This window comes from Diabrotica virgifera, chromosome 5 (assembly GCF_917563875.1).
Source record: "Diabrotica virgifera virgifera chromosome 5, PGI_DIABVI_V3a".
In the NCBI taxonomy this organism is placed as follows: Eukaryota; Metazoa; Arthropoda; class Insecta; order Coleoptera; family Chrysomelidae; genus Diabrotica; species Diabrotica virgifera.
The window spans coordinates 8,082,101-8,367,105 of record NC_065447.1 but is presented as its reverse complement, the minus strand read 5'-3'; the positions used below and the strand labels follow the sequence as shown (position 1 = coordinate 8,367,105).

Sequence of the window (285,005 nt, the reverse complement as noted above, 5' to 3'; positions counted from 1 at the left end):
AGTTTGGGTTGTAATACTAACCAAAATTGTCCAAATACAGTTTAGATATAAAAATTTATAACTAAGGATAAAATCCATTTTGTAAGGTATCTAAATAGTAAAAATTAAACTAGGAACTAACTTGAAACATTTAAGATAAATAATTCATGACGAGTAATTATTACTCTACCAATCTATACAGGATGATTGATTAGTAGGGTAAAGCTCAATAGCTCCGCTATAGTAATAGATAGCAATAAAAGTTAATAACAAAAATTTTAGCCACCTTTGAGCTTCATATTACAAAATTAATTAGAATGTTACAGGGTGTTCGATAACACAGTGGCAGACCTAACTTATGTTTTTTTAAATGGAACACCCTATATTTTATTTTATATTCGAAATCCTGTTAACTTCTCCATCACAAAAATATAAAGGTTTGTAATGTTATACAGGGTATTTACAAAGTTATAACCAATTTTGTATGAAAATCGTAACAAGTTCAACTCCCTGTATAAATAAAAATAAGCACAACAGCATTGGTTTATTAATGCCATATTTTTTTATTTATTGTCAAAATTTTTAAGAATTATTGATATTGCTAATTTTCTTTATATCAGATACAGGGTGAGTCAAAACGCAAGTACATTATTTTCTCAGTAATGTTAAATGGAACACCCTGTATTTTATATCATTATTGAAAAGTAAAATTAACGTACTTTAATTTTTATATAACATTCCCTATGCCCAAATTTATTAGTTTTCGAGATATTTTCATTTTTCAGAGCAAATTATTTTATCTTGTGTTTTTTTTATTAATAGGTATTTTTTTTTCTTTTTGTGAAGTATGTATTTAGAGCTGTCTTTTTGTCATGTCATTTTTTGCCAGCAAAAAAATTAATAACTAACATGATCAGTTTTAAATGAATTTCTCTACTGAAGAGAGTGTATTTAGAGTTACATAACTTTATAAAATAGCAGTATGACGTCACATTCGTTGTCTGTCATTCGAGAACATCATGCTAACTCACAAGACTTGTAGAATATTGGAATAAATAAGTTGTGGCATAAAAGGAGGTAAAACTAGTAGAAGTAGGAAATTTAGCGATAGAAATCTATAAATTTACATTACATCCATAGTTTCCCACCTTTAGATGTATCGGAGGAGTTTGACAACTCCACTGTAACAGTTTGACTCCGATAAGTCTAAAGGTGGGGAACTATCAGCATAATGTAAATTATCTATGTTTCTATTGATAATTTCTCACCTCTACTAGTTTCATCTCTTTCTATATCACAACATATTATATTTTCCATCTTTTCCAATATTTTACTGGTTATTCGCTGACTCATCATTGTATATTGTCCTAAAATAATATTTTCTTGGATCAGTTCAATTTCAAACGCATTTTAACAACATTAAGTGTCAGTGTTTATGTCTAAAAGGAAATCTATTGTATAAATGTGCCTGTTCTGAATCATCCATATTTATGAATTTTTTTTTGTTAAATTTATAATTATATTTATAACTCGACCTGTTCATAGAAAATAAAAAAATATTAAAAAATGTTTTGTAACTTTATTTCTTAGTTGTCACAGTACCGAATTCTGGGCTCCTATCAACTATCTTCCCTTTACTATCCTTTCTTTAACATTTTCTTCGTTTGATCCTGTACTCCTTAGTTTTATTCCCGGATATATGTATTCATTGCAGCTTGCAATTATTGTCTCCTGTTCCAGGTTAAGGTTCTCTGTTTCTTCCCTTCCTACGCATAGATATTGTTTTTCTTGATATTCACCTTCAGACCCCATTTTCTACAATCCTCTTATTAGTTTACTTGCCATATACTTAAGATCTTTGTATCTCCTATTGGTAGTTGCATTCTATTACACTTCTTCTTCCACTGTTTCAGGGCTTCGTCAATGTATGTATTGAACAATACTGGCGATACACAGCATCGTTGCCTTCATCCTTTAGTGACCAGGAAACCTTTTGATAATCTATTTCCAATATAAAAAACAAAATTATATAATAATTAACTCATATCTTTTATTTTGGGCCACAACAATAAATAATTAAAAAAAGTACAAAATCTTTGCTAAAACAAAAATTAAATTACAAAAAAAATTGATCTCTAAATTCAATCAATCAGTAAATTAGATATGATGAGCAAGCCACTTTTTCAATCCATCAATATCAACAGTGCCGTTTTTGTGATATGCATAACTTTCAGCAATGTCAACTTTCAATGGCAAGGCCGCAAAATCAAAGTCTTCTTCAGGATCTCCTAGTAAGGCTGTCTTTTTCATCTTAGGATCCACTGATTCAAGTTGATTGGATTTTGTAATACGAAGGGTATTTCTACAAAAAAAAAAAAGAGTATAAACGGTGACCACAATACAATATACACACATGAAAAGCTTAGGAACAGGGTTCGAAGGTGGGATCGGGGATGTATATCTACAATTTGACGCTGAGACTCCAAAGTTGATGCCAATATAGTTAACCGAACAACGAATAAATAATGATCCCATGTAGAACCCATGAAACACTTTTTCTCACGAACTGTAACTCACAGAGAAATTCTGAACACATCAGAAAACCGAGCTGCAAATTTTATGTAAGAAAAGTGCTATACTTTGTAGCTGGGACTTCAAAGTTGATGCCAATATAATTATCTGATCAATGAATATGTATGAGTGAGTACCGCCTAGTGTTAGGACAGGAGTAGGAGAGACTGAAAAATTTCATGTGAAAATAGGATTGCACCAAGGCTCAGTGCTTAGTCCGTATTTATTCTCATTAGTTTTGGAGCAGATAACAGCAAAACTACAGGGTAACATTCCATGGTGTTTAATGTATGCTGATGATGTTAGTAGGAAATAGTGAAAGAGACTTGGAATGGAGTTACTACAAATAAAATGATATCTTTGGATGCTGAAATGATTGTGAAAAGCAATAGTTTTAAGTACCTAGGATCGGTATTATAGAGTAATGGAGAAATAGATGGAGATGCATGTAGGAGAATTGGGGAAAAATTCTGTAAAACAGTCATAAGACTGGCTATGATGTACGGAACTGAATGTTGCGCAGTGAAAAAGAAAAAAGAACAACTAATGCATGTGGTAGAAATGAGAATACTTAGATGGATGATGGAGTAACAAAAAAGGATAAAATTAAAAATGAGTATATTAGGGGAAGTCTAGGTGTGGTACCAATTGATGCTAAAATGAGAGAGCACAGAAGATGGTTTGACCATGTTCAATGTTTATTTATTTATCTATTGGCGGGATACCACCCAATTAAATATATATACATAAAATATTACAATAATTATTATCTAGTGATACATTAAACATAAATATAGAGAATATGACAAAAATTGGCGATGCAGCCATATAGAAAAAACAAATATTAAAATAAGATAAAGCACATAACAATTCACCTAAATTACAAACATTTTTTTACACATTGTCTACAATTGTGTTCGGAAGCGCACAGCAACAAATCAAAGTCTATTCTATTTCCATTCAGAATGATTCTACTCAGTGGAGAATGCCTACCATAGTTGCAGCGATGAAATTTAATTGCAAAATGTTCAGAAGATGCTTAGGCAGGACATGTTGCTAAAGGGGATTAATATTGATATGACCCAAGATAGGGATAAGGCAAAGAGAATGATGAATATAAATATCATGAAATTTTCGAACCCTACTTAAACACAACTAATATACTGACCTACTAAGCCAAAAGTGGGTATCTGTAATTTATATTGTTTCAGATTTTTTTTAATGAGATACCAATGGGTTGAAAGATTCTTTATATTTTTTCTATTACTGTATGGTCTAATTTATTATGAAGTACAGTTTCTATGTGGCTTTGGAGCATCTATGAAGGTGTATTTAATGAAAAGACATTCATATCACATTTTTCAAAAAAAAGTATAGTTACCCTCTTTTAGTAAGGCAGTATAGTAATTACAGTAAATATAGTAATTAGTATAATTTTCTAAATACTTACAATTCTTTTTCAAAAATAGCCTTCACCGCAGATCCTCCCTTAGCAAAAGTGTAGTCTTGTTTATTGCATAAAATCAACAATTTGGGTTTATTTTTAATAACAACAGGATCGACTAGCATATTGTACAAAAATTCTGCAGCATCCCTTATATCTTGGGTAATGGTATTAGAGTCCACTACATACACAATACCTTTAGTGATTTCTTTGTATTGTTCAAAAAATTTGTCTCTTAAACGTTCATGCCCAGGGATATCGATGATCCTCAGAACTTCCTGAAATATTATATTAGTATTTATATTGCTTAAAAATAAAATGACAAAATTATATGTATATATAAGGCTTATGTATAAGCTTTTACATATTGGAAAGAAAAGTGAGAATTTGGAGAAATTTTACTGCAAGCAGAAATTTTAACTTCCCACTACATGTGTTAGATCACTCGAAACAACACAAAAGCTTATGATACAGAAGAGAAACGTTTTCTACGAAATTTCTAATGCTACAGTAGACTCCCTCTATAACGAGAACTGAAATGGCAGACTAATTACCTCGTTATAAGCCGATTTCGTTATATCAGACAACAATAATATTGTGCATACATAATATGAATATGTAGTTTTCTAAAACATTAACTTCCTCTAGTGAAACCATTACGAGCAATAAAAGATGCTAAACATTGTTTGAATGGCTCTTTTGAAAAACAGTTGGTGGATAAAAAGGAAGAATTTGACAGGTGGTGGAGTTTATTATATCACTGGCCTCGATAAGCACACAGATTTTAGGCATATCTGTATACAGGCAGCTGGGGTATTTATTTATAGCCATCACAGCGCCAAAAAGAGGTAAAGAAACATGTTTTTCAATCTCATTTCCCTCATTATAACCAAATATGCCTCGTTAGATGTGTTATAGTTTAAGATGAATTTCATGGGACACCTAATTGTAACACCTCGTTATAAGCGAAATCTCGCAATGCCCCTCACACCTGTTCGTTATAGAAAGAGTATACCTACTGTATTAATATTTTGTAAATATGTTTACTTACATTGTTACTTATATAGTTTGCAACATTTTCTTTAATTGACGTGTGCGTTTGAATATGCTTATTGTGAATTAGTTGGGAAAATATTAAAGTTTTTCCACTGTCACAGATACCAGTTAAAAGTATTCCCTGGCGAGAACTCTTCCTTCTTTTGTAAAGAGCAATTAGAACTAAAAGAAAATTTAGTAAAGAGAAGGTTACATTATGTATATTTATTCAACAGTAACCATACAATATCTTAGTGGCTACCTTTGTCATAAATTTTAATAAAACATATCCATATGTTGGTACATACCCAAAGTTATAACTATGACAAAAACTGCAATGAACACTTGGGTGTAATCTGTTCCCCCTAATTTTATTGGAACTTTATCTGCCATATTTTTCGTTTATTTCAATAATTCATTCCATAAATACAGACCGAGAAAAGAAAATTACTTTTCAGTCGAAAATCACATAACCCTAAAAATTAAGATACCTGTCATTGCATTGTTGGCTGAATAGCCTATCCTTTCCCAACACGTCAACGCTAAAGAATGCAACTTATGCAACACAAATTACAGCTATCTGTTTTGAAATGTATGCTAAATCAACACTCGAGATTTTGTTACCTGGCGCATCCGGCAATTAAAAAAAAAATTTAGTTGGTGCCTTCACCAAATTTTAAACAACATTTTACACAACGTAAAACTTTTGTCAAACTCTTCGTACACGTACACTTATAATGAAGTAAACCTAAACAGAAAAGTATTATAATAAATCTAAAATTTAAAAGTTAATTAAATCAATACTAAATTTTGACCATAATATTAAATGTGTGTAGCTTGTTTTGAAATACATTTTGTAATTTCATTTAAATACCTTTGTGATGGAAAATAAAAATTACAGTTTTCGCATTTAATTGATATATTATGATTATACAATAAATATAAACAATAAAAACAAAGAAAACATTACTTACATACACTTCTATGACACAAACTTCCTTCATTCCTGTTTGTTCTTTCCAATTTCCTACATTGAGATACCTCAGGCCATCATTAACTTCAGGCCTCCATCTGGTCCTAGGCATTTAACTTGGGTCATTCTTTGGACATGTCCTAACCATCTTTGTGCTCTTTTTACCACACCAATTATATTATGCTCTTTATATAATTCTTCTAACTCTGTGTTTGTTCTTCGTGTCCACTGATTATTTATCATTTTTCCGTCAAATAACCTTCGACGTAGTTTTGCTTTCCTATATTTGTAACATTAATAGCTCAGTTTTTATCATAGTCCACCTTTCTGATGTCTTATTAGTTTTATAAGTCCTTGATTCAGCTGCTTTCGATTTATTTTTGCTTCTGAGTATTCTATTGAATGCATGCATGCAATAATTTCCTTACTTTAGTATTTTTTACCATTATGGATAGGTACTTGGTTTACTCGAAAATTTAGTCCCCAAATATTTAAATCTCTCTACCTATTCAAATTTATACAGTGTTTTCCTTCTTCCGTTGTTATCATTAAAAAATATTGCCCCTGTTCAAATTCCTTGTCGGTCCATTCCATGTAGGGCCGGTTGTTCGAACGCTAATCAACAATGATCATTATCAAATAATTAATTACTGTCAATGTCAATTGTTAAAACATAATTAATTACAATTCTGAGACTATAATCAATTAATATAACAATAATTATTAACATAATTAATAATAAATCTCATAATTGTAATTAATTATGTTTTCAGCAACCCAAACAAAGTTGACATTGACAGTTTTGGTGACAGTAATTAAATATTTAATAATGATCATTGTTGATTAGCGTTCGAACAACCGGCCCGTAGGTATTTAATTTGTTTCGTTTATACAGGGTGTTTCATTAATAATTGGCCATATAGTAACTGGAGAAACCTTAGCACAAATACGAAGATTTAACCTAAAACATTTAAATAAAATATGGTTCCTTACTGAGTTACAGGGTGTTTTATCTAAAAATTTAAAAACTATTTTTGCTCAGCATTTTAAAACTATTTGACGTATCATTTTCATACTTGGCAGGAAGTATATGTAGTGTACAAACTACTAAATTATGTTAAACAAACGTTTCTGGGTATTACCAGAGGCGTACGACGGGGGAAAGTGAATGGTTGACCCTTTCCAAATTCTACGTCACTGGCGGAATTGCTATTTTAGTTCAAATTTTGGATTCTCTTTTATGAAAATAATATACTTTTCATTCGTAACGATAAAGTCATTAGTTTTCGAGATCTTTGAAGTTAAAAATGAAAACGACACGGATATTTTGATTAATGTATTGTGTCGCTTCATTTTTAATTTAAAATATCTCGAAAACTAATCATTTTATCGTTACGAATGAGAGTACATTATTGACATAAAAAGTATTGGAAAATCAAAAAATTACACTAAAATAGCAATTTCGTCAGTGGCGTAGAATTTGGGAAGGGTCAATCAGATACTATCCCCTGTCGTACGCCTCTGGCAGTAGCTAGAAACGTTTATTTATCTTAATTTAGTAGGGTGTACAGTACCTACACTTTCTGCCAAGTATGATAAGGATACGCCAAATAGTTTTAAAGTACCGGATCCAAATAATTTTTAAATTTTAATCATATGAATCATATAAATGATTCAAAATAACCGTGCCGTTTCATATTTAACTTCAAATATCTCGAAAACTAATGATTTTATCGTTACCAATGATGAGTATATTATTTACGTAGAAAGTATTGGAGATCTAAAAATGGCACTAAAATAGTAATTCTTCCAGTAGCGTAGAATTTGAGAAGGGTCAACCATTCACTATCCCCTGTCGTACGCTTCTGGTAGTAGCTAGAAACGTTTGTTTATCATAATTTAGTAGGGTGTATAGTAGTCGCACTTTCTGCCAAGTATAAAAAGGATACGTCGAATAGTTTTAAAATGCTGAGCAAAAATAGTTTTTAAATTTTTAGATAAAACACCCTGTAACTCAGTAAGGAACCACATTTTATTTAAGTGTTTTAGGTTAAATCTTCGTATTTTGTGCTAAGGTTTCTCCAGTTACTATATGGACAATTATTAATGAAACACCCTGTATACAATCCTTTTTCTGTTAGTTTATTGACCTTCATTTATTTTCTGTTTTCATGAGTGTTAACTTTATTTTTCTGAAGCTATTTCTTTGTAACATTATGTATTTTACTATTCTAATTAGGAAATAAGCCACAATTTAACTTGAACAACGATTTTATTGATGTTTCGACTTCCACTGGATTTAGATAGCGACGTCCGAAGTGGAAGAGGCCTTTTTTGTTTTTTAGATTCTTTAATATTAATAATAATTACTAATTAATTAACCATTAGTTTCAATATCATTTTGGAATGGCGCTTGATCTTCTGTACAATAATGTTGCATATTCATTGTTAAGTCTGTGTATTCTTAATTATTGTGATCTATATAGTTCGTCCGCTATAACTTTCCCCATGCGTCACGATTCATTTTCAAACAAATTAAGTCAAAATATAAAGTGAAATGTACGCCGATGTGTGTAGTATATAGTATACAAATTGTATATAATGTTACAGTTCAAGTTGATTATCCAGTTGGAGTTGACTTTTCCTAGTTCGAGTCGACTCAAACGGCTGGTTTTAGTAAAAGTTGATTAAAATATAAAATGAAGATTTTTATTCAACATTTACTAGTAAAAGTAGACTCCAACTAGTTAAAGTATACTCTTCCCAATGCCATTTAGTAAAAGTTGATTCACACAAACAACCGATTCTGGATATTAAATGTTACTGTATATTATGTTCAAATCGTGATATTTATAGTCCAAGCTGTATCGTCGCCCCCGTTAGGTAAATTATTCCAGTTCGATTCTTTTGCACAAACTTATTCAAAAAGAGGTCCTTATAACGAATCCACAGGGTGTCGGGTGGTACCGTAATCGAAAAATTGTTTAAACAATTTTTTTTAAACAAATTCACAAAAAAAATTCACTTCGGACATTTTTTTACATCATTTGGGTCATTCGGAGCAAAAGAGGTCTTTTGTGATTTTTCTGTAAAATTTATTGTTCTTGAGTTATACGCGATTTAAAATTTGAAAAATGCGAAAATGACCATTTTCAAGGCTTAATAACTCAGTTAAAAAATTATTATTATGAAAGTCAGAAAGTCACCAAATCAAATTTTAACGACCCCCCTACAAGGACTGAAGAAATATTTGTCATTATTGTATTACTAAGCTGTTATTTTTAATTATTAACAATGAGCGCTAGGAGCGTATTGAGGTGGCTGTCAATGTGAGTGCGACTGAGATGCACCATTGGACGGTCGGAATGGAGGATCTTACTCGCACTCACATTGACGGCCGACTCGATACGCTTTTAGCGCTCATTGTTGATAATTAAAAATAACAGCTTAGTAATAAAATAATGACAAAAATTTCTTCAAGATATTGTAGCTTTAAACTTTGATTAGGTGACTTTCATAATAATAGTTTTTAATCGAGTTATTAAGCCTTAAAAATGGTCATTTCGCATTTTTCAAATTTTAAATCGCGTATAACTCGAAAACTATCAATTTTAGAGAAAAATCACAAGAGATCTTTTTTGCTCCGAATGACCAAAATAACCTAAAAAAATTTGTCCGGAGTGGAATACTTAGTTATTTATAAAACAGTGCGTGAAGTATGCTTTTTGCGCACGCACGCGATGTTTAGAGCAGGAGCGGGCCGAGTGCTATACATCGCCTAAGTGCGCAAAAAGTACTTCACGCACAGTTTACTATAATATTTTATCTACCAAAAAACAAATAAAACAACTGCAACTCTTCGTCACTGGAATACATTCCTATTTTACAATTTTTTATAACTTTGACATTTAAAAATTCAAACTTCTGTCAAACCACAAAACTGTCAAACTTTTTTTGTAATTTATTGCTCACATGTCATCACCATGACAAGGCGAAAGTTAAGGATATTTGATTATATGAAAGTGTGCTAAAAAACAGTGCGAAAAAGTAAATCCCATTTAAAATACATTATTACTTCAGGCACACTTTAAACCCTTCATGTACTGCTATCTATATTTACAATTTTGACACAATAAAAATATGAGGTAGAGTAGATAAGAATTATTTTTGTGAATTTGGTTAACAAAAGTTGGTTAAACAATTTTTTGACCGCGGTACCGCCTGACACTGTGTATTTGTTATAAGGATGTATTTGTTTGAGTAAGTTTGTGCAAAAAAATCGAATCAGAATAATTTAACTAACGGGGGCGACGTTACCTCTGGACTAATAAGTAGTTGAAACGGTCAAAACAAAGAGACGCACACTCATCAAAAATGCACGTGAGATTATACTCATATAAATTGTATAATCTACTTTTACTAAAAAGAGTTAGGAAGAGTCAACTTCAACTAGTAAAAGTTGATTTAAATTTTTCAAATCAACTTTTACTGCTCGTTTCTGTTGGAGTTGACTCGAACTAGGAAAAGTCAACTCTAACTGAGAATCAACTTGAACTGTAACATATACACATCGATGTTCGTTTCACTCTATATTTTAACTTAATTTGTTTAAAAATGAATCGTGACGCATGGGAAAAGTTATAGCGGATTAACAATACCTTCTTCATTTCCATTATCTGTGTTTTCTTCATGTCATTATTTGTATATGCGAGGAATTAAACAATAGCTTTATTAAACGCTTTATTAAAACAAATAAAATCACAGTCGCTTTTATATAGAGTATAAAATTTACGACATAAAGAACCATATTATTAAATAAAAAATTAAATCAAGACAAAAGAAAAGTTTAAAGAGTCGAAAACTTAACACAACTGCAACTGAACATGTTTAATTTATATATTTTCAAACGGAATATACAGGGTGTGCCCGAAAATAGTGCGTTCCTTAAAGGTATAGGTAGAAGGCACAATGTAGAGCAAAAAAGTCTTATAACATTTTTTTCTAAATTGATCCGTTTGACCAAAAAAACGAAAATACGTTTTGATATGCGAATTGAAGTCTGGTAACAACGCGCAACTCAAAAATCTAAAGATTAAAAAAGTAGGTTTGTAGGTCAGTTGCATCTGGTAGGTAAAATAATGTAAATATCAACCAAACCCATATCCATTATTTTGCAGGTAGGTACCTACGATGTCAACAACCCCAAAACTCACACCTCAAAGTAAATAAACAAGGGGTTATTAGGTTAAATTTCCACAGTCACAGCAAGTTCTTCTAGGCTACGTTGCCATGCCATTCAAATTTATGAAAATAAAAATTCACTTATATGGAGAACAATGTAATTTTTTCTTAGAAACAGTTAACTTTAGAAAAAAATGTTATAGGACTTTTTTGTTCTAAATTGTGTATTATATCCATACCTTAAAGGAACGCACTATTTTCGGGGACACCCTGTATACAATCAAAAAATTAATAATAAAATAAATAAACATTTTGTAGTATTCTAGATCTTGACAACTTCTACTCCACTTTTTATACGCCACACTATGGTTCCAAATGCCGAAAAAGTGGTCATGAACCTTTAAAAGCGCACCTATATTGTTCATAAACTTCGGAACTACTTTCGTACACTTGAGTCCACAATTCTTTACCCGTGCGTCATTAATACCTGGCGAGATAAAACACATACTTTTTATCTAGCATCATTCTCTTCCACGTATGAAACTAATGACAAACCAGCTACCGCCTATTATTAAGTAAAAACACATGTTATTTTTATGAACGCTCTAGACTCAGTCAATAATGGAAAGAGATAGGTACAAAAAAAGACGTTTGGGGATGTTTTCATATTTTGAGTACAATTTGTGACGGTTCTGGTTTGTTTACTTTTGTGGCCGTCAGTCTGTTGAATTTTGTCGAATTTTTGCATTTTGAAGTTTTTTATAGGTTTGTTCCAACTCGATACAAAACCGTTCTTGAATCGTTACGCGCATGCGCAATAACGAATAGTTATGCGCAGTAACACATTTTCCGTTACTGCGCATACTCGTAACCGTTCAAGCACGGTTTTGTATCGAGTTGGAACAAACCTTATAGTACACAAACAGTTTTTTTCACAACTAATTTTATATTGGAGTTTGAAATTTTATGGTACTTAAGTATATTTACATTTGTTACATTTATTTTACAACATACAAAGCTAACCTCATTCACACAGTTAAGGAAGTGTTTAAGTTTCCGCCAAAGTGGATAAAATGACAAAATATGTTATTGAATTTTTTTATAAATTGTTTATTTATTTATTAATCAATGATATTAAAAGAATTTATTAAGCTAATTCAAATGTAGCTGTAATTATGCACCAAAATTTTAAAGCAAAACCTACATTTGACATTCTATTTATTTGATAAAATCAAATTTTATACTATAACCCGTGATCAGAGCAGTAGTCACTTTCTGCCCAAAACCCCCCTGGTTACGCCTATGCTGTTACTTGCTGTTGCGCTTAGTAAATTTCCGACTTATTTCGTATGCTTTAAATGGTCACGCACTGGTAAAGAACCTTGAACTCAACTGTACTTGAGGGTTTTTTGCATTGCTGATTATGAATCTGACATAATTTTTTTTTGAAAAAGGAATTGAAAATATCAATCAGAACGCAAAATTATTTGTCAAATTTGGTAGTTTAAGGTCGGTGATTACAAATCTAACATTTATTTTTTGAAAAATAACATGGCGAATCCAATATAGCCGAAAGAAATTCGAAAATTTTATTTTCGAAAATTTATATTATAAGATAAGGGACTTTTGAAATTGCTGATTACAATTACATTTTCTTTTTGAAGTACAATATTCAGAACCTATTGTTTATGTACACTGACCGACATAAAAACGGCCACCCCACAAAATGGGTCATTTATGATGTCTCGAATTTCCTAAACCTCTTGTCCGTTTTAAGTGATTTTTTAAATATTTTACAGCCTTATTTTTTAGCAATATCGCTGTAATAATATTGTTGCTAGGCAGGTAAATTATCATTGTGTACCGGGTGTACCAATCAAACTGTGTTTTTTCTCAAAGTTCACTACACCCTGTGGAATAATCTAACATTTATAAAATATTGAAATTAAAACCCAACTATAGCCTCAGATTTTCTTAACATTCTGTTTTTTAATTTATTCGTTTACGTTGGATAATAAAGAAGTTAGGTACTTTAATAACTAGCCATGTTCTTCATCAATACAGGGTGTTTCTAAATAAGTGCGACAATCTTTAAGGAATAATTCTGCATGAAAAAATAATGACCGTTTGCTTTATAAACATATGTCCGCAAATGCTGCGTTTCCGAGATACAGGATGTTGATTTGTTTTTTACAAACTGACGATTCATTGTTGTATTTGACTATCGATCTATTGATCTAAAACCGGTTGAGATATGCAAATTAAATTTAGTAGATTTTAAGAGACAGTTATTGCACATTTTTTGACATGCAATTAAGAATTTTATATTCCCCATTGGCGCGCATACGGGTAATATGACGGATAATATTACCCGCATGCACGCCAATGGTAAATATAAAATTCTTAATTGTATGTCAAAAAATGCGCAATAACAACCTCTTAAAGCCTACCAAATTTCATTTGTATATCTCAACCGGTTTTTAGAGCAATAAATAAATCGTCAGTTTGTAAGAAAAAATCCAACATCCCGTATCTCGGAAACAAAGCATTTGCGGACATATGTTTATAAAGCAAACGGTCATTATTTTTTATGCAGAATTACCCCTTAAAGTTTGTCGCACTTATTTAAAAACAACCTGTATTGATGAAGAACATGGCTAGTTGTTAAAATACCTAACTTTTTTATTATCCAACATAAGCGAATGAATAAAAAAACAGAATGTTAAGAAAACCTGAGGCTATAGTTGGGTTTTAATTTCAGTATTTTATAAATGCTAGAATATTCCACAAGGTTATGCGAACTTTGAGAAAAAAACACAGTTTGATTGGTACACCTGGTATACAATGATAATTTACCTGTTTGGCAAGAATATTATTACAGCGATATTGCTAAAGAATAAGGCTATAACATATTAAAAAAAATCACTTAGATCGGACAACAGGTTCAGGAAATTCGAGACATCAAAAATGAATTATTTTGTGGGGTGGCCGTTTTTTGTGCCGGTCAGTGTACAACTGCCCATACATACGCAACAATCGCCAGAATTATATAATATGCGTCATTTCGCACTTTGGTATTAAAAAAACTGCCAGCAATGCAAAGGCAGTTAAACCAATGTGATTCTGTATCTTCTGACTGTACTTTTTGAGGTTAATAAACATTAATCGCAGAATTATGTACTTGTTAAGTGTATTTTTACGAAATTTTGAATAGGTATTTCAAGTATATTTTTACTGTTTATTCGTTAACAAATTTTGTGTATTTATTCTTATCAAATCTTTAGTCAACTTTTATCTTACATTAATACATATTTTGAAAAGAAGAATCTGCTTTACAGCAATAAAATTGATAAATTACAAAACGTTTTAAAGCATTTTTAATATACGCATTATTTTTGACTTTCACTGTCAGTCAAAATAAGGTCGTACATGGCTCAATTGCCCTGGAGTTATGAATAAGAATATATCCGGTCTGATCTTTATACATGCGCATTACGACTCTAAGATAGTATGAGAAAACAACTGTAAACATGAAAATCCCTAAATAGGGACTTTTATTTTACCTCATGACCACGTTTTCAGCATTTGGAACCACTGTGCGCCATAGAGAATACCACAGTCAGGAAACCTTACAGATAAAACTTCTGTAACAGATTCTAATCATGATCTTTATTCGAAAGAGCAAGAACTTTTCTATTTAAATTTAAAACCGGGCGAGCTCCCATACGAAAACTGATGTGACTTGTTTTTTCCTGATCCCCCACTTTCATTGAATAAAAAATCATCGGCTTCAGTCTCTTTCATATCGATTTCTTCTATTTCTTCACTAGTTTCTTCATACTCTTTATATATTGACCTAATTTTTTCGCCAGATCTACAAATACGACATAATATTAAATCCATAAATAATAAAAAAAATTATGTGCTATGATTGAATCAGGTTGATTCAGTATCAACATCTTTGGATATTGAAATAAAAGAGAGGCATTTGAAAGTTATTGGAGCCAGTTATAATATAAAAAAGAGTGAGAGAGAAGAAAGAAAAGAGTAAAAAAATTAAAGACAGGTGAGAGAGGACTGAAAAGAAAGATTGAATGAAGTAAAACAAGTCGAGATGGAAAGAAGAAAAAGGAAAGATAATGGGAAGATAGTAATAAGAAAGAAAAGTAGAAATGGATTTGAGAGGTCTAGCAAAAGCCACTTAGGAAGGGGAGAGATTGGGAAGATGTTAAGAAGATAGAAAAGGAGGAATGAGGCTGGGATTTGGGGAATACTAAAATGGAAGGTGGAGAGGGAAAATAGTGAAAGGATAGAAAGAAAATGACAACTAAATAATAAAAAAAAAAAAACAAGAGAAGACTGAGCGGAGATAGGAATTGGAGTGAGAAGAAATAAAAGAAAGGGAAAATGAAGAAAGGATTTGGGAGAAGAAAAAAACGTAACTATGTAACAAGAAAAAAAAAGAAAGAAGAGTAGACTGCATAGAGACATGAAGTGAGGTGAGGAGTGAGACAGAAGGAGGAATAACAACAGGAAATTGGGAAGATAGTAAGAAGGAAGAAAGGGAAGGATTTGGGAAGAATAGTAAAGGGCTAGTTAGGAGATAGATAACAGTTAATAAAAAGAAAGAAAACGGTAACTATAAAGCGCAAAAAAAAGGAAGTAGGGTTGACTGTGGAGAGAGATTTACTCAGACAGAGAGGAAAGGATTAGTAAGCAATATCAAAGAGCTACTTAAGAAAGAGAAGAAAAAGGGATAAAAGAAAGAAAAATGTAAGTTTAAAGAGCAGAAAAAAAAACGAAAGAAGACTAGACTGATCGGAAAGGACATGCAAAAACAGAGAGGAATGAGGGAGGGATTTAGGAGAAATAAAAAAAAACAGTAGCTGTAAGGGGCAAAAAAGAACAGTAGTGTGGGATGTGCAGAGATGGATAGTGTGAGGACATGAAAAAACAGAGAGGAATGATGGAGGGATTTAGGAGAAACGAAGAGTGAATTGGAGAGGGATAGTAAAGCGCTAGATAGGAGAAATAAATGAAACAAAATGTAGCTGTAAGAGGCAAAAAAGAACAGTAGAGTGGACGGTGCAGAGATGGATGGGAGAATAATAAAAGATACTGTGAAGGGAGTAAGAAGATAGGAATGTGGGAAGAATGGTAAAGGACAATATATAATGGAGAGAGAGAAAAGCATAAGAGAGAACGAAAAAAGTAAGAAAAGAGAGAGTAAAATCGTCAGAATAAAAGAAAATTATATAAATTAACTTTTTTCTTACCTTACAAGTAAATATGGATCAAAAGGATAATAAGCATCTAGTACATTATTTGAAACAACAATGGTTCCCTTTTCATCCTGATATATTGTCGGTAGGACGTTTCTGGAATTGTGTTCCATTACAGTGTAACAATAGGCTATTTGATATTTTCTAGTGACTGCTGCAAAATTTTGCACTACCGCTGGTTGACATACCCTCAATGGATTTAAGCGGGACGTTACCATTTTTGACATGTTTAGGCTTTCCAAAAAGGTTATATCTAGAGAAATAAGATAATAATGTATCAAAAATAATAAAAAAATGTTCAGAAGATTTGTCTGGGTATAATTTTGTAAATTCGTCTTTTTTTCACTAGTTTGACATAGGCCTGTAGATAAAAACAAAAGACAACAACATAGCATATTCAATATTCTGACCTTCGTACTGGTACAGTTTGTCAAATGTCTTCTGGTACTTCAACTTGTCAAATTTAACTTTCACCAAGTAAACATGGTGTACATACAGTAAGCGCCAACCTACTAGACACATAGGAACATTGAGCTATTACAGTCCTGGACCCTTCACTTGTTGCAATGTTTATTTTTATATCTAGTGACGTTTAGAACGTCAGAAAATGTATACAAACTGAACATTACCATAGAAAGTTGACAAATAATAGATCAGCTGTATTAAATACAGCTGATCTACTTTTGACGTTTATACACTGGGGTGCAAAATTAACCGGACACCTTAAAATGGGTCTTTTTTGATGTCTCGAATTTCTTGAACCTGTTGTCCGATTTAAGTGATTTTTTTAATATATTATAACTTTATTCTTTCACAATATCGCTGTAAGAATATTGTTGCTAAACAGTTAAATTTTCATTGTATGCCGGGTGTACCAATCAAACTGTGTTTTTTTCTCAAAGTTCGCATCACCCTGTGGTATATTCTAGCATTTGTAAAAGACTGAAATTAAAATCCAACTATAGCCTCATGTTTTCTCAACATTTTGTTTTTTGATCAATTCGCTTACATTAGACCAGTGATTCCCAACCGGGGGGCGAACGCCCCCCGGTGGGCGATTTAAGATTTTCGGGGGGGCGACAGAGCGAAGGGGGCGATATGGGGGGCGATAGAGAAAAGGGGGCGTTTAGAATCCGGGAAACGAGAAATGGGTAGTTGAGAAAAAAAAAAGACTTCCGATCGGATATCCATAGGATAATAAAAAGTGAATATGTATACCCGTGCAGGTAATATGGTAATAATAACACAAGCATCTCGTCTAGTAAAAGAGGGCTATGAATCATGACACAATTTAATTCGATCGGTATAGTCGCCTCGCAAATGGACTAGAAAATTTAAACCGATTATAACAAAATTCAGTTTGGCGACATTGTGTAAATACCAAGTCTTCTCAGATATCGAACAGAACCATAATTGAATCCAGACAAATTAAAATATATATTTGCCAAAAAACTGAGATGTTTTAACCAAATAATGTTTCAAATGGTAGGGGAGCCCAAGCGGGGATTTTTGCAGTTACTCGAGCGCGTTAGAAAATCACAGGGGGGAAAACCCTGTACCCTGTAAATGTACCTCTACCATAAATATATTGGCTCTTCATACAGGGGAGTTCCTTCAGGAAAAAGGTTCGAAAAAGGTCCGGGTCGAAGGGTCTAAAAAAAATCTATCCTTAGAAAAACTCTTCAGATTAAGATAAGGTAAGTTAAGTACTTGCAAAACAGTGTATATTTCAAAAATCTAACGATTTGAGCGGGGTGTAACGAAATGGGCGAGTCACAAAGTTTCACAAAGAAAAAGCGAATATTTCGCGAAATGAACGTCAGATCGGAAAACTAAAAAATACGTGTTCAATATTTTTCAATAATCTATCCAATCATACCAAACACGAACCCCGCAATATTTCGCGAAATGAACATCAGATCGAAAAGCTGAAAAATGCAGGTATTCAATATTTTTGAAAAATCTATCGAATGACCCCCTACTACTAAAATTTGATATGAAAAATAATGTTTAATTTGATTCGCTAATTAATTTGCTTTTTGTCCTTAAAAGTAGAAAAAACGTTCAATTTCTCTTATGTAATAGTTATAGTGTAATTATTTTAACTGTACTATGCGAATAATTAAATGAAATGAACCTGCAACTACAAGGGAAGAACATAAATATGGCCAAAGCGAAGGGAGTAGTCGGAGTGCTCAGTGACAAACTATCTATTTGTGAACAAAATGTGCAGAGAAGAGATCTGACCAAATTACCCAACAAGAAATCCTCTTGTGGTTGTGGTGATTCTGAGGATCTTCAAACATATTGCCTCCACCTTCAAATATTGAAAGAAATCTGCAGCCCCGATTCCAAGATCTGACTAGTCTGAAAGTGCCAACTAGGTTTATCAATCCTTTTAGCGTGGAAGTTTCAACGGCATGTCCTTATCTTCAAGAAAGCTTGATTGATTTGAAACATGATGTTGAAATTGAAAGTCTGTTTCAGGAGTGTGGCTATGAAAGATTTTGACCGCAGATAAAAGAAGTGTATCCAATCTTGTGGAATGCAGTCAAATTACGATTATCAGCATTCCCCACAATATATCTAGTGGAGAAAGGTTTTCGTTCTGTATGCATATTGAAAAACAATACATAATTTAAAGAGGGGATTTGAGGTTGCTATTAACCAGCATTAAGCCAGACATAAAGAAATTATGTGAGAGACACCAGGCCCAAGGAAGCCATTACATATAATCATTTATCATTTTACGAAATGTAGAAATAAATAAATACGGATACGTACCTTTTTAGACAAGGCGAAAACGGCGGGTTCGGTGGAAAAAATATTTCCATGAGATTTTTTTCCATAATCACATTCGTGAGACATCCCAGAATAAGGTTCAAGAAGTCGCCCACGTGAAAAGTGGTCCAAATTTTTTTTAACAATTTTTTTTAATTAAATTGTAAAAATCAATATTTTTTTTAGCTTTTTTGGACTATTCTGGACAAAAAAGTTTTCTTATAATTTTTCTCTAAAGTTGATTGTTTTCGAGTTATAAGCAATTTAAAATTGAAAAAAACGAAAATGGCGATTTTTAAGGCTTAACAACTAGGTTAAAAGTTATTATTCTGAAAGTCAAAAAGTGACTAAATCAAAGTTTAAAGCCCTCCCTACAGGATCCTGAAGAAATTTGTGTCATTATTTTATTACTTATCTGTTATTTTTAAATAATAATAATGAGCGCCATGCACGTGTTAGGCGGCCGTCAATGCTGAGTGCGAGAGAGATGCCATTCCGGCAGTCCAATTGTGCATCTTACTCGCACTCACATTTACAGCCGCGTCAATACGATCTAACCGCTCATTGTTATTAATTAAAAATAACAGCTTAGTAATAAATTAATGACACAGATTTCTTCAGGATCATGTAGTGGGGGATTTAAACTTTGTTTTAGTCACTTTCTGACTTTCATAATAATAATTTTTAACCGAGTTATTAGGAAAATGGCAATTTTCGCGTTTTTCAAATTTTAAATTGCTTATAACTCGAAAAAGATCACCTTTAAAGAAAAATTATAAGAGCCCTTTTTTATATAGAATGGTCCAAAAAACCTAAAAAAATGTCCGGGCCAAAAATATTGATTTTTGCAAGTTGATTAAAAAAAATTGTTAAAAAAAAAATTGGACCACTTTTCACGTGGGCGACTTCTTGAACCTTATTCTGGGGTGTCTCACGAATATGATTATGGAAAAAAATCTCATGGGAATATTTTTCCCAACGAACCCGCCGTTTTCGCCCTGTCTATTTGTACTGATTAATTATTTGTTTCTTTTTAATTTGAGAGGGGGGGGAGGCGATTGTAGTATTTATAACTGACGAAACATGTCTAAGGGGGCGATCATCGGAAAAAGGTTGGGAACCACTGCATTAGACCATAAAAAAGTTAGGTACTTTAACAACTAGCCATGTTTTTCATCAATACAAGGTGTTTCTAAATAAGTGCGACAAACTTTAAGGGGTAATTCTGCATTAAAAAAATAATGACAGTTTGCTTTATAAACGGTATGTCCGCAAATCTTTCGTTTCTGAGATAGGGGGTGTTGAAATTTTTCTTACAAACTGAAGATTTATTTATTGCTTTAAAACGGGTTGAGATATGCAAATAAAATTTGGTAGGTTTTAAGACGTAGTTATTGTACATTTTTTGACATACAAGTAAGAAATTAATATTAACCATTGGCGCCCACGGGTAATATGAGCCGTCATATTACCCGTATGCGCGCCAATGGTGAATATTAAATTCCTGCTTGTATGTCAAAAAATGTACAATAAAAAAATCTTAAAACCCACAAAATTTCATTTGCATATCTCAACCAGTTTTAAAGCAATAAATAAATCTTCAGCTTGTAAGAGAAATCTCAACACCCTCTATCTCAGAAACGAAGCATTTGCGGACATAGGTTTATAAAGCAAACTGTCATTATTTTTTTCATGTAGAATTAGTTTGCCATACTTATTGAAAAACACCTTGTACTGATGAAAAACATGGCTAATTATTAAAGTACCTAACTTTTTTACGGCCCAACACAAGCGAATAAATAAAAAAATAGAATGTTGAGAAAACACTAGGCTATAGTTGGGTTTTAATTTGAGTATTTTATAAATGCTAGAATATTCCACAGGGTGATGCGAAGTTTGAGAAAAAACACAGTTTCATTGGTACACCCGGTATACAATGAAAATTTACCTGTTTAGCATTAACATTATTACAGCGATATTGTTAAAGAATAAGGCTATAACATAATCAAAAATCACTTAAAATCGGACAACGGGTTTAGAAAATTCGAAACATAAAAAATTACTGATTTTTAAGGTGTCCGGTTAATTTTGCATCCCGGTGTAGTTGTCATTTTGTTAAAATTGTAAAAGTTTTAAAGTATTGTAATATTCTTGGTGTTTGAATAAAGTTATTTTAAAGCAAAGTAATAATACTATTAATTAATGTATTTGTTGTATGGAAAAACAATTATTTTGAATAGTTTCTTGACAGTAACATGACAGAGATAAAAGTCACATTTGAGAATGGACTGGATTAGCCCATAATGCACCTACCCATGTGTCTAGTACGGTGGCTCTTACTGTATACAGTCAATGTAGAAATAATCGAAGATGGAGCAGGTCAGAGCTCCAAATGCTATTTCCTCTTTCTTCTGAACAGACAAAATCTTAAATTTGTTCCTACATTTAATTACTTTAATTTAACCATTAACCATAACAAATATGCATACTTACTTTTCTTACTATGTACAAGATCTTTGTATCTAAAGGCCACGATGTAAAAGAGTGCTTGACAGACACTGTAAAATACTGAATGAACCCTAAGATCTGAATTGACATATTCCAATCCGTCTTGTGCTGATATATAACTGTGAATCCATTCTGCTAATTGCTGCATAGTTCCTTTTATCATTCTAAAATGAAAATAACATGTAACTGTGAGTATAATTTCAGTTATGATCATAATAATTGGTTAAAATTAATAATAGATCTTCAGGGTTTAATGCTTTCTACTGAAAAAAGAAAGTGAAACATGGGAAAGTGGTACATGGCTAAAAATATATTGCATTGTAACCAATAACTTCAAAAAACTTACACAAAACAAAATACAAATAGGTCAAACACTAACCCGAAAATGGAATAGATATACACATATTACACATGATATATAATAATTATGGTAGAACAGCACCATAGCAGAGGAAAGAAGAAACTGGGAATAATATTAAGAGCACACAGTAGCGATCAACAGGTAGCAACAAACGTGGTCCAAGATTGCGAAACTTCTGCGAACTTTCAAAAGTGAGGCAACAGTGCGTCGGTAATTCGACACTGACAGTAACGTTTATACTAGTATCGTTCGCGGTAACGATTCCGTACTTGTCCAGGACAACTTCGCATGCGCACTTTAAAAATCGCATGCGCACTTTAAAAAAGAGAACGCTCTTTTTTAAAGTGCGCATGCGAAGTTGTCCTGGGACAAGTACGGAATCGTTACCGCGAACGATACTACTATCAAAAACAATAATTTTTATACACATAGGCGCGAAATGTTGCCAGGTCAGTGACGTTCGATTTCTTGTTATAAAAAAATCGATTTTTAGTAGTTCTAATGTGACACAAAATCTAGGCACGGGATAAAAAAGTTTATTTGAAGAAAGTGTATTTTTTTGTCTTTCTTAATGGCGGTACAGGCTCCTTTTCTCAATATTTTATTTAGTTATAGAGTAATTTCCACATACTAACACATTTCTGAAATTGGGCTCTGTACCGCCATTCTTTATTATATTACGAATATGTGAACGCGTTTGTTGCTACCTGTTGATCGCTACTGTTTGCTCTTAACAGAAGAATTACACACAATTAATTAAATTTTAATCCACATCCTCAAGAATAATAAACACACAATCACAATCGGAAGAGAGAATTCATATATTACAAATTTATGCACCAGCGGGATGAACAGAGGAAGAAAAAGTCATGGAATAAAAGATATACTTACGATAATGGAACAAAACTTCCTCTTGCTATCAAACTAGCAATATAATTAACTGCGGCTTGCCTCAAAATTGGAGCAACGTTTGGATTGCATACTTTCTTCCACAAATAATTCAAAAACCCTTCAGCTATTGTCGTTTTGAAACTGCTCATCAAAAACATCACAAACTGTACATGATGAAGGCCGTAAGTCTTCAAAATGACTTCATCAAAAATGGGCAAGATGTCCAAATATAACTTTTTCGTTTTCTCCCAATTTAAGCCTTCCGAGTTGTGGCATTCCGTTACTATGTAATGAAATATTTTATCTAAACATACATCTAGAGTGTGTCCTAATGCACTTCTATCGACTTTTGTGAAGCCTGTGGTTGTTGTTCTAATAGACTTGGAATCGTCGTCCATGGAAAATATGTCTTCATCTTGTTCAGAATTCAGATATTTTTCAATTTCTTCTTTTGGTGCATTTACATCCATTATGACCAATCTAAAATATTTTCATAATAAGTTATTGAGCATTATTGAGAAATCATTTGATTATATCAGATTTGAGACACTTTTCCCTATTAGAAATACTTGTATATTACAAATATTTTGCTTGTTAAATATTGAATACAATATTGAATATTAACAAGCAAAATATTGAATACAATATTCTGCTTGTTAATTACATTATTTTTAAAATTAACTTTGTACTGACAATATTGCCTAATCTAACTAAGCACAGTCAAGTAAAATTAAATGATACTTACTTTGAAAAGATAAGCCTTAGTATTTCAGGCCTTAGTGTTGGTTGATATTCTAGTATCCACAATAAATTATGAATATACAATTCTTGTGTATGTGTAGGTCTATTATAATATGGGAATTGATTACATATAGAGATATAAAATAATTCTTTACACCTGAAAAAAAAACATAAAAATATAAAAATATAAAGAACAAATTGCTGTGATGTTTGTAAAACAGAAAAAGTAAGAATATTTTGTACTTTGCACTAGTAAATATACATTTTCCTAAACAAATTGCACAAAAACTACATTAGACCCCTTTGTCAGGGGAGAAAGGCTAGCACATATAGACAACACAATGGCAATGGTGCTGATAAATAGAAAGGGGGCTGAGTGGGGCGGACAGCATGGAGAAATATTCACTCATCACAAGTACATTTTGTTTAACGTTAAAGGAAATGTAACAAAATCAAGAGAGATATAATCAAGAGAGGCTGGTCGAAATATTCTGACGAGAGAAGACTCATAGAGGAAATTCAAGGAATGGAGGGCCACACCCATAATTTCAAAGAGGGATACAAGATGCACGATGTGGCAGAAAGGTGCAGTCCACAGGGTAGAAGAGCAAACAGTCATCTCTATTGGTGCAGGGAGGGGATCGAAGAAAGAAGAGTCTACATTGGCTGAGAACAAAAGTTAGAAGAAACAGAGGAAGGTACCTAGTGATAGAAGAGAAGGTAGAAATATTAAAAGCCATGAAGAAAGAGCTGGTGCGAGAAGTAAATGGCGAAAAAAGGAGATGTTTAAAGAACTGAGTGAAAAAATCTTAAAAATGATATTGGAAGACATCTATTGAATAGTTGTCAGGAATCGTTAGGGACAGGAGGCTTCTTTAAGATCAAGGAGAGCCAGAGGAAGGACCAGCAAAAGCTCTTTTGGCTCAAAACAAATAATGCAACTAATGACACATGGAGCAAAGAAACACATTTTTAAAAATCTAACACAATTACTTTTTTAGTGTATAGCATTTTGTAGTGGTATGCTACAGAGTCAAATAGTGTGTGTTGTGTGTATGTGTGTGTGATGTGTAATTTGTGGTGCATATTTAGTATACTTTTTTATCATTTAGACAAAAAGTTAATAAAACAAAGATGAAACTTACATTGGAACTATAGCTAATAATACATTAAATAGAGTGTGTAGATTCATATATTTTCCACAGTCTTCTGCTGTAGGTATTCCATCAGGCCAATCAGGATCCGTGGGACCTAAAACAATTTCAAATTACTAAAATGTATTCACTACCTATTTAATTGGAAATGTACTATAATGGGAAACCAAATCTTTCAATTTGGCTTAAAATAATTTATTTGAACAACTTCACTAGTAAAAAAAATATGAAAAACCATGGAGTGCTACCATTTAAAGGGGTGAATTATTGTCCTTGTGCACTAGAGTGCACAGGGTGAAGTTATGCACTTTTCGTACATATAAATTTATAGAAAACTTGTTCCAAATTAAATTTTATATATGTTGTTTTATATACAGAGCACGGAAACATTAAGAAATAGTAAAACATAATGGGCCCCTCTTCATAATTGGCGATTAACACATTCCGTGCGGATGGCATACAAGTGGGCCACATGATGCCTTCACCAATGTGCAGATGGCACGCATGTATGCCATTGATTATACACATTTTTAATATGTGTTTTTTTTGTCCATTCAGAGTATAAGTCTTAGGATCAGATATTCTCATGCAATGTGTCACGCAAAGATAATTAATGAGAGGGTATACTCTGCTATAATAGTCCATCATTGTCTATGATCCCCTACATTGTCAGTACTTCAGTGACACGTCAAAGGGATTCTGTAGTTCTACATAATATCATTATGGATGATTGTATGGATGCTCGCACTATGATTGTGCAGATCATAGAACATCACACAATCAGGCATCATCTCTGATAATGAAGAGCCAGCATAATATTTCTACCTTTATTAGACTACCTACTATACTAAGCTATTGTTTGTTTTTTAACCAAGAGGAGTGACTCATATTTACCACGCCGTAATGCTTGTTTCTAATTGGTCCAATCACAGGTAAGTTATTAAATTTTGACACTAATGACATTTATGAAATTTTGGCACTTCTGTCATTTTATAGGTTAATTAAGTATATCAGCGATTTTTTGTGTTTTCTGCATTATTCCTTTAATTTTTAGATTTTTAGTCTACTTTTATATAAAAACAGTTGTTTTTAGAACTCTTTAGCGATGTGTTAGTATAATATAATATGTATAGATTATCATCGAAAGGTGATTTATTTATTTATTTATACTGCACATTTACAGCAATGATGCCAATTACAAATGCACAGTTGGTCAATACAAAGACATAAGAACATACAATAATTTATACAATACAATAAAATAAAGACACTTTAAAACAATAAATAAGTGTATCCCAGTTTATGTAGTACAGTCAAACCTCCATTAACCAAAATAATTGGGGGGTAGGTCTTTTCGGATAATAAGAATTTCAGTTAAAAATAACATTGTTTTTTGTATTCTTCTTTTATTAACTTACATAGTATTGGAGAGATATAGCTGCAAAACATTGTTGTTAAAGGAACACACAAAAGAAAATAGAAGATTAAAAAAAAACTTTAAACATATTCATTTTCCTTAATTTTATTGTTTTTTAAATTTATTTTTTATTCACGAAATTATTGAAACTGTCAGCCATTTCGATTAAACGATGTTTCGGTTAAGAAGGATTCGGTTAACGGAGGTTTTACTGTACTCTTTTTCATATTATATAGGTCAAGGTCTTCACTCACGATAAAATCGTTCATTGCCATTAAGCAGTTTGCCATGGGGGAGTTTGCATATTCTGGAGTTATTTTAAATAAGGTGTGTCTACATCTAAGTCTTTGGTCTGGTAAGTACATTAAAATTTATAAATGAAAGAATGGTAGGAGAATCTATGATTTGATAAACTATATTAAATATGAAAATGATTTGGGCATTTCTACGTCTCTCGCTCAACAACACAGTGTCAAAAAGTATTCTCTGCAAGTTATAGGAAATCTTAAAAGGATAAATCCCAAATTTCCTCAGATACAAAGACCTTAAAAACTTCTTCTGAATCCTCTCTATCATATCACCATGTGATATGGTGGAGGGACTCCATATGGTACAACAATATTCGAGTTTTGTCCTCATAGTTCGAGTTTGAGTTGTCATATGCATTAAAAAGCTTAATTGTAGTGTCACAATAAAATTCTTTACTGGATCTTAGAATAAAGCCTAACTGTCTATAACAATCATTAGTTAGTTTGAGAATGTGCTCTAGATCCCTGATTTTTGTTAACCTTTCAAGTTTTACTTCGTTAATAAAATAATCTGTTCTTATGATTTCTCGCTTTCTAGAAAAAGTCAATAATTTACATTTTGATTCATTTAAGTTCAAATCATTATTTTTACAGAATGTGGATATACCTTGAATATATTCTTGTAAATTAATACAGTCATGTTTGTTTTTTATTGTAAGAAATAATTTTAAATCGTCTGCACAAATAGAAGAAACTTGGCAAATTTTATAAAATCGGTGATGTCATTTGGACGGCGTTATGCATAACTCGACCAAGCGCCATTTCTTTAATATCGAGATAACAGCGGATTCTGGTGACACATAGCTAAAACTATCTTGGAAAAAATCCCTGTTAATGTCACGTTAACGGTTACTAAGAAAAACAAAATTAAACCAAGCGACGTTAATCCACTTTCCATTAAGCGACCATTAAGCAACCAAGAAACGAAAAACTTTGAAGCCATTTATCTCAAAACTATGTGTTGGCGCTTGGTCGAGTTATGCATAACGCCATCCATTTATGAACATAACAAAAAGTAAAGGCCCAAGGATGGAACCTTGCGGTACACCTGACCCGGTTATAAAACTGTCTGAGTAGCAGTTCCCAAATTTGACTACATTAGTACGGTTGGTAAGGTAAGATTCAAAAAATTTTATAAGTTTGTCAGAAAGTGCATATGACCTCAGTTTTTTTAATAGTACTGAATGATTTACGCTATCAAAGGGTTTTGCTAAATCAGTAAAGATAACATCAACTTGAGAATTATTTATGGATGAAGCAATATAGTGACTGAAAATGCACAGGTTTGTTTGAGTTGATTTTTTGTTTATGAAACCAAGTTGTTCTTCCATTAAAGTTTTTGAAACATGAGTATACAGTCTATTGTACATAATTTTTTCCAAGATTTTTGACAGAGAAGGCAATACTGTTATAGGACGATGGATTTGATATTAAACTCGTATTTCCAGATTTGTGGATAGGAGTTATTCTACCTGCCTTAAGCACATCCGGAAACATGCTTGTCTCTAAACATTTATTAAATATCATTTGTAGGGGATGTAACAGGACTTCTGAATATGCCTTAAACAGGTAAGAAGGAATCCCATCCACACCATAACTGCACTACTTTTTAAAGACTTAGGGCCGGTATTTCAATAGCTACTTAAGCTTTTGCTTAGCTAAGCCTGTGTCAAAAGTTAAGGAGAAGCTTAAGCCGGGTGCCGTATTTCCATCATTTCCATAACTAAACTGATGCTCAACTGTAAAATTAATTGGTTTGGTACCTCTGAATACGTCAAAATGCCAGAACTAACTGTTCTGAGGTGAAAACCACTACTGTTGACGTTTAATTTTATATTGTCATCTGTATCAATGTCAATTACTTCACTTAATTTTGTGTACATGGTACATGTGTTGTTAGTTTTTTGTCTATATTTTCTCTGGTTATATTTTTATTGTTATTTTGCATAAGCAATAGATCCGTCTTTGTAATTTTGTTTATTGCATATATTCCTTAAAATGTCAAATTCGAATGTAAGTTTATTTTTGTAAAATAAATATACCTACCAAGCATTGTAGAAATAAATAATTAATAAATATACCTACCAAGCATTGTAGAAATAAATAATTTTCATGTGCCTACACCTTCCAAAAGTAGTAAGAATTTTAATACCTAATCGTTATTACGTAATAATAAATTAATAGATTAATAGATTATTATTTAATAATCTAATAATAACGTTATTACATTACTCAAAAGTTGGTTTTCAAAATAACTTTCTAATTAATAATCTATAGAAATAACCTCAAAAAAACAGAAAACAAATTTTAAGCAAAGGCTTAAACCAACTCCCGCGTGAGCTTAAAATTATTTGGTTTAAGCCTAGGCTTAAGCCTCAAATTGAAGTGGAAATACAGGCATCTAAGCTTAAGCAAAGGCTTAAAGTAAGCTTTGGCTTAAGTGAGGTTGGAAATACCAGCCCTTAATTGCAATATTGACTTCTTCCAGAGTTACACAATCAATACATAATTGTTCAAGTCCATATTCCTTGTAGGAGTCTGTTATTATTGGATTAGTGTTATGATCAACGAAAAAAGAAGATGAGTTTTTTGACTTTTCTAGTAACTTTCTTGGGTGTGAATCTGTCTTTTTAGTTTACTCCTCTTGGTTAAAAAATCAACTATAATAATTTTGGTTTTTCTATGAATAATAATTATTGACTAAAAAATTAGACAATTTGAAATAAAATCTAAATTATTCTGATAGATTTTTATTTACATTAAACTTTGTCAAATGTATTCAAAACATTGTGCAATATCAAAAAATGAAAGCCAATTTTTAAATCAACATTGTGCAACTTTTTTAGATTGCACAATATTGTTTTGGGATTTAGATTGTTTTTTGATTATTAATTTTGGGTTTATTAAATTAATTTCACATTATCAAATTCAACAAATAAGTGAAAGTTATATACTAAGAATAATAATTTAGAAACTTACTTGGTAAAAACAATCTAACCAACTTATCTATAACCATCTTACAGTGATAGTTATGAGCAGCCAGTAGATCCACTATGAAAGACCTATATTCTGACACCACATTCTCATTTTTGTCAATCCATTCTACGGAAACTAGAGCTTCCACGAATAATCTTAGATTTTGATTTAGAAGGGTTATACATTCTGTAGCTTCTTTCAACAGAGCCGATATATCATCGTTGGTTAATGTAGCATCTCTGATCATTATAATCAGCTGTTCATACTCCCTGGAAGACCCTTTTGAAGAGAATTCTTCAAGAATAGATCTTACCTTTGATGAGTGAGGTAAGACAAAATGGACCTTAGAGGGAGTGTTTTGTAGTGCACTGATACGGCTTCTCATGGTTGTAGGCCTTTTCAATATCGAGGAAGGTGTGCATGACTTGCTAGAGCTGTGACGACTACTTTTTACAGACATCTTGACGATATGGTTGATTTTACCAGGATAAGAAAGATTGAACACGATTTGCACAAAAATCCGAGCTTTCAAAATGAGTGGAGCACCAACTTTATATGTTTAACTTAGCACCTGGAAAATTCTTTAATACAATTTATTATAATACACTTTTTCACACGTGCTTATAAACTAGTTAACACTTGTAAAGTAAAACGTCAAAATCAGTCAAAAGAAAAGCAAAGTGAAAAGTGAAGTTTCTCGTCCCGCTCTTTGTCTGACATCATGTCAACATCTTCATAAGGCAGTTTTTCGTAGTATCTGTAACACTATTTTACGTGTCTTTTCTTAAAATATATAATAGAAAAGAGAAATTGACAACTTAACAAATGTTAAATATAGATTTTAACAATCATGATAGATAAATTTATCAGTACATGTCAAAATATTTTACAAATCAAACAATAAAATATTCTCTCTCTATGTGACATCATAAAAATGGCTATGACAGATGATAAGTGTCAAATGGTGTCAACTCCATAGACTTATATATTATCATAGACAGAGTGTCATTCAGAGCGAAGTGACGACACCATCTTTTTTATTTGGATTAGTGCTGTTTCACTCTTACGCATAGTAAAGCTGCGACAGTTGTCCTCCCCTTCCGTACCTATGCTCACACTTAATGTCATCTTAGTTTCTCGATACAATGTGGTAGAAAGAGATAGCGCAAACCAGTCCATGAGATCAGGGGCCTGATTCTAAATCAAATTTCGACCAAAAACAAGTCGCTTTCAATATGGCGACTGTCGAAATTATTTGACACGGAGATGAATGAATGGCCAAAAGCGAGGTTAGGTTTAGTTTAGATGTGTTTTGTTTATTTCTTGCAAGGAAAACTAAATCAAAAGGTATTATAATATAGCTGGGTTTAATTGAAATTTGCTTGTTTTGAGGAATTAGATAGAATAGTATTAAATTAGAAATATAATAATTGAGAATGTCCACAACATGAATCATCAACTCAATGAAAGATGTGAGGTAATAATCTGGGAAAATTAGTAAAAAACAAGGAAAATTAATTACCAGCTATTTTATTGCTGGACATGCTGAAATCAAATCTTAAGATTTCCTATATTAGTAATATAGCTGTGCAAAGTCCACAGAAAGTGTGCTATTTTGTTTATAAACAAATTAGCGCTCCGAAATCTTTTTTTTTTATTATTGCTCTATAACTCCGAAAATTTTAACTTTAAACCAAAACACTCACATAAAAATTGACAGTAATTTAATTCTGCACATTGATAATTTATTCCAATTTCCTTCGACGGAAATTTTCTTCGGAAAATTCGGGTTTTCCAAACAAAATCTTTAATTTTCAACTAAAATTTGAGGGAAGTAATTATTTATCAATAATTAAATAATTTGGTGACAGTGACATAAATCTTTTTTGTTATGAGTGTCTTGAAGATATGAAAATTTGTATGTACAAAGAAGACCGGAATTAAAAGGTATCTAATGGTTCAAAGATTAAAATCCTGTTGTTTATAACTCTGTCGCAAATGCCGGTCAAATTTGACCGGTTATACCTGGAATCACTCCTCGCAATTCAATTTGTTTTTCTTCGAAAAGGACACAGAAGCCGTGTTCTTTTGAACAGCGTTAACTTAATTTAATTTAATCTAATATTTTCTGAGGGGTTCTATTTGTTTATAAGCCAAAAAATTGTTTCTTTATAACATTCCTGAGACCGCTCAAATGGTCCAATTTCAATCCTGTAAGGTACGTTGAATAGGTATAGTGCTTTTTTATATGAAAATCATAGTTATTCTGGTGTATCATAATCTTTCTGGTTATTATTTCGACCGAAATTTTTTAATTAACATTTTAATTATTGCTAAACTATTGGTTAGATTGTCGCCGGTCTCCTGATATACAGAGAGGGGCTAAATTATGGAATAAATTCATTTTCTCTAAAATGGACGATTTTAGAGAAAAATCCCGAAACAGGTCGATTTTTATTTTTAAATTAAATTTCTTGGCATATATTTCAAACTAGTGACGTCATCCATCCGAGCGTGATGACGTAATTATTTTTTTAAATAGGAATATGGGTTCGTGTTGTAGCTCATTTACAAAGGCGTTCAATTCTCTATTCAGTATTATAAACATTAATATCAATATTTATACAGGGAGGCCAAAAAAAATTTTGAATTAAATTAATTGACGCAAGAAGAAGAATGCATGTAATTTATTTAACTCAAAATACATTCTATTGCTGTCAGAAAATAGAAAAAAATGTTTATTTTGCAAATAAACATTGCTTTTAGCTTAAATTAAAAGTTCAAACTGCCAATAGGTAGGAGGGAGGCTGTTTGTGATTTAATTTAATCGAAAAGAAATGTTTATTTGTGAAATAAACCTTTTTTTCTATTTTCTGACAGCAGTACAATGTATTTTGAGTTAAATAAATTACATACATTCTTCTTTTTGCGCCAATTAATTTAATTCAAAATTTTTTTTTGGCAACCCTGTATAAATACCTAATGATATTAATGTTTATATTACTGAATAGAGAATTAAACGCCCTTTCAAATGACCTACCACACGACCCCTATTCCCATTAACAAAATTATCGATTACGTCATCACGCTCAGATGGATGACGTCACTAGTATGAAATATATGCCAAAAAATTGTAATTTAAAAATAAAAATCGACCTCTTTCGGGATTTTGCTCCAAAATCGTCCGTTTTAAAGAAATGAATTTATTCCATAATTTAGCCCCTCTGTATAATCTACTATAATAAATCTTTCATGTCTTCAATTATTTAATTATTGATAAATAATTAGGTACTTCCCTAAAATTTTAATTGAAAATGGCAGATTTTTTGGGAAAACTCGGATTTTCTGAGTAAAATTTTTGTTGAAGGAAATCGGAAAAAAAATAATTTTGTGCAGAACTAAATTACGGTGAATTTTTATTTGAGTGTTTTTGGCTCAAAGGAAAAATTATAGGAGTTACAGACCACTAATTGAAAAAAAAAAGAAGATTTAGGAGTGCTAATTTGTTTATAAATAAAATAACACACTTTCTGCGGACTTGTCATACCCCATATTACTAATATATGCAATCTTAAGATTCGATTTTAGCAATAAAATAGCTGATAAATAATTTTTCCCAAAAATGGTATTATTTCGATAATTTTCCCAGACTATCAACAAAATCCAAGAAACCGAAGCGCCAACCCAAATTCTGAGCAGTCTCAACATGATAAGGTTAATATCCCCACCCCCAGTTGCTGTCATGGCGGTGTCGAAATGAAATTGCGACTGTCGAAATGAATTAGAATCAGGCCCCTTGTCGTCAGGGCCCTGATTCTAAATCAAATTTCGACACTAAACAAGTCGCTTTCAATATGGCGATGGCGACTGTCGAAATTATTTGACACGGAGATGAATGAATGGCCAAAAGCGAGGTTAGGTTTAGTTTAGATGTGTTTTGTTTATTTCTTGCAAGGAAAACTAAATCAAAAGGTATTATAATATAGCTGGGTTTAATTGAAATTTGCTTGTTTTGAGGAATTAGATAGAATAGTATTAAATTAGAAATATAATAATTGAGAATGTCCACAACATGAATCATCAACTCAATGAAAGATGTGAGGTAATAATCTGGGAAAATTAGTAAAAAACAAGGAAAATTAATTACCAGCTATTTTATTGCTGGACATGCTGAAATAAAATCTTCAAGATTTCCTATATTAGTAATATAGCTGTGCAAAGTCCACAGAAACTGTGCTATTTTGTTTATAAACAAATTAGCGCTCCGAAATCTTTTTTTTTATTATTGCTCTAAAACTCCGAAAATTTTAACTTTAAACCAAAACACTCACATAAAAATTGACAGTAATTTAATTCTGCACATTAATAATTTATTCCAATTTCCTTCGACGGAAATTTTCTTCGGAAAATTCGGGTTTTCCAAACAAAATCTTTAATTTTCAACTAAAATTTGAGGGAAGTAATTATTTATCAATAATTAAATAATTTGGTGACAGTGACATAAATCTTTTTTGTTATGAGTGTCTTGAAGATATGAAAATTTGTATGTACAAAGAAGACCGGAATTAAAAGGTATCTAATGGTTCAAAGATTAAAATCCTGTTGTTTATAACTCTGTCGCAAATGCCGGTCAAATTTGACCGGTTATACCTGGAATCACTCCTCGCAATTCAATTTGTTTTTCTTCGAAAAGGACACAGAAGCCGTGCTCTTTTCAACAGCGTTAACTTAATTTAATTTAATCTAATATTTTCTGAGGGGTTCTATTTGTTTATAAGCCAAAAAATTGTTTCTTTATAACATTCCCGAGACCGCTCAAATGGTCCAATTTCAATCCTGTAAGGTACGTTGAATAGGTATAGTGCTTTTTTATATGAAAATCATAGTTATTCTGGTGTATCATAATCTTTCTGGTTATTATTTCGACCGAAATTTTTTAATTAACATTTTAATTATTGCTAAACTATTGGTTAGATTGTCGCCGGTCTCCTGATATACAGAGAGGGGCTAAATTATGGAATAAATTCATTTTCTCTAAAATGGACGATTTTAGAGAAAAATCCCGAAACAGGTCGATTTTTATTTTTAAATTAAATTTCTTGGCATATATTTCAAACTAGTGACGTCATCCATCCGAGCGTGATGACGTAATTATTTTTTTAAATAGGAATATGGGTTCGTGTTGTAGCTCATTTACAAAGGCGTTCAATTCTCTATTCAGTATTATAAACATAAGTTTCATTATTTATACAGGGAGGCCAAGAAAAATTTTGAATTAAATTAATTGACGCAAGAAGAAGAATGCATGTAATTTATTTAACTCAAAATACATTGTATTGCTGTCAGAAAACAGAAAAAAATGTTTATTTTGCAAATAAACATTGCTTTTAGCTTAAATTAAAAGTTCAAACTGCCAATAGGTAGGAGGGAGTCTGTTTGTGATTTAATTTAAGCGAAAAGAAATGTTTATTTGTGAAATAAACCTTTTTTTCTATTTTCTGACAGCAGTACAATGTATTTTGAGTTAAATAAATTACATACATTCTTCTTTTTGCGCCAATTAATTTAATTCAAAATTTTTTTTTGGCAACCATGTATAAATACCTAATGATATTAATGTTTATATTACTGAATAGAGAATTAAACGCCCTTTCAAATGACCTACCACACGACCCCTATTCCCATTAACAAAATTATCGATTACGTCATCACGCTCAGATGGATGACGTCACTAGTATGAAATATATGCCAAAAAATTGTAATTTAAAAATAAAAATCGACCTCTTTCGGGATTTTGCTCCAAAATCGTCCGTTTTAAAGAAATGAATTTATTCCATAATTTAGCCCCTCTGTATAATCTACTATAATAAATCTTTCATGTCTTCAATTATTTAATTATTGATAAATAATTAGGTACTTCCCTAAAATTTTAATTGAAAATGGCAGATTTTTTGGGAAAACTCGGATTTTCTGAGTAAAATTTTTGTTGAAGGAAATCGGAAAAAAAATAACTTTGTGCAGAACTAAATTACGGTGAATTTTTATTTGAGTGTTTTTGGCTCAAAGGAAAAAATATAGGAGTTACAGACCACTAATTGAAAAAAAAAAGAAGATTTAGGAGTGCTAATTTGTTTATAAATAAAATAACACACTTTCTGCGGACTTGTCATACCCCATATTACTAATATATGCAATCTTAAGATTCGATTTTAGCAATAAAATAGCTGGTAAATAATTTTTCCCAAAAATGGTATTTTTTCGATAATTTTCCCAGACTATCAACAAAATCCAAGAAACCGAAGCGCCAACCCAAATTCTGAGCAGTCTCAACATAATAAGGTTAATATCCCCAAGAATCGCGCGGTGTCGAAATGAAATTGCGACTGTCGAAATGAATTAGAATCAGGCCCCAGGAAGCGCAGAGGGTAGGCTCACTCTATGTTAATATATAGCTCTATGGTCAACTCAAGGTCAAGAAAGAGATAAATGAGGTGACGTTCGACGTTGACAGGTTAAAAAATTTCTAGGTGTTTCTGAAAGTTAAATTAAAAAATAATAATAATTTAAAAGTCTAAATTAAAATTATTTAAATAACCGTGTAAAATGTCTCATCAAACAGGGATTCGAGGTATAATAAATTTATATTCCTTTCTGTTATGTTTAATTACATTTTTTTATAAATAAATGTCAGTAGTGATTCATACAGTATTAATTTTTATAATAAACTTTTTAACATACATCTACACATGATAAATGATTGCTATTTATTATATTTGTTTGTGAATGTTTGGCATATATGTACTACGGAGTTTGTTAAGTAACAGTCATGTTAATTGTATTTCTTTTTATTTTTAGCTAATGATGAATTAAAAAAATTCTTTGCCAAGTGCAAGGAAGGTATGGTCAGATTGGTAAAAGTATCTATTAAGGATGGTGAGTTCTTTAAGTTTAAATAACTGTGATATTTAATAGTGAATTATCAAAAATTATAAATTATTTTTCATTTGATCTTATATTTCACATAAAAATAAAGGTCTCACAACTCTGCAACAAATTCTTTCATGTACATTCTACATTCTTAAATATGGGTCTTACATGAAGTATGGATAAACAGAATTTTATACTTCTATACTGGCTATAATAAATAAATAATAATTGCCTCCCTTTTATACGGCTGATGCGGCTTTGTGATTATGGCAGGGTAGTCTGCTATCTCTAGGGCCTACGGTATACAAGGAAGGTAACAGAGCCAGTGCTACATTTCAACCACTTATTATTCATCATCATCATAAGTCGCTCGACAATCCGTTGTGTAATTTGGCCTGCTTGCAAAGAAGTCACCACACCTGTCGATTCCTGGCAACTTCCTTCCATCTTCTGACCCTTTAGGTCTTCTTCCACATCATCCACTTATTATTATCCCTGGTTTTACCCAAGGTAGTCATTTTATTCAGGCTGAGTCGACCTAGGGTCTGTAGATATTTTTAAAAATGCGTAGATGTTCTCACTAGCGCTGGTATTCAATCCCAGGCCTTCTGTGTGGAAGTTAAGATATCCTACTGCCTGAGCTATCCAGCTGTATTTTATATAAATATGTTATCTCGCTAATTTGTAGCCCATTGTCAGCTACTTTGTTTATAAAATATTATTGTAATGCTGAAAGATGTTTTTTTAATAATAATTTGTTTGATATTTTAGAGCAATTAGTTCTAGATGCAAGCAGTAGTGTTAAGCATAATTGGGAAAAAGACTTTGATACTAACATACAACCATTATTAGAAGAAAATCAACCTTGTTACATCATATATAGGTAAGTAGTTAATTAGATAATCGTTTCAGTTGTTTATGATGAATATCTATATCACCTATTTAAACTCTAGTTTTGTAGCAGAAATACATTTATTCATGTCATAGAATCAAGTCTATATTTATATGATATGGATTTTACCCAATTGTAGGTTAGATACTAAAGATTCCTTAGGGCATGAATGGCTATTGATCAGTTGGTCACCAGATACAGCACCAGTAAGGCAGAAAATGCTGTATGCCTCAACAAAAGCCACACTCAAACAGGAGTTTGGGACTGCACAGATAAAAGAGGAAATACATGGAACCGTCAGTGTAAGAGTTTTTTATTAGATGCTAAATATTTTCCTACACCAGTTGTCATTTTTTTATTTTCATTGTTACTCTTAATTTAAACGTAATAAACTCAATATGGGAATATATGATTCTCTAACACTTGTTACGATGCCCTTCATTATTAATACGAATGAATTTGAATGGTCATCAAACTAGTTATTTATTTTTGTTGGCAATACTCCATCAAACAACTTTATATATGATCATAGAAGCATTAAAAGTAATCTGAAGCTAACAGCAGCGATCCTGAAGGTCATTTAGAAGCAAAATAGAACAATGAGAGTCTAAATGCATCTATTAGAAATATATTAATTACTTTCTATACCCAAGTAATGGGGAAATATCTTGAAACACATAGTAAATCATGTTTAAACTAGCCAAGACAGCAGTAGGTCTAGTTTAAAGGAGATCAATCATATAAGGAACTAATAAATGTCTTGATAATGATTGTTGAGCAAGAAATTGAGTTTAGGTGCCTTTTTAAACTTGTAATTTTACTATTTTCTGATTGATTCATTCACATAGTAATCACTGGGTTTCATATATTAATAAATTTATCTTCCTACAGAGTGACATCACCCTGAATGGATACATAAGGCACAAAAAATCTGTTGCTGCCCCTGCACCTTTATCAATGAGGGAAGAAGAATTGCAGGAACTTAGAAAAACTGAAGTGCACACTGAGATTAATATTGCTACAAAGCAACAGACTGCTGGGGGTGTAGCTTTTCCAATAACTGAGACTGCAAAACAAGCTCTGATTGATATGGCTAGTGGATCGTATGATTACTTGCAATTTAGAATAGGTAAGGATGTAAACTATGCTCCTTCTTAGAGGCATCTTTCAGTGCGTCACAGTTTTTCGATTTCTTTCTAACACATTTAGTTGGAAGTGACAGAAAAAAAGGTACGTCCGTGATTAGTCATTTATTTAAGTTGTTATGTATTATTTATACGACTGTAATCTGTACAATTTATGAGACTATACAAATCAAACAACTTTCCTTTTTATAAATGAAATAAACACAATTGATTTGTTTTTATACCAAATTACGATTATGATTCTGACAACTGTCAGATTTAACTAAAATGTCATGCTATGATTCTCCACATTCTTAAAATCATATATTACATCAGTAATGACACAGTGAAAGACTGAGAAGAACTTTAAATTATAGTTGTTTAGATATGTAATAGGTAAATAATGAGTAAATACCTAAATCTTTTTTTCCGATTATAGCGCCATCTATCAATAACTGGAATAAATATTATAAATGTGTATGTATCACGGACCTACCTTTTTTTCTGTCACTTGTGACGCACTGAAAGATGCCTCTGAGGAGTATATAACGAATTTCTAATGTTACAGTCTCTGATTGTTGTTTTTTACTTCATTACGCAGTTATATTCTTTAATGCTACCTGGTACAGTTATAATACCCTTTTTGCTCACAGCACTGCCTCAGATTGTTGATTCCTCGATCAATATGAAAATTCATGTTTTTGTTATTTTTATGTTATACTTTGTTTTATTTTCAGATATTGAAGAAGAAATTATTCATCTAGTGTCTGCCGAAAATATATCATTAGCGAAATTACCTTCCAAAGTTCCAAAAGACAGTGGACGGTATCATTTATATAAATTTAAACATACACATGAAGGAGACTACACAGAAAGTATGGGTAAGAACCATTTTGTAATTCTATTAACTATATAAATAACAAATATACAGGGTGTCCAGAAACTCTACCGACAGACGAAGACAGGAGATTCCTCAGATAATTTTCAGACAATTTAACCAAATTCACCTAGTCCGAAAATGCTTCCTAAGGGAGCTAGAGCTCTTTGAAGATTGCATCTTGTAACTAGTTTTTCTTAAATATCTCCAGAACGGTTCTAGTTAGAAAAACGAAAATTGGTACACATATTTATCTTCCAGAGATAAATCGATTCCATTCATTGTACATTTCTAGTACCAGTCATAGGCCTCCGTCCTGGGTGGGGCAACAGTTATTTGATCGAATAACTTTTTTGTCTTTAACTTTTAAGCATTTTTGATACTGGATTATTAAATTGTGAGGTATTTTAATACTAAAAGGTACTCTTGCTTTAAGTCGGTAGAATACACCGTTTTCTAGAACAATTGATTTGAAAAATTTTCGTTTCCTTAACTTGAAAAAAAATTCAAAAAAATTTTCAAAAAAAAACGGTTTGTTTTACCAATTTAAAGAAGGAGTAACTTTTAGTACTAGAATACCTCTTAATTTAATAATCTAGTGTCAAAAATTCTTAAAAATTAAAGACAAAAAAGCTATGCAAAATAACCGTTGACCTGCCCAAAACTGACACATATGACCAGTCTAGAAATTTGCAATTAATGAAATCGATTCATCTCTGAAATATAAATAAACGTACCAGTTTTCGTTTTTCTAAGTAGTTTTTTTTAAATTTTTTTTTTGATATTCAAAAAACGAAAAATTTTCAAATCGATTTGTCTAGAAAACGGTGTATCCTATCGACTTAAAAGAAGAGTACCTTGTAGTACTATAATACCTTACATTTTAATAATCCAGACTCAAAAATGATTAAAAACTAAAAACAAAAAAGTTATGCGATAATATAACTATTGCCCTACCCAAAATGGACGCCTATGGCCGGTACTAGAAATTTGCAATCGACGGAATCGATTAACCTCTGGAAGATAAATATGTGTACCAATTTTCGTTTTTCCAAATAAAAGCGTTCTGGAGATATTTAGGAAAAACTAATTACCAGGCGCCATCTTCAAATAGCTCTAGCTCCTTTAGCATTTTCGGACTAGATTAATTTGGTTAAATTATCTGAGGAATCTCTTGTCTTCGTTTGTCGGTAGTGTTTCTGGACTTCCTGTATATCTAAGACTCACATTTTACTCCTTATCATAATTAGATAGGTAGATCTGGTAATTTAATTACATTTTTGTATGCTTTCATCATCATCATCATTCAGACTTCTGCATTCAAAGTTAGACATAGGCCACCTTAATTTCTTCCAGTTCTGTCAGTCTTGGGCTTCACGCAACCAACCAGCTACTCTTTTTACGTCATCTTTTCAACCTCTAGGTGGTCTATCTCTACTTCTTCTGTCTGCTCGTGGTCTCCACACTGTAATTATTTGGGTTCACCTGTCGTCCATCATTCTGGCTACATGGCCCGCCCAATTCCACTTCAGCCATGCTACTCGCTCTACGACATCTGTGACGCCTGTCCTTCTGATTTCCTCGTTTCTAACCCTATCTCTGGTTTCTAACCCTTGACGATAGTGTTCCGGCGTCATAAGTCATGATTGAAAGCAAACATTGGTCGAACATCTTCTTTTCCAGATAATTTGGCATGTTGCTCTTGAAGATGTCTGATAGAGCTCCATATGCAGCCCATGCTAAGGTGATTCGTCTTTGCAGTTCAGCAGTTTGATTGTCCATGGCAATTTGGATTTCATGCCCTAAATATTTATATTTATGAACCAATGCAAAAAAAAATGAGTGAGTTACAAGATGAAGTTAACAGTCTTAAAAGGGAACTGCAGGAACTCAAATCTTCTCCAGTATCATCGAACATCGAGTTGATTTTAAGTGAAGCCCATGAACGCTCTATTAGGGCAAACAACCTTATGGTATATGATGTTCCCGAGTCTTCTGCTATTGATTTTCAGGATAAGATTAGACATGATACTCAGATTGTGCATCAGATTTTTGAGAAAGTAGGGCATCAAACCAAGGTACCAGATATTGTTAAGGTACTCAGAGTAGGTCAGAAAGGAAGAAACAACAAACCTAGACCAATCAAGATAATTTGCAATAATTCTGAAACTGTCAAGCACATTTTTCGTTCCAAAAGACGTCTAGAATCATTTAAAATATCATATGACTCAACAAAGCTACAACAAAATGCTTTTAAGTCAGCTAAGGAGGAATTGCAACGCAGAATACGCAATGGTGAACCTGATCTTCAGATTAAATATATAAACGGGATACCAAAGGTTATAGCTAAAAGAATTAATCATAGAAATCAGGAAAACTAATCAATACCCCATTGATAGCTTACTACCAAAATGTGGGAGGACTTCGTACTAAGTTAGATGCTCTAAAAATGGCTGTGAATAGTTCCTCCTATGATATTTTAGTATTAGTTGAGAGCAACCTGTGCTGTGACTATTTGGATAGTGAATTGGAATGTCAAAATTACAATATATACCGTAATGATAGATCAAGTTTAACTAGTCAAAAATCACGAGGTGGTGGCATTCTTGTTTATGTACGTAAAACTATATCTTCTACTAGAATCAATAGAACAGGTAACTGTGGAGCAATTATTTATTTCTTGTAATTTTAAAAGTATAAAATTCATAATTGGAGGTCAGTATATTCCACCTAAGATGCCTGAAATATATTACAATAAACATTGTGAAGCAGTTGAAAATATTTTGCAAAGGTTTCCATTGAATAAAATATATTTATTTGGTGACTATAACTTACCAGATGCTAGGTGGTTTAATGACGATTATGGAGTTCGAGTTGAGTGTCCTGGTACATCGAATGCAGTAGGACTTGCTCAACAATTTGGTTTTTTGCAACTGTATCAATTAAATGAAATACCCAATAGTAGGAATATATATTTGGATCTGTTGTTTACAAATGACAAAAATGTACAACTTAGTAAATCTAAGGATTTTATTTTTGCTGATAGTTTGCACCATTTTAGTTACGAATGTACTTTAAACCTATTTTCTAACAATCAAGACTCTAGTACCTTATATCTACATGATTTTTACTATGATTTTAAGAATGCAAACTATTTTGGTCTTAATAATTTTTTAGCAAGTGTACGGTGGGAACAATGTTTCTCAAATAATATTAATGATTCAGTTAACAATTTTTATGAAATCTTGGCTATGGGAATTGCTCTTTTTGTACCTTTGAAAAAATATATATCTAGCAGTTTTCCTAAATGGTTTTCACCAGAATTGCGATACATAACATCTCAAAAGAGAAAAATGCATAAAACTTACAGTAAATCACAATTACATTCAGATTACCTAAGATTTTGTCAACTACGTACAGAATGCAAACGAGTCAGAGAAGTATGTTGGTCTCAGTATATATCTCATGTAAATAATGAGTTCAAAACTAATCCTAGGTACTTTTGGAAGTATGTGCGCGACCTAAAGTCTAATCACTCACTACCTCACTCAATGCAGTATAATGAAGAGTTGGCAGAAAATGGCCAAGACATTGTGAACCTTTTTAAGGAATACTTTCAGACAGTCTACACTCCTGGAGACCAAAATAGTTCTGTGGATAGTTTAGTTTTACCTGTAAATTGTTCACAAAATATCGACTTTGCAGACATTTCTATACAAGAAATTTATAATCAAATTTTGCGTTTACCTAGTAAAACCACATTAGGTCCTGATGGAATACCCAATATTCTACTTAAAAGGTGTATCTGTACTCTTACAAAACCATTGCATGTTTTATATAATTTGTCCCTAACAACATCTGTTTTTCCTGATTACTGGAAAAATAGTTATATTATGCCTATTTACAAGAACGGAGATAAAAGCAATGTTAAGAACTATAGAAGTGTTTGCATACAGTCATCTATTCCCAAACTTTTTGACAGCTTGGTTTGTGGTCAGTTAAGTTGGTTATGTCGAAATTTAATAAATAAGAATCAGCATGGGTTTTTTTCAGGTCGATCTACTATTACCAATTTAGTTTTATATCAGAATAGATTAATAAATGCTATGTAAGACTTTAAACAAATTGATACAGTGTATACAGACTTTTCTAAAGCTTTTGATCGAGTTGACCATAGCATTTTCCTTAAGAGGCTCATCGATATTGGTTTTGGCATAACCACAGTCACCTGGGTCAAGAGTTTTCTGTCTGGCCACCAGCAGAAGGTTAAGGTTGGATCCTTTCTGTCAAACTCTATTGCAGTTACATCGGGCGTTCCTCAGGGTGGGCACTGCTCACCGATTTTCTTTGATCTGTTTGTGAATTCTATTTTCGACTGCTTTGAAAACAGTGATGCTTTAGCTTTTGCTGACGATTTTAAAATATCAAAGATAATTTCTAGTCCTTTAGACCAACACCTTCTGCAGGAAGACCTGCATAGATTGACACATTGGTGTACAGTAAACAAACTCAACCTAAATGTCTCAAAATGCTGTTACATTAGTTTTTTCAAAGGTAATAGGAAGATCAATACTTCATATAAAATAAATAATGAAGATCTGAAATATGTTTCAAAAGTTAAAGATTTAGGAGTGATTTTTGACGAGAGTTTGAGTTTTGTTGAACACATTAATTACATAACAGTTCAGTCTTCAAAAATGTTAGGATTTATTTTGAGACACTGTAGTAATTTTTCAGTTGACACTGTAAGAGGAGTTTATTGTTCTTTGGTGCGATCTAAACTTGAATATGGCTCTATAGTATGGTCTCCATACCATGCAGTTCATAATATGACTGAAAAAATTCAACACAAATTTTTGAGGTTCTGTGCATTTAAATTAGGTCAAACTATTGTAGATCACGATTATACATTAATAGAAAACAGTTTAAAACTTAATGCACTGGAAAATAGACGTAATCAAGTAGGATTAGTATTTTTGTATAATTTAATAAATGGAAATTTAGATTGCTGTGATCTATTACAGTGTATTAATGTTGATATACAAACTAGAAATCGAAGAGGTGATTTTATAACATTTTATATTCCTTTCCATCGCACAAGTTATGGCCAAAATTCACCTATAGATCGTTACTGTAAACTTATAAATGACAAACACATTGAAATTTTTGATATATCTCTGAATATGTTTAAAAATAATTTAAATAGAGTATTTATTTAATTTTTTTGTTAGTTCTAAGGTTACAAGTACCTACCTATTCTTATTCTAATATTTGTTATCTAATTATAATTATTAAATGTTAATCTAATTATAATGTTAAAGTATTATTAGTACATATTTAGCTCGTAAACTTATTATTGTTAATTGTATAACTTTTAATGGGGTAATCCCGTCAATAAATAAAAATAAAAATAAAAATGCTATTTCGTTGCAGTCAACTTTTAGATTTTCACTTGGTACCAGGTTCGTCATGTATTGTCTTTCCATAATTTATGTTCAAACATACTTTCTTACAGGCGGCATCTAACTCAGTAAACATAGTTTTAATATATTTTTTGTCTGTCATAAGAACTATGTTGTCTGCGAATCGTAGGGTGGAGAAATTTTTGCTGTAGACGTTATTTCCTTTGACATCTCCAAGTTTTTGCGAGCATGTTCCATTATTTGTAGGCTATATACAAGTAAAACAAAAAATTGGTTGTGGAAAACTCTTATTAATATTAATTTTTGTTTTCAGTTTTTATTTACTCAATGCCAGGATATAATTGCCCTATTAAGGAAAGGATGTTGTATTCCAGTTGTAAAAACCCACTAACAGATACCATATCAAATCTAGGAATTGAAATTGCCAAAAAGGTTTGTATTTACAGTAAAAGTAGTAGTTAAACAGGGTGTCCCGGAAACATTGGTAATAAATTATACCACAGATTCTGGGGTCAAAAAAGAATGTGTGTGTACTTTGTACGCACGTAAGAAGTTATACTTCTATTATATGATTTAAACGAAATTAATATACTTTTTATTTATATTTTATTTAAATATTAAACTAATTTATACTTACTATTTCTCAAACATTTTTATTAAAACAGTGCCAAAAATTAAAATAATAAAAGAATAAAATACACACAAACACATTAAAAATGCCACGAATGATTTCTGAACATTAATTGTCGGAAAAATTTTTAACTAAATACATATTTTCTGAAAATAAAATTATATAATAAATATACTTACTATCATAAAACGTATAAAAAAAATAAAAAAATAAAAGTTTTTATTGGGATTCGAACCAGCTATCAGCGCGGTTGGTATATTGGGGTTCATTCGCCTTAAACGCTTCGCCACGGAGGCAATGTGTCATTATGTGCGAAGATCGACTAACTAAACGGATTAAGCTTTTGACATTTTTGAATTAAATTAAATTATTTTGATTTTGAATTGAAATGATTTAGAATTGAAAAAATACAACAAAACATAGAGTAAGAAAACAATATATTAGGTGAACATTGATAGAAATTTTGATGGTAATCAAATTATGTAAATAAAAGTATTACATACTATGTATTTTGGTAGGTTCAAATAGGTAGGTACCTATGATACATTTACAATTACTACGTACCTGTTGCTTTTAACCCTTAACTACCCGCGCATCAAGTTATAACATAACTACACGCGTGGCGTACTTTGTACGCCACAAGAAAATACACTTAAAAACAGCGGATTTGTTTAATTTTTTTTGAAAAAATACACTTAGTTGTTTGTTATAAACCTTATTCGGCATCAGTGAATACTTAAGAGTTCCTTTTCAGTAAGCCAATTGGGATTTATAACTGGAATCATGGAATAACTGGATTCCATGATAAATAAAATTACTAATAAAAAATTTTTTTAAATGTGATTTTTTACAGGAGAAAAAGTATTGTTTACAAAGAAAAATATATTTTTTGCCATAATGACTAAAAAACAATTAAAATATGTACTTATATTACGACTTATAGTAATATAATCCTGGGGTATATTGTCCACCACCGGAAACAACAAATAATAAAATGTAAATTACGATCTTTCCAGAACGCCGATTATAACGAAACTAAAACCAAATTGGATATTCCAGTGATAGGTTAGAATGTTAGAAAAATAAGCAAGGTCAAAAATTAAATTTTTAAATATATTTCCAGTAGAATTCTTATATCTGGCGTACACAGTACGCCAGCGCGTGTAGTTAAAGGTTAAAAACTATTTAAATGTCACTACAATTATAAACTTTTTTGTTTCTGTCCTCACAACAATAAAACTAATATATTATACATTTGTTTACCTTCATATTGAACAATTATTTATTATTGACAGATCATTTCAACACCCAATCAGAGCCCGTATAACGACTAATACCATACTGTAGGTGTGCGCATGCGCGCAGATCAATATAAATTCACCCTCAATCTCAATCGCGTCTAAAGAAGTATCAGTTGATTGAACCTCACTTACCTACATATATACAATCCTGCTCACAAAAAAAGTTACAGCCCTTTGAAGTTACAAAATGAAAATCGATTTTTTTTCATATATCGAATTATTGAAAATGGACATGTGGTATTCTTATGGCAGCAACATCTTAAAAAAAAATTAAAATGAAATTTGTGCACCCCATAAAAATTTTATGGGGGTTTTGTTCCCTTAAACCCCCCCCCCCCCAAACTTTTGTGTATGTTCCAATTAAATTATTATTGTGGCACCATTAGTTAAACATAATGTTTTTAAAACTTTTTTGACTCTTAGTACTTTTTCGATAAGCCAGTGTTTATCGAAATATTTTGAATATTTTTCGAATCCACCACATATTTGTATATGGTTAAGTACGATTATAGACACCTCTTGATAATCTGAAAATGTATTTATAATTTACACTTTTAGGTGTATTTTGAAAAAGAAGCCACATCTCGATAAAAGGTGACTTATCAAAAAAAAAGACTAAGAGGCAAAAACAATTTAAAAACACTGTGTTTAACTAATGGTACCACAATAATAGTTTAATTGGAACATACACATACATTTGGGGGATTTAAAGGAACAAAACCCCCATAAAATTTGTATGTAAATATATTAAAAAAGAAAAAATCGGCTTATCGAAAAAAACTGGCTTATCGAAAATATGCTAAGAGGCAAAAAGTTTTAAAAACGGTGTGTTTAACTAATGGTACCACAATAATGAATTAATTGAAACGTACACAAAAGTTTGGGGGGGGGGGTTTAAAGGAACAAAACCCCCATAAAATTTTTATGGGCTGAACAAATTTCACTATAATTTTGTTTTAAGATGTTTCTTTCATAAGAATGATACATGTCCATTTTCAATAAAACATCTCTAATAGTTTTCGATATATTGAAAAAAATCGATTTTTATTTTGTAACTTCAAAGGGCTGTAACTTTTTTTATGATCACATTTGTACTAAGGTAAGTTAGGTTCAATCGAACGATTTTTGACCCCAGAATGTGTGGTATAATTTATGACCAATCTTTTCGGGACACCCTGTATAACTGTTTGTAGGTCGTAAGTTAATTTATATCACTTATTATTTACAAAGAAATTGTCGTGTTTTTATCATTAAAAAATGACTAGACAACACGCCACCATCAGTTCTTTATTTAAATTAGTGTTCAATATATTTTTATATTTATGTATTTTATCTTGTAAATGCATCTGACAACGCTGTAATGGCAACACCGCCAGAAGACCAGACCCTAAAGTCGCTCTCAGTCGAATAACAACGATACAAGAGCATCATTGTAGTGAATCAAATAAAGTGATTTTTCATTTCTATCGAGTCCATTTCTTCTCAGACAATAATCTGAAACAAGATTTCATACCAGCAACAACATACAAAATTTTATACAATTAGAAAGTAATGTTTTAAAATGTGTTAAATTAAACAGTAATAATTTCATATGTTTAGGTGGAAATAGATTCTGGGGATGAACTCACCGAAAAATTCTTGTACGACGAACTCCATCCAACAAACAGCCTACACAGACCTCAGTTCGCTAGGCCGAAAGGACCTCCAAACCGCGGCCCAAAGCGCATGACCAGGAACAACAACGAATGATATGAATGAGCGCCCCATTTTAAGTGTTTATTTTACGTTTTGTTCCTTTACAAGTCACGCCGCGTCAAATTTTTGCTCAATGATTTATCAGGCAAGAGAATTAATAAAAAGGCTGTTTTCTATGATTTTTTGATAGCGTTTGAGAGTAAGTTACTGCATTTTATTATATAATTTATTGAAAGTGAATATAAAATTAGTTATCATGGAATTTTTAGACTCTATTTAAATAATATGTAAATCAATTTATTTCTCATTGATTGATAACACAGAAAATTGTAGTTTTATATCAAAGGGCCTAGCCGGGTAAGATGATGAAAAATGCCCCCAACTTGATTCGAATTCTATATAAGTCACCATTTAGCACATATGTATAGAGAAACTCACTTTCTGAAATTTTTAGCCCCCTAGGTGGTCACGTGACCCACCTAGAGCCTAATTCGGCTGTTTATGTCTTTATTTTTTATCTCAGCCGCATCGAGAGCTAGCGAAAAACTTTAATAAAAAAGTTGTAGGTTTCAAAAAGTTCTGTCAGAAGTTTTTTTTAATTTTTGGAGGGAAATTTAAATTTTAGGACTTTAAAATTTTAAATGAATATAAAAAAATAACTAAGACATTCGTTCTCACAAAAAAAATTTATAACGTGTATTTTTGCATAATGTATCATCCTGAATTTTTTCAGGTTTTTAAAATTGATGAAATGTACTTTTAAAAATGAAAAACCACATGTTTTCGCTTTTAATACAATTTTAACTACAGGGTGTTTAAAAAAAGGTAATACCATCACTAGGATAGGTAAAAAACTGAAAAACAATTGGGTTTTGCTTAATAAAATTTTTTTGAAATGCCATCGATTTTCAATAGACAGGGCGTTGAAGAAAACAAAATTTTACACATTTTTTACGATTTTGCCGAAACTACTGGCAACATTGTAATAAAATTTGACAGGTTTTAAGAGGTAGTTATTGTGCATTTTTTGACATACAATTAAGAATTTTATATTCATCATTGGCGCGCATACGGGTAATGGTCTACACTTTTTAAAGAAAAAAAGGGAGTACGCCACTGGCATATTTCAAATTAACAATCATTTTTGAATTCTTTGTTCCATTTGTGACAAAGAAATCTATCTTACCTTTTTTTCATACGACGCGCCGTTTTCATGCAAAAAATAAAATATTTTAATACTTTAATACTGTTTTAATACAAAGTATTGAAATTAAGTTTTTATATGTATGTAGGTACGAGTTACAAGTATAATGTAGGTAGATATGTATAGAAACAACATAGTAGTTCGAATACTTTGTAAGGGTTAAGATGTTTTATTTCTTGCATAAAAATGGCGCGTTGTATGAAAAAATGGAAATATATATTTTTGTCACAAATGGAACGAGGAATTAAAAAATGATTGTTAATTTGAAATATGTCAGTGGCCTACTATCTTTTTTTTTTCTTTAAAAAGCTAAGACCATTACCCGTATGCGCGCCAATGATGAATATAAAATTCTTAATTGTATGTCAAAAAATTCACAAGAACTATCTCTTAAAATCTGCCAAATTTTATTGCAATGTTGCCAGTAGTTTCGGCAAAATCGTTAAAAATGTGTAAAATTTTGTTTTCTTCAACGCCCTGTATCTTGATAAAGGATGGCATTACAAAAAATTTTTATTAAACAAACAACATTTTTTTCAATTTTTTTTTTCCTATCCTAGTGACTGTGTTACCTTTTTTTAAACACCATGTATAAAATTGTATCAAAAAGCGAAAAAAAAACAAAAAAATGGGGTTTTTTATTTTTAAAAGTACGTTTCACCAATTTTAAAAATCTGAAAAAATTCAGGGTGAAACTTTATGCAAAAATACACGTTATAAATTTTTTTCGTGAAAACGAAGGTCTTAGTTATTTTTTTATACTCATTTAAAATTTTAAGAACGTCCTAAAATTTAAATTTTCCGCCAAAAATTAAGAAAAAAATTTTTTCGGACAGAACTTTTTGAAACTTACAACTTTTTTATTTAAAGTTTTTCGCTAGTTCTCGATGCAGCTGAGATAAAAAATAAAACCATAAAAAGCCTAATTAGGCCCTAGGTGGGTCACGTGACCACCTAGGGGCTAAAAATTTCAGAGTTTCAGTGAGTTTCAGAGTTTCAGGGCAAAGTGAGTTTCTCTATATGTGCTAAACGGTGACCTTTATGGAATTCGAATCAAGTTGGGGGCATTTTTCATCATCTTACCCGGCTAGGCCCTTTCTTAGTCTCGTTTAAAATTCTTGTAAATTTGAGGGTAGTTTAATATTAAATTAGACTATGTTTTATTTATTTTTCAATATAGCCTCATTTTTCGTTCCATACACTCGATGACATGCTTTTTTAATTTACTTATCCCTTTTCAAATACTAGGTTTTGCTTGAGGTCCCCAAAATTTTGTGAAATTTCGGTTATGATGTCATCATTAGCCTCAAAACTGGTTCTTCGGGAAAACCACTGATCAAGAAAACTACTTTTTCTTGAGACTTTGTTTTACTTTGTTCTTCTTTTCGGGCGTGTGTAAACCTGGTCTACATCTATTTTTTGTACCATGCTCTTTTATATAATGTTACACAATCTAGATATATACGGAGAATGAAATACAGAGTTGATTTCATGATATCAGGCTTCACACAACGTCAAAAAACCACACACCATGGCAGTGGCAGTTTCTCCATAAGTGCACATGTGCACGTGAACCCCCAAAATTATTTTCACACAAACATTCATATTTGTAAAATTTATCATTCCATAAATAACATTTTAATCTAACTATACAGTAATAATTGAAATTCGAAATAACAGATCTAAGGAGTTTTTAATTATTTTTATTCTATTTCAAAGGAGAAACTTCACGGATGCGAGGCCTTAGACAGAACCCCTCATTCACCGCTCTTACGGTGGTTCATATCCCAATGACTTTTCATAAGGCAAAATACAAGTCACCACCCGCCCCGCTACCCGCTATAGCCCACAAGTTTAGATGGCCACAAGAGCACAAGTTGGATGTGATCTTATGGTGTGCACGGCACACGTACCTTTAAATTTTGCTTTCGTGAAGTTCGAATTTCGGAACAATATTAAGAATAGAAGGAGTTGTGGATGTAAATGTTAGCGTGGAATATTTAAAATCAATTAAATTTTCTTCATTATATTTAGAAGAAAAATTAAAAATGCCGGAACCAAATTTGTTAATTAAAAATGTACCAAAGTGCAAAGGTCGGGATTAGAAATGATTATTTAAAATGGAGATTTGTGTAAAAACTTACAAATTGTGTAGGTGTGAAGCACATATTTGGAGAAGAGGAAGCATAATGAATAAAATAGAAGATACGATTTTAACTATCCGGCGCAGTCCACTTAACAAAATTTTTGATTAAAAATAATTTACAAGATGATTTTTCTGAAATAATTTGAATTTTTCAATTACTTGTTACGATGCCAGTAACAACTGCAGAAACAGAACGATTTCTCTCTGCATTGAAACGTATCAAAACTTTCCTTAGAATAGCTATGGGCCAGGATCGATTAACTGCACTTGCAATGTTTTCAATTAAAAAAAAATGATTCAAGAAATTCCAAATTTTACTGAATTTGGTTGTGAATAATTTATCTAAAAAAAGGCGACTGACTTTCGTTTCAAAACTTGCTTGTAACATTTAAACACTAAATTATAATTTTAATTCAATAAAATACATTAATTTATTGTAATTTTTAATAAGGTCCTTTGATTTTTACAATTTGACGACACTCAAAAAATTTTACCTACGGAAACAGGGTCTCTTTATATCTTAATATTATCTGTGTGCACCCCCATATTTTACACCAGGCGCCGCCACTGCACCATGGACATAAGGCGAAAAAGGCTTTTACCAATATATACCCTCTAATCCATTAAGAAAATTTAATCAAGAAAAAAAGCTAAAACTTATTCTTTGCGTTGATGAATTTAGATAAATTTTCTTGTTATGACTTTTTTGGTGTTATTAATCAATAGAATACACTCACACTGACTGATTTTAATTAATTTTAATGTTGCCAATACTTTTATTATATTACACAAAAATAAAGTATGTATACCAAAAACATTTCTTACTCAATATATGGCCAAAAAATGGAATCAATATTCTTGGTTTGGGGAATAATAGATGGCTGTATGATTTAGCTCTTAATTGTTCGTTGTTAAAACGCCAATGGGGATGTTAAATAAGCCAAGTGACTACAGCATAGCCAGGGACGAACACTTTTAGGCCTGGATCCCGCGTACCAAAAAAAAAGAATGGGTGTGTACTTTGTACGCACGTAAGAAGTTATACTTCTATTATATTATTATTAACGAAATTAATATACTTTAAACAGTTTATTTATATTTTATTTAAATACTAAACTAATTTTAATACTTACTACTTTTCAAAATTTTCTATTAAAACAGTACCAAAAATTAAAAAAATAAAAGAATAAAACACACACAAACACATCGAAAAATGTCACAAATGATTTCTGAACAATAATTGTCGGAAAATTTTTTAACTAAATACGTATTTTCTGAAAAAAAAAATTATATAATAAATATAGTTACAATCATAACATGTATAAAAAAAATTAAAGTTTCTATTGGAGTTCGAACCCGCTTATGTTCGCGCAGTTAGTATTGAAATTCATTCATTTTACACTTCTACCCACGGACACACATGCATCATGTGGGAAGGTCGACCAACTAAACGGTTTAAACTTTTGACAGTTGTGAATTTAACCAAATTATTTTGATTTTTGTAGAATTGACATATGTATTAAAATACGACAAAACAAAGAGTAAGAAAACAATATATTAGGTGAATATTGATAGAAATTTTGATGGTAGATAATCAAATTATGTAAATCAAAGCATTACATACTATTTTGGTAGGTTCATTTTAAATTTTCCAAATAGCCTATGTAATTTTTTATTAGGATACTGAAATATTTACAATTATTACGTACCTGTCGCTTTTAAAAACTATTTAAAAATTCACTTCAATTATAAACTTGTTTTTTTCTCTGCCATCACAACAATAAAAACTAATAAACGCAACTTTTGTTTATCCATAATCTCCAATTATTTACAGATTATGAACAATTATTGACAGATGATTTTAACACCCAATCAGATCCCGTATAACGTTTGAGCGACTAAAACCATACTGTCGGTGTGCGCATGCGCCCGGCAAAATAAAAATTCACCCTCGTGCCTAAACAAGTATAACTTCAAAAAGTTGATTAATAGCAAGCTGAAAATTTGTTAATACCTTAAAGGTGTCTAGTCGGACAAACTTTGATGTACAGGAACACTGGAACAGGGGAAGTTTTAATTGTGGAACAGTTTAAAAATTTGGAACGTCAGATTACGAAATCGCTCGAGATGTATTTTGTCGAACAGAACTTTCAATTGATTTGCTACCGTTTCATTAAACTCTCAATATTTATAATTGCTGTCATTTGACATGTTCTTCGTGTTGGACTCATTAAAAGCCCAATTGGTGATAAACACCAGTCTGACTTTTGCATAAGAGATTAATGAAATGGTAACAAATCAATTGGAAGTTCTGTCCGACAAAATACATAGAATGTTTTCGTAGTCTGACGTTCCAAATTTTAACCTGTTCCACAATTAAAACTTTCCCTGTTCCAGTGTTCCCATACATCAAAGTTTGTCCGACTAGACACCGTTAAGCTATTAACAAATTTTCAGCTTGCTATTAATCAACTTTTTTTGGTACGCGGGATCCAGGCCTAGGAAAAAAACATCAATATTGGTAAATGATTTTATAATGTTGTGTTAATATTTTGCAGGTTAGAGTGAAAAGTTATTAAAATCAGACCTCCAGATGATATTTACATCACAAACGTACAAAATGTATATGATGATGAAGTACTGATTGTTTCAATTTTTTGGTCGATATTTGTCGTTGATATACAATTGTTTACATACACAAATTGTAAAAGAGCGTTATTATATTTAAATTTGCTTTTTAATGATTTTCTTCAAAATTATTAAACAACTTGTATATATGCCAGATTTATTTAATATATGACAGTATTTTAGTTGCTAGAAATTATTTTACTTATCCTGTGTGTCAAACATGTCTCTAGTCATGGCATTGTCAAAAACATTTGCAAGTGTTAAAAGGAGCTATATAATTAGGCTCCAAAATATAATACGCCGGTTTTTTTATTGTTTATTGATCTAACGCAAACAATATACAGTTCTGCTGCCATCTAGTAGAAAACTCTGAAAGCTTTTGAGCTAACGAGGACAAAATGAAAAGTTTGGCTTCAACATTTTGTTATTGGCTCAAAAATGTATTATCACAAGTGAATATATTGTTAACCTGGTTAGCTATTGTTCGTTAATTGTTACATGTTTAGATTGGGTAATAATGTTTAACTATTTATAATCTTTTTTGACAAAACATGTTAGAAGACTATGTTTACTGAAAATATTTAATGCTTTATTTAAATTATTGGTTATATTTTTATATGGTGCTAGATGAGAAATAAAAAAGCTTTTATATATGCCTTGTTTTTATTTAAATACCCAGTTATATAAATTATTCTAACAGAAGTATACAGGAGAGTAATGATGCATCCAGAAACAAGACCTGAAACAGCCAAAATACAAAGAAAACTGTAAAAATGAGAATAGTAGGAATTTCATTGAGACATTGAAAGAGGAGTGAAGATATCAGAAGAAAATAATGATAAAACTTATCTTACATACCACATGTCAACAAAAAAGGCAACCAAAAATTGAAAATGGCATAAGTCCTGAACTTATGCCCATTTCTGATAAAATTGTAGTTAATGGATTTTTGTCCTTCTCGAACTTAATAAATTTTATCTTACTATAAAGAGTTAGCTAGTAACTTAGCACACAGTATAAATTCAAAGGCACTACAGATTTTGCAGGTCAAAACATGAAGAATAAATACAGTAAATAAATAAAAAAATACTAATAATTATAAATAATTTTATTTACTCGTATCTGTCTCTTTTGTCTTATTACTCGTATCTGTCTCTTTTGTCTTATTTTCTACTACATTTAACATATTTATATGTTTTCCCTGTTCTCCTACTTCATCATCATGTAATTTTATGACAGCAAAATCTTCCTTGTCCATATATTCTCTAACACCTTTATTCCAATAATCTACTCTGGTTTGTTTCCAATTTTTTTGCCAATATCTTGCCTCCTCCATTGAGATTCCTGCCAGTTTTAGAATACCACAAGTTACTCCACCACAAACTGTGCCTAATACACCACCTAGAAGCAAAAATAAACATGATTATTACTCACAAATTAATATCGCAAAAAAAGATACAGGATCCTTTGTAAAAGGTATATATAAAAGACCCCAATAAGGGTTACATCACAAAACAAAACGTTTTCGGATTAACAGGTAATCCATCATCAGTGTTAAGCCAATAGCATGCATGCGTGAGCCACCAAAAAGTTATGGGTAAAAACCCTTTAAAAAGTTAAAGTTGCAAGATCTTAAATGATACTACATATTATTATTAAAATAGATGGATGTTGCAAATATTCCTGGAAATATTGAATATCCTCACATATTGAAAATTGAGTGTCAACTGACACTCCAGGGTAATATCCAGGAATATTTGCAACTTTTAAAGGGTTTTTACCCATAACTTTTTGGTGGCTCACGCATGCATGCTATTGGCTTAACACTGATGATGGATTACCTATTAATCCGAAAACGTTTTGTTTTGTGATGTAGCCCTTATTGGGGTCTTTTAAATATACCTTTTTCAAAGGATCCTGTATTTTTGTGATTTATGGTATACAGCCAGCTACAGGAATTTTATTTTCCTCGTGGATTTTTATCTCAAAAAAAGATGAAAAAACTATATTAGTAATTAATTGAAAAGGTTAAACAATTTATAGATTACAAATTTTAACTTCAAAAACGGTGTTTCCTTCAAAGAAAGAACATTCTTTTTAAATCATTGTCAAAAAGGGCAGCTAGCCTCCACTACTAGCTTAAATTTGGTTCTAGAAGACATGAGAAAGAAAAATAAATAAAAAGAATTTAAATTTATATGTGTAGCTCATAAAAAAATTAGATAAAGAAGCAAGAAAAGTTGGAATTAAATACAAATAGAGAAAAAATACTATACATGAAGAGCACAATTTAAAAATAGAAAAAGCTGCTGTACTTAGTAGTGCCAAATACGAGCAAATGTAGAATAAAAGAAATAATTTAAAGGGAAAAACATACACTTAAATGAAATAGGAAACTACACAAAGCCAAACAGCACACAAAAATCAAAATATAATATGACTGTAATTAGATATCTCGGACATGTTGTGATAGAGGATAAATATGTGTTGCTACAAATTATAATGGAGGGAAAAATATAGGGAAATCGAAGTATTGGAAGAAGATGCATCTCCTGGCTCAACAATCTGAGAAAGTGGTATAATTGCAGTTCCATCGATTTGTTCAGAGCTGCAATCTCAAAAATGAAAATAGCTGTGATTATTAACCTCCTTAGAGGAAACTGTACCTAAAGAAGAAGTAATCAAATCAATGATCACTATGGATATTAAATAGCTACAGTCCCTGGCCATATTATTAGACCCACTATAAGATTTTATATAAAAAATTAATTATGAGGTGATACTAAAGAGGTTTTTTGTATGTACCAGACACAATGTATATCTATTATTTTGTTGTCCATTTAATTGTCTAGTTTTTATCACAAACTAATCATCATTATTAATTAACAAATGTGTATTTATTGACTCTTGAAGAAAACAAAAATAACGACAATTAAATGTTAAATATTTTGTTGAGCCACCTTTAGCCACTATTAGAGCTGTAATTATGCGCGGCATACTATCACTGCAAACCTGTACTATTACGATACCTGTAGAATTAAAGCTCTAATAGTGGCTAAAGGCGGTCAACAAAATAACATTTAATTGTTGGTATTTTTGTTTTCCTTCAAGAGTCAATCAATACATATTTTTTTCAATAATAATGTTGTTTTATTTGTGATAAAATATAGACAATTAAATGGACAACCAAACAACATACATTGTGTCTGGTACATACAAAAAACCTACGTAGTATCGCCTCATAATTAACATTTTTTATAAAATCTTATAGTGCGTCTAATAATTTGGCCAGGGACTGTATTATGAAATTTAACAATAGGAACAAAAATGAGTTGTTTAGTTCTTCTTTCAAGCCGAACTGCGAACCACAACGAAGCAAAAAATGGAAGAGAATGTGGGCACATCTTCTTTCAGTACCATATCTGATGATCACACATTGGAAATCATATTGGCAATAATAACTTAGTCTAGAGCTGCTTGAAACAATCAGATGTCTATTAATAGCACTGTAGGAGATTTCAGAGCCAGGATGATCTTTCTTAACCTGGGCCACTTCTTCTGGCAATATTGCCCTGTATTATGAGGTTTAGTAGGTTTTATACTGTAGATCAGTGGTGGGCAAACTTTTTTAATGGGGGTGGGGTGGGGGACAAAGTTCAAGAAATTCTATGGGAAGGCCAGAATTATAGAAGAAATGCCTTTTGGTGTTAAAGCTATATGTATACTATCCAAGTCAATGGACCCTCGGCGGGCTGGATTAAATACTTTTCTGGGCCGGAGTTGCCTGCGGGCCATACTTTGCCCATCACTGCTGTAGACACTGAATAAAATTGAATGTAAAACTGTAGGCGCCTGTACCTGCCAATTAAAGGCATGGTAAAATGAATAGTTTTGACACTAAAAACAAGTGAAAAGCTTATTAGAAATAAACAAATAGACAGAAGTAGAAGACCTTGAAATGGGTAACTAATTAATGCAGCAAATATTTCACAGGGCACTATAATGAACTACAAAAAACCCCCTTTAAGAAGGTAATTCATTTTATCCTCACATTAATCCACTCATAACTTTCCAAAACTAATACCTACAAGAAATAATTTTTTAGATGATTTTAAAAACATTACCTAGTGCTCCTCCTACAATCCATCCTCTGGGACCCATGTTAAACTTATATAAGGCCCCTGTCGTTGTACCAGCGATTGTATATTCCGAAATTCCATAGCTGCCTTTATACACTTGAATCATCGTTGAAATTGCCCTTTAAAACAAATCTAAAGAATATTTGATCATTTTATTCAGGATATTTTGAACTTACACAAAACTAGTGGTGAATAAAGTCAACCTCCATCCCCACTTGAAGGCCCCCTTTCCAAAACTTATAGTAACAGCATCTTGCAATTTTCTCTACAAAACAATAAGCTATTATGATGAAATATTTATGTAAATATTTGAGGCACATACTTTTGCATCAAGATGATTTTTGAAGCTAGTTGCCTCATTACTTCTCATAAACTCCATATAAGCATGCCTACTATTGATCACACCTCCGTATATTGCTCCTATAAATATACTCAAGGCACCAACATGCAGTATTGACTGTGCTTCATTTGTAACATTACCAAATTCACTAAAATAAATCAAACATATTATTCTTTTTGAGTTTCAACATAATTTATCTCATTTAAGTAGTCTAGAAATTACTTAACACATTCAAGGACACACTGTCATTGTATACACGTATTCTTATGGAGTAAATGACTTCATATGCAGTCATGACCTTAATGTGTTAAGGTAACACATATTGATGTAAGCATGGAATTTAATTTAAGTAAGTACGTTTTTGTGTAACACTGGAATAAACCAGTCTAACAGCAACCAATTGGCTTATTGCTTATTACATATTGTATATAATGTACAACGTAATGTTCAACCTGATCATGGATGAAATAATAAAAAAAGAATACCAAATGGGAGAAAAACAACTTAAAATAATCTGCTATGCAAACGACGCAATACTAATCTCTCAAAGTGAAGATGATTTACAACATATGCTGCACCAATTTAATATAACTGCTAGAAAATTTAACATGTTAATTTCCCCAAAAAAGACTAAACGCATGGTTTTTTTTTTGAAAAATGGCTTTGGCAGAGCCAATTAGCCAGACTTGTTTCTGATTGATTGCAGATTCATAGTCATAAATTTCTTATAGCATAAGTACATTCTACAATTTTATTTTTATAGATACATTGGTACATTGTGCAGCTTTTTTTATTTTGTGTTTATTTTAATATTATTTTTTTTTTATTTTTTCAAACCACATTAACAAATTATGCCTATTTATTACATATTACGTTTACAACTTGTATTTACATAATTTAACATGTTTATAAATGAGATGAAGAATTTCCATATCATTTGTAAATATTAAAGTATTTAGGTTTATTGGGAAAAAACATTTTAAATCTTTTAATTCCTTATAAAGGTCGTTTATGTTATTTATGTTTAAATGACATTCTAATATGACATGTGTTAGATCTCCGATTTTGCCACAAGTACAATTGGGGGTATCTGCCAAGCCGATTCTATGCATGTAAGATGGCGTAAGAGCATGATTGGCTCTCAACCGATTAATGGTATTTATGAAATGTCTGTTATATTCTGTGTAAAACCATCTTTTTGAGAATATCCTAGGGTTACAATGAGCAAAATTTGAGCCAGTATTACATTCTCTGTAATGCAATTGCCAATTATTTTTAAGTTTTTGTCTGCTAAAAGTATCAATATCTGAAGCTGGAATTAAATTTTTGTTTATTTTTTCTCCGATCACATAAGCTGATTTAGCAAAATTGTCAACTATTTCATTGCCTTTTATTCCCGAATGACCCTTAATCTAAGCAATTGTTACATTTACTCCTAATTGTATAATTTCAAACAGAGTTTTAAGAATATTCAATTCAATGTGGTTTATGTGTTTGACTGTTTGAATATTACTCAATCTGTCCACCACGCTTTTACTGTCAGTAAATATAACATAATTGCTAGTTGGATTCAGTAGTACATACTGAACAGCAAACATTACTGCTATCATTTCTGCTGTGTATATTGAGCATTCAATAGGTAGGCTATATTGATGATGGTAATTTTTATTTTCGTGGAATACTGCACAGCCCGTTCCATTTGCGTCTTTTGACCCATCGGTAAATATGTACCTACTGAAAATTTAACCATTTTTCTCTAATAAGTATATCAAACATATTTGGCGGTAAATGTGAGTTTAAATAACATGTTTTAACCTTGTTAGAAAATAATGTTTTTGTCATTGCACTGTAGTAAACATGGTTTAACATTTTAAACGCATGGTTATAACAGCAAATCTAATAAGGTGTACATTAGAGCTATAGGGTCAGATAATAGAACAAGTCATGGATTTTAAATATCTAGGCATTACTCTATCTAGCTATAGAAAGCTAGAAACATAAGTGGAAGATCAAGTGAATAAAGCAAACAGAGCCACAGGTTGGCTGAATGAAACAATATGGGTAATCGTCTTGTTGGTAAATAAAGTCTGATTCATTCTCTTTTCAAAGAATTGCTATTATATCCTGACTATGGTATATCAGGTAAGTACTGATTCGACAATGAATAGACTTTTTGGACATGTTGTACAGACGTACATTGAATATATAAATATTTTGAATGAAAAGTTTTAATAAAAAACTTCAAGGTAGTTTTAGTAAGTACTTACTCTACTTCAAACATTTTTTTTAGTCTATCCCATCCTGTTTCTTCAGAATTACTGCTTATCTCAGTTTTATCCAAGTTTTGTTCTGTCTTCGTTAGGTTCTGTACTTTATCTGCATCAAATAATCCAGTAAGTGGAAGAAAGCAATATAATTTTCCACTTTTGCGTAAAAACATTTTTAAATTATTAAATTCTATAAAATTTTCTATTTCATAATTTTGAGGTTATGGTGTAATTTGACGTCTGTTATATAACCTTCAAATTGTAGTTAGCGTAGTTAGCCACTTAGACAAGGAAAAAAGAGTGTTAGCCAACCATAATGTCAAAAACATAACAAAAAGATGACAAAAAGTGGCTGTAGTGTCAATTAAATGACGTCATTTTAAAACTTTCAGTTGTCAATTAGCAACCAATCAATAGGTTATGTTTTTGTAATTGTTTATATTTACATTTTTACAATTCAAAATGTGAATAACATTTTCAACAAAAGAAAATATGAGACTGTATACTATATTGCAACTTGGGATACTACTCTCAATAGCTCTAGTTATTTTTTACTTGTATAGTATAAGACTAATTAACACTACAGACATATTAGAGGAAGCAGAATTTGAAGAAGTGGTAGAGGATAATGAAGTTACCACTGAAAGAATATATTTTAAAAAGTAATACAGCGTATAGGAATAGTTTCTTTATTCAATAATTAATAATGTTTGTATTTTTAGATCAGATATTGTTGTGGCAGTTGTGGCCTGTGGAGATAGGCTATTTGAAACACTAAATATGCTAAAATCTGCTCTTATGTTCAGCAAGGAGAAGCTTAATTTTATTATAGTGTCCGAAGAGAGGCTAATTGATAGTTTTAATGAAAAAGTAAGTCATTAAAACATGTTTTAATTCTTCTTCTTCTGCTTCTTAAGGTTTCATCTTCTATTGAAAGTTGGATATCAACATGGTAATTCTTATTTTACATACAGCAGCTCTAAATAGTTGGTTAGAGCTCAGACTAAACCATTCCCTTAGATTTTGTAATCGGGCGGTTCGTCTTCTTTCTACATCTCATTTACCTTTTATTTTGCCCTCTTTTATCAAACACAGCAGACTATAATGAGGATGCCTTACTATATGACCGAAATATTCAAGCTTCGACCTCTTAATTGTCTGTATAATTTCTTTCCTCTTATTAACCTGATCAAGGACTTCAATATTGGTAATTTTGTCCACCCATGATATTTGTAGTATTCTTTCATAACACCAATGCTGAAAAGCTTCCAATTTCTTAATCTTTAATTTCTTCAATGTCCAGGTCTCAGATCCATAGAGCAAAGTAGCAGCTTAACAACTTTATCCTTAGATCTATTCTTGGGTCTTTACTACATAATAGATGTTTTATTTTCACAAATTTTGCCCTTGCTATTTCTATAGTGCTTTTCTATCTGGATATTATTCTGGAGTGTCTCATTGTCTTTTGGATTTTTTGTAGTGACCATGACTTTGCTTTCTTTAAGTTCAAGGTAATACCATAATATGTGGTACACTTTTCGTTCAGTCGTTCCAGTAGATTTGTCAGACTTTGTAGAGTTGAAGTAAATATGACAGTGTCATCGGCATATCTTATATTATTAGGGATTTCACTATTTATGACCATCATATCCTTACACTCTCTTAAAGCTTCTTGGAAGTTGGCTTCGCTAGAAATAATAAACAGCAGGGGTGACAATATACAGCCCTGTGTTACACCCTGAAGAATTTGTATTTCTTCTGACATTTGATCAATTCTTATTTTGTTCATTTACTAATACTCCTTATTGATTTTTAGTTAGGAGAATGGAAAGCTTTCATGAATAATGGATTTACTTTTAAAGTTTTGCCATTGACGTTTCCATCAGATAATCCCTTGGAATGGAAGAAGCTTTTTAAGCCATGTGCAGCACAGAGATTATTCTTGCCAGTAAGTAATGAAAATTCAGGTGGCGCTGACTATGGTTCAACGATTTTATTTTTTAGAATCTCCTAGAAAATGTAGATTCTATTTTATATATGGATACAGATACATTATTTTTGACACCCGTAGAAACCGTTTGGGAGCATTTTAATAGGTTTAACTCTAGTCAAATGGCTGCGTTAGCTCCAGAACATGAAGATCCAAACGTAGGGTGGTATAATAGATTTGCCAAACATCCATACTATGGAAAATTAGGTTTGTTTCAAGTAGAGATGATTCTTTAATAGCTTATATTTAGTAAAGTGTCTACTTGTGTCTATCTAGATCACAATATTTTGTTTCCATGAGTTGATAATATTTATGTACTTAATTTGACGTTCCTTGTTTCCTATTACATTTCAGTTATCTTTCATTTATTTTATTGTTATTTCCATTGTTTGTTCTGATCTTTTTCTTAAATTAGGTAAGACACGCTAGCTCTAGTACTTGGTTGTAAGACCTTTGGACCATGTGGCTTCAACGAATGCCAATAGTTTTCTTATTGGTAGTTTTAGGATCTCATCTTGTTCAAACCTCAGTTAACCAGTGAATTTTTGCCTCACGTCACTTACCACATTGCAATGACATAGGATGTGTATAGCAGTCTCTTCTTCTATTTCATACTTTCTGCACCATAATTCATTCACCTTACCTAGTTTGTATAGGTGGTTTCTTAAACGGCAATGTCCAATCACCATTTCAGTGACCATTTTGATCTCATAAATTTTTTGTAGCATCTTTAGTGGTGCCACAGGAAGGTTCTGGGCCTACAAAGGTTTCTCTTGATCCTTATTTTGAAAAACAGACATGCTTATTCATTCCCATGCACCCCTTTATGACCCAGCACTCTTTATTATCTTTTGCCAGGTTGTTGAGGAAATATTTTTTTTATTTAAATATATTTGGTTATGAGATTTTGTAATTTACATTTTTCTCAATATTTTGATGTTTCAGGGGTAAATTCAGGTGTTATGTTGATGAATTTAACCAGAATGAGAGCCTTCCAATGGAAAGAGTATGTGGTTCCTATTTACAAAAAATACAAACTTAAGATAACTTGGGGTGACCAAGATATCATCAATATAATCTTTCATTATCATCCTGGTAAGTATAAATATTATCTGAGGTAACATGTTTTTAATTTTCTTGTGCTTTATTAGTCTTCTTCTTCTTCTTCCTTCTTGTATGTAGGCTTTAAAGCCTGTTTCTTCTTCAATATTATCCTCCTAAATTGTTTAGGTTATCGCACCACCTTTTTCTTGGTCTGCCAATACTTCTTCGTCCATTTGGTGACTTATCTCGTGCTATTCGTACTATCCTATCCTCTGCCATTCTACTAATGTGTTCGTTCCACTCCTGTTTCCGTTTTGTCACCCATCCATTTATGTCTTCTATATTGCATGATCTTCTTATGTTTTCGCTCCTCTCCCTATCCAACAGACTTTTCCCTGATATTCGTCGGAGTATTTTCATCTCTGTTGTTTCTAGTAGTCGTCTCGTTTTAGATGTGTCAGGCCTTGTCTCCGCCGTGTATGTTAATATAGGTCTAATTGCTGCTTTATAGATTCTTGCTTTTGTGTCTTGTCTTAAGTGTTTGTTCTTCCAGATTGTGTCATTAAGAGATCCCGCCGCTTTACTTGCTTTATTAGTGATATAAAATATTATCCATTCTTTAAATATTATTTAGCAGGAATAATAAAAATAATTTGACCAAACTGACAAAAAAAAGCGAAAAGAAACACTTCTAAAGAAATAGTTCCAATTTTGCCCATTCTTCAAGATGTATTCGATTACCACATAAATTATTTGAAAATAAATACAAAAATATAATTTTGATAATGTGTTTTATTCATTGTAGATAAACTGTACATTTATTCCTGCCGATTTAACTACAGGCCGGACCACTGCATGTATACCAGTGTGTGCAAGCCAGCTGAATCTGAGGGTGTAGCTGTAATTCATGGCTCTAGGGGATTTTTTCATTCAGAAAAACAGCCTATTTTCCAAGCTGTCTATCGATCATTTGAAGAGGTAATATTAAATTATTGATATTTTTAATCAATATACAGTGTGTTCCAAAAAGTTTTATACAGACGGATGAAAAACTTATCTTACATGTCACAAAAACATTATTCTTGATAAAATGCTGTGTTTAACCAGGAGTAATCCATAATCAAGTACATATGAGAATTTCAAGGCATTGGCTCGAGTACAGGGAAAATAAAAAATATTGATTTGTAGTGAAAAATAAAATGTAAAGAAAAATGTTTCTTGAAATTGTTATGTACTTACTTACTTAATCTAAAACTCTTCTACCTTTCGGTGTGAGTAACATTGTTGCAGTTGAGTCCGCGAGTCTTTACCCGTGCGTCATTAATAGCTGGCGAGACAAAACACATACTTTTTATTTAGCATCATTCTCTTCCAAGCATGAAATTAATGACAAACCAGCTGCCGCCTGTTATTAAGTAAAGACACATGTTATTTTTATGAACGATTTAGACTCAGTGCATTGAAAAGAGATAGGTACAAAGAAAGACGATTGGGGATGTCTTCACATATTTTAAGTACAATTTCTGACGTTTTGGTTTGTTTACTTTTGTGGCTGTCAGTTTGTTGAATTTTTTGCTGTTATTTTGTCGAATTTTTGCATTTTAAAGTTTTTTATAGTATACAAACAGTTGTTTTCACAACTAATTTTATATTGGAGTTAGAAATTTTGTAATAAGTTAGAAATTGACAACATACAAAGCTAACCTCATTGTTGACACAGTTGAATGCTTGTGTTTAAGGTTCCTCCAAAGTGAATAAAATAACAAAAAGAAAATATGTTATTAAATTCTTTTATAAATTGTTTATTTATTTATTAATCAATGATAATAAAATAATTTATTAAGCTACTTCAAATGTAGCTGTAATTATGCACCAAAATTTTAAAGCAAAACTTAAATTTGACATTCTATTTATTTGATAACGTCAAATTTTATACTATAACCCGTTATCGGAATAATATCCACTTGCCGTTGCGTTTAGTAAATTTCCGACTTATTTCGTATGCTTTAAATGATGACGCACGGGTAAAGACTCGCGGACTCAACTGTATGTATACATTCAAATTCTAGCCATCAAATATTTCAATAAACATGTCAGCAGTTGTTATATTTTAATAAGAAAATAACTAAAAGCTGCTGTAGTCTGCAGTCACTTCAATTGAAATTTTGTTAAAGTTAGGCAAATTAATCTGGAGTATTTCTAACAACTGTCAACAAATGTCAAAAATATAAGATTAATGTGTCTTTCTTCTGTCTGGCTATGTCCTTCCATTCCGACCTCTCTTGTGCGCTTTTCCTCCATTTTCTTACATTCATAGTTTTCAGGTCGTCTTTCATGTCATCCAACCATTTTTTCGTCATTATCCAGGTCTGACAACCATAGGTTATTACGGATTTAATTAATGTTTTGTAGATAGGTAGTCATTTTGGTTCTTTTGTTTAACAATTTCGATGTCGTCAAAATATATGTGCAATAATTTTGCTACTTCCGGAATTATCTTCCCCAATTTCAGTGCCCAGATATGTGAAGACATTTTCACATTCGATGATATAGTTGTATGTATATTGTGATATTTTCATTTTCAAGTGTTATGATGGTCCCGTGCTTGGTTTTTGTTTCACTGATTTTAAGCCCTATTTTTCGTGCCTCGGTATCAGTTTCCTTGAATACTTCCATTAGTTGTTTCATACTAGTGATAGCTACATCATCTGCATAAGCAGTAATTTGTACTGTTTTGGTATTTATTGTTGACGGTTGATAGATTGAAGTTGAAGTTACATTATGGATGTAATTGTTGTTATATTGATAAAAAAGATATTAGTATTAAGTTATTTTGTTATTATTTTATTCAATCAAACATAATGTAACAATTGTTGCGATATTTATTGCAATATTTATTTATGAACAAGGACAGTATAATAAAACTTTTCGGGACACACTGTATAGTATAAACTATACCGTTAATATTATATCTAGATCATTACTATTTTGTTTATTAATCAAATATGTTCTTCTTTAGTATCCGTTAGGTGGCGACATCTACCGGGAATTCTACCAACTTCTAGAGACGTACTTAGACAACTCTCAGAACAACAATTGTGGTAATGTGAAAGATATTTTTCTTAAGAATATACGTAAGTACATTGACCTTGACGTCGACACTAAATAAACGTCCAATATGTGAGCTTATATAGATCGTATATTAATTGTTTTGACCATAGGCGTCGATAGCGTTTTACAGGGGGCACGTGATATATAAAAAGTTTTGAACAAAGTGTATTATATTGGCGATTTTGCATTTTTCAAGAGGTAGAATTTATGTAGACTGTATTTGTTATTTTATCTTTCATATAAACCTTTCTCTAATATGGAGGAATGCTCATATATAGAACAAGAACAAGTGATATATTAAAACAAGTAACATCAATTGAAGGGAAAGCTGGGTTCTTTTTCAAGCTTGATGTTCAAAAATCTAGCCTAGATAAAACACAAAATTGTTCATTAGACCTTGAAATACTGAAAATAATTTTTTTCCTACAAATTCTACTATAACGTCATTGACTTATCAGTGACAGACAAATTTAAAATTTATACTTTCGCAGATTCACCAAATTGTATCCATTTCTTTAACTAAGGCAATAATATACCAGCTGCACAAATATTTACTAATATTCTCAACCAATACATCTTAGGATAGTAAATTAAACACCGAACTTGATAGACGACGTTTTTTTGGACATTTGCAATGTGGTGTGACATAAATATGTGTTAATGCAGTGGTTTCCAACATTTTTGTACCTGTGCCCCCCTTAAAAAAACAAAAAATTGTTGCGCCCCTTAATTTTTCTAACAATCTAATTTCATAAATACCCAACTGATATTGTTATTTAATGGGCTACAAAATATTATACAATATCATGTAAAAATATATATAAAAAAAATAATAAAATTTGCTTTTTAATAGTATTTAACCCCATTTTTAAATTCATTTTCAGACATTTTGTTACAATTTCCTAAGCTAATTGTAACAAACAATTGTAACAGCTGCATTCCCCCTTGCAACAGTCTAGCGCCCCCCTAGGAGGACGCGCCCACATATTGGAAACCACTGTGTTAATGACTTTTGTGTGAGCTTCTTCATACTACAAAAAACTGTTTTCACTTAAAAGAATACTATTATGTACTTATACAGTGTTAGAACTCGAAGAACTGAACATACAACAAATATATCTTGCAAGGTCGCTAATTATTAAGTTCGTTTGTCTACTATAGTTTATAATCTGGAAGTTAGACTAGAGTTAAATATTTTTGGTAGGTATTACATAATATAAAAACTTTTTAAAACATCCAAAGACAAAAATCATTATCTGACTGGTGGATACTGGGACTTTATCAACACTTCGATTTGTTAAGTTGCAATTTTTTTGTTAAAAAAGAGTTTTGGGCCATTTTGATGTTTTTTATATTATTAGTATTTGCATCGTCTTAGCGTGCTGTACTAGATCAAACGCTTTCTCGTAATCAACCAAACATGCGTATATATTGCAACTGACGTCTCTGCTGTGTTATTGTTTCTGCAGAGTTGTATATATTGTTGATCATCTTTGTGATTATTGCTATTGTTTCGTTGTCCATTAGTTTGAGTAGTTCTGCTTGTATATTATCGGGTCCTGCTGCTTTACCATCCCTTAGCTGTGTCATTGCAGAATAAACTTTCTGCTGTAATATTCTTGGTCCATCATTTACCTCTTCTTCTAGCGCAAAGGTGTAATATCTTTCTTCAAAGAGCTATATGATGTATATAGTATATATAAAGTGCCAAAACAACAAATACAGTATTTTAACGAAGAAGTACGTTAAAGAAATATAGCAAAATTGTATTAACTCAGTAAAGGTTGTAGCTGTGATATTTTGTATCATTCATACTCTTTTGAAGATCTGTATATCTATGACAGCATAAAATTGACCATCTAACCTTCGACATACAGTGGAAATTGTAGGAAACACGAATTCCAATGAAATATCTGTCCAATAATTAATGGGGTATTTATTCTACAGTCCAACAAACATAGCTCAAAGTCTGAAAATAACCACGCTCATGATGCGCGCGCATTCGTCATGCGACGGACCTCGCACTCACACTCATGGTGCAGACCGTTTGTATGTGCGTTTTCACTTCATTGTTTGCGCAGGCAATGGAAATTTCACACGTTCAGCTATGTTTGGCGTACGGTACGTAAAATATGCATTCCTTATTCCTATATCATTGTTGTGGTTTTTTTTAATCGAATCGGGTAAATAAATTATAGAATCTCGACTAATATTGATGGATCTCATCTTTTGCTCTCGACGTCCGTGCTTTAGATGGATATTTTTAATGCTAATGTCAAATTGTTTTTTTCCGAATCATATTTTTATAGTAATTATAACTTACATATATCGTACTTGGCAAGTTTATACCTGATACATCACAACTTTATTCAAAGTGACTAAAAATGTGAAGTAAATATCAGCATATTGTAACACAAATTACGCCCCTATATACAGAAATTGGTCTTTTTATACCTGTATAATAAAATTGAGATAATTCATGTAAACAATGGAAAAATCCAGAAGAAGAAGAAGAATCGTAGCTTCGTAACAATATGATTACTAAAAATTCATATTTTTCCAAGTTTTTATTTGAATTTATAAACAGGAAATAATTGTGAGGGGTAAATCTGGCGAATAGAGTGGATGGTCGATCAATTTGTATTCCAGTTGATGTAATCCACCCCCTTATCTATGGTGTAATCTTATCTGTACAATGGCCTCCTTGCGAGCAAGGAATGTTTTTGCGAGACAAACCAGGGAGCATTTGCTAAAATCGGTGTCTAAAGATTCCAATAAAGCTATGATTATATCCAAAACAGTAGCCATTGTCTTTATGGCCGATCGGTTTGGGTCTTTGTCGCTTTGCAGACACTCTTTAAGTGACTGCGCCATTTAATATATGTGTAAGTTATATTTAGATCTTTTTGTTTTTTGGTTGTGACTCGTGTAAATAAGATCAAAATTTTTATGCTAATCCATCCATGTTTAGATATATAAAGTAAGTAGACTTAATGTTAAGTTTTAGCTGCAAGAATTTGAAAAATTCTTGCAGTAAAAGAGCTCCACGCAGCGAAAGTTTATCCTAAATAATTATTATTTTTGTTATTGTAAAGACGCTACAAGATAGCGTATAAGTTTTATTGAGCAGATGGAAGAACATGTTTTCTTATATCTTGTTCAATGGATAATGTTTGTTTTCTCTTTCATGAGAAAGGTCTGCAAATTTTTTCTTTGTGAATGACCTTAGAGCCTTTTGGAATTTGGGTGGTTCGAGCTTTATAAGTTGTCAAATTGTAAGGATGCTGCTTTACAGTGCTCCTTTTTCAAAATAGATAATGTGTCTTGATTTTTTACATTTGTTCATTATAAACAAAGATAAGCCCATTATACATATAGGTCTAATATGTAGGACAAAGAAACTAATGGTTTTCTAAGAGATTAGATGAATAATAACGAATAATCTCACCTCACATGCTTTATTTGTTTGAACACACTGTTTGTTAGATACAATATGGACAGGAATACATACGGGGCTGAAAAAAAAAATAAATAAGCCATTGGAAATAACTTATAAACGACTTAATCAATTTACAGCACCCGGTATTGTACCTAAGGTCATGAGATTCAAGGCTCAAACTTTAAACGTATGACTTAAGTTAGCTGTCATGCAAACTCATCTATGATGATATAAACTTTCGCTTTGGTGTTCTTAGTATAAGGAATTGGTGCATATATTATCTAGTTAGTTGCAATAAATGAATCGCTATCCGGTTGTTATAAGTTTCTCTTGTTTTTTTTTGTAAAGTTTATATACAAAGATTTTATTGATAGTTTTATGAATAGTTACTAACACCCAATTTTATTGGTTTAAGATTTTAGAATAACAGCGTAGTGAACAAAAATCTATGAATGTTTAATACTTTATGTCATTTGTAATGGATCCGTATTCATTTTTAACTTTTGTGAGGAATATTGGGTTAAAACATGTTGAACGCCGCGCGAATCATATACGATTCACGCTTATTTTACTTACAGGGCCGCGCGAATCACACTTGCTTTGCAGTGACTGCTATACTATATGGACCTCGGCTAAGTCGGTCCAGAGAGCCGTAATATTGTATACATTACGGCGTTCAACGTGTTAACAGTTTGTGACACGAACAGTGTCAGCTAAAAAAATTACTATTATAAGTAGGAAAGGTTTTTTGATAACACTGTATATGGAATCAGAACGGAGAGAGAAACAACAACAGTCATAGAGGGGAGTCTGGTGAGAGTGCTCACTCAGTGAGAGTGAGAGTACTAGCACAATTTAACAGATTGGTGAAAACGTATTTATTTTCGGATTGCCAAATCTTCGTTGACGACAGCATTTACCAAATGTAATGTGAATATTGCAAAAAACTGTTTAATACTGAGTTCTTTGTGTAAAATCTGCTGTACCGTTTCTTCTGAAGTGCTTACAGTCTCAGGTATATCTTATATACATGGTATTCGGTAACGAATGGGCCATAGCTTAACCTTAGATTCCTGAGGTTAAAATAGGTCGATTTAAGCTAACTTATTTTAGTACGAAATTTGATAATAACCGAAATACAGGGTGTCAAAGTTAAACTTTTTTTTATTTATTATTGAATATTTCCTGACAGGCATTGGATAACAACACGAAATTTGGTAAGCGGTTTTTTGGGACGAGAAATCTACATTCGCCACCAAAAATTATGTATTCCGCAGAGGGCGCCACATACGTTTTTCAGCGCTCATTTAATACGTTAATATTTTTATACTCCACTCTACATACTTTTTGAATCAAAACTTTTATTCTCTTAAGAGGCTACAGTAGCGATCAACAGGTAGCCACAAACGCGTTCCAAGATTGCGGCTCTAATTTTAAATATTTTGTCGAGATATTTGGCACACATATTCGTAATATAATAAAGAATGGCGGTACAGAGCCCAATTTCAGAAGTATGTTAGTACGTGGAAATTACTCTGTAACTAAATAAAATATTGAAAAAAGGAGCCTGTACCGCCATTAAGAAGAAAAAAATAATAAACTTTCTTCAAATAAACTTTTTTATCCCATGCCTAGATTTTGTGTAATCTTGGAACTACTAAAATTTTTTATTTCTAATAAGAAATCGAACATATTATAACTAAATAACTAATTAGGCAACATAGAGAAATTATCACTGTCATTTTGACAAACCTAACGTTAGATTTTCTCTAATATGTTCTGTCATCTTTATCTATATCTGTTCAGTGCAGTAGTGTGTTAATTTAAGAATTCGTTATTGTTGTTTCAGAGGAAAGAAGTGTTTATTGATAGTTAATTTATTATTATATTTGTTGTTGTATAAGTTGTTGGTCTCTTTGAAAGAATAGATTGTTGTTAAGTGTGAGTTTTAGTTGTATGTAGGTAGGTAAGTATATTTTACGTAAAAATATTTCGAATTCTAATGCGAGTATATAAAGTTTTAGGAGGATTTTTTATTCTTAAAATATTATCAATAGTTTAACAAAATGGAAAAAGTAAATCAAACAAAAAAAGAATGTGTGTGTACTTTGTACGCACGTAAGAAGTTATACTTCTATTATATGATTTAAACGAAATTAATATACTTTTTATTTATATTTTGTTTAAATATTAAACTAATTTATACTTACTACTTCTCAAACATTTTTATTAGAACAGTGCCAAAAATTAAAATAAAAGAATAAAACACACACAAACACATTAAACAAGCCACAAATGATGTCTGAACATTAATTGTCGAAAATTTTTTTAACTAAATACGTATTTTCTGAAAATACAATTATATAATAAATATACTTACAATCATAAAATGTATTAAAAAAAAACAAAAAAGTAAAGTTTCTATTGGGACTCGAACCAGCGCTGATAAGAGCAGTTGGTATTGGAATTCATTTGCCTTCTCCGCTTAGCCACGGACACTATGTGTCATTATTTACGAAGATCGACTAACTAAACGGATTAAACTTGTGATATTTTGATATTTTGAAAATTAATCAAATTATTTTAATGTTGAATTGAAATGATTTAGAATTGAAAAAATACAACAAAACATAGAGTAAAAAAACAATATATTAGGTGAATATTGATAGAAATTTTGATGGTAATCAAATTATATAAATAAAAGTATTACATACTATGTATTTTGGCAGATCAAATAGGTAGGTTTATATCCATGATACATTAACAATTATTACGTACCTGTTGCTTTTAAAAACTATTTAAAAGTCACTACAATATTATAAACTTTTTTGTTTCTGTCCTCACAACAATAAAACTAATATATTATACATTTGTTTACCTTCACCTTTACCTCCAAACCACAGCTGCCATATCGGATAATTTTTGACATGTCATTTGAACATCCAATCAGAACAAAGTTATAATGCGCATGCGCCGGGCTGATAGGTTTTAACATATAAAAAAATCACCCTCTATCGCCGGTAAAGAAGTATAACTTCAAAAATAAAGTGAAACCTTCCAAGAAAAAGTCCATTAAAAACCGTGCCAAAATTATGCGAAAATCGAAATTTGTTTTGCTTCACAACAAAAAATGATTATTTATTATTGTTTTATTATTAGATATTTCATGCACATACCTTTCTAAATGCCTATCTTAACATAAAATTTTCACCCATTTTGGGTTATTTTCATAAATATGTATTTATTAATAATAAAATCGTTTTCTATTACTTCCATTTAGCGCGACTATGATATTGTCAAAATATTAATCTTAGAAAATGTCAAAGATTACCACTGTTGCCAAAGTTTATGATACTATATCCCGAATTTATATTTTGTTGCCACCTGTTGATTGCTACTGTTTACTCTTAATATTTTTACTTAAAGTAGATATACTACATTCATCTTGTTAAGCTCAACCGTTTTCAAAATAAACGCATTTTAAATCTGCGATGCAACATATTTTTTTTTTTTCATAATATCATTGTAGTTACATTGCATCGCAAATTCCATTTGAAGGAATTTGCAATATATTTTTGGAAATTATTATGGTTTTAAGGCCCAACAGTAGCGATCAACAGGTAGCAATAAAATATAACTTCGGGAGATAGTATCATAAACTTTGGCAACAGTGATAACCTTTGACATTATCTAAGATTAATATTTTGACAATATTATAGTCGCGCTAAATAGAAGTAATAGAAAACGATTTTATTATTAGTAAATAAATATTTATAAAAATAAACCAAAATGGTTGAAAATTTTATATAATAAGATAGGTATTTGCATGAAATATCTAATAATAAAACAATAATAAATAATTATTTTTCGTTGTGAAGCGAAACAAATTTCGATTTTTCTTGGACGGTTTCACTTTATTTTTCGTTTGATTTACTTTTCCCATTTTGTTAAACTATTGATAGTATTTTTAGAATAAAAACTCCTCCTAAAGCTTTATGTACTCGTATTACAATTCGAAATATTTTTACGTAAAATCTAATTATATCCAATTATATCTTAAACCCAATCATATCATAAATCGTAAATAAATCGTAAAACCCAATTATACCTTACCTATCTACATATAACTAAAACTCACAATTAACAATAATCTATTTTTTCAAATAGGCTAACAACTTAGTTCTATTAACACTACTTTTCTATGAAACAACAATGCTGAATTCTTAAAATTCACTACTGCACTGAACAGATATCGATAAAGATGACAGAACAGATTAGAGAAAATCTGACGCAGCTTTGTCAAAATGACAGTGATAATTTCTCTATGTTGCCTAATTAGTTGTTATTAGTTATGCAGGGTGTTTCAAAAAAGGTAACCCCGTCTCTCGGGTAGGTAAAAAACTGAAAAATAATTAGGGTTTGCTTAGTAAAAAATTTTTGTAACGCCATCCGTTTTCAAGATACAGGGCGTTGAAGAAAAAAAAATTTACGCATTTTTGAAAATTGAAAAATTGAAACAAGGTTTAAAAACATTAATTATTGTTGATTTATCGTCATAACAATCAATAAATGTCAGATTTCCATGGCACACTTGGAGAAAATAGAGGTATACCTATTAGAACTTTATCATTACCAGCATCAATTATTACTTCATAATTTTCAAATAAAAATATTCCGAAAACGGTACACAGTATCGAGTTTTACCAAGAGTACCTTTTTCGTGTAAAATTGAATGGTGTTTAAGTTTACTTGAAATTTTGATTAATAATTATACTCTTAAAAAAGTTATATGACTAATACTCAGTACGATCCGTGTAACTAGCGCCCTCAATGAGAATCAGATATAAAAACAAATTCATGGGATGTATCAGATTCCAAAACATATTCGTATAAAATTTCATTACAATGTTGCCAGTAGTTTCGGCAAAATCGTAAAAAATGCGTAAAATTTTTTTTTCTTCAACGCTGTATCTTGAAAACGGATGGCGTTACAAAAATTTTTTACTAAGCAAACCCCAATTATTTTTCAGTTTTTTACCTACCCTAGAGACGGGGTTACCTTTTTTGAAACACCCTGTATGTTCGATTTCTTGTTAGAAATAAAAAATTTTAGTAGTTCCAAGATTACACAAAATCTAGGTATGGGATAAAAAAGTTTATTTGAAGAAAGTTTATTTTTTTGTTCTTCTTGGCGGTACAGGCTCGTTTTTTAATATTGTGTTTAATTACAGAGTAATTTCCACATACTAATATATTTCTCAATTTGGGCTCTGTACCGCCATTCTTTATTATATTACGAATATGTGTGCCAAATATCTCGACAAAATATTCAGAATCACAGCCGCAATTTTAGAACGCGTTTGTTGCTACCTGTTGATCGCTACTGTAGCCTCTTAAGTTTATTTTTTGGGTGTAACTACACTGATATTATGCAAAAAATTATGTTGCATCGCAGGTTTAAAATGCGTTTATTTCTAAAAGGGTTGAGTTTAGCGAGATAAAAGTAGTATATCTTTGATATAATGAATAAATAATGAATGATCTTTGATGAATAAAAGTTTTGATTCAAACAGTATGTAGTGTGAGGGATAAAAACAATTGAACGTATTAAATGAGCGCTGAAAGACGTATGTGGCGCCCTCTGGGTAGTACATAATTTTTTGTGACGAATTTAGATTTCTCGTTCCAAAAAACCGCTTACCAAATTTTGTGTTGTTATTCCATGTCTGTCAGGAAATATTCAAGAATAAACAAAATAAAAGTTTAACTTTGACACCCTGTATTTTGGTTATTATCAACTTTCGTACTAAAGTAAGTTAACTTAAATCGACCTATTTTAACCTCAGGAATCTACGGTTAAGCTATGACCCTATGGCCCATTCGTTACCAAACACCCTGTATATATGTGTATCTTCGAAAGTTGCTGTTCCTTGCAGAGGGATGGTTGTTCCTAAAATTGTAAAGTATTAAATATTCATATACTTAAAACGACAATTTTATGATCTAGAATTATTTTAAAGCGTATAATTTTTTGTTGTTACAGCTTACTACCTAAATTTAAGTATTTGTAGGTGTATTTACGTAATGTATAAGATATAGACCGACTATTACACTATTTTATTTGCAGATTTAGACAAGTATGATTTGATTTTACCGTTGGAATAAAATGAGAACATAGGGAAACGAAACAAATACGCAGAAAACTAGAAAAAAAGTTTTAAACAAAAGCCTAGACAGTATTTAAATGTTAGATAAGCTTTTCTTTTTCTTATTGTGTCGTTTCGTTTTTCAAAGACTGCTGAAAAAATGATTTTCTGCTTAAATGATCACTTGCAGAGTATGGGCCAGTTGAATGTCGGAAAATTTTATAGACCATAGGAAAAAACGGAATTCTTTCATGTTTTGCCTCTAGGTGAGAAAACTGGGCAGGTGTGACAGGTGTTTGTGTCAATTCTGCTTCTTTTTGTCAAATTGTCTCCGTGTATATCTTCTTCTTTTTTTTTGTCTCTTTTTCTTCTTTTGCCAAATCTTCCGTCTATCAAATTGTCAAATCTACATCTGCCGTCGATTTCTCAGTCTCTTTTTTATAAATTTAGACCTTTATTTACAATCAATATATTTCTCAGTTAGACGAGAAGAAATATAATCTCACAATACATTATACATTAAGATGACATTGAAACGGTTGGAAAGTTTACACGCCTGGGAGTAGAAATATATGCCTTCAGATCAGAAGATGGAGAAGTACGGAAGAGAATAACGCAGGAAAACAGAGCCTATTTTGCCCTCTCCCATATATTTCGGTTTAAAAATGTCCACCGAAATACAAAGATGAGAATTTATAAAACCTTAATTCGACCAATAGCATATGGCAGTGAAGCATGGGTTCTGAAAGAAACATCCAAAAACAAACTCGACACATTCGAAAGGTAAGTACTGAGGAGAATACACCCCTGTCAGACTTCATTACAATACAAAGATTGCAATGGGCCGGACATGTGATAAGAATGGGAGAGGATAGGCTACCAAAAAGAGCACTGAATGCTAGAATGCAGGGAAGAGACCGGTTGGAAAGCCAAGAAGGCGCTGGGAAGACACAGTAAACAGCGACGCATAGGAGAAGTGTATGGAGAAGAGCAGCCACAGACAAACAAGAGTGGAGACAAAGAATAAAGGAGGCCAAGGCTCAATTTGGGCTGTAGTGTCGTAGAAGAAGACAACTATCGCTGAACCATCACATATCAAATCATTTGGGCTCAAACTATCGCTGAACCATCAAATATCAAACTGAACCATAATTTTATAAAACGTGATCAATTCCTGGGGTAGACAATAGATCTCTTGGGACTTTGATCGATCATAGACTTTCATCTATAAATTTAAACTTAAGATAAATTGCCGTATAGTGGGAAATGATCAAGCAATTCGGTGTTGTGATATCAAATAGTATTTTATTCTTGTTTGAGCGGAGGTATCACTACATCTCTTTGGTTATCACATTTTCTTTCAATGATTAACCACTTTATATATTTAAAATTGAAATCTATAGACATATAAGTGTCTCAAATTGCACAGTAATAAGATCTTCGCTTGAATACTCTGTTTGGCATTATATTGGCATACTCATATAAAAAAATGTCTTATTATTCTTCTTGTCGGCTCAGTCGGTGTTGTCATTGCTTTTCTCGTAGCCATTCGGAAGATCTATTATAAAAATCATATTTGTCTAAAGTTTTAAGATTACTACGTATTAATGCCATGATTCATATGAATTTTAAACTAGTAAAATATTATAAAATGTCGTCTAGTCTATATTTTTAAAAGTGCTGCCATAAAGATCGCATTATATACCTCCCTTAAGTGTGCAACGAGACTTTGCTTACAGTATTCCGATTGTGCTAAATAGTAAATAAATGATATATATTTTTTATAACCAGTGGTGACTATTAATTTTTAATAAATGTTGTCTAGTGGTTTAATTTGTTTTATTTATTTTTTATTTTATTAACAGCTACCATACTTTCAATATTTTTGTGAGGTTTTAGAGTGCGCAAAATAAATGGGGAGACTATAATACAGGAACAAGATTGAAAGACGTATAAAGTCTACAGTGACACAGAACATGCTAGAGGGAACCATCAGTGATAACTAAAAGAGCCAGGGAGAATGGAGTGCGAAAAAGCAGTGGAGTGAGTGCTGAAAAGAGATAAGAAAGGTAGAATAAAAGGGGAGTAGACATAGAAAAAGAGACATGTAGAAAAGAAGATCGAGAAAGATTTGTACGAAGATACAGAAGAAGAGATATAACAAGATAAATACTGGGATACACGACATAAACAGGAAATAAAACAGCATAGATGAGGACTATAGATGAGATAATCAACTATTTTCAATGGGAAATAAGCCACAATTTTACCAAAAAATGATTTTATTAACGTTTCGACGCCCAAGTCGGGTGTCGCCGATTAGGGCGTCGCCGATTAGGGCGTCGAAACGTTAATAAAATCATTTTTTTGGTAAAATTGTGGCTTATTTGCCATTGAAAATAGTTGATTATAAAAATGTCACAAGGAAATAGCTTCAGAACAACATTATAGAAGAGATGTATGAGATCACATTTAGCAATTTCTGAATTTCCGTTTTATTGTTGTTGGTTTTATCAAAAACCATTACTTTATTTGTCTTGAAGAACTTCAGATATAATTTCCATGAAAGGGTAAAGATAAATCCAATACAAATGGACGAATGGATAAAATATTACTCGTAGTTACTACAAGTAATATTACAATACAAGTAATATTACAAGATAAAAAGATATCTATACTCATTCACCTTACAAAATAAGTGACCTACAGACACAAGTTGCAGATATATCTTAAAATGAAATAAGAAATGCAATAAGAAGGATGAAAATAACAGAGTAACTGGCCATGAAGATATACCTGTAGAACTGCTAAGACACGCCCCTTCTGCATTAATACAAGAATTAAAACAAATATTTGAAAAATGCATTTTTGATGGAAAAATAACTAAGGAATGGAAAATCGGCTAATTAAGCTCCCAATTAATATCCCTCTATAACCCTAAGCGTACTCGTACACCAAAGCAATATCCTACAGAAATCACATATAACTGCGGAAAAATATGCACTGAGTGTCGTATCTGGTTTTCGGTGGAAAATCCCTATCTCCGTTGGGTCGACAAGGGATACATATTAACCGCTGATATTTACGGAATGTTGAGTTTTTTCATGTTGCGTTTTAATATTGCTTTGGTGTATGTGTCCGCTAATGGATAAGAAGAGAAACGAGTGGATAAGAGAGAAAACAAAAGTTAGGGATGTTAGACAAAAAGTTGCAAAATATTGAAATGGAGATTTGCCAGACACAGCATAAGACAAAAAGAAGACCGATGGAAAAAAGTTCTTATAAATTGGAGACCATGGGAATATAGACGAGGCAGAGGAAGGCCCCAAATGAAATGGACAGATTATATCAAGAAGCACGTGGGCTCTAGGTGGATGACTGTAGCGACAGAGAAGAATGGAAAAGGATTGGAGAGGCCTATGTCCAAAGATGGACCGAGGAAGGATAATTAGATAGACATATTCTGTGGGTAAGTTGTATTGGATAAATCAATAAATAAAGGATGTAGGTGCTAACACCTGCGAATTTCAAAAGAACAGAGTGGTTTTCGTGTCGGACTCTCATGTACTGATATTGTATTTTCTATTTACCTTGAGAAAAAACAGCATTCAACGCTGAATTGTACAGTCTATTCTTGGACCTCCGAAAGTCAACAACCTGTGGAAAATCATAGAGTAGATAACACATACATAAATGCCGCACGAAGACAAATGTAGAATAGAAGTCAGACAAAACTACAGTAGAACGTCAATAATCCGGATTAATTGGGACCGGACCCCATCCGGATTATCGAAATTACCTCAAAAAAAGGCCAGTATACACATTAAAGTACAACAAACGTTTTAAAGTTTTATGTTTTCTCTTGTACAGTAAAGTGACTAGAGGTGAAATTAATCAAAACATTTTTTTATGTTTAAACACTGAATTGTAATTAATTTATAATAGCAGCATGTATACAGTAAATAGTTATTTTCGTAACAAGTGCAGAAAGTCGTACTTTTCTGCACGCGACTGCAGTTTGCCGAACGACGCGAAGCGGGAGTTCGGCAAGCAGTCGAGTGCGGAAAAGAGACTTTCTGCAAGAGTTAGGAACAATATTTTTTCTACGAGTCTTTAAAAAATGACCACATCTTAATCAATTAATTTAATTAATATGAAAATACATACACAAATTAATTCTTTGACAAGGTTGTCAAAACCAAACTTTCAATATAATTAGTTAGCATGACGACCATCTTAGTTTTCATGACGATGATTCAAAAGGACTGTTGTTGTCTACCGATTTGACTTTCGAATATTATGTCAAAATAATTTTATTTCGTCGAATTGTCGCGTTAATTTCCTTAAAACAGGATCACAATAAGATACATTTGAAATAAAATAGTAAATTATATCTAAATATTAGTTTATTGCATGTATTATAATTATTTTAAGGCCATATTAAAATATCTAAACGCGTGCGGAAAAGTGAAACGCGTGCGGAAAAGTAAAACGCGTACGGAAAAGTAAAACTTTCTAAACTAAAACGGGTGCGCGAAAGTAGACATTTTTGCACGCTCGTACAAAACAGATTTTTATCTATTTGGGCTTTTAAAAAAATGTGTAAAATATTTTTGAACTGCGGTAGAGGTTCGTTTTTCGCAGCTAAGTTCTTAATTTGTTTTAAAAGAATCAGATTTTTTTGCTAGATACAAATCCGGATTATTGACGGTCCGGATTTTTGACGTCCGGATTATCGACGTTCTACTGTACTCAGAACCGTTTAAAGTCGATAAAGGACTTCGACAAGGAAGCTACCCGCCACCAACCTTATTTAATTAATTTATTTAGCATATGGCTTACGTCACAGAATAGGTAACTATTTAGATTTATGCATTCATTATAATATAATACATCACAAAAAGATGTCCAGTATTTTTCATATATTCGATTGACCCTTCGGTTGCCATTACAAAGTCTATAGGGTCGCCTATGTATGATCTGCATGGGCAGGACTTTTGTTCATAAATATTTAATAAAACTTAATCATATGTCATAGGCGTAACCAGGGAGGGTTGGGGGTTGTAACCCTTCTCCATTGGGATTTACTTTGAGCCCTATACGCTTAACACCATTACTGTTCCATACCCCTCAGCGACCATCCAGTAGTTGTAACCCCCCCTAGGGTCATCCTGGTTACGCCGTTGTGCATCATCTAGTATCATCAATCAATTGCAATAAAGCTTCATTTTACCGAGTCGTCTGGAATTTGAGCAGCATCATATATTTTATATTATTAGGACTTAAAAATTACCAGATGTACATAATATCTACACTTGTCATGAGCAGAGCAAGACAATATGAGAAAAGATAGAAAATACTGAAGAGGAAGCCAAGACATACCCATTATTATCGTTGCTATTTTAGTGTGCATGCAAGAGAGCAGAAGTGACTGGGGCCCCAGATCAGGAAACGACAGCAGCAAATGGTGAGTACCCTGTTTTTATCAGATGTGTGTTTACGGGATCAACATATCTTACTTATATTATCAATTTATGTTAGCCTACCAAAATAAAATTAGCAGACCTAGATAATACAGTTCATGAAGGAAACAATTATTACAATCTAAAGATCGTGCGCTAACAACAAGTTGTCTTCTTTTTTCGGTGCCACATTAGATGCTCCTAACGTTGGCAGTTATATTGGCGAGTTGTTCATGGTCTTTAGCTAATCCTAGTAGTTGTTCGGCACTGCATATTCCTGTCTAATCGCGAATATTCTTGAGCCATGATATCTGCTTCCTTCCAATTCCTCTGTGGCTTTCGATTTTATCTTTCATGATGAAGTGATGAATTTTCTACTGGTCTCCTCTAAGAACATGTCCTAGGTATGAATTTTTTCTTATTTAACAGTTTTCAGTAACTAACGAACAGCATTTGCTCTATTTAACACAGCTGTGGTTACAGAAGAATGATTTCATTTTTAGAAACGTGCGAGCTGCTTCAATTCTGCACTTGATTTCTTTACTTGGCTCTAGTTGACCTGTACTGTAGTATCCTAGATATTTAAAGTAATAAACTCTCTTAAATGTTATCATAAATTTTTAGATGCATTGCTCTTCCTGCCGTGTTTACGCATTCTAGTAACTCTTGAAGGACTTTTAGACAATCGCATAAAAATTTTCACTCCAAAGCCTTTATCTTTCAAAGCCTCTTTTAAAATTATACCCGAGTAAATATTAAATAACAGCAGGGATATAATGCATCCCTGTCTAATGCCATTTTGAATGTAATGGTAGGGGAGCCCAAACGGGGATTTTTGCAGTTACTGAAAATGTACCTCTACCGTATATTGGCTCTTAACACAGGGAAGTTCGTTAAGGAGGTGGGGGGGGGGGGGGGGGGGGCGAAAAAAATCTATCCTTAAAAAAAACTCGAAATCGTAAGATTAAGATAAGGTAAGTTAATTACATGCAAAACAGTGTATATTTCAAAAATTGACGATTTGAGCGGGGCGTAAGAAAATCGGTGTCCCAAAGTTTCACAAAAAAAAAACGAATATTTCGCGAAATGAATGACAGATCGAAAAACTAAAAAATACGTACTCAATATTTTTCAAAAATCTATCGAATGATACCAAACACGACTTCCCACGGAGAAGGGTGGGGGGTAAATTTAATATTTTAAATACGAACCCCGCGAAATGAACATCAGATCGAAAAACTGAAAAATACATTTATTCAATATTTTTGAAAAATCTATCGAATGGCACCAAACACGACCCCCCACGGAGGTGGGGTGGGGGTTACTTTAAAATCTTAAATGGGAGCCCCCATTTTTTATTGCAGATTTGAATTCCTTACGTAAAAATAAATAACTTTTATTTAAGACATTTTTTCGAATTATGGATAGATGTTGGTGTAATCGAAAATACCGATTGTTGGAAATGGAAAATTAAATTAAAAAATGTAAAGTCCCCACTTAAATGGAACACTTTACTTAACTTTTTTTGGTTTTAGGACCTACTCTTCAGAACCCAATGGGTCCCCATAACGCTCGAGTGACTGCACATTTAGCATACTTTGCTCCCCTACCATAACACTCGTCGTTTCTCTCATCGACTGGTATGCCTGCTTTCTACTTCCAATATGGGTCTTCTATGACTTGTAGGCCATTACCATCAATACCTTTGGTTCTTAATATGTTCAAAAGCATTTATTTCTCTCTGTTTTCTTCTGCAGTCGTCTGGGTTGTTCTTGCTATTGTCTTGTTCCATAAGGTCTAGTATTTCTTCTATCATTCATTGTTGTTTCGTGAATGTATATAGTGATGCGTAGAATTAAGAAATATTGATGTGAATTCATTTTGCGTTTTTTTTTTCTAATAAGACGCCCAAAAGAATGCCGAAGCTGCAACCATTTCGTTAATATTTAAAAACTCAAGATGACAATGACGATGAATTGATAAAATATGTATAAGATATAGTTATCTAGTTCTTGGATAAAGGTGACGATATAAAATGACTATACTTGAAGCTGAACTATGCATATATGAACTATAAATATAATGATTATACTTGAAGGTATGCTGATGATACTGTGATTCTAGCGAGTAGCATGGACGAACTGAGTGCCCAATGAGTAAGATACAAAATACAAGTGCACAATACGGACTCAAACTAAACATTACAAAAACCAAATGGATGTTAGTAAGCAAAACCCAACAACGAGCAAGACAACTGATATTAGACAATCAAAGAACCGAACACGTGGATTCGTACGTCTACTTAGGAAGAACAAGTAAATTCAAGTTGGGATCAAGCGAATTAAATATGTATGTTACAGTTCAAGTTGATTATTCAGTTGGAGTTGACTATTCCTAGTTCGAGTCAACTCAAACGACTGGTTTTAGTAAAAGTTGATTATAAATATAAAATGAAGATTTTTATTCAACATTTACTAGTAAAATTAGACTCAAACTAGAAAAAGTATACTCTTCCCAATGCCATTTAGTAAGAGTTGATGAACACAAACAACCGATTCTAGAGATTAAATATTACTGGATATGTTCAAATCATAAAGCGGGCTCCACACTCTCGGCGAAGTTACTTCGCAAAAGTTGACCGAAGTCCGAAGTACCCTCTCTACACACTCGTTCTACTTCGCGAGGAAGTGTCATACCGACAAAGAGCGGTGCGATACCGACAAAGATCCCTTTGACCAGACCGACAGAGAATGGAAGTAGAACGAAGTGAGGCAAAGTTGCACAAGGTGGCCGTCTACACTCTCGTACTTGTTGAACCTCGATCGACTTCGGCGAGAGTGTGGAGCTCACATAAAAGGCCATCTACGAAGTCTAAAAGTAAGCAACTTCTTGCAACCTTGCCTCGCTTCGTTCTACTTCGCCGTTCCTGTCGGTCTGGCGCGTTCGAGTCAAAGGGATCTTTGTTGGTATCGCACCGTTTGAATGTGTTCCTCGCGAAGTAGAACGAGTGTGTAGAGAGGTACTTCGGACTTCGGTCAACTTTGAGAGTGTGGAGCTCGCATAATAAGTAGTTGAAACGGTCAAAACAAAAAACCGCACACTCATCAAAAAAGCACGTAAGATTATACTCGTATAATCTACATTTACTAAATCCATCCAGGAGTAGTCAACTCAAACTAGTAAGGGTTAATTCTATTTTTCCCGCGATCTACTTTTACTATCTAGGGTTAGGAAGAGTCTACTTCAACTAGTAGGTCTGGATCCCGCTTATGAAAAAAAAGTTGATTAATAGCAAGCTGAAAATTTGTTAATAGCTTAAGGGTGTCTAGTCGGACAAACTTTGATATATGGGAATACTGGAACAGGGGAAGTTTTAATTGTGGAACAGGTTAAAAATTTGGAACGGTCAGACCACGAAAACGGCTCATGTATTTTGTCTGACAGAACAGACTTAAACTCTCCGAACAGAGATTAAACTCTTATGCAAAAATCAGACTGCTATTTATTACCAAATGGGCGTTTTAATGAGTGGAACATGTAGAATATATCAAATGACAGGAATTATGACAGGTGATAAATATCAGTCTGATTTTTGCATGAGAGTTTAATCTCTGTTCGGAGAGTTTAAGTCTATTCTGTCGGACAAAATAAATGTGCCGTTTTCGTGGTCTGACCGTTCCAAATTTTAAACCTGTTCCACAATTAAAACTGCCCCTGTTCCAGTGTCCCCATATATCAAAGTTTATCCGACTAGACACCCTTAAGCTATTAACAAATTTTCAGCTTGCTATTAATCAACTTTTTTTTCATACGCGGGATCCAGACCTATAGTAAAAGTTGAATTAAGTTTTCCAAATCAACTCTTATTGCTCGTTTTAGTTGGAGTTGATTCGAACTAGGAATAGTCAACTCCAGTGGCGACGCGTGACTTTTTCTAAAGTGTTACCAAACCAGATGTAAAAAAATCTTATTTAAAAAAAATTATTTTGAACCTCCCAAATATAAGTTTTTGTTTTCAACCCTGTGGGATAAAATTAAACAAATCACTATTCCCAAATTATATGTAAGTAATTATGTATATGTAACAGGTATAACAATAAATAATAAACAAACTAAACATACACTGTGTGTCAGCCAAATGGAATAAATCCAATAGTTCAAATACTAATTGTTTTTTTGAAAAATGACCAAATCTGTCGATTAGTATTTCAAATGGAAATTTTTAATAATAATGTGTACAGGGTGTCCCAATTTAGATATATGGCGTCATCATTGATTTTCTTAAATGGCAATACTGTCATTTTGATAGCTATTTGGATAGGGTGTGTAAAGTTATACATAACTGCAAAATATCAAATTTTTATTCCTTACTATTTACAAGATAATAAAAAATAACAAAGTTAAATAAATTCAATAGTTTAAATACTAAATGTTTTTTTTTGAAAAATGACTAAATCTGTCGATTAGTATTTCAAATGGAAATTTTTTTCATACAATAATAATGTATACAGGGTGTCCCAATTTAGAGATATGGCGTCATCATTGATTTTCTTAAATGGCAATACTGTCATTTTGATAGCTATTTTGATAGGGTGTGTAAAGTTATACATAACTACAAAATATGAAATTTTTATTCCTTACCATTTACAAGATAATAAAAAATAACATTAAATCTCTAAATTGGGACACCCTGTATACATTATTATTGTATGTAAAAAATTTCGATTTCAAATACTAATCGACAGGTCTAAGCATTTTTCAAAAAAAAACAATTATTATTTGAACTATTAAGTTTATTCCACATTACAGACATAACTTTATTTTTTATTATCTTGTAAATGTTAAAAAATAAAAAATTTTTAACAGCCATTAAAATAACAGTGTTGCCATTTAAAAAAATTAACGATGACGTCATATTTCTAAATTGGGACACCCTGTCTACATTATTATTGTACATATGTAAAAAAATTAAGATTTTAAAATACTAATCGACAGATCTGAGCATTTTTCAAAAAAAACAATTAGTATTTGAACTATTGAATTTATTCAATTTGGCTGACACACGCTGTATTATTCTACCATAAAATTAACATAAAAAAGTAAACAAGTAGGAAAAAGAATAGATTTTGAAAACTATTGTTTATATTCTAATTCTTCCATTTTCAAAAATATCATTTTTTTTTCTTCAAAATTATATAAAAAAAAATATACAAGGAGAATAACTTTTCAAGTAGTTGATCAATTACGCAATACGTAGCAACACTCTTCCATGTTTAAATGCACGCACACTGTAATCTGTAATAGGTACTAAACTAATGTTACCAATCCTCAAAATGGTGACAATACTGATATACACAGCCTGCCCGCGCGCCGTCTCTCGTCGCTCGAACAGAGCCGTCGCTCTTTCAAAATTTTCAGAAACGAGCTAGTCCCCAGCGATAGCGAGGTTTCTCCTGCGTTACCAATGCCAGTATTGGTAACATCATATAATAAAGTGCAATGGATTCATTTATCTCGCCAATATTTTCGTGCGTCTAGTTGGCTATTTACTGAATTAGGTACTATTAACAAATATTTCTGTTGGTAAAAAATATAAATGGAATTATTTCATAACAGTCATAAAATATTTATTGCAAGATTTTTAACTGTTACCAATGGTAACTGGTTACACGGACGCTTCGCCAGTGGTCAACTCTAACTGAGAATCAACTTGAACTATAATATGTATAAGAATAGAAAAAGTAAGAGCGTCGTTCACTAGCCTGGAGCAAATTTTCACCTCTAAAAGCCTCACTCTACCTCTTAAAATCCGAAGTGTTATGTATTTTATATGGAATGGAGTCGTAAACAATGACCGCAACATTAATGAAAAAAGTAGAGGGGTTCGAAATGTGGGCTTACTGACGTATATTACGTATATCTTGGACCAAGCACGTGACCAACGAGAAGGTACTACGCCGGATAGATAAGAATAAGAGAGAGAAAGAGGTAGGAATAACTATAAAGAAAAGAAAGTTGGACTACTTGGGTCACGTTATGAGGTACAATAAATATAGAGTATTTAGAGTAATACAGCTAATCATCCAAGGGAAAATAGACAGCAGGAGGGGTTCAGGGAGGAGGAGACATTCATGGCTCCAAAACTTGCGGTAATGGTTCGGATTGTCATCTGCCGAACTATTCAGATCTGCCGTAAACAAAGTCAGAATAGCCATGTTAATTGCCAACGTTCGGAACGGACAAGGCACATGAAAAAGAAGAATACTATTTGAACCATATTTTTCATTTCATTTTAGCATTTTGCGCAACCATTTTGTTCTACAGTTACAGTTCAAGATTTATTATTTTCGAGTTTCAAAATAATAATAAACCTTGACGTTGATACATTGATTGGAAAATCATTTTGAAAGCTACACCCTGTACGTCTTAAAAATAGCATCATCGCCAACGGTTAAATTATCAAGCCTGCCTCGATATCTTTGTTTCATGTTTCATCTCGCATTCATAAACATCCACATCCACTCGACCGATCTTGCCTCACTCAAATCTCAGTTGGCGGCTCCCATACGTATCAGCTTACTTAATATATTACAAGCACAAGCCTTCCAGTGTAGAAAGTAAGAGTGGACAGTGTCATGTGTTAAGTTGTTTTGGGCTGCTTTCGGTACTTGTACTTAATCAAAATGCGGTGGAATTACGGACTTGTAGTACTACTGGCCGTGGTTTTTCTAGGAGAAGCTACGCAATGCCCTTCTAAGTGTCAATGTTACAAGAAATCAGTAAAATGTATTAAGCAAGAGTTGACCAATGTGCCAAACACTTCTGCACAAACCACATTTCTGTAAGTTACTTTTTATTTTATGAACAAACATTTAATTGTTGGTTTTAAACATTTACAGTTGACTATAATAATTAAAGATACCTACTTTGTATCCTTGATCATTAACGACTAACGAGATTCTTTGTATATTACTATCAACTACATTTTAGGATGAAAAGAAACATTTTCTAAAATTTTGATATCCTACCATTTGAAAAATTTTATCCCCTATTTAAACTACAAACAAAATAAAAACAAAAATATAATGAAGTAAAAGACAGACGTACTCGCAATCATTTATTGTTAACTGCCGACGACCGGTTTCGCTCTCTATAATATGCAGAGCATCTTCAGGTCAACGGTAGTTGTAGCGGCATCATTTAGTTTACTTGTAACCGTTGACCTGAAGATGCTCTGCATATTATAGAGAGCGAAACCGGTCGTCGGGAGTTAACAATAAATTATTGCGAGTACGTCTATCTTTTACTTCAAGGGCCACCAATTATGTTCCCTGAAGGTCCGTTTCGAAAAGCTATGACACTTCCGGTGTCCGGATTTAATGCTACCTGTGTCTGGTTGTTCTGATTCGGTTTCTTTGCGGATTCTTGTTAAAAAATGTCCCCTATAAACAAACCAGAAGGATCCCGGGCGATATTTTTGGGCAGAAATTGTTTAACAATTTTTTTTAACAAATTCAAAACATTATCTTTTTTGCTCCCGAATATGTTTTTAGAATTTTTGGGCCATCTTGAACAAAAACATCTTCTGTCATTGTTCTCAAAAGTTGATAGATTTCGAGTTTAAACAGTTTATAATCTGAAAAATGCGAAAATAAGAATTTTCGGAGCTTAAAAATTAATGTCCAAATTATAATTTTTGAGGTTGTCAAGTGCCTAAATTGAAGTTTAAACATTCAATTTCAAGATTCTGATGAGTAATCGAGGCTTATTTCAATTTAGACCGTTGTTTTTAATTGTTAATGATGCGCGGCTACTCGACCTTTGAGCCACCGCGGCGGCATGTCGCACTATATGGTGCGTATCGCACTATATAATTGGCGTATCTAATTAGCACATTGACAATAATTAATTGAATAAATAAATAAATTATTAAAAAACTATGTTAATAATAAATTATAAAATTTTAATAAATGTCAATTGTTTGTTGGGAATTATTCGCATAAGTAAGTACGTATAATATTATGTATAAGTGCGACGCACTAAAGTGCGACGCGTGGCGGCTTAACAGTCAAGTGGAGGCGCATAATTAACAATTAAAAAACAACGGTCTATATTGAACTAAGCCCCGATTACTCATTAGAATGTTGAAATTAAATATATCAACTTCAATTTAGACACTTGGCAACCTGAAAACTAATAATTGACATATGAGTTCTCAAGCCTCGAAAATCCGTATTTTCGCATTTGTCAGATTTTAAATCGATTAAATCTCGGAAATTTATCAACTTTTGAGAAAAATTACAGAAGATCTTTTTTGAAGGAAGAAGATTAATTTATTCATTGTGTATTGTTTTGATATTATTTTCAGTATATTTTGAACACAGCACACATTGTAACAACGCCTTTCTCAAGTTTTTAGACATCTTCAGTGTTGTACATAGTTATTAACTTCCTATAAATCCAGTTATTATTGAAACTGAGAAATTTAAAATAAATAATTGTAGCACAAAATGGTAATTAACATGTTATTTTTTCTACATTAATTTCAACGTAAGCTGTTTGTTGTAAACTTATAAAATCTGAAAACTATTTTAATTAAATGCACAGCTGAAAAGTACTCCCACTTAACATATAGAGAGGAAATGAATATAAAAAAACACACATGAAAATTTTACATTACAGTTTAAATATAACAAGGGGAAAACTCTTTACAAAATTAAATTGTCAGTAAGAAAAATGACATTTTTTATTATTTTCAACCTGTCTGAAGTTTGGAGTGAGTTTAGTGCAACTGATTTTCATTAGGAAGTTGAGATATTCATCTGTTATCTGAGATCTGTACCGATTTTAATAAAGTTCATTCTTGAAAAAGCGGCTTCGCACACATAATTTGAGCCAAACATAGTACACAATTTCACGGCCAAATATTTTCAAAATTGCCGGACACTACATAATATGTACATATTATTATGTCACTACAGAATATATTATATTCTGAATTTAATGGCGGTCCGCACAAAACTAGCCTACGATCCGGATGCGGACCGCGGTCCGTTAATTGGTGACCCCTGTTTTACTTTATTCAAAATGAACTCGCATATGTAACCCATTAAACTTTTAAAAAATATAATATTAGAGGGCGACAGAGTTAAAATTTAGATTTTAAACAAACAATAATTGTACTCCGTAACTCCTAGGTTTTCACCCAACTTGAACGGATGTTGAACCGGAAGTCGATATTGGAACTCATCTTCGTGTAACTTTGCGTTGATTGATATACTTACGATTTCACTAATTTTGAGTCATTTTTGCCAAACTTCCGGTCATAACTTTTTAATCGGAAATGATATCAAAACCGGAACTAAATATTCGAGCTCTACTTTTCAATACGCGATTGATATATCACATGTACTATTTCTGCGACTCTAATGTGGCTCTTCCGGTTACACCTATTTAACCGGAAGTGACACAAAAACCGGAAGTATATATTTATTCTCGTCTTGCTAAGGGGCGTCGAGTAATATATCGCTTGTACTATTTCGGTGACTTTAAAACAGTACTTCTGGTTGCAATTCTGGAACCGGAAGTCCGAGGTTAAATTTTTCACCTTTAATACCATCCTTGAGTTATAAGAAGTCACTCGACGCCTCATTCATTTGCCATTTTATCAGTTCTAATAATGTAGGAGTTATATGTAAGTATATGTATTCGCGGACAGATAGACGGACGGATAAACAGGCATGAGATCGCAATTATATATTTGTTCTCGTCTCGCTAAGGCGCGTCGACTAATATATCGCTTGTACTATTTCGGTGACTTTAAAACAATACTTCCAGTTGCAACTCTAAAACCGGAAGACTTAGATCAAATTTCTCACCTTTATTACTTGGGTTATAAGCTTTCATTCGGCTTCGAATTTGGTTATGGTTATGCTTATGCATCATAGAATGTGATACTTCCGACCGTCATCGTATTGTAGATATTTATTTTTCTTCCCTCTTAATCAGTTTTTTCGTTCTTTCTACTAGATATACTGTTTTTTCTTCACCTATCAGTGCCGGTTTAACCTAACTTCGGGCATAGGCGCAGCCAAGGGGTGTTTTGTTGGGATGTACTTTGAGCTCTATACGCTTAACACCATACCCCTCGGAGACCTTCCAGTAGTTGTAACCCCCCCCCCCCATACCCTTAGGATTATCCTGGTTACGCCTATGACTTCGGACCCTGGGCACTGGAGATTTAGGGGCCCCCTTAATTGCTATTCGTTATCAGTTTTTTTAAGAAAAGAACACATCCATTAAATAAATGTGTATTGTAAAATCCATAAGATAAATTTTTTAAAAGAAACAAGAAAAATAGCAAACGTAAAAAATATTCCAAATAATACATTTAAAAATACACAAAAAACAGAAAGTTCTACAAAATAACACATGACAAACAAAAAAACATACATATTCTAAAAAATACATAAGACAAAAATTAGCTCACTTTATTTCTTGACTTGGCATTAGCAAACTGCCATATTAATACCTACTATCAAAATTCAGTTGCTCCAGTCCTTCATTTTCTATAAGTATATAATACAATAGTGATAGTTAATGCTTCTAGGTTTTTTTGACCCAAATTTGACCTTTAATATATGTATTGTTATGATCTGCTTTCTATTACTTTTATTATTTATTTGATCAATTATTTAATTAACGCAAATCATACATAAAAATATTAAAAAAAAATCTCAGGGTGCCTTTTGTCAAAAAAAATTTAATTCAATTTTCTTAGGTTATACTTATCCTTTCTCGTGGCTTCAGTATCTCTTAGTTGATCCTTATCGGGATATAATAGGAAAAGGAAATAAATAGAAAAATCATAAATAAACACATACAAATACCTTTATTATCAAAAGCAATGCTCTATAAATTTATCAATTAAATCCTGTGGGCATAACTGTCCAAAAGAAACTTTTACCATATAAATTAATCTAATTCAAACAAATATTTATCGCTTTGTTCTTGATACCCTTAATAAAAACAAGCTAAACAAACAAATTTGGTATTCGCAAATTACTTATACTTCCTATTAAATTTTTGAAATGTTGGAATTTTAATGCATATGCTTTTACGTAAAAAAATTTAATTTCTGATTATAAAGAAAATCTATCACATAGGTTATTGACTGACCTTTTTGATTCACACACAATGATGTCTCCTCTTGACCCAAACAGCTCCTCCTTGTTGATTATGTTAGGCTACCAATCAAAGCCCTCTCCGTTCTCAGCAAACAATCCAGCAGGATACCAGCAACTATTTCTCCAAAACACAAGCCAAGCCTCTTTTTGCCAGTACTCGTTCAATAAACTCCAAAACTCTCTCCTCTCTTTCTCTCAACAATAATCTCCTGAGACCCAAGTATCTTTTTTACTTGGTGTCACAAATAATTTTAATAACGATAATTCTTGTAACTTACTCTCTTGGACTTTACAGAATCAAAGAGGTATTTCTTATCGATTTGATCTGTCTCTCGTTCCACTTTTCAGCTACTCTCACTATCAAAACAACCACTAGTACTTGCTTCTGAACTACTCACGAAAACTTTTGATTGCTCTTCTCGAATGCCGGTAACACAATAATCCCTCTTTACAAAACTATCTGAAAATTCAACCTTCTCTCCTTCCCATTCCAAATTGCCAAACCAATCAGAGACATTTCTTCTTCCCCATTCTTTTTTTCAGTCGAAACACCCACTCATACTTTCAAAAATATTCCTACCATCATAATAATTACTTTCGGGAAATTCTACAAAATTTACTCGGGGTTAAACAAAAAGAGATTAAAATTCCAAACTTTCTTTACCTTAATTTTCTAAGAACTAATTACCTATTGCTTCTACCTTTCCCGTAATAAACAATCGGTTTAAAATAATAATCCTAAATAACTTTCACTTCACTTTTATTTACAAATGTTTTTAATATTCTTCATGGAAAAATTCATTAAGGAGAAACCACCTTGCGTGAAAGCTAACTTCTAATAAATATTTACAAATCAATATGCAGGGTGTATCAAATTTATGTGCCCGCGTTATATTAAAAAAAAAATAAAATTTTTATTCTATCTTTGATTGATAAATTGAAACACAATAGTATGTATACCCTATTCCACGAACATACGCCTGTTTTGGATTACTTCGACAACGAATATTTTACTGTGCAAAATAAGAACAACGAAAGTAAATTGCAAATTACATTGTTGTTTATTGGAATAATTATTAGCGTCATTTACTTTCGTACTTCTTATGTTGCACAGTAAAATATTCGTTGTCGAAGTAATCCAAAACAGGCGTATGTTCGTGGAATGGCCCATATCTTTATTCGTTTTGAATCCGAAAAAGACCGCTAGTCTGACGCATTAGAAATTGGTATCATCAAATATACTTTTAGTAAAGGTCAAAATTAGGCAAAGTTGCCAATACAAAAGTTACATCCTGGATGACACCAAATTTTTCAAATGTTTATTAAAATTTTGGCTTAACGTTACTAAATGGGTAGTTTCATTATGCAAGTTCTCTTTGGTTTCATCAACATTTTTTATATTTCTCGCATAAAATATTAACTCACGTCTTGACTTCTTCTTTATTTAGCGTAAAAAAACATCTAACAGCTGATGTAACATCTTTGTAGCATTATATTCTCTTTAAAAGATCTTGAGTAATATTGTCGCATATAACATAAGTAGGTACCTACTTCAATTCTGAATCTCTCTTGTCCCTTTAAAATTGTTTCACTTTCAACTTCTGCATCGAAAACTGTTTTTCTTTTCTTTGTTCTTTGAAGGTCAATTCTATAGAATATATTTGAGATATCCTGTCTTCGCAAAAAAAATATTTTTGGCTTCTAGTTCAATTTCGCTTAATTTATTTCTCACGTCTCCAACAAAGCTCAAATGTCCTTAATTCTATTCCAATTGACACATTCGAGTCCACAGTTTCTAAAGTTTGCTTGTTGCATTCACGCGTTTTAAAATTTTTGCCCAAATCAGTGTCAATAGAGCTGTCTCAAAGGGATCCATTTTATCCTGCAGTGCCTTAGCTTCACTTCTAACTGCTGATTTTTTGTCTCTAGTATGTATTGTTTAATTGGAAAAAATATGTTTATAATGGATCCGTAGTTTTTAAGTTAAGCATTTCCAGCGTCAAAAGTTTCTACAAGATTTGTTTTCATCACTTCCAGGAATTCATTACAAATTTGGTCAGACAGATAGCTAACAACTTTTTTCCTTTATTCGTATTTCGCTATAAATGCTCATCTAAGAAGTTTCAAAAGCCAAGTATACAAGACAACTTAATTAATTACCTTGAGATGTTAATTCCTCATGAGATCAATGGAAAGCTAGTCGTTAAGAAGCAAGTAATTTTATGGTGACAACAACTCTTCTTAGGACCTTTACCCAATAGTCAGCTTCGCATTCTACTTGCTCTTTCAAGCCAGCGTCTATAACTCCAATCTAACTGATCATCCATATAACTCCATCTAACTGATGATCTTGTTACTAATGTAACCATAGAGTTCAGATATAATTTAGTTTCTTCCTGAGATTTGAGCAAACTATTCAAATGTTTCCAGTGGGTAAAATACATCCAAAATCAGGTAAACTATTTTTTAAATTGAAAATAATTTGCACGGGTAACAATAAACAGATTTAACACTTTCATATTATATTAGCCAGCCAATCTCTCTTCTCTTTGCATCCACTGAGTTTTACTCTATAAGATGTGCTTTCATTAATCGTCTATAACAAGCTTTGTCTCCAGCTTCATACATTTCATACAATTTTCTAAGGAATCACTTTGGTTTAAAAGTTATCACGTTCTTACAAGGTTATCAGGTATTTCGTAGTCTTTTTCTCTATTTCAAATAATATGTACCTCGATTATTATCGGACTTTATTTTGTTATTAATAAAAGGGCCCTTCAGGGGCCCCAGCGCGCCTGCGCGCCTGCCCCAAGCGCCCAGTGGATAAACCAGCACTGTCACCTATACTGAGGTCTTTTGTTTGATTACCTACCTGAGCTAGGTAAAAGAGAGTATTCCTATTTCCATAGACCCCGTAGTTATGTAAACCTCTTTTGTTATGATGTTGTCAGTCTTATTTTGATTTTTGATAATCATTGATTATCAAAAATCAAAACATAAGTAAATTTATTTCCAAAGTTTGGTTCTCCCTTTCTCTATCTTCAGTGGAGCTACAACCCAAGTAGGAGCCTGCCTCCCCCAGCATCCGCCTTTAAACATCCCTTTATTTGGCTGCCATCCTCCAGTTATTCACCCTCAATATCTCTTTAGCATCGGTTCTTAATTCGTCAATCTCTTCCTTGGTCTTCTCCCATTGACACGTTGGTTCTGTGTTATGTTCAGTACACGCTTAGAATTCTTTTGTAGACCCACCTTTCAAAGACTTCGATCCTCTTTTTCTTCTTATGCAATCCACTATTGTATGTTCACGATCACGTTTGACCATTTTTCTCTATCCCTTGCAGTGTGTAATAGGTCTCCTATGTTTATTAACCCTGTCCATTGTTTGGCATTACGGAGCCATGCCATTTTCTTCCTGCGCATTCCACTTCTTCCTTCGATATTTCCTTCAATTAAGATTTGCAAAAATTGGTATCTTTCGTTTCTAATTACGTGCCCCAGGTTGCCGTTTTTCTCTGTTTAATTGTGCATATCAGTTGTCGTTCTGTACCAATTCTTCTCATGATTTCTTCGTTTGTTATTCATGCGGTCAAGGGAACTTTAAGGATTCGTCGATAAATCCACATCTCAAATGCCTCTATCTAGCTTATTCATTGTGCTTATTTTTAAAGTCCATCCTTCCATGCCATATAGGAGCACCGACCATATATATATATATATATATATATATATATATATATATATATATATATATATATATATATAGCATTTCGTGAATCTTAGTCTTAGGTTCAGGTCAAAGTCAGAGTTCGTAAAGACTTTTCTGAATTTTATGAATACGCTTCTGACCCTTTCTATCTGACATTTAATTTCCATATCCGCCATCCAGTCTTCACATAGCCAGGTTCCCAGGTACTTAATGTTCTTACGCGCTCTACATCTTAATTGTTATATGCTAGTCTTGTATTTTGATGTCGACATAATTGACGGCTGATTATAAGGAACTTCGTCTTTTTTATGTTGATGCTAAGTCCCATGTTCTTGCTATGTTCTCCAATTTTATTAAGAAGGTTTTGGAGTTGTAGTTATATTGTCCGCTATTCAGACCAAGTCATCCGCATATCGTATATTATTGACCCAGGTATCATTTACTTTGATGTTGCTTTCGCATTCCTCAAGAGCTTCCTGGAAAATACTTCGATCTTACTTCTGTCGATTTTTTAGAGTCCATGTTTCAGCTGCCTATGTAGTAATGGGATGTTCTGCGCATAGGCAGTATTTATTGTTTCCTTAGTATTTATTGTTATTTTTCAGTCTTTTGCAGTTCGTGTCATTGCTTGTCTACATTCATTATTTTTGTTTTTCCGATGTTCATCTGACTGATTCTCTTCTTATCTGACTTAGCCGTTCGGTGATGGTAATAATTTACATTTAATTAATATATTATGTAGTGTTTACTAAATAATAATGTCAGAATTAAAAAACTAATGTAAGCTGAAGTTCACAAGATTAATAAAATAATGTTTATAAATATCTTTGAGATTTGCGAAATAATGAGGTTATCAATGTTAAATTTAAACTATGTCAATTGTAGATAGTAAAATGTAGTAAAGTGTAGACAAAAATTAATTAAAAAAGACATTATTCAATTTAATTTTTCGGCAAGATAGGAAAAACTGGTTTATTTAATTTTCCAGAGTAATTTTTTTATGAATATAAAAACGAATTAATCGAATTGGAACATTAGATATGTGGATAAATGCCATCTAAAAGTACCATACCTACTTAACTAACAAAGAAGTATTGCGGAAAATCAACAAGAATAGAGTCATTAAACACTAAAAAGTGTAAGAAAACAGTGGCGTACTGATATATCAGCGGGCCCTGGTTCCAGTTGGAATGCGGGTCCGCCCGCCCAATAAAAACACACATTGTATATCAAAAGTTTTTAATAAACATTAAATATAAATCATCATATATCATAAAATATATCATATGATGTGACACATATTGTGCCGATGTGTGCTTTTGTCCTGGGGGTGAGTTTCACCCCTTCTCGGGGGTGAAAAACATACGTTCAAGATAGGTCCGGAATTAGATAGACTGTCTAATTATAAGCAACTTTAGTTCTATAGTTTTTTCACTGAGTCAATACTTTTCGAGTTATTTGTAAGCGAATATGCTCATTTTTCAATAAAAAAAACCGTTTTGAGGCGGTTTTTCGCAAATAACTCAAAAAGTAAGTATTTTATCGAAAAAATATTCTTAGTACCTATATAGTCTATAAAAAAATGAAAAAAATGGTGTATATACGAAGCCTGTAGACCCACGAGAAGCAGAATTGTAGGAAATGAAATGCAGGTTCTTATTCGTTAAATTCCAATTTGAATATTTTAACGTGAAATATTAAAAAAAAATTGAAGCACTTTTCGAGAAAAACTAATCACAGTTGTTTTAAAGTTTTTAAAGAAAGCTTTGTTTTTGTATTTTTTTTTCTTAGTTTCTATCACAAATATTAAGTATGTAACGCTCAAAATAAAGCTGGTCTCTTTTTTTGGTAGAAAAATCGTAAAAATCACCCCCTAATTAGCATCCCAAATGAAATTAATCGTTACCGCTTCATTTTTTTATTTTGAAAAAAAATGTTTTCAAAATATTTTAAAAATTATTGGTAATACCAAAAATCTCAATTAAAAAAATAGTTTTTTCTATAAAAATCTCAAAAAAAACAATAGTTTTACTATTGTGAATATTTTGTGCTTTTTTTTTCTGAAGACCGAAATTGGTTATATAAGATATGGCTGTTCAAAATTTACATACACTCGTGATTAGTGACTCGTTTAAGCCCATATAACTACAGCCTTTTCAAAAATAAGCACTTTAAACCAACGAATCTTACATATCTCATAAACAATACATAAGTAAAGTAATTTGTGAAGCGGTAACGATTAATTTCATTTCGGATGCTAATTGGAGGGTGATTCTTAAAAAGAAATTACTATCTATATTTATCCTTATTATCCTTATCACTAGATATATTGTCTATATTTAGAATTTAATTTCAGTTATTAAGAATTACCTAAAAGTACAGGCTGAAGGTTGAGGGTGCTATAAACACGAGTATCGAGCCTATTGTATCGGGATTATTTTTATGACGCACCGTATAAAACTTGCATCGATCAGTTTCCGAATTTCTGCAACTTTGTAGTTTACCTACAACTTATTCATGGATCGTGTCAAATTAAAAAATACAAGTGTTTGAGTTAGCACGTGTATGCAGGCATCGACGGCGTAGTCTATAAACAAGTGTTGAAACACGGGCTTCGGTAAGCAGGTAAAACTAGTAAGGAACCTTACAAATGAGTTTCCTAAATTGTAAATTTTGTTTTCAAATTTTTTGATGAATAGGCATACTTCGTTTTTATTTATAAGTACCTACACAGAAATTAAAATTTACTAAGCAGTTACATAAAAAATATGGGTCTGAAAGTAAACGAGGAGAAAACTAAGATGATGGCATCAACACCCTACAATAGAACCAGAAACATCGGTCACCAATTCACTGTTGATAACTCTACCTTTGAAATGGTGGACAAATTCACATACTTAGGCTCCCTGATCACCAAGGAGAACGTCATGACGGAAGAAATCAAGCGAAGGATAATCCTAGCGAACAAATGCTATTTTGGACTGAGTAGACATATGAGAAGCAAACATTTAAGCCAAAAAACAAAAATAATCATATACAAAACCCTTAAACAACCAGTGTTGACATATGGATCGGAGACATGGACCATCTCCAAGCCAGAAGAAAACCTTCTGCTAATATTTGAACGAAGGATCCTGAGAGGAATATTCGGTGGCATTTGTGAAAATGGTATTTGGAGAAGGAGGTACAACCAGAGCCGGCCCGTGGGTAATATTTCACCCGTGCGAATTACTATTGTGGCGCCCCCCACCACTCGCTTCGCTCATTCTGCAAACTTTCACATGCGTGCCTTAAACGTGTACTTTTAACACTTATATCATAAATAACTATTAAATTAATAAGAATTGAACTTGAAAATGAATTAAACTTAAAAATAACAATGTTGAGTTTCGGACATAAAGTGTTAGGCCTTGTAAGGCAATGAGACATGACATTGTGTTATTATGTTATAGGCTAAGTTGAACGCAGTTATCTTTTCTAGATTTTCTCTGGGCAAACTCATTTACAATTGCATTAACATCAATATCCTCGAGCACTGCAAACTCAATTGACATCAAAGCTAGTCCCACCAATCTGTCTTGCGACAATGAAGACCTCAGATAATTTTTTATTATTTTCAACTTGGAGAAACTCCTTTCTCCACTCGCGACAGACACTGGGAGAGTAAGAAGGATTCGCAGTGCTACACACAAGTTAGGAAACTTCCCTACAAATCCGTTGTCTGCTAAGTAGCTCAATATGTCAACTGGGCCTTTGATTTTGCCTTTGCCTTATTTTTCGACATTGTGACCATCAATGTCACTATGCTGGCCATCAGCAAGAGCAATGTGTAGGTCCTTGCAGCCTTGAATATAGAAACCTAAACAGTTGGTGATAGTATTGAAGCTGCTCAAATCTGTCTCCCAGAGAAGAGATACATTGATCCAAGACCGCGTAGAAGAATTTAGTTTTGAACGCGATCTCAGGATCAAGAACTGTTTTATCACTTGATTCATAAGAAAACATTTTCTTCTTTTTTCTCGGCTACAGTTCACTTTCTTTAGGGAATGCTGGGCCAACTTCAATCATTTCGGCCACTTCCCTGCAATCGACTAATATTCTGTTGAATCCTTCATCACTCCTTGTTTCTTGAAAAAATTGCTTCGTTGAAGAAATCAAAGCAAGAGAGTTTGCTATGTCCATATGTCAACCTCTTGAAGTTTCTTGCTTATAAGGTTTATATTAAACAAACTCATATGCCACGTTACTAAGCAGCAGATGAATCGGAAATCTTTCAACATTTTGGCCAAACTTGTAGCTATATTTCTTGCATATGCGTCTAGCCTTTTTTGGTCTTGACTAAATTCAAAAAGCACGTTGCACACAATGCAGAGATTAAGGCGACACACCGCGCCAGTCTCCCGTCGCTCAGTAGAAGAAATGGCGCGGGGTGCGCAGTATTCCACCACACATACAATTATGTTTTTTGTCTATAATAAAATTAAAACTAACTAAGGCTTTGTGAAATATTACTAATTCATCATAAATGAATGAATAATTGGCTTAAAAATTTACATAATTTAAGTAACTGATCGCTTTTTAATTTTTTTTTTTGACTAGGGGGAAATTCGCCCCAAACCCTTGGCGCCCTGTGCGGGCGCACGGCTCGCACGGCCCTCGGGCCGGCTCTGGGTACAACTACGAGGTATACCACAGATATAAACTAATATTTGGTGGTAAAGACGCAGTATCTCTTATAAGAATAGGGAGACTAAGATGGGCAGGACATCTAGCAAAATCACAGCATAACAACCCTCCTAGAAGAATCCTTATGTCACAACCTGTGGGAAGTAGAAATAGGGGTAGGCCAAAACTTAGATGGAAGGATGGTGTAGATAAGGATGGGAGAAAAATAGGCGCAGCAAATTGGCTACAGTTGGCAATGGATAGGACTGACTGGCGTAATAGACTTGGGAAGGTCGAGGCTCTTTCATAGGGCTGTAGCACCATTGATGATGATGAAGCAGTTACATTTCCTAGTGTGTACTTGTGTAGTTCACAATGTCCCTATCAAATTAGAGATAAAAGCAGCAAAACCCTGGCCCCCGCGTGGCCCTGGTTCCCTGGAACCCGCGGAACCATGCTCAGTACGCCACTGTAAGAAAATATCTAATTTGATCAGACCTGCTCACTTATATGCATATTCTTCTTCTTCTTTTGGCATCATAACCCTGGATGGGTCTTTGCTTGTCTGGCTATGTCATTCCTTTCGGATCTCTCTTGTACCCTTCTTCTCCATTGTCTTATGTTCAGGGTTTTCAGGTCGTCTTCCACGTCATCCAACCATCTCGCTTTTGGCCTTCCTTATTTTCGCCTTCCATTGTAATATTTTCTTTGTTATTTTTTCATTGTCTTGTCTCTGTCATATGAATATTAAAGCTGGGTGATAATGCATAGAGATAATTCTATTATTATTGTCTAACCTATTCTTATCTCTACACATTGTGTTTCGTCCACGACCAGGTGGTGATGGCTCAAGATGAGGAAGATATCAGTTACATGGTAAAAAGGCTAAACGAGGAACACAGAAATGTGGGCGTGGAAATAAATATGAAGAAAACGGAATACTTAACAATATCGGAAGAAGACGTCAAACATTTGGAAATAGAACACGTATAAATAAAAGGATTTCGACAACCCATCTCGTCTCCAAAACCCTTTACTAACCTTAACCACCAACAAACATAAAGGCTGTTCAGAATATATATGTTACGGTTAAACTTCGAAAATGGTTAATCTCGACATTAACCGGTTAATCTTGACTTTAACCGAAATGTAATGTTAATGTCGTACGAAATTCAGATATATTGACATTAACAGGTTAATGTCGAGTTTAACGATTCTCCTTGGTTAATGTTGAATAATGTGTTAGAAAATAATACAACGTTGCCAATTGTATAAAAATACCTGCTACATATTTATTCAAACATGACAAACTTGCGTGACACTTAGAGTTGCATAAAAAATATTAGCTGCCTTACAGCAGCACTTTTTTGAACCACATTTAATTCTGCACGAGCATCTTTTGTATCCTTGACCACCACATAGAGATGAAGTCGCTGCAATCTCACGAAGAGATTTTTCAACAACTGAAACTTTTCGACAGCAATAAGGGGAGACGGACATACACTGAACTGATTTCTTGTAAATAACTGTGGTAATGTGGCCTTTTCTGTCCCAATATTGTAATACATGTTATCTTCAACTGTGGTAACAACGCCTAATATATTCCTTGCATCAACTCGTCCTCTATCAATATCGGGGACAGGTAATCTAACAGTATCACCAATTTTTGCAGCCGGTAATAATGTGTGCCGGTAAAATAAAAAAAAGTGTTACTACTTCTTGTGTTATATTTTTGAATTTATCATTTAAAAAATTTAACATTCTTGTTCTTCCTTCATGGTCAATACTTAAATGTACTTCATAAAGAATATCAAATAATTCCTCTTTTTTTACGTAATATAAAAATGTCTCCTTACCTTCTTGCAAAGGAGCAATAAGTTTGAAATGATTTGCCACATTCACTACATCGTATTTGGCCAAACGTCGATATGACAACGCTGTTTTCTTAGCTTGTCGGTTTGCTTCTTTCACTTGATTACAAATTAAATCATATTTTTCACGAGATAAATAAGCACTGTTGTCATCCCTTTTTGTGGAAATAATTTTATCCAGATTCTCGTAGAACCGGTCTTTAAATTCATTGGACATATTGAATACTTAAATTTTCACTTTCAAATAACTATACTTCTTGCACGAATTCCACTTAATTACGCAACAAAACAATGTGGACTTTAACAAGACACATGTGTTAATGTCGAGATTAGCCGGTTAATGTCCGATTGAAGGCTGAAGATCGTTTAGCTTCGGACATTAACCAACTAGACTGGTGAATCTCGATATTAACTGGGTAATATTGAGATTAACCTGATTTCGGACGTTAACCGTAACATATACAACAACATGGAAGCCCAGATAAAATTGGGCAACAGAATATCGGAACCATTCAGAGTCTATAAAGGCCTACGACAGGGATGCTGCATATCATCGACACTTTTTAAAATCTATATTGGTAAAGCTCTCCACCAGTGGAAGTTGAAATGCAAAAGAATAAGCATACATGTGGACAATGACACTTGCTTGTATACCCTCCAATTTGCCGAGGATCAAGTAATATGTGCAAATGACAAAACTGATCTCGAGTAGGTACATGACACGAAAATTGAATGAGGAATTTGAAAAATGGAGTCTGATAATGAATATGGAAAAGACGTTGTACTTCCGCGTAGGAGAGGAAACTACTGACCTACAACTGTGCCTAACAAAACTAACTGAAATAGGAAAACAAAGAAAATTGAGGATATATATGACACAATGATAAAAACCACACTGCTGTACGGATCTGAAACATGGCGTCTTAAAATATCAAATAAGGAAAATAGAAGCCACAGGATGCATTAAGAAGAGCAGCAAGAAAAACGACACTTGATAGGGTTCGAAACAACACAATAAAGGAAGAAATGGGTCTAAAAGAAACTTTGACTGACTGCTTAGAGAGAAAACAGTTTACATTGTATGGGCATGTTCAAAGAATACCAGAAGAAAGGCTACCAAAGAAACTAGCAAATTGGGTACCACCGGAACACAGGAAACGACGAAGACCAAAGAAATCGAGGATGGAACGAGTTAGAAGATCAAAGAATAAAATGGTATGGCCACGTACGTAGAGCAGAAAATATATGGATAAACAAGTTTGCAGAATGGAACCAAGAGGCGCAAGAAGGAAAGGAAGACCGAGAAGGTTATAGAAAAACGAAATCGACGAAGGCATGACAAAGAAAAGATTGGAACACGGAGACTGGGAAGATCGCGAAAAATGGAAGTCCTGGCTGACGGAAGAGAATTAGTATTAGCTGTAGACAACCATTAATAAATTCTATAATCCATTTAGCGAAATGAGAGTAAAATTCATTAGAAAACTAGACAGACAGAGAAACGAAGACGTAAAACAAGAACTAAATATCTACTCGATTAATTATTATTATTAAGAATATTTAACAAGAATAGTAATGATTTAGCCTTGAAACGAATATAATATTTTAATTTGTAATGACCTTTAAGGGCCCAATCAGCCGGAAATCGTTTCATTAAAGTGATAAATCAAATTGAATTACAGGCGCTTCCCTAGGGCGTGAATGATAAAGTATTGTTCGGTATAGTTTGATTAAGATATTCAAGTATCAAATCGGCCATGAAATGCTCACGTTCAAGTTTCAAAATAAACGCATTAAAATGATGGACGTCTGGTGCATTTATTCTTAGACATGGCAGCACAGGATTCAGGAGGAAGTTTGGATGAAGTCTACAAAAATTGCGTGAGTTATTAGGTCTGGATCACGCCTACCAAAAAAAGCTGATTAATATCAAGCTGAAAATGTGTTAATAGCTTAATGGTGTCTAGTCGAACAAAGTTTGATGTATGGGAACACTGGAACAGGGAAAGTTTTAATTGTGGAACGTGATTTTAATTGTGGAACGTGTCATCCTGACAAGTTTATGATTGTGAAAACTAGCAGGTTGTTTTTAAGTTTATTCAATAGCAAACTTTATATAACATACAGGGTGATTGATTAGTGGGTTAAAGCTCAATAGATCTGCTATAGTCATAGATACCAATAGAAGTTAATCACAAAAATTTTGGCCACCTTTGAGCTTCACATTACAAAATTAGTTAGAATGTTACAGGGTGTTCGATAACACAGTGGCAGACCAAACTTATGTTTTTTTAAATGGAACACCCTATATTTTATTTTAAATTCGAAATCCTTTTAACTTCTCCATCAAAAAAATATAAAGGTTTGTCATGTTTTACAGGGTATTTACAAAGTTATAACCAATTTTATATGAAAATCGTAACAAGTTCAACTGCCTGTATAAATAAAAATAAGCAAAACAGCAATGGTTTATTAATGCCATATTTTTTTACGTATTGTCAAAATTTTCAGGAATGATTGATATTGCTAATTTTCTTTATATCAAATACAGGGTGAGTCAAAACGCAAGTACATTTTCTCAGTTATTTTAAATGGAACACCCTGTATTTTATATCACTATTGAAAAGTACCATTACTGTACTTTAATTTTTAGATAACATTCCCTATGTCTAAATTTATTAGTTTTCGAGATATTTTCATTTTTCAATGGATCAGTAGCGTGGCCATCCAAATCACGAGAATTTAATAAACTGGGCTGATTTTTTTGGGGTTACGTTAATAATGAAGTTTACAAAATACCTCCAACAACAAGGGATGAGATGAAAAATAGAATACAAAATGTATTTCGATGTGTTAATTTACAAATGCTTCGCAGAGTAAGTAGTTCATTCAATGATCGTTTTTAGGGGTGCATAAATGTGTTGGAGGTAATTTTGAACACCTTATGTAATTAAATATTAAAAATATTTTATTAAAACTAGCTTCTAATTTTTTCAAACATGTTTTTTTTGCAAAATGTATTACTGATAAATTATTTTTCGTTCTTTATTTGTTTACATTGTTATATTTAGGTACATACAAAAGTAGATAGTGTTTAATTGTCGTAAAATGTTGTATTTTGTGTTCATGTAGTTTTTTTGTAGAATTTATTACTAATTTTCTTTCTTTATTTGTTACATTTACATAAAAAAGTAGTTTTTAATTGTTTCAAAAATGTTGCATGTTGTGGTTGTGTTTTTTTTTGTAAAATGTATTACTAATAAATTATTTTTATTTTTCTATTTGGTACATTGTTACATTGATTACCGGATTGATAATCAGTAATCGTCAATTGTCAATTCAGCCATGGCTTACTTAAAATTTAGATAAATTTAGACACCTAAAATAATTTGCTTTGAAAAATGAAAATATCTTAAAAACCAATAAATTTGGACATAGGGAATGTTATATAAAAATTAAAGTAAGGTAATGTTAATTTTCAATAATGATATAAAATACAGGGTTGTTTTACTTAGCAACAACATGTTTGTTTTATTTTAATAGTATTTTGTATTTTGACAACGAAACCCGATTTGGGCTTCGAAACGTTAATAAATTCATTTTTTAGTAAAATTGTGGCTTATTTCCCATAAAAAATACGTAAAATACAGGGTGTTCCATTTAAAATTACTGAGAAAATAATCTACTTGCGTTTTGACTCACCCTGTATTTGATATAAAGAAAATTAGCAATGTCAATCATTCTTGAAAATTTTGACAACAAATAAAAAATATGGCATGAATAAACCATTGCTGCTGTGCTTATTTTTATTTATACAGGGAGTTGAACTTGTTACGATTTTCATACAAAATTGGTTATAACTTTGTAAATACCCTGTATAACACAACAAACCTTTATATTTTTGTGATGGAGAAGTTAACAAGATTTCGAATATAAAATAAAATATAGGGTGTTTCCATTGAAAAAAAAAACATAAGTTTGGTCTGCCACTGTGTTATCGAACAACCTGTAGCATTCTAACTAATTTTATAATATGGAGCTCAAAGTTGGCTACAATTTTTTTTTGTTATTAACTTTTATTGCTATCTATTACTATAACGGAATAAATACCCGAAATACCTTGGGGTTACTCTAGACAGAACGCTCACATTCAGAGACCACCTGACGAAAACAGCAGCAAAATTGAAAACACGCAACAATATAATACAGAAACTCTGCGGCACTACATGGGGGTCCACAGCATCAACATTAAGATCCTCTGCTCTTGGCCTGATATATCCGGTGGCAGAATACTGTGCTCCAGTGTGGCTAAATAGCAGGCATACCCACCTGGTCGACACCCAACTAAACCGTACTATGCGTATGATAACAGGCACAATTAAGCCCACCCCTACAATGTGGCTACCTACCCTTAGTAATATAGCACCACCCAACCTACGCCGCGAACATGCATTGGTTAAAGAATATAACAAAATAATGGACAGTCGCCAGCTTCTAGTCCACAACGACATCCCCGATATTCTTGGAAACCGTCTCCGATCCAGGTTACCCCCTCTACAATCTGCTCAAGCGCTGCAGCAATCCAACTTTGACTTAAATGGAGAGAAGATTGGGAAAGTAGGACAGATCCGCATTACCATAGTCGACCGGACATCATAGGGAAACCTGGCGAATTTTAACGTCCCCGTAAGATTTGGGCAGCCCTTAATCGAATTCGAACAAACTGTGGAAGATGCGCCGACTCCCTCCACAGATGGGGTAAACTCCCCTCGCCTTCTTGTGACTGCGGCGCTGCAAGACAGACGATCAGTCACATTGTTCAGGACTGCCCACGCAGAGCATACACAGGCGACCCTATAGACTTTGTAATGGCAACCGAAGGGTCAATCGAATATATAAAAAAATTGGACATCTGTTTGTGATGCATTTTATAATGCATAAATCTAAATATGTTCTGTGATATACTTAAGCCATACGCTAAATAAAAATAAAACTATAACGGATCTATTGAGCTTTACCCCACTAATCAATCACCCTGTATGAAAAACTGCTCGGTTGGGCCTTGAGCATTTTAATAAGTCCGACACGTAGAACATGTCAAATGACAGGAATTATATTGGTGGTAAATAAAAGTCTGATTTTTTCATGAGAGTTTAATGAAAGGGTAACAAATCGAAACCTATAACCTGTTTCACAATTAAAACTTCCCCTTTTCCAGTGTTCCCATACATCAAAGTTTGTCCAACACCGTTAAGCTGTTAACAAATTTTCAGCTTGCTATTAATAAACTTTTTTGGTACGCGGGATCCAGGTCTATACCTATTTAATTGGCTCAAAGCTATGCATTTCCGAAGTATGTGTTGGTGGATTTAATTAAATTTAGAGATCGTGTCATGTAGATATTTCTATGAGACATGTCGTGATGTCACTTAGATTACTCACCAGGAAATCCCTTTTGGTAGACAAAAAATAATATTTAAAATAAGTATGAAAATATTATTACGAGAGCTGTTTTAAGAATAAGCGAATGCACTGAATTATAACATTCAGTAGATTTAAAAGTTCTCGCGTGTCTCAATATTATTTGCATTTCTTTTTAGTTCATTCCTCTGACTGTATCTGCTTTTATAATTTCATTTATCCCGTTTTTTCTTGCCGTCCTCTCTTGTTTCTTTTCTCTTTTAGTTTCTAATATTCTCTTAGTGAATCTTTCGTCTTCCATCTTCTGTACGTGCCAAGACCATTCCGTACCATTATTTTCTGGTTATTTTACTTATTATGAATTCTTGGTCTAATTTTGGTTATCTTCAGCCTTTACTTGCATATGTAACTATTGGTATGTTAACCGTATTATATACCAGTAATTTAGTTTTGTTCTTTATTTCCTTCTTTCGGTATATTGATTTTTATTTAGCGTAGGTATAGTTATTGGTTTTGATTTTGTTGGTTTTCTTTTGTTTATCAGCTATCTTCAAATCGAATTTTCCATCATTTGAAAATATACTTCCTAGGTATTTAAATGGACATCTCAATGAGGATCGGACAAGATGAAATAGAACAAAGATGAAGTAGTTTTCAATCCTAATAGCATTATTAATAATATTTAAAAAATATTAAAATATTACTAAAAGATTTTTAAATTGAAAACTTATCGGTCCATTTCCTTGGTAACACCTCCAAGGCTTCTAAAATTTGCAAGCCAAATGGATGCTGAAGCGAAGAAGACAAGAGGGAATTCAAAAAACTTACAATTCACGACCCCGTCTGTTCAGCTGGTAAATTCCAACAGAAAATGGACGTAGTTACTCAAAGAAGTAACGACCAATATAGAAATAAAATAAAAATTCCATTTTTATGCGATTATTTTATTATTATAGACGGGGTCGTGAATTGTAAGTTTTTTGAATTCCCTCTTGTCTTCTTCGCTTCAGCATCCATTTGGCTTGCAAATGTTAGAAGCCATGGAGGTGTTACCAAGGAAATGGACCAATAAGTTTTCAATTTAAAAATATTTTAGTAATATTTTAATATTTTTTAAATATTATTAATATTGCTATTAGGATTGAAAACTACTTCATCTTTCAATTGCCAGATGACGCTAGTCACCTAGTCCATTCACGTCAGTTGCGGTGTGGGGATAGACTCTCGGTGTTGGTCACTTAAGCCGATGCCGCACTGCAGGATGCTAGATGGTGGCTTGGATGGTGGATTTTAAAGGTGGATGGTGGAGGGTCGCTGCATCCTGGACGCGGTGAAAAGAGTGAAATGAAGTCAGTATCCAACTGACTGCTGAGGAGACATCATGCCTCTCTCTAAAGTTGCGAAAAAAATGTTACTATCTTCGGCAATTATAATGGCATATAATGTAAAAAAAATGTTTGTCATTATTTTATTACTAAGCTGTTATTTTTAAGTAATAATAATGAGCGCCAGCGCGTATTAGGCGGCCGTCTATGGTGAGTGCGAGAGAGATGCCATTCCGGCAGTCCAATGGGGCATCTTACTCGCACTTAGCCGCGTCAATACGATCTTACGGCTTATTGTTAATACTTAAAAATAACAGCTTAGTAATATTTACATGACACATATTTCTTCAGGATCATGTAGGGGGGGGGGGGGGGGCTTTAAACTTTGATTTAGTCACCTGATTTTCATAATAATAATTTTTAACCGAGTATAAGTCTTAAAAATGGCCATTTTCGCGTTTTTCAAATTTTAAATTGCTTATAACTCGAAAACCATCAGCTTTAGAGAAAAATTACAAGAGACCTTTTTTGTCCAGAATGGTCTAAAAAAGTTAAAAAAGATTTGTCCGGACCAAAAATAATAATTTTTGCAATTTGATTAAAAAAAATTTGGACCACTTTTCTCGTGGGCGACTTCTTGAACCTTATTCTGGGGTGTATTACAAATAATGTGATTATGCAAAAAATTATTGCCTTTCTTTTATAAACAGCCCTTATTACGCTTTCCTCCATATATGTAATATATTTATAGCGAGGCTACCCGGATGGATTATCAAACACGACTGATATGGGTGGATAGACGCCTGGCGGACCACCGGATGGGTAGATGGTAGTGGGAGGCCACTGCGGCTACCGTCGTTGTATTATTCGTGGTATAAGTAGCTGGATGGTCGCCAGGCGGGTATCTACCATCCACCATCCTACCAAACTTCCTGCACTGCGGTATGGAGCAGCAGGCCTACGTTCTCTCCGATGAGACTCAACAAGAGTCGAAAATCGTCGATTCAGAGTGCTGGAATGCGCTCCGTATTCTAAGTGAAAAATAAGATTTTTGAAGTTATACTTCTTTACCGGCGATAGAAGGTGATTTTTTTATATGTTAAAACCTATTAGCCCGGCGCATGCGCATTATAAATTTGTTCTGATTGGATGTTCAAATGCCATGTCAAAAATTATCCGATATGGCAGCTGTGGTTTGGAGGTAAAGGTAAAGGTAAACAAATGTATAATATATTAGTTTTATTGTTGTGAGGACAGAAACAAAAAAGTTTACAATATTGTAGTGACTTTTAAATAGTTTTTAAAAGCAACAGGTACGTAATAATTGTTAATGTATCATGAGTATAAACCTACCTATTTGATTTGCCAAAATACATAGTATGTAATACTTTTATTTATATAATTTGATTACCATCAAAATTTCTATCAATATTCACCTAATATATTGTTTTTTTACTCTATGTTTTGTTGTATTTTTTCAATTCTAAATCATTTCAATTCAAAATTAAAATAATTTGATCAATTTTCAAAATATCAAAATATCACAAGTTTAATTCGTTTAGTTAGTCGATCTTCGTAAATAATGACACATAGTGTCCGTGGCTAAGCGGAGAAGGCGAATGAATTCCAATACCAACCGCTCTTATCAGCGCTGGTTCGAGTCCCAATAGAAACTTTCTTTTTTGTTTTTTTTAATACATTTTATGATTGTAAGTATATTTATTATATAATTGTATTTTCAGAAAATACGTATTAAGTTAAAAAAATTTTCGACAATTAATGTTCAGACATCATTTGTGGCTTGTTTAATGTGTTTGTGTGTGTTTTATTCTTTTATTATTTTAATTTTTGGCACTGTTCTAATAAAAATGTTTGAGAAGTAGTAAGTATAAATTAGTTTAATATTTAAACAAAATATAAATAAAAAGTATATTAATTTCGTTTAAATCATATAATAGAAGTATAACTTCTTACGTGCGTACAAAGTACACACACATTCTTTTTTTTTGCCTTCGCATTGCAACTGAATAAAAATGGAATTTTTATTTTATTTTTGAAATAGAACAAGTTCACGATTATATATATCTGGGTCAAAGTATAAAACTTAACAAAGAAAACCAAACAGCAGAGATCAAAAGATGAATTAGACTGGCATGGGCGGCATTTGGCAAACTAAGCTACATTCTTTAAAACAAAAGATATCCACAACATCTAGGTATACACTCAATGCGTACTCCCTGTTCTCACTTATGGTTCCCAAACGTGGACGTCTACAAAAGCAAACATGGAAAAAATCATAAAAACTTAAAGAGCAATGGAAAGACAAACGTTGCACATAAGACTAGTAGATAAAAAGAGAAACGAGTGGATAAAAAAGAATGCCAGAGACAATATAAGACAAAATGAAGACCGATGGAACAAAATTCGTATAAATTGGAGACCGTGAGAATATAATATATGAGGCAGAGGAAGGCCTGAAATGAGATGGGCAGACGATATCAAGAAGCACGTGGGCTCTAAGTGGATAACTAGCGACAGACAGAGAAGAATAGAAAAGGATTGGGGAGGCTTATGTCCAAAGATGGACCGAAGAAAGCAAACTATAGTATTTTTACTACAAAAGCAATGTTACGTAGGTCAAAATTTTTGACGTAAGAGAAGTGTCAAAACATTAGAATGTGACTTTTTATTATTGTCATGTTTATTATAAACATGGCAATAATGAAAAGTCACATTCTAATGTTTTGACAGTTCTCTTACGTCAAAATTTTTGACCTACGTAATATCGCTTTTGTAGTAAACATACTATAGATAAGACCTCCTCTAGTTTTTGTTTTGCTTTTATTGATTATTTACTATCATTTAGTTTTTTTTATCGGAGTTTTTAGTTCTTTTAAACATTTATCCAGTATTTTTCTAGCTATTGTGCCAAATTCAGATTTCAAGTATATGAATGCTAGTACTACTTGCTCTCCTGTCTCCATTTTTCTTTCTATTATGTTTTTCAGTACACACATATTATCCGCTGTCTGTCTCTGTTATTTTATGCCGCTTTTTCTTCTAGGTTTTTTTTTCAATTTCGGCTTTTAATTTATTCTCTATTATTCTTTAAACGCCACTTATGGTATCACAATCTTTTGGTATTTTATTTATGCTTCAGTACTTAATTACATTTGATCCAGAACCAATCTATGGCTTCCTCGCCCATCCATTTCATCATTTCTGGTTCTAATTCATCTTCTCCTCCAGCTTTCCGTTTTTAATTTTGTTGTTTCGATGGCTCTTCTTTCTCTATTTTCCATGTCCCTTTCTCTTCTTTTCTTGAGCTTGATGTTTCATTTGATTTCAGGCTTGTGTTTGTGTCTTCTTATTTAAATTTACAGGTATAATAATCTTTTCAGATTTTTACCATTTTGTGTGGTTTAGATTGTAAGTATATTTTTATTTTCATCTTTTATGTCCTATATTTTTGTTCTCTTTTGCCTTCTTATAATCCTTTGTTATATTTCGTCAGAATAACAAAAATACAAATTTAATAGTACCTTTTGCTGCTACCTTATGTCTTTCCTTAATGTATATATATACCTTATCTATCCGAGGCCTACCTTTGATCGTTTATAAAATGCCCTGATCGGCCCCTGGGCGAGAAGAGTGTAATCCTTGTGTCAAATCCTTGCCCTCTCTTTTACAAAATTTGTATCTGGCTGTGTGGGTTTTACCTTAAAGCCAAAAAAAATCCTTTGTTCTTATTCCAAAAGGATCTACAGTATCTTTTCCTTGCTTCTTTTTTTATTAGTCATATCCACTTTTACTGGATTTGTCCACCAACTGCTTATATCTTGAGTATATTATGAACCTACAGGCTGGTGTAGAATAGTTTTTAACACCTCTTCAACAGCTGAAAAAACCAGTTGTTCTTTGATATTATGAGGTTTTCTTGATTTTGCTATGAATAATAAGATTGTCAGCAAACTATCATTGTCTCGTTTTGCAATTGAAAAAAATGTTGTCTACTATATTTCTTTTCTGGCATAATAAAGACTGAAACAGAACATAGAAAAAGTAGGTCTGATGACTCATTTTGGCACAAAATATAATGTAGAGGTATGACGGTAAACTAAAAGTAGTTTTGTAATTACTAAAAGTAGAAGTATACTTTAAGAACGCTGAAATAAACTATAGTAATATAAGACTCCAAGATATCCTTGCATTGACAAAACAGTATAATATATGAAATATAATCATTTACTATTTACTTTGTGCTATTTCTTAAAAACCAATGTTGTGTCATATATTTAATAAAAATAAAATTCGAAGAATTACTTGTGGTGAACTCATAAGCTTATATTGTATTTTGTAGAAAAACAACAGGATTATCTAAGCAGAACAGAAGTTATTATCTCACGATTAAAAACTACATGTAGGCAAAATTATTAACATTTTATTATTAAAAAATGGACCTTTCGGCTCTAATGCTATTTAAATGTACTCATTTTTTTTTCGAATCCTGAGAAAACTAATAATTTTAAAAAATTTAAACGCAGAATGAAAGATTACATTATTACCGAGGACCGAAAGTCCCTGAAAACTTCTATAATGTTTATTTTAATAAGCTACCGGGGTAAAAAAAAGAAAATTTAGTGTGATTTTTAATTTCAAATATTTCATTCAAAAGAAACTTTTTGTTTATTCTAAGGGACTTTCGGTCCTCGGCAATAATGTAATCTTTCTTTCTGCGTTTAAATTTTTCAAAAATATTTATTAGTTTTCTCAGGATTCGAAAAAAATGAATGCATTTAAATAGCACGACCAAGATTTTGCGCCTGCCTACCCCTTAATCATTGGTGTCTTCTCCACAGATTAGTTCTTATGACCTGCTCCGGCTCAACTACCCATCTTTTCCGGGCCCTTCTTCTCGAGGGTGGTATTTTATTGTTATTTTTGGAATGTGGTCCTCGCTCATTCTATCTTCATAGAAGCAAGGGCGGATCCAGGGAGGGGGCCATGGCCCCCTCGGAGAAAAATATAGAAGTTTTTAGTTTCAAACACATATATAAATGATGTACAAAACAGGGGATAATTATGTCATCTTTACTAGAATTGAACAAAACCATATGATGATGAACCAAACAGAAGCTTCAAGTATGACATATTTATGATGTTTTGTAAATCAAAATGTTGATAATTTTACAAAGTACCATTTATTAGAACGACCTTGGCAACCATCAAAATCGTATCAATTTCAATATTCTGTACACACAAAGAATAAAAAAGAAATAAAGCGTTACTTGGGTCATCAGCACTTAGAACAAAGGGGTTGGTTAGTACTTTTTGTACTATGTAATGTATTGCATTTTATTTTTCTAATAAAAAATATGGTCACAATAAAGGGATGACAATGACAGCCCAAAGCCTTGTCACGAAACCTTTAACATCTTTCGCCAAACTCATGGGCAAAGACGGAGCCATACAAACCCATGAAAAAATATCATACCACAAGGAGTGCTTTCAGGTGGGCCTGGATTTTCTATAAAGTGATCGTACTCGCAAAAGTCAGTCATTAGACAGATATACTCTCAGAGGTCTAAACAGATACAAGAAAATAGAGAAAGACTACGACCAATACTAGAGTCTATATAGTTTTCTTAGGTCGACAAAATATTTCTATAAAAGGCCATCGTGATGATGGCCTTCTGTTTCTGGACAAGGATGCTGGACCTAGCAATGAGGGAAATTGTTAAGGTTTAAAATCGCATCAGGAGATAAGGCTCCTAAACAACACCTATCATAATTGAACAAATAATGAATCAGGTTCAAAGTGCAAATTATTACTCTGTACTTGTCCTATTTGACGAAACGACCGACGTATCCCACGTGGAACGGCTTTCTCTAAATTTGAGATACATACACAATAACAACATTCGTGAAAACTTTGTTAAGTTTATTGACGCTTATAGGAACATAAAAATAAATGAAAATCAAGAAAGAGAGAAAGAACAAGGTCTAACAGGAGAAGCATTGCCAAAATTAGTATTAAACTTGTTGAAAGAACTGCACTTAAATCCGAAGAAATGTGTAGAAATTGGTAGTGGCTTTAATAATACTTTAATGAGTAAACATTGTCTTAATTGAGTATATTTTCTTCATTTTTTATCTAACGTTTTTAGGTTTTAGAAGACAGTTTCCTTGTCATGGAAGGCCATAACTTTTGTTTTGGTTTTTCAAATTTCACATTTGTATTTTTTGGCACCAACGTATAAAGCTGTATAGCTTTTCCAAGTCATCTTCGGATATTGGATAAACTGCTTAATAGTCTGCGAAAAGCAGAATATTAATTGGTGTTCTTGGATGCAGACTTATTCCTTTGGGTTCTTTTCTTTTCCATGTTCTACTCAAGTCATCTAAACATATATTAAAGAGTATTGGAGATAGGCAGCATCCTTGCCGTATCCCTTGGCTTATTAGGATTAGTTTTGACTTATTAACAAGATTGATTAGAAATTTTATATATAGTCCCGAGATTCCTATGGGGAACATAGGGCTTCTCACGAAGCTTTCTTTTCAAGCCAGGATTTTGCCATTTCTTTACCTTCGTCTAGTACTTTTCTTTTCCAAGTTTTTTTTAGGTCTGTCTATTTTCCAGCGGCCTTGAAGATACCAATTAAGTACTAATTGATGTACTATGGGTGCTGATATCTTCCACGTGTCACAGCCATCTAGTACCTAATTTTGAGTTGTAAATATTTTTAGTAAATCTTCTGATTATAACTATTTTTTCAGGGACATCCGGTTTAACAAAATAGCAGAGATCCCTTCACAAACGTTCAGCGAAAACAACAAATTGGTTACTTTACTTCTTAATTCAAATCGGCTTACATCACTGCAAGAAGGCGTTTTCGATGGACTTGACAATTTACAGCATCTGTATCTGTACTATAATAAGATTAGATTTATCCATCCGAACGCCTTCCAAGGACTAACAAAATTGGAAAGATTGTAAGTATGATAATTATCCAAATTTCATCCAGATAAAAAATTAGTAGGTAGTTAGTAACTTTTATAATTTCTCCATTCGATTGGAAATTATAATCATTCGTTTTGTAATTCAGCTCCGTTTAGGATTGCAAATCTCCTCGTCTTGTACGACTCTCGTCCCTTGCGATCGGTAGCGTACGAGAAATTCACAACTTTATTTTATTTGTTTCCTTCGTTTTTTGTTGATTTTTGCGCTAAATTAAATTTTAGATTTAGATTTTTTTTTAAGATCGGTGTATGTCATGTTCGTTGATTGTAGTGTTAGCTGTAGCTTTGAAGAAATATATTGCTTGTAATATAAAATTCTGAAAACATTGAACTTCTGTTTCTAGGTTTTTATTATAAAATTCGTTGGGAAGTAGAGAAATACCCTTAATTGTATAATGCTCATTGTATACAAATTATATTAAAAATGTAACAATACCGTACTTTGCATAGATCGAAATGGTCGTTTTGGTTGATATACATATAGTCTGGGCTGATTATCGGAGAATAGGCCATTTTTGGGAAAACTTATTTACCAGCAATTTTATTGCTAGAATCGAATCCTATGATTATATATATTAATAATATAGGTATGCAAAGTCCGCAGATAGTGTGCTACTTTTTTTATAAACAAAATGGCGCCCTAAAATCGTGTTTTTTCAATTTTTGCTCTATAACTCTAAAGATTTTAACTTTACACCAAAAACACTCAAATAAAAATTCACCACAATTAAATTCTGCATAGAGACGTGTTTTTTCCGATTTACTTCGACGAAAACTTTCTCCGGAAAAAGCGAACAAAATCTTTAATTTTCAGCTAAACTTTTAGATAAGTAATTGTTAATCAATAATTAAATAACTTGGTAATGTAAAAGCCCTTTTAGTATAGATTATAATTCCAGAAGCCCATGGACATTGAATAAACAGTTTAGCAACAATTGAATTGTTAATTAAAAATTTACGGTCGCTATAATAACGACAATAATTATGATGCAGAAGAACAACTATGATTTTTTCATAAAAAGACCTATACCTATCTAATGTACTTTACAGAATTGATATTGGACTATTTAAGCGGCCTCAGGAATATTTTAAAATTATAAAGAATTTTTTGGCTTATAAACAAATAGAATATCTGGGAAAATTTTAAACTAAATTAAATTGGAAAAACGGTATTCGAAAAACAGCGGCAGGATGCTTCTTCTAAAAGGAAAAACGTTTAATTATGACGAGTGGTTCCTGAGATACAACCGGTCAAAATTGACCGGAATTTACGGCAAAGATATAAACAAAAGGATCATAATTTTAAAACAATCACCTTTTTATTTTTGTCCTCTTTCTCCACACCAATTTTCATATCCTTAAAATACTCATAACATATATTATTATAATAAAAACTATCGATAATACGTGTGAAAATTGCCAAAAATAGCAAAATTCCAATCAAAAATTAGGTTGGAGACAATGTAACACTCAAAGTTCAAAATCGGTATACGTTAAAAAAATGCATTTTCTCGGCTTCCCATGGAGAAATTTCCTTCATTCTTTTTTTGTTTCCAAGTAACTCGAGTAGAGCCATCGAACTAACGCATTATTTATTACGCAAATTAATTTATTTATTATAATTGTCAAACTTGCTTTTGTTTTGTTATAATAAATTAAATTATTTATTTTAACACAAAATTTTAATTTGTTTAGATAAAAATTGTTTAAATAATTATATAGCTTTCAAATGAGAATATTTATGTTTTTAACTTTAAAAGGTACACTTGTAGTAAGTTTATCTAAAAAAAACCTATGGAAAATATATAACTGGAAAAAATATGTAGTTTTCTGTTCTTATAAATAAATTAATCTATTATAACAAAACAAAAGCAAGTTTGACATTTAATAATGCGTTAGTTCGATGGCTCCACTCGAGTTACTTGGGAACAAAGAAAGAATGAAGGAAATTAATCCATGGGAAGCCGAGAAAATGCATTTTTTTTAACGTATACCGATTTTGAACTTTGAGGGTTGCATTTTCTCCAACCTAATTTTTGATTGGAATTTGGCTATTTTTGGCAATTTTCACGCGTATTATCGATAGTTTTTATTATAATAATATATGTTATGAGTATTTTAAAGATATGAAAATTGGTGAGGAGAAAGAGGATAAAAACAAAAAGGTGATGGTTTGAAAATTATGATTCTATTGTTTATATCTTTGCCGTAAATTCCGGTCAACTTTGACCGGTTGTATCTCAGGAACCACTCATCATAATTAAAGGTTTTTCGTTTGAAAGAAGCATCCTGCCGCTGTTTTTCGAATACCGCTTTCACAATTTAATTTAGTTTAATATTTCCCGAGATATTCTATTTGTTTATAAGCCAAAAAATTGATTATAATTTTAAAATATTCCTGAGGCCGCTTAGATATACCAAATTCAATTCTGTAAAGTACATTAGATAGGTATAGTGTCTTTTTATAAAAAAATCATAGCTATTCTTATGCACCATAATTATTGTCGTTATTATAGCGACCGTAAATTTTTAATTAACAATTCAATTGTTGCTAAACTGTTCATTTAATTTCCATCGGCTTCTGGAATTGTAATCTATACGAAAAGGGCTTTTACATTACCAAGTTATTTAATTATTGATTAACAATTACTTATCTAAAATTTTAGTTGAAAATTAAAGATTTTGTTGGAAAACCCCGCTTTTTCCGGGGAAAGTTTTCGTCGAAGTGAATCGCGAAAGACAGGTCTCTTTGCAAAATTTAATTGCGGTGAATTTTTATTTGAGTCTTTTTGGTGTAAAGTTAAAATCTTTGGAGTTATAGAGCAAAAATTGAAATAAACACGATTTTCGGGCGCCATTTTGTTTATAAAAAAAGTAGCACACTATCTGCGGACTTTGCATACCTATATTATTAATACATACAATAATAAGATTCGATTCCAGCAATAAAATTGCTGGTAAATAACTTTTCCTTGTATTTTGCTAATTAGCCCAGAGTAATATAAAAAATGCGTCCTTCCTAGTTGGAAGATGTGAGCAAACTGAATCGACTATAGTGTGCGGAGAGCAATCGCTTGTGCCGCAGAGTTCGTACAAGACGAGCAAGACGCGCGAACTTCGAGACGTGTCTTCGATGGACCCATGTGCGGACGGCCTTATGCTTCTTCTATGTGTTAATTACCTAGTGATTAACACAAATGTTATCTTTTTTGTTTTATTTCAGGTATTTGCACCATAATCAACTAGAGGAGATATATCCCGGAACTTTTTCAAATCTTCCTTCACTTAAAAGATTGTAAGTTTTTATTATATCTTCATTTTAATAATTTGATAAAGAGGCATTTACTATATATGCATTAACAATTATATTGTAAGAGAATTAGGTACTACTAACACTATAATAGGGTTAGGATAAGTCTGCCCAAGACCACTTTTCATATGAATATTTCATAAATGTTCACACTTTTATATTTCATTTTAATGTATTATTAAATTAACTGTACACAATCAAACAAGAGATGGATTGGTCGAAAAAGAAACTCATGGCTGCGTAATATTAGACATTGCTGTTTTACAGTAGACGAATTATTTCATGCAGCAACCGATAAAAGTTTCAAGAAATTGTACACATGATGATGGCCAACTAATCGTCTGAATACGAACACATCATCTAAAGAAGGAGAAGAAAACAAGAAGAGGAAACAAGAAAAGGAGAAGGAAGAAAACAATAGTAGGTCATTAATTCAAACTACAGTAAGTGAGCATTAGCCAGTAAAAGAGTGCCAGTTACAAAAAAAACTTGCCGTCTAAGCCCATGACATCAGCATTAGGTATCGTAGAACGAAAGAGGTATTCTCAATTAAAAACACGGGCAAAATAGATCAGAATAGAAATAAATATTCGAAGGAAAATAGCGAACACAGGCAAGGGCTAGGGGAAACAGCCGCACAGTTGAATTAGAAGACGATATTAAAATAGTACTGTCTTAAAATCTTTAAACAGCGTATAGAGATTGCTTATAGTAAATAATATCAAAAGAAATATGTTGTTGGATAACTGTGTTCTTAGTATTGGGATACCCTGTTATATCAGACTTATGCCATTACAAATCATCAGAGTTCCAATTGTCTTTTGCGATACGTTGAAATCTTCATAAAGTACCATAATGCAAATCTTAAACGAATATTAAAGAGAAATTTATGTACAGTTATCTTGTCAGATAGTTTCCTGTTTTGAAGATAAACTTAAATTTAGTACTATAATTGCAAGGCCATTTCAACAAATAGTAGAATTGTATAAGAAACATGTTAGTAAATCAATTGTAATCTCTTGACATACGGCGCCAAAATATTATGAAACTCTTTATTTATTATTAACAATAAATCTTAAGGGAAATAAATGGAAAAATGTAGAAGCATGGGAATGCCGATGACACGCTTTTTACATTATTCTTCATAAATGACCAAATAATGATCTAGGAGTGGTAGATTAAGAAGAAGAAAAAGATTATACAGTGGAACTTGGATATTACGGCCTCGGTAGTTACGTCATCTCGGTTGTAACGTCAATTTTTAATAGGTCCGGCCAAAACCTATTCAATAACATTATTAAAAACCCGGTTTTATCGGCTAAAAATAAGGTAACCCTCGTCTATAGCGTCATAAAATTTTAAAGACGGTTGTCATTTTTTTTCGGAAAGGGTTGTGCAGAAGAAAATAATTGTCTTTTTTCAGCATTACAGAACTTTTTCATAAAATGTAAGTTTTATATACATAATAGGTTTTATTTCTTATTTTTTTTTATCCTTAATGCTGTAATAAAATTTTGCCTCGTTAAAATCTCATTTTTTTCTACCTCTTGTATAGCGTCACTCTGATATAACGTCATTTTTTTACTGGACCCTTCAATGACGCTATAAGCAATTTCCACTGTAATATGTAATATATCTTTCAGAGTTATTTTACTTTAATGCTTGTTGCTTATACATTTTTTCCAGTTTTCTTCCATAGTCTTTTCTCCTTCTTGTCCAATTGCCTGTAGCCTACTCGTATTTTTTCTTTTTCTTTGTTCCCTTTGTTTGTATTATCCTCTTAGTTAATACATTGTTTTCGTTTTTTTTTTCATTAGATGACCGTACCCGTCCAACTGTTTCCTCTGATTTTTTCCTACTAAAGGTTCCCTGTTTGTCTGTTGTCTAATTACTGTATCTCTCCATACAGTGATACTGTAATATTTCCAAGATATTTCATATTCCTGTTTTTCTGTAATGTCTATTTTTCAATCATTAGAAATTATCGTCCCTACGTAATCATATGTTACAACTATCTCCCATTATATTTCTATGATTTTGATTGTTTTATTCTGTGTTTTGTCTTTATTTTTTATTATGTTTATCTTTCTCGTATCTTTGTTTATTTCCATTGTAATATTTCTATCACTCCGTCCCAATATCGCAGTTCCTTCAGTTTTCCGTAACTGTCTGATGAAAGAACTAGGTCGTCTTCATAGGTACATTAGTGAGTCTACTTGTATTGGTTCTATTCTATTTAGTCCTGTCGCCAGAGGGGGTACAACGGCCTCCTGTATTCAGATGGACTTACCCAAGTTGTTTTTATGTATTTTGACCTGTAGAACACGAATTTTTTGGGTAACAGTTGATCCGGATGTCGATAAGATTGTTATAAACCAAGAAGTTGAGGAATCATAACAGCGATTTCTCGCAAAACAAAACATTTTTTTGTATTTTTTGGGCCATTCTAACCAAAAAATGTTCTTACAAATTTTTTCGTATGATGCATAGTTTTCGAGATAAACGCGGTTGAACTTTCAAAAAATCGAAAAATTGCAATTTTTGAACCCGAATAACTTTTGATTAAAAAATAAAATAGCAATTCTGCTTACCGCATTTGAAAGTTCAAGTCAAATTATATCGGTTTTAATTATTTGTATTGCTAAAAATTTATTATTTTATTGTTAAAAAAAGCTATAAACACCTAGTGCTTGAGTGATGTTTTTAATGATTTCTCATTTAAAATCGAACGAGTAGGTAGAAGAGGTAAAAGTGCAAGCGAGGCTATTTCTACGTAGCATGCATTAAAATGCATGTATTAGGCACGGGAAACACTATGTGTTTATAGCTTTTTTTAACAATCAAAAAATAAATTTTTAGCAATGCAAATATTCAAAACAGATATAATTTGACTCAAACTTTTAAAGGCGGTAAGCAGAATTGCTATTTTATTTCTTATTCAAAGGTTATTCGGGTTCAAAAATTGCAATTTTTCGATTTTTTGAAAGTTCAACCGCGTTTATCTCGAAAACTATGCATCCTACGAAAAAACTTGTAGGAACATTTTTTTGGTTAGAATGACCCAAAAAATACAAAAAAATGTTTTGTTTTGCGAGAAATCGCTGTTATGTAATTCCTCAACTTCTTTGTTTATAACAATCTTATCGACATCCGGATCAACTGTTACCGGTCAACTGATCCGGTCAAAAAAAACTTATGTAAGTCCATCTGAATTAAGAAGGCCGTTGTACCCCCCCTGGCGACAGGACTAATTACTCCGTATGGTTGTTTCTAATTTCTATGACCTTGTTTTTTTATTACTCTAGCCTTTTAAATCCATATAATTCAATTTAGGCAAATGTAAGTTGTTAATCATCGACCAAAGTTGAACTCATCTTGCTTCACTACATTTTTAATATAGATAGATGACTTTTCCAATCTGTTTTTGTTCTATTATGTATCTTTTTATTCTATTAAATTGTTCTACTGATTTTTTTTAGAAACCTCTACCACAACCGTTTGAAGCATCTCCCAGAAGAAGGTTTCCAACATTTACCAAGTCTGGAAAGACTTCGTTTGGATCATAATGCCTTGGTTTGCAATTGCGATATGTTATGGTTGTCGCACATGTTTGCTTCTAATTCCGTGGAAGGTTCGGCACATTGCAAATATCCCGTAGAAATGCAAGGAATGCCTTTAAAGGAAGCAGACGCGGAACACCTACACTGTGGTAAGTGTTGGAACTACTACTAACTGTTTATTTTTGTGGTGTTATTATGATCTTGCATAACTTGTACTTGTTAATTTTCTCCATTTTCATCATGAAAAGCAAATCAACAATATATTTTTCAGAGTCTGGTTTGATAAAGGAAGGACCACGAGATATCAAAATATCCTGGGGCCAAAATGCCGTCTTCACCTGTAAAGTCTACGATCCATCAGTATCAATCTTTTGGATGAGAGACGAACAGGAATTGCCCTCGGATCACCAAAAATATATTATCATGGATAACGGAACACTTCTTATCCAAAACGCCAATGAAAACGACGATGGATACTATGAGTGCATTGCGAAAACCCCCGAAAAGGAAGAAACATCTGCCCCAGCTAAGATGGTGGTAGAAAAACCAGAAGAACTGCACGAAAAGTATTTTGGTAAGTGTGAAAATATATCTCTGCAATTTTATGAATTATAAATAACGTCAAAATCTTCAATTTGTAAGTACATAAGGACCTGTATAAGGAGTGTATGAGCCTAGAACAATAGTGATATGGGTTTAATATCGGTCAAGTGAAGACAATTGTTCTGTGGCACTAATTTCATAATTCGAAAATTATATTATGTAAGCATAGAGCATTCGTATTATATTAATATGCAATTTACACTTTGGTCCTTCGAGCCGGATAAAGATACCGGACATCTTTTCCTCATTAACAAGACTTATCTTTTGTAGGATCTCCCAGATTTACACAATCACCAGCAAACACTTATGCTTCCACCGGAGACCCCGAAATCATATTGAGGTGCAATGCTGAAGGAAATCCCAGTCCTGTCATAAAGTGGGCTAAAAATGGCATCAGGATACCACCATCTAACAAGCATATCTACCTGCAAGATGGTTCGTTAGTGGTAAAAGATATCGAAGCAACAGATCATGGTAGTTACCAATGTGAAGCGATCAATAATAAGGGTAGAGTCAAAGCTGAAGCCAACATTATCATTAGAGGTATTTAAAAGTTTATTATTTATTTATAGAATTTTGTAAGGTATTCACATGGTAATATAATTGTATAATATAATGGATTAAATACGTGGTAATAGAACGAATACTTTTGTAATAGACCGGGCGCAGTATCGTCGCCCTCGCTAGCGAAATTATTCCGATTCGATTTTTTTGCACAAACTTACTCAGAAAGAGGTCCTTATAACATATCCACAGGGTGCCGGGCGGTGCCGTGGTCGAAAAATTGTTTAAACATTTTTTTTAAACAAATTCACAAAAATAATTTTTTCATTTCGAACAAATTTTTTTTAGATAAATTGGCTTATTCTGGGTAAAAAAGATCTCTTGTCATTTTTTTCTAAAATTGATTGTTGTCGAGTTATATGCGATTAAATATTTGAAAAATGCGAAAATGGTCATTTTCAAGGCCTAATAACTCGATTAAACATTATTATTATGATATTCAAAAAGTCACCAAATCAAGTTTTAAATTCCTTCTTCAAGGTCCTGAAGAGATTTTTGTCATTATTTTATTAGAAAGCTGTTATTTTTAATTATTAACAATTAGCGCTATAGTCCAGGATGTATCGTCGCCCCCGTTAGTGAAATTATTCCGATTCCATTTTTTTGCAGAAACTTAGTCAAAACGAGGTCCTTATAACATATCCACAGGGTGCCGGGCGGTGACGTGGTCGAAAAATTGTTTAAACAATTTTTTTAAACAAATTTACAAAAATAATTTTTTCACTTCGAACAAATTTTTTTTAGATAATTTTGGACATTCTGAGCAAAAAATGTCTCTTGTGATTTTTTTTTTAATTGATTGTTGTCGAATTATACGCGATTTATAATTTGAAAAATGCGAAAATGGCCATATAGCTCGACAACAATCAATTTAAGAGAAAAATCACAAGAGACCTTTTTTGCTCAGAATAACCCAAATTGTCTAAAAAAAATCGTTCGCAATAAAAAAAATATTTTTGTGAATTTGTTTAAAAAAAAATTATTTAAAAAATTTTTCGACCACATCACCGCCCGGCACCCTGTGGATATGTTATAAGGACCTCGTTTTGAGTAAGTTTCTGCAAAAAAATGGAATCGGAATAATTTCACTAACGGGGGCGACGGATACATCCTGGAATATAGCGCTAATTGTTAGTAATTAAAAATAACAGCTTTGTAATAAAATAATGAGAAATATCTCTTCAGGACCTTGAAGAAGGGGTTTGATACTTGATTTGATCACTTTTTGAATTTCATAATAATAATATTTACTCGAGTTATTAAGCCTTGAAAATGGCTATTTTCGCATTTTTCAAATTTTTAATCACAATTAACTCGACAACAATCAATTTTAGAAAAAAATGACAAGAGACCTTTTTTGCTCAGAATAAGCCAATTTATCTAAAAAAAATTTGTTCGAAATAAAAAAATTATTTTTGTGAATTTGTTTAAAAAAAATTGTTTAAAAAATTTTTCCACCACGGCACCGCCCGGCACCCTGTGGATATGTTATAAGGACCTATTTTTGAGTAAGTTTGTGCAAAAAAATCGAATAGGAATAATTTCGCTAGCGGGGGCGGCGATACTGTCCGGTCTATAAGGTATTCATACACATCTTCAATACAACAGCTAAGAAAATACAATATGATAATATCAGCAGAAAAAACCAAATATATGACAACATCTAAATACCCACTACGATGTAAAATCGAAATTGATGAAAAAATAATAAAGCAGGAAGCAAGCCTTAGATATCTGGGAATAGATATAACTAGTTACAGATATGTTGAAGAAGAAGTACGACAACAAAGCTTATAAGCAAGTAAAGCGGAGGGATCTCTTAAAGACACAATCTGGAAGAACAAACACCTAAGATAAAAGCAAGAATCTATAAAGCAACAATTAGACCTATATTGACATACACGGCGGAGACAAGACCTGACACATCTAAAACGAGACCACTACTAGAAACAACAGAGATGAAAGTACTTGAACGAATATCAGGAAAAAGTCTGTTGGATAGGGAGAGAAGCGAAAACACAAGAAGAGCATGCAATGTAGAAGACATAAATGGATGGGTAACAAAACGGAAACAGGAGTGGAACGAACACATTCGTAGAATGGGAGAGGATAGGATAGTACGAATAGCACGAGATAAGTCACCAAATGGACGAAGCAGTATTGGCAGACCAAGAAAAAGATGGTGCGATAATTTAAACAATTTAGGAGACTAATATTGAAGAAAAAACAGGCTTTAGAGCCTACATATACAGACAAAGTTTTGTAAGGTCGTGTAGAGTTCCTTTACATCTGCCTCAGTCATCACAGTCTCCCTATATTCCTTCTATCTTTTCAATACATATTTAGGGATACAGATTTCAGTCCTCTACAAACAGTATTTAATGACTTTTGATAAAAAAATTGGGGAAGCAGGAATTCAACAGTTTAGAATTAACCATGAGCCCGTTTGACGATTTTGCCACCCGGTATAATCGATTAACTTTGAGCTGACTACTTAAATACATATTTTTTGTATAAGTCAAAGTTATAAGTCTTAAATGCAATGAAATATAAAATAATATTAAATTAAAAACCTTATTGGGATCATTTTTATGGGTACACCTCCGTGACTTCTAAAAATGCAAGCCAAACGGATGCTATAATAGAAATATGCTTTATTGTCATTGAAGATTGTACAATTTTATCGACAAAGCTTACAAAGAGTCATGAAAATAAAACAATAACAACCACATAATACTAAAATTACATAAATCGTCAATATAATTAAAAAATAATGAAGTAAAACAGAAACAATCAATTGCAAAATTTAAATAAATTGCAAATTTCACAGTCTACCTTAGTAACTACATAATAAGTTAAGCTGCTGCATATGCCACCCAAATATAGATAAAAAATACTACTTGCATAAAGTGTTCTATTGGATCTTCATGCTGTAGCATGAAGATGAGGGAATTCTACAATGTACAATTCACAAATCATCTGTACAGAGCGGAAAAGTTCCAACGAAAAATGAACCCTTATACTCTATAGGAGTAAACTAACGAAATAAAAGTGAACTAATATGTTCATTTAGTTGCAAAACGAAACCAAAGCCGTCTTATATTTTAGTTCGTTCAGAGAGGTTTCAAAACTTATTAGTTTATCATCGGAGGATGGATATGTAGTTACCTCTGAACCAACTAAAATATTTAAGGATCACTAGCCCCGGATTGCAACTAACCAAATGGCTGGGATGTCTAAGCAACATATTCTTCTTCTTAACGTGCCCTATCAAGTCCCCTTGACGTTGGCGATTAACATGGCGAAACTGTCTCTGTCTCGAGTTATTCTAAATAGGTGTTCTGCTTTCTTTATTTCTGTCCACTCCCGGATATTCTTCAACCAAGAGGCCTGCTTTCTACCAATTCCTCTGCGTCCTTCGATTTTACCCATCATAATAAGTTGAAGAATATTATACCGGTCTCCCCTTACTACGTGTCCAAAATAGGCCATCTTTCTATATTTGATGTTATCAAGCAGCTCGCGGGTAGCATTTGCTCTCTTAAGGACTGCCACATTTGTCAGCATAGCCGCCCATGGTATTTTCAGAATACGTCTGTGCAGCCACATTTCAAAGGCCTCCAAACGGTTACAAGTGGATATTTTTAATGTCCATGCTTGGACACCATACAAGAGGACTGACCAAATGTAGCATTTAATCATGCGCTTTCGAAGTTGAAGTTGCAAGGTATCATTACAGAAGAATGACCTCATTTTTAAAAATGTCGTGCGGGCTAGCTCGATTCTACATTTTATCTCTTTATCTGGATCTAGTTGTTCAGTAATATGGCAACCAAGATATTTAAAACTGGGTACTCTTTGAATTATATGACCATCAACATATAACCGTGAATCTTGATGGGCCAAACGGCTAAATACCATGTATTTTGTTTTTGAACAGTTTATATTTAGGCCAAACTCTCTCCCACTCTGTCAATGGCATTTAAAAGGTGTTGTAATCCATTCATATCATCACTTAAAATAACTGTATCGTCTGCATATCTGATTGTATTTATCAGAATTCCATTAACCTTCACACCCCATTCCAAATTATGCAGCGCTTCCTTAAATATTTTATCTGAATACAAATTGAACAACAGTGGGGACAGTATACAACCCTGTCTGACGCCTCTTTGTATTTTGCATATTTCTGTTGATTTTCCATTTATGCAAGCTGTCGCTGTTTGACGCCAGTATAATTTTTCTATGATTCGTACATCTTGACTATCAACTCCTTTATCCTTTAGTATTTTAATTAATTTGTGATGTTGTACTCGATCAAAGCAACATATACTAGAAATAAGTGAAAGTTAAAATATCTTCAATCCAATAAAATATAAATTAATATTAAATTGAAAACCTTATTGGAACCATTTTTTTTGGTTACACCTCCGTGAGTTCTAAAAATGCAAGCTAAACGGATGCTGGAGCATGAAGATGAGGGAATTCTACAATTTACAATTCACAACTCATCTGTCCAAGGCTTTCCATTTTTCGTTGAAACTTTTCCGCGCTGAAGAGATGAGTTGTGAATTGTAAATTGTAGAATTCCCTCATCTTCATGCTCCAGCATCCGTTTAGCTTGCATTGTTAGAACTCACGGAGGTGTAACCATAAAAATGGTCCCAATAAGGTTTTCAATTTAATATTATTTTATATTTTATTGGATTGAAGATTTTATAACTTTGACTTGTTTCTAGTAGATGTTGCTTAGACATCCCAGCCATTTCGTTAGTTGCAATCCGGGGCTAGTGAGCCTGAATTATTTTAGTTGGTTCAGTGGTAGCTATAGTATTTTTACTACAAAAACGTTATTACGTAGGTCAAAATTTTTGACGTAAGAGAACTGTCAAAACATTAGAATGTGACTTTTCATTATTGCCATGTTTATTATAATCATGGCAATAATGAAAAGTCACATTCAAATGTTTTGACAGTTCTCTTACGTCAAAAATTTTGACCTACGTAATATCGCTTTTGTAGTAAAAATACTATACATATCCATCCTCTGATGATAAACTATTAAGTTTTGAAACAGGTTAGGGTACTTGTAGCGCTCTCTCTGAGCGAACTAAGATATAAGACTGCTTTGGTTTCGTTTTGTAACTAAATGAAAATGTGTATTCATCTTTTTTGTATAATTTCAGCTCCGCCAGTGTTCAGCATACAACCTGAAAACATAAACACCCAAGTTGGAAACAACATCAAGCTGGAATGCGTCGCTTCAGGTACTCCCATCCCGGAAATAACTTGGTTCAAAAACGACGAAGAAGTTCTTCCCAATGATGCTGGTGGTAGAATTAAGCTCAGCGAAGACAGAACTCTACTAGAAATTGGCAATGTTCAAGAATCTGACACGGCTACATACGTTTGCGAAGCTTGGAATGAAGTTGGGATGCGTGAAGTTAGCGCTTATGTTCGAGTGGAAAACACTTCGTACAAACCGGCGAAATTGGTGTATAAGCCGATTAATATTGAAGTATTTGTTGGTAAGTGTGTTCATATGTGATGAAAATACCGATATAAATATGCTTGCTCTTAAATCCTAATCCTAAATTATCACCCTTAAATAAAATCCAACCCGTATTAATAATTCCTATTACTGACTCTACCCCACTCCTTTAGAAATACAGACAATTTTAAATAATCCAAACTCTCTCTCTCTCTCTCTCTCTCTCTCTCTCTCTCTCTCTCTCTCTCTCTCTCTCTCTCTCTCTCTCTCTCTGTGGTTTGGACGCTCGAAGAGAACACACGGTTTTTACTCTCTCAGTAATAACCACTAGTTAACACGCGAAAATACCGCGAATCTCTCTGTTGCCTCCTGTCGAAGTGAATTGACGCGAATCTCTCTGACTTTGATTCTCAAAGATAACACACGCATTGTTCTCCTCTCTTAGTAATAACCACATCTGCCACGTGTTAAAATATCGCTAATCTCTCTGATTCCGCCTCTCGTAATAAACAAACGATTTTTCTCCTTGAGAACTCTCTCTCTCTCTCTCTCTCTCTCTCTCTCTCTCTCTCTCTCTCTCTCTCTCTCTCTCTCTCTCTCTCTCTCTCTCTCTTGTCGTTTCCCCATTACTGAGGATCGTGATTTCTTCCAATATTCCTAACGATGTTTCTTCATTGGTCTCTATCTTCAGCTGCTCTAAGAGCTTCGCAGAATGAGTTTCCAGCTGAATACTTTATTTGGTCAGACCGTCTAGTTGGTGATCGTCCTCTTGATCTTCTCCACGGAACGTTTCCAGAAACAAACTTTTCTCCGTGAGAACTAGTTTAACACAAATAGTGACGTGTACACGTGTATCCGCCGAAAGACAAACAAATAACACATCCCGGTTTTATTCGCGATTGACCACCGCCTGTGAAACCTCCATATGCAACGATATCGATGCGCGAGTGAAATAACAATAATATCTACATACCTAGTACATTCTTTCACGGTTTTTGCTGTAAATTTTAAAGAACCGCTTGGATTGACATGAAATTTGGCATATACATAGCTAACATGTCAAAGAAAAAAAGTGATATGGTGCCGATGTGTGCTTTTGCCCGGGGGGTGAATTTCAATCCATCTCGGTGTGAAAAAATATATGTCCAAGATAAGTCCCGAAATGGATAAACTGACTAATTTTAAGCAACTTTTGTTCTATAGAATTTTTTCACCAAATCAACACTTTTCGAGTTATTTGCAAGTGAAAATGTTCATTTTTCAACAAAATAACCACGTTTTTAGACGGGTTTTCGCAAATAACTCAAAACGTAAGCATTTTGTCGAAAAAAATATTCTTAGCAAAACTATAGCCTATAAAACGGTGTATATATTACCGGAAAAAAAACGGTTTATATATTAGATCTCTATACTTAGCAAAAGCAGAGTTATAAGCTAATGAAAAATAGGTTCATATTCGAAAAATTCCAAATAGAATAATTCAATGGGAAATATCCAAGTAATGAAGCATTCTTGGGGAAAACACATTACAACTTTTTTAAAGTGTTTAAAAAAGCTTTATTTCTGTTTTTATAAAAAAATTCTAGCATCAAATGTGAGCAAGTTACGCTCAAAATAAAGTTAGTCCCTTTTGTTTTGGCAAAAAAAATCAGGAAGATCAGCCCCCAATTAGCAACTTAAATGAAATTAATCGTTACCGCTTCACAAGTTACTTTACTTATGTTGTGTGTTTATATGATCTGTAAGTTTCATCGATTCAAAGTGCTTATTTTTGAAAAAATTTGGTTTTAAAAGTAAAATTTTTAAAAATTTTAATTTTGAAAGAATGCTTTTTTTCAAAATAACTTAAAAATTTTTAGAGATAACAAAAATCTTAAACAATAAAAAAAGTCGTCTTTACATTTCTGAATATTTTGTATTTTTTTGTTTTTCTGTAAGACAAAAATTGGTTAAGATTCGGTGTTTCTAAATTTGCATACACTCGTGATAAGTGACTCGTTCAAGCCCTTTTAACTACAGCTCTTTCAAAAATAAGAACTTTGAACCAATGAAACTTACAGATCATATGATCAATACATACGCGAGTAAAAAACTTGTGAAGTTTTAACAATTAAGTTCATTTGAAATGTTAATTAGTTGGTGATTTTCCAGATTTATTACCAAAAAAAGGGACCAACTTTATTTTGAGCGTAACTTGTTTACTTTTGATGCTAAAAATTTTTTTTAAAAAACAAAAATAAGCATTTTTTAAACACTTTAAAAAAGGTAAAATGAGTTTTCCCCAAAAAGTGCTTCGTTTTTTGGTTATGGCACGTTAAAATATTCGATTTGGAATTTGACGAATATGAACCTATTTTTCATTAGCTATAACTCTGCTTCTACTAGGTACAGTGACCTAATATATACACCATGTTTTTCACTTTTTTGCGTTCTACATTTTTGGTTAGATTTTTTTTTCGACCAAATACTTACTTTTTGAGTTATTTGCGAAAACCCGCCTGAAAAGGTGGTTATTTTGTAGAAAAATTAACATATTCACTCGCAAATAACTCGAAAAGTATTAACTTGGTGAAAAAACTTTATAGAACAAAAGTTGCTTAGAATTAGTCATTTTATCCATCGGCATAATATCACTTAGAGGTTTTGCAATATTTTACCTTTAAAGAACGTACTAATTGGTAAGCCTTTTTATAAACTTGATTATGGCTATTGTCTGTATAACATTTAGTTACCTCTCCCAAGTCATTTGAACCACACCTATAATACTTTACATAGGGCTTGGTTCCATTTGGAACATAGGTCCCCGTCCATTCATCTGTTTTTGACTAGGGATTTCACCTCTTTCCATGTTAACTTGTCTTCTAGCTCTTCGGTAATATTTATTTTCCAGGATGTCATTGGTCTGCCTTGTTTTCTTTTTGTAGTTGGTTGGTAATCGAAGGCTTGTTTGGTTATATCATCTTCATTTTTCTTTAATGTGTAATGTGTGTCCAATAAACTTCCATTTGCGTCTATTTATCGTTTTGGCTATCGGCTCTTGATTAGTTTTTCTCCAAAGTTCCTTGTTACTTATCCGATTTGGCCAATATATTTTCAATATTCGTCTGAGGCATCTATTTACAAATGTTTGTACCTTTTGTATAATCTCTTTCTCTAATTTCCAAGTTTCTGCTGCATATAGCAAAATGCTCTTTATATTTTGTATTAAATATCCTGATTTTGGTTCTGATTGTTAATTTATTGGACTCCCATTACATTACATGTTTTATTCACCATATAATTCTGGGCTTTAGTTACCCTTCCAATAATTTCTTCTTCTATTCCACCGCTAGCGTCAATTATACTTCTCAAATAGCAAAACTTCTATACATTTTTTACTTCTTCTCCTTCAATGAATATTCTCCTTCATAAGTTTGTTATTTTTTGTGTTAACCTCTAATCCTATTTTTCTTGCTTTTTTAGTCACCTTTTCTGGTTTGTTCTGCAAATGTTGTCTTTTTTCGGACACCAGACATATATTGTCCGCAAAGTCAAGATCTTCAAGCTGACGGAAAGCATTCCATCTAATTTCTCTTTTATTTTTCGTTGCTTTCTTCATGACCCAGTCGAATAAGATCAAAAATATGGTTGGAGATAAAACACACTCTTATCTGACCCCACTGTCTATGTTGATTGCTTCTGTGAGTTTCCCATTACCACACCTATAATACAGTCCTAAAACTCTGAAATTATTTTATAGCCCAATAAATGACCGTTTTGTAGTGTAATTTTCAGGGGCAACTCCGAATTGCATGAAAATTTGGATTTACGTTCAACTTACCCTCCACTTCAAAGCTGAATTTGTGCCGTTGGTTGTTTTTACTTGGGGGGGGGGGGGGGGTGATAGTCACCCCTTCTCGGGGGGTGAAACACGCGTGTTTAAAATAAGCTTGGAAATGAATAAATTGACAGATTATAAGCAACTTTCGTTCTATAAAGCTTTTTAAATAAGTCAATACTTTTCGAGTTATTCGCGATTGAAAATGTTGATTTTTTTACAAAAAAAAACCACGTTTTCAGACCGTTTTTCGCAAATAACTCAAAAAGTAAATATTTTATCGAAAAAAATATTCTTAGCAAAAGTATAGCATATAAAAAAACGAAAAAAATGGTATATCAGTAAACTCTATAAATTGAGTAAAAGCAAAGTTGTAGCTCATGAAAAATACGTTCTTATTCGTCTAATTCCAAATCGAATAATTCAAGGCGAAATCACCGAAAAATTACGCACTTTTCGGGAAAAGCTTATTAACATTTTTGAAGTATCTAAAAAAGCTTTATACTTGTTTTTTTACAAAAGTTTCTAGCATTAAAAATAAACGAGTTACACTGAAAAACAAGTTGGCCCCTTTTTTTGGTAAAAAAAAATCGTGAAAACCTCTCTCTATTTAGCACACTAAATAAAATTAATCGTTGCCGCTTTACCATTTATTTTAACTGTATGTGTATTGTTTATATGATATGTAAGTTTGATTGGTTTGAAGGGCTTATTTAAAAAAAAAATTGGTTTTATAGTAAAAAAAAATTTCTAAACATTTTTGAAAAGTTTCCTTTTTTCAAAATAACTTAAAAAATATTAGTGATAAGAAAAATCTTAAAGAGTAAAAAAATATAGGTTTTGTCATTATAAATATGCTAGGTTTATTTTGTTTTTCCGTAAGACAAAAATTGGTTAAGATATGCCTGTTCAAAATTTGCATACACTCGTGATTAGTGACCCGTTCAAGCTTTTTCAACTATCACCCTTTCAAAAATAAGCACTTTAAACCAGTGAGACTGACAGATCATATAAAAAATAGATTATTAAGTAAATTGCCTGTAAAGCGGTAGTGATTAATTTCATTTGGGGAGCTAAAGACGGGGAGATTTTCATGATTTTTTTCCAAAAAAAGAGGGCCAACTTTATTTTGAGCGTAACTCGCTTATTTTTAATGCTAGAAACTTTTATAAACAATTAGAATAAAGCTTTTATAAACACTTTAAAAAAGTTTCAATAAGTTTTACCCGAAAGGTGCTTAATTTTTCGGTGATTTCACCTTGAAATATTCGATTTGGAATTAGACGAATAATAACGAATTTTTCATAAGCTACACCTTTGTTTTTACTCGATTGATAGACTTTACTGATACACCATTTTTTTCGGTTTTTTCTAAGCTACACTTTTGATAATGATATTTTTTTCGATCAAATATTTACTTTTTGAGTTATTTGCGAAAAACCGTCTGAAAACGTAGTTTTTTTATCGAAAAATTTTCAATCGCAAATAACTCGAAAAGTATTAAGTTACGTAAAAAACTCTATAGAACAAAAGTTGCTTAAAATCAGTCAATTTATCCATTTCCCGGCTTATCTTGAACGTATGTTTTTTCACCCCCGAGAAGGGGTAACTGTCACCCCCAAGTAAAAGCAACCAACGGCACAATTTCAACTTTGAAGTGGAGAGTAAGTAGAACCTAAATCCAAATTTTCATGCGATTCGGAGTTGCGCCTGAAAATTACACTGTATTCCTGTTCATTTACTGGGCTATTAATAATTCCGCATATGTACTATGCCTTAATTGTCCAATAAGTAATGATCGCATGATCATTCTGTTCTTCAATCCGTATCCATATTTTTTTAATAATTAGTAATATTCTTCAGGTAGTACCATCGAGTTGCCCTGCAAAGCAACAGGCGATCCCAAACCTGGAATTACCTGGCAAAAAGACGGATCATCTATGCAAAGAACCGGTCGATTTAAGGTTGCTTTGAGCGGTAATTTGTATATCTACAAAGTGGGTCCAGAAGACCAAGGAAGATATGAATGCACAGCTCTTAATGATTATGGTAGAGACTCCGCTTCTGGTTATGTCACCGTTAAGAAATTAAAGGATCCTACTGGTAAGTTTTTCTAGATTCTTAATACATTCATACATATTGCTAGAATGAGAGTTCCGTAAATCTATTTTGTTGATGTGGAGATATACATTTCTAATGTTACTTTTCCCCATACACCACAATTTGTATTCTTCACCTGGTTCTTTCGCTGTTTGTCCATTTCACTTCGTCTATTGAATGCAAGCAATGTGTACTCTTAAGCGAATCTACCAACTCCATACTCCTACCTTTAAGACTTCCAAGATTCCAAGGCTCTATCCTGATTTTTCTAACATATAATGGTGTTGCCCTTGAAATAGATCATCATCATCATCAATGTCGGTAGAAATCTTCGTGATTCTTGGTTGGTTGTATGGTTTTAAATGACCAGATTATAGTATAAGTACAATACAAACATATTATTATTCTTCTTCTTTAGGTGCCGTGTCTGTATTCAGACGTTGGCCGTCATCATGTTTACAATTTCCTGAAACCTCTCTCTATCGGCTGCTGCGCGAAATAATTCTTCTACTGTGTAGCCACACCATTGTCTAATATTAAATATTAGACAATGTTAAAATTGTCTAATATTAAAGTTTCTTTCGACCAATCCATCTCTTTCCCTCCACTTTTCCTTGTATTATAAGGCGAAGTAGATGGTATTTAGGTCCTCGAATTATATGGCCGAAGTATTCTGTTTTTTTCTTTTTTATGATGCTTATGAGCAGACGTTCTGAATTCATAATTTAAAGAACATCTTCATTGGAAGTGTGCGAATCCCACGATATCTTTAGGATTCGTCGATAGCACCACAATTCGAATGCTTCTATTTTGTTTAGCATTGTGGTTTTTAACGTCCATGTCTCACAACCATACAATAGGATAGACCACACATAACATTTCAGGACTTTCTTTCGAATATTCATCGACAGGTTTCCGTTACATAAAACTGGTTTCCAGGTCATAAAAGCCTTCCGTGATATTTCGATCCTAGTTATTATCTCTTCATCAGAGTCACAATTTACATTTAACCAGCTGCCAAGGTACTTGAAATGATTCACCCGTTCTAACTCCTCTCCATCAAGAGAAAGCTGACCTTGATCTATATTAATCTTTCCAACTACCATCCATATTAATAATCTCCATCCATTATTATTAATAATCTATTATTCATGTGCTTATAGGTGTTGGTATCGGTGATCAATATGTCAAACTAGCATTTGCCGAAGCTACTGAAGAAGTAGACCGTGCTATCAACCGAACTTTGGACAACCTTGTCAAAAATAAGAACACCCGCAACCCTGGAGACCTTTTCAGGCTTATCAGATACCCAGATGCACCAGCCAGAGAACTGGCTAGAGCTTCTGAAATATACGAAAGGACATTAACTAACATCAGAAAGTACGTGCAAGCTGGCAATTTGACCTTGAATTCCACAGCCGATTTTGATTATAAAGAACTTCTGTCGTCAGAGCATTTGGACATGATTGCTAGATTGTCAGGTAAGGTTCTGAAAATATTTTATTGCAGCATTTATCTATTATTTGTAACAAATATTATGTTAAGTGGCGTCAAATTGTCATTGTGTATCTAGTTTAATCCAGTTGCTTTCAATTTTTTGCTATGCAGATATCTTTTTTATTTTTATTTTTTAGGTTGTACTTCCCACAGACTTCTCAGAAACTGTTCCAATATGTGCTTCCATTCCAAATACCGTTCTGTGGACGGAACATGCAACAATTTGCAGCATCCAACTTGGGGAGCATCTTTAACTGAATTCAGGCGTGTCTTAAAACCAATTTACGAAGACGGTCTTCAAAAACCAGTTGGTTGGATCAAGGATAAGAAATATCATGGATATACGAAGCCAAGTTCTAGATTAGTTTCCACAACTTTGATTACTACCACAAAGATTACTCCTGATCCTGAAATAACTCATATGGTAAGAATCATTTAACTGTAAGTTCAGGTGGAAGTTGTAGCGTGTTTGGCGGGAATCAGCTCAGCCTCAATTATTCCTTGTGCTGGTATGTTTTCGTTAAATGTTACATTATTTTATAATTTTAACGTCCTTTCCCATGTTTCTCATCTTTACTTTGGGTCGTCTCCCTTGTTTTCATCATCGCATTGGTATAATAAAGTATAGTAAAGTTGTTGTACAGGTGATGGTGATTGAAGGAGGAGATTGAAGCCCACAGAAGAGAGGAATGGTATTATTTTCTCGGATGTTTGACGAATACATTAGTCTGTACATATTGTATAGTGTAACTGTATCGACCAACAAAATTAAGGTTCAATATACCTCTTATCTTCTAACTGTAATGGTTTTCTTTCAGGTTATGCAATGGGGTCAATTCCTGGATCACGATTTGGACCATGCTTTACCATCAGTAACGTCTGAAAGTTGGGATGGAATCGATTGTAAGAAATCATGTGATTATAGGGCGCCCTGTTATCCCATGGACGTACCACAAAACGACCCGAGAGTGACAAACCGGTAGGTACATAAAATCTTAGAATATAAAACCGCATAATGAAGTCATTGCTCTTTAATATATTGACTATACTTTGGAAGAGTCATAAGGCCTCGACAAGTTTCTGGCTTCACAGTTTTCTTCTCTACGGGAATAGGTACATATCAAAAAAATAATCACACAATTTTGGTTTTGATTTGGATCAAACACTTCATGATGGGTAGGACTACATTATTCATAATTAAGAATAACGTCAACTATCTTCATCAAGTACCAGAAAAATGTTTTAGGACATACAAGATTATTTTTTTGTGTGTGAATTTGATAGCCTTAGCCGAGCCAATTAGCCAGACATTTTATTATTTTAAAAACAAACAAAACTTTTTTTCAATTAGAGGAATTATTTCTGTATTTCTAACTCTAAATACATAACAAACTAACATATTACAATGATTATCAATAGTAATACCACTAGTGATTCAATTTTCGCGATAAGTATGTCGATTTACTTCTAAACGAAACTGAGTTGCTTGAAAACACCACGAGTCCCTAGGACGAGTGGTGTTTTCTTTAAGCAACTCAGTTGAGTTTAGAAATAAAAGACAGACTTATAAGATAAATTAAATCACGAGTGGTATTTTATTAGACTATTTCACGAACAAAGTGATAGGTCAAAAATTCAGTAGAATGAAAGGAAGGAATTTAATAATAATAAATTTGATCTAGGTAACCCAAATCTACCCATTTTTTGAATAATTCACAATTAGTCATAATCATGAAATATTTATTACAACTATAAATAATTTGTTATAATTATTTTTTACCTATAACAATAAATAATTTGTACACGAAAAGAATACATTATTCTCGACTATAATTATTATAAACGGTGCAATTGTAAAAATTTTGAATAGTATGACCGTTATTAGGTGGATACAATGTATTGTTGCTATTATTACTTGATGTACTTGGAGTATTCCTAAAAGTATTAACTATGTTCTGATGATGTTCGGCACTAAGATGTAAATACGGTTTCATCGAGTTCGAACTTCCATGTCCAGTAATTTTCATAGCTTGTTACTCACTAACGCCAGATTGTAGTAACTGACTAACTGCAGTGGCACGATTAGAGTGATTCGTTATTTTCACTTTTTTAGTGTCTAATCCTATCTTTTCTGCAGACATTTTTGATATTTGTAAAATCTAATTTGTAGTTGCGATCGTACCACCGAAACGACTCATTTTGACGTATACAGCTACAATAATTTTTTTGGCAAACGTCAAACTTTGCTTTGCGATCGGTATCCATGGTTACGTTGTTGAAAACACGAAGCTGATAGACCAATCAGAATTGAAAGACAGTTGGTGTTTTCGCGATAACACAAGCTGTCTTTGGTTTGTGATTGGTCAGATTATGTGAAAATTTTAAGATGAGTGAAATAGTCTAAATAATACACTGTTTTGGTTGTAAATATTTTTTTGTAAATATTGATTTTTTTTGTATTTTTTATTATATTTTTAATTTGTTTTTTTTATTAATTGATTTTTTTACTACGCTAAGACATAAACCCGATTCAACATCTCGGAGGTTTACATCTTCTTAGTTTTTTTCTCTTTTATTTTAACTTTTTTTATCTTTTTTTTTCTTGTTCTTTTCTTTTGTCAATTATAATATACAGTAATTACTTAAATCTACAAGGTTTAAAAAATAACAAACATGTTTGTTTTGTTTTAACAAACATGCTTGCTTTGTTTTAACAAAATTACTTAAATACAGGGTAAATTTTATTGCTACAATTTATATTTACAGTTTTTGATATGTTCGTAAATTGTGTTTAATGTATTAATATCAATAATTATACAAGGTTATGACACACGAATACACGCCAATATAACAAAAGAAAAAACTTCTGTTGGAGTGAAAGTAAAAAGAAAGATATACTCCAACAGAAGTAAGGAAAAAGGAGATAACTAATGGGACAAAAATGAAAATAGATGGGATGTAAAGAGGAGAGTGAAGTGGCTTCTACGTGGAGAAGCCGCAGTAGGAAAAATACTACTTTCCAGTAGTATTGGTGGAGGAAAGTGGAAGGATGTAGAAGTGAAGAGAAGGGGATATTAAAAGGGATATAAGTAGAAGTATGAAGAGACAGAGGCAAACGGAATAAAGTTGGCTAGCAAGAGATGCAAGAGAACAACTTGACACTCAAGGATAGATACGGCTCGTTTGCATGCCTGTCGAAGAACAGTAGCTCTAAGTAGATAGTAATGGTGACTAAAAGGTGAAATAATAAAATAAGAATAATGTACTGAAAATGAATGAAGATGAATAATTGCTAAAGACGAACAAAATAAATAAAACTAACAAATCATGGGCGCCATGAAAATGATCTTCGATCATTCTCCCAGGTACCTTACACTGCTGTCAAATATTAAATATATTAAATCTGTAATAGTGAACATAAAGGAATAATAAAATGAATGATATACAAAATAAGTAAATATTTATTAAAAATAACTACTAGATTTTTGACATTCTCTGAGTTACACCAAGTGCATATCATGTGACTCTAAAATGACACAAGTTATACAAAGTTATATTTGAGATAACTACAATAATGTTATCTGTTACAAAATTACATACGTACCTCTTACTTACATATAGGGTACAACTCACATGAGTCTTCTACCAACTGGTGATAGTACGCTTGCTACGTACGACTAAAACTGAAACCGACGAAGATGAAAATAATACAAATAAATAGGCCCAAACCTCACTAAGAGAAAATACAATAATGAATAAGCAAAGTTAAATATACAAATGAATAAAAGTTATAGTAATGAAGTTAAGATAAATACCGAACCGATGACCTAAATTAACCAAGCCAATGCAATTAAATAAAGTAACGATGAATTAACCGAACAAATGAAATAAAGCGAATAACAATAAAATATTTGGGAAACAAGCAAGTAATATTACAAAATAAATATCAAACCAATAACGTATAGAAACCTAATTTTCTAGGCTTATTACCTTTTGCACAATGTAACGTACCATATGATCGTAAATAAGTTTGGGAACCTAATACATTAATAAACAAATATGTTATATAAAAAAATACAGGCAGCTAAATCTGAAAAAATATTAAGAAACATAGTGCATTACCAAAAGTCCGAAATATAAAACAAGCTGGCTTCAGGAAACACAGGAACACCATGGACCATGGACACGAATAGAAAAAAAATTCTTTTTGTGAGACCTTTCGTATTGCCTGGAAGAAACAATAGGTTTTTTGATATGTGGATGATGGTGTGAAAAGTCATGGACCACCATAAAAGAATCTTGATGATGTGAACAACACTTTTCTTCTCCAAAATAAAACAACTGCCAAGAATGAGTGGATGACAGAAAAATATTAGGAATGGTGGAACAATGAAGGCAGTGTAAGATCAGGCAGGACCAAGTAGGTTATCGAAATATACACAACGAAATTCGTAAAGAAATTATAACAGCGAAGGAGATCTGGATGATCGTACCTTTAAATCATCTGAGCTTCAGATGACATATTTGATGTCTCGTATTTCCTAAACCTGTTGTCCGATTTTAGTATTTTTTAAAATATTTTATAGCTTTATTCTTCAATAATATCGGTGTAATAATATTGTTGCTAAACAGATAAGGGTCATTGTATACCGGGTGTAACAATGATAGTGTGTTTTTTGCTCAAAGTTTGGAATATTCTAGCGTATATAAAATATTGAAATTAAAACTCAACTGTAGCCTTAGGCTTTCTTAACATTTTTATTTTTGATTCATTCGCCTATGTTGGACAATATAAAAGTTAGGTACTTTAACAACTAGCAACGTTCTTCATCACTACAGGATGTTTCTAAATAAGTGTTACAAACTTTAAGGGGTAATTCTGCATACAAAATAATTACCGTTTGCTTTATTAACATATGTCCGCAAATGCTTCGTTTCCGAGATACGGGATGTTGAATTTTTTCTTACAAACTGACTATTTATTTAATGCTCTAAAACCGGTTGAGATATGTAAATGAAATTTGGTAGGTTTTAAGAGGTAGCTATTGTGCATTTTTTGGCATATAATTAAGAATTTTATATTCACCATTGGCGTGCATACGGATCATATGACCGGGTAATATGACCCTTCTGCACACCAATGATGAATATAAAATTCTTAATTGTATGTCAAAAAATGCGCAGTAACTACCTCTTAAAACCTACTAAATTTCATTTGCGTATCTCAACCGGTTTAAAAGCAATAAATAAATCGCCAGTTTGTAAGAAAAAAATTCAACATCCCGTATCTCGGAAACGAAGCATTTGCGGACATATGTTTATAAATCAAACGGTCATTATTTTTTATGCAGAATTACCCCTTAAAGTTTGTTGCATTTATTTAGAAACACCCTGTATTGATGAAGAACGTTGCTAGTTGTTAAAGTTAATAAAGTACTTTTTTATTATCCAACATAGGCGAATGAACCAAAAATAAAAATGTTAGGAAAGCCTAAGGCTACAGTTGAGTTTTAATTTCAATATTTTATATACGCTAGAATATTCCACAGGGTGTTCCAAACTTTGAGGAAAAACACACTATCATTGTTACACCCGGTATACAATGACACTTAGACACATGTGTTTAGAAACAATATTATTACACCGATATTCTTGAAGAATAAAGCTATAACATATTAAAAAAATCACTAAAATCGGACAACAGGTTTAGGAAATACGAGACATCAAAAATGTCCCATTTTAAGGTGGTGCGTTAATTTTGATGCTTAGTGTATTAATCATCATGGATAGCGAAATACTGGACCTAAGTGTCTCTACACAAATATTTCCTGTAAATGATAATATAATTTTTTTAATTCAATTTTTCACTACATTTTGATTTTTTGTAGACGATGCATAGATTTTATCCGAACCTCATCCATATGCGGATCTGGAATGACTTCCGTCTTTTTCGATTCCATACAACCTAGAGAACAGATCAACCAGTTAACCTCTTACATTGACGCTTCACAAGTATACGGATTTTCAGAAGAGTTGGCTAGTAATTTAAGAGACCACAACACTAACTGGGGACGATTGAGGGAAGGACCCATCTTTCCAGGTAAAGCTCTAACGAATTCACATTAAGACACTGCTGTTCCATTAAACGTAGAGAAAGAGTTATCTCTACTTTTTTATTTTAGGCAAAAAGGCGTTGTTACCATACGCCGAAAATCAAGGAATTGATTGCAGACGCAATCTCACAGAAAGCACTTTAAACTGCTTCGTAGCTGGAGATATAAGAGCCAACGAGCAAGTAGGACTTCTAGCAATGCACACCATCTGGCTGCGAGAGCATAACAGGATAGCCAAAGAACTTAAAATTATGAACCCCCACTGGGATACAGATCAGCTCTACCACGAGGCTCGTAAGATAGTAGGAGCTTCCATGCAACACGTTACTTACAAACAGTGGTTGCCTATTATCATAGGAAAAAAGGGAATGGAGAAGCTGGGCGAGTACCAAGGTTACAATCCCAATATTAACCCTTCTATTTCTAATGTGTTCGCTACTGCTGCCTTACGTTTTGGTCACACTTTGATAAATCCGGTTTTGCACAGATTGAACAGCGATTTTAAACCGATCAGGGAAGGAAATTTGCCGCTTTCCAAGGCGTTTTTCTCGCCTTGGAGGCTCGTTGAAGAGGGAGGAATCGATCCTTTACTTCGAGGTAAGTAATATTGTATTTGATATTACTCCACGATCACTTGTTTTAGATTTGTAACTTTACTTCTTGATTCTTTACTTCAGCTATAACTGATTATCTCTTAAGTCTTACGTGAAAATATTTTAAGTACCTACTTAACTTATTTTTGTTCTGGTCATATGCTCCAAGAACTTCAATATCATCATTCAACCTTCTGCATCCAAAGTAGAACGTAAACCTCCCAAATTTCTTACAGTTCTGTCTATGGATCTTCCTGCGGCCAATTCTTGTGGTTATTTTTCAACGGGATTGGATTAGGAGAAGAGGCAGCATCGAATGGCCTCCTCGGTAACCAGATTTGTCTCTTGGATTTTTTGTTGGGACACCTAAAAACTAAAATCTGTAGAACACCACCCGCATCTTCAAAAAATATCCTAATTTTAAAATTGTAGGTTTCTTCACTGTCGCCGCGAAAATAAAAAAATCAGACGAAAATCTAAACTCAGAACTGACGGAGACACTCTTCCAAGCAGCCCATGCCGTTGCTCTTGATCTGGCTGCAATGAATGTACATAGAGGAAGGGATCATGCTCTACCTGAGTACCTTGAGTACAGGAAGTTCTGTAATATGACACCCGTAAACAGCTTCGACGATCTAAGATATGACATTAGTGATGCGAATGTTAGGAGAAAACTGCAACAGCTGTATGGTCATCCTGGAAACATCGACGTGTTTGTTGGAGGTAAGTTTATCAGAATATTTTTATGTTGTGTTTAATCATAAAAATATTTGCATTTTATGTTTTTTTTTCTTCTTCTAGTGCCGACTCCACTAATGAAGGTTGGCTATAACCACTGCAAATTCGTCTCTATCTCCTGCTTTTCTTAAAACCGTCTGTGTGTTTAACCCGGTCCAGTCGCGAATGTTTTTCAGCTAGGACATTTGTCATCTACTAGGACTCCTTTTTCCGTTAATTTTACCCTTCATAATCAGCTGTAATAACTCGTACTTATCATTTCTAAGTATGTGCCTCAAGTATGGTGTTTCTCTCTTTTTATTGGTGGTCAAAAGTTCTCTGTCTCTTCCCATTCTGTGCAACATCATTTCGTTCGTAATATGATCGGTCCATGGTATTTTTAATATTCTCCTAAAAAGCTACATCCCAAAAGATTCCATCTTTCTCATTAAGTCATCATTAACAGTCCAAGCTTCGACATCATAAAGAAGAAAAGAGTGGATATAACATTTTACCATGCGATATCGGATTTGCAGATTGAATATTTAGTTACTCAGAAATTTCATCATATTCAAAACGGCTGCTCTTGATTGCTCTATTCTTGATCGAACTTCTGATTTCGAATTTAGATCTTCCGTTATTCAGACTTTTAAGTATTTTATTTTGTCCACTTGTTCGATATCTTCATTTTCTATATGGATCCTTGTTACGACTTTACTCCTCTTACTGATCACCATGGTTTTTGTTTTCTTTTTGTTTATTGTTAAACCAAACTGTTCCCCAGTATCACAAATTGTGTTTAGTAACGTCTGCAGGTCTTTACGTAGCCATAACGAATTTTGTTTATATTTTCACCACTTGATGCCTTCTGTGCTGTTTTCAATAACTTGTGTAAATAACTCTTCGGAGTGTATATTAAATAGTAATGGTGAAAGTGCACAGCCCTGTCTCACTCCTCTACTTATCTGTTGCGCATCCGTGTTATCACCGTCTAATGTTACAACAGCCTGTTGGTTCCAATTAGTCGAGGAAATGAAACTGAAAAAATGGCAAAACCTCGCAATTTTTTCGCCCAGCATCGACTTGTACAAAAATTTGGAATTAGGCTCATTACACCCTCTAGTTCATTTCCTATATTGAGCCGTTGTACGCTTTTGGTTTTTTAAGGGTGAAAACTACCCCTAATTCTAAAAAATTATAAAATAATTTTAGTTGTTTTATGCTTTAAGATATACTATCATAATATTTCAACCCTTAAAACCACCCTTGTTGGAGCTATATATAAAAAATTTACTTATCCTAAAAGAATAATTTCGGCTTGCATCGATTTACATAAAAATTTGGGATTAGCATCATCTCACCCTGTACTTCATATTTTATATCATGCTTAAGGGCGTTGATTATTTTTAGGGGTGTAAACTACCCCTTATTGTCAAAAATTATATAAAAACATTGTAAACTTTAATATGGGTAAAATTTGGTTTTGATTGGTTAAATAATTATTGTTTTATACTTTAGGATATAATATAATATTTCAACCCTTGAAAACCACCGTTAATGACATTACAGTTTTTATAAGTAGATATTTTAATAGATCTATACAGAAAAAAAGTAGAATTAAAGAATTACAAAAACATTTATTTACACAAAAATACGAATTTACAAATATGTACAAATGCAAATACACATAGTGTTTTAGTCATCTTTCAGTATACGAACCGGTTCTGTGGTATTATACATACATTGAAAACTATCCATAAGCGGACTTATCCGAATTTTTCGAAAAAAAAAACGTCGTTTTATAAACACAGCTCCTTCATTTTTGGCGATAAAAAGTTTTTTCAAAAATTATTTTGTAGGATTCTTAAAGAGTTATAAGACTGTGTAAACTAAATTCCGTAAGATCCCTTAGTTTTTAATTAGGGTGGGTTTAAAGGGCTCGAATAAGGGGTGTTTGCTCGTAAATAGAGGTTTTAAACAGCTATATCTCGCTAACTGTTCACTGTAATGAAAATCTATGCACAAGGGAATTTTAGCTATTTAAAAAGCTACAATTTAGTAGTCTATCATTTTTTTCGTATCTCCAGTATTTTCGGAGATATTTTGCAGTAAATGGTGAAAAATTGGAAATTCCAAAAAATTAATTTTTCTTTAAACTCTAATTTTTCTAAAATTAGCCCTTTTAAATAGGTCAAACTTCTTGGGTGTATTGATAAATACAAATATAAAAAGGAATTACAGAAAGGCGAAGACCAATTTTTAATTAGGAGGGTAGTTAGGGGGCTGTTTTCACTGATTTTTTCATAGAGAAAAGCAGGTACCGACCTTTTTTGATCATAAGTCGCTTAATTTTCAGGCTAGAAACTTTTTATTATTATTTTTTGAAAGGCCTAACTGCATGCTTGAAAAAATATTATTTGAGTTTTCCTCGAAAAATGCAAAGTTTTTCCGTTATTTTACTTTGAATATTTCAAATTATGCTTTTGACGAAAAAAGCTAACTTTTAACGTGCCGTATCTCGGTTTTTATTGGTCTTAAAGATATTACAGAAAAAGAGTTTGGTTTGTGTTACTAAAAGATACAATTTTGATATCTACAGTTTTTTTGATTAAATGTATATTTTTCGAGGTATTCTCAAAAAACCCTCTAAAAAAGTCGATTTTTTCATCGAAAAACTGTTACTTTCAAGCGCGAATAACTCGAAAAATATTAGTTTTACGAAGAAAATGTAAAAACCTTTTTTTCTTAGAATTACCTTTTACATCGATTTACATGGTTAAAATGTAATAAAAAAATTCCCGCCCCCCGAGATGGGGTGGCAACCACCCCCAAGGTTTTAGCGTAGGCATGATATAGAAAATGATCCTTGGACTATTCCCTACCTTCTGTGAAAATTTCAAGTATATCCATGCTGGATGAAAAAATTGCGAGCCAAAATGCTTCATTTCCTCGACTAAATAGTGATTTCTCACTATGTTAATATCATTTTTGTCAAGTCCTTTTCTCTTTAGACATTCCATGAGTTTTATGTTTAACTTTGTGGAACATAATATGTTCCATATTGATATCAATGGCTATCGCCTACTGTTGCCTTTGAGACTATTCTTCTTTAAAAACAAGGCAAAGTTCAACTTATGAACATGTACTTTACCGTTGATAATTTCGATGTACTTTAATAATCTTCTTCCTCTCTTTTATTCCACAGTTTACGTACTTGTTGGCATCAAACTTTACTTCATCTTTTCAAGAGGCGTCCTACATTATTTCTTCAATTTTGTTTATAATTTAGTATGTATGCTCTCTCCTTCCACATATAATTTTCTTATGCATTTCGTATATATTTAGTTTAAATTTCAAATCCTGCTCAAAGGACCAATGAATAAATTAGTTACATCTATCATATTAATTTAACGGTGCTGGTTCTTATGTTTTATAATGAAATAAGTTAAATGTAAATTTATCAATTCATTTGCGTGTGTATGTAAATTACGATTATATTACGGTACCTTTGATATGTTGTATACTTCTTCTTCTTTTCTAGTGCGCTAGGGGGCTGTGGCATTGGGCTGAACTGTGGAATCTCGTTCTTTCTTCCTACATTTGAGTGTCGGGTTAAAGTAACGTATTCGGGTAACGTCGGGTATTAGTAACGTAGTACAGACATACACACATTAATTAAACTACATGTCGATGGTTAAGAGCACAGATATAGTATGTCCACTTTTTGCTGATTTTAAGATAACATTATAAAAATATTCAGTAGGGTCATATGAATGTTCTGCATAATTATTGCAAGTCCAGAATGATTGTAAATGGGTTAAACGGCCTTGCCAAAATATAGTATTTCTCATTTGTACTAAAAACCGACTTGCACAGATATTTTATGTCCGTTTGGAAGTGTACAGACATAGTATGTTTTGGGACATACAATATTAGTGCTCACGCGATCAAACTTATCATGGCTGTAAATACTGTTTGTCCGGGCATGCAGTAACATACCTTATGTTGTATGTCCATACACATTTTCAAAAAAAATATTTTTTAACCCAATAATACATAATATTTTAAAAAATATCTACATTAAGCTAATAATGATACCCGAACTTATTACCCAAACATTATGATATAACGGTATATCAGCAGTATCAAACAAAAAGTAACGCGAAAACTTCAAAACGTTCTCCTCAATAATTAAGATATTTGGACATACTATATCTGCGCTCTTAACCATCGATGTGAAAGATAGTAAAAGTACGTAATATCTCGTGTTTTAGTCCTTTTGCTGACGGTTTTTGCTGTAAATTTTAAATAACCGCTTGGATTGACATAATGAAATTTGGCATGCACATAGCTAACATATCATAGAAAAAAAAAGTGATATTGTGCCGATGTGTGCTTTTGTCATAAGTCCGGAATTGGCTGAACTGACTATTGATTCCAAGGAACTTTTGTTCTATAGGGTTTTTTCACTAAGTGAATACTTGTCGAGTTATTTGAGAGTGAATATGTTCATTTTTCAATAAAAAAAATATCGCAAAAAGTATTTTATCGAAAAAAAAAAAATTTTCAGCAAAATATAGCTTATGAAAAAGTGAAAAAAAAAACGGTATATATATAAAGTCTGTAGACGCAGTAGAAGCAGAGTTAATAAAATCGAATTTTTCAACGTGAAATAACCAAAAAATGAAGCACTTTTCGGGGAAAATTAATCACAACGTTTTTAAAGTGTTTAAAAAAACCTTTATTTTTGTTTTCTAAAAAGTTTCTAGCATCAAAAGTAAGTTACGCTCAAAATAAAGTTGGTCCTTTTTTTTTGTAAAAAAAAACCGTAAAAATCTCCCCCCAGCCCAATGTTTTTTGAAATGCATTCAACGCTGTTCGACACTTTTAGACGCATTATTGACCACAGTTACGCTATATGAATGTGTTTTATTTTTTCTTTTCCTCATGTCTTATTTTTCAAGTAGTGATATGTCTGTTTCTTGTCGTTTAATGACCGCATTTTGGCATATGTTTAGTTACTAATGTCTATCTTTTTTAGGAATTTTGGAAGATCAGATTGATGGAGGAAAAGTAGGTCCACTTTTCCAATGCATCTTGATCGAGCAATTCAAACGTCTCAGAGACGGCGACCGTTTTTACTACGAAAATCCATCAGTTTTCAAACCAGACCAGTTAGCTCAAATCAAGCAATTTAATCTTGCCCGAGCCATTTGTGACAACGGTGATAATATTACCAGAATAACCAGAGATGTCTTTAGACTACCAGAAGTCCAAGGAGGATACGTTAGCTGTGACGAGCCACCAAAAGTGGATTTGCGGTTTTGGTACGAATGCTTTGCAGATTGTCAGTATTTTGAAAGATCAGAGAGAGGTTGTCACGTTGACTTCAGAACTGAAAGAAGGCACATACTGGCCAAAAGGGAAGCGCCACCTGGTGCCTTGATTGCGAACGAAACCATCAACGGCGAAGAAATAAGTATGTTGATGTCTAGGATTAGTGTTTTAGAACAAGACATTGATAACATGAAAAATAATTTGAAAGAGTATGATATTTATGTAAAGAAACTAAAACAAGATGCTGAAAATTAATTTTATTTTTTTTAATCGCTCAGATTCTTTTTATTTTCTCAGGTCAGTTTTATTTTTAACTGTTAATTCTTTGTAAATGCTAGTGCCGCCATTAAATATTTAATTTTTTAGTTGTGTCTTTCAATATTTGATACATATTCAATACTTGGATAATGTACAGAGTATAAACAATAAATATCAAGAAACTCTTACGGAACTAAAACAATGGAAAATAGACCTGGATCCCGCATAAGAAAAAAAAGTTGATTAATAGCAAGCTGAAAATTTGTTAATAGCTTAACGGTGTCTAGTCGGACAAACATTGATGCACGGGAACACTGAAACAGGGGAAGTTTTAACGGTGGAGCATGATAAACGTGTCGTTCTGACAAGTTTATGATGGTGAAAAATAGCAAGTTGTTTTTAAGTTTATTCAATAGCCAACGTTATATAATATATGAAAAAATGTTTGTCCAACAAAAAGGTTGGGCATTTTAACGAGTCCGACACGTAGAACATGTCACATCACAGGAACTATGTTGGTGATGAATAGCAGTCTGATTTTTGCATGAGAGTTTAATGAAAGGTTAAAAAAGCAATTGGAAGTTCTGTCGGACAAAATGAATGGGAAATTTTCCTAGTCGGACATTCTAAACATGTAAGATATAGACAAAAATGTTGGTGATAAATAGCAAGCTAATTTTGATTTGTTTATCTACAAATTATATTTTGTAACGCAAAAAGTTATATGTCGGACACAAAGTTTGGGCAAATCGAAGGAAATAAATAAAAAACATTTTTTCAGAATGACTTATTTATAATTCACATATTGATAAAGCTATTTTAGTTGTATATTATTATTTATATTCACATATTTGCATGTGCATATATATATACATGCACAATCCAAAAACAGTGAGGTAAGTATCAATGCATGTATATATTGCAAAACAATTATTTTTTTGGGTGGAGTTTGTTCTAGATTTTCTCAAAATGACAATAAAAAATGTCAAAGAACCTGTGAAAGCAATCTCTTAGGGTTTTCTAATTAGGCGCATCAGAAAGTACGGAAAATTTCCTACAAAAAACGTTGTATACATTTTTTTCCATACTCAAATCTTAACCCTGTAAACGACATTGAAAAATGTGAAGAGTCTAAAACTTCGGTGCTTATAAGAATAGACGTAAATATGACACATTATGCTTAGAAGTATGTATTGGAAGGCTGCATTTGTCAGTGTGACACTTTGTGCTATACAAAGTAGTATTTGAAAGTACATGGTCTTTCTGTTTCTGTTTGCCACGTGTGTTGGAAATTAAAATTTATATTAACTATGGAGTGTTTTTGTGTCTATTTTTGAGTGTCAACAGTTTAAATTTTAAGTCGCCAAATCAAAAGTGAAACCATTCAACGGAACATTTTTGAGTAATTTTCGAACATTTTACAAAGTTAGTAAAATACTTGGTCATCAATTCAATGAGGTTCAGTTGCCAGATAATTGTGAAAGTTCTATTGAATATCATTCTTCGTGCTATAATGCTTTGCTTGATTGAAAAAGGGTACCTAAATAAATTATTACTAAAATTGTATAACGTAATTTTTCTCAACTTTCTACAAATGAAAAAATAATGTAATTAATATGTCACATGGCAAGAAATAATTTGCTGCCAAAATAAATCGATTAGTTTAAATTTGAAGTTACGATTGCAATTTATTATGAATTATTGTCAAAAGTCACAGTTTTTCTTAAATGGAAATGTATTCATAGACATAAGGGTAGACAGGGAATACAGTGCAAAAAGTCGATAGGTGGTCTATCTATCTCTTTTAACCAAGCGATCCCGCGAATGTGGCAGACAAAGATAGCTAGACCACTCAATCCATAATATAATTTGCCTGATCTACTATAAATGTATTACAGTGAGGTATCTAAATGATGTTGACATAAATCGAAAGATATCGATTGTAATTGATTGCAGGTACTTTTGACATAGAATAATCGCCCCTTATTGAAATTTCAAAAATTATTTTTTTAAATTGTCCGACTACAAAATCTACCCCATATTTTTTTCCGACAACAGTCATTCTTGGTAAGGAATAATTTACTTAATTAAATTTCGTCTTTGTCGGAAAGCTATTTATCACCAGCATTTTTGTCTATATCTTACCTGTTTAGAATGTCCGACTACGAAAACTTCCCATTAATTTTGTTGGACAGAACTTCCAATTGTTTTTTTAACCTTTCATTAAACTCTCATGCAAAAATCAGACTGCTATTCATCACCAACATAATTCCTGTGATGTGACATGTTCCACGTGTCGGACTCGTTAAAATGCCCAACATTTTTGTCGGACAAACATTTTCGCATATATTACATAACGTTGGTTATCGAATAAACTTAAAAACAACTTGCTATTTTTCACAATCATAAACTTGTCAGGACGACACGTTTATCATGCTCCACAGTTAAAACTTCCCCCGTTCCAGTGTTCCCGTGCATCAAAGTTTGTCCGACTAGACACCGTTAAGCTATTAACAAATTTTCAGCTTGCTATTAATCAACTTTTCTTTCTTACGCGGGATCCAGGTCTAAAATGGCATAGTGGTATTTATTGAAATTAAGGAATAGGGTCAAGGAAGCGAAATAATAGAAGAATATGTTCATTATTACAGCGGAGTAAATAAAGTTCAAAGAGCAAAAAGTCATGTGCCTGCAACAATAAGAAAAATATATAATATACATATGTGTCAAAGTAAAGGAAGATAATACCTATGCCGTCATAATAGTAGCATATGCCCTCATCAATGACATTAAAGGAGCAAGTAAAGGTTTTATAACAACAAAAAACCATATTGGAATAGATGGAATATGACTGCATATTATAGAGTCCCTTTCATCTCCTTGTCTTATACATTGTAAAATGCAGAGATTAAGGATGTTACCAGAAAGTGGTTGTGCTGAAGAGGTCTAGAGACCGAAACGAACGTATGGATACGAATAGTGGATCATCTCTAAATCGAAATGAAACATAAGGTGTTTTTAAAACAATATTGTTGGACAACAAAGATAGAAAACCAAATAAAAGACAAGAAGTAAGCTTACCAAAGGTAGCTGACCACAGAGGGAGTCAAGAAGACTAAAGGCAAAATTATGAAGCAATAAATGTGTAAAGATATAGATAGCTTAATGAGAAGCTCAAAAGCAAGGGAGGCATGGAAAACGTTGAGAAACTTCAGATAAAATATCCATGAAAATTATCAGTACTTACTAGTACAAATGGACGAATGGGTAAAATATTACTCAAGACTTATTACAAGAACAAATATGTCTATATACTCCCCAACTTATAAAATAAAAGACAGACAAACACAAGTTGCAGATTTATCGGAAAGCGAAATAAGAAATGCGTCAAAAATGATAAAAAATAACAGAGCAATTGGCTCTAGAGACATACCTAAAGAACTGCTAAAACACCCCCCTTCTACCTTAATATAAGAATTAAGGTAAATATTTAACAAATGCAACAGAGGAATCAAAAAAGACCCAAATGATTATAGGGGAATATGCGTCACATCTTCTGTGGATAGGTTGAACACGCGCCAACTCGCAACTTTTAATGACAAACATTTTCAAATCAAAATGTATACCGGCTAATTCGTAACTTTTCTACTACCTGACCCGGCCAACTCGAAACTTTCTACAGGTGAATTCGAAACAGTACCATAAATGTTTTTCACTTTTCTACTTTCTTTAAGTAAAATTTAAAATCATTTACCACCAATAACCTACACCAACGTTCACTAATTACGAAATCTGTTATAAGAATTTCAGCCATTTTAACCAAATTTATTTGGATATTCTCTAATAACTCTTACAAGATACAATACATAAATGATGAATACCTTTTACACCACCTTCAAAGATGGTAGTTTATACAGGAACATATATGGAATACCGGTAATAGATTATCAACATAGTTAAGAACTATTAAAAAATGAAAGTTAAAAATTCACCTGTAGTTGATGGGTTATCGAAAAACTACCTGAGGGCCAGAGTTGTCAGTTGGCCTGTAATTAGGATGGGGGATTAAAATAGTTACGAATTCACCGGGACCCGATAGGTTGTATGGAAAAATCGTTAAAAATCGGAAAATCTACTCTGAGGCAGTAAGAAAATTAGCACTAAGAAAATTCATTAATACGGAGTAGAAATTACTCAGATTATGTTCCATCTCACTCTTAATAAAGAAAGTTACGACTGGAAAGTATTTAACCACATTCAATGTAAATAATTTTATGAAACTGAAAAGGAAATAAATTACTACTACATTGTTTGATTTGCTTGTCTGGATAATGTTCAGAAGAAATGCGTTCAATGTGCTTCCCCGTTTAGGATTTTGTCCTCTTCAGGGTTTGAGGTGAATGTTTAGTGTTGGCAGCAAAAGCAAACAGTCCGAAAAACACACTAGGGCAAGCGCCGTGTCCTGGTGTTCTTGGATCCTGGGTTATGCCGGACGGTGGTGTCCAGAAGGCCAGAAGTCAACAGAGAAGAAAGTTTGATGGATTGTTGTTGGTTCCATAGACATTTACGTGTACTGTCCGTGCTTTGCTCTCGACCAGTCTCCCTAGAAACCATTGTACAACGACAGGCGAACCTGCGTCCCTCGTCGGCGGTCAGGAGGTGGCTTTGAGCGCAGCGTGGACAGTGTGCGTTCGAGTGGAGAAAATAGTTGCGGCTATTTTCTTGGGACGAACAGGTATAATTGTGCAATGAAGTTGGGAAACCGCAAAAAACCAACTTCTCCCTGTTCGGAGGAAATAAATAATTAAAACAACAATACTCTTTATCTTAAACATATTTATCACAAGTTATAAAAATAAATATAACAACGATTGTTTTCTTAATAATATTCCATTTTGCGTATTAATTCGACTGTTACTGTACACATTTGTATTCTGGTAGTTCAACAATGATTTTCGTAATATTTTAATATTATTCCAGTAGTTTTCATCTTCTCAAACTCTGGTATTAGAATTTTAACTTATACATCTCAGGTTTTGATATTCGTATATTTCTTCGGTCGATTTTTAATAATAGACCAGCTTATTCCATTCCATACATCACTAATTATTATTCACCTAAAATACATATATACTAAATTTACAATCAAGATGCAGTAGAAATAAACAAACCAAGACACGTTAAATGCTACTAGGAGCACTCCCGAATCATAATTTACAATGTATATACATTGTAAATCCCAAATCATGATTTCTAAAGTTGATACATTGTAAATTATGATTCGGGAGTGCTCGTCGTAGCATTTAATGTCTCTTGGTTTGTTTATTTCTACTGCATCTTGATTGTAAATTTAGTAAAGTATACATTATTTTCTCTCAAGTCCTTTGCACATCATGAATAACATTTTTATGTCGTCACAGTACATCAACGACTGCTTATAAATTCTCTAACGATAATAAATTTTAGAAAAAATAATTGTGACTTATATACCTCACATTCTTCAGCACTGTATTCTTGTATTCTCGATATTATTAATATTCCACTAATGTACTACTCGTCAAATATAGTTTGAGATTTGAACTTTTTGATATCTGGTTGTAATTACGATGCTACGATTAAAGCTCAATTTATCTTACGACGGCACGTGTACGACACGTTCCTTAGAACAATAGACGGCGCACGTCCACGTTGTCATCCCGTTCCGTTGTACGATAAACTAGCCAATGCTTGAAAATATTTGACAACGTCGTAGTTGCAGACGACACGTCAGAACGAAACAATTCTGAATCTTCTTCTTCTTCTTCTTTTTATATAGACATTCCTCTGTCTGTTTTTCAATGTGCCTCCAGTAAGTTGTCATTCCATCTTTTTCGTGGTCTTCCCACTGATCGTCTTCCTATTGGGGAACCGTCTCTCGCCGTCCTTACTACTCTATTTATTGTCATTCGGCTTATGTGGTCGTTTCATTCTACTCTTCTGCTTTTCACCCAGTTATTAATGTTGTCCACCTTGCATCTCCTTCGTATATCTGCACTTCTAGCTCTATCCCACATCGTCTTACCATCGATTTTTCGCAATGTTTTCATCTCTGCTGTTTCTAGCATTCTTTTTGTCCTTTCTGTATCAGGTCGTGTTTCTGCCGCGTATGTCATTATTGGTCTGATGACTGTTTTGTAAATTCTGCCTTTCACTTCTTTTCCGATGTTTTTATTTTTCCATATTGTTTCATTCAGGCAACCTGCGGCTCTGTTTGCTTTATTCACCTGATCTTCCACTTCTGTTTCGAGCTTTCCGTAGCTGCATAGTGTGCTGCCTAGATATTTAAACTCCATGACTTGTTCTATTATTTGACCCTCCATCTCTAATTTACACCTTATTAGATCTGCTATTATAACCATGCATTTAGTCTTTTTTGGGGAAATTAACATGTTAAATTTTCTAGCGGTTATATTAAATTCGTGCAGCATACGTTGTAAATCATCTTCACTTTGAGAGATTAGTATTGCGTCGTCTGCATAGCAGATTATTTTAAGTTGTTTTTCTCCCATTTAGTATCCTTTTTTTGTTCTTACTTTTTTTATTATTTCGTTCATGATCAGGTTGAACAACAGAGGACTCAGGGAATCTCCCTGTCTTATCCCATTGCCAGCTTCAATTGGATCAGTTAGTCCTTCATCTACTTTTACTTTTATTGTGTTGTTCTGGTAGATATTTTCGATCGTTTTAATTATTCCTAGAGGTACCTCTCTTGTGTATAATAAATGGATAACGTCCTTTAATTAGACCCTGTCGAATGCCTTCTTAAGGTCCACAAAACATAAGTATGCCGGTTTGTTGTATTCTAACGATTTTTCTTGAATCTGCCTCATTATAAATATAGCGTCGGTGCATGATCTTCCCGACCTAAAACCTTGTTGTTCTTCTGCTAATGTTATAATTTTATTCAGTTTGTTTGTTATCACTTTGGTCGTTAATTTTAGTGTTGTGTTTAATAAATTAATTGCTCTGTAATTCTCCGGGTCCGATTTTTCTCCCTTTTTGAAGAGAGGTATTAGGATGCTTGATCTCCATTCTTGTGGTATTCTGTTTTGTTCTATTATTTTTTGGATTAGTTTTAATAATTGCTTGGTCAGGTCTTGTCCTCCATACTTTAGTAGTTCATTCGATATTCTGTCCTCTCCTGGCGATTTTCTATTTTTTAATTTCCTTAATGCTTCCGTTACCTCTGCTTCTTCAATATTTGTTTCTTCGTTTGTTGTCACTTCAGGTCTGAATCAAGGTCTATAAACCGCGATAACATCGTACTTTTAATATCATTTTTGAAAAGAATAAATATTGCTTTTCATCAAATATAATTTATTTCTACGTAAAATGTTATTACCTTTAAAAAGAAACAACTCCACCAACTAGTCGTCTTCGTCGTTGATCCCAGCTTTTGAAAATTCGTTATAAAGTTCCTTCATAGAGTCAGACGACTCTTCATCGCTATCGCTGAAAATAATATACTCCGTATCATTTTCTTCAATTTCGTTAACATCAATCTCTTCTTTCAAACAATCCGCGAAACAAACATCTAGCTTTTGCTTTGACGTTTCAACTTCGAAGAGCCGGCACTTTTCCAGAATTTGTTCATCGGCCATAACAATTCTTTCCATAAGTACGTCGCAATAGGGGCAATATATCCGTGAATGTTCTTCTTCGATTTGCTTATGCGCCAGGGATTTACAATAAGGACATTTGTACTCGGCTACCACGAATATCGGCATCATCGAAATGCAGCAACGGCTGTCTACGTGAGGAGGAAAACATACCGGACCTAAGATCTGTGTTATTGTGTTAAGAAAAAATGTTGGAATTCAATATTGGAACTTCAAATGGAAACGTTTTTCCAGAACATTGAAATTTGGCAACAGAGCATAGAGGTCCTATAAGAATATCTGTTTGTGATTGTTTATACAGTATGGTGCAAATGAAAGGAATAAATTCGTTATTTCGTAAACCGGCGATGTTAAGGAAAAATCCCGAAACAGGTCGATTTCTATTTTTAAATTACAATATTTTGGCATATATACTGACCAAAAATGTGGTGACCAAAAAATGTTTTCAACGAAAACTTTTCGTTTATAAATTTGCAAAAGTCTGTGTGTTATTGCGTTGCCGCTCTTGCAATACTTAGAGCAGATGTATCGATGGATTCCTATGTAGTTTTGTTTTCTGAATCCAAATCTGAAAACGGCATTTCGATATCTCTAACCGTCTTCGAGATAATCGACCTCAAAATCTAAAATGTGACGTCACAATCCGGTTATTTCCTACCACGCACTAAACGTCAGCTGAAATCTTTGATTAGGAAGTAGGCTGCTTTTTTAATCTGAATTTGTTAAGCAAAGCAAATGTTATTATTTACATTTGAGTTTGACACTTCGTGAATGTCAAACTAAATTTTAAATTATTTGATGTTGTTCTGAAGCTATTTTCTTGTGGCATTTTTATAATCAAGTATATTCAAATGGGAAATAAGCCACAATTTTACCTAAAAATGATTTTATTAACGTTTCGACGCCCAAGTCGGGTGTCGTTGTCAAAATAGTATTATTTTGTATTTTGACAACGACACCCGACTTGGGCGTCGAAACGTTAATAAAATCATTTTTAGGTAAAATTGTGGCTTATTTCCCATTTGAATATACTTGATTTTAAATTATTTAGCTATTAATAAAATATAAATGACATTTTATAAAAATACAATTTGAATATATTTTGAAAGCAATAATACATATTATACTATATTAATAATGAATCAGTAGAAACGATTATATTTAAATTTGGTAAATTATAACTCCACTCGACCAGCGCACGACCACACAACTCGAAACACAAGTACGCAAATACGGTTGCGTGAAGCGTGGCGCAAAGTCGTGGAATTTACGAGACTCGCTCGGTCTGTAGATCCAAGTAAAGTTCATCAGTAAAAAGTATCTTTATCATGTATGTATTATTTATTTTACAATATTGGAAAATTGTTATTTAAAATGTGGTTTGGAATAAAAAAATATGTTCTGATATATGAAATTACATCCTTCTAATGGAAAAAAATATTTGACGAATTTTCTCAAATTATGGATACCAACATCATTTTCATTTATAACTCTTGTATTTTTAATTTGACGAAGAAAAGTTATTCTTCATAAAAATCTCTTCTTGGTCTATGATTTATGATGCAACCATCATGAATCAAATTTTATTAATTTTATACGAGGTATGTAAAAAAATATGAATTTCGAGTAAAGTATCTTTATAGTTCACAACATTTAAATTAGAATGATATACTTGCACATTAAAACATAATTTTTAATTCTAAACACCATTTCTATAGCAATTTTCTATATTATGAATTTAAATACATAGTATATAAACAAAGTTTTCGTTATGATAATGCTCGCATTTTCAGCTTGTTTTTAATTAATTTAATTGACAAAAAAAACGAATGTATGTAATTTATTTAACTCCAAATACATTTTACTGTTGTCAAAAAACAGAAATAAATGTTTATTTCACCAATAAACATTGGTTTTCGCTTAAATTCAATGTCCAAGCCAACCACCTGCCTTTTTTAAGTTTGAACATTTAATTTAAACGAAAAGCAATATTTATTTGTGAAATAAACATTTTTTCTTATTTCGGACAGCAGTAAAATGTATTTTGAATTAAATAAATTACATATATACATTCTTTTTATTGTCAATTAATATAATTAAAAAAAATGTTGTCCACCCTGTATAAATAATTATGTCAATGTGTATATTGCTGAATAGAGAATTTAGTACCCTTTCAAATGAGCTATCACACGACCCCTAGTCCCATTTAAAAAAATAATCGATTACGTCATCACTTCCAGACGGATGAGGTCACTAATATGGTATATATGCCAAAAAATCAGAATTTAAAAACAAAAATCGACCTGTTTCGGAATTTTTTCTTAGAGTCGCCAGATTACGAAATTTCGAATTTATTCCTTTCATTTGCACCATACTGTACCGGGTGTCCACTTATATTTTCCCCCATTTTAACTGCCTATATCTTCTAAACGGTTCAAGATAGAAATATGCGGTTTTCGCTGAAATGTTTTATTTTAGTAAAAGTTTTGTCTGAATGGATTGAATTTTTTACATCGCTTTCAAATACGAAATAAAAAATGGCGGATTTTTGAAAAAAACTTTGTTGACTTTTTTTGAATGGAACACCCAGTATATTTTTTTGTAAATTTAAAGAAAGGTCATTCACATATCCAGCGATATAAAGTTTTTCAAAATCGGTTGTCAAATCACTGATTAATTAATTTTTAAAATGAGGGGTGCAACGTGGATATCACATACCTAAATAACATAACTGAGCAAAATGATATTATGTTATGTGATTTCCACATTGCATCTCTCATTTTAAAAATTAATTGCTCAGTCATTTGGCAACCGATTTTAAAAAATTTTATATCGCTGGAGAGGTAAATAACCGTTTTTTCAAGACACATAAAAATATACTGAGTGTTTTAATAAAAAAAGACAACAACGTTTTTTTTTTCAAAAATCCGCCATATTTTATTTAAAAGCGATGTAAAAAATGGCCATTTACCTAAAACTTGAAAAAACGGTCATTTATCCAGCGATATAAAAAATTTTAAAATCGGTTGTCAAATGATTGAGCAATTAACTTTTAAAATGAGAGGTGCAACGTGGAAATCACATACCTAAGTATGTGATATCCACGTTGCACCTCTCATTTTAAAAATTAATTACTAGTGATTTGACAACCGATTTTGAAAAACTTTATATCGCTAGATAGGTGAATGACCTTTCTTTCAATTTACAAAAGAATATACTGGGTGTTCCATTAAAAAAAAGTCAACAAAGTTCTTTTCAAAAATCCGCCATTTTTTATTTCGTATTTGAAAGCGATATAAAAAATTCCATCCATTCAGACAAAACTTTTACTAAAATAAAACATTTAAGTGAAAACCGCATATTTCTATCTTGAGCCGTTTAGAAGTTATAGGCAGTTAAAATGGGGGAAAATATAAGTGGACACCCGGTATAATATGCTTTCTGTTGGTATTCTAAAAACTTTTCCAAGAAAAATACCTTATCTTAGAGCAATTGTTGTTCCATTTAAAATTTTATTCTTCCCGCTAATTATAAATAGGCTATATTTGACAGATCGACAGTGAAATAAGTTCAAATAAATATGACCATGGTTTCCAATAAAAAATAAAGATGACCAAATCGTCCTATCTACGCTGTAGTAGAGGTGCAGTTTGGACAATACGCATATAACAAGTATTGACCTTTTCATGATCATTTTTCAGTGCGTAACAAATGATAGGAAAAAGGGTAAGTCCGTGATAATACACATTTATGACATTTATTCTAACATGACATTTTAGTTAAATCTGACAGTTGTCACATTTTATTTTCAATTTGGAATAAAAACAAATCAAATGTGTTTCTCGCATTTATAAAATGGTATTTTCTTTGATTTGTATAGTCTTATAAATTATACAGATTATATTTGTAATATTATTATCTAATAAAAAAAATATTTTTTTATTATGGCGCCATCTATCGACAACTAGAATAACTAGAATAAATGTTATAAAAATGTCACCGACGAAATGTAATCACCGACGTGCCTTTTTTCTGTCACATACAATTTAATGCGTTAGAAAGAAATCGAAAAACTGTGACGCACTGAAAGATGATCATGAGAAAAAGAATAGTAAGAAATTAACGCACCACCTTAAACACCTTAAAAATTGGTCATTTTTAATGTCTCGAATTTCCTAAACCTGTTGTCCGATTTAAGTGATTTCTTTAACATGTTTATAACCTTCTTCTTTAATAATATAGCTATAATAATATTGTTGCTAAACAGGTAAATTGTCATTGTATACAGGGTGTACCAATCAAACTGTGATTTTTTCTCAAAGTTCGCATCACCCGGAGAAATATTCTAGCATTTATAAAATACTGAAATGAAAACCCAACTATAGCCGTATGTTTTCTTAACATTCTGTTTTTTATTCATTCGCTTATGTTGGATAATAAAAAGGTTAGGTACTTTAACAACTAGCCTTGTTTTTCGTCAATACAGGTTGTTTTTAAATAAGTATGGCAAACTTTAAGGGGTAATTCTGCATGAAAAAATAATGACAGTTTGCTTTACAAACGTATATCCCCAAGTGCTTCGTTTCCGAGATAGGGGATGATAAAATTTTTCTTACAAACTGACGATTTATATATTGCTCTAAAACCGGTTGAGATGTGCAAATGAAATTTGGTGGGTAGTTATTGTGCATTTTTTGACATAAAATTAAGAATTTTATGTTCACCATTGGCGCACATAAGGGTCATATTTCTCTTATGCGCGCCAATGGTGAATATTAAATTCCTAATTGTATATCAAAAAATGTGCAATTACTACCTCTTAAAACCCACCAAATTTCATTTGCATATTTTAACCGGTTTAGAGCAATAAATGAATCGTTAGTTTTGTAAGAACGATTTCAACACCTCGTATATCGAAAACGAAGCATTTGCGGACATACGATTATAAAGCAAACTGTCATTATTTTTTCATGCAGAATTACCCCTTAAAGTTTGCCATACTTATTTAAAAACAACCTGTATTGACGAAAAACAAGCCTAGTTGTTAAAGCACCTAACTTTTTTATTATCCAACATAAGCGAATGAATCAAAAACAGCATGTTAAGAAAACATGAGGCTATAGTTGGGCTTTAATTTCAGTATTTTATAAATGCTAGAATATTCCACAAGGTCACGCGAACTTTGAGAAAAAACCAGTTTGATTGGTACACCCGGTATATATCGGCAATTTATCTGTCTAGCAACAATATTATTACATCGATATTGTTAAGGAATAAGGCTATAACATATTAAAAAAATCACTTAAATCGGACAACAGGTTTAAGAAATTCGAGACATCAAAAATGACTCATTTTTAAGGTGATGCGGTAATTTCTTGGAGAAGTGTATCAAGTGTACAATCAGGCAAAGCAATGAAAAATGAATATGGCGTTTTGGTTAACATTTTTTGTATAATGATATACACCTCATCAAGATGCATCTTAACTTACCAAATAAACATACCATAAAAACACTTATAACATAAAATGTATCAAAAAGGATATTGTCTCCACACCACACACAATCCAAAGGCTCCGGATACTCCAATTCGTTCGCTATTGTCATAACTTCGATCATGCTGTCAATAAACGTTTTGCCAACATTAGCCTTTGGCAAAATATTCTTCGCTACCATCTCTTTGAGGAAAAAATTCTGGATGAAGATACTCCTCATTTGAAAATCGCTCAGTTTGGTCTCTTTTCTTTTATTAAACAGACGTGTCATCCGTTCTATGGCCAATTTGATCGTTACTAAGTAGTGGAGGATAATGAAGGGTTTTATGTCGTATGTTTTAACAGTTGGTATTACTGAGAATACCATTTCGGACAATTGCGCTACTAAACGTAAAGTTTTCAGTTGTGTCGTCGACAGTGTGTCATAGTTGAGGTTGCTAGGCAGACCCAGCCAAGGGAAACGTTTTTCTTTGATACATACTATCCTAAAATAAAAATTATATGTTGAAAAAAGGATCAGTTTGTATTGTATATACAGAATGTTTCTAAATAAGTATGACAAACTTTAAGGGGTAATTTTATATGACAAAATAATGCCAGTTTGCTTAATAAACATATATCTGCAAATGCTTCGTTTCGGAGATACAGGGGGTTGAAATTTTTCTTTCTAACTGCCAATTTATTTGTTGGCTAAGACGGGTTGAGCTATGAAAATGAAATTTGGTGGGTTTAAAGAGGTAGTTATTGCGCCTTTTTTGACATACCAATAAAATTTTGTATTCATCATTGGCGCGCATACGGGTAATGGTCTGAATTTTTTAAAGAAAAAAATAGTACGTCACTGAGATAATTCCAACTAAAAATTATTTTTGGATTCCTCGTTTAATTTATGATGTTTTTTATATATAACGTTTTTATGTAATAAAATAAACATCCTAACGCGTATTTTTCATTTTTTTAATACATTATCAAGAACTATCTAATACAATAATACCAAACTAGAGCAATAATAGAAAATAACACTAATAAGGTTCAAACTAGGCTAAAAGCTACAACAAATGTTCAAAATAACCTCTTTCAGAGGTGACAGAAGAATTTTATATTCATCATTGGCGCGCGTATGGGTAGTGGTCTGAATTTCTTTTCAAGGAAAAATAGTACGCCACTGAGTTATGTCAAATTAAAAATCATTTTTGAATTTCTCGTATAATTTGTAACAAAAACTATATCTTATCTTTTTTTCATATGTTCGTTTTTATACAAAAAAATAAAACATTTTAACGATTACAAAGTATTTGAAGTAAGTTTCTATGCATATTTATGGAAACCTCATGGAAACTACCTCGAATACTTTGTAAGCGTTAAAATGTATTATTTTTTGTTTAAAAACGGCGCGTCATATAAAAAAAGACAAGATATATTTTTTGTTACAAATTATACGAGAAATTCAAAAATAATTTTTAATTTGACACATCTCAGTGGCGTACTATTTTTTCCTTGAAAATAAATTCAGACCATTACCCATACGCGCGCGAATGATGAATATAAAATTCTTCTGCCACCAACCAGTGAAAGAGGTCATTTTGAACATTATGTTATAGCTTTGTGCCTAGTTGAAATCGTATTAGTGTTATTTTCTGTTATTGTTCTAGTTTAGTATTATGTATTGCAGTGGTGTAGTGGAGCCGGAGCGGTCCGGAGCGTCGCTCCGGCACAGCTTTTGAAGGGGGAGCCTCCGGCTACGATTTTTTCAATCGAATTTTTTATATAGGACAAAAATAGATCTGAAATTGTTTTATTTAGAAAATATTGTTTTGTCCTTTACTAAGTAATTTTTACACGTTAGTTATCGTGGTTAATCAGTTAAGGCATACGCAGCTACGATTAGGTAGTTCGTAATTGTAAGCGCAAAAGTTGAGCGAGCGACTGGCAGACGGGATAGTTGATGGATAGACATCTCAGCGGTCCGCGCCCAGCACTACCGTGTCCGTGTCACCACAACCCTCCCCCCACCACGGAAGGAGGAATAGCCACAACAATATTGAAATATTGTGTCCTTCTTATCTCTCGCCTCTCCCCCTCGATTTCTCTCTAGCTCACTCGACGCTCCGATCACCCGCGCCCCGCCCGAGGAGCGGTAGCGGAGCGAGCTGGCCCTGTACACTGTAGACTGGAGCGATACACACGGCAGTGAGAGCGGCAACAGACTGAGTCGCCGGAGTCGCTTCCCCCACCACTGAAATCCACTCCGTAGCTACTGCGCATCTCCAGCCCACCCGGCCATGCTAATCCTGCTCAGTTGTAGTTGCGTCTCGTCTGCTTTGCATAGTGCACGTGCACTGTATATTTAGTGTTTCTGCTCCAATTATTACGTTACGTGTCGCGGATACCTACTGGAAGAGGTGAAATAGTTGTGTTATCTTTGCCCAACGTCCAAATCTGTTGACATAAGCTACCTGTAGTATCGCTATGGATAACTCTAAACCTAAACAAAAAACTTTAACCTCATTTTTTAGTGCGTCGGTGAAACGTGAACTAAACACGTTAGGCCTACCTAAAGGAACCAAGCAAGATAAATCCAATGTTGTTTCGGTTGATGAATTAGCGATTGGAAACTCTTTAAATAAAAACGAACAAATAAGTAAACCCAGCACATCAACGAATAAGGAAAAAGAAACAAAATGGCCTGACGTTTGGACAGAAGAGATGTGGACTCGTAAGAAGGAAACTTATCCTTGGATAGATTGCAAAGGTAAATTAGGCTGCAAAGTTTGTTTTGAAGTCACAACTATGGGTGCTTTTAAGAAAGAACACGTTTCTTTAAGTCATGAGTGGCGCACATTTCAAGTTAGCTGTTACGGCTCAAACCGAACTAACCAGCTCAAATCACTTAGAAAAAAAATTATAGAGCACAAACAGTCCAAAGCACATAGTACTGCTCAGGCCATTGTTGAATCCTCTCATAAAAATCCTATTACGCAATTAGTTGATTCTGCAAATACAGCTCACATGGAATCAACTAAAGCTATTTTTAGGTCAGCTTACTACATAGCTAAGAACGACCGACCATATAACGATCATTTCGGTTTATTAGAACTTCAAAAACTAAATGGAGTAGATATCGGTGTAGGCCTTCATTCAAGATACAGTGCTGTAGAAATTATTGATCATATATCAAAAGAGATGAAGTTAAGAATATTGAATAAGGTTAAGGAAGTTTCTGGGAAAATTTCTATCATTATTGATGAATCCACCAGCATAAGTTCAAAGTCAGTACTCATAATTTATTTGAAGTGTGAAATAAGTAAAGAAAAGTCCCCTAACATTTTGTTCTTAGATCTAGTTGAACTTCCTGATCAAAGGGCCGAATCTGTTTTTAACAGTACACTTAAGTGCCTTGAACAATATGGGTTTGACAATGGTTATTTAAAACAGAACTTAGTTTCTTTCACAAGTGACGGGGCTAGTGTTATGTTAGGGAAACACTCAGGAGTGGCAAAGAGGTTTTCAACTTTGTACCCTGATATAATCGTTTGGCACTGTTTAAATCACAGATTGGAATTGGCTATTGGGGACGCAGTCAGCGAAGTGGCCGGAGTGAATCATTTCCAGATATTTATGGACAAACTGTACTCGCTGTACAGCGCCTCTCCAAAAAACAAGCGTGAGTTAAAAGACTGTGCACAAGAACTTGACATTCAGATGAACAAAATCGGAAGAGTGTTGAGCACAAGATGGGTAGCCAGTAGCTTTCGTACCGTTTCGGCTGTGTGGTTTGGCTTTCAAGCTTTGGCAAACCATTTCTCTAAAGCCATAAACGATCCTGACAGAACATCGACTGAAAAAAGCAAATATAGTGGTTTATTAAATAGGCTAACATCTCAGAGTTTTCTACTAAACTTGGCCTTTATGTTTGACATTCTTGCTGAATTGGCTTTGTTATCAGAGAGCTTAGAGAATAGAAACACTTCTATTGTGTATGCAGACAAACTGATAAACAGATCCGTAAGATATTTAGAGCACTTAAAGGAGAAGCCAGGCACGAAAGTTCTGGAAGCACAAATCGCCATAAAAGAAGGAAATTTTGCATCAGTTGTGTTAAAAACTAATCCAAAAATTGTATCGTTCAATGGACAGCAACTTATTTCTAGTGTTATAAATAACCTAAAGCAAAGAATGTTTGTCACCACATTTGATGGGGAAGCCCAATATGAAGATCTTATAAACTCTTTTAAAGTATTAGAACCTGAGTATTGGCCAACCTGCATTCCACCAAGTTTTGGTCAAACTCAAGTAGAGCAACTGTGCAAGAGATTTAAATTGAACGTCAACAAAGCTGTCTCTGCCTACAGAGACTATTTGGACAACAGCCGACAAGTGCCTGATGGATTGCAAGAACTGTTAAACTGCACTAAAATAATACCTTGCAGCTCAGCTGATTGTGAACGGGGTTTCAGTTGTATGAACAATATGGTTACACCATCAAGAAACGCTTTGACTGTTGCTCATGTATCATCATTGATGTTCATAAAAATCCAAGGTCCACCTCTCCAAGAATGGCAGCCTGAGACGTACGTCACTAAATGGCTGAGGAGCCACCGGTCTGCAGACGATTCCAGGACAAGAGTTGCAGAAAACCCAAAAAAGAACGCAAAGAAGGATGCATTTTGGCACTTACTTTGAGTATGTATGTTATAATTAATCTGATGTATTTATTATATGTATTTTGTTAAATACACAAGTTATTTGTACTGTATGTAGTTTTTTCAAATAATTCTTAATTTTTTTGGCACAGATTATAATGTTTGTGTGTGTTAAATAATAAAAAATATATATACTAATGTAACTTGTGGGTGTATTTTTTCACAATAATAAATTAATACTACTGAAAATGAAAACTTAGTCATTTACAATATTTGCCTAACTTACACCAGTGTTTTTTTAATTTTTGTCAGCAAGGCTTCCAACTTAAATTATAGAGTTTTTAAGGTAGATTATTATGGTTTGATACCTTAAAAACAGTTTTTAAGGTATCAAACTGTAATAATCTACCTTAAGAAAGTCTTACCATATTTTAAAGTTAAAATTATTCTTTGGAGGAGAATGTGTAGGAGGCCCTACTGTAACTACTATCACTCTAAAAGATCATTAATTAGTTTAATTATTAAACTTTTCAAAACATTTGCCAAAGGGCCTTAAAACTCACGATTTGGGTAGTAGGCTAATTTTCAAAAATTTTCCGGTAGAGGTATAGCTCCGGCACAGCTAATTTTACCACTACACCACTGATGTATTGTATAATTGTATTAGATAGTTGTTGATAATGTATTAATGAAATGAAAAATACGCGCTAAGATGAATATTTTTTGCATAAAAACGGTGCATCATATGAAAATAATGCAAGAGAGGTATTTGATCATAAATTAACCGTGGAATTTAAAAATATTTTTTAATTTGGAATATTTCAGTGGCGTACTATTTATTTCTTTAAAAAAATTTAGACCATTACCCGTATGTGTGCCAATGATAAATACAAAATTCTTATTTGTATGTCAAAAAATGCGCAATAACTACCTCTTAAAACCTATCAAATTTCATTTTCATAGCTCAACCGGTGTTACGAGCAATAAATAAATTGGTAGCATGAAAAAAATTCAACGCCCCGTATCTAGGAAACGAAGCATTTGCGGATATATGTTTCTAGAGCAAATTGTCATTATTTTTTAAATGTAGAATTACCCCTTAAAGTTTGTCATACTTATTTAGAAACACCCTGTATATTATATTTTGTTGTAAAAAGTGTAAGTTGAAAAAAAAGATCAGTTGTTTCGTAAGTCTTACCTTAAAGTTTCGAAACAGTCCCAATAATCCTCCATACTATCACTTTGGTTATTCCACAACAAATCAAATGGCTTTAACTGCACATTATGATAAACAAAGACATTCACGTAAGACCTCGATTTGGAAAAACTTTGCAGATCCCATGGATATGCGATAATAACTAACAAAATATAAGTTTTTGTGAAGAAAAATCCATGGGTTCGATACTTTTCCATGTCATTCTTTAATGATACGATGTTTTTCGTGGTGCAGATTTTGTTGTCCTTCACTTCGACTGTCAGTTCTGTTAAAATTCCGGGGAGGGACAATACATATACTTTATTTTCTATGTAGTGTAGGCCTAAAATGAATTATTTTAATTTTAAACTGAGTAATACCTGTTTTTGTAGTAGTAGTAAAAAACTACTACTACAAAAAACCGTCAACCGTCATCAGTCATTGTCTGGATCAGACCATCTTTTCTACAAACCAAATTTAGATGCATAGTTAACAGAGAAAGAAACGAAAGACAACAAAGAACAAACAAACTGGACCTGGAAAAACTGAAGATTCAGAAATCTAAAGAGAAGTTTGAGAAAGACGTCGCAAATGAGTTAAGGACGCTAGAACTGCACTCCATAGAGGGCAAATGGAGTAATATGATAATAGCAGTACCTACTGACAGCAGCAGCGTCCACCCTGGGAAACAAGGAGAGAAGAGGAGCATGGTTTCATGACGAATGCAGACAAGCAATAGAGGAAAGAAATGAAGCACACAAAATGTATATAACAAGAAGAACACGGGAAAGACGAACATCATTTGAGGTCAAGAAACAAGATATGTAGAAATAAAAAGAGAGCCTATGAAAATGGAAAAAAGTTAAAATGGAAGAAAATTTCAAAAACAACAAAATTAGAGGGGCTTACGAATACATAAAAAAGATAAAAAGTGAGTATAAACCTCAAACAAGTCTATGCAAAGATGAAAGTGGACAAATAATCAGTGACCAACAGAAAGTCACAGAACCCTGGAAGCATTATTTTCAGACCGTACTTGGAACACAAGTAGATATGGAAGATGAAATGGATACGAACCACGTAGAAGAAAATGAAGTAGAAGCTCCAACCACAGAGGAAGTTGTCGAAGCTATTAAGGCCCAGAAAAACAATAAAGCCCCGGGAGTTGACGAAATACCAGCACAACTTGTTTTGCCTCCACCCTTGTTTGAGGACAAACAAGGGTGGAGGCAAAAAATAAAGGTGGCCGAGGCTCAACTTGGGCTGTAGTGCCGTAGAAGAAGAAGAATACCTGTTTTTGGCAGGAAATAATATCCTTGTGATGTTTAACAAACTAATACATGAATGAGACAAACATTCTACATACATGAGGCAAATGTTTTACATGCATCCATAATATTCTTACCTGTTATGTAATAGTTCTGAATGTATACAACAGAGCAGTCAAAAACATCTCCCATTTTATTAATTCCAAAAATAATCAGCACTCCCTGTTTAGCAACCAATATAAACGTCTTCTCATTGTACTCGAAAACGCTAATTTTTTCAACTTTCACCTTATCCTTTTCTGTTAAAAATGAACATTCTTTGACGAAAACGGCTTCTGATGTGTTTAAATATGTGACATTTACAACGTTCATTTGACCTTCTATGTCTGAGTAGAATAATCCACCTCCTACGAAATACAACAAATTATAGTGGGGGATTCTACTAAATCGATAATTTTTGCTTTTTGCAAAAATTATAGATGGTAATAGTTTCGCTTTTTCAATTTTACATAATATTTGACTAGCTAGAAATTGAAAATTTATTTATTTTTTTTTAACAAAAAAGCATTAATTGGGAAAACTCTGCCCTGCTAAGTACTAAAAACGTCCTAACTGACAATATTAGACTTTTGAGAAAAAGCAATATTTATAGTTAATACTGTGCCATCATCATTTTAAAAAGCAGACTTTTCCTTTTTGCACATTAGTAGTTAATTAGGATTAAATTTTGTTTTCATTTACAGGCAATCACTAAAACAACCCCAAGTTTGACATTTGATAGATAGGACTTTTTAACTAAGTACCTATTAATAATGTATAGGTTATTTAGAATTCTTAATTTGTCAGCTATAGTATGGTATAGTTAGACCCAAACCCAGACATCCAAAGTGAAAGTTATCCTCCAACACCAAATTGTTCTATATGGTCCATATAATGTTCAGAAAAAAGTCACACCATTTTGAACGTCGGGTTTGAGGGGGGAGAGGGGGAGAAATCTGTAAATTCGTAGTTTTTTACGTTTTTCGTCAATATTTCTAAAACTAAGCGGTTTAGCATGAACAAACCTCTACACAAAATTGTTCTACATTAAATTTGAAATAAAAAAGGCCCTATGCATAACCCTTCTAAAATGAACGGTTCCAAAGTTACGGAGGTAGTATAGTATAATTGATCCAAAAAAGGCCTAACCCAGAAATCCAAAGTAAAAGTTTTCCTTCAACACCAAATTGTTCTATATGGTCCACATATTGTTCAGTAAAAAGTTACACCATTTTGAGCGTCCGGTTTGGGGGGGAGATGGGGGAGAAGTCGGTAAATTAGTAGTTTTTTTAAGTTTTTCGTCAATATTTATAGAACTATGCTTTAGCGTAAGGAATGTTCTATAGAAAAATGTTCTACATAAAATTTAAAACAAAAAAGGTTCTATACATAATTGTTATAAAATCAACGGTTCCAGAGTTACGGAGGGTGAAAAGTGGAGGTTTTCGATACTTTTTATATTTACCGATTTCTCCCCCCTCTCCCCCCCAAACCCGACGCTCAAAATGGTGTGACTTTTTTCTGAACATTATGTGGACCATATAGAACAATTTGGTGTTGGAGGATAACTTTCACTTTGGATGTCTGGGTTTTTGGTATAGTTATATCATAAATATTGCCCAAAAAATATAAAAAGTATCGAAAACCTCGACTTTTCACCCTCCGTAACTCTGGAACCGTTGATTTTATAACAATTATGTATAGAATATTTTTTGTTTTAAATTTCATGTAGAATATTTTTGCATATAACATTGTTTACGCTAAAGCATAGTTCTAGAAATATTGACGAAACACGTAAAAAAACTACTAATTTACCGGCTTCTCTCCCATCTCCCTCCCAAACCGGACGCTCAAAATGGTGTAACTTTTTACTGAACAATATGTGGACCATATAGAACATTTTGGTGTTGGAGGAAAACTTTTATTTTGGATGTTTGGGTTAGGCCTTTTTTTGGACCAGTTATACTATACTACCTCCGTAACTTTGGAACCATTCATTTTAGAAAGATTATGCATAGGGCCTTTTTATTTAAAATTTAATATAGAACAATTTTGTATAGAGGGTTGTTCATGCTAAACCGGATAGTTTTAGACATATTGGCGAAAAACTTAAAAAACTACGAATTTACCGATTTCTCCCCCCTCTCCCCCCCAAACCCGACGCTCAAAATGGTGTGACTTTTTTCTGGACATTGTGTGGACCATATAGAACAATTTGGTGTTAAAGGATAACTTTCACTTTGGATGTCTGGGTTATGCCATCTTTTGGATCAACTATACTATACTACTAGGACTTTTTTAGTTTAAATATGAATGACACTTAAAATTTTTACAGTGCTGCTAATAGTATGCGGTATACATCGGGGGTGTGATCTACGTGAAGGATTTGCACAAAATAATGAAATTCAAGAAAATTCTTGTATAAAAAATATTTATTTGCAAGTAATAAACATTTCGTGCAAAATAATGAAACACAAGAAAACTCTTGTAGAGAAAAAATATTTATTCACAAGTAATAAACATGTGGAGCAAAATAAATGTAAAACGAAATGAAAGTAAATCTACCAGGCCATTTTATATGAAAAGAGGGCTTGATATTTGCGCATACCCTGGGAAAATATCTTACAATAAGTTTTTGTATGTAGTTCTGTAATTATTCTTTTATGTTTGTATTATTCTGATGTGTTTATTATTTTAATCATTTATTCTTGTTAAGGTGTAGCTTGTAAAACTTTTGTAAATGGATGCCGTAAATAAATAAATACATAAAAGATCACAGTGTTATTTGCATAAGAGTAAAGAAACTAAATTTGGCTAAAGTTTATATTGTATATTCCTAAATAGTAATAGTAGGTATAAATGTTTATTAGTGCTTAGTAATAAACATTTCGTCTAGAAAGATGCACATTATTGTGTGCAAACCCTTCTGAGAAAATAATATGGTGATGAGCCCACATGTATACAGTACCAACAAAAACAATCTTTATAAAATGAATAAAACGCGTAAGTCAGAAGAATTATTATTTTAATTTTACAACTTAATACTTTGTCATATCAATTTACTATTTTAGTTTGGAATAAGCTACACAATTGGCTATTTCTCAACTAAAATAGCAAATTGATATGACAAATTACATTATTATTATTAAGTATTAATTTGCAAAATTAAAATACTTAATAATTCTTATGATTTATGCGTTTCATTCACTTTGAAAAAGCTTTTTTTGTCGGCATTGTAATAAAATACAGCTTATATTTCTGTATTTATTTATAAATTATTAAATAATTTAATTCAATGTCCGGAACTTTTAAGTAAAATAAGCTTTAATATTCCACAGCATAGACTAAGATCTTTTGAACTTTTTCATATAAACTTTTATGTTACCAATTATGCTTACAATAATCCATTTGATAGGGCCTTAAGGTTTTTAAATAGTCACTGTGATATAGATCCTTTTAATTTAAGTTTAATTTAACCATGATTTATAGTAAACTCTAGAATTATTTCTAAGTATTGTATTTTAAATTGTAGTTATAAGATTAAAAATTAATATAATGTTATTATAGTGCTGTAATGGGGTGATCCCGTCAATATAATAAATAAAATAAAATAAATATATACTGCATCCCTCGGTAGACTGCAAGCTATAGAAGAAACGTGACGGTAGACCGCATACTATAGTAGCATCAATTTTACTAACTGCGTTTTCTCACTAGATAAGTTTATTTAAACGGCAAAACTATTACGTATTTCATATTTCAATAAATCAACAACAATTATCATATCCAAATATTTTTCAAATATCTGTTATGAGAAGCTATCGGGTATTCATTATGACTTACAGTAATTTTCCTTGTCATATATTATATTTCGTATAAGCGCTAGGTCAACACTGATTTCACCAACTGGAGGATTTCAATATGATTTACTTAGCCAAAAAGTCCTATCTTCACAATTTTGATGCAGATAGGACAACTTAACTAAGTAGTCAGCATATAGGACATTTATTCTAAGCACAACAGCTGTTAGTTGTAGAAAGGGCAAACAAATTTATGATTTTGTACGATTTGAGGTGGCAGAAAGGACTTTCTGACGAAGTAATAAGATGATAAATGTTTACTAGTAGTGGAATATAACATTACCACGAAAAAACGAAAATTGTAGATCGGACGTTTTTACTAAGCAAGGCAGAACAGTAAAAAATGGAATTTCTCTTTTTAATTCTTTCAACCCCTAAAACATAACTTACAGCCTTCATATTCGGCCTAGAAAACTTTATAATATGACTGAAATGTGTGCTAAATTTCGTTATGATCGGTTTAATAGTTTGTGCATAATATTTTTGCAATCTAAGATCCACGGTCCCCATAAAAATTGCAAATTTGCAAAATTATGCTGGGTCCAAAATAAGCACTTTAAATAGAGGAACATTTTTTACATCTAAAGTTATTTATGTTTTTACAGTTATAGTGGTGGGAGTTGTTATTTTGAACTTGCTGATTCACTTTTTGCTCGGCACCTGGAACAGCTATCCCCATCACCATAACTTTTTAAAATATCCTAGGTTTTCCTAGTTGACCGACTTTAATTTTTCAAAGAGTGTTTGAAAGCTTGAGCCTTTCTTTATATGTAAAAAAAAATCATAGTCCTGCCTGCATATACAAAAATAATATTACTTACCATTTTTACTGGTCCCGTGCCACTGCATATATGTAATTCTTGACAACGGTGTTCTGTATCTTCCTAAAAAGTCAGGACTGCTTTGTTTGCCTTCATCATACCTCCTTGACCTCAATCTCCAAGCCGTTATGTCTCCATTAAGATGTCCAACGAATATAACACATGTATTAATGCCTCTAACATTGATCAGATGACTCCAAGTAAATGCTAGATAATATTATTAGGTTTTATGAATTAAGTCATTTCAAATAACAAAAATAATAAAACTATGTAGATTAAAGACATAATAATTATAGAAACGCAAACATGATTCACTGTCCTATCAAGGAAATAAAAAATCAGATAATCAAATACTGAAATATGATTGCAAATGGACAAAATGTAACATAATAAGCTGAAGATATGGTAAAGAAAAATATGATGTCAAATCTATGATGAAAAAGGTTGAAAACCTGGAAGAATTTAGAAGTTATTGAATTACTTCTTAACTGTATCTATCCATAACAATGGTACGAGGAACCTGTCTAAAGGCTTCTACAATATACACTCACCGGCACAAAATTCCGCCACACAAAATTTTTGATTAAGTTTGACAATTTATAACTTTATTATTTGTACTCCGATTTTCAAGATTCTTGCACCAGTTTGTAGGTACATATATTGACATCTTTTGGTATTATTCCGGTAACACAAAAATTTTGCTTGCATGGCATTATACAGGGATGAATGGAAGCGTTGTATTGTCTCCTAACTTTAAAACATTCTGTGGAAAAATAGAAAAGCTGATTTTGTTTCATAGTCCTGTCATATTATCCCGGAGGCATCACTAAAATTTTGTTTTTTGAATTATCCGAATATCTCTTTTCTTGTAACAGCTGTACCATTTTTTGTAACTAAAAACACTGATTTGCTTATAAAATATAGGTTGGATTGATAAGATTAGAATGGCCTGCATGCTGCCCAGGTCTAAATCATATTGAGAATTTATGAGATGAATTAAAAAAACTTCCAGGATAATACAAAAGGAGTATGAAATAAAATCAGCCCTCCAATTTTTTCACAGAATGTTTTAAAGTTAGGAGAAAATACAACGCTTCCATTCACCCCCGTATAATGCCATCTAAGCAAAAAATTTTTGTTACTGGAATAATGAAAAACACCACCAATACATGTACCTACAAACTGATGCAAGAATTTTGAAAATAGGGGTAAAAATAATAAAGTTACAGATTTTCAAACAATCAAAAATTTTGGGTGGCGGAATTTTGTGCCGGTGAGTGTAGTTTTCATATGAAACAATATACTAAATTGCTTATGATACAAAACAAAAAACAATAAGCTAAGTACAGTGGAACCTCGATAACTCGGATTAATCGGGACCGCGGCCGATCCGGGTTATCGAAAATCCGAGATAGCCGGAGAATATGGTAAAAATTAATAAAATACGGTATACTTACAGATAAACTCCGTTAGAACTGAAATAACATGAAATATATTTATAGATACGCACAGTACCTACACATCAAAATTACTAAAAAAAAAACACCAAACACAAACGTAAGCAAACGGAAGCGAACAATAGAAGACACACAATACAGTCACAACGATGTAATGTTATTTAAGAACAGTGAAAACTAAAGACCATTGTTTATAAAAGAATTTTTTTAAATAGTCTTTCCTAAACAATGCTAAGACAGTTTGAAATCAAAAAGGAATAGGTACTACAGACAGGTGCCTGTTATTTCTGCGGCGTGTGCTATGAGTCATTTTTACTATCGTATAGTTCAAATTACACACATACACATTATCTCTCAAATATTATATTACATACATTTTTATTGTTGAAAGGTTTGTCTGATAATTAACTACATATTTTGATGGGAAATAAGCCACAATTAAATTGAAAAATAATTTTATTAACGTTTTGCGACGCCCAAATCGGGTCGTTGTCAAAATACAAAATATTGAAAATCAAAATGTTTATCTGATGAAAATCGGTCTGGGTTAGCCGGACTTCCGGGTTATCGGGGGCCGACTTATCGGGGTTCCACTGTAGTAGCAAAACCTGAAGATCTACCTCTTGGAACATATACTTTCGAAGGGGTAAGAGAGTTCATATTTCTAGGTTCACAAATCAACCAAAGTAATATAGTAACTGCAAAAAATTAACAGAGCACAAATAGAGCATTAAATGGGTTAAATAATCTTTTAACATTGAACATAATCGCAAAAAGAAAGAACATATTGATATACAGAACTAGATGAAGAATGTTTAGGCTGTTATAATGTAAAATCCTCAGACATAAAGGCTTGCAGGAAAACGGAGTAAGGCGTAGGTGAAATAATTTTGAGCTTTGCTGTCTTTGCTATCTACAATTTGCTGCCCTCCCCCACCATTTTTTACCTTTTTATCAAAATTTGCAGCCCCCTGTATTCTGCTGCACTGGGCTATACTGCTGTCCTCAATTAGAATGCGGTATCTGCAAAAAAATTGAAAATCGAGTTTTTGCTATATGTGGTTTCCTTGTGACCTTACTTCTGTGGTGCTAAGGCAAAACCCAATAGTTCAAAAAACATGATTTTGCAGCAGATGAGTTTAAAAGTTCGCAGTGTTGTTGTAATAGTGGACATATCGGACACTAATTTTATCATCTACTGGTTACATGGCTAAACGCATCCAGGGTTTTGTCATCATATTCTTCATCGCTCAATGTACATATTGTACATCGCTCAATGTACATAATCCACCCTGGTATTGGTAGGTTCATCAAAATAAGTAGGCTGCAGTGAAAGACGACTTACGCTTGTTAAGAGTACAGAATTGGAAACCAAATATAAGTAGGGGAAAGAATGGAAGCTGATCCCAGACCCAGAACAGGACAAGGCTTACTATGGTTTGTAGAACCAATGAGGATGAATGATACAAAACATGAACATAAAAGTAACTCAAACTTTTGAAGAAGTAAAAAACTATTTGATAAATTTAAGAACGTAAGGTACTACCTGAAGGCGTAACAGCACTTATTCTTCTTTTGTATTCCTCCAATTTTATATTATTTGCAAACCTATTAGCATCACTCCATTTAACTTTTTCATTTGCTATGGTTGATTGTGTAATGTTCGATATCATACAATATTTAACCTCTTCCAAATGGTTGAGATATTTCATATATATTTCTAAACTGTACAAATTGGTTAAAACTCCTAAAAAACACTCACTGTTGTCCGCCAAACCTTTAGGAGACCATTTCGCGCACAAAGGAACTGGGTCTAAGGGTTTTGTATTTTTTAAATTGCTAGATAACTCTACTTTCATCACAATTTCATAAATGTCTTCTTTTGGCAAATTAAAATAAAAACTGTTTATATCTATATCAACACAAAGACAAGGGCTAAAATCGGAGACTATTAAGGTATACTTTCTGCTCAAAAAATTAGGTAGTTCATTTGTAACTGAACCATTAAATGAAAGGACATAAAGGGCGACATCGTTTATGATAAAAAATCTATTATCGTCTGAATATTCACAAGCAAAATTTACTCCTACATGATTTGATAATTTAAATCGGTCCAATAGTTTTAATTGAAGGCACATTTTTTAAAATAATAATTTAAAAACCTAAATAAACATTAAGATGGAATGTGGAAAACAAATCACATAAACAAAGTTGATGGGGTTAATTTCTCACATTTTTTCTTCTTTTTCAGACGTTTTCTACCATGTCGAAAAATTTGAATAATAAAAACGAAATCAATTTTCTTTAAATAAATCATATTTATGTAGTAATTGGTTATCTATGGTGTATTTGAACGAAGGTGTATTTTATCTTATGTTTTTTTAATACTTACCTGTTTTGTTAACTTTTAATAATTCGATTTATCGAATGATATTCTTGAAGTTAATCATGAATAAAGATTCAGTGTAAAACTGGTTGCCTAAGTCGAAGGTATATATTGGTCTTAAAATTTTAAGTCGGCCTATCGCAATCAAGAACGTAAGTTACGAGTGGTCAAAACTGTCATGGTAAATGGCATGATTTGACATTTGATCATGGCCAGATTTTTCATGACAATTTTTATAGAATCAAGTAAACTTCACGGTTGTTAGTTTTGTCTTCTCTGGTTTTTTTAACGGTAATGTGCGTAATAAGTGGCTTTTTGTCCATATCATTATAAAGGTAAGTTTTTATTGATAATTATTACAATTAAATTACGTGAACGCCCGCTTCTTGCTAGTGTTTAAGTTATAAAGATTGCACAGATTTTAGGTTAGGTTTCACTTTTTTAATTAATATTTTAGTGATTCAGTGGCCGAAATCCATGGTTTTTAATTTATTGATTTATTAAAGGAGACTTGTTTTTAGTTTCCTCAATTGGTGATGTTATCAAATGCAAAAATACAGGTTTTTTGACTTCCGAATACTAAGGACACGTAATGTCATGTTTTCAACATTTTTTTCTGTTTGAGTTATTAATTTGTAGAGCAAATCAATGATAATTAAGTCATGAAGTATTAGTTTAACTACTAGTTGGTTAATTTATTCTGAGCAGTGCGATAATTGATATAATTGCAGTGATTCAAAGGTACACAGATTCAACTAATGAAAACATCAATTATTATTTGTTTAAATAGTAAATTTTGCTTGAATAAATCCAAAATGTATAAAAAATGATCCGAATTAACGTTATGAGTTCCATTGTTTTGTCAAATGTTTGCGTGTGATACAAATATTTTCATGTTTCAACTTCATTCAAATTATTTATGTAGATTGTACTACAATAATATCAGCATATGTTTTGCTGGCAGTTTTATCCATTACAGTAAAGCTTTTGACGCATGTCATGAACGTTATTTATTTAATATTTTCTCTTCCATTCCTGCCACATCTGTCCACAATCAATTTTCCCTGTTGGTAATTTTCCCTAATTCTGATAATTTTCCGGTATATTTTTTCCAATATATCTTTTACTCCTCATTTTTTCAAGTTGTTGAGTTGGTTGAATATTGTTTTTGTACTCTTCCAAAGATATTTTAAGCATCACATGTTTAACGACATTTTTGTTTTCAGGAAAGTTAGCATATCTATTTTATAAGGCCGAATTCAGACCAAGACTGCAATTTATTGCTAATTTATTACGAAAACAAAAAAAATTACTGCTGTATGCGTTCCTGAGAAACAATGGTTATACTTACTCTCGGCAAGGAAAAGAGCTATAGGGCCTTGGCGGCATATTTTGTTGCTAGTTAACTGCTTATCGTTATTGACCAATCTCCAAAAACTATTCCATCATCCCCTAAGGCCTAAGGGTTCAACTCACCCCCCAGAAAAGTCGAAATTTCAACAAAAAACGAATCTAGCAAAGTGAACCACAAATAATTAATTATTAATTAATTGCTGAACTTATATGCTATAAGAAATTGCTATTGCAGCAACTGTTTCCAAGAAACATTGGTTATGCTTACTTTAAGGTACGATTCTGACAATGACTGTAGACGGCAGATGGCAGTTACAGTTGTCACCATGACAGATGCCATTACTTTGCACGATTAATTTGTATAATTATTAGCAACTGATGTTCTGCCGGACAGCAACTAAAAATATAAGAGAAATTGAAAAATAAGTTAAACAAAAAAAATTAAAAATTGTAAGAAATTTAAAACATAAAATTAATAGATTATAGCAAATTAATTAATAAATTGTAAAAATAGATTTAGTAATTTAGTAAAAAATGTAAAAATATAAAAATATCTGTAATCCCATCAGGAAAAACGACCTGGATTAGTCACTAGAGGTCAGGTTATGTGTATAAACAATAAATAAAAAAAAATGAATAACCATTTTCAATTTCGTTGCAAAACGAAAATACAGCCGAACCATATTCTAGTCCAATCAGAGAGTGCATCAAGCAATAAATAAATAAATAAAAAAAAATAAATAGTTGCAGTCCGATGTCAGAATCAGTCTCATACAAATTAATAGTGCAAAGTAGTGACATCTGTCATGGCGACAACTGCAACTGACGTCTGCAGTTGCCGTCTGCCACCTGCAGTCGTTATCAGAATCGTACCTTTACAGTAAAGCTAGCATTGTCATAGCTATATCTCGACAATGGAAAGGGCTCATCTTGGCGGGACATTTTGTTGGTTAGTATTTGCTATTGCTTGGTACATTGACCAACCCCCAAAAACTACCCCATCGTCCCCTTGCACAAAACTCATTCCTGAAAAAATCGAAATATCAGCCAAAAACTATGAAACTAGCAACATGCAATCCAAGGAATTAATTGCTAATGTATTGCTGAAGTCTTACACCAAGAAACAATTTATTGCTGTAACTATTTCCTAGAAGGAATGGTTATGCTATGGTTATGGTACATCAGGGCAGGGCCCACTTGTGAGCCCTTCAGACACTTAGACCTCCTATGGCGGGTCCATTGTATCACATGGTTATGCTAACTTTACAGTAACACTAGGAAGCCATAGCTATGTCTCAGCAATAAAAAAAGCTACAAAAAGAGCTTTAAAAAAGGGATGATGGGTTAGTTTTCGGAGATTATTTAATGTATTAATCAATAGCAATTAAGTAGCCAATAAAATATGCACTAAGATGGGCCCTGTAGCCACTTTCCTGTTGAGATATAGATATGACGCTGCTAGCTTTACTGTAAAGTTAGCATACTCATTGTTTTCAGAAACGGCTACACCAATAATTTTTTTTTCAGTAATAAATTACAATAAATTAACAATAAATTATAGGTTTGAATTCGGCCTTATAAAATGGATATGTTAACTGTACTTACATCATTTTCCGTGTTTTTCCAAAGATATTTTAAGCATAGCATGTAAAAAGGTGTTTTTGTTTATGTGGTTTCCAAATATTTAATTATTATTATATTTGAATGGTATTTCGAAAATATTTCCATTTTCTCTGATAAAAATCTTTTGTTATTAATCACCATAGATAATCAGCACTCCATACGACTACTGTTTTAATAGTAATTTATTGTGTCTGCATAACTTTGTATAGTATTTCTAAAATGTTTCTATTTTCTCTGATAAAAATCTTTGATCATTAATCACCATTGATAATAATCAGCACTCCATAAAGTTTAAAGTTTCATTCAGAACTTGCACTCTCAAATCAAAGCTAATCAAACACCATGAACTTCACATGCAACAAAACAAACAAATATTGACTGAAGGTGATGTAACAATTCAAATACATCGCAGGTGAAAAGAGATATTTTTTTGATGATGTTAGGCACTTCTCTATATTTTTAAGAACAATTTTCTAATTTTTTTTACAGCATTATTTTCATCTTTGATTGTGTCATAGCATTTACAACAAACATAAAGAATGCTTTGTGTATTTAATATATTGGAACTAACAAAACAATAAATGACCTTGTCTCTTTTTATACTAATTATTTTTGGATTTGCAGTTAACCTTGCAATTTCGATATGGAGTAAAATACATTTAATCACATCTACCTAGGCTTCAAGGAAATTTATACAAACAGAAAATTATGTAGATAACCAACAAAACTTGAATAATGTATTAAGCACAGTACCATGTTATCAAAAACCTACATACATTTGTTTAAAGAAGTATTTATAACTGTTTTTGTATATTATAGCTTGTATTAGAAATAAAAACATAAAGAAGTGTGACAAAAAGGACTTGAACTAAATACAATAAAATCATAAAACAAGCTATAAATGTATTATGGTATAAGGATATTACAATTTTCAAAACCTCTGTTAAACCTTTTTCTGTGTAGCACTTTCATTATAGTAACCGTGTCTCATAGATCTTTTTATCATGACTTGATTCCTCTTCTTTCTTCCTTCTATTTATTTGCTTCTATTTTGTTTCTTTATCTATCTGCTGTCACTAACTCTTTTTACATGGCTGTATTAATTTGTTTCCCTGATGTATGTCTATATTAGTTTTTCTTGCGATGTTTTCTTGTTCTTTCCTGATTGTAAGTGTGATAGGTGTGATAAGGAGTTTTTTGTAATATTTGTATCTTACATGACGTCTTTACACAGTAAAATTTAAAATAAACAAGATAGACAAAACAGAAAAAAAGCAGTAAATACTTTTCCAACATCATTACGTGTTCTTATTAAAATAATAATTAATAAAACAAATTAATTATTTCGCAAACGAGTATATTTAACATAAATTCTGAAATACATCAATTTTTTATGTATATACAGAGTTTTTCATGTTAAAGGGATATAATGTTGCATTGAAAGTACAACGCATTCCTTCCAGTCTCCAATATTTTATGTTAGTACTTGTCATATTGTTCTTGGCTTCATTCACAGTGCCTTCCAAACTTTGACGGTTGGTAGCAGCCATTTTCTTAAAGCTACATCACTTTCTACATCTGTCAAATTGATTGTCATTTATTCAGTTCACTGGTTCAGCAATTAATCAGCTAACACCTACATGTGGTCAAAATACAAGATCTCTATCCAGCGTATCCTTTTCATACCTTGCAGAAAGTGTAGGTACTATACACCCTATGAAATTATGTTAAGTAAACGGTTCTGGCTATTACCAGAGGCGTACGACAGGGGACAGTGAATGGTTGATCCTTCCGAAATTCTACGCCACTTTCGGAATTGCCATTTTAGCGCAATTTTTCGATTCTCAAATACTCTATGTAAATAACAAACTCTTCATTCGTAACTATAAAGTCATTAGTTTTCGAGATAATTGAAGTTAAACACGTAAAGGCACACAATACATTAATTAAAGTAGCTGTGCCGTTACATGTTTTTCTGAAGCTATTTCCGTGTGGCATTTTTATGATTAACTACGTAGTGGGAAATAAGCCACAATTAAATTGAAAAAATAATTTTATTAGTTACATGTTTAACTTCAAATATCTCGAAAACTAATGACTTTATCATTACGAGTGAAGAGGATGTTATTTACATAGAGAGTATTGAAGAATCGAAAAATTGCGCTAAAATGGCAATTTCGCCAGTGGCGTAGAATTTGAGAAGGGTCAACCATTCATTGTCCCCTGTCGTATGCCTCTGGTAATAGCCAGAACCGTTTACTTAACATAATTTCATAGGGTGTATAGTACCTACACTTTCTGCCAAGTATGAAAAGGATACGCCGGATAGAGATCTTGTATTTTGAGCACATGCAGGTGTTAGCTGATTAATTACTGAACCAGTGAACTGAATAAATGACAATCAATTTGACAGGTGTAGAAAGTGATGTAGCTTTAAGAAAATGGCTGCTACCAACCGTCAAAGTTTGGAAGACACTGTGAATGAATCCAAGAACAATATGACAAGTGATTTTGGTTAAATTTTAATATTTTGAGGTCTAGAATCTACAACTCAGAGATTTGACATTCTTAATGAAACACCCTGTATATTTCAGTATTTTCTTAAAATAAAAATTGTTTGTGCAGTAATTAAGCTGTATCTTAGATTTCCTTAGCATATGTATAGTCGGAAAAATGAAAGAATACCCATGAACGAACATATAAAACACGTTGTATTTTCCTGTCACCGTGTCACACAGAAAATTGCCCAGCGCAATTACATGTAATAATAATTATTACATGTACTTGCGCTGGCCAATTTTTTGTGGGACACGGTGACAGGAAAATACAGCGTGTTTTATGTGTTCGTTCATGGGTATTCTTTCATTTTTCCTACTGTATATGTATTTATTCAGGAAGCAAAGTAAAAATAAAGTCAAGATAGTTCTGGTTTAAACCGATACTTACTAGTTTACGAATTCCAGTGAACAGGTTTTGTTTTTTTTTACTTATTTTGTGTTCTAATAAACAAAATAAATAGAATTGCTCGTTCTTTGTTACCTGAATTACGTACAGTTTAAGATTTTTGCACCACAACTTTGTATCACGTCTTTCCAAGCACTTATTCCCATTAACACCAGTAACTAACACTGCAATAATCAAAATTAATTAACATTTCCTACTAATATTTCGCAGTACTTATTTTCCCCAGATAAACTAACCGAAGACAGACAGAATTGTGAAAAAAGTTAATATGCCTGTCAAAAAAAATCGGAAAGCTCGTCCCGCCTTTAGCACACAGAACACGAAACAAACATCCACCGGAAACCCCCCGAAAAATTTAAAAATTTCGGACGAATTGTTGTATTTGAACAAAGAGCAGTTGAAGATTGAGTGCCGAAAGAGGGGACAAAAAACAACCGGCACCAAGAATGAGTTGGTATGAGGCTGAGTTTGACGTAGATTTGCGATTCAAAAGTTTTAATTTTACTTCATTATTATTATTAGTATGGCTTAATATTGATTTTACCTAGATAAATGCGAATGCAGTTTCAGAAAGCAACACTTCCCTAAGAAATTAACGCACCACCTTCAAAATTTGTCATTTTTAATGTCTCGAATTTCCTAAACCTGTTGTCCTATTTTAGTGATTTTTTTTTAACATGTCATAGCCTTATTCCTTAACAATATCGCTGTAATAATATTGTTGGTAGACAGATAAATCGTCATTGTATACCGGGTGTACCAATCAATCTGTGATTTTATCTCAAAGTTGCGTGACCCTATTAGACCTGGATCCCACGTAAGAGAAAAAAGTTGATTAATAGCAAGCTGAAAATTTGTTAACAGCTTAACGGTGTCTAGTCGGATAAACATTGATGCACGGGAACACTGGAACAGGGGAAGTTTTAACGGTGGAACATGGTAAACGTGTCGTCCTGACAAGTTTATGATGGTGAAAAATAGCAAGTTGTTTTTAAGTTTATTCAATAGCCAACGTTATATAATATATGAAAAAATGTTTGTCCGACAAAAAGGTTGGGCATTTTAACGAGTCCGACACGTAGAACATGTCACATCACAGGAACTATGTTGGTGATGAATAGCAGTCTGATTTTTGCATGAGAGTTTAATGAAAGGTTAAAAAAGCAATTGGAAGTTCTGTCGGACAAAATTAATGGGAAATTTTCCTAGTCGGACATTCTAAACATGTAAGATATAGACAAAAATGTTGGTGATAAATAGCAAGCTAATTTTGATTTGTTTATGTACAAATTATATTTTGTAACGCAAAAAGTTATATGTCGGACAAAAAGTTTGGGCAAATCGAAGGAAATAAATAAAAAACATTTTTTCAGAATGACTTAGTCACATATTGATAAAGTTATTTTAGTTGTATATTATTATTTATATTCACATATTTGTATGTGCATATATATGCATATATTCACATATTTGCATGCACACTCCAAAAACAGTGAGGTAAGTATCAGTGCATGTATATATTGCAAAACGATTATTTTTTGGGTGGAGTTTGTTCTAGATATTCTCAAAATGACAATAAAAAATGTCAAAGAACATGTGAAAGCAATCTCTTAGGGTTTTCTAATTAGGCGCATCAGAAAGTACGGAAAATTTGCTACAAAAAACGTTGTATACATTTTTTTCCATACTCAAATATTAACCTTGTAAACGACATTGAAAAATGTGAAGAGTCTTAAACTTTGGTGCTTATAAGAATAGACGTAAATATGACACATTATGCTTATTAATAGAAGTATGTATTAGAAGGCTGCATTTGTCAGTGTGACACTTTGTGCTATACACAGTAGTATTTGAAAGTACATGGTCTCTGAGTTTCTGTTTGCGACGTGTGTTGGAAATTAAATTTTATATTAACTATGGAGTGCTTTTGTGTCTATTTTTGAGTGTAAACAGTTTAAATTTTAAGTCGCCAAATCAAAAGTGAAACCATTCAACGGAACATTTTTGAGTAATTTTCGAACATTTTACAAAGTTAGTAAAATACTTGGTCATCAATTCAATGATATTCAGTTGCCAGATAATTGTGAAAATTCTATTGAATATCATTCTTCGTGCTATAATGCTTTGCTTGATTGAAAAAGGGTACCTAAATAAATTATTACCAAAATTGTATCACGTAATTTTTCTCAACTTTCTACAAATGAAATAATAATGTAATTAATATGTCACATGGCTAGAAATAATTTGCTGCCAAAATAAATCGATTAGTTTAAATTTGAAGTTACGATTGCAATTTATTATGAATTATTGTCAAAAGTGACAGTTTTTCTTAAATGGAAATGTATTCATAGACATAAGGGTAGACAGGGAATACAGTGCAAAAAGTCGATAGGTGGTCTATCTATCTCTTTTAACCAAGCGATCCCGCGCATGTGGCAGACAAAGATAGCTAGACCACTCAATCCATAATATAATTTGCCTGATCTACTATAAATGTATTACAGTGAGGTATCTAAATGATGTTGAGATAAATCGAAAGATATCGATTGTAATTGATTGCAGGTACTTTTGACATAGAATAATCACCCCTTATTGAAATTTCAAAAATTATTTTTTAAAATTGTCCGACTACAAAATCTACCCCTTATTTTTTTCCGACAATAGTCATTCTTGGTAAGGAATAATTGACTTAATTAAATTTCGTCTTTGTCGGAAAGCTATTTATCACCAGCATTTTTGTCTATATCTTACCTGTTTAGAATGTCCGACTACGAAAACTTCCCATTAATTTTGTTGGACAGAACTTCCAATTGCTTTTTTAACCTTTCATTAAACTCTCATGCAAAAATCAGACTGCTATTCATCACCAACATAATTCCTGTGATGTGACATGTTCTACGTGTCGGACTCGTTAAAATGCCCAACATTTTTGTCGGACAAACATTTTCTCATATATTACATAACGTTGGCTATCGAATAAATTTAAAAACAACTTGCTATTTTTCACAATCATAAACTTGTCAGGACGACACGTTTATCATGCTCCACAGTTAAAACTTCCCCTGTTCCAGTGTTCCCGTGCATTAAAGTTTGTCCAACTAGACACCGTTAAGCCATTAACAAATTTTCAGCTTGCTATTAATCAACTTTTCTTTCTTACGCGGGATCCAGGTCTATATGGAATATTCTAGCATTTATAAAATACTGAAATTACCCAACTATAGCCTCATGTTTTCTTAACAGTCTGTTTTTTTATTTATTTGCTTATGTTAGATAATAAAAAAGTTAGGTACTTTAACAACTAGCCTTGTTTTTTATCAATACAGGGTGTTTTTAAATAAGTATGGCAAACTTTAAGGAGTAATTCTGCATAAAAAATAATGACAATTTGCTTTATAAACGTATGTTCGCAAATGATTCGTTTCCGAGATAGAGGCTGTTGAAATCTTTCTTACAAACTGACAATTTATTTATTGCTCTAAAACCGGTTGATATATGCAAATGAAATTTGGTGGGTTTTAGGAGGTATGTAGTTATTGCGCATTTTTTTATATACAATTAGGAATTTAATATTCATCATTGGCACGCATACAGTTAATATGACCCTTATGTGCCTCAATGGTGAACACAAAATTCTTAATTATTGTATGTCAAAAAATGCACAATAACTACCTTTTAAAACCCACCAAATTTCATTTACATATGGGCGGCTGAAAGGCAAAGTGGTCTAAGTCACTTTTTTTGTCATTTTGAGTTATGGTCATATTTGGATTGCCAGCAGCTGATTTCATTTTATGGCAAAGAGACCCAAGTCGTAGTTCGCCTAAAAATCCGCTAGAGCGCAGAAGCTTACTGTGCCTGACTGATGTCAGCTGTATATTCGGCCGGCAGAGTGGTCTAAGTCAGACTTAGACCAGTTTGCCTGAAATCGATTTGTTCATTCACTTGTCATACCAGCTGAGGCTTGAAACAGTTGCTTTCTTTTGCCAATAATTATTGTTGTGTTTATAAAGTTCACGGTGATGGAAGACGATAATACACCTAGTGAGCCTAGCGTTCTTCAGTACTCAGGATCAGATGACTTCCAACCTTCTGATGAATTTAGTTCAGGTAAGAAAATAAATAATTATGAACCTAACCTCAAAACTTGTACCGGGCTGGGCCTAGATCTACACATTACTATACTACATTCGCTCTCGCGAGATTTTTTTTGACACATTCGGAATAGGAAACATACAACACAAAAATTCCTACCTCACACTATTAACTGCTAAAATCAACTCAAATCAACTTAATCTTTCATTAAAAAAAGAAGAATTATTAGAAATAGTGGGAGTGTCTACTAACCTCATAAAATTTTGTGAAGTTTATTTCTACAAAATATTTTTATTTTGTACAATAAATAATTTTCTCATTTGCTATCAATACATTATAATGGTTTAAATAAATAATTATTGATTGGCGTAAGGTTTATGTTATTTTTATGTCTGTTTACTATTAATAATATTGGATATGAGCAGGTGCGTTGGTTTTGTAGTAATTTCCAGTCACTTCTGACAACTGAACTTTTCAAAAAAGAAATTACTAACGTCAGTGTCAAAAAAAAATCTCGCGAGAGCGAATGTAGTATAGGTACTTTTTTTAGAGCGTACAGCTATAGTTCAATCTGTATAAACGAATATGTGTTTTTTGTTACAGATGACTCTCGGCACTCTGGAAACCCTGAAAATTCTGCTGGTGATGGTGATGGCGAAGGACATGATGAAATGATTCCAGTTGCTGTTCAAGAAGAGCCACCCAAAAGGACACGAAAACGTCAAAGAAGAGAAAGCAAGCGACAAATTAGAAAGAAGCAAAGGAATTCTGGTTCGTCCTATAAAACAGAGAAAGGTAAAACAGTTCTAGCAAAATTATTTAGAAATACTCCGTGCTTGTGCAAAACGAAATGTGACAATAACATTGATGAAGAAGCAAGGAAACATGCTTTTTCAGTTTTTTTGGAAGTTGGGATCTTTCAAATTGCAAAATGCCTATTTGTGTGGCTTGGTTAAGCAAGAAATCCCAAAATGTCGTCGGCCAAGGGATGGTTCCCGCCCAAACAAGAGCTCGTCCAACCATTTTTACATTCATAATGTGGATGGCAAAAACATCAATGTTTGTAGACAGTATTTAGTTGACACCTTTCAGATCAGCCACGGTCGATTGACGCGATCCTTGAAGAAGCTAAAAGATGGAAAAACACCTGGATTGGACGAACGTGGCTGTCATGTTCCAGCCAACAAAATTGCTGTTGATCGTATGAATGTTGTTAGGGAACATATATTCTCTTTTCCTGCGTACCAATCGCATTACACTAGGACTCAAAACCCTAACAGAAAGTATTTACCATCACACTTGACCATCACTGCTATGTACAAGTCGTATTTAGAATACTGTAATGGGAAAGGCGATCCTGTCAGTGAGGCGGTGTATCGTCGCACATTTAACTCTGAGTTCAACTTACATTTTCATTCCCCTCTAAAAGATACTTGCGGAAAATGCGATGTGTTTAAAACTAAATTGAACGTATTACAAAATGAGCAGGAAAAACAACATTTGAAAGCAATGCATGAACTGCATTTAAGAAAAGCAGAAGCTGCTAGGTCAGCAAAGGACGAAGACGCAAAGCAATCAAAAGATGATCCAAACTATTATGCGTTCACATTTGACCTGGAAAAGGCTTTACCATTTCCTAGACTTACTACTGGTATAGCTTATTATAAGCGAAACATGTATTTGTACAATTTAGGGTGTCACGAACTCAAAAATGGGTTAGGGTTTATGTACACATGGGACGAAACCCAAGCTTCCCGTGGTTCCCAAGAGATTAGTTCCTGCGTAACCAAGTACTTGCTATCAAGGGCTAAAGATTGCAAACATATTGTTATGTACAGCGATACATGTACTGGACAAAACAGAAATTGGAACTTTGCTCTTGCTATGCAAAAGTTGACACAGGTGGAAACGTCTATCGATGTAATTGATTTGAAATACATGGTAAGTGGCCATTCAATTTTACCAAATGACACGGACTTTGCTTCAATCGAGTCCTATGCGCAGAAAAAGCTACAGGTAATTTATTCCCCAAATGAGTGGAATGAGGCCATCCTGAAATGCCGAAGTAAGAATCCGTTTCACTTAACAAAAATGGACAGAGAGGACTTCTATTCCACCACGGAGTTAGTTGATGCTGTAACTAAACGGTCAGTGAACGTTGATAAAGGAAACTTCAACTGGCTGAAAACCCAGTGGATCAGATTTATCAGAGAAGATCCTTTTGTCCTTTTCTACAAGGAAACTCTACAGAAAGATGTACAGTTTGAATCAGTGTCTCTCGCTTGGTCGAAACAAAAGACAAAGAAAAATCGAAACAATGACCAAATACCTGTTGGGTTGATTGAACAAAGTCACTTGTACAATGCTCCCCGTCCTGAGACTAAAGAGAAGAAAAGGGATATGTTAGAACTTTTGGACTATATTCCACCCGTTCATCATGAGTTCTACCGTAACTTGATCACAGGTGATGATGTTGAGGACATTGGACTTCTGGAAGAGGTGGCTGAACCAGAGCAAGACGAAAACATTGATTAAAAAAAACATTTATCTGATGTAGGCCTATCATGTTTTTTTATACAAGTTGAACTGTAATAAAGTAAGCTACTTTTTATTATTACCAGTTTTTTTATTTTTCATTTTCCCAGATAGCTAAAAGTATCAACTAATGTAAGCCAAAGTGATCTAAGTCACGTTTTACGGTAAAGTGGTCTAAGTCCTGACTTAGACCACTTTTACCCATCTAATTAATTAAAATTGGTATTAAAACTTACTTAAGGTAAAGTGGTCTAAGTCAGTTTTTTGGTTATAGCGTTAAGGAAAAACACGCTAAAAAAACGTTATATGCTTTAAAAAATAAAAGATTATTGTACAAAAGTAACTAAAAAATAATTGTTTAACTAAAGTCAGTCATTACAAAATTATTGCAAAAAATCAAAAACATCAATTATCTCAGAAACAGGTTTGTATGACTTAGACCACTTTGCATTTCAGCCGCCCATATATCAACCGGTTTTAGAGCAATAAATAAATCGTCAGTTTGTATGAAAGATTTCAACACCCTCTATCTCGGAAACGAAGCATTTGCGGACATACATTTATAAAGCAAACTGTCATTATTTTTTCATGTAGACTTTCCTCTTAAAGTTTGCCATGTTTATTTAAAAACACCCTGTATTGATGGAAAACAAGGCTAGTTGTTAAACTACCTAACTTTTTTATTATCCAACATAAGCGAATTAATAAAAAACAGAATGTTAAGAAAACATGATAGTCGAGGAAATGAAGCATTTTGGCTCGCAATTTTTTCGTCCAGCATGGATTTACTTGAAATTTTCACAGAAGGTAGGAAATAGTCCAAGGATCATTTTCTATATCATTCCGCTGTACGCTAAAACCTTGGAGCTGGTTGCCACCCTATCTCGGGGGCTAGAATTTTTTATTACATTTTAACCATGTATTCGATGTAAAAAGTATTTCTAAGAAAAAAATGTTTTTACATGTTCTTCGTAAAACTGATATTTTTCGAGTTATTCGCGCTTGAAAGTAACAGTTTTTCGACGAAAAAATCGACTTTTTAGAGGTTTTTTTTGAGAATACCTCGAAAAATGTGCATTTAATCAAAAAAACTGTAGATATCAAAATTGTATCTTTTAGTAACACAAACCAAATTCTTTTTCTGTAATATCTTTAAGACCAATACAAACCGAGATACGGCATGATAAAGGTTAGCTTTTTTCGTCAAATGCATAATTTGAAATATTCAAAGCCAAATAACGGAAAAACTTTGGATTTTTCTAGGAATACTTATACAGTGAGCACGTAAAGGTTGGAATAAATTCATTTTCTCGAGAATGGATGAATTTGGAAAAAAATCTTGAAACAGGTCAATTTTTATTTTTAAATTACGACTTTTTGGCATATATATCATACTGGTGACGTCATCTATTTGGGCGTAATGACGTCATTGATGATTTTTTTAAATGAGAATAGGGGTCGTGTGATAGCCCATTTGAAAGTTAATTCAGTTCTCTACTCACTAGTATAAACAATAACATAATTATTTATACAGGGTGTCAAAAAAAATTTTTTTAATTAAATTTATTGACATAAAAAGAAGAATGTATGTAATTTATTTAATTCAAAATACATTTTACTGCTCTCAGAAAACATAAAAAAATATTTATTTGAGAAATAATCATCGCTTTTCGCTTAAATTAAATGTTTAAACTGTCGAGAGGCAGGTGGGTGGCTGCATTATTATTGAATTTAAGCAAAAAACAATATTTATTGTTAAATAAACCTTTTTTTCTGTTTTCTGAGAGCAGTAAAATGTATTATGAATTAAATAAATTACATGCATTCTTCTTTTTATGTCAATAAATTTAATTCAAAAAAAATTTGTTGGACACCCTGTATAAATAATTATGTTAATGTTTACACTACTGGATAGATAATTGAATTACCTTTCAAATGAGCTATCACACGACCCCTATTCTCATTTAAAAAAATCATCGATGATGCCATCACACCCAGATGGGTGACGTCACTAGTATGATATGTATGCCAAAAAGTCGTAATTTAAAAATAAAAATTGACCTGATTCGGAATTCTTTTCCAAAGTCATTAGTTCTCGAGAAAATGAATTTATTCCAACCTTTACGTGCTCACTGTATAACCTTTTTTCAAGTATACAGTTAGACCTTTCAAAAAATAATAATAAGAAGTTTCTAGCGTGAAAATTAAGCGACTTATGATCAAAAAAAGGTAGGTACCTGCTTTTCTTTATGAAAAAAACAGTGAAAACAACCCCCTAACTACCCTCCTAATTAAAAATTGGTCTTCAGTTTTCTGTAATTTTTTTATATTTGTACTATCAATACACCTAAGAAGTTTGACGTATTCAAAAGGCCTAATTTTAGAAAAATTGGAGTTTAAAGAAAAATTGATTTTTTACAATTTCCTATTTTTCACCTTTTACTTCAAAATATTTCCGAAAATACTGGAGATACGAAAAAAATGAGCTACTAAAGATTGTAGCTTTTTTAATAACTAAATTTCCTTGTGCATAGATTTTCATTACAGTGAATAGTTAGCGAGATAGATATAGCTGTTTAAATCTTCTATTTACGAGCAAACACCCCCTTATTCGAGCACTTTAAACCCACCCCAAACCCCAATTAATAATTAAGGGATTTTACGGAATTTAGTTTACCCAGCCTTATAGCTCTTCAAAAATCCTACAAAATCATGTTTGAAAAAACTTTTTATTGCCAAAACTGAAGGAGCTATGTTTATAAAACGAATTTTTTTTTTCGAAAAATTCGAATAGTCCGCTTACGGATCATTTTCAATGTATATACAGGGTGTCCCGGAAAATAGTGCGTTCCTTAAAGGTGTGGGTAGAATGCACCATTTAAAAGAAAACTTTCTTATAAATTTTTTTTCTAAAGTCATCTGTTGCCCCAAAAAATTAAAATAATGTATTTTACTAAAATTTACATTTGGCAACACGGCAGTTTTATTTATTTTGACACAGCTTAGATAAAAATATACAAATTGTAAACACAAACAGTCATATCATAATCACCTGTAACCCCAGAATAGGTACATCCTATTGTTGTGATGTTGTCATGATTTCGATAGCGAGTATCATGATATTATGTTAATTACGTTTAGTGCAAGATTTACAGCAAGGCTATTTACCTCCAAGTAAAATAAGATCTTCAGAGAACCCGAATTTCTGTGTAAAGTGTTATGTGCAGATAAAGTTTATTTTTACGAATGGTGTGTTTAACTTTCGTGGTTGACAAAAGTATGAATTTGTGGGCTGGGAATATTTTTTATAATCATCTAATTGAACCATTCGAACTTCCCAGAAGATTGAATGGAGAAATGCAGGTACTCAAATGTTTGCAACATGTTCTATCGATGCTTCTTGAAGACGTAGCTTTATTGTAATAAAAAATTTTTATGTAAGTTAAAACACTATACAAACCTTATTTATTAGATATTTAATAAACACAAATATTATGCTGTTTTTCCATTACTGTTATCAGTATTTTATCAATGTATATTATGCCTATGATCGATCATTCATGATAGTTGAGTTACAGTAAAATTATTTTAGCACAGAAGGAACGCAGCGCTGCCGGCTGTATTTGCTTTTCTGTGGACATTAATCAAATGCATTAAAATTAATAAATTATTTTTTTGAAAACGGTTGACTTAACAAAAAAAATTTATTAGACTTTCTTGCTCTAAATGGTGCACTTAGCCCATACCTTGAAGGAACGCACTATTTTCCGGGACACCCTGTATAATACCACAGAACCGATTCGTATACTGGAAGGTGACTAAAAAACTATTTGTATTTGTACATATTTGTAAATTCGTATTTTTGTGTAAATAAATGTTTTTGTAATTCTTTAATTCTACTTTTTTTCTGAATAGATCTATTAAATTATCTACTTATAAAAATTGTAATGGTATTAAGGTTGGTTTTTAAGGGTTGAAATATTATAATATTATATCCTAAAGCATAAAACAATCATTATTTAACCAATCAAAACAAAATTTTACCCATATTAAAGTACCCAGTTTTTATATAATTTTTGACAATAAGGGGTAGTTTACACCCCTAAAAATAATCAACGCCCTCAAGCATGATATAGATAGAATATGAAGTACAGTGTGAGATGATCCTAATCCCAAATTTTTATGTAAATCGATGCAAGCCGAAATTATTATTTTAGGATAAGTAAATTTTCTATATATAGCTCCAACAAGGGTGGTTTTAAGGGTTTAAATATTAGGATAGTATATCTTAAAGCATAAAACAATCATTATGTAACTAATAAGAACCAAATGTTGACAATATTAAAGTTTAAAATGTTATTTTATAATTTTTTACAATTAGGGCTAGTTTCCACCCTTAAAAACCCAAAAGCGTACAACGGCTCAATATAGAAAATGAACTAGAGGGTGTAATGAGCCTAATCCCAAATTTTTATACAAATCGATGCTGGACGAAAAATTGCGAGGTTTTGCCATTTTTTCAGTTTTATTTGCTCGACTATGCGGCTATAGTTGGTTTTTAATTTCAGCATTTTATAAATGCTAGAATATTCCACAAGGTCACACAAACTCTGAGAAAAAATCACAGCTTGATTGTATACCGGGTGGGTATACAATGACGATTTACGTGTATAGCAACAATATTATTACAGCGATATATAAAAAATAAGACTATACCATGTTAAAGAAATCACTTATATCGGACAACATGTTTAGGAAATTCGAGACATTAAGAATGATCAATTTTTTAGGTGGTGCGTTAATTTCTAGGAGAAGTGTATAATAGGATGTTCAATAAATTTTGCAGTTCTATAAGAAAAACACAATTTTAAGTGAGAATCTGGAAGGGCTGCATAATACGCTTCCACAGTTGTCATTTGATGGAAAAACGCTTTCCAGGCATGCATTTTTTTAGGTATCGAAGTCGCTAGAGTCCAAATCGGGTAAATACGGTGGATGCTCCTTCATGGATTTTACCCATTGACAAAATGCTCATATTACACGTACACGGTGCATTGTACTGATGAAATTTTTTTTCTTTTGTACACCGGGTCTTTTTCACGATTTTTTTCCTTTAGTTTGTCTAAAATATTCAGAAATTATTGTTTTACCAGTGTGCAAGTAATCCACAAACAAAATTCCTTCCGCATCCCAAAAAACTGATTCTTACACCTTCTTTACCGATTTCCATACACGAAATGGTTTCGGAACTGAAGAACCCGGTTCACACCACTTGGTTCTCTTGTTTTGATTCAGGATCACGATGATAGACCCAAGACTTATCCATAGTGATAAATCGACGTAAAAATTCACTTTATTCTTTCGAAAACGCTTTAAATATTGCTGAGATAGTCGCATTCGAATCTGTTTTTGTTCTATTATTATTAGCGAATGCGGCATCCATTGAGAACACAGCTTTCTGAAACCCAATACTTAAGTAAAAATATTGATTATACCGCCCAATGATATACCTAGGATTTAATTTTTTGTATTAAAACTTTTGGATCGCAGTTGTAGATAACGTAGTATGGCTTTGCAAAAAGTAGTTGTATTTTATTTTATTTCCCATTGTAAATAGTTAAAAATATAGTTGTATTTTTGTTAGTTTAGCACTAATTTTTAACAAAATTTGACCATAAATTGAATCATTGAAGTAGTAGTTATCATATTCTGTCTAAAAATAAGAACTAAAAATGACTTAAAAAAAGGGTTTCCTAGAACGAATATATCTGAGTATGCATATAGTCCCAAGTAATGAAGCTTAAAAAATAGAACAAAACCTCGCAATTTTTACAGAATGGATCGATTTGCATGAAAATTTGAGAATAAATAGTGGATAGTCCAAGAATCAAAATCTATATGATGCCGAAAGGCGCTTTTACTATGGGGGTGGTTGCCATTCCATCTCGGAGGTGGAAATTTTTTATTATATTTTGACCACAAAAGTTGGTAAAAATATTCATTCTAATCAAAAAACGTTCTATACATTTTTTTGATAAAATTAATAGTTTTCGATTTATTCGCTATCGAAAGTGTTAGTTTCATATCGAAAAAATCAAGGTTTTTAATAAGTTTTCTGCTAATAACTCCAAAAGTTTTCGTTTTATCAAAACAATTTTACTTAACAAAAATGTACATTTTGAAAAAAAAAAAACCGTTTTTTAATTTTCTTTAAGACCAACAGTAATCGAGCTATACTTTATTATTTATATGTTAGCTCTTCTTCGTCAAATGCTAAATATTGTAGTTTCAAAGTCAAAAGACGGGAAAACTATGCATTTTTCGAGGATAACTTGTTCAAACTAATTTAAAGTACTTAAAAATATCTTTCTCTAGAAATAAAAAAAAATAGTCTAGCTCAAAAATGAAGTGACTTATTATGAAAAAAATGTCCGTCCCTATTTTTTCAGCGAAAATGTGATGGAAAGCAACCCCATAATCACCACCTTAATTAAAATTAATCATTGACCTTATTTGGTCTTCTTTATTTATGTATTATAAATAGGTTCTAAAAGTTTGAAAGGCTTAGAATGATTAGTTTAAAAAATGGAGTTAAAAGAGAATAACGAATTTTTTTAGTTTGGAAAAAAATGGCCTTTTCTTCAGAATAGAAAGATTAGCATCAGAGATACGGAAAACTGTTTAAATATGAAATTGTAGCGTATTTATTTACCAAGAAACTAGTTTGCAAAAATTTTGTCTAGAGCAATAATTGAGTGAGCTATTAACAATTAAAACTTGTAATAACATGCAAAAACCACCTTTACCAACCCTTTCAAAGTCACCTGTTTTTGCGACAGGATTTTAAAAAGATTTAATATTATTAAGCTGATAGATCTTGTAAAAACCTACAAAATTAGTTTTTACCAAACTTTCTAAAATAAAAAGTAAAAAAGTTACGGTTAAAAAATCAATATATTTTTTTGAAAAAAAAAGAGAAGTTTTTAGTCATTGGCCTTATTCATTCTTCTTTATTTATGTATTGTTAATAGATTCTAGAAGTTTGATTGGCTCAGAATGATTAGTTTTAAAAAAACTAGAGTTAATAGCGAATAACGAATTTTTGTAGTTTGGTAAAAAGAAGTTTCAGAATAGAAAGATTAGCATTAGAGATACGATAAAATGTTTAAATATGAAATTGTAGGTTATTTAATTGTTGTAACTTCGGTTGAAAAAAATTTTTCTACGGCAAAAACTGAGTGAATCATAAATGAGTACCTATATCGACAAACTTTGATTTTTTCGATATAAAACTAACACTTTCGATAGCGAATAAATCGAAAACTATTAATTTTATCAAAAAAATGTATAGACATTTTTTGCTTAGAATGAATGTTTTTATCAACTTTTGCGGTGAAAATATAATAAAAAAAAGAATGTGTGTGTACTTTGTACGCACGTAAGAAGTTATACTTCTATTATATGATTATATGATTATAAACGAAATTAATATACTTTTTATTTATATTTTATTTAAATATTAAATTAATTTATACTTACTACTTCTCAAAATTTTTTATTAAAACAGTGCCAAAAAACACATTAAAAATGCCACAAATGATTTCTGAACATTAATTGTCGGAAAAATTTTTAACTAAATACGTATTTTCTGAAAATAAAATTATATAATAAATATACTTACAATCATAAAATGTATAAAAAAAAATAAAAAAATAAAAGTTTCTATTGGGATTCGAACCAACTTACCACGCGGCTGGTATTTGCGTTGTATTGGGATCCACCCGCATTAAAACTTCGCCACAGAGACAGCTTGTCATTATGTGCGAAGATCGTCTAACTAAACAGATTAACCTTTTGACATTTTTAACTTATGTAAATCAAATTATTTTGATTTTGAATTGAAATGATTTAGAATTGAAAAAATACAACAAAACATAGAGTAAGAAGACAATATATTAGGTGAATATTAAGATGTAAAATAAAAGTATTACATACTACTTATGTATTTTGGTAGGATCAAGGTAGGTATCGGAGCCCGTATAACGACTAATAAATTTCGCAATCACTTGCGTCGTGCAAAGTGGCTATGTTCAAATATCATAACAAAATTTGATCAACTATTTATAAAACACTTACCAGTGAAAGATTCTTTAGCTTTGAATAAGCGAGATCTGCGGCATTCATACTAGGCACAGTTTGATGAGCTTTCACATTGTCATGCAACAATCATCTCTTCTATGTAAATAAGTCCAAAAATATAATATGAAAACTATTTAAAAAGGCAGTATAACCATTAACTAACTTTTTGTTTGTTGTTTCTCTTCCTACAAATTTTAAAACGCAACAAGCATACATTATAACCAAACCATGCACAGTCCCACAGCTGTGCCACAGCTGCCATATTGGATAATTTTTGTCATGTCATTTGAACATCCAATCAGAACAAAGTTATAATGCGCATGCGCCCGGTCGCTAGGTTTTCCCATATAAAATTTCACCGTCATTACGCCCGTAAAGAGGTATAACTTCAAAAATTTTCACCCCCGAGATGGGGTGGCAACCACCCCCATGGTAAAAGCGCCTTTCGGCATCATATAGATTTTGATCCTTGGAGTATCCACTACTTATTCAAAATTTTTTAAGCAAATCGATCCATTCTGTAAAAATTGCGAGGTGAACAGCTTCGGTTTCTGGACTAATATTAGAAATCAAGAAGAACCCGTTGCTAGGCCAAAATTTTGCCTGTAGAAGTTATTAACTGAAAATAAGTATTTCATATACATAATTTTAATAGCCCTAATATGTACATACTTATATTTGGTTTTGTTTGTTAAAGTCTATCTGTGATAATTTTCCTAGAAAATGTTTTTTTTTTACAAATTTGTAAGGCACTATGTCGTATCTTCGTTACTTTCTGTCCGATGGTACCATGTCTTGTAATTGGATTTTAATATACAAACGCATATTACCAAAACCTAATAACTAAATTCGTATATGTCGAGTTACACACTCTATTTCATCTACGACCATCAAGAAATTTCATATTTTTTAAGTTGATATTTTAATTTTTGGATACAGATAATACGTTGTCTTTATTTATTAAAAATGCAGTGTTTTGGATTTATTCCTCACCATTAAAAAGGTATTTAACTTAATTATCTTACAATTACATATATTATCTTTTAATATACAGAGTGAGTTTTATGCATGGAAACCCACAATTATCTCGAAAACGGCTTGCACGATTTTTATGGATTTTGGTATATAGGTGTTTTCTAATGCGGCCGATATTATAGTGCTAATTACATTGTTGTCATATTTTCCGTTTTTCTGGAAATCTAATGAACTTCCTTATTTCAAATGGAATACCCTATATAGTTTTTATGTTTTGAAATCTTTAAGAAATACTGATTATTTTTCATGTTATATTCCCTATACCTAAATGCCATAATTTCGGAGTTATTGCTACATTGATTTAAAAAAAATTTAAACAAATTATAAAACTCAATTTTTTTAGCTCAGGTAAACACTATTTTAGGTTGTGGATCATTGGAAACAAAAAAGATTTTTTGTAATTTTTCTCTAAAATTAATCGTTTCCGAGTTATAAACAATTTAAAACTGAAAAAAAAACGAATAATGACGATTTTCAAGGCTCAAGAACACAAATTAACAATATTATTTTTGAAACAGCGAAGTACCCAAATTCAAGCTCAAGCCTTATTTTATCAGCTACCGATAAGTAATTTAAGATTGTTTCATTTTAAAACATTGATTTTTAGTTGTTAATGCAGCCCGATCGCCCGTCCTCTCATAATATGCACTTCATTAAAAATTAAAAAGCAATATTTTAGAATAAAATGAGCCAAGAAATCTTATGGCAAGCTAAGAGAAGAAAAGTTGTACTTGAATTTAGGTACTTTGTAATTTCAAAAATTATATTTTTGACAGATCTGACAACAATATAATTAGAACTATAATATCGACCGCATTAGAAAACCCCTACCTACCAAAATCTATAAAAATCGTGCAAGCGGTTATCGAGATAATTGAGTGTTTCCATACATAAAACTCACTCTGTATTGCAAAGGCTTCAAAATGGCGTACCTACTATAGAAGTTCTAAAATTAATCTGTAAATTGTGATGTAAAAGTTGTAAAACACTCTGAAACAGCAAAATAGGGTAAACTCGTTAATTGGTTATAAGTCCAATAGTAAAAACTATAATTTCTAAAACGTGGTTCGACTTTGAACATTATTAATATTAATGATGATCATCAACCTACAACAGTAAATTGTTAGCTACTATTTTTTGCATGCTTTTGCCCACAATAATTTGTATATAACACTAACTAACACGCATTTTGAACATTTAGTTTTGTGTAAGTATATAAAATGAATATATTATGAAAGTAATAAGTAATATGAATTTCTATGAATAGATCTATCTATTTAAATTTGTTTAATTATATTTCGTATATCTAAATAACGATTTTAATCTGATGGTATTATTTGGTATACGATCATACGCTTATTAAGGGGATGGGTACGCAGTTTCTGCTCCAATGCTATTCAAATGGGATTCATTTTTTTTCGAATCCTGAGAAAACTAATAAGTATTTTTGAAAAATTTAAACGCAGAATGAAAGATTACGTTATTAGCGAAGGCCGAAAGTCCCTGAGAACTTCTATAATGTTTATTTTAATAAGTTACAGGGGTGAAAAACTAAGAGAAAATTTAGTGTGATTTTTAATTTCAAATATCTCATTTAAAATAAACTTTTTATTTATTCTAAGGGACTTTCGGCCCTGGGTAATAATTTAGTCTTTCATTCTGCAATTTTTCAAAAATATTTATTGGTTTTTCAGGATTTGAAAAAAATGAACACAATGTCCGTGGTAATATTTTCCAAATCTATCTTTGTCATACAACGCACTCAGTCGAATAGAATATTGTCAGCATATTGTCAGACAGTGACAATTTTAAATATTTGACATGGCATCAAGAATATTTTGAGTTGCTGATTAAATAATATTGATAGTGTATTTTTGATAAATAATTGATTTAAGACGTAAACTTAATGAAAAGTTATTTATTGTTTATTATTTATGGAAGATCCAAGCAGAGAATAGGATATATTCAGTGATCCAAGTATTTTGGTGTTAAAGATGTTCAAAATTGTAAGCGTTTCATAGTAACAATATATTATTAAAAAATCACTTTATCACTTTTCCTCTTTTCTCGATTGATTAATAGTTTTTGTTGTACAGTAGATAAATTATTACAATCACCGAATACATAGTGAAAAAATTATCATATTAATTAACTGAATTAATAATTAAGGCAATTAATTATAGAAGTAACAGTTATCCAAGAACATTCAAAAGCCATCTTTAAAGTTAATGATGACATTGTCAAGTAAAGTTTACGTATCCATACCAGTGAGAATTTTACTACACGTAATTTGCCGTGTAAAGACAGAAAAGTAGGGATAGCCGTAAAATATTTGCGAATTATGTACCGATGGCCTTAATCCAATTTTCTTTAATATCAGGAATAATGTCAGAAATTTTAGTTATACATCTGCAATAAAGTTACTATAGTTTTAAAATGAAATATTAATTTTTTAATCGTTTCAAACCATTTATTTTTAAACTTTCTCGTGGTGTCATTATCAAAAAACTATTAATGACCCTTCTGAAAAAGTTTAATCTTTTCTCGTGGTTTTAATAATAATAATAAATCTTTTCGGGATATTTTCCCAGTCTAAGCACAAATTTATACATTAATAATTGTCACTAACGAAAGAATGTGACGATATAAACCATTTTATAGCCTATGAATAATTCATAATTATTCGACTACTCATATACGAATACGTTACATAACAACATTTCGTCAAAAGATTTCCACGACTATCAAAACTGGAAGTTATGCAACTCCATAATTATTAACCAATATTGAACACGGAACTTGTTTATATAAATAAATAAAAATTGTGTGATTATATAATAGTGAAAACTCTTTTGCGTGGTTCTGTAAGTTTGTTTAGTTATATGCTTCACAATTATATGTTATGGTGTGTGAGATGTTATAATTTAGAGGCTCAGAAGTACAACAAAAAAAGAATAAATAATAGCTTTGTAGTAGCTAACTACACTTTATTTGTTATTGGAAGGGAGTGGTAAACTTCAATATTATGCAAGCAAAACACTATTTGATTCAGAGTTGGACCACCATCTCCATATAGCTATTTCTGCATATATGCTTCACCAGTGGAGCTATGCAGTCACAACTCTAAACAAAATATCAACACCCTGCCTATTTAAGGGAAAACATCGCGATGCAATGATTCTACCTTTTGAGACGCAAAACAGCGACATCTCTCGTAATACGAAGACGAAAAGCCCTAGACACCACCGACACAATAAATCACATTCGTAACGAAAAATAAATCTCTACTACATAGTCCTGTCGCCAGGGGGGTACAACGGCCTCCTTAATTCAGATGGACTTACCAAAGTTTTTTTTATATATTTTGACCCGCAGAATACGAATTTTTTGGGTAACAGTTGATCCGGATGTCGATAACATTGTTATAGACAAAGAACTTGAGGAATTACATAACAGCGATTTCTCGCAAAACAAAACATCTTTTTGTATTTTTTGGGTCATTTTAAGCAAAAAAAATTTCTACAATTATTTTCGTAGAATGCATAGTTTTCGAGATAACCGCGGTTGAACTTTCAAAAAATTGAAAAATTGCAATTTTTGAACCCGAATAACTTTTGATTAAAAAATAAAGTAGCAATTCTGCTTACCGCATTTGAAAGTTTAAGTGAAATTATATCGGCTTTGATTATTTGCGTTGCTAAAAATTAATTTTTTTATTGTTAAACTAATCTATAAACACATAGTGTTTCCCGTGCCTAACACATGCGTTTTAACGCATGCTACGTAGAAATTGCCTCGCTTGCACTTGTAGCTACTCTACCTACTCGTTCGATTTTAAATGAGAAATCATAGAAAACATCACTCACATACTAGGTGTTTATAGCTTTGTTTAACAATAAAATAATAAATTTTTAGCAATGCAAATAATCAAAACCGATATAATTTGACTTAAACTTTCAAATGCGGAAAGCAGAATTGCTACTTTATTTTTTAATCAAAAGTTATTCGGGTTCAAAAATTACAATTTTTCGATTTTTTGAAAGTTCAACCGCGGTTATCTGGAAAACTATGCATTCTACGAAAAAACTTGTAGGAATATTTTTTGCTTAAAATTACCCAAAAAATACAAAAAAAGTGTTTTGTTTTGCGAGAAATCGCTGTTATGTAATTCCTCAAGTTCTTTGTCTATAACAATGTTATCGACATCCGGATCAACTGTTAACCAAAAAATTCGTATTCTGCGGGTCAAAATATATAAAAAAAAAACTTGGGTAAGTCCATCTGAATTAAGGAGGCCGTTGTACCCCCCCTGGCGACAGGACTAACACTTTAAAAATCATTTTTAATAATTAAATGTAATTTTCGGTTAAAACAATTTTTACTTTAAAATATTATAAGTCTTTCTTTAGTCAATGACTGTGAAATAATTTCTTAATTGTTTAAATAAAGTCACTACGATTTAAGAAAACAAAAACAATTAGGTATCTCGGCTTCAGTTGGTCATAGAACATTTTTATTTTGTTTTGAATCTTTATTTTGTCTTCAGCAACAATAAACTGCAAGTTATAAGATGTACAGGGGCGGCTTAAGTTCTAAATGTTTATAACGAAATTTGCCCCCTTATTTTCAAACCCGAAATAAGAGGTTGAAAAATGTTATACGCATTTATTTACATCAGAATATGAAAATATAAGTCTTTAGAAGGATAGTGGATCATGGATTAACTCTCTACGATTTTTTTTAAAGTTATAGCCTTCGTCATTTGACCCCTTGGGATAAACAAATTATAATATCTGAGCAAGAAGTTCACCAATCGGGCCCTACAAATTTTTTTAGGTTTGGTTTTGAAAGATCTTCATTTTAAAGCCTTAAAAAATACATGAAAGTTATTTGTACAATAAATAATGCAATTGCAAAAAACGGCCATTTTGGACCTTTCGCAGGCTGTTTTGCAATAATCTTATTAACGAAATTAAACTTGCCATAGCTCAAACTGTAGGTCTTTTAATTTACTACAATTTTCTATTTAAAAGTTTTTCTCTAAAATGAATATTCTAAGCTGCAAAATTAAAAATCTTTAATAATTGCAAATTTAACAAATGAAAAACGTCATAAATAAAAAACCGCACAAAATTTTTGGTTACATTTTAGTAGAAGTTATTCCTGCCATCGTCCTTTACAACACCTGATAGGTTTCAAAAATTCCTGAATTATATCCTGAAATCGACCTATTAGTGCGACCGATATGTGAAACAATTGCACATTTAATGATACAAGCATATAATTTGGACCACATATACTACACATATAAAAGTTCAAATTTGGATATGAGGCCATCTCAAATTTTGCTTTTTACGAAAATGGCGGGCATTCAAAATGGCGACTATAAATATGTGTTTAATAGTACCATAACTTTTGAACGAAAGGTCCGATTTCAACCAAATTTGGTATATTGGTTCTTTTTTTAATTTACAAGATGGATGTGGTGAACCAGAAGAATCGGTTTAATTTAGGAAGGAATCGGAAGTAATTTTTCAAAAAGGTAATACCGCAATTGAAAAAACCGTAAAAATATTTTGTAGAAAATATTTTTAACTTTTTAGTTGTTATGTAATTACCATTTAATAAATGCATAACGTATCTTCACATGTACCCTATTTGTGACCGATTCGTGGAAATATAAGAATTATTGTGCATTTAATGGTAGAAGCATATATTTTGGACCACATATACTACATACATCAAGGTCCAAATTTAGATATAAGGCCATCTCAGATTTTACCTTTTACAAAAATGGCGGCATTCAAAATGGCGACTATACATATGTTGGCGACTATACATATGGCGACTATACAAATGGCGACTATACATATAGCACGTTAACTTTTGAAGAAAAAGTCCGATTTCAACCAAATTTGATATATAGGTTCTTTTTATGATGTGTAAGACCAAGGTCTTGAACCGGAAGAATCGATTTACCAAAAGTTGTGTTTTTCCTGATTTTTATTTAAAAACATGTTGTATTTTTACCGATTCTTTCACCCTGTATATATTAATTATTTAAAAAGTTAATAACGGCGTTGAATAAAGCGTAAAAGAATTTTCTAGGAAATATTTTGAACTCTTTAGTTATGTTAATTACCAATTACTAGATGCATAACGTATCTTCACATGTACCTATGCTATGAACCTATGTGCGGCAGATTCGTGCAAATAATATAAGAATTATTGTGCATTTTATGGTAAAAGCATATACTTTGGACCACACACACTACACATACAAAGATTCAAATTTAGATATGAGGCCATCTCAGATTTTGTCTTTTACAAAAATAGCGGGCATTCAAAATGAATCTGCCGCACATAGGTACATGTGAAAATACGTTATGCGTTTATTAAATGGTATTGTCCTTTTCATGAGCATTTTTCAGTACGTAACAAATGATAGGAAAAAGGGTAAGTCCGTGATAATACACATTTATGACATTTATTCTAACATGACATTTTAGTTAAATCTGACAGTTGTCAGATTTTATTTTCAATTTGGAATAAAAACAAATGAAATGTGTTTCTTGCATCTATAAAATGGTATTTTCTTTGATTTGTATAGTCTTATAAATTATACAGATTATATTTGTAATATTATTATCTAATTAAAAAAAAATATTTTTTTTATTATGGCGCCATCTATCGACAACTAGAATAACTAGAATAAATGTTATAAATGTCACCGACGAAATGTAATCACCGACGTGCCTTTTTTTCTGTCACATACAATTTAATTTGTTAGAAAGAAATCGAAAAACTGTGACGCACTGAAAGATGATCATGAGAAAAAGAATAATTAACATAACTAAAAACTTCAAAATATTTCCTAAAAAATATTTGTACACTCTTTTTAATGACGGTATTACTTTTTTTTTAATAATTAATATATACAGGGTGAAACAGTTGAAAAAATACAACATATTTTTACATCAAAAATAGTAAAACCACAACTTCTGGTAAACTGACCCTTCCGGTTTAAGACCTTGATCTTTTTCATCAAAAAAAGAGCCTTAATACCAAATTTGGCTGAAATCGGACTTTTCGTTCAAAAGTTATCATGTTATTAGTCACATATGTATAGTAGCCATTTTGAATGCTCGCTATTTTTGTAAAAGGCAAAATCTGAGATGGCCTCATATCTAGATTTGAACTTTTGTATGTGTAGTATATGTGGTCCAAATTATATGCTTCTACCATTAAATGCACAATCATTCTTATAATATTTGTAAGAATCTGCCACACATAGGTACATGTGAACATCCGTTATGCATTTATTAAATGGTAATTAACATAACTAAAAAGTTCAAAATATTTCCTAAAACATATTCTTACGCCCTTTTCAATGGTGGTATTACCATTTTGAAAAATTAATATATACAGGGTGAAAAAATTGAAAATAAATTATTAACATAATATAAAATAGTTTTACATAAAAAACCAGGAAAAACACAACTTCTGGTAAACCGATTCTTCCGGTTCAAGACCTCGATCTTATACATCAAAAAAGAACCTATATACCAACTTTGGTTGAAATCAGACTTTTCATTCAAAAGATATCGTGCTATTAGTCACATATAGTCGCCCATTTTGAATGATCGCCATTTTTGTAAAAGGCAAAATCTGAAATGGCCTTATATCTAAATTTGAACCTTTATATGTGCAGTATATGTGGATCAAATTATATGCTTGTATCATTAAATGTGCAATTCTTATAATAAGTATTTGCACGAATCTGCCGCACTATATTTTTCACCCACAGCTTGGACTATAAATTTTGTGGAAGTATTGAAAACAAAAGTTTTCAGTGTTTTATTGTTAGAATATTGCCAGTCAAAACTGTCCTGTCAAAATTGTTTATTTTTCATAGCATAGTGACTTATCCGTCTCTTTTTCTTGTGTTGTCATTGTCATGATGAACTATTTGCATTGTTTCGTGTGTAGAAATACCCAGGACACGACAACTTTTGTCTCTATTTATATCTTTTAGCGCTTAGCCAGTGTCGAGCCATTAACCAAGATCAAGGAAGGAAGTTATTCACGAATTTCTCCTAACAATTTTTTCACATTAAAATCGCGTGACTGTTTGTGTTCTCGGAGTTGGATGCAAACCATTTCGTTGAGAAAGTTTCGTATTTTACGTTCACTCGTGGGATCACTTTCAATTTCGGCAGCACTCTCGCGAGCTTCGTTCCGTTCGATAATTCATATCGTTTGAGTCGTAGTCGGCTGTTCATTGACTTCTTCGTTAATTTAATTGGAGTAATTTGAAAGAGGATGGCAGTGTGTGACGAGTTTTTCGATACTTCGTCAATGACATTAGTGAAAAATGTAAGTATTGATCTATTGTACATATTGTGTCGTTTTATTTCATTTTAATATACAGGGGGCATGAAAATCTTCTTTCTTCTTCTTCTCACGGTGCCTTATCCTTAAGGACGTTGGCCATTACATTTGCCCATTTAATCTTGTTTGCAGCCGCCCTGAATAGTTCTGTGGGAGTCATATTCGTCCATTATCGTAGGTTTTTAAGCCAAGAGTTACGTCTTCTTCCTGGTTCCCTTTTGCTATTGATTTTGCCTTCGATTATAAGTTGGCAGGGTTGAAAAAAAACATGTTTTTTTTAATTCTATACAAAACAAACGTTTTTTTTTGTTTTAAACGGTTTTTTTTGTTTTAAACATGTTTTATTTTTCGTTTTTAAATTACGTGTTTTAAACAAATAAAACGTAGAAAAAAACATTGTTTAAATCATATTTCTTACAATGAGAAGGATCTGTTTGAGGAATTAGGCAGAACAGATACATATAATAACTTATGGCTGTTCAGCCCATATTATGAACTTACTTGCCCACGATATAGAAGTGCCAGGAATAAAGAACAGTGTCAAAAAATTGCAAATATTTCAGAAATGTACATTTTGCTAGCGCAAAATTCCGAGAAGCTGGTGGTTCTGCTCTTTTATTGCATTAGGATGTTTGTTGGAATACTTTATCGGAATGCTTAGAAAGTTAGTTGAAAAACTGGCCAATATTATTTCACATTTGTTCTAAACAATAGAATAAGTATTAAAAAAATTGGAAAAAAATCCTTTGTAAAAGGTATAAATTTTTTTTTATTCAAATCCCTTAAAAGGGCTACATCACATGGCAACCAGGATAATGCCCTGAGGTACTTTTTTTCAGAAACATCACTCATTTCGCCTTCAGTTGCCATTAAGTGATTGAAATGTAAACAACTCAATTTTGATCCCACGTGTTGGGAAATTTCAATACATTACCTCAGGGCATTATCCTGGTTGCCATGTGACCATCACAGGGCTTTTATTGAAGTATGCACTTTTAAGGCATCTATATTACATGTAAAGGGTTTTTACCCGGATATTTTTCTTTTTCTTTTGTGGGTCAGCTAACATCCAGTTTATCTAACACTGATGATGATTTTTTATAAAAATCGAAAACGTTTTGTTGTGATGTAGCCCTTTTAAGGGATTTTAATAAAAAAAATTAATACCTTTTACAAAGGATTTCTTTCCAATTTTCTGATTGATGGTATACAGCCAACTACAGGAAAAACATTTTCTTTTCCTTGTGGATTTTTTAGAATAAGTATTGATAAAGATGTAACAAAGCTTGTAAATGATACAAAGTTAAAGGCAAATGCCAAAGACTAGGTATTTATAAAAATTAAAGTATATTGCAGTGCAGGGACAAAGTCCAAACAAATACTTGCACTAAAGGAGAGGCTACAGAGATATGGCTAGAATTTCTGGAAGCATTCGAGACTGAACACGCAAATGGCGAATTTTTGGTAAATGATACGAATAAAGTCAAGGAGCTTATGAAAATGGCTTTAATCCTGGCTCATTTCTTGACAAGTTTGCTTGCTCATCGCTTTAGTGGAAGTAAATTTAGTCAAGAGCAAATAAAAACTGGTACGGAATATGTAGAAACTTCACTTCACATCCAGAAGCATTGCCAATTATTATTAATTACCAGGCAAAGTGTGTACCCTTTAATCCATATATATTTTCTAAACATCTAATGTACAACCATTGGCATGGTGGCGTTCTATGGTCATACAACATAAAAAAAAACTCTTCTCATCATACGCTTTAGTCAATTCCAAACTATGTAACCGGCTAGGCAATGTCAAAGCTGCTAAGTTTCAATTTTTAAAGAGCTTAATTATAGAAGTGATCACGTGGTTGATAAAATTGATGACTTAGATTACAAGATTACTATGAGACTAAAACAATTTGAGAAAATTATTAACTCTTAATGTTGTTCTGAAGCTATTTCCTTGTGGCATTTTTATGATTAATTATTTATATGGGAAATAAGCCACAATTAAAATGAAAAAAATAATTTTATTAACGTTTCGACGCCCAAATCGGGTGCCGTTGTCAAAATACAAAATATTACTAAATAAACAAAAATGTTGTTGCTAAGCAAAAAAATTCTTCTAATAATTTATTTAATCTGACTCATTTATATTGGCAATTTAGACATATATTATACATTTTAAAGTAGAAGACTTTAAAATGATATTGCCAATATTTATGAGTTGCGTTCCTGGGACGACTTACTGAAAGATAGTTCATTCGATTACATGAAATCAACCCCAACTTGGGGTTGTTTATTTCCCAATTTGTTATTTTTTTATTATAAATATGGCTTATTTCCCATATAAATAATTAATTATTAACTCTTGTATGCAAAATGTTTTGAGTTTTCCAATTTTTGTTGTGTTCCCATTATTAATAAATAAAAATATATTTGTTACAAAGTCTGTATAATAATAATAATAATAATATGTATAAGACTTTTTTCATATTTATGTATTATTCACAAAAAAAAAATGAAAAAAAACGCTTGTTTAATTTAAGTGTTTTAAACATGTTTAAAACAGTTGTTTAAAACAAAATGTTTAAAACAAAACAACCCTGTAAGTTGGAGCAGTTCATACCTTTTATTTCTTACGAAGTGACCAAAATATTGTATTTTCCGTTCTTTTATTATAAGCCTAAACTCTCTTTCCTTGTTCATCCTCCGCAAGACTTCCATTTTGCATTTTTGCATTTGTCGTAATGCTCATGTAGAATATTCTGAGCATTTTACGGTAACACCAGAGTTCGAATGCTTGGATTCTTTTTTGTGTTGCTTCTGTCATTGTCCAGGCTTCAACACCATAGAGCAGGGTGGAGAAAACATAGCACGTAAGTATTCTAGTTCTCAATGAGATATCCAGCTAGCGGTTACATAGAACTTTTTGCATTTTGTAAAACACTGTACGTGCCTTTTCCAGGCGTGTTCTTATCATTAGTGAGTTGTCCCAAGTTTCATCAAGATTACTTCCAAGGTACGTTATTCTTGTTACTCTTTCCAGATCTGTTCCGTCGACATTGACCTTCACCCTTCTGTTTTGGTGCTTACTGATGACCATTGTTTTTGTCTTCTTTGTATTTAGTTTCATTTCAAATTCTCTACAGGCTGTCGTTACTCGGTCCATTAGGCGTTGCAGACATTACTTCTTAAGTATTTTTTTTCTTCTCTGGAAGTGGTCTGTTCTGTACCGATCGTATTGCAGCCAATTGTGCATCTCCAATTTACTACACTCCTGGTCAAAAAAATCGGGACACCTTAAAAATGGGTCATTTTTGATGTCCCGAATCTCCTAAACCTGCTGTCCGTTTTTAGTCATTTTTTTAGTATGTTACAGCCTTATTCTTTAAGAATCTCTGTGTAGTAATATTGTTGCTAAACATGTAAATGTCATGTCTGTGTCTTTATATCGTGTAAATGTCATTATATACCGGTTGTAACAATAATACTGTGTTTTTTCATCAAAGTTCGGAACACCCTGTGGAATATTCTAGCATTTAACAAATATTGAAATTAAAACTCAATTGTAGCTTTAATATTTTTAACATTCTGCTTTGTGACTCATTCACTTATCTTGGATGATGAAAAAGTTAGGTACTTTGACAACTAGCCATGTTCTTCAACAATACAGGGTGTTTCTAAATAAGCGCGATAAACTTTAAGGGGTAATTCTGCATGAAAAAATAATAACCGTTTGATTTATGAACATATGTCCACAAATGCTTCGTTTCCGAGATACGGGATGTTGAATTTTTTCTTACTATTGGTGGGTTTGAAGAGGTAGTTATTGCGCATTTTTTGACGTACAATTATGTATTTTATATTCACCATTGGTGAATATAAAATACGGGTCATATAACCCGGTTATATACCATGTATGCACGTCAATGGTGAATATAAAATTTTTAGTTGTATGTCAAATAATGTAAAATAACTACCTCTTAAAACCTACCAAATTTCATTTGCATACCTCAACCGGTTTTAGAGCAATAAATTAATCGTCAGTTTGTAAGAAAAAATTCAACATCCCGTATTTCGAAAACTAAGTATTTGCGGAAATATGTTTATAAAGCATGTAATTACTTTTTCATGTAGAATTAACCCTTAAAGTTTGTCGCACTTACTTAGAAACACACTGTATTGATGAAGAACAAGGCTAATTGTTAAAGTAGCTAACTTTTTTATTATCCAACATAAGTGAATGAGTAAAAAAAATAATGTTAAGAAAGCCTAAGGCTACAATTGAGTTTTAATTTCAATATTTTATATACGATAGAATATTCCACAGGGTGTTCCGAACTGTGAGGAAAAACACAGTATTATTGTTACACCCGGTATATAAACATTTACATGTTTAGCAACAATTTTACTACATCGAGATTCTTAAAGAATAAGGCTATAACATACTAAAAAAAAATCACTAAAATCGGACAACAGGTTTAGGAGATTCGAGACATCAAAAATGACTCATTTTTAAGGTGCCCGATTTTTTTGGCCAGGAGTGTATTATACACATTCTATTAACTTCAATAGATCTTCGTGACCTTAAAGGGGTGATACACACACGAGTAAGTACGCGAACTTATGGCTCGCGACCTTTTTCGCGCGTGTATCACCGCAAGTACGCGTGCTTAAGTCCGCCGAGTAAGTACGCCGTCGATCCAACAAGTTTGAAATCTTACTCGTAACCCGTACCTGTATCACTGCCACGAGCCTCGAGCCATCATGTTATTGCGTTTAAAGTTACACTTATATTTTCACTAATTAAGCAAATTGCCTAGAAATAATTCAATCGTTTATTGTTGAAAGGAGACAAGTTACATTTTATAAGTTTTGAGAAAACCGTAAAACACTATTTTAAACTATACTAAATTATTTTGATTATTTGTTTTTGAGTAAACCTAATTATTTATAGGCTGTTTTATCCTCCTGATGAAAATATTACCATCTTATCCATGATATTTTGTTTGTTTATGCCTACCTTGTATTAAATTAAAATAGATCAAAAACAAGTGCTATACTTCACATCATGATTTTGACAGCTTACTTACCACACTTATAAAAAATCAAATTATTCTTCTATTTAACAAAACCTGATCAAAAAAATAATCAAACTCTACTAAAAATCATAAGATTTTAGCAAAATTAGGTACACGGAAAATAAAAAATTTAACCACGAGGACAGTTTCTAATTTTTTTGCTACCGACGGCGACCGCGATCTTTAAAACCGCGTACTTTAAGTCTGCCGTGTATCACCGACGGCGAGCTGAGTAAGTCCGCGATCTTTAAACCCGCGTACTTAAAGATTGCGTGTGTATCACGCGCTTTAGTTTACTTTATATTGTTCTTCGTATTCACAGAAATGTTTTGTTTGTTTTGGACTTTGGAACCAAAAGACCCCGCAGAAACCTTATGGGAAATGGCTCTCTGTCAAATGTTCTGAAACTTTGGGTTCTGATAGTCCTTGATGTGTAGAACAAAAGACTCAATGGGCGAGTAGCTCCAAAAAATCATGGTTTTAAGATATAAGAGTCTGGTACAGTGAGGTATACCTTATAGGTACAGTGAGGACGTTTGAGTTGGAATAAATTCATTTTCTCGAGAATGGGCGACTCTGGAGATAAATTACGAATCAAGTCGATGTTTATTTTTAAATTATAATTTTTTGGCATATATATCATACTAGTGACGTCATCCATCTGGACGTGACGACGCAATTGATGATTTTTTTGCACAGGGATAGGGGTCGTGTGATAGCTCATTTGAAAAGTTATTTAATTCTCTCTTCACTAATATAAACATTAATATAATTATTCGAAAAAAATCATTTATTTAATTCGAAATACATTTTACTGTTGTCCGAAAACAGGAAAAAATGTTTATTTGATAAATAAATATTGTTTTTCGCTTAAATTCAATATTAAAGCTGCCACCCACCTGCCTCTTAGAAGTTTGAACATTTAATTTAAGCGAAAAACAACGTTTATTGTTCAAATTAACATATTTTTTTGTTTTCTGACAGCAGTAAAATGTATTTCGAATTAAATAAATTATATACATTCTTCTTTTTGTCTCAATTAATTTAATTCAAAAAAATTTTGGGTACCCTGTATAAATAATTATGTTAATGTTTATATTAGCGAATAGAGAATTGAATAACCTTTCAAATAATAATAATAGGATTTATTTAGCGTTTTAGCTATTACATTACAAATAAACGTTTACATATATTTAAATAACTATAACTTAAAAACGAAAAATCAACTAATTCTTAAAATACAATTTTTTTAACCTACTTTTGAAGACTTTAACATTTGGTGAATCTTTTATGCCAGATGGTAGACTGTTATATATTCTTAGTCCTTCAACAAAAAGAGTTTTTTCCATGGCACTTGTATTGAACCTTTCAATATGATAATTATCAAATCTTAAATTATACTGACCTAACAAAAGTGATCTTTTAATGACATAATTATTGAAGTATTGAGCTATCACAAATGAGCTATCACACGGCCCCTATTCTTATTTAAAAAATCATCGATTGCGCCATCACGTCCAGATGGATGACGTCACTAGTATGGTATAATGCCAAAAAATTATAATTTAAAAATAAAAATCGACCTGATTTGTAATGTATCTCCAGAATCGCCCATTCTCGAGAAAATGAATTTATTCCAACTCAAACGTCCTCACTGTACCTATAACCTTCAGAGGCATATATCTCGAAACCATGATTTTTTGGAGCTACGCGCCCATTGAGTCTTTTGTTCTACACATCAAGGACTACCAGAACCCACAATTTCAGAGCATTTGACAGAGAGCCATTTTCCATAAGGTTTCTGCGGGGTCCTTTGTTAACCAAGATTGAGTAGATATACTGAGACTTCTTCTTCTTGTTATCTCATGCTCGGTTCATCGTGCGTTGGATTGGATATCAAACTGGCTATACTAAATTGTTGACGGTTTCTCATATAAGGGATGCAGAGGATCTGTTAGACCATTCCCTCAGGATTCTAAGCCGGTTTGCGATTTTTAACTATTCTGAACAATTCCGTCACTTTTCCCATCCGCTGAAATTCAACCTCGTTACGAACTTTATCTTTTCTGAGAAGTGTATCCGTTAAAGTCCAAGCTTCGATACCGTATAAAAGAATAGAGAACAGTCCTATAATACTATTCTAATTTTCACTTTCACAGTAATATTGTTTCCATATGAAATTTTCTTCATCTTAAAAAATGCAGTTGTAGCCTTCTCTACAGCGTGTCTACTTGAGTTGGAAACATATGGGAAACTTTTTTATTATTAATTTTACGAAAAAAAGTTATTCTTTATAAAAAGTTCTGCATGCCCCAAAACCTAAGATTCAATTATCAGATATCAAATTTTCTCAATATTATACGAGGTATGTCAAAAAATATGAATTTCGGCTAAGGGTAAAGTACCTTTATTTCTCTCAATATCGAAAATTCTTATGATAAAAAGTTGTTTGGAATTAAAAACTAAGTAGTCCTGTCGCCAGGGGGGGGTACAACGGCCTCCTGTATTCAGATGGACTTACCCAAGTTTTTCTTATGTATTTTGACCTGTAGAACACGAATTTTTTGGGTAACAGTTGATCCGGATGTCGATAAGATTGTTATAAACCAAGAAGTTGAGGAATCACATAACAGCGATTTCTCGCAAAACAAAACATTTTTTTGTATTTTTTGGGCCATTCTAACCAAAAAATGTTCCTACAAATTTTTTCGTAAGATGCATAGTTTTCGAGAGAAACGCGGTTGAACTTTAAAAAAATCGAAAAATTGGAATTTTTGAACCCGAAAAACTTTTGATTAAAAAAATAAAATAGCAATTCTGCTTACCGCATTTGAAAGTTCAAGTCAAATTATATCGGTTTTAATTATTTGTATTGCTAAAAATGTATTATTTTATTGTTAAAACAAAGCTATAAACACCTAGTGCTTGAGTGATGTTTCAATGATTTCTCATTTAAAATCGAACGAGTACGTAGAGGAGGTAAAAGTGCAAGCGGGGCTATTTCTAAGTAGCATGCATTAAAACGCATGTATTAGGCACGGGAAACACTATGTGTTTATAGCTTTTTTTAACAATAAAAAAATAAATTTTTAGCAATGCAAATATTCAAAACAGATATAATTTGACTTAAACTTTTAAAGGCGGTAAGCAGAATTGCTATTTTATTTTTTATTCAAACGTTATTCGGGTTCAAAAATTGCAATTTTTCGATTTTTTGAAAGTTCAACCGCGTTTATCTCGAAAACTATGCATCCTACGAAAAAACTTGTAGGAACATTTTTTGGTTAGAATGACCCAAAAAATACAAAAAAATGTTTTGTTTTGCGAGAAATCGCTGTTATGTAATTCCTCAACTTCTTTGGTTTTAACAATCTTATCGACATCCGGACCAACTGTTACCCAAAAAATTCGTGTTCTACGGGTCAAAATACATAAAAAAAACTTGGGTAAGTCCATCTGAATTAAGAAGGCCGTTGTACCCCCCCTGGCGACAGGACTAAAGATGAAATATGCAATTACATGCTTCTTATTGAAAAAAAAATATTTTTCTCAAATTTATGGATACCCAACATCGTTTTTAATTATTACAAATATCATAACTCGTTTATTATTCATTTTACGAAAAAAAGTTATTCTTCCTAAAAAAAACTTTGCATGGTCTAAAATCTAAGACACAACCATGATATATCAACTTTTATTAATTTTATACGAGGTGTGTCAAAAAATATGAAATTCGCTCAATATTATAGCACCTTTATATTTCACAGTATTTCAATTAGAAGGATGTAATTGCATATTGACACATAGTTTTTAATTCTAAACAACTTTTTTAATAACCGTTTTCAATATTGTGAAAAATAAAGGTACTGTACTCGTGGGTGAAATTCATATTTTTTGACATAACTCGTATAAAATTAATAAAATGTCATATCTGTTGGTTGAATCTTCGGTCTTAGGACATACAGAGATTTTTATAAAGAATACCTTTTTTTCGTAAAAGTAATAATAAAAGAGTTATCGTATGTGTAATGAATAAAAACGAAGTTAGTATCAATAAATTTGAGAAAAATTTGGAAAATATTTTTTTCCAATTAGAAGCATGTAATTACATATTTGAGCTTGGTTTTATTTCCAAACAACTTTTCATAATAAGAATTTTCGATATTGAGAGAAATAAAGGTAAAATTGGAAAGAAATCCTTTGTAAAAGGTATAAAATTTTTTTATTAAAAATCCCTTAAAAGGGACACAAAAAAAATCACAACAAAACGTTTTCGATTTTTTTAAAAAATCATCATCAGTGTTCGATAAACTGGATGCTAGCTGAGCCACAAAAGAAAAATATTTGGGTAAAAACCCTTTACATAAAATATAGATGCCTTAAAAGTGCATACTTCAGTAAAAAGGCCTGTGATGGTCACATGGCAAACAGGATAATGCCCTAAGGTAAGGTATACAGGTTTCCCAACACGTGGGATCCAAATTGAGTTGATCACATTTCAATGACTTAATGGCAACTGTTGTTGCTGGTGTTGTTAGTCATTGAAATGTGATCAACTCAATTTGGATCCCACGTGTTGGGAAACCTGTATACCTTACCTTAGGGCATTATCCTGTTTGCCATGTGACCATCACAGGCCTTTTTACTGAAGTATGCACTTTTAAGGCATCTATATTTTATGTAAAGGGTTTTTACCCAAATATTTTTCTTTTGTGGCTCAGCTAGCATCCAGTTTATCGAACACTGATGATGATTTTATAAAAAAATCGAAAACGTTTTGTTGTGATGTAGCCCTTTTAAGGGATTTTTAATAAAAAAAATTTTATACCTTTTACAAAGGATTTCTTTCCAATTTTGTGATTGATGGTATACAGCCAACTACAGGAAAACCTTTTTATTTTCCTTGTGGATTAAATAAAGGTACTTTACCCTTAGCCGAAATTCATATTTTTTTACATACCTCGTATAATATTGAGAAAATTTGATATCTGATAATTGAATCTTAGGTTTTGGGGCATGCAGAACTTTTTATAAAGAATAACTTTTTTTCGTAAAATTAATAATAAAAAAGTTTCCCATATGTTTCCAACTCAAGTAGACACGCTGTATATGTATTCTACTTGAAGTTTCTAATTCTAATTTTTTTCATTCGACCGACGTGTTTGTCTTGCATTGTTAGGCATTCTTCTGGGCTTTATTTTTTTTTGACGATAACTGGCTGTATCTTCTCTAGATTTATCGTTATTTTCCATTGGATACTCCATTCTTGTATTATATCCAGTACCGTCTGTAGGTTTCTTACAGGTATATCCAGGTTCCTGTGTTTAGCCCCTGTTGCAGTGCCGTTTGTGTCTCTTATTTTGTATTACGCTCTCTTTCTCTCTTTCTCTCTCTTCAGTCCTAACTCCCCGACTCCCCGGAGAGAATGTATGTGGTGTATTGTCCGTCTCTAAAGATCTCTGGTCATTCCTTTCAACTTATGCATAGATATTTTCCATATTCCTAATAATTTGATCGATCCATCTTGTTGGGGATATTCCTAATAGGGGAGTGCATTTAGATTTTCACTTCGGAAAAAATCAAACAAGATAAAACTTTTTGTAATTTCATTAAGAAATGTTTAATAAACAACATATCAAAAAGTTCTACTCGAGAAGTGGGTGCTTCATTTTTTATTAAATAAATGAACAGCGAAGTTAGATGTTTTTTTAAATAACTCCGAAAATATAACTTTTAGAAAAAAACTGACTTGACCATTGAAAAATTCAGAAAATTTTTCAAAAAAAAACCTTATATAAAGATTTTTCTAAAAGTAAATCTCTAGCTTCTGTAATTTTTTATTTATAACGCTAAAGTCACCCTTCTCACACACATTGGCGCACTGTAAACTAGCGTTGGAAGAATTGCACGGTTGAGTTTTTTAAATGTAATTCTTTAACTAATGGATCAAAAGAAATTTTACAAATTGGACATGAAAGAAGATTAAATAAGCTATCTTATGGTTGTAATAAAAATAAATAAAATGTATGGACGTAAGTACGGTGTGGGCGGAAAGTGAGGCTTACATGAATTTTGTTTAAAAATGATTTAAAAATGTGTAACTAATACAATTTTAGTTACAAAGCTCTCAAATTTGCACAACATACCTCTCAATCATCTTACTAAACGATGTTTCATTCAAAAAAAATCTCAAAAATTTAATTCAAAAAATACGCTGTCTCAAAAAATGTAATTTTTGAAAACTTCCTAGTTCTACAGAATTCCCACCACTTTAAGACGGTATTACTCAAGTTTGAATAAACCTATTACAATTTTTTTGATATTTGTTTAAAGCCTAGGATGTAATATTTAAAAAACACTGAATTATTTTAGTCTAAAAATGAAATAAACAATTTCTTTTTGAGAAAACTAAGAAAGATAACAAAAATGTAATACAAAAACCGAAAATTACCAGCTGAAAAAATGTATATACAGAGTGATCAAAACTTTTTTCTGTAAAACTTACCTAAAATAATTTAATAATAAGCTTCAACAATAATAAATGTTCAACAAAAAAAATTTTTTTTAGCTCTTATACAGTATGTCTGTGTAACTTGGAACCTATTGATAACTTTTTTAATATCAGTTTTACGAAAAAAAGTTATTCTTTATAAAATACTCTGCATCGCATATAACATAAGGTGCAACCATCAAATATCAAATTTTGTTAATTTTGTACGAGGTATGTCAAAAAATATGAATTTCACTCAAGAGTAAAGTACCTTTATATTTCACAATATCGAAAATTTTTATAAAGAAAAGTTGTTTGTAATTAAAAACTATGTTCCAATATGTAATTATATCCTTCTAATCGAAAATTTGTTTTTTTTTAATATTGTTTCAAATTAATTATACCAAACATCATTAAATTTTCACTTATTATTTATGATAACTGATTTATTATTAATTTTATGAAGAAAGTTATTCGTCATAAATAGCTGTGCATGGTCTAACACTTAATATGCAAATATAAAATATTATATTTTATCAATATTATACGAGGTATTATGTAAAAAAATTGCATAAAAGTGTAATTGCATATTGACACATCGTTTTTAATTCTGAACAACTTTCCATAATAACAATTTTCAGTATTATGAAAAATATAGGTATTTTACTCATAACTGAAATTTTTATTTATTGACATATCTTGTACAAAATTGATAAAAATTGATATTTTATGATTACATTTAAAGTTTTAGAATATGCAGAGCTTTTTACTAAGAATAACTTTTTATTTATGATCCCATTGCAACAATTTTTTGAATATTGAAGAGATAGATTTTGAATAATTTGTTCTTTCTGTCTAATACATTTTAATTTTTAATATTATTGTTGAAAATTATTTGTTTATCTTTTTTTTTAAGAATGAAATTCCATATTTGTTTGATTGGATTCTACTCGTTTTTCAGTTAAATATCCGCCATTTTGGATCCGCCATTTTGAAATTAAAATTTTTAATCTTTAATTCAGATTCAACAACCTGTTAAAAATAAAGACAATAAATGTTTTAGAAAAATGTTCTTTTTTATGTTCTTTTTAGAAAATCCGCATTTTGGATCCGCCATTTTATAGTTTATAATGTTAATATTTAAGTTAGGTTTATCAAAGCTCTCAAAAATAAATATATGTAGAAATAAATACATTTTGTAAAGAAATTATGATTTTACAACTATTTTTTAAGTTATCCGCCATTTTGGATCTGCCATTTTATAATTTAAATTATCAAAATTTGATTCAGGTTCAGCAACCTCTCAAAAATATCCACATATTATGTAAACAAACACGTTTTATAAAAAAAATTCGGATTTTACAACTGCTTTTTAAGGAATTTTAGGAAAAAATTCGCCATTTTGAATCCGCCATTTTGAATTTACAAATTGTAATGTCAGATTCGGGTTCAGCATAATCAAAACTAAAATAAAAACATTTTTTATCAAAATAAAATGTTGAATTCACCCATATTCTTAACATTATTTATACAAAACAATTGTTATTGTTTAAACAATTAATAAACAATTAGCGGCGAAATTTGCGAGTAGAACTTTTTACTTTAACATATTTATAAACTAACAAAAAAAGTTTTAGAAAAATATAACCTTGTTTGATTTTTTCCGAAACATTGTATCTTCTCGTTCTAATTGCACTCCCCTATAATAGGTCTTTCCATGATTTCTGTGTCTGCTCGCATAACATGTCCAAAGTATTTTAATTGTTGGAAACGGACTTTGCTGGAGACCCGTTTGGTGATCTTTAGCCCATTTAAAATTGAGTTATTTTCTCCAACAGAACATTTCATTGGCATCTATCTTTCTTCTTTCATTTTGTTTTAGGGTCCAAGATTCACATCCGTCATCCGTATGTCAGTATTGGGAATATTAAGCATTTGATCAAACTTTTTTGATTTTTTTGTCGATTTTTAGAGTTCGTGAAATTTGAGAGTCCTTCCATATTTTTTCATCTTTTCTACAGCGACTTTTGCTAGATCATACCTACGTTTTATTTCTTCCTGTAGTGACTCTGTGTTTGTGATCAATGATCCCAAATAAAAGTATGAGCTCACAGTATAGATGGTTATGTAGTCTATCCACTATCATGATCTTTGTTTTTGAGATGTTTAACTGCATACCAAACATTTGACTTCGTTTTCAACCACTCGCATGAGATCAAATAACTCTTATTGACTATTTGCAAGAAGTGTCATCTGCAAAACTTAGATTGTTTATTTTTCGTCCATTCATTTAGATGCCCTTTTTCCACCCTTTAAGCGCTCTTCTCATAATATGCTCCACATATATGTTAAATAATTGTGGAAAAAGTATACATCCTTGTTTGACACCTTGTTCTGGATGAAGTTCGTTTAAGAGTGTGTCAAGCTTTTTAACTGTTTCAGATATCCAATTTACTGATTTTTTAAACGATGTGTAATGTAGACATAACTTTATTTTGGCGCAGTGTCAGATCAGATTTATTGAGGGATCCCTCGCAACTCTTATATTTAATATTTAAGTATTACTATGCAAAATAACAAATAAGTTTTCTTTAAAATCATGTTATCCGTGTTTATAGACCATTCCTTGTATATATTTTGGTAAATACTTTGAATACAAAGTTTGGTAACAACATAATGTGCCTAGTCTTTTCTCATATAAATTGCTTCTCCATTGTTCTACAAACCAAAAAATGTTAAAAACGTCCACTTTATGGTCCACAAAACGAACACAACCGAGACTAATGTCATTTTTTTCGAAGCTCTAGGCCGCCGCGATTTTTAATTTAACGCAACAAAGCCAACGACCACAGAGTTTGGATTTATTGAGATCGGTGTGTACAGAGTGTTGTCCGCAACTTACGATTTATTTTTAAACTTCGACCTTACCATACGACGCGCTGTTAAATCTCTATCGCAAATTATGCGTTATTACCGAACCATTATAGGGGAGTTAAGTGTCTCTTTAATTATTGTTGTGATTGGATAGTACACGTAGTTTTGCATGATACTATGAGTTATGGGTAAAACGATAACGAAAATGACAGTCAGTGGTGTAGTGAAATCTAAGGAGTTTGTTGTTGTGGACATTGATCGTCTCGCAGATCATAGTGCATCAGATGATGTATGTTCTCACCACAATGAAGGGTCATTATTTGATTTAGTGAAAATATACTAGTTATTTCATGTAGAACACGCAACACGATACATTATTATGTGATCTGAATGTAGAATATTGTCATGCTTTTAATTCGTCTAATTTATAATGAATTTTAACACTTAATTTATTTCGTTTTTATTTTAATTTATTTACATTTACTATTTACACTAAGAAAATTTAATCTATATACATTTATCTCCGTGACAATATAATTTGTATATATACGCGCGCTGTTTACAATCAGAATGAATAAATACATTTCTGCTGGACTGCGCTCACTGCTCTAAGTGAAAAATAAGATTGTTTTGCCTTCGCATTGCAACTGAATAAAAATGGTATACATTTTTATTTTATATTAGTATTCTCCTATAGAGTAACTAGGTCAATTTTCCGTTGGAACTTTACCAAGCTACAGACGGGGGTTGTGAATTGCAACTTTTTAGAATTCCCTCTTGTCTTCACTGCAGCATCCATCTGTCTTGCAAATTTTAGAAGTTATGGAGGTGTTACCAGGGAAATGGATCAATAAGTTTTCAATTTAAAAAAACTTTTAGTAATATTTTTAATATTTTTCAATACTATTAATGTTGCTATTAGGATTGAAAACTTTACCTTTTAATTGCCGGATGACGCTATATAGTCACCTACACCATACACGTCAGTTGCAATGTGGGGATATGCTTTTATGGTTTGGTCACTTCGAGCAGAGAGCAGCAGGCCTACGCCTCTCTGATGATGACTCCAATAAGAGTCGAAAATCGTCGATTCAGAGTGCTGGACTTTTCATACCTTTGATTTCTTACGAAGTGACCAAAATATTGTATTTTCCGTTCTTTTATTATAAGCCTAAACTCTCTTTCCTTGTTCATCCTCCGCAAGACTTCCATTTTGCATTTTTGCATTTGTCGTAATGCTCATGTAGAATATTCTGAGCATTTTACGGTAACACCAGAGTTCGAATGCTTGGATTCTTTTTTTTTTGTTGCTTCTGTCATTGTCCAGGCTTCAACACCATATAGCAGGGTGGAGAAAACATAGCACGTAAGTATTCTAGTTCTCAATGAGATATCCAGCTAGCGGTTACATAGAACTTTTTGCATTTTGTAAAACACTGTACGTGCCTTTTCCAGGCGTGTTCTTATCATTAGTGAGTTGTGCCAAGTTTCATCAAGATTACTTCCAAGGTACGTTATTCTTGTTACTTTTTCCAGATCTGTTCCGTCGACATTGACCTTCACCCTTCTGTTTTGGTGCTTACTGATGACCATTGTTTTTGTCTTCTTTGTATTTAGTTTTTATATTTTTCAATACTATTAATGTTGCTATTAGGATTGAAAACTTTACCTTTCAATTGCCAGATGACGCTAGTCACCTACACCATACACGTCAGTTGCAATGTGGGGATATGCTTTTATGGTTTGATCACTTCGAGCAGAGAGCAGCAGGCCTACGCCTCTCCGATGATGACTCAATAAGAGTCGAAAATCGTCTATTCAGAGTGCTGGACTGCGCTCCCTATTCTAAGAGAAAAGTAAGATTGTTTTGCCTTCGCATTGCAACTGAATAAAAATGGTATACATTTTTATTTTATAAAATACATTTCTGCTTATCTATTTAAATACTGTTCGTTGTTTTGGTAGTTTCGGCGAGGACCCTTTCTCGAACATATATACCTGCCTCTTGGCTTCCAGATTTTGCTAGATCTTTCGGAACCGCCAGTATCGAATGCCGAAGACGTGTTTCTAAGAAGGGTCTGGTCGGATTACCGCCAGGACGACTGTGCGAGAAGGCAAGGCTAGAGAATCTCAATATCTGTGGCAGGTAGATGGATGTTGTTTACTTGAGAACCATTACTGGAATTTTCTAGCGAGTCATTGAAGGTAGTGAACGTAGCAATATTGTTTTCTTCCTCTTCTTCCATAGTTCCATGACCGTTATCAATCGTTGGATATCGTGTTCATTACCATATTCCCTATGGCAACTTTATTGACAGAATTCCTGAATAAAGATGTAGTCGATTTTCCGTACCATTGTCCAAGATTTTTCAGCCATGATGTTCTTCTTCTACCAAGACCACGTTTAACTAGGATATTTACCTGATTAGGTGGAAAAGTTCATATATGTTTTTGGGTGTCTCATAATTTGACCGAAGTATTCCAGCTCGGGTATCTGTATTATATAGACCAGTTGTGTTGTTTGGTTCAACCGCTAATTTCTAACTTTGTCGACCCAGTTTATTCTTAGTAGTAGTCTGTATATCCACATCTCAAAGACAAGATGTCTTTGAGATTGTTGAGATGTCTTGTATTTATAGAGTAGCACTGGAAAGATATAGCGTCATTCGAACGCGAATGTCCATACTAAGATCGTGGTCGCAAAGTACGTTCCTCATTTTTATATAAAATTGAGTATTGATAATTATCTCCTCTAATATCGTGTATATTCTGCTATGTATTACTCGTAGGAAGATCTTTAAAACGTAACTTATCAGACTTATTATCCGATAATCACTGCATGTCTTTGTAAGATGCTTCTTTGGTATTGTAACAAATGTCAACTTGAGCCAATCTGTTGGTCCCCCATTGTCATAAATTCTGTTAAAGAGACCATTTAATTCCATTTTCTCCCAAAAACCTTAGTATTTCAGCATTCACTTCATCGGAGTGAGTACTTTTCCATTGTTTGCCGTTTGGATTGCCCATGTAACCTCACTTTCTGTTATAGATAAACCTGTTGTGGCAATCGTTGTATAGTGTTATACTCTTTCATCTTCAAATTCAAACGTGGACGGTCGTACCTCAGCGGCTAGAGATGTTGAAAAAGTAGAAATACGATTCTCGGTATGATTACCGGTACTCAAATACAAAAGTAATCAAAGTAACGAATACTGTGAATGATTACTTTATAAAAAAGTAACGATTTGTAACGAATACTCGAAAGTAATTATAATCAACATCACTATCAGCGGCAAGGTACTGGCTTCATAAGCCAGAGCACACGAGTTCGAATCGTGGCACCAACAACGACATTTTCATTTGTAAAAATGATACGAGCCGTTCACCGTGCTTCGGAGGGTACGTTAAGCCGTCGGTTTCCCTGGGCTTGTATTTACATCGACACTATGGTTTGTTTTTTAACCAAGAGGAGTGATTCAAATTTACCGCGCTGTATTGCTTGTTTGTAATTGGTCCAACCGCAGGCAAGTTTACTCCACTGTTATACAATTTTGACACTAATGACAGTTATCAAATTTTGACATTAGTGACATTTCATAGGTTAATTCAGTTATATCGGCGATTTTTGTGTTTTCTGTGTTATTCCTTTAATTTTTAGATTATTAGACTGCTTTTATATAAAAAGCAGTTGTTTTTGGAACTCTTTAGCGACTTATTAATTTAATATAATATTTATGGATTACCGTTGAGGGCCGACATGATCAACCTAAAAAGAAGATGGTTATTTGGTTATTATTCTAGTGACTTTCTTGGGTGTGAATCTGTCTTTTTAGTTTACTGATGATCTCCAGGTGTAAAAACGACGCTTTGGAAGTTTGAAAATTGTGTTTGTTGTACTAGTTGCTTTTCTACACAAAATGATGTCAACCTACCTCCTCTTTCATTTCGTATTCCTATACGATATTTTCCTGTGATATCTTTCATCGGTAAACGTAGATATGTTAACTGCAGATAGACATCTATTAGCAGATCTCAAAAACTCCATATACCTCAAGAGACACCTTTGCTTATGAAATTCGATGAAATCATAAACAATTATTGGATCACCCTGTACAATAAAACATTCTTTTTAGTTTTTTTTTCACATAATAACCACCTAGTTTTGTCTAGCCTTTCCCAATAATATTTCGATAGGATTTGATATCTGGCCAACATTTAAATTCGTATCTATTTTCGAGGAAGCATTATCGTTTGTAGTCATAATTATCGGCTCGCGTAATGAATTTAAGAAACCGTTGAATTAAAAATAATTTAGTAGTGTCGCGAGGTGACTTGTAATCAACATAAATGTCAGTTTTATCGTGGTAATTTGTATATTTTCCCGTTTTTTGGTGATTTTTTTTTACTAAAAACAGTTCTTTGGAATATTTGTGTATCTTTTCAGAATAGTTGTTCTATTTTGTGTGTGAAATTTGGGATACAAGAACTTTTCAGTAAGTTTTTACAAACAACTAGGATAGCAAAAACTTTTATTTTTGTTCTAAATAGTTTTATACAAAGTTTATCCATTTTTTCGTTCGTTGAAACTATGTAAGTATTGGATAATTTATGCTACTATGCTATAAGCCTTTGATAATATAAAAACTATGATTTTTGAATGATTTAAAAATGAGTAATCTTCTTTTTGATGTGCCTATCAGTGACGAATGTTGGCGATCATCATGGCTATCTTTATTTTATCTGCAGTAGCGCGGAAAAGCTGCACATATGTTCTGTTGAACGATGTTCTGAGGTTCTTTAACCATGATGTTCTTCTTCCTGGACTTCGCTTTCATATCTGAATTTATTATCTGTACGTATTATTGTGTCCGAAGCATTCTTACTTTTGAGATTTGATGCGATCAGTACCTCTCGATTCTTCTTCATTCTTCTGTGGACCTCCTCATTTGTGACCCGGTTAGCCCACAAGATTTTAAGAATTCCTCTGTTCGCTTTCTTGTCAATGTTAGCTAGTAAATATATATATTCGGTTTCATAACGTCTTACGACGTTGTCCGACTCCCAAACGCCACTGTGTTCTATCCTGAGTTAGGTCTTCATTTAGATTTCGAGCGCTAATCGCTTTCCTAACTCCCAGATTCCAGCTATGTGGTGGTCTTCCTCGTTTTTTCTTCTCTGGGGGTTGCCACATCATAGTTTTTTTTAGGCAATATTTCGTCCCCCATTCGGCTCACATGCCCATACCATATGAGCTGTTTTCTTTCAATATCCTCAACTATAGTGCCCTCTACATCCATTTGTTGTTTTATTACTTCATTCCTTATTCTTTTGGCTCTTGATATTCTCGTCGATCTTCTGATGGCATCCATTTCCGTGGCTTCGACCTTTTTCTTATATTTCTCGGTGATTAACCGAGAAATGTTAGCTAGTATCGTTGCTTAATTTATGTTCATTGTATGTCCTGTATTTATGACATGTGCTAAGGATGACGTATTCCCTTTTCTTTCTATGACATGATATTCCTCTCGTCTAACCTGTATTCTTCGATTGGTCTGTTCGATGTACGATTTTTGTTATAAAAATTTGTTTTTGCGGATGGTAATATTGTTGAGATTTTCCTGTAGTGTTAAATATAGTCTCTATCTTGTTTTTCCTTGAAACTCTGCCGATCTTGTCTATCGTGCCCTTTTTAAAAGACAAGATAGTTTTCCCATTGGATTTTCTTCGTTTTCTTGAATTCTAATTATGTTTCGAAATTACTGTGATAATTCAATCGTAAACGTGGAGAAGCCATTTTTTCTTAAAGCGGTTTTAACTTTTTGCATTTCTCTCATTCTTATGGTCCTCACAGTTTTTCATATATTGTGATCAGGTTGCCATTTTGATTACCAAATTTAATAACTGTAGAGGATGATGGTGTAATGTAAATATTTGTCAGTATGGGTTGGTTTTCGGTATACTGACATATGTATAAGAATTTTTTTTCTCCATTGATCGAGACAATAACTGTGTCGTCAACATACCTAAGCCACAATTTGGGTTTATGCTCTTCTATTTGTATTGCTTTTATTTCTAAATCCCGCATAAAAATATTTGCTATTATGGGTGACAGTGGTGAACCCATCGGTGCTCCTTTAACTTGTTTGCACCTCTGGTCTATGTATAGATGAAATAGGTGTTATTCAAGCAGTGCCTCTTCAGGTCTAGTGTATCCTGTGTGTGGGAGCGTTTTCTTTTTTGTCTCTTTCCTCCCTTATCTCTACTGTCCCAATATTCCTGCTTCGATTGCTTTTATAAAGTTAGAGAAATGCTTTCCCCAGTTTTCTTGACCAATTTTAGTCGTACTGTACTTTGTTATTTGCTTCTATTGCTTCCATTTGCTATTTAATCCAATCTAATTTTAGATTTTTGTATTCATTTAGTTTTTCTTCTGTTCCGATTTTTATCCATGTTATTGTGTCCATATATTTCGATAAATCGGTGAATATTGTGGATATAATTGTTTTTTTTTTATTTGACGATTTACCCAAGTCTAATTATCATCAAATTCCTAAGTCTTTTCTAATCTATGGTTAATATTGATTATTAATGACAATGAGCATACATTTTTGTCGAAACCCAAATTTTTCGTGAATTTATAATTCGTGGCCGATATCTTGTGACGTATCAACATTTGTTCAAATTACCAACTAATCTGTATATAATACTATATTATAAATAAAGTAGTCAAATAAAATGACGTAGGTTTATTACTTGTAAATATTTATTAACTGTAGATAGTAAAACTAATTTGAGAAACCCATTAAAGGAGAAAATTTTTATTTTAATAAGATGATAGCACTGATTGCGGTGAACAGTCTTTGAATATAGCGCAACAATAAACTTGTATGTGTTGGTCATTGTAAACACGTTGTAACTCATTAAGAAAAGGAGTTAGGATTTTTTTTTTCTTAACAAGGTCACATTTTTTCATAAATTATCATTATCATCACAATTGGCTCACTATCCTTTGTGGATCTTGGCCACATAACCAATTTATCTTCTATGCGGCCTCCTCCACTTCTTCTACCGTCTGGGTTTAAGAATGTCAATCTCTTCATGTCTCATGTACTCATTATCTCATCTTAGTCTCTATATATCATCCAGCCTCAAAAGTCCACTGCTGAACATAGGTCTCCTCCCCTCGTTTCCAACCCCATCTATCCTGCGCCGCCCTCATCCAGTTTTTATTTACCTTTCTTAAGTCGTCAGTCCATCTTGTAGGCGGTCGACCGACGCTTCTCTTGTCTTCTCTTGGCCTCCATTCCAATAACCTCTTCGTCCATCGCCCATCTGTCATTCTGGCTACGTGTCCTGCCCATCTCCACTTCAACCTGGCTATCCTCTCGATGACGTCAGTCACCTTTGTTCTTCTCCTGATTTCTTCGTTTCTGATTTTGTCTCGCAGAGTTATTCCTAACATTGACCGCTCCATTCTTCTCTGCGTGACTCTTAGTTTGGTAGCCGAGGCTTTAGTTAAGGTAAGTGTTTCTGATCCTTACATCAAGACTGGGAGGACGCACTGATCGAATACCTTTCTCTTTAGACATGTGGGTCCACCCCACATGTGGTACCCACATGTCATCTTAGTCTCTTCACCTTAATAATTTTCACAATGTCGGGACCTGTGTATAGCTAATAATATATAATTCAAAGTTATATCTTTGACGCCATAGTCCATTTTCATTTTCGGCCCCAAAATATAATTTGAAGAATTTTTCTGTCAAAGATACCAAGTAGTCTCTCGTCGTTTTGGGATAAAGTCCATGTTTTAGCCCAATATATCAAAAACCGGTCTTATTAAGTTCTTGTAAATGTTTAGCTTTACTGCAATTTGACCATGAGAGACCTCAAAACTGAGTTCAAAAATAAAATTATTCAAGGATAAACGTGGCATTTTTATTCTGTGCCTAGTCAATTTAAGTATTTCTGAAACATGTAGAGGTAGCTTCTCACATTTTTGTAGATTTGACACACATTTTGTTGAAATAATGTAAACATTTAAAAAAATTAAAATTCATTTACATTTTACATTAGTAGTGGAGTCACTGAAGGTGGATATGAGCTATTACCTCCGATTTCGTTCAACCTCCATCGATTTGCATGAAAATTGGTGAGTGATTAGAGGATATCTCAAGAAATAAAGGTGACATGGTGCCAACTTGCGCTTTTGCCCTGGGGGTCGATGCCACCCCTTCTCGTGGTTAAAATTATTTTATTAAAAATAACCCCATAATTAGATAGGGGGACAAATTCTAAGCAAAATTTGTTATATAAACTTATTAAATTAAATCAAAACTTTTTGAGTTATTAAAAATCAAAAATTTTAATTTTTCGTAACAAAAATGCATGTTTTTAACCGATTTTTCATAGATAACTCAAAAACTATAAGTTTTTACAAAAAAGTTATTATTACCAAAATTGAAGCAAATAAAAAATTAAATAAACTCATTACTAAAAAACCTTTTAATATTAACTTAAAGTGAGTTATAGGTAATTGAATGCATATTTTTTTCGGCAAGTACACAAATCTAAGTATTCAAGCTTAAATTACGGGAAAATGATGCATTTTATAACATAAACTTATTAAACATTTGTGAAAGCACTTAGAAATATCTATCAAATGAGATACAGGACAAGTTAATAGTATTAAAATTTATGTTTAAAAAATTTTTCAAACTTTATCTTTTAAAAATTTTTCCAAAAAATGTTATCGTTTTTTTTAATAACTCCGTTAATTTTTAAGATATCAGGTTCACCTAAAAACGGTTTGAAAGGTAATTCCAATGGCTAGTGAAACTCGTTGAATTTAATCTTTTAAACCCCTAACTTTTTTAAAAATCGAAAGATTAAATGGCCACGGTTACATGGTCCTCGCAGCAAAATTAAGCTTTAAACGTTTCTATCTCGGTTATTTTTCTCCCTACAGAAATGGTAAAAAAAGGATAATATTTGACATAGAAAAAACTAATATTTGGTTATTTACAATTTTTTACGTATATTTATAGTAGTTTTTTTATAGTTATTATCAAAAGAATATGAAAATGGCAATAATTTTAAAAATTCTGATTTTTTTAAATTATATCTTTTTTTTTTTCAAAAATATGCATTCTAAACCGGTGGAAATTGTTAAAATCATTACTTATGCTAATACAAAGAAATTTTTGTAAGGATTACTATAAATTTTAATTTTTGTGGAAATGGCGTATGTTTTATTTTTCACTTTTTCCTAAAAAATTCGAAAGGGTTCCCTTAGTTTCATCATAACTTGCTTAATTTTGATGCTATTAACTTCTTCTGGAGCTCATTTGTTAGGTATTCTGAAGTACTTTGATAAGTGTTTAGCAGGTATATTTTATAAAATGCATCGTTTTCCCGTTATTTAAGCTTGAAAACATAGATTTGAGTACTCATCGAAAAAAATATACATTCAATTACCCATAACTCACTTTGAATTAACATTAGTTTAGTACTTTGAGTGAGTAGTGTATTCAATTTTTTATTGTCTTCAATTTTGGTGAGAAAAACTTTTTTGTAAAAGCTAATTGTTTTTGAGTTATACGTGAAAAACAGCTTTAAAACATGCATTTTTTTTACGAAAAAATAAAATCTTTGATCTAAAAGGGGTAGCTCCCTGGGTTAACTGTATACCTTATAGTTAAACAAACTGAAACATCAAGTAAAACCACTTATATGTAAAAGGTATATTTACTAAAATTTTTAAAAATCCCAATGGATTGAATGAAATGTGTTCATCAGAACGTTTTTGAACCTATCGGTCCATCATCAGTGAATTTGAATACTTGCAAAATAGCCCCAGAACCAAACAATGGTTGTGATTATAAATCAATCTACATTGTGTTATAATAATATTGTAAAGGCTAAACGCCGATGTTCATGGATATAACCTCTGGGAACATGGTGATACTCTACCCGAGGACCCAATCAACCATCTTAGGCCAACGATGACTACCAAGTCAATTTTTTTTGACTTGGTAGTCATCGTTGACCTAAGATGGTTGATTGGGTCCTCGGGTAGAGTATCACCATGTTCCCAGAGGTTATATCCATGAACATCGGCGTTTAGCCTTTACAATATTATTATAACACAATGTAGATTGATTTATAATCACAACCATTGTTTGGTTCTGGGGCTATTTTGCAAGTATTCAAATTCACTGATGATGGACAGATAGGTTCGAAAACGTTCTGATGAACACATTTCATTCAATCCATTGGGATTTTTAAAAATTTTAGTAAATATACCTTTTATATAGAAGTGGTTTTACTTCATGTTTCAGTTTGTTTAAAATCTTTGATCCTTAATAACTCAAAAAGTATTGATTTATGTTAATAACTTAATATAACAAATTTTGCTTAGAATTTGTTCCTCTATCGATTTATGGTATTATTTTTAATAAAATAATTTTCACCCCAGAAAAGGGGTGGCATCCACCCCAGGGTAAAAGCGCAAGTTGGCATCATGTCACCTTTGTTCCTTGAGGTATCCTCTAGCTGCTCACCAATTTTCATGAAAATCGATGGAGGTTCAACGAAATCGGAGGTGAAAACCTTCAGTGACTGCACTATAATAGATCATCAGAACTCTTTTCTTTTTCAGTTGCAAAGGTTGGGAAAAACGATGGCAGGCCATGGAAAGAAGAAGGACGCAACGGGAAGCCACCACATGAACGGCGGTTCGACAACACAAACCAAAAACAAAAAACACACCGACACACAGAAAAAAGAAAAAGAGAAAAATGAGCGGGAATCTTTAGTGTTGTGGAGGAAGCCGCTTAGGACTGTAGAATATTTTATTAGAGAATGTATAGAGTTAGCCACTATTTACGGAAAGAAGTAAGTGAAATTTTCTATTATTTTTGTCAGTAATTCTGTTAAGAGGCAACAGTAGCGATCAACAGGTAGCAACAAACGCGGTCCAAGATTGCGGCTGTAATTTTGAATTCACAAACATAATTTTTTCACTTCGAACGAATTTTTTTTAGATCACTTGGGTCATTCTGAGCAAAAAGAAGAGGAATGCAATTGAATTCCAGTCAGGTCATGCAGATGTTTCATTTGCACCGTCTAGAGGATCGCAGGCGATACTTTGACCTTAATTTCGTATTTAAGGTGTTAAATGGTATTATTGTTGCACCTAGCATTCTGGGTCGAATAGATTTTTATGTTCCAGCTAGGAATTTGAGAAGATGTCCCTTGCTATCCGCTAGATCGTGCAATACACGTCATGCAGAAAATATGCCTTTAAATAGAATTGTTTCTAGTGTAAATGAGTTTCCAAATATAGACTTTATGGGAGTCAAACTAAATGCTTTTAAAAGGACTATTTCACGTGAGTTATTTTAATTTGATTTTAATTTTTTGATGTCGTTAGTTTAATTGTAAGTAATGTAAGTTAACTTGTGTTCAATGTTTAATTTTGACTTTTAATTTTAATTGTAAAATGGAGTTTTCCGTCAATAAATATTAATTAATTAAAAAAAGGTCTCTTGTGATTTTTCTTTAAAATTGATTGTTGTCGAGTTATAGTCCGTTCTTTAACGGTAAAATATTGCAAAACCTCTAAATTTTAAAGAACCGCTTGGATTGACATGAAATTTGGCATACACATAGCTAACAAGTCAAAGAAAAAAAGTGATATTGTGCCGATATGTGCTTTTGCCCCGGGGGTGGTTTTCACCCCCTTTTGGGGGTGAAAAAATATTCGTCCAAAGAAAGTCAGGAAATGGATAAACTGGCTAATTTTAAGTAACTTTTGTTCTATAGAGTTTTTTCACTAAGTCAATACTTTTCGAGTGATTTGGCAGTGAATATGTTCATTTTTTCAACAAAATAACCACGCTTTTAAACGGTTTTTCGCAAATAACTCAAATAGTAAGTATTTTGTCGAAAAAACATTCTTAGCAAAAATATAGCCTGTAAAGAATTTAAAAAAATGGTGTATATATCACGTCTCTACACCTAGTAGAAGTAGAGTTATAGCTAATGAAAAATAGGTTCATATTCGTCAAATTCCAAATGGAATACTTTAACGTGAAATAACCAAAAATGAAGCACATTTCGGGGAAAACTCATTACAACTTATTTAAAGTGTTTAAAAAAGCTTCATTTTGTTTTATAAAAAAAATTTCTAGCATTAAAATTAAACAAGTTACGCTCAAAATAAAGTTAGTCCCTTTTGGTTTTGGTAAAAAAATCGAGAAAATCACCCCCTAATTAGTATCTTAAATGAACTTAATCGTTATGACTTCACAAGTTTTTTAACTCGTGTATATATTGTTTATATGATCTGTAAGTTTCATCGGTTCAAAGTCCTTATTATTGAAAGGGCTGTAGTTAAAAGGGGTTGAACGAGTCACTGATCACGAACGTATGCAAATTTAGAAACACCAAATCTTAATCAATTTGTGTCTAACAGAAAAACAAAAAAATACATGATATTCAGAAAAGCAAATCTGACTTTTTTTGTTTTTCGCGATTTTTGGTATCTTTAACAATTTTTAAGTTATTTTGAAAAAAAGGATATTTTTCAAAATTTAAATTTTTAAAAATTTTACTTTGAAACCAAATTTTTTCAGAAATAAGCACTTTGAATCGATGAAACTTACAGATCATATAAACACAACATAAGTAAAATAATTTGTGGAGCGGTAACGATTAATTTCATTGTAAGTTGCTAATTAGGGGGTGGTCTTCCCGATTTTTGGGGCAAAAACAAAAGGGACCAACTTTATTTCGAGCGTAACTTGCTTAAATTTAATGCTAGAAACTTTTTGTAAAAACATAAATAAAGCTTTTTTAAACACTTTAAAAAAGTTATAATGGGTTTTCCCCAAAAAGTGCTTAATTTTTTGGATATTTCACGTCGAAATATTCTATTTGAAATTTGGTGAATATGAATCTATTTTTCATTGGCTATAACTCTGGTTCTACGAGATCCAGAGACCTAACGCGTACACCATTTTTTTTACTTTTTTATAGGCTATATTTTTGCTAAGAACATTTTTTCGACAAAATACTTACTTTTTGAGTTATTTGCGAAAAACCGTCTAAAAATATGGTTATTTTGTTGAAAAATGAACATATTCACTCGCAAATAACTCGAAAAGTGTTGACTTGGCGAAAAAGCTCTATAGAACAAAAGTTACCTTAAATTAGTCAGTTTACCCATTTCCGGACTTATTTTGGACATTTATTTTTTCACCCCCAAGAGGGGGTGAAAGTCACCCCCAGGGCAAAAGCACACATCGGCACAATATCACTTTTTTTCTTTGACATGTAAACTATACGTATGCCAAATTTCATGTCAATCCAAGCGGTTCATTAAAAAGAGCAAAAACCGTGAAAGAATGGACTATTATACGCGATTTAAAATTTGAAAAATACGAAAATGGCCATTTTCAAGGCTTAATAACTTGGTTAAACATAATTATTATGAAACTCAGAAAGTGACCAAATCACAGTTTAAAGTCCCCTCTACAAGATCCTGAAGAAATTGTTGTCATTATTGTATTACTAAACTGTTATTCTTAATTATTAACAATGAGCGTATTAGGCGGCCATCAATGGTGACTGCGAAAGAGATGTACCATTCCGGCCGTCCAATGGTGCATCTCACTCGCACTCACATTGACGGCTGCCTCAATACACGCTTATCGCTAATTATTGATAATAGAAAATAACATCTTAGTAATAAAATAATGACAAAAATTTCTTCAGGATTTTGTAGAGGGGACTTTAAACTTTGATTTGGCCAGTTTCTGACTTTCATAATAATAATTTTTAACCGAGTTATTAAGCCTTGAAAATGGTTATTTTAGCGTTTTTCAAATCGACAACAATCAATTTTAAGAGAAAAATCACAAAAGACGTTTTTGCTCAGAATGGCCCAAAGAATACAAAAATTCGTACATTCGTCGGAAGTGAAAAAATTATTTTTGTGAATTTGTTTAAAAAAATTGTTGAAACAATTTTTCGACCACAGTACCGCCTGGCACCCTGTGGATTTGTTGTAAGGACCTCTTTTTTATGGTAGGGGAGCCCAAGCGGGGATTTTTGCAGTTACTCGAGCGCGTCAGATTAGCATATGGGGAGAAACCTGGTACCCTGCAGATGTACATCTACCATATATTGGCTCTTAACACAGGGGAGTTCGTTAAGGGGGGCCCGAAAAATAAAATCTATCCTTAAATAAACTCGAAATTGTCAGATTAAGATAAGGTAAGTTAAGTACATGCAAAAGAGTGTATATTTCAAAAATCTGACGATTTGAGCCGGGCGTAAGGAAATGGGTGAGTCAAAAAGTTTCACAAGAAAAAAGCGAATATTTCGCGAAATAAATGACAGATCGAAAAACTAAAAAATATGTGCTCAATATTTTTTAAAAATCTATCGAATGATACCAAACACGACTTCCCACGGAGAGGGGTGGGGGGTAAATTTAATATTTTAAATACGAATCCCGCGATATTTCGCGAAATGAACATCCGATCGAAAAACTGTAAAATACACTTATTCAATAGTTTTGAAAAATCTATCGAATGGCACCAAACACGACCCCCCATGGATGTGGGGTGGGGGGTTACTTTAACATCTTAAATAGGAGCCCTCAATTTTTATTGCAGATTTGGATTCCTTACGTAAAAATAAGCAACTTTTATTCGAAACATTTTTTCGAATTACGGATAGATGGTGTTATAATCGGAAAAAACGATTGTTGGAAATGGAAAATTAAATTAAAAAATGGCAAGCGCCCACTAAAATGGAAAAATTTTACTTAACTTTTTTTGGTTTTAGGACCTACTCTTCACAACCCAGTAGGTCCCCAAAGCGCTCGAGTGACTGCACATTTAGCATACTTTGCTCCCCTACCATTAGTAAGTTTGTGCAAAAAAATCGAATCGGAATAATTAATGGGGCCGACGATACAGCCTCGACTAAAACAATATACATATTTCTCTATTTATATAAATGGACTGGTTTCATGTTTTTACATACATTAACATGCACAAAAACAATCGATTTGTCAACTACATACTTTTTGTAACTATAAAAAACAGTTTAATTACAATGATAAAGAAACGATTACTGTTTACGAGCAGCTCGAACAATAGGAAACGAAATAGACAACAATTGTGGATTAAATAACAAAACTTATTATAGGGCACCAATTGAAATTGCTATTTTATTGAAAACCAATGAGCAGTGTTTTAAAACCTATAAATAAATGGGCAAAGTTAAATAACCATTTTATTAAACGATTAACCGATTAAATAATATAATTATAATAACGGAGATAAAACGACATTAAACGTTTAAAAAAATGCCCTGTTTTTTGTGAAGCCTACGTCTACGACATTAAACGTTTAAAAAAATTTTTAATGGTCTTAACCTATAAGTTAGCATTATCATTAGCAAGAAAAAGAAGGTCAACTCTACATCAGCCAAACCCCAGTAGAAATATTGACTCACTACAACTACCTCACCAAATAGAAATGGAAGAAGAATGATAAGTTTCTGCCAAATAAATGACTTGTTAATAGGTAATTCTTTCTGGTATCAACCGAGAAACGAAAAATATACATACGTAGCAGAAGAAAGAAATGCGAGAAGCATAATTGACTACATAGTATATCCTCGAGACGCAGAACTAACGATACAAAATATAAAAACAGAGAACGAAGCCGAACTCAGTACCCAACACAGACTAGTGACAGCAGAGATAAACATGAAACTAATGGAAATAATAGAGAGTCCTCAATATACAAGAATAGCAATACATAAGATGAAAAATATGGAAATGAGGAAGTTATACCAAAGAGAGACAGATAAAATACTGGAACAGTTTGAAAACAATGAGGAAATATGGAATATGGAAGAGAGATGGAAAAAATTAAGAGACACGTTACGGAACACTGCAAAACAAGTATGTGGAATAAGAAAGAATGGTAAGAATAATAAAAGAACTGGATGGTGGAATAAGGAAATAAAGCAAGCTGTAAAAAGGAAGAAAGAAATGTGGAAGCGATACATAAACACAAATCAAGAGCAAGACAGAGACGAATACAGAAGACAGAGAAATATAGTGAAAGAACTAGTAAAAGATGCGAAGAAGAAGAGCTGGAAGGAATTAGGTGAAGAATTGAACGAAGGTTTTGGGAATAACAATAAACAGTTTTGGAATAAAATAAGAAGCATGAAAGGAACAAAAAGGAAACAAATAAGAGGAATTAGAAATGAGCGAAATGAATTGAAAACAAACATACAAGACATACTAACCATATGGAATAAGCACTATAAAGAAAAATTCGAGGCAAGTAACCAACAAGATGAGGAGAGAGGACAGCAGGCAAGAGAAGTGGATAGGGACAATCGAGTAGACGAAATTCATATCAAAGATATTGAAGAAGGATTGGCAAGAATAAAGATTGGAAAAGCGGGAGGTGCCGATGACATAGATCCGGAGATGATGAAGTACGTGGGAGAACGAGGCAAGTTTTGGCTGCTGGAAATAATGAGGGATGCATGGAGAACAGAAAAGATACCGGAAGACTGGGAAGAAAATTTGTTGATACCAATACACAAGAAAGGAGATGAAGCGGAATGTGATAACTATAGGGCTATATGCTTATCATCAGTGGCATATAAAGTCTACACCGGGATAATAGAAAGGAAGCTCAGGAAAGAACTGGAAGGAAAACTAGAAGAAGAACAAGCGGCTTTTAGGAAGGAAAGAGGAACAACAGATAATATATACATACTGAGAAATATAATTGAAAGGAAAAACGAAATAGGAGAAGACTTATATGTTACGTTTATAGATATTAAAGCTGCTTTTGATTCTATAAATAGAGAAGTAATATGGTCAGTAATGGAAGATCTGCAAATCCCGCAAAAGATAGTAAGCGTGGTAAAAAGTACGTATAGAAACGTACTTGCTAAAGTACAAATAAATGGAAACAGATCGCCAATAATAAACCTAAGGAGAGGAATAAAACAAGGGGACAGTCTCAGCCCAGTTTTGTTTATATTAGTAATGGATAGAGTAATGAAGAGCGCTAAAAGAAGGTCAAGGCAATTACAGTCAATAATAGGGTACAGGAATTTAGTACCAGTGAGAATGGAGGGATTACTATATGCAGATGACTTAGTAATAATAGCAGACAATAAAGAGAAAATGCAAAAATTAATCAATATATGGGTGGAGGAAATAGAAAATTTGAAAATGGAGGTAAATGTAAAGAAAACGAAGACCATGATAGTAACCCAAAAGAAAAGGGAAGAAATAAACCAAACGATATTTAGGTGCAAAAACGAAATAATAGAAACAGTCTCGACGTTTGAATACCTTGGAGTAATAATATCCGAGGATGGAAAGATAGATCAAGAAATCTCATACAGAGCGAAAAAAGCAAATAAGATCTACTATGCACTAAATAAAACAATATTTGGAAAGGAAGAAATAGATAAAGAAACAAAACTGAAGGTATACAACGCAATCTCTGTGCCAACTTTAATGTATGCAAGTGAGACATGGGTAAACAATGCAAAAATAGACAGTACAATAAACGCAGCGGAGATGAAGCAGCTAAGAAAAATAGCAGGAAAAACGAAATTGGACAGAATAAGAAATGAAGATATTAGACAAAGACTGAAACAGGAATCGATAATAACCAAGATACAAAAAAGAAAATTAAAATGGTATGGACACATTAACAGAATGGACCAGGGAAGACTACCAAAGCAGGTGATGGAATCGAAAAGATATGGTAAAAGAAGGAAAGGGAGGCCAAGGAAGAGATGGATCGATCAGATTATAGAAATTGGACAGGAAAAAGGAAAAACACATCAACAAATGAAAGAGTTAGCAAAGGACCGCAAGAAATGGAAGAGATGGATAGAAGATGAATAAAACCTCCGACGCCCCTGAGGGGCATAAGGAGTTTCGAGAAAGAAGAACATGCACAAAAACAATCGATTTGTCAACTACATACTTTTTGTAACTATAAAAAACAGTTTAATTACAATGATAAAGAAACGATTACTGTTTACGAGCAGCTCGAACAATAGGAAACGAAATAGACAACAATTGTGGATTAAATAACAAAACTTATTATAGGGCACCAATTGAAATTGCTATTTTATTGAAAACCAATGAGCAGTGTTTTAAAACCTATAAATAAATGGGCAAAGTTAAATAACCATTTTATTAAACGATTAACCGATTAAATAATATAATTATAATAACGGAGATAAAACGACATTAAACGTTTAAAAAAATGCCCTGTTTTTTGTGAAGCCTACGTCTACGACATTAAACGTTTAAAAAAATTTTTAATGGTCTTAACCTATAAATTAGCATTATCATTAGCAAGAAAAAGATAACAGAAAGTCAACTCTACATCAGCCAAACCCCTGTAGAAATATTGACGCACTACAACTACCTCGGCACCATAATAAATGAAGAATGAATCAACCACCAAGAAATAAGAGCACGCATCGGAAAACCTAGATCCACCTTCAACCATATGGGGGCCCTTTTCAAGAGCCACAACCTTTTTCTTGGTATAAAAGTAAGAATGCTGCGATGCTATAGTTGTGCTAGCAAACTAAGAGAGTCATTAATATTCAGCTCAGCTGGGTACTATTGAAGGAAATGTGTAATTAAATAAACAAGGGATTATTCCATAAAACAGGTAGATCCTTTGTTGATACAATTTCACACCTTGAAGAATAGCTCCCGCTGAGCTGAATATTTATGACTCTTTTATATATAGTTCTACTGTGCAGGTTGCCATTGTCCGAGTTGTGAAATTATATAAACAAGGGTTTAATTTTATAAAACAGGTAGATCCATTGTTTATGGAATTTCTCTACTCTGACAATAGCACCCCGCTCAGCTGAATATTAATGACTTTCTTGGATAGTTTGTCTTCTCTGTCCTATTTTATTGTGTTAACTCATGGACCTTGAACGAAGATATGTGGCGAAAATTGGAAGCATTTGAGATGTGGCTATATCGGAGAATTCTTAAAATCCCATGGACTGATCGGGTCACAAATAAGGAGGTCCTTAGAAGAATGGGGAAGAACCTAGAGGTACTAACCACCATCAAATCTCGAAAGTTGGAATACTTTGGACACATTATGCGAAATGAATCCAGATATGCCCTCCCACAGGCCATCCTACAAGGAAAAATATTTGGAAAGCGAGATAGAAGCTCAGGAAGAAGAAGAACATCCAGGTTAAAGAACCTCAGAACCTGGTTCAACACGACATCTGTGCAGCTTTTCCGCACTTCTGCAGATAAAATAAAGATTGCCATGATTACCGCCAACATTCGTCACGGATAGGCACATCAAGAAGAATAACCTATAAATATTTATAATTGGCGGTAAGCCAATTGACAGTTGACAATTTGACAATTGACTTAATTGGTCTCGATCTTATAGGCATCAGCCACGTTTTGTAATTGAAATTCTGAAAGGTGTTGTATCCTCAAATTCTGATCTTTCTGTGCTTGTTTATAGTTAATTAAATATAATTTGTCTCTGAACTGTTATTAAACATCGAAGTTTAACATCTTCAGCAAACCCTCTTCAAAAACCCGACGTTTAGGTAGGATTTTTTCCGCCCAGAATTTTCGTAAATTCCAAAATTTATGCTTAACTTCTGAGTGGCAGTTTCCTTCTATAGACGTGGACTATAATTTCAGTGTTTTTCTAGATAAGCTTCTCCGCATCTTCAATAAGACATTTCCTTTAATTCCTATTAAGCCAAAACATCGGAAACCTTGGGTTACGAAAGGTATCCGCATATCGGCCAAGAATATGCGTTCACTACTATACATCAATAAATTTAGTGCCAATGTTTCTGTCACTGAATATATCACAAAGTACAGGACAACATATCTAAAACTTATCAAATCAGCTAAAAAAGCCTGTTATCAAAATTGTCTGGGAAGCTCTAAAAGTGTTGCAAAAGAAACTTGGTCTATAATAAACGATCTTCGAAATAAAACTCACACATCTCAATCATTTTCCCTTCCAAATCCTGAAAGTCTAAACGATTACTTCGTTAGTGTGAGTAATAATATAACATCAACTATTTTGCCGCAACAAGATCCCATTTCCTATCTCCCTAATTCAAGAAAGGTGTCGAATTCATTCTTTTTAAGACCAGTCGATAACTCTGAACTGATCCCAACAATTAATAGTATCAAAAGCAAATCATCCTGTAGTACTGATGGACTATCTATAAAAAATTTCTCTAATCTCACAGAAAATGTGTTGGAAATCCTCGTCTCACTAATTAATGATTCCTTCGAAAAAGGTAAATTTCCAGAGTGCCTAAAGACAGCCATTATTATTTCTCTTCATAAGGGTGGTGAAAAATCTAATGCCTGCAACTATAGACCTATTGCCTTACTACCGGTACTCTCAAAAATTATTGAGAGACTCATTAAAACTCGACTTTTGTCCTTTATCGTTGATAACAACATTTTATCACAAATTAAGTTCGGCTTTTTAACTAATCAATGTACCACTGATGCCATGTTTTCTGTACTACATGAGGTTTACCAAGCACTAAACAATAGGGTGGAGCGTCGGTATACGTATAAAAATTTTTTTTATGAAAATGAAAACGCCTGATTGCGGGAAACTTGTAATATAGGATATAGAATTTTTTTATGTTTTTTGTTTTTTTTTGCCGGTATCCCCTCCACCGCCACAGCGTCGATATATATGTGGTATATAGGTAAAAAAAAATTTGTGCAAATGATGACGCCTGACTTCGGGGAAGTTGCAATTTAGAATATAGATATTGTTAATGTTTTTTGTTTTGTTGTGACGGTATCCCCTCCATACCCACCAAATTTTTTAACACTTTTTTCGGAAAATGATTTTTGCACCATTTTAGTTAAGAAACATACTTTATTTTGAAGTGATGTTAAATTCGTTTAATGACATCTCCTTTGTATCCATACTATTTTCCCTTTAATAGTGATTTTTGATACCCTCCAGTACTACTCACAACAATTCCATTCATCCATAAATTAAAATGCTAAACTAGACCAAAGTACCTATTTATTTTTTTTAATTATTACATACTACAATAAATTTAAACTAACTTATGTGAACAATTTACAGGTTTGAAATAAAATCTTTCTTGCTTTCAAATGTCGGCATGATAGATCTTGAAGCTAGTTGGTTTCTGATTAGTCCATCTCGTCTTTCATATGCACAAACTCTTAAGAGATGCTTCAGTTACCATTTTGACTGCCCTTTCCACGGCCTGTGTGTGACAAGGATACTGTTTTAGTACTTGCGTTCTTCTACTATTGTTCTTTTCCGATTGTCGTCAAAAGTTAATGTTTTATCTTTACGACCGTCGAAGTACAAACCAAGCAAAATTGTTGATTTTGAGAATTTTTTAAGATCTACTCTATTTTGTTGTATTGCGCGTCTAACTTTATGGTGGTTAATAATATTTTGAGTGTCTTCGTTGTTGACTATTCCATAATCTTGTACCACTGCCGAAGCAATTGCAGCACCTGTTCTGTCTGATACGGCGTACCTATCAAGCGTTTTAGCTAACTCAGAGAGATTCCTTACGTTTGGTCGGTTGTAATATAGTTTGTTCATCAGAAATAACGGCAGATTGCTAATTTTTCTCTTCAGGTTGGGTTACCTCATACCCGTCGATATTGTTAAATACCGGTTCAATTTCTAGTTCCATACCATCTACTTGTCTGTTACAAGAGGATGTGCTAGGTTTTGCGTCATCAATGATGTTATTTCCTTTGTCACACTTACTTCTCACTTCCCGTTTTTGTTGTTGCCGAACAGCTTCAAAATCTACAGAGCCAATCATCATTTGCCGACATGACCTCTGGTCTTGGAGAAATGGGCGTTCCTTTATCGGCATCTAAAACAATATTGGAGTTTATACGTTCCTGTAACGACTCGTTTAAATAACTGTTACATATTAAATTAATTATTAACTTATTTCCTTACCTTGTTCTGCTTTAAACACGAACATGAATTCAAATTGTCGCATTTACACCCAGCAATGTTAAACAATCGCAAACTGTCTTTCTTAAACACATCTAATTTTGATTTGTAAGAAGCGACGTCTTTTCTTTTTAAATATGGCTTCAGAAGGTCTTTTCTCTTTTTCTGGTTTTCTTTAATTAATGCTACAATTCTTTGATGGCTTACAGTTGGAATTGAAGCAGATTTCCAAATTTCTTCAACCTTTTGAGTAACAATTTCTGAAGCCTCCGACACAAGAAGATTTCGGTTAGTACCATTATTTTCTAAATTACATACAGGGTGTAACAAAAATACAGGTCATAAATTAAATCACATATTCTGGGACCAACAATAGTTCGAATGAACCTAACTTACCTTAGTATAAATATGCACAGAAAAAAAGTTATAGCCCTATGAAGTTACAAAATAAAAATCGATTTTTTCGAATATATCGAAAACTATTAGAGATTTTTTATCGAAAATGGACATGTGGCATTCTTATGACAGGAGCATCTTAAAGAAAAATTATAGTACAATTTGTGCTCCCCATAAAGATTTTATGGGGGTTTTGTTTCCTTAAACCCCCCAAACTTTTCTGTACGTTCCAATTAAATTATTATTGTGATACCATTAGTTAAATTCAATATTTTTAAAACTTTTTTGGCTCTTAGTATTTTTTCGATAAGGCAGTTTTTATCGAGTTGCAGCTTCTTTTTTAATATGTTTACATAAAAAATTTATGGGGGTTTTGTTCCTTTAAACCCCCCAAATGTTTGTGTACGCTCCAATTAAACTATTACTGCGATACCATTAGTTAAACAAAATGTTTTTAAAACTTTTTTGCCTCTTTGTATTTTTTCGAGAAGGCACCTTTTATCGAGATATGGCTTCTTTTTTAATACGGTTCAAAATATACCTAAAAATGTAAATCATACATAAATTTTCATATTATTACCAAGTCTCCACTCCATACACAAATATGTGGTGGATTTGACAAATATTCAAAATATCTCGATAAAAACTGACTTTTCGAAAAAGTACTAAGAGCCAAAAAAGTTTTAGAAATATTGTGTTTAAGTAATGGTACTACAATAATAATTTAATTGGAACGTACACAAAAGTTTGGGGAGGTTTAAAGAAACTAAACCCCCATAAAATTTTTATAGGGTGTCCAAATTTCCCTATAATTTTTTCTTAAGATGCTACTGTCATAAGAATGTTATATGTCCATTTTCAATAAAAAAACTTTAATAGTTTTCGATATATTGAAAAAAATCGATTTTCATTTTGTAACTTCAAAGGGTTGTAACTTTTTTTATATGCACATTTGTACTAAGGTAAGTTAGGTTCAATCAAACTATTTTTGGTCCCAGAATATGTGGTTAAATTTATGACCTGTATTTTCGTTACACCCTGTATATCGAACCCATAAAAAGTATTTCATCACATCACAAATCGTGTGGAACATGGTAACTCTCTTGGTACAGAAAAAAGGGGCACTCTATTGCACTTCTTGTATTTTTAGACATTTTAACTTTTAAATAACTCGTTAACCTGTAACTCTCTTCACTGTATCTAGGCGATGACTAATGGTGTACGGTGTAGCGTCTGTCTAGTTTTCGTCTTCATCGGGCATGTCGAAACAAGTTTCAGTAATACAGGCCCGGTCTCATATTACTACCATATTATGGCTCGTAATTATCACTTAAAAAATTTCAAGAAAAAAAATTTTTTTTTTTCGGAAAAAAGGAACCGCTGAGCTCTAAAAATATTTATTATAATAAATAAAACAATAACTTTTAATAAAAAAATCAATCCAACTTCTTCTTCCACCGCCACATCAGTCTCAAAATGAAAATATATTGAAAGTGGTGGGGGCGGTGGAAGCACTTGACATATATTTTTGTAATTTTCTGAAAATATTTGTTTTGTACTTGCACAACTTTCTGTAACTCAAGCATAACTAATTTAAGAAAAAAAATTTTTCGCTCCACCCTACTAAACAATAATCGTTATACTGCCACTGTTTTCTGTGACTATGCCAAAGCTTTTGATTGTGTAAATCACGACATCTTGATTAAAAAACTAAATTTCTGTGGAATTCGAGGTATTTCTTTGAATTGGTTCCAATCCTAGTTGAATAATAGGAAACAACTAGTTAGAGCAAATGATACTGACTCTAGTTTCAAAAACATTGTATGTGGAGTACGACAAGGTTCAGTATTGGGTCCTCTTCTGTTCCTTATCTTTATAAATGACATCACTAATTTAAAAATCGATGGGAAAATTTTTCTTTTTGCTGATGATACCAGTATCACTTGGAGCAACTCAACTATTGCATCTCTTCATGAAACTATAACTTCGGATCTACTGACGATAAAGACCTGGTCTGACTCTAATTTATTCTCTTTTAACGTAGATAAAACAGTAGCATTATCCTATAAAGGAGCTGTTCAACCTTTGCCTCGTAATAACAACCAGATCAGTACCGTTGATTCTGTAAAATTTCTTGGTATTTTTTTAGACAGCAACCTCAAATGGTCCCTCCATATCGATTCGTTAAGTAAGAAACTCTCCTCAGCTTGCCATGTAATAAGATCTGCCTCAAGGGAACTCGATTTAGCATCTTCTAAAATAACATATTTTTCGTTGTTCGAGTCTCATCTTCGATATTGTCTTCCTTTTTGGGGTTCTAGTACAGCTGCCCAATTTGATGTTATTTTTAAATTCCAAAAAAGAGCAATAAGATATCTCTTTGGCCTCAGAAGATCTACACATTGCAGAAGTTGCTTCAGAGATCACAGAATTTTAACACTTCCATCTTTATATATTCTAGAAACAGTTTGTTCAATTCGTAAACACCTTCATTTCTTTCCAGCAAGACCCAATCATCTTTACTCCACCAGAAATTCAATCTTTGATATTTATTTACCGATCCCATCCACTGAGTTAAGAAATATATACTATATTCCGCAAAAAAAACTTTACAATCATCTCCCTTTACAACTTAAATCTGTAACAGCTTTCCCAAAGGTCCGTAAAATGACAAAAGCCTATCTATCTAAAAGACCATACTATTCAATAGGAGAATTTCTTAATGAATAACTAAGAAAATTGGGTTTCATACGCAGTAGCTAAAACTGTCAGTTCCTAATGTTGTATTTTATTTATTTATTTATTTGTTGTAAGTACGTTCAATTTGCAATTTATATAAATTTTGCAATAAATTGTTTTTATCTTTGCTTTTATATCTTATATACTGTATACTGACGATTTATCTAATTTTAGGAAATTGTAGTTATTTGTTAATTGATATTATTTTTCTTTTGACTGTATTTTGTCCATAAAATTGTAAAAATTTTCAGTGACAATAAAGCATATTTCTATTCTATTCTATTAACACGTTAGTGATGGTATTTTATTATTGTTGACTTCTTTCAGTGTTGGAAACCAAATTTTGGTGCACTCTATGTGTTTGCTACATATTTTTCTTCATTTAGTAGGATGTGGAATACTTCTTTGATTTTCTTTTCTTTTTTGTCTGTTTCTTTCATACCTATTAGTGCATATTTCCATTTCCATCTGGGATCTGTCAAATTCTGTTTTTAATATATGATTCCTGCTCATTTATCCTAACACTTTAAGCCTTTTATGTTTCTTCCATAAAAGCTGTTGCATTCTCAAGGTATTTTTGGAAACTACGTGAAACATCTTCATTAGAAGAAGTTTTTCCGGGGAATTGAGATTAACGTAGATTTCATTTTTAAGCGGGTCATCTTCGTTCATGGTTACAAGATTTTATAGATCCTCTATACTTAAAAAGATGCAACCACAAGCGATAGCCGGGAGTTTTACAAGAAAATCAAGATCATAATGAAAGGATACATGTCACAGACGAATATATTGAAGAATAAATATAAGAGTTTCTTAACATACAAGATATCCGATAAACAGGTAGAACGCTATTATTAGTAGCTGAGATTAAAAAAATATCGACCAGTTAAAAGACAACACAATACTGGAACTCATAAAACATGGTGGAGAGCTGCTGTATACAGGTAGCGAAGACTCACGAAGGGTTGTGAAGCTACAGAGAGATAGAGGGATAGATATAGATAGATATAGAGATAGATATAGAGATAGAAAGAGAGAGAGAGAGAGAGAGAGAGAGAGAGAGAGAGAGAGAGAGAGAGAGAGAGAGAGAGATACGGGTAAATTGTGAAAAAGTTTTAAAATTTTGGAATCTTTCTTTTTGGATAAAACTTTTTTAATGTAATGTAATGACATAGTAACTACATCACAGATTTTTGTTGTAAACTGATTTAATATATCGCTATTTTTATTTTCAGAATTTTAGCAAGTAAAGTTATCCTCGGAGTGATTTCACTCTCAGTATTATTATTGTACATATTAGTAAATTCCAAAGGACCACACCAAGCGCTGGTACAAGGGGTGTATAAACAATTGTTATGGTGTTCATATTGGGTAGGGTTAGGTAAGTGTTTATTGTAATTGGCATTATTTATTAGAAACGAAGAATTGTAACAGTTTTTGGATATTATTTATATGATTTGGATTCTGTATTACTAATCATCACGCTGCATCTGTGCTCTGCAATTTTTCCAAGCAATTTGAAATGATTTTCTGTAACCAATTGTATGTTTCTTGTAAAAAATTTAATAGTTTTTCCCTAAACTCATTCAATTTGGGTCTCTTCAATGCAAAAAAACGCACGTCAATGTATGCAATGTATGATAATATTCTATGCCGATGACATAAAAAATATATCTTAGTAATAACAACTTACTTGATTGCCAAATACTTCAAACATTCGATAAGAAGTTGTCTTTTGCCGATTATATCAATAAATTTGTTTCTGATACTAATAGATCACTAGAATTTATCTTAAGAAATGCAAAATATTTTTAAAATATTAACAAACACAGTGATAATATATGGAATCCATATCATAATTATCATATATACTTAAGGGGCTATCCTAGTGTAAAAGTACGAAATTCATATATTTTTTTGGGAATTTCTAAAATAAAAAGTACTGTACCAATTGGTTTGAAAATTTGCATAAGCATGTACTATAAAAAGAAGTACATTTTAAAAAATGTTCATAAAAAATATTGAAAATTAAACGATTTATGCGCCATCTGCTGGTACCGCGAAAAAACATAGCTCCACTGCTGCAGTGGTTGGGACTAATTAATGGAGATTCTGAAACATACAATTTCAAAGTTATTATTGAAATATAAGTTATTTCCTATACCATCAACTATAATAGAAGTTTTTCGATCGGATAAAAAACGTCAATTTGGCTGTTTTTCAAACTGAGAATGTTTTAGCTAATTTAAAAAAAAATTTAAATGGTATTGGAAAAAATTTATATTTCAATATACACTTCAAAATTTTATGTTGCAGAATCTCTATTAGTCCCAATCACTGCAGCAGTGGAGCTGTTTTTTTTTCACGGTACCAGTAGATGGCGCATAAATCATTTAATTTTCAATATTTTTATGAAAATTTTTTTACGTGAATGTACTTCTTTTTATAATAAATGCTCATGCAAATTTTCAAAACAACTGGTACAGTACTTTTTATTTTAGAAATTCCCAAAAACAGTATATGAATTTCGTAGTTTTACACAAGGATAGTCCCTTAAACAATGTCGCGTCAGTACAACTAAAATTTTGGAAATACTTGCATTTGTTTTTATTACATAATAATGAACTAGAAAAATTAATTTTGTTTTTTTTTTCTTTTAGGCATTTTGTCGTCAGTAGGTTTAGGTACGGGCCTTCATACATTTTTGTTATACCTCGGACCCCACATAGCTCAAGTCACTTTAGCGGCGTATGAATGTGGTAGTTTAGACTTTCCAGAGCCACCCTATCCCGACGAGTAAGTATCTAATTATATAGAATGTAATATAATCAATATTATCAAGTAGTGTTTGCAATGGAGAATCGTAGAAGTCCTACAAAAATATAGCTCGATGAATAAATCAGAATTTTTTGAGAAATTAGTGATTTTTATAAATTTGTCATCTACTTGCTTATACAGTGCGCTGGAATAATTGTTACCCCCCCTTCCCCCCTTATTAACTTATTTATTTTTAGCACATAAGCAAAACGCTTGGTCAGGTCGATTTTTAAAATATTTATAGTATATTATAGCATCAATGTTTCGAACTTTACGCAATCCCTCTTCAGGTGACAGGCATAACTTTGATTTTTTTAAATGGGAAAGTACATCATGTGACACCTCATTTAAAAGCTTTTGAAATACCGATTACAAAAATGTATCATACTTTAACCCTATTTGAGAGTGTAGGCGCAAAACTTCGGTCGAAATATTTTTAAATGCATTCATTTTTTTAATCCTGAGAAAACTAATAAGTATTTTTGAAAAATTTAAACTCAGAATGAAATATTACACTATTATCGAGGGTGGAGAGTCCCTGAGAACTTCTATAATGTTTATTTTAATAGGTCATAGGGGTGAAAAAAAGAAAAAAATTAATCTGATTTTTATTTTCAAATATATCATTCAAAAGAAACTTTTTGTTTAGTCTAAGGGACTTTCAGCCTTCCGTAATAATGTAATCTTTCATTCTGTGTTTAAATTTTTCAAAAATACTTATTAGTTTTCTCAGAATTCGAAAAAAATGAATGCGTTTAAAATGAATTCGACCGAAATTTTGCGCCTACGCTCCCAAATAGGAGTAATGTGTTATACATTTTTGTAATCAGTATTTCAAAAGCTTTTAAATGAGATGTCACGTGATGTACTTTTACATTTAAAAAAGTCAAAGTTATGCCTGTCACCTGAAGAGGGATCTCTTAAAGTTCGAAACATTGAGCGCTATAATATACTATTATTATTTTAAAAGTCGACCTGTCCGAGCGTTTTGCTTATGTGCTAAAAATAAATAAGTTAATAAGGTGATACAGTAGCGATCAACAGGTAGCAAAAACGCGTTCCAAGATTGCGGCTGTAATTTTGAATATTTTTTCGAGATATTTGGCACACGTATTCGTAATATAATAAAGAATGGCGGTACAGAGCCCAATTTGAAAAATATATTAATATGTGGAAATTACTCTGTAATTAAATACAATATTAAAAAAACGAGCCTGTACCGCCATTAAGAAAAACAAAAAAATACACTTTCTTCAAATAAAGTTTTTTATCCGATGCCTAGATTTTGTTTCATTTTGGAACTACATACTAATGAAATAAAAAATTTTAGTAGTTCCAAAATGACACAAAATCTAGGCATCGGATAAAAAAAGTTTGGAACGCGTTTTCGCTATCTGTTGATCGCTACTGTTTCCTCTTAAAGTCGCCGGTTTACGAAATAACGAATTTATTCCTTTCATTTGCACCATACTGTATACACATGCAACGGTGGAAAATAGTGTCGCGCACGCTTGATTAGCAATTAAAAAACAAAGGAGTTCTGAATATTGTATTGCAAAAAACTCTTCGGGATTTCATCAATCGATGTTTAAAGAATATCTACTTACCTTGGCAACATTTAAATTTTCAGTTTTTCACATAGTTTTTGAGGGTTAAAAATGGCCGATTTCGCAATTTTTCAATTTTTAATCGCTTATATGTCAAAAACTATCAACTTTAGAGAAAAGTCTCTAAAGACCTTTTCTATTTGGAATGATCCAAAAAACCGAAAAAAACTTTGTTATATGCAAAAAAAATAATTTTAGGAAAAAAAAAACAAAAAAAAAACTTTAAAAAAATTTTTGACCCACTTTTGGTCCTGGCAACATGCAAATTTGTTAAAAGGGGTCCTTTTTGAGTAAGATTGTGCAAAAAATCCGAATCGGAATATTTTTTCTAGCGGATGCGCAGTGGCTTTCTGGACTAAGTAGTAAATGGTGAAAATAGGCTTGGTGTCCCTGGCTATTAGGAATGTAGACGGATCCAGAAGTATTGAGTGATGTTAACAGGAATTGAGTCACTAAGACTGCTAAATATTATTGGGGTTATGTAAATATTGTAACTGCTTCTCAAACGAAAAATAAATAATTAAAGAGACCTAGACTAATAACTTCTGAACTGAAAAATGTTCGAGATTAAACCAAATTACGAACATGAGGACAACTTTTTCATACGGTACAACACCGTCAGGCTTGCCTTCTATTGTAGGCCTATATCACACTACATGTAAGAATATTTTTAATGATTTAATTACTCAAAAAATATATATTTTTTTAGGATAGTCTGTCCTACCGACGGGAAGGTTGGAGTAATCTCGTTCCTTAGTATAATGTCTAAAGTTAGACTGGAAGCCATGTGTTGGGGTGCCGGTACGGCCTTGGGGGAACTACCGCCATATTTTATGGCAAGAGCAGCAAGACTATCTGGGTAAGTGTAGTTTTTTTATCTAAATGTCTAAAGTCTAAATCAAATAAATAAAAAAATATTTTTTTATTAACGAGGAAAATATTTGCACAGGTTTTTAACAGCTTAAATTATTAAGTAGACAGTGGCAAAAAAATCTGTTGTATATTAACATATTTTCATTGTTTTTCTTCATGGATCTTTTAAAACAAATATTTTTGTGCAACTCATGTTATTATACGTATTTCTTCGACTTATTTTTATCGTGATTTTAAGTTTGGAACGGGGAATAGTCACAAGTGACTAAATCTGGCGCATACTATGGATGCTAGATTAATGGGTGTTCCAAGTGGTGTAATTTTGTCTAAAAAACGAGAAACGGTCGTTTTGTGAGCGGTTACGTTGACAAGTATTTGTAAAACAAAAACAAACGCAGGAATTTTTTCCCCAAATTGACGTAAAAATGACCCAATAGAACTGCATAGTACACGCTAGTTATTGCTGTACTTATTGACCGATGCGAATAACACCTATTGCATCCTAAAAAGAGTAGCCGTCAGCAACGAAGATGGTCTTGGCCTTCTTTGGTCCAACTTCGCTCATTTTTCGTGCATATCTTTGCCTGATACTTAATTTTCGGCATGTAGAAATGGACCCTGTTGTAGTAATTGGCTTAAGAAAGCTTACATGAGAAGCAAGAGAGGGAGAGAAAGAGAGGGATAAAGAGAGAGAGCGAAAGGGAGAAAAAATAACGAGAGAATGAGAGTGAGAGAGAGCGAGAGAGAGGGAAAGTGAGAGAGTTAGGAAGAGAAAGAGAGAGTGAGACCCTATGCTACTAAGGGGGCGTTCAAGTATTACGTAACGCGATTTTTGAAGATTTTTGACACCCTCCCCCCTATGTAACGCACCGTAATGGGGCGTTCAAGTAGTACGTAACGCAATTTTTGAAGTTTTTGACCCCCCATACCCCCAACCTACGTTACGTAATACTTAAACGGCCCCTAATTGACTGAGACACCTTACAGGGATCCATTTTTTACATGTTTCGCCCAGTGTAGGATTTTTTTTTCTTCAAGTGCTTCACTTGCCGGAGAGATTTATTAAGATTTATAAGAATATTTACTTAAAAACACTATTTTAGAATTTATTTGAAGGAATAGCAAATCAGTTAACTTATCTTTATTTTAGTATTGATCCAGACGATGAAGACGAAGACCTGAAAGCTTTCGAAGAACTAGAAAAGAAAAAGAAACACCACAGAAACGAGTTGACCTTAGTAGAGAAAGGAAAGTTATTCGTAGAAGACATTGTACAAAAAGTTGGCTTCTTAGGAATTTTGGCTTGTGCTAGTGTAAGTAAATTTAAAGAAATTGTCGTCTTAAATGACTTTTAGTTTGTGGGTGTAAATGTCTTGAGTATATTTTGAAATAATGAAAAAAGTAACTATGTCTTGTATTTTCAGATTCCAAACCCCTTGTTTGACTTGGCGGGAATCACCTGCGGCCATTTTCTAGTCCCATTCTGGACCTTCTTCGGAGCCACCCTAATAGGAAAGGCCATCATCAAAATGCACCTCCAGAAAATGTTCGTCATCATCGCTTTCAACGAAACCCTAATAGACACTGCCTTAGACTGGTTAAAACTAGTCCCCGTCGTCGGAGAAAAACTCCAAGTACCCTTCAAGGCGTTCTTGAACGGCCAAAAGCAGAAGCTTCACAAAAATGCCCCAGTAACCACGGAGGGTGGAAACATCTTGGGATCCATTTTCGAAAAATTCGTTATCGCCATGGTGCTGTACTTTGTTATTTCAATAGTTAACTCGTTCGCACAATCGTACCACAAGCGAATAAACAAGAAGAAAAATACCAAAGCTAGCAAAGATTAGGCAAATTTTTGATAGACAAGTTCCTAGTGTACATAATTTTTCTAGAAGATGCAAGATGTATTAAAAAATGTTTGCGCGAATGAAAAATAGTTTATATTATCAGTGATAATTTTTATAGTCTCAACAACAATAATTTAATATTTGAATTTTACAACATCAATTACATAAATATACAGTTATTTTCGCTGCATATTTTGGTGCTTTTAATCGCTATGTATATAAAAAAACTGTACAATATATCCAATGGCTGGGTTTGCTACTTTTGTTCTCTTTTTATTTGCCACGTTTGCTTCCACTTCGCTAGTCTTCAGTCTTTTTAAATATTATTATTCTTTTTTCGCCGACTTTTTATCTTCTTTCCTTTTTTTAATGACGTCACTAATAAGCTCTCTTGTTATTTCAGCAAATATTTTTGCTTCAAAATAATTTTTTTGTGAACAATCAAACCGTTTTAATTTATTTTCTACAAAATCTTGGTTTGTTTTCTTTTTTTTTTCACGTTTTCTTTGATTTTTCTTTATAATTTTGCCTTATCATCTTGAATGAGATAACGTTGAGTATAGCTTTTAAAATCTTCTCTGTACTTAATCTGTGTCATTACAATCGTATTATTTATGATTTTCTTACTCTTTTATATATCCTTTACATGTATATATCTTAATATCTTTGTTATTTGTATAAAAGAACTACATTTTGTATGTAATTTTTTTTAGATCATTCATATGAGAAGTTTAAATAACCATCACAGATATATAATATCATCTACGTTTTTTTTCTCTCTAATCAATATTTACTTATTGCATATGATGAATAATCGATTAAATATGCAAAAGAAACCAAAATTGCTCGTTTTGTAATCAATTAAAATCCAGTTTTTCAGCTTTTCTGATTCCTTTATGTGTTTGTATCTCAGTACTTTTGTAATATCTATAAAACTTGATGTTTTCCATGTACATTCTCTCTTTTTAGATCCATTAGATATTGTGACAATGATCTATTTTCCTATTTATTTATGTCCTATTTACAGATGGCTACTATGTCACATGTTAACTGTTATGCCATTTTATGCGGCAGATAAATATTTAAGACGTTTAAATATGATAGATCTATTCTTCGCTTTTTTCTTTTAATATAAATATTTACATATTGCAAGTAAATAATCGACTAAATATGCCAAAAAATCCTAAATTATTCCTTGTTTTATCAAAACCGGCCACCTGAACTAGCCGGCCAGTTTCAAAGTTCCTAAAACCAAAATTTGTGGACTACAAAACCTGGTATTAGCGGCCACCTTTTTATATCGGCCAATAGTTCTGTCATTTTTAGTGACCGTTATTGATAGGTTTTACTGTACTATCATTTTTTGACTCATGTTTCCCCTTTTCAGATCATGTTGGTATTGTAACAGACCCCACTCTCATCAAAGATGGCTACTAAGACGTCATAAGCCAGCTGTCATGTCATTTCATGTGTCAAATAAATATTTGAGGCATTTAAATATAAATCACAGATCTAGGACCTTGGTTTTTTCTTTTTAATAAATATTTACATATCGCATGCCATTCAATCGATTGAATATGCTAAAAATTCTAATATTTTTCCTTGTTTCATCAAATTCTATTATATTATTGATGCTTTTCTTACTCTTTTACTTCCCCGCCTTAAAAATGGTGACTTTGACGTCAACTGTCATTTCGTCTGTCAAAAAATATTTGAGCGGTTAAATAACAGTCACAGATGTGTGATCCTCATTATTTTTCTAATAATTGTTTATAAATACTTCATGTACATAATTGTACTTCATGTACTAAATGTTCTAAACGAACCAACGATATTCTTATTGTAATCAAGAAAAAAATAGCCACTGCCTAAATAAAAATCGACGTCATGATAAATGAATAAATTCTAGTCTAATTGATTCGCGCTAAATAATCATTTTTAATATATTTTGCGTCGTTAAGATGTTACAAATTTAGCATTTTTGATGATTGTTTTTGTTATCCTCTTATTTTTTAGTAAATTACTTGATTATAGTAAAATTTAAAGGTGAACACATCGTCCAGATGTTCTTTCTTTTCGATTTTGTGTTCGAAAAGTGCTTTAAAAAGAAGCAATATCAAAAGGAAAGTACAAAAGTAGCGTATACTTTTGTTTTTTATGAGAATAATGTTCCAACGAACCTTTCAATCATTTTAATGTACAGGGTGTCCACAAATAATGTTTGAAAAGGAATACTGTACTATTTCGAGTACCAATATCTTCAAGAATAGAATTTGGTACATTAATTAAGTGAAGTGGAAAGGATATTTTTGTGGACACGTCGTATAAATTGATCCACGTATTATTTATTTTGTTAAACTTGTATATAGGTATTTTGAATCAAACCATTCCTGTTATCCTATTTTGAGTGAAATTTTTATTTCTTGTCAATTATCGTTTGTAAGTAATTATGGTAGATGGTATACTACAGAAAGAACTGATTAAACTAAACGTTGCTTAGGTTAATTACACAGATCCTGTTACAATAATATTGATATTCCGTCAGATCGCAGTTTTTATACAGTACAATTAAGAAATAAAAATTCAGTTCAATATTTTTGTTATTTTATTCCATTTTCCCATCAAATTTTACTCTCTTTAAAGGAGAATGATGGCTCAGTGTGAGTAATTTAGTAGGTAGGTACATGGTTCGAACCAAACTCTAGCCAGAAGTTTGCAAGTGAATCGAGTTGCCGATAGCTGAAAAGCAAGTGAATTGTAATAGAGTCGGATTTAAGAAAATAATATGATAATAATTCAAAGAAAATAATAAACCAAGGCTCCGAAATACTACCAGAGATAACCACTAGCGAAATCCATTAAGCACTAAAAAAAAAGATTGTGTGTGTACTTTGTACGCACGTAAGAAGTTATACTTCTATTATATAATTTCAACGAAATAAATATACTTACCTGTTTATATTTGCATTTTATTTAAATATTAAATTAACTTTCTTACCTACCACTTTCAAAAATTTTTTTATTAAAACTAGCAAAAATTAAAAAAAAAAACGTGAATCGTCCGGGATTTGAACCCGCGACCTCTCGATCTCTAGTCCAATGCTCTACCTCTTATCTGTTTTCTCTCCAGAGTTCGGAGCCGTTTTTTAATTCTAAACAATTCATTGCAACTAAGTATATACTGTCTGTGTACGCATGCGCGCAGAATTATTAAATTTTACTCTCAATCGCGTCTAAAGAAGTATAACTTCAAAAATGGAAAAGCGCTAGGTGAAGATGGAGTCGTACTAGAGGCCATTAAAAACGGAGGCCACATTCTTATAGGTTAAATAAAAAATCTCTTCAGCTTATGCCTTCATCAAAAGTCGATACCTGAAAAATGGAAAAGCGCAGTAACAATACTTTTGCATAAGAAGGGAGATAAGACAGACTTAGATTACAGACCCATTAGCCTGCTAAACCCATACAAATTCTTTACAGAAGTAGTGACATCAAGAGTCGAAAGGAAGCTAGATTTTTACCAACCAAAAGAACAAGCTTGATTTCGCACAAACTTTGGAACAAGCGACCATCTGCAGGCAGTAATTGAAAAGTCAATAGAATATGCATAATAAGAAGCATTCGTGGATTGTCATAAAAGCCTTTGACACAGAGCTGGATAGCATTTTAGAAGCTCTAAACTCTAAATGCATTGACTCTTATTATAGTACAGTCATCTATAATATTTATAAAGAGGCAAAGATGAGTGTTAATATACATGATAAAACGAAACAAATAAGCGTAGAATGCGGCGTAAGAAATCGGGAAAGCAAACATGCCATCGAAAAATTATACCCAAAAGAATGCAGATATATTGGATATTGGTTATCTTTTATATATATTGTTAAACAAATTCAAATTTCGAAGTTATTTTCCTGTTTGTTTCAACAAAACTGTATACGTTTTCGATCTGTAAAAATTTTAAAATCTAAAATCTATGAATATAATTTGGTGAATGCGCCAACCAAAATTATTTGAAAGTTTGCCGGAGGCGCCAGGTAACAAAATGTCGAGTGTTGATTTAACAACCACATAAAACTTATTATATTAGTATAATGTGTTGCATATGATACAGGCGGTGATGTTTGGGAACTTTTATAATAAACTTGGCCGCCTGTATCATATGCAACACATTATACTAATATAATAAATTGTTTGTGGTTGTTAAATCAACACTCGACATTTTGTATTTTATGTGGTTGTTAAATCAACACTCGTCAATTTGTAACCTGGCGCCTCCGGCAAACTTAAAAATTTTGGTTGGCGCATTCACCAAAATTTTCGTTCTTTCTTTTGTGTACAATTTCGGTGCCATGTCCTAACCTAACTAATCTCTCTGGTCTCTGATAGATAATAGATACAGTACACAGTTGATGCAAGTGGTTTGATTAAAAGTATTAATTTTCCTTGAAATATGTGTTTATAGTGTAATAAATAAATATGTTTAAATGAAAATGGCCAAAAGTCCCTCAGATATACTTAAAGAACGAGACACCTACCTACAGCATTTAGGTGAAGACATAAATAAATATGATAAAACAATCCAGACATTAACAAAGGAACAAGAAACAATAGACTCTCTAATTACTAATTTACAAACACTTAAAACCTACCCAGAGCAGGAAGCTCTTATTCCTTTAGGTAAAAATATCTATATGAAAGGCAGAATAGTGCATACTGGAGAATATTTTGTGAAAAGAATTGCCCATCCTGATTCCATAGTAATGTTACAAACTGCCGATGACACTATAAAACGACTTGAGGAAGAAAAGAAAACCAAAGAGGAAGATATCGATAAAGCTGAGTACGCAAAGTTCCAAATAGAGGAGAGAATTAAAATACTTAACGGTGAAGACTCATTTCAAGCCGATAAGTCAGATATGCCTAAAGAAATTAAGTCTGAAAAAGGAGTTGCTGTTAGGGTGGGAGATTTTTATGAAATATTGGAATTTGAAGAGTAATTCACATTTTTATTATAATAAATTATTGTTTTATAATAATTGTTTTTTTACTAATTTTATTTTTCTGGTAACAGAAGATATCTAGTTCTTGAGGGAGTTATCAGAAAAACCAATGTAACCAGCCATATAAATACCAAAACAGTACAAATTACTGCATATGCAGGCAATGTCGCCATTATTAGTAGAAGCAAGACACAACTAATGGAAACATTCAAGGAAATTGAAGTACAATCGATGCTGCACAAAGAGGGCTTAAAATAAATGAAACAAAAGCTAAGTACATGACCATCAAAAGAACACCTGAGAATGAAAATAATATAGCAATAGGCAACTATACAATTGAACGCATGGATGACTTCACATATCTGGGCACAGAAATCAATCAGGAGAATTCCGTAAGTAGAGAAATTAATGCACGTATTTCCAGTGAGAATCGTACATACTATGCTAATAAAAGATTGATGACATCGAAATTATTAGACAAAAGAACCAAAATGACTATCTACAGAACCTTGATTAGACTCGTAGTAACCTATGGTTGTGAAATTTGGGTAATAACGAAAAAAGATGAAGCACAACTCAGGACATTCGAAGAAAGATACTGAGCAAAGTATATGGCCCTGTGCAAGAGGAAGACGGTACATGGAGAATCGATGAGGTTAATGAACTGAATGAAGGGTATGATATTGTAACATTTGTGAAAAGTCAAAGACTGTCATGGTTGGGACATGTTCAGCGACAAGAATATATGAAAACGACAAGATATTACAGTGGAAGGCGAAAAAAAGGAAGGCCCAGGACGAGGTGGTTGGATGACGTGGAAGACGATCTGAAAACCATGAATATAAGACACTGGAGGAGAAGAGCACAAAAGAGATCTGAATGGAAGGTCACAGCCAGACAGGCAAAAACCCATCCAGGATTATGATGCCAAAAGAAGAAGTAACAGAAACGTTTTGTTAAAAGTTTAGATTTAAAATTCATTCGTTTTTCCTGAGATTTGAAGTAGCACAAAAATCTGGTCAACCTACCTGGCCTAAAACCTCTTTTATAATCACCAACAGTTTCTTCCACCTACATACTTAAACATTTGTACAGGGCATTGGAGAATGTTTTGTACAGTGGACATATGATTTCAGTGGCATTTCTGGAAAAAGGAGTCTACTCCTGGGAACTTGTAATTTTTGAGACATGTGATGTCTCTTACTTCCAATTATCAACCCTAGCGAAATAAAAACAACTGTTATCAACCCATCTGCTTTGTACTGCATCACTGGTACTAATGATATGTCCATACACATCGTCAGCCATGGTTTAAATTTTTTTCTTGTCTTATTTAGGATGTTATAGAACTTTCTCGTTTCATTTTGCCCCTTTAGCAATTGAAGCTTTTGAATAATCTGGTTTTCCAAGGTTTGCTATTTCCTCTGATATACCTACATGTTTTGCCTCCTTCCTGAGTTCTTTATATGTTTGCTGCTTATCCTGTGTTCTCCTTTGTTGCATACGTTTATAATTATGCATAATTTTCTTTTAGTGTCTTCCCATTGATTATATCGCTGTGTGGACATGATTTGCTGCTTCCTTACTTGTTCTTCTACATTGTCTCATTTCTTGTTAGCTGTTAAATTCTCATCTATTGTGTTTTCTTTTTCAAGGCAATTTAGATACCTTTCTAGTGTTTGGAGTTGTTTCAAGAATTTTAAATGTTAGTAAGTTCTTTTCTTGATATTTTTTTTTGCATTTGAGATTGTTTGTTTTTTTTTTAATTTGATTAGAGAAGTTCCTGGTTTCTATTAGGATGTGATCTATTTGATTTTTTGTTATTCCATCAGATGAAGTCCTTGTTACTTTATGGATATTCTTTATGGTAAGAGCAATCATGAAATAAAAACAGAATTTATCAAATAACTTTTATTATACAATAAAAACAATACTAAAAACATTTAAAAATGGACGGTTAAGCATTGCAGTTACATAAAAATACTTTTTATCAATATAAAATATAACGCCAATAACAAAATACGTTTGTCAAATAAAAAACAGCGTAGGCACTGCTAAGGCATGTAATCAAAAATAGATTCTGCATCCTCCATCAACTAATATTATCTTTTTAGTTACATTCGACATAACAAAATCGATTACATGTTTCAATACGATTGTCAAGAAGCTTTACTTTCAATATGTAAGTGTTTTTCACTTGGAATGTATTTGAGATTCTTTTTAAGGTGCAGTTACACCTAATTCATAACAGAGAGCTACATATACATAAATATAAAAAAATTGGAATGCATGTGTTAATGTGAAAATAAGAGTGTCAGATTTAATCAGTAAACTCATGATGTGACACCTAATATATAGATCTAAAAAATTGCAACACTGTACCACAATAAAGACGTCTATGACGTCAGATTTATGGTGCTGTACACTTGCGTTGGTAGGGCTGAAGCGTACATAGTTGCTATACTATACATATAATAATACTTTGTACTTAATACATGACAATGTGTAGACGCTCTAAAGCAGTGGTGCTCAGACTTACACTGCATGGGATCTACCACATAAACTGCAAACGTCCAGCGATCGACTGCTATTAGTAAAAAAATTTGAAAATTAAAAACTTTATTTCACATTTCTATTTGATAAAAGGTTGTAACTACAGAGAGTTGTAATTGAAGATGTTTTTCATCTTAATTTTCCATGGATGTTAATGCACTTCATGAAGTGCATGGCACTTCATATTATCCACAAGTTAGCGCAGTGACCACCTTTCCCATGTGTATTTTTTTCCGTGGATGGCGATCGACTTCAAAAACTTTGGCGATCGATCGGTCGATCGCGATCGACCGTTTGAGCACCGCTGCTCTAAAGAATTTGCTTTAATAAAATGAAAATGATAAAGATGATATATTACCAATATCGGAACAAATTCCATGGAAATATAATATTGAAATGATTAAGATTTTTAGTCCTCTTTGATGGCCAAGGTCATACATTGATAGCTTTGTAACAAATCAGCTGATTCTTCTTCTCTTCTTCAGCCTATTTGTATCCACTCCTGGACAAAGGCCTCCCAATGGCTCTCCACTCTTCTGTTTTGATATTTGGTGCCAGTTTCTCCTCACTTTGGCTTTGATGTCATCTAGCCATCGTTTTTGTGGTCTTCCTCTACTACGACTGTGTTAGCGTGGTCTCCAATGTACAATGTTTCTCGTCCACCTGTCGTTGATTTGCTGTGCCACGTGTTCTACCCAGGTCAATTTCATTTGCGTAATTCTTCGCACGTCGTCGTTTCGCATATGGTCTCTAAGAGTTACTCCCAACATAGCTCGTTCGATGGCCTTCTGTGTTGTCCTTAATCTATTGGCTGACAACTCTGTAAGTGTCACGGTTTCCATTCAATAAATCATAACTGGTAGAATAAAACTGTTGAATAGGGCTTTTCATTCACAGTCATTTGTTTCGAGCTTCTGTCATATGTCACATAATATTAATATATCTACGACATACGTTATTGGTATATACAATAATACAAACCAAAGACGTATGACGTAGATATATTAATATTAGGTGACACATGACAGAAGCTCGAAACAAATGACAATCGATGAAAAGCCCTATACCAGCTTTTTTCGATATTGAAGGGGCATTTAATAATGTTACTACCAACTTTGATAAAGCAATGAGTAGACGAGACACACCTGCGGTAATATGCAGATGGATAAAGACATCCCTGGAGAATAGGAAAGTAATATCCACTCTGGGTAAAGCAACCATCGAAGCAAGAGCAGGTGGAGGCTGTTCACAAGGAGGAGTTCTGTCACCTCTTTAAGCACCCTTGGTAGATGATTTTCTCAAAAATTTGCTCGCAGAAGGGTATTACTGTCTAGGATACGCTGACGATACGCTATTGTAATCAACGTCAGGGACAAATTTGATCAGGTAGTTTTTGGAAGAAAGTAAGCTAAATATAGTTGATATAGTCCTTCTTAGAGGCATCTTTCAGTGCGTCACAGTTTTTCAATTTCTTTCTAACGCATTAAGTTGGAAGTGACAGAAAAAAGGTACGTCCGTGATTAAAGTCATTTGTTGAACATAGCATATTCCAGTTGTTCATAGCGCCATCTATGAACAACTGGAATAAATGTTATAAACGTGTATGTATCACGGACGTACCTTTTTTTCTGTCACTTGTGACGCACTGAAAGATGCCTCTGAGAAGAAGCATACCTGGTGTAGACAAAAGAGACTGAGAGTCAATGATCAAAAAACCAAAATCGTCAACTTCACAAAAAAGATGGGACTAAAACCACCGGTGCTGGGAGGAAGAGATCATTTGACAAAGAAACAAAATAGCTAGTGGTATATTTTGATCCTAGGCTTACATGAAATACTTACATAATGCAAACCACACAGAAAGCTATTATGTCCTTGGGCAGATGTAGAAGAATGTGCGGTAAGAATTGAGGGCTCAACCGCAAAATACCCCTATGGTTATCCACATGAGACCAATGATAAACTATGGTTCAGTGACGTGGTGGACAAATAAGCAGCAAGTGGTAGAATAAGGCTGCTAAATAATACACAAATCGGAGAGAGAATATGGGACTACTGATGAGGGGGAAAAGACCTCCGGAACCGGTATAGACTCTTCCTGCACTCTCCGATTTAACCAGAGTGTTATGGAGCTGCTGCATTTTCGTGTTGCAAAGAAATTGAAAATGTTTATACATTTTTAATTCATTTACTCTTTTGTAGGAGTATTAAAGAATCTTTCTTGTTGGAACTTTTACCACGCTGAGCAGATGAGTTGTGAATTATTTAAAATTCTCTCATGTTAATTTCCTCAGCAACCTGTATGATTTATAATTTTTGAAAATCTCGGGAGGTTGTAACCAAAGAAAGTATTCAACCTGTTGTCAATCTGGTGGTATGGGAACGATATTTATTGTCGTTTTCTGTGCTACTTCGATTGATAACTTACTTTATTTTATGTTCTATTTTCCTCTATATACCAGAGTATTGGATACTAAAAAAAGCTGACAAAAGGTCCATATATGCTATTTGATGTTTTCTATGTCTTAAAAAACGTCTTATGTCTTAAAAAACGTTCTTTAAATGAAAATACAGAGAAAGGAAGAATGTACTATGAGATGTTTCTTACAAATACACTGAAATCATTTTTGCCAATATCCAATATCAATACCTATCACGACCAAAATGAACAGAAAAGTTAAGGTAAAGGTGCCATAGGATCGAGATAGTTGTGAGATCGATTTTTAATGATGACTTGATACGTAGTTATTAACATATGGCCTTGAAAGAGACGAAAAAGGAATCCGAAGTAATTCAGAGTAAAATTTCTTATGAGTTGATTTACATGAATTTTGTTCTGATTGTGGTACAGCTCTTGTAGTATAAATTACAATGCTCCCTATATAATCCTTCCTGATATTTAAATACATCAAAGAATACTGAATAATGTACAAATACGTTTTATGTTTCTCTAAGACAAACTTATTTGTTGTAACAAATCAAACAGTTCTTTACCATTCGAGTCAGTACATTATATATACTAAAACTACCTTAAAATAATAGCAGATTGTAAAAAAATATATAAAAAGGTGAACTCACTCTGTCAAAAACAGAGAATCTACCAGAATAAAGGTTTATACAAAATGTTCTTGTCAAACTCATTAATAACATCTAAGCATATCAATATTAATAGTAAAATAATAAAATATCATATACAGCAGCTAGTTTTATGTAAATAAATTTTGTACCTACTGCTTTAAAAAATTAACGAGTTTGACTCATGATCTCCGAGGTAAAAAGTTCCCGGCATAGCCCATAGATGGCGGCAATACAAAGGGAATTACAACCTTATAGCTCACGAAAGTTCTGGGTCGCCTGCAGTTGGTCAACTGTCATCAATACGCCTAACTTCACGAGTAACTTTGATACGAGAATTATAAAGAAATGTACATTAAAATTCAGATCCCGTAATTCTTTGAGCATTATAAAGTGAGTACAAAGACATACATAATTTTTTTTTTTTGTAATTACACCTTCAATTTACCGTGCACTTCTCGTCGACTCTACCGATAAGGTAGATTCGTGTTGATGAACTGCAGGGCGCCCGAAAGTTCTCTCAAAGTTGGTCTATAGTTTCATTAGCAGTAATAAAAGAAAGTGGTCAGCAGAGTTTAAATGTTCCAACATAAATTGAAGATGGTCAACGTTAAAGACGACTAAAACAGCACGTACTGAGGAAAATATCTTGAATAATCACAGGTGATCGATCTAGATTATAGATTGATCAAGTAGATAGTTAAGATTCCACTGCTATTCTTCTAGTTATTTACCAGTCAAAAGGCAAAACAATGAAAAAACTAGATAAAAAATCCTAGTTTCCAAAATTAAAGGTTTTGAAGTATTAATTTTGAGATAATTCATCGTAAGCGCTTGATTTGGGTCTGTTTGACTTTTATTTATACCTAAATCTGAAAGAACTTGTGCCTTGGAAAAAATTTTTGTCCAAATGAAGAGAAACAACCACCGGTGCTTGGTATTATGAACAGTTTTTCATAATTACACCTCAGAAATCTAATTCGGTTATTAAAGAAACATTCATAGATGTACTATATTGAAGTAAAGTGAGGATATATTAAAAACAAATGAATTTTTCTTTAATAAAAACCGATTTTTTCGCTGCTGTGCCAAGAACTTATTACCTTATTCTCTAATTTGAAACTATTCCTTAGTCTCAACGATATATTGTTAATATTATCTCATTTTTATTAGATGTATGCATACTTGTCATATTTCCTATTTATTTTTTTTTATAAATTTCGAAGAATAATAAAAAAATTGTTGAATTTAGTTATAACTTGGGACTAAACCTCTAACATGTTATAGAAATAAATATAATAAGGGACAATGCCAGTGGTGCTGAATTGATAGCACAGATTTCTACCAATTGGGTTTTGTTTAGAAAAAATTTCCCAAGTTTTCAACATATTTTTTAATTTATCTTTCTCTCTGGTACCATCATTTCTTGTTGAATACTGGACGTCTTTCTTAGTGAGCAAGTTTTTTAAATGCAGAAAAAGGAAATAATTTAACTCTTTTTTTATATAAAACTAATCATTTTTGATGGCCTATTTTGGCCTATTTTTGATGGCCTTTGTTTTTGTTCATATTCCACTTGGCTACTACATTCAACATTACTTCAAATTTGAGAAAATCATAAACCAAGCCGCCATTTTCGGTTTAAATTATCTAGCCGAATAGGGAAGTTGCACATTTTTTTATTACATAATAATGTTGTTTCGTTTAAAAATAAGATTTTCAAAATTTCACGTCTTAAAAACTCATAACTTATATACACAATATAAATTTAAAATCGTTTGTGTATTTAAATCATTTCAAACGATCGAAAAGAGCGCGAACACATGTGACGTCACCAAGTTATATTCTGTAATGACATTTCTCCTGTTTCGTATAAAACCATTTTGTTTGCATTGGTGTTTGATACAATTTTTGAAGAGATAGTATTGAATTGTGTGTGTTTACTATGGAAAATAAAAGTAAACACTATAAGTGTTCTTTAGTACCATTATTTAAAAATACAACCATTAAAACCCTCAATAAAATATTTATTAGATTACCAGTCAATAAGAAACGGAGTTTAATAAAATGGTTACATGCATGCTGAAAGGACATTAAAGACATTTTAGTTCAATGTCAAGGTCTTCATGTATGTAAAGCTAATTCTAAAACAAGTATTTAATACCTGTTGTCTGATTAGCAGTTTTTTTAATAAATCAAGTGTATTTTGAACAAAAAGAAAATAAAACTTTAGCTATCTATATTTTGGTAGATATACATTACAGATTGAATGATATTTACCAATAAAATATTTCTTTATAACTGTTTTTACTATAAAATTAAAATAAACTAATCATAATAATAAATTTTTATGTTAATAATGGGTAAGTTATCAGACTGCCCTATAAAAAAACCCTATTCGGTCATTTTAAAAAATTGTCTCAACGAAACCACGAAAATATTATAAAATATGTAGTTCACGGCAACTATGTAAAGATTTATAAAACGAGATACACCATAAAATGACTACAACTAGTAAACAAATTATCAAACTTAATGAATTAATGGCGCAGACCTTAAACATTTTTAACTTTATGACGTCACGACCAATGAGAGCTCATTTTAGACTGGCTGCTACAATTGGAATTTTCTCTCTCGATTTTAATCGTTTTTAGGGGCAGAAAGAAAGAAAAACAATGCCACTAGGAAACAGTTTCTGAACCTTAACCTCCCGATTGTTTGGCATTTTGTGCCCTAATGCCGATACATCGATTACTAAAGCCGAAAAAATAAGTTTGCCACCACTTTTAAACATTTTTTGATCAACACAAATGAGATAATAGTTTCAATATATCGTAGAGACGACGGGCGGTTTGGACTTTTGCGGCCAATAAGCGGGCGTGGTGTCCAGAGGTATTTCTTCTAAACAGGCATCGTCGAAACTGTACTGTGTGGGGTCGTTGGGCGAGAGCCCGCCAGAGACGGGGCTGTCGATGTGTTTAGGGACTGCATGGTGCCCATCTGGAAAATAAGCATAGGTATATAAGATTATGTGATTAAAGTTGAATGGGGATGGTTACACTGTCGGTCCTAATTTATTTAACCCTTTCGCAGCATATGGCACGGATCTGTGTCAGGCCGAGTCTTTAGACAGTGCTCCTGAGACGGATCTATGGCACATGTACATTCTCACTTTCATTGACAGTAAGAACTGCAGCATGTCTTATTTCAAAAGTTAGCACTGAAAGGGTTAAGAGGGCGGGGGAATGGTTTGAAAATTGTGGTGCTTTATTATTTTAAATGAAAGTACGTAACCTCAAGAATACTCTCTGAAAATTTCAGATGGATTGGAGCAAATTTATCGGAAATACAGCATGCTGAATATCCCTACCTTGCAGCATCTTCGCGCCAGCGCGCTTAAGCATAGTGAGAAACGTTCAACAGCTCTTAACCTTCTCTTTTGTAAATTACTCCGCGATTCAAAAACATATTCCGGAATGCATCACTTTACGATTTGACAGATAAAAAACAAATTGTAGTTTTTACTACTTTTTTCAAAGGCTGCCGACATTGTAACTCACAAACTACTTGACCGATCCACCTGAAATTTTGCATAGATCTTCTTTAGACATCTCATTAGATAACGCTGTCGAGATATTTTTTGTTTAATACACTATTTTAAACTAATAAAATCTTTTTTAGTTTTTTGTTTTACATCATCCAATGGCGAGTTCTGATGTCCTCCACAAAATCTTTTTTTTTTTTGAGGTGTCTGTAAAAATTTGCCACCGTTGGCTTATTTTTCAAAATTTTTTCTTCAATTTTTTTGTTGAATTTTCTTTGAATTGTACTGAATATCTTTAATTTAAAAATAAAATAAAGGTACCATACTTTCAAAAAAAAATTCACAAAAATGTGCTTGAAATGTTGATTTCAAACCATATCCCTTAATGAAATGGTACACCAAGACAGTAAGCCTATGACCAGATGAGTGACAATTACAGCGCTGTAAGAGCAGTAATTGTCGCTCATCTGGCCGTAGGCTAAAGCAGTTTTCTATAAAACTGAAAAATTACTTACATCTATACCTACACTCAATTTGGAAATGTACGATAGCACAAGAAGTGTATGTGGCAGTCTTTTTATAAGACGGTTCAAAAATATGCTATCAATAATTTTCAAATGAAGTATACAATTATTACTAAAACATAGGGTAATAGCTACATGATTCTGATCCAGGCAATCCAAAAACCATAAAAATATGAGACATGCGTAGTTCATAAAAAATGAGAAAATAAAATAATATATATGATTACGACCAATTAACACAAAAGGCAGAACACCTTACCTTTTTGCTTATCAAAAGTCAGCTTGTAAAAAAAATATTGCAATGATTTTTTGCTTTTATTAAGAAGCCTATGATGCAATAATACTTCCTGGTATTAAGCAGAACATTGTAGAAAATACCAACAATAGTTAATCATATTATTCTATGAGTTACCAAGTATGCAAATATGCTTCTTTTCATGAGCATTTTTCAGTGCGTTACAAATGATAGAAAAAAAGGTAAGTCCGTGATAACATACATTTTAGTGACATGACATTTTAGTTAAATCTGACAGTTGTCAAATTTTATTTGCAATTTGGCATAAGAACATCAATTGTGTTTATTGCATGTATAAAATAGTATTTTCTTTGATTTGTATATGTATAGTCTTTTAAATTGTTCAGATTATATTCGTAGATATATTATACTATATAAGTCGCAAATTATTTTATTTTCGATTATAGCGCCATCTAATGACAACTAGAATAAATGTTATAGATGTCACCGACGAAATGTAATCTGCGTTTTTTTCTGTCACATACAATTTAATGCGTTAGAAAGAAATCAAAAAACTGTGACACACTGAAAGATCCTTATGAGAAAAAGCATACTAGCGTTTAATCAAATAGAATGAGCTGCATATTTTATTTGAATTTTTTATTCCTTTATTCCTGTAGTTCTCATCTATTTCTATTAGTTTATTTTCCATATGCTTTCTCTCTTTTTTCTCTTAGCAACCTTGTTAACATTGCTTTATATTTCTTTGTCTTTTTTGTGATCATTTTTATCTTTAATAAACTTCTTTTTGTTATTTCTTGTTGGCTATTCAAGTTTTCGTAAGTTTAATATTTCAATGGCACAAGGTATATTTACTGTTTGATTTAAATCCATATTATTAATATGTTTTCTATTATACTTGCCAAACTACCATACATTTTATTAACTTTCAATTTCTATTCTTTCTTGGAAACATATTATGGGCTTATCATTTATTGTTCTACAATTCTACTGCTTTTAATAAAATATTTATGTATTCCGTCTTTCTCCACATACAAATTATTTAAGTAATGAAGATTATTATAATTACATACTGTTTAACTTACCCTTAGATGAGCCAAATCCTCTAACCTGGTCAACTCAGACAGCTCAATATACAATGAATATACTAGAACCCATCCATATACGCTTAACACAAGAAATATGATCCACAAAAGGCACATTATAATGTTATAAGCAAAAATCATATCATTTACTATAGAGAAGAAAAGGAATGCAAGAAATCGGAATATGGTAAAGGCTGCAAAAGTATATATCCATGGCTGCATTCTTTTTTCGTATTCCTAAAATGTACAATAATGATTTATATTTAAAATGTTACACTTATGACTTATGACGGAACTACATTACCTTTCTTAGGGCGTTGATCAACATAATGCTAGTAACAAAAACAGCCATTGAAAGTAAAATGGAAAAACCAGCGAACATCACTAGAGTGTTTCTTACTAAAAATTAATGATAATAAAGAAAAGAGTTTTTATTTGAGTATACATTTCTTACCATGCCTACTTCCTACATATACAAACTGGAAAGATATAACATAGTATCCGTAGTGTGTTGAACCTGGGGCAGCCATAGCATAACAATATAGATCAAAACAAGCAGTTATTATAGTAAAAATTGACAGCAACTGCAACAGAACAAATATTTTACTCTCTTTAAACTCCGTAAGATTGCAATAATTATATAGAAATAAGAAAATTATACTTTTTCTGTGAGCCATAACAACTGTATGTTAGAACTGGCTGGCAGACGAGGAAATCCAAACAGTCCACATTGAGGGCTACAGATTGGCCAACTACACGGCAAGGTCACAAAATAGAGGAGGGGGTTCTGCGATCTTCGTCAAAAATACTATATGTTTTAATGTTGTTAATAATGACACTTTTATAATTGATTTTTGTATAGAATATTGTTGTATATGTCTAAAAGATTTTAACTTGTTAGTTTTAGCAGTATACCATAGCCCCTCTGGCCCGTTTGACATCTTTTTGGACTCTCTTGAAGGAGTTCTAGGCACATTAAGCCCAAATAAACAAGTCCTTGTTGCTGGGGACTTCAATGTGGACTTTCTTGTTGACAATGCAAGTGCCCGTAAACTTCAAGGCGTTCTGGAAGGTTTTCACCTAGTCAAGACTATAAATTAATCGACAAGGGGTAATAAGTGTCTTGATAACATTTTCATGGATCCTGGATTGCCCCTGTACTCTGCTGAGGTTTTTGAGACTGGTTTTTCAGATCACAAAGGCCAGATTGTCAAATTTGAGATTCAAAAAAAGGTTACAGGTTTTACTGAGACAACTATGCTTATTAGGCCTATAACTGAAAAAGGTAAGAACATGTTTTTCAACAAAGTATCGGAAGTAAACTGGGATTTTATCTATGAAGATAACACTGATGTTGAATTAAAATTCTGTCACTTTATGAATATTCTTGAAAGTTGTTTTTTAGAATCTTTTTCACAAAAAAATATAGAGTAAGATCAGACCAATCTGAAAAAATCACATGGTTTACAAATGACCTACAGGCAATGCGGGAACATCTAAAATTTTTAGAAGAATTTTATAGGCAACATAAAAATGATAATAACCATCATATACTTAAACAATTCAGAAATCAATATAAAAATGAAATTAAGAAAGCCAAAGTGAGGTCAAATGACCAAATAATATTAAATTCAAAAAATCCACAGAAAACCATGTGGAACATGATAAACAAATATTGAGGAAAATCAGGGTCTTCATTAGAAGATCACAAGATCACGCCAAACCAGTTCAATGATTATTTTTCCCAAATTGCCACTAATATAGTTAAAGACATTCCAAAATTAAATATTGACTTTATTAATAAAATTAATTATGTCAATCATACAAACACCTTTTCATTTCTTGAAATTACCTTTAATCAAACGAGGGATATAATAAACAGCTTAAAGAATAAAAATAGCCATGATATATATGGATTTAATGTTAACCTTATTAAAATGATTAAAAATATTATTATAAGCCCACTCACTAAACTAATAAATCTATGCTTTAAAGAAAATAAATTTCCATCAGTCCTTAAAAAAGCAATTGTTACACCAATTTATAAAAAAGGGGACGTTAAGAATCCAGAAAACTATAGACCTGTTTCGCTGCTTCCAATAATCTCTAAAATTGTTGAAAAAGCTATGGCAGTACAAATAACCACATTTTTTGAAAATAATAACTATTTCTCAGACTCTCAGTTCGGTTTTAGAAAGGACAAATCCACAGTACTTGGCATACTGGACTTGGTCTCACATATTGTAGACTCCTTTCATAGGTTGCTGTTTAATACTGTTCTGTTTTGTGACTTGAGCAAGGCATTTGACTGTGTAGATCATGGAATGCTCTTGCAAAAACTCAAAAAATACAACTTCTGTCCTTACAGTGTAAAACTAGTTCAATCTTACTTAGAAAACAGAACACAGGTTGTGAGGGTCTCTGGGGTGTTATCGGGGAAGAGTGTTGTTAATATTGGGGTTCCCCAGGGCTCTGTTCTGGGACCCATTCTCTTTCTAATTTATATTAATGACCTTACGAGCATTAACACAAATGCAAAGTACACACTCTTCGCTGATGACACCACAGTGTCTTTTACAACTGATACACTTGGGGAGTCACTTGATGGTTCTATGTCTGCACAGTCAGTGACCAATGAATGGTTTTGCGTAAACCGATTACTGCTCAATGCAGCAAAAACCAACAGAGTTGTTTTTTCTCTCAGAGACACACAGAATGTAAATGATGGTATGAGCAGTGTCAGATTTCTGGGTGTATTATTAGATCCTAAGCTTCAATGGGGTGAACATATCAACAGTCTAAGTAAAAAGCTAGCAAAAAATCTGTTTGTACTCAGGAATCTGGCATCTAATGTTTCACATAAAGTCTTAATAACAGCGTACCATGCAATTTTTCAGTCTCATCTAGCCTATGCCATTTTAGTCTGGGGTCATTCAGCAGAAATGTTGACAGTCTTTGGTTGGCAGCGTAAGGCAGTTAGAGTTCTTGCTGGTCTTTGGTATAGGGATGATTGTAGGCAAGCATATAGGTCCCTAAGAATTCTCACTGTTCCATCTCTATATATACTTGAGAACCTAATGTTTATCAAGAGAGGAGGGGCGCACTTTGAAACCCATGAGAACATACACCAACATGACACCCGATATAAACACCATCTCGTGCCAGCCTACTGGAGATTGAGGAGGTGTCAAACTGGGCCAGGATACTGGGCTATTAAATTTTTCAACAAACTTCCAGATAGTTTAAAGTGTCTTCCATTAAATCAATTTAAGAGTACAATTAAAGATATTTTGTTAGAAAATGTTTTTTATAGTAATGAGGAATTTCTTGCATTTAAATTTTAGGATTTTATGACTTTAAGCAATGTCCATTGTTAATGTAATCAAATTTAATGTGATTTTAATGTTAGTATTTAATGTTATTAATACTCTTAGTCGTATGGTGCATCTTTTTAATTTGTATTGCGTCCAAATCTTTGTGTAATTTTATTTGACATGTGTTAAACACTTGTGTTATTGACATGAATAAACGAATCCGAATCTGAATCTGAGTTATTTTACGAATATAATGCCAATTTATGTATTCGAGCCAGGTTCTACATGTCGGACTTATTAAAATGTCCAACATATTTGTCAGACAAACATTTTTTCATATATTATTTTAAGTTTGCTATTGAATAAACTTAAAAACTACCTGCTACTTTTCACAATCATAAACTTGTCAGGATAACACGTTCCATAATTAAAATCATGTTCCACAATTAAAACTTCACCTGTTCCCATACATCAAAGTTTGTCCGACTAGACACTGTTAAGCTATTATCAAATTTTCAGGTTGCTATTAATCAACTTTATTTTGGTACGTGGAATCCAGGCCTATATGTTTAATTGGTTCTTTTTTGCAATATAAATTTGATATTTTTTATGATTTATTCGAGCAGGCCAAAGAAAAACATTGTTAATGAAAATTCAAAAAAGGAATCCTTACATTTGGGCTAAATTAAAACTTTCCTAGACCAAACGTATCTGGGACAAAGTTATCTATAGCATTTAAAGCAAATTTGATGTCTGTAAGGGAGATTATTCTCAAAATAACTCCTTGTTGCAATATATAGTTGTAGTCCTGTCGCCAGGGGGGGTACAACGGCCTTCTTAATTCAGATGGACTTACCCAAGTTTTTTTTATGTATTTTGGCCCGTAGAACACGAATTTTTTGGGTAACAGTTGATCCGGATGTCGATAAGATTGTTATAAACAAAGAACCTGAGGAATTACATAACAGCGATTTCTCGAAAAACAAAACATTTTTTTGTATTTTTTGGGTCATTCTAACCAAAAAATGTTCCTTCAGGTTTTTTCGTAGGATGCATAGTTTTCGAGATAAACGCGGTTGAACTTTCAAAAAATCGAAAAATTGCAATTTTTGAACCCGAATAACCTTTGAATAAAAAATAAAATAGCAATTCTGCTTACCGCCTTTAAAAGTTTGAGTCAAATTATATCTGTTTTGAATATTTGCATTGATAAAAATTTATTTTTTGATTGTTAAAAAAAGCTATAAACACATAGTGTTTCCCGTGCCTAATACATGCGTTTTAATGCATGCTACATAAAAATAGCCCCGCTTGCACTTCTACCTCTGCTACCTACTCATTCGATTTTAAATGAGAAATCATTGAAAACATCACTCAAGCACTAGCTGTTTATAGCTTTGTTTAACAATAAAATAATAAATATTTAGCAATACAAATAATTAAAACCGATAAAATTGGACTTGAACTTTCAAATGCGGTAAGCAGAATTGCTATTTTATTTTTTAATCAAAAGTTATTCGGGTTCAAAAATTGTAATTTTTCGATTTTTTGAAAGTTCAACCGCGTTTATCTCGAAAACTATGCATCCTACGAAAAAATTTGTAAGAACATTTTTTGGTTGGAATGGCCCAAAAAATACAAAAAATTGTTTTGTTTTACGAGAAATCGCTGTTATGTGATTCCTCAACTTCTTGGTTTATAACAATCTTATCGACATCCGGATCAACTGTTACCCAAAAAATTCGTGTTCTATAGGTCAAAATACATAAAAAAATCTTGGGTAAGTCCATCTGAATACAGGAGGCCGTTGTACCCCCCCTGGCGACAGGACTATTGTTAGGGCTCATAGAAATAAGAATATTATACTTTTTCTATATAGTAGGTAGTAGGTTATTCAAAACATACCAATGAAAATATAGCTGCAATCAAGGAAGCACGTTGAACATCTAAAAATATGGCATCTTGTACAAGGGGCTTTTGGTACCAAGGTATCTTCAACGATTTTAAACTCCTAGAAGACCTGTGTAGATTAGCATTGCTTCTTGAAGTTGTGTGAGAATACACTGAAGGTGTGCCCCTTGTTGGTGATTTCTTCCCGTAGTCCATGTCGAAAAATGTCGTGTTTTAAAACTTGCATATAAAACAGTGTTCAATAATTATCTAAAAACTTTAAGAAAGTGCTTAATTGAGTATAATTAAAACTTTTTCATTGATTCATTGTAGATTGTAGTATTTACCTCAATGACAGTTGCGATGACAAATCAACCTGGATTGTAAACACAGGGGCGTGGCGCTATTCGACGAAAGGAATACAGGAATTGAAATGACTAACAGTTGTGCACATAATTTCTACTATTTTACATTTTTATTTAAATTGTAGATAAACAGATTCATTATAATAGTATCTGATATAGTTTTAAATTATTAACAAATGATGTGCAGTTTAATAGAAATATATAGAAATTATTTATTTATTATCGTTTTATTTACTTTTTGGCCCTGAAAGATAGGCAAACATATTTACGTTAAATATGAGTTTTGAAAAGTAGAGATTTCCCTTGTAATTAAAATTAGTTGTAAATAATAAAAACTGTAAAATCATCAAATGATGAATGGTGTTTTCTATATTGTTCTTTAGCAAGCAGGAACAGTATCTAGATACCTAGTTTTTCAACAAAAAGTTCGCTTTTGTTTATACATTCGCAGTCTGTTCGTTCCTTCGTTAGTTTTTGCGTCGTCACCCCTGCAATACTTGGAGCCGATCTACCGATGAATTTATATAAAGGGTGGTGAATCGTAAAACGGGACATAGGAAACTCAATGTAAAATTCTAAACTCTTAAATTCCTGCTTCCCTAATTATTTTACATCAAAAGTCATGAGAAGCTATTATTTGTAAAGGATTACAATCTGTATTAAAAACAATTCTGTTCTACGATTTAAACACATTCCAAAATTTTGAAAAATACCTGCGTGTGCCACAGTATGTACTTATGTGTACTTGAATATAGTAAAAGTTAGGCCCACGTTATTATTTAACTGACAGTGCGCACACTATTGACTAAATAAAATATCTTTATTATTAATACTTTCTCTTCAGCTAAGAGTATCTTATCAATTTTATTATTTTTAAACGAGAAATTATTATTTTTAAACAAGAAATGATAAAATAAAAATTTTGACAGTTCAAATAAGTATTGTTAATATTTTTATAATAACTTCATTGTGACCGAACGCAACCGATACACATTTTGGCACTATGTGTGGTCTAAAGCAGTGGTTCCCAACCTTTTACGTCTGGCGACCCACCTTCTGATGTTTTTTTATATCCGCGACCCATCCCTCACCCATAATGATATATAATGTAATATACTCAGCTACTGTAAGAGCCACGCCGCGAACCACCTGAAATCTGTCCGCGACCCACCTGAAATCTGTCCGCGACCCACTAGTGGGTCGCGACCCACCGGTTGGGAAACGCTGGTCTAAAGGGTGCCACCCCCCGTTAAGATAGGCAAAATGCCCTCACTCCCAGAATTCAATTTTTTTTATTTTTTACGTTCTATGCGATTAAAAAATGAGATTATGCGGATTTTTAGCTCGCCACCCCCCTTACCCCTCCCCCCACGGCCAAAAACGTAGATTTTTAGATTTAATTTTTTTTAGTTGGGTTGCAATTGATTTAAAAATTTCAAAAAATTCACACATGTAGCTGAAGCTTTTATAAAATATGTCCATTTTTTATGAACCCGTAGGTCGAGTGTACATAAACTCAAATTTTTTTTATATTTTTTTAAAGCTTGTAACTTTTTGTTGGAGATGGCTGCAGGTCCAATTTTTTTTTGAATTTTGTGTATTTTATCAAAAACTATCCCTCTGATTTTTTTCAGATTTTTCCGTCAACTGCGCCATCTTGAAAAATCCGGAAAACTGTTTTTAGGGGGTTTTTGAGGATTTTCTCAATTTTATAGACTTCAAAATAGATTCAGGGGTGGCCAAACTGCGGCTCGCGAGCCACATGCGCCTCTTTGAAGAATTACTTTGTGGCTCTCGATAAATGTACCCGAGATCCTTTTCAATTCTGTGTTATCATTTAAAAAAAATATTATCGTTCCGTATGTGTTTCAGAATGTCTTTTGAATTACTGACAACAAATGAAATACCAAATGCAACTTTGTAACAAATTCTATTTCCATCCAAACTAAGAGTGATACGACACATCGAAAACTACGCGAAAGAACATTAAGAGTGGCGAGACACAAAAGTTAGTAATCAACTCACTCAAGACCGATTTGTATACATATTTAGTCATTTTACTCGACTTAAAAAAATTTCTTACAATATTAATCTAGAAAATCTTAACGAGTACGAGTAAATAAGAAAGGCAGAAGAAATATTAACCGAACTCCAAAATTGATTTCAAGACTTAAAATATTTTAAATCGTCTCTTCATTTTTTTCTGAATTCATTTAAAATAAACATAGTCCATAAGGTGACTTTTTTATTACCAATATATGACCCAAAGAACATTTGGAGAATTAAAATTAATAGAGACGTAAGAAGATCAAGCTCGAAAATAAAACTATAAGACGACGCCGATTACCGAATTTTGGAAATTTGTACCAAAATCGAAGCTCATACCCTAAATTAAAAAAGGATGATTGGTCGAATTATTTCCATATTAGGAACAACGTACTTGTATGAACCCTTTAATTCCATTTTAAAATTCGTGAAATTCTAACACAGAAAGAATTACTGAGAAGTGCTACCACAAATTATTCACCAAATTTTAAAGAATTACCAAAACAAGGAAAACAAATGTTGGACAGGGAAAGGAACGAAAACATTACAAACGTGCTAAGACAGGGACCAATAGAGAAAAAAATTGAAAAAAGAAACTTGAATTGGTTTGGACATATAACTAGAATGAACGAGAACAGACTAGTAAAGAAGGTGACAGATGCCAAGAGACAGGGGAAAAGAAGAAGGAGCAGACCTAAAAAGGGGTGGATGGAACAAATCCAGGAAATCGGGACCAAGAGACGGCAAAACAGCGCAACAGGTGAAGAACATGGCAGGAGAGCGGAAGGCGTGGACGAAATGGGTTAAAGATGGATAGGTGATAAGTGATAGCAAGTTCGACTTTCTTATTGGGCATAATGACAACGAGAAGAAGAATTATGAAAAAAATGTAATTAAGTTTTAATATTTCGTAATTTTTTTTACATACTTTTTGAATACGTTTTTAATTGCGGCTCGCGTAAAATTTTAACTTGTGAAAAGTGGCTCTGACTATCAAGGAGCTTGGCCACCCCTGAAATAGATCAACCCAAGGTTTTGTTGATAGATTATGTATAATTTGAAATGACTTAGTATTTTATAATATTCAAAAATTGGGCCAAACACTTTTAAACCCCCCAAAAACCATGTTTTTTTAAGTTTTGTATGGGTTTTTGCGGGTTTAATGCTATTTTTTGAGATCGATACAGTCTTAATATCCATTTTTCATTTCTTTACGTTATATGTGATTAAAAACTACGACCCATCGCATTTTTAGCCCACCATCCCCTACACCTAACCCCACAAAAACGTCAATTTTTCTATTTTTTTTTGTTTAGTTAAGTTGCAATTAATTTAAAAATTTTATGAGACTTCTACAAAACATGTCTATTATTTATGGACCCGTAGGTCGAGTGTACATATGACATCAAAATTCCTTTTTTATTTTTTTTAAACGTATTTTTGACTTCCAATCGATATTTTTTTAAAATGTCAAATGAATGGTACATCTCTCTTGCGGACGGCCGCCTCAATACGTTAATTATTAAAAATAATAGTTAAGTAATAAAATAACGACAAAAATTTATCTCTTATAGCTTTAAACTTTGATTTGGTCACTTTCTGACTTTCAGAATAATAATTTTTAATCGAGTTATTAAGCCTCGAAAATAGCCATTTTCGCGTTTTTCAAATTTTAAATCTCGTATAACTCGACAACAGTCAATTTTAGAGAAAAATCACAAGAGAACTTTTTTGCTCAGAAAAATTGATTTTTTGAATTTGTTTAAAAAATTGTTTTAAACAATTTTCCGACCGTGGTACTGTCTGGCAACTTGTGGATTTGTTATAAGGATCTGTTTTTGAGTAAGTTTGTGCAAAAAGAAACGAATCGGAATAATTTACCAAACGGTGGCGAGCAATTAGAATATGGATAGTGTAAGGTAATATTAGGGTACCTACTAAATACAAACTAATGAACAAAGAACAAAATGTTTTGATTCACAAAACGACAAGAAGTATGATATATTAAAATGTGTATTTTTCTTAAATTGATTATTCTGTTTTATTTTTGTTTTTTGTATCCTACCCAAAAAATATTAAAATGATACAGGTATCTTTATTTTATATAAAAATATTGCAAAAATTTTAAATTATTTTCTTAAACATAGTTTACTTAAGGACACACTGAGTAACAGATATACTGAGAAAAAAAATTAACACGAAAAAATTATGTTTTAGTGGGCAGGTTGAGGGGGTAGAGGGTTAAAATTGGGCTAAGGCTTATTTTTTAAACACATAAAATGAAAAAAAAAAAATTCAGGCTGTATCCATCTCAAAAAATATTAGGCCTGGATCCCGCGTACGTACCACAAAAGTTGATTAAAAGCAAGCTGAAAATTTGTTAATAGTTTAACGGTGTCTAGTTGGACAAACTTTGATGTAGGTATGAGAACACTGGAACATGGAAAGTTTTAATTGTGAAACGTAATTTTAATTGTGGAACGTGCCATCCTGACAAGTTTATGATTGTGAAAAGTAGCAGGTTGTTTTTAAGTTTATTCAATAGTAAACTTTATATTATATATGAAAAAATGTTTGTCCGAGAGATATGTTGGGCATTTTAATAAGTCCGAGACGTAGAACATGTCAAATGACAGGAATTATGTCGGTGGTAAATAGCAGTCTGAATTTTGCATGAAAGTTTCATGAAAGGGTAACCAATCAATTGGAAGTTCTGTCCAACAAAATACATGGGACGTTTTCGTAGTCTGACGTTCCAAACTTGTAACCTGTTTAACAATGAAAACTTCCCATGTTCCAGTGTACCCGTACATCAAAAAGTGTCCGACTAGCCACCGTTAAGCTATTAACAAATTTTCAGTTTGTTATTAATAAACTTGTTTTTGATACACGGGATCCAGGCCTGTATGAGTAACCGCTGAGAAAACTTTAAAAAATTTGAAAAAACATAGTTTTTGGGGGGGTTAGAGGTGTTTTGCACAATTTTGAATATCCCTAAAAACTCAGTTATTTAAAATTATACGTAACCTATAAAAAACCTTAAGGTAGTCTATTTTGAAGTAGGTAAATAAAATGGAGAAAATCTCTAAAAACCACCGAAAAAGTCAGTTTTGCGGATTTATGAAGATGGCGCACCTTACGGAAAAATCTGAAAAAAGTCAGAAATATAGTTTCTGATAAAATACACAAAACACAAAAACAAAAATTAGACATGCAGCCATCACCAAAAAAATGTTATACGTACCTATTAAAAAAAACAAAAAAAATTGAGGTTATGTACACTCGACCTTCGGGTCAATAAAAAGAGATGTTTTGTAAAAGCGTCAGCTGTGCGTGTGAATTTTTTGTAATTATTAATTTAATTGCAAACCAACTTAAAAAAAATAAAATCGAAAAATTGACGTTTTTGGTTGTGTGGGAGGGGGAAGAGGGTGGTGGGCTAAAATTGCGGTGAGTCTTAATTTTTAATCACATATAACGTAAAAAAAATTAAAAAAATATTCAGGCTGTATCGACCTCAAAAAATATGATTAGACCCGCAAAAACCCTTACAAAACTTAAAAAAACATGGTTTTTGGGGGGTTTAAAAGTGTTTCGCCCAATTTTTGAATATTATAAAATACTGTCATTTCAAATTATACATAATCTATTAACAAAACCTTGAGTTGATCTATTTTGAAGTCTATAAAATGGAGAAAATCCCCAAAAACCCTCTAAAAAAACAGTTTTCCGGATTTTTCAAGATGGCGCAGTCGACGAAAAAATCTGAAAAAAATCAGGGTGATAGTTTTTGATAAAATACACAAAATTCAAAAAAATTGGACCTGCAGCCATCTTTAAAAAAAAGTTACAAGCTTTAAAATAATATAAAAAAAATTGAGGTTATGTACACTCGATCTACGGGTTCATAAAAAATGGAAAAAATGGACTTGTTTTATAAAATCTTCAGCTACATGTATGAATTTTTTGAAATTTTTAAATCAATTGCAACCCAACTAAAAAAAAAATAAATTTAAAAATCTACGTTTTTGGCTGTGGGGGAGGGGTAAGGGGG

General features: G+C 32.4%; 10 protein-coding genes across 18 annotated transcripts; 5 read left to right on the top strand and 5 right to left on the bottom strand.

Moving 5' to 3' along the window:
• Window positions 1-2,004: 2,004 nt before the first annotated feature.
• On the bottom strand, window positions 2,005-5,542 carry LOC114336527 (signal recognition particle receptor subunit beta). The gene is made up of 4 exons (XM_028286925.2): window positions 5,338-5,542; window positions 5,046-5,212; window positions 4,001-4,272; window positions 2,005-2,341 (listed from the first exon to the last, which is right to left on the bottom strand). Exons 1-4 carry the CDS (start codon window positions 5,420-5,422, stop codon window positions 2,137-2,139), a joined length of 729 nt encoding a protein of 242 aa, XP_028142726.2. The 5' UTR covers window positions 5,423-5,542; the 3' UTR covers window positions 2,005-2,136.
• A 5,187-nt stretch (window positions 5,543-10,729) lies between these two features.
• LOC114336628 (RNA polymerase I-specific transcription initiation factor RRN3) lies at window positions 10,730-30,285 on the bottom strand. Its single transcript, XM_028287025.2, has 7 exons — window positions 29,606-30,285; window positions 24,893-24,998; window positions 23,752-23,904; window positions 23,007-23,486; window positions 21,740-21,918; window positions 16,460-16,718; window positions 10,730-15,057 (listed from the first exon to the last, which is right to left on the bottom strand). The coding sequence occupies exons 1-7, from the start codon at window positions 30,060-30,062 to the stop codon at window positions 14,877-14,879; spliced, it is 1,815 nt and encodes a 604-aa protein (XP_028142826.2). The 5' UTR covers window positions 30,063-30,285; the 3' UTR covers window positions 10,730-14,876.
• A 5,782-nt stretch (window positions 30,286-36,067) lies between these two features.
• LOC114336732 (twinfilin) lies at window positions 36,068-55,103 on the top strand. Of its 2 annotated transcripts, XR_003653484.2 has the most exons (9): window positions 36,068-36,230; window positions 36,458-36,535; window positions 37,301-37,412; window positions 37,561-37,723; window positions 38,313-38,550; window positions 39,283-39,426; window positions 45,159-45,277; window positions 48,377-48,671; window positions 54,381-55,103. XR_003653484.2 is itself a non-coding variant. In XM_028287133.2 (8 exons), the coding sequence occupies exons 1-8, from the start codon at window positions 36,206-36,208 to the stop codon at window positions 48,524-48,526; spliced, it is 1,029 nt and encodes a 342-aa protein (XP_028142934.1). In that variant the 5' UTR covers window positions 36,068-36,205; the 3' UTR covers window positions 48,527-55,103. The 2 variants fall into 2 exon arrangements, 1 of the variants encoding a protein (XP_028142934.1); XM_028287133.2 differs by having other exon boundaries at window positions 48,377-55,103.
• A 440-nt stretch (window positions 55,104-55,543) lies between these two features.
• LOC114336849 (RPII140-upstream gene protein) lies at window positions 55,544-61,446 on the bottom strand. Its single transcript, XM_028287273.2, has 5 exons — window positions 61,197-61,446; window positions 58,912-59,077; window positions 58,766-58,854; window positions 58,575-58,708; window positions 55,544-55,851 (listed from the first exon to the last, which is right to left on the bottom strand). Exons 1-5 carry the CDS (start codon window positions 61,367-61,369, stop codon window positions 55,559-55,561), a joined length of 855 nt encoding a protein of 284 aa, XP_028143074.1. The 5' UTR covers window positions 61,370-61,446; the 3' UTR covers window positions 55,544-55,558.
• Window positions 61,447-61,592: 146 nt separating this feature from the next.
• LOC114336946 (glucoside xylosyltransferase 1) lies at window positions 61,593-72,266 on the top strand. Its single transcript, XM_028287360.2, has 7 exons — window positions 61,593-61,858; window positions 61,919-62,066; window positions 63,013-63,144; window positions 63,201-63,393; window positions 64,132-64,281; window positions 65,036-65,208; window positions 67,250-72,266. The coding sequence occupies exons 1-7, from the start codon at window positions 61,689-61,691 to the stop codon at window positions 67,397-67,399; spliced, it is 1,116 nt and encodes a 371-aa protein (XP_028143161.1). The 5' UTR covers window positions 61,593-61,688; the 3' UTR covers window positions 67,400-72,266.
• Window positions 72,267-88,873: 16,607 nt separating this feature from the next.
• LOC114337047 (peroxidasin) lies at window positions 88,874-151,655 on the top strand. The gene is made up of 15 exons (XM_028287463.2): window positions 88,874-89,229; window positions 117,346-117,561; window positions 120,812-120,883; window positions 124,378-124,607; window positions 124,730-125,032; window positions 125,332-125,604; window positions 130,812-131,153; window positions 136,797-137,036; window positions 138,197-138,514; window positions 138,668-138,954; window positions 139,349-139,509; window positions 144,419-144,630; window positions 144,713-145,240; window positions 145,669-145,959; window positions 150,995-151,655. Exons 1-15 carry the CDS (start codon window positions 89,072-89,074, stop codon window positions 151,543-151,545), a joined length of 4,182 nt encoding a protein of 1,393 aa, XP_028143264.2. The 5' UTR covers window positions 88,874-89,071; the 3' UTR covers window positions 151,546-151,655.
• Window positions 151,656-156,369: 4,714 nt separating this feature from the next.
• Window positions 156,370-180,470, bottom strand: LOC114337138 (uncharacterized). 4 transcript variants are annotated; one of them, XM_028287772.2, is made up of 7 exons: window positions 180,375-180,470; window positions 176,526-176,732; window positions 171,943-172,212; window positions 170,541-170,880; window positions 164,751-165,184; window positions 158,930-159,373; window positions 156,370-156,665 (listed from the first exon to the last, which is right to left on the bottom strand). In XM_028287772.2, the coding sequence occupies exons 2-6, from the start codon at window positions 176,551-176,553 to the stop codon at window positions 158,955-158,957; spliced, it is 1,491 nt and encodes a 496-aa protein (XP_028143573.1). In that variant the 5' UTR covers window positions 176,554-176,732; window positions 180,375-180,470; the 3' UTR covers window positions 156,370-156,665; window positions 158,930-158,954. The 4 variants fall into 4 exon arrangements, with proteins under 4 accessions (XP_028143573.1, XP_028143365.2, XP_028143502.1 ...); XM_028287564.2 differs by lacking the exon at window positions 180,375-180,470 and adding an exon at window positions 179,529-180,214; XM_028287701.2 differs by lacking the exon at window positions 180,375-180,470 and adding an exon at window positions 178,930-179,045.
• Window positions 180,471-180,557: 87 nt separating this feature from the next.
• Window positions 180,558-259,890, top strand: LOC114337420 (vacuole membrane protein 1). Of its 5 annotated transcripts, XM_028287878.2 has the most exons (8): window positions 180,558-180,703; window positions 186,535-186,762; window positions 235,605-235,840; window positions 251,388-251,533; window positions 252,813-252,948; window positions 255,286-255,435; window positions 256,600-256,762; window positions 256,874-259,890. In XM_028287878.2, the coding sequence occupies exons 2-8, from the start codon at window positions 186,577-186,579 to the stop codon at window positions 257,294-257,296; spliced, it is 1,440 nt and encodes a 479-aa protein (XP_028143679.1). In that variant the 5' UTR covers window positions 180,558-180,703; window positions 186,535-186,576; the 3' UTR covers window positions 257,297-259,890. The 5 variants fall into 5 exon arrangements, with proteins under 5 accessions (XP_028143679.1, XP_028143908.1, XP_028143831.1 ...); XM_028288107.2 differs by lacking the exon at window positions 186,535-186,762; XM_028288030.2 differs by lacking the exons at window positions 180,558-180,703; window positions 186,535-186,762 and adding an exon at window positions 210,304-210,488.
• Window positions 259,891-261,593: 1,703 nt separating this feature from the next.
• Window positions 261,594-262,335, top strand: LOC114337725 (uncharacterized). Its single transcript, XM_028288282.2, has one exon. It carries the CDS (start codon window positions 261,784-261,786, stop codon window positions 262,294-262,296), a length of 513 nt encoding a protein of 170 aa, XP_028144083.2. The 5' UTR covers window positions 261,594-261,783; the 3' UTR covers window positions 262,297-262,335.
• Window positions 262,336-264,195: 1,860 nt separating this feature from the next.
• LOC114337819 (uncharacterized) lies at window positions 264,196-278,952 on the bottom strand. Its single transcript, XM_050651264.1, has 6 exons — window positions 278,888-278,952; window positions 278,556-278,817; window positions 273,791-273,920; window positions 273,641-273,735; window positions 273,337-273,573; window positions 264,196-270,927 (listed from the first exon to the last, which is right to left on the bottom strand). The coding sequence occupies exons 2-6, from the start codon at window positions 278,754-278,756 to the stop codon at window positions 270,829-270,831; spliced, it is 762 nt and encodes a 253-aa protein (XP_050507221.1). The 5' UTR covers window positions 278,757-278,817; window positions 278,888-278,952; the 3' UTR covers window positions 264,196-270,828.
• Window positions 278,953-285,005: the final 6,053 nt, after the last annotated feature.

Bases quoted from the DNA above. Each gene is read 5' to 3' on its own strand.
- LOC114336849 (XM_028287273.2), bottom strand. From the start codon at position 61,369: ATGTTTTTACGCAAAAGTGGAAAATTATATTGCTTTCTTCCACTTACT. The intron at 58,709-58,765 runs GTAAGTTCAAAA...TTTGTTTTAAAG, and splicing joins TTATTCACCACTAGTTTTGT to GGCAATTTCAACGATGATTC. The intron at 55,852-58,574 runs GTAATGTTTTTA...TTTTGCTTCTAG, and splicing joins GATTGTAGGAGGAGCACTAG to GTGGTGTATTAGGCACAGTT.
- LOC114337819 (XM_050651264.1), bottom strand. From the start codon at position 278,756: ATGGACTACGGGAAGAAATCACCAACAAGGGGCACACCTTCAGTGTAT. The intron at 273,574-273,640 runs GTAATGTAGTTC...TGTACATTTTAG, and splicing joins TGATCAACGCCCTAAGAAAG to GAATACGAAAAAAGAATGCA. The intron at 270,928-273,336 runs GTAAGTTAAACA...CTTATTTTCCAG, and splicing joins AGGATTTGGCTCATCTAAGG to ATGGGCACCATGCAGTCCCT.
- LOC114337420 (XM_028287878.2), top strand. From the start codon at position 186,577: ATGCCTGTCAAAAAAAATCGGAAAGCTCGTCCCGCCTTTAGCACACAG. The intron at 251,534-252,812 runs GTAAGTGTTTAT...TTTTTCTTTTAG, and splicing joins TTCATATTGGGTAGGGTTAG to GCATTTTGTCGTCAGTAGGT. The intron at 256,763-256,873 runs GTAAGTAAATTT...TTGTATTTTCAG, and splicing joins GAATTTTGGCTTGTGCTAGT to ATTCCAAACCCCTTGTTTGA.
- LOC114336628 (XM_028287025.2), bottom strand. From the start codon at position 30,062: ATGTCTGTAAAAAGTAGTCGTCACAGCTCTAGCAAGTCATGCACACCT. The intron at 23,487-23,751 runs GTAAGTATCATT...AAAATATTTTAG, and splicing joins CTAAGGCTTATCTTTTCAAA to ATTGGTCATAATGGATGTAA. The intron at 15,058-16,459 runs GTAAGAAAAAAG...TCGTATTTGTAG, and splicing joins GATCCATATTTACTTGTAAG to ATCTGGCGAAAAAATTAGGT.
- LOC114337138 (XM_028287564.2), bottom strand. From the start codon at position 180,120: ATGTGCCTTCAATTAAAACTATTGGACCGATTTAAATTATCAAATCAT. The intron at 170,881-171,942 runs GTAAGAATATTA...AATTCATTTTAG, and splicing joins TCAGAACTATTACATAACAG to GCCTACACTACATAGAAAAT. The intron at 165,185-170,540 runs GTAAGACTTACG...TTTTTATTTTAG, and splicing joins GACTGTTTCGAAACTTTAAG to GATAGTATGTATCAAAGAAA.
- LOC114336946 (XM_028287360.2), top strand. From the start codon at position 61,689: ATGAGACTGTATACTATATTGCAACTTGGGATACTACTCTCAATAGCT. The intron at 61,859-61,918 runs GTAATACAGCGT...TTGTATTTTTAG, and splicing joins GAAAGAATATATTTTAAAAA to ATCAGATATTGTTGTGGCAG. The intron at 63,145-63,200 runs GTAAGTAATGAA...TTTATTTTTTAG, and splicing joins CACAGAGATTATTCTTGCCA to AATCTCCTAGAAAATGTAGA.
- LOC114337725 (XM_028288282.2), top strand. From the start codon at position 261,784: ATGAAAATGGCCAAAAGTCCCTCAGATATACTTAAAGAACGAGACACC.
- LOC114336732 (XM_028287133.2), top strand. From the start codon at position 36,206: ATGTCTCATCAAACAGGGATTCGAG. The intron at 37,724-38,312 runs GTAAGAGTTTTT...ATCTTCCTACAG, and splicing joins AAATACATGGAACCGTCAGT to AGTGACATCACCCTGAATGG. The intron at 45,278-48,376 runs GTTTGTATTTAC...TCATATGTTTAG, and splicing joins GAATTGAAATTGCCAAAAAG to GTGGAAATAGATTCTGGGGA.
- LOC114336527 (XM_028286925.2), bottom strand. From the start codon at position 5,422: ATGGCAGATAAAGTTCCAATAAAATTAGGGGGAACAGATTACACCCAA. The intron at 5,213-5,337 runs GTATGTACCAAC...ATTTTCTTTTAG, and splicing joins TGTCATAGTTATAACTTTGG to TTCTAATTGCTCTTTACAAA. The intron at 4,273-5,045 runs GTAAGTAAACAT...ATAATATTTCAG, and splicing joins CAAACTATATAAGTAACAAT to GAAGTTCTGAGGATCATCGA.
- LOC114337047 (XM_028287463.2), top strand. From the start codon at position 89,072: ATGCGGTGGAATTACGGACTTGTAGTACTACTGGCCGTGGTTTTTCTA. The intron at 131,154-136,796 runs GTAAGTGTGTTC...AATATTCTTCAG, and splicing joins TAATATTGAAGTATTTGTTG to GTAGTACCATCGAGTTGCCC. The intron at 144,631-144,712 runs GTAAAGCTCTAA...TTTTTATTTTAG, and splicing joins GGAAGGACCCATCTTTCCAG to GCAAAAAGGCGTTGTTACCA.